This window comes from Aquarana catesbeiana, linkage group LG02 (genome assembly GCF_042186555.1).
Source record: "Aquarana catesbeiana isolate 2022-GZ linkage group LG02, ASM4218655v1, whole genome shotgun sequence".
NCBI lineage: Eukaryota > Metazoa > Chordata > Amphibia > Anura > Ranidae > Aquarana > Aquarana catesbeiana.
The window spans coordinates 494,065,390-494,353,747 of NC_133325.1; positions in this window are offsets into that span (position 1 = coordinate 494,065,390).

Genomic DNA, 288,358 nt, shown 5'->3' on the forward strand with positions numbered 1-288,358 from the left:
GATAGTTTTTTCAAATGTAGTAAGAATTTTTTCGAATTTGGTAGTTTTTTTCGAATGTGGTAGAAATTTTTCGAATTTGACAGTTTTTTTCGAATGTGGTAGAATTTTTTCGAATTTGATAGTTTTTTTCGAATATGGTAGAAATTTTTCGAATTTGACAGTTTTTTTCGAATGTGGTAGAATTTTTTCGAATTTGATAGTTTTTTCAAATGTAGTAAGAATTTTTTCGAATTTGACAGTTTTTTTCGAATGTGGTAGAATTTTTTCGAATTTGATAGTTTTTTCAAATGTAGTAAGAATTTTTTCGAATTTGATAGTTTTTTTCGAATGTGGTAGAAATTTTTCGAATTTGACAGTTTTTTTCGAATGTGGTAGAAATTTTTCGAATTTGACAGTTTTTTTCGAATGTGGTAGAATTTTTTCGAATTTGATAGTTTTTTCAAATGTAGTAAGAATTTTTTCGAATTTGACAGTTTTTTTCGAATGTGGTAGAATTTTTTCGAATTTGATAGTTTTTTCAAATGTAGTAAGAATTTTTTCGAATTTGATAGTTTTTTTCGAATGTGGTAGAAATTTTTCGAATTTGACAGTTTTTTTAGAATGTGGTAGAATTTTTTCGAATTTGATAGTTTTTTTCGAATGTGGTGGAATTTTTTCGAATTTGATAGTTTTTTTCGAATGTGGTAGAAATTTTTCGAATTTGACAGTTTTTTTCGAATGTGGTAGAATTTTTTCGAATTTGATAGTTTTTTCAAATGTAGTAAGAATTTTTTCGAATTTGACAGTTTTTTTCGAATGTGGTAGAATTTTTTCGAATTTGATAGTTTTTTCAAATGTAGTAAGAATTTTTTCGAATTTGATAGTTTTTTTCGAAAACATATTCGAATCGAATTCGAAAACATGATGCTATTCTTTTATACTTTCTATTCTATCCTAATCTTTTCTATTGGAATTCGATTTCATTCTATACGAATTTCAAATTTCGCAAAATGGTTATATATAGTTTACTTTTTCAAATTCAGTTATTGTTTTTTTCGAATGTGGTAGAAATTTTTCGAATTTGACAGTTTTTTTCGAATGTGGTAGAATTTTTTCGAATTTGACAGTTTTTTTCGAATGTGGTAGAATTTTTTCGAAATTGATAGTTTTTTCAAATGTAGTAAGAATTTTTTCGAATTTGACAGTTTTTTTCGAATGTGGTAGAATTTTTTCGAATTTGATAGTTTTTTCAAATGTAGTAAGAATTTTTTCGAATTTGATAGTTTTTTTCGAATGTGGTAGAAATTTTTCGAATTTGACAGTTTTTTTCGAATGTGGTAGAATTTTTTCGAATTTGATAGTTTTTTCAAATGTAGTAAGAATTTTTTCGAATTTGATAGTTTTTTTCGAATATGGTAGAAATTTTTCGAATTTGACAGTTTTTTTCGAATGTGGTAGAATTTTTTCGAATTTGATAGTTTTTTTCGAATATGGTAGAAATTTTTCGAATTTGACAGTTTTTTTCGAATGTGGTAGAATTTTTTCGAATTTGATAGTTTTTTCAAATGTAGTAAGAATTTTTTCGAATTTGACAGTTTTTTTCGAATGTGGTAGAATTTTTTCGAATTTGATAGTTTTTTCAAATGTAGTAAGAATTTTTTCGAATTTGACAGTTTTTTTCGAATGTGGTAGAATTTTTTCGAATTTGATAGTTTTTTCAAATGTAGTAAGAATTTTTTCGAATTTGATAGTTTTTTTCGAATGTGGTAGAAATTTTTCGAATTTGACAGTTTTTTTAGAATGTGGTAGAATTTTTTCGAATTTGATAGTTTTTTCGAATGTGGTGGAATTTTTTCGAATTTGATAGTTTTTTTCGAATGTGGTAGAAATTTTTCGAATTTGACAGTTTTTTTCGAATGTGGTAGAATTTTTTCGAATTTGATAGTTTTTTCAAATGTAGTAAGAATTTTTTCAAATTTGACAGTTTTTTTCGAATGTGGTAGAATTTTTTCGAATTTGATAGTTTTTTCAAATGTAGTAAGAATTTTTTCGAATTTGATAGTTTTTTTCGAAAACATATTCGAATCGAATTCGAAAACATGATGCTATTCTTTTATACTTTCTATTCTATCCTAATCTTTTCTATTGGAATTCGATTTCATTCTATACGAATTTCAAATTTCGCAAAATGGTTATATATAGTTTACTTTTTCAAATTCAGTTATTGTTTTTTTCGAATGTGGTAGAAATTTTTCGAATTTGACAGTTTTTTTCGAATGTGGTAGAATTTTTTCGAATTTGACAGTTTTTTTCGAATGTGGTAGAATTTTTTCGAAATTGATAGTTTTTTCAAATGTAGTAAGAATTTTTTCGAATTTGACAGTTTTTTTCGAATGTGGTAGAATTTTTTCGAATTTGATAGTTTTTTCAAATGTAGTAAGAATTTTTTCGAATTTGATAGTTTTTTTCGAATGTGGTAGAAATTTTTCGAATTTGACAGTTTTTTTCGAATGTGGTAGAATTTTTTCGAATTTGATAGTTTTTTCAAATGTAGTAAGAATTTTTTCGAATTTGATAGTTTTTTTCGAATATGGTAGAAATTTTTCGAATTTGACAGTTTTTTTCGAATGTGGTAGAATTTTTTCGAATTTGATAGTTTTTTCAAATGTAGTAAGAATTTTTTCGAATTTGACAGTTTTTTCAAATGTAGTAAGAATTTTTTCGAATTTGATAGTTTTTTTCGAATGTGGTAGAAATTTTTCGAATTTGACAGTTTTTTTCGAATGTGGTAGAATTTTTTCGAATTTGATAGTTTTTTCAAATGTAGTAAGAATTTTTTCGAATTTGATAGTTTTTTTCGAATGTGGTAGAAATTTTTCGAATTTGACAGTTTTTTTCGAATGTGGTAGAATTTTTTCGAATTTGATAGTTTTTTCAAATGTAGTAAGAATTTTTTCGAATTTGATAGTTTTTTTCGAATGTGGTAGAAATTTTTCGAATTTGACAGTTTTTTCCGAATGTGGTAGAAATTTTTCGAATTTGACAGTTTTTTTCGAATGTGGTAGAATTTTTTCGAATTTGATAGTTTTTTCAAATGTAGTAAGAATTTTTTCGAATTTGACAGTTTTTTTCGAATGTGGTAGAATTTTTTCGAATTTGATAGTTTTTTCAAATGTAGTAAGAATTTTTTCGAATTTGATAGTTTTTTTCGAATGTGGTAGAAATTTTTCGAATTTGACAGTTTTTTTCGAATGTGGTAGAATTTTTTCGAATTTGATAGTTTTTTCAAATGTAGTAAGAATTTTTTCGAATTTGATAGTTTTTTTCGAATATGGTAGAAATTTTTCGAATTTGACAGTTTTTTTCGAATGTGGTAGAATTTTTTCGAATTTGATAGTTTTTTCAAATGTAGTAAGAATTTTTTCGAATTTGACAGTTTTTTTCGAATGTGGTAGAATTTTTTCGAATTTGATAGTTTTTTCAAATGTAGTAAGAATTTTTTCGAATTTGATAGTTTTTTTCGAATGTGGTAGAAATTTTTCGAATTTGACAGTTTTTTTCGAATGTGGTAGAAATTTTTCGAATTTGACAGTTTTTTTCGAATGTGGTAGAATTTTTTCGAATTTGATAGTTTTTTCAAATGTAGTAAGAATTTTTTCGAATTTGACAGTTTTTTTCGAATGTGGTAGAATTTTTTCGAATTTGATAGTTTTTTCAAATGTAGTAAGAATTTTTTCGAATTTGATAGTTTTTTTCGAATGTGGTAGAAATTTTTCGAATTTGACAGTTTTTTTAGAATGTGGTAGAATTTTTTCGAATTTGATAGTTTTTTTCGAATGTGGTGGAATTTTTTCGAATTTGATAGTTTTTTCCGAATGTGGTAGCATTTTTTCGAATTTGATAGTTTTTTTCGAATGTGGTAGAAATTTTTCGAATTTGACAGTTTTTTTCGAATGTGGTAGAATTTTTTCGAATTTGATAGTTTTTTCAAATGTAGTAAGAATTTTTTCGAATTTGACAGTTTTTTTCGAATGTGGTAGAATTTTTTCGAATTTGATAGTTTTTTCAAATGTAGTAAGAATTTTTTCGAATTTGACAGTTTTTTTCGAATGTGGTAGAATTTTTTCGAATTTGATAGTTTTTTCAAATGTAGTAAGAATTTTTTCGAATTTGATAGTTTTTTTCGAATGTGGTAGAAATTTTTCGAATTTGACAGTTTTTTTCGAATGTGGTAGAATTTTTTCGAATTTGATAGTTTTTTCAAATGTAGTAAGAATTTTTTCGAATTTGACAGTTTTTTTCGAATGTGGTAGAATTTTTTCGAATTTGATAGTTTTTTCAAATGTAGTAAGAATTTTTTCGAATTTGACAGTTTTTTTCGAATGTGGTAGAATTTTTTCGAATTTGATAGTTTTTTCAAATGTAGTAAGAATTTTTTCGAATTTGATAGTTTTTTTCGAATGTGGTAGAAATTTTTCGAATTTGACAGTTTTTTTCGAATGTGGTAGAATTTTTTCGAATTTGATAGTTTTTTCAAATGTAGTAAGAATTTTTTCGAATTTGACAGTTTTTTTCGAATGTGGTAGAATTTTTTCGAATTTGATAGTTTTTTCAAATGTAGTAAGAATTTTTTCGAATTTGACAGTTTTTTTCGAATGTGGTAGAATTTTTTCGAATTTGATAGTTTTTTCAAATGTAGTAAGAATTTTTTCGAATTTGATAGTTTTTTTCGAATGTGGTAGAAATTTTTCGAATTTGACAGTTTTTTTAGAATGTGGTAGAATTTTTTCGAATTTGATAGTTTTTTTTGAATGTGGTGGAATTTTTTCGAATTTGATAGTTTTTTCCGAATGTGGTAGAATTTTTTCGAATTTGATAGTTTTTTTCGAATGTGGTGGAATTTTTTCGAATTTGACAGTTTTTTTCGAATGTGTTAGAATTTTTTCGAATTTGATAGTTTTTTTCGAATACGGTCGAATTTTTTCGAATGCGGTCGAATTTTTTCGAATGCGGTCAAATTTTTTCGAATTCGAATACGAAACGAAACGAATTCCGAAAACGAATGTAATGAATGCAACGAATTTAACTAAACGAATTAAGTTAAATAACGAATCGAAACGAAACTAAACTAAACGAATTTTTTTTTATCCTGCACATGTCTAACCAAAGCCCCCCAACAGGGCTGATAAAAAAAAAAAAACACATATTGCAATAAAGAATAAAAAAAAAAGTATCGGTATCGGCGAGTACTTGAAAAAAAGTATCGGTACTTGTACTCGGTCCTAAAAGAGTGGTATCAGGACAACCCTAATAGGAATGTTCTATGTTCTACACAAGTTCAATATACTACTGGCCAGTATTCCAGTGGTTCCAAACCTGGGGTACATGTACCCTACGAAGAGGTACTACAGGGGGTATTTACAGTAACAGAAAGGGGAGGGTAAAAATTATCAACGAGTAGACTTACTGAAATGTCACAGTAAAGCCCACAGTATTAGATAGATTTGCATGGGAGGCACTTCTGTAATTGCAGCTCTTTGACCCTTTTTCTTACTGTATTATATGTTATATTCTTCAAAATAAGGATTATAATGATAATTGCATCATACAGTAAGCTGCAGTTTTTAGGCAAAATGTTTATAAATCAGATACGTAAATCAAATACTTTCATACCTGGATTACCTAGATTCAGAAATCAGGTAAAGTGGGTACTGAAACCAATACATTTCGGGAACCACTGCTTACGGTAATTGTAAAAAGGTTATCTTGATGGACAACCAGTGACTGACTTACATGTACATACTGGTACCGCAGCTCTTTCACTCTGTCAGAGTTCCTCTCAAACGGTACCCTGTAAATTTGCTTCATTGTCATCTGATGCTTCTTCAATATGCGGGCTATTGTGGAGAGTTGACATTTTGGAATATGGCATTGTCTTGTAGGATTTCAGTGCGGATCTGTCTCAATGTGATGGCATTATTTGCAAGCACCATGTTACAGATCTCTTGTTCTTGTTGTTCATTGAGAAGTTTTCTTTGGCCACCCGTGCCAGGTTGTCGTCCAATTCTAGACATAGAATTCAAAGGACAACACTTCATTCGTAATTTATACCTTATGTATTCCATACAGAATGAGTTACCAATGTAATCGTATTGTTGTTTTACTTACCACACTTTACCACAATTCTAATGCAATACTGCACAGTGACTGGAATACTACTGTAAACTGTATCATCAATATTGTAGAAAATAAACTATTCCCTAGTTTATGTTCTACAATATTTTTATTGTCATTGTTAGTATCATACGTAACATCCCACTAGGTAATATACTGTAATACTGTAGGCCTATCACACACACACACACTAAATGAATTTGTAAATGAGTAAATAAACATATTTGTTGCTCTATGCACAGTGTCCTGTCCTATACATTATATAATTCCATCATTGACTGACTACATACCTGTTTTCCTTGCGAAAGGTTTGGATGATAGAGGAGACTGTAGAGCGAGGCACATTAGGCTGCACTCGGCGACCTGCCTCAGCCATTGTGAGGCCATGGTTGATGACATGGTCTATAATTGTGGCCCGAATTTCATCAGGGACAGCATAGTGTCTTCGTGCTCCTCGGCCTCTTCCCCCTATTCCACCACCACGCAGCCTTACTCCTCTTCTTCTTCCTCTTCCTCGAGCAGGCAATTGCCCTTGTTCATCTACTTGGCCAGGTTCCTCCATGTTCAGAAATTGTACTGGTCCTGCATGGTCAAGCTCTATATATACATGTTTGGCAGCATTCACAATCATGGACAGCACCTGTCAGGTAACTAAACATACTGTTTGATTGGTCACCTGAGACCAACTCTGACTCATCCTTCGTTAGTCAAGTTCTAGTTGCACCTGACTGTCAATTGCTGTAATCATTTTATCAAATGTTCCAAGAGATTCATATATGGTATTCATGGTATTATGTTCCTGAATAATTTTGACAATTGAACAGACTATTGTGCATGTGATGACTTAAACAATGAAATGATGCTGACATGTTTTGGAGAGAACAACCATTAGACTGAGAATTGACAATCAGTTTAGATCAACAAGATCTATTCACTTGGAAATTGTGCTAAATGTAGGCTACTTGTACTTAATCATTTGAAAGATGTACTGAGACATTGAGACATGCACTGAGACATTTGCAATTTTGATGAAATGAATGAGAAATTCAATTCAGTTGTGAACAATTGCCAAGTGGAGATTTGTCCATGTTGTTTTGAGAATGCAATTTCTGTTTCAAGAAATGAGCCAAAACAATGGAGAAAAACTGTAAAGCGGAACACAGAGCAGACACAATCAGACTGACAGAGGAATTCCATAATTCCGCGAAGGCACATAAACAAAACCCCACACCTGAATCCTTGGCAAATTTGGATAAGGCCAAAACCCTTCTAAATCTAAACCTGACTGAAAGGCACCTTAGGTGGACGGGGGCAAAACTTTACTCCCAAAAGGACAAAATAGAGTCAAAACTGGCAGTCAAACTGAGCCCCAAACCCCACTCTTTGGCATTCCCGAAAATTAGGCTACCCTTAGGGGACCTGACCCAGAATCCTGACAAGATCATGACTGCTTTCCATCAATTTTATTCAGACCTTTACAAACCGAACTTTTCATCCCCCCGACGGTCTCAGCATTCCTTACTGGACTCCCTTACACTACCTACTTTGTCACCCGAACACAGGGACCTCCTGGAGGATCCCTTCTCGAACTCGGAAGTACTAGACACAATCAAAACATTAAAGGTGGGTTCCTCGCCAGGTCCAGACGGCTTCTCAAATGGTTACTATAAAAAGTTTGGCTCTTGTCTGGCCCCCTATCTGATGAGACTCTTTAATGCACTTAGGGAGGGGTCTCACCTTGGTACAGACCTCAACTCAGCATACATATCGGTTATACTAAAACCGGGCAAAGATACAAGTGAAGTGGGCAATTACTGTCCCATTTCGCTGATAAATAATGACATTAAAATTATGACAAAGATACTGGCAAATAGAGTCGCGAGTTTCATCCCTTTATATATACATAGAGATCAGGTGGGATTTATCCCTGGGAGACAGGGCCCAGACCAGATCCGTCGGACCATCAATGTCATTTCCCTCCTTAGGTCCCAGTGGGATGGGGGACCTCCTCAGAAAGGCTTTCTCCTTTCGCTTGACCTAAACAAAGCCTTTGACTCTGTAGATTGGGCGTACCTGTCTGATATCCTAAGGAGATGGGGTTTTGGTGCTCATTTTTTGAACTTAATCAATTCGCTCTACTCTAATCCCTCAGCACAAGTGCGCCTGATGGGCAGATACTCATCCTCTTTTAATATCAGTAGGGGCACCAGACAAGGATGCCCCCTCTTCTCCCTCCTTTTTGCTATGGCCATCGAAACGCTGGCCATAGCGATTAGATCGAATCCTGACATTAAGGGAGTTATGTGTGGGGACCAGGAACACAAGTGCGCACTCTATGCCGATGACCTCCTCCTTTACATTACTTCCCCATTAATCTCTACGCCTTTGATCTATAGGACGCTAAAGGAGTTCACGGAGATATCTGGTCTAGAGGTCAATATGAATAAATCTTTGACTTTAAATATAACAGTACCTAGTGATTCACTTACACACCTCTCTAATAACTTTGACTTTTCGTGGGCCCCGGTCGCACTCCCTTATCTAGGGATAAAACTAACACCAGACATAAATAATCTTTTTAAAGCTAATTATCTGCCTATGATTATCAAATGTAAAGAAGAGCTGGTCAAGTGGTCTAGATGTGGTCTATCCTGGCTAGGTAGGGTGCATGTGGTAAAGATGACGCTCCTCCCATGCCTTTTATACCTTTTCGCTCCCTTCCAGTTCCAATAAGGAAGCAATTTCTCAGTAAATTTCAGTCAGAAATAATACGCTTTGTCTGGGGTAACTTTATTACTTTATTACGCCTAAAGTCACAGGGAGGACTGGGGTTACCAGATTTGTGGGGTTACTATCAGGCAGCACAATTATCACAAATTTCGATAGTCTGCTCTAGGAACTCCAAACCTGATTGGCTTTCTATGGAAAGGAAAGCTGTCCCCCTTAATACTATTGATTACCTCTTATGGTCAGACCCCAAGTGTAGGCCGGCAATAGTGGCCCCCACCCTATCCCACTCGATTGCTTTATGCTCCAAACTTTACACACATCACTCCCTGATTTCCCCTCTGAAACCATTGGCCCATCTTTTCCATAATCTGAATTTCCCTCCGGGACTCAATATAAAAGCGTTTCGCTGGTGGACAGACAGGGGCCTCTATCGCATAGGTCACTTCCTGTCACCAGCGGGTCCACTTACCCTGGCTCATTGTAAGAAAAATCTGGACATGCCGGATACGGAAAGGTTCAGATTCACCCAAATTTCTCATTTTTTACACACCATCTGGTCCAACATGAAGGATCCTCCCTCTATAACACCTTATGAGCAGTGGTGCTATAATTCTATGGACCAGAGGGGAGGTATCTCCCTGATTTATGCAGAACTTCAAATGAATTTGGATAAACCATCCTACGCTCGGGCCTGGGAGGAGGACACGGGCAGCGCCTGGAACACCTCTGATTGGTTTCGGGTCTCGACACGCTCCTCTAAAGGTATCTGCAATGTATCGCTAATTGAAGGTAGCTTAAAAGTTATGACTAGGTGGTATTATGTTCCTTCTAGATTAGCATTAATATACCCAGGAACATCCCCGCTTTGCTTTTGAGGATGTGAGCTAGAAGGTTCTATGTTTCAAATCTGGTGGTCATGCCCTCGCATCAGATCCTTCTGGAAGAAGATTTTCCGCACCATTAGCTCCTTAACAGGAGAAATGATTATCCCTAATCCTAACATAGCGCTACTTAATCAATACATACCTAATCTGACCAAGCACTTACAAGTGCTCTCCTTCTTCATACTGGTGGGAGCTAAAATTACTATAGCAAAAGCCTGGAAAAGGCCCTCGGTCTCCTTTCAGGCCTACAGAAGAAAAGTCTCATGGATTATGGCACAAGAACGCATAGTAGCGAAATTAAACGATAAAATTGAGAGATTTAATGCCACCTGGGAACCATGGGCCACACTTTGTGATATTCCATTTCTCCCTGGTGTGGAGACTACATCACGGAACCTCTCCCCTCCCCAGTGATTTCCTCTTTTTCTAACTCCACCTTCTTTTTCACACGTTTCTTCTCCTCTCTTTTTGGGCATCCTGCCCGTACCTCAATTGACAAGTTGACATTCTTGAAATAGCCCTATTGAAGATTTTCTCCTATGCCTGGGCTGGACAATCGGGATAGTGCTCTCCCCCTCGGGGATACCAGACTCTTAAAGTTCAGGGAGGATGTGTTTACGGTTTGAGCCCCTGGGAGCTCTCCAGACCTTCCCACAGTAAGAGCCCATAGGGGTGGGGCGTTTGGGAACCTAGGGGGGACGCAGACGTTAACGCCCTGGGACATAACAATTTTACTTTCTCAGTAATCATTTTCCGAGGGGGGCACTCCCTGGTGGTCCTGACCCTCTACTTGAGTGTCATTGTTGTGTGACATATATTTAATTTTCCAATATTAACTTTGGCAAATCTTGTTCATTTAAAGTGTACATGTGTTTAGCTCGCTGCATAGCAATGACTGTTGAAGGTTACGGATTCTGTTATTTTCCTCTATGCTTTGGATACTTGTCCTTGATTTGTATGCTACTGCTCTTTAATAAACATTTTAAAACTAAAAAAAAAACAAAAAAACGCTCGCATAGCTCCGCTACAGTGGCGGTATAGCCACGGTATAGCCGCGCTGCCCCATTGATTTCAATGGGCAGGAGCGGTTTAGGAGCGGTAAATAAAACGCTCCTTCACCGCTCCAAAGATGCTTTTTGCAGGAGTTTTTTTCTCTCCTGCCAGTGCACCACTTCAGTGTGAAACCTGAGGGCTTTCAGTGTGAAAGCCCTCGGGCTTTCACACTGGAGAAACAGCAACGGCAGTTTTAGGTCAGTTTGCAGGCGCTATTTTTAGCGCAATAATGCCTGCAAACCGCCCCAGTGTGAAAGGGGCCTCAGATGTGATGGGAGTGGGGTGTTCAGTAATTTAACAAAAAGACAGCTGGGCAAGGCTGACATCACTTAGTTCATAAAAATGCATTAGCAACTTCACACAGTACATAGGAGTTATGTGCATTTCCAACAGTTCAACAGGTAGTTTTCTGTACTTGCAAGGTCCTTAGCCACTTCAGTATTAGCCTCTAACATCCCTTCATTAACAGTTTATTTTTAGTTATCATCACTCAAACTATCAAAGCTTGATTACTCCGTCATGCAATGCTGTTTTTAAATGAATTTCATGAAATTATATTTTTAGCATATAAAGGAATATAAAAGTATATAAAAGGACCAAACATTAAAAAAACACTCCTTGTAGGAGGAGATTTTAATATGGTTCTAGAACCCCAACTGGACACCTCCTCTCAGCGATCAAATATCTCTTACAGGTGGTTGAGAGCCCTGAAAAAAAGAGTTGTTTGGACACCGATTGCTGGACTTATGGCATATTTTAAATCCTAAAAAGCGGGACTATACATACTATTCCCCAGTCCACCAATCCTATTGTAGGCTAGATTATTTTTTCACGGGAACACAACTATTGGAATGGAACCCAATAATGGACATTGGGTCTTTCATCTGGTCTGATCACTCACCTCTTTTTTTGACAGTACAACCTCCCCAGATCCCACGGTCTGATTGGTCATGGCGTTTAAACGAAACCCTTATGCAAGACCCATTATGTCATCAGGCAGTTTTGGCAGCGATTAAGAATTTTATCGCTGACCATGAACATGATGAGACCCCATTACCTATACAGTGGGAGGCCTTAAAAGCAGTCGTAAGAGGACTATTTATCCAACATGGAGCTCGCTTAAAAAAAGAAAGATCAGCAACTATACAGGACGACCTGTCAAAACTTCGGGTGTTGGAGATCTCGCAAAAAAAGACCCCAACTCCGGAGCTATTGGCTGATATATCTTTGGTACGATCATCTTTGCTGCAGTCTTTGGAGGTTTCCCACTGTAAAAGTCAATATAGATATGCCCTGGGAAAGTACCGGTATGGAGACAAGGCTGGGAGATCACTTTCAAGGTCTTTGCATCCCCGACCCCCAGTAACTTTTATACCTAGCATTGCGTTACCATCTGGAGAAATTACTTCAGATCCAATCCTTCTTCAAAAGGCATTCTGTGATTATTTCACAGCGTTGTACAATCTAACTCCCCCATCATCCTGCGACCCAGACTCTCTTGGTCGTCGTATACAGGAATATGTGTCCGAAACTGCTATACCAATATTAGATGAAAATAGTGGGAATTCTTTGGACTCCCCGTTTTCACTTGAGGAATTACTGGAAGTGATTAAGAATACACCATCAGGTAAAAGTCCCGGCCCCGATGGTTTTACATCAAAATTTTATAAGACTTACAAGGATTCTATTACACCATTTATGCTTCGAGTGTTTAATAGCATATCTGATATTAATGGGTTTGTACCCCAGACATTAGAAGCGCACATCTCACTACTTCCTAAACCTGATAAGGATTTAAACTTGTGTTCTAGTTATCGTCCTATATCCTTAATTGGGGTAGATATCAAGATATATGCCAAATTGATTGCCTCACGTCTTCAATCCCATATTCCCAATTTGGTACATACAGACCAAGTTGGGTTTGTACAGGGGAGAGAAGCACGCGATAACACGCTTAAATCCCTTTTACTCATCGAATATACCCAATCGGCAAAGATACCAGCTTGCCTTCTCTCTGTGGATGCTGAGAAGGCATTTGACTGTGTTGGGTGGCCGTTTTTGGAACAAACTTTGATTCAAATAGGATTAGGACCAATTCTGTTAAGAAAAATTATGGCACTCTATACCAAGCCAAGAGCAAGAATACGGATTAATCGATCATTATCCCCTAACTTTCCTATTCAAAATGGTACACGTCAGGGATGTCCGCTATCTCCCCTCTTGTTTGTTTTAGTAATGGAACATTTGGTAACTGCTCTTAGACAAAATCCTTGTATCTCAGGCATACCATTAGACGGACAGGAGGTGAAGCTGGCAGTATTTGCTGACGATCTGCTACTCTATATTACCAACCCACATGTCTCCATGCCATCTATTCTGTATGAATTTCAGCGTTTTGGAGCTCTGAGCAATTTTAAAGTAAATCTGTCCAAATCAGAAATTCTTAATATCTCTCTATCACCACGTCAAGTTCAAGCTCTAGGGAATAATTTCCCATTTAAGATCTGTACTTCGACACTTCAATACTTGGGCATAAAAATTCCACAAGATCTTACTAAGCTATATATAGAAAATTATTATCCTCTCATGCAGCGTACAATACAGGACATTAAGAAATACGAGCGAGCCCATTACTCATGGTTTGGGAGGATCAATATATTAAAAATGGATATAATACCACGCTTTCTCTACCTTTTCCAAACCATACCTATAGCGGTCCCCCGTTCCTTTTTTACCATTCTACAATCTACCTTTACAAGGTTTATCTGGGGATGTAATAGACCTAGATTGCAAAGGAGAATTTTATCTCTCCCCAAAACAAAGGGGGGCGCAGGGGCACCCGACCTATATTACTACCACGCTGCAGCAGTGTTAACTAGACTAGTAAATTGGTTCCATCACTCCCATCTTAAACAATGGGTACACATAGAACAGTCAATTGCTCCCTTGGATCTCCAGGCGCTTCCCTGGCTAGATATCTCTGCCCGAGGCCCACCTTCCTCTGGATCCTTTCTTACAGCACATTTATTGTGTACCTGGGATAAACTACAAACCCAATTAGGACTTTCGCCTAAAGTGGGATTAATGACACCCCTGTTTGGTAACCCAGGGTTCTTACCGGCAATGGCACGGAGACATTTTCTGGTATGGAGCAGGGAGTCAAATCGTCGAATATCCCAAATTATTTATCAGGGAGATCTCCCATTGCTTTCAGATTTGATCCCTACTCAGCAACAATCAATTAAACATTGGTTGGAATATCGGCAAATAACGTCTTTTCTTTCTTCTTTTCCTTCTATAGATGTGTTTAATAGAGAGCCATATACCTTTGAGTCTCTTCTGTTGCAACAAAATACACCAGAACATATTCTGTCTGCAGTGTATGGGGTTCTTATTCTTAGACTCCATACATGTCTCCCGGAGTTCCCAAATAAGTGGAAAATGGACTTGAATGTTGAAATTAAGCCAGAGGAATGGGAAAAAGCATTTATTCTTACACATAGTATGTCGTTAGCAATCAAGGCCCAAGAGACAAATTTTAAGCTTTTCTCTCGGTGGTATAGATGTCCGGTGTTGCTTCACCGGATATATCCAAATGTTTCAGACCTGTGTTGGCACTGTCATTCTGCCAAAGGTTCTTTATTACATATTTGGTGGGAATGTCCTTCGGTACATAATTTTTGGGACATGATACTGCAGCTTCATACCCGTGCAACTGGGGTGACTATTCCCAACATACCTCAAATTACTTTGTTATCCATCTTACCTGGCTCGTACAAAAGCATTAAAAAAGGCCTTTTAAGACAATGGTTGACAGCTGCAAGGGCAGTAATACCGCGCCACTGGCGGTTAGCACATGCTCCACCGTTGACTGATTGGATTCTAGAGATGGACCATATTGAGAGGATGGAGACTCTTCTATCACAGGAATTGGACACGTACGAACAATGTCGTCAAACTTGGCTTCCTTGGAAAGTGCTAAGGGAGTCCCCTGAACTACGGAATCTGTATGTGGTTTGGAGGTAGGATATGAAACTGGTGGAGAGATGGTTTGAGTGAGGCGATCCTGGTTTGAGTAACTACTTCGGGTAGTGTATTTAATTAGAACATTACGGTCCCTTTTTTTTTTTTTTTTTCTCCATTTACTTTTTTTGTGTTGTGTCTATGTGTGTGTTTTGTGTGATTAGAGCTAATATTACTGTGGGAGTTGAAGAAAGGGAGTAGGAAATTATATATCTTATTTTTCTAAATGGATGAAAGAAAATAAGGCAGGGATATCCCTATTAGGGTTTAGGGATATATGGTCTTGGGCGGTGGTGGCGGAACTTGGTGCAGGGGATGTTTTGGGACCATGCCTCCCTTGAGTGTGGGGAGGGTAGGGGAGTGTCTGGGGTCCCGGGGTCCGCCATCACGGGTCTGGAGTATGATCAGGGGTTGTCTCTCTCCCTTGTTTGTTTATGATTTTTTTTTTTGCTTCTCTTTTCAGAGACTCCTTCAGTGTGTTGGTATATCTTTGTTTTATGTTTTATATATATTATTGTAATGTGGTATTTATATATATATATATGTGAATGTATTTATATTTATATATATATTTGTATTTTTTGTTTTGGCACCCATTGGATGAGATTAATGCTTGTCTTTTCTTTTTTTCTCCCTTTTTTTTTGTTATGTAAATTTAAAATTTTCAATAAAAGATGGAATGCTAAAAAAACAAAAAAACATTTTCCCTTTATTGCTTTTATAAAACAAACAAAAAACAAATGCCAGAGCCATACAAAAACCCTCCGAAGAGCAGAGAAGAATTGTACCCAAAGCTGGTTCTAGCAAGTACTAACTCAGCAGAATCAATACAATAGAATACTGAATCACACAAAATGCATATTTGAGATTTTGGTAGATACCAGTGGGTTTAATTATTTACAAGGTTTGAATATATTTCAGGACATTGGAGGCAAGATATTTGCTTCTGAGTTCACATATAACTGCATTAATTGATATTTTATTACATTTACCTTACGGTGAATTACAAATATGGATATCAACCTTTTATATGTGTTTGTTGTAGACTACTTATTTTGAAATTGTTATTAAAGCTATTAGCTTGAGATTCAAAGGTGGTCAATGTATAAAGCATATAGCATTGAACATGCTTTACATCTGACAAATTCAAGGGATCTAAAAATAGTAAAAACTAAATCTTATAGAACAGGTTATGTTAACTACTTGAGTACCAGATTGCAATCCTCCTTTATTACCAGGTATATTTTCAGTTTCTAGTATTGTGAATGACAATTACTTGGTCATGCAACATTGTACCCACATTATTTTCATCATTTATTTAGAATGATAGAGCTTTCTTTTGGTGGTATTTAATCACTTTTAGACCAGATGCTTTTGGCACTTTTTGTTTACAAGTTTAAATCAGTATTTTTTGCTAGAAACAAATATTTAATTTTCTTTTAGCAGAGACCCGAGAGAATAAAATTACAGTCTTTTTTATGTAACATGGTATTTTGCGCAGTGTTTTTGCAAACTCAATTTTCTGGGAAAAATATATATTATTGGATAAATAAATTAAAAAAACACAATATATACCCCAATGTTTTTGTAAAATGTGAAAGATGATGTTGCGCTGAGCACATGAATACCTAACGTGTCACGCTTTAAAATTGTGCAAGCTCCTGGAATGGTGACAAATTATGGTACTTAAAAAACCCTATTGATGACCCTTTAAAATATTTTACAGGTTACCTGTTTAAAGTTAGAGGAGGTATAGCAATATAATTATTGCTCTAACATTCACAGCAATACCTCACATGTGTGGTGCAAATAACGTTTATATGCGTTCGCTCCTGCATGTGAGCACAAAGTGATCAGGAAAATTGTAATTTTTTTTCTTATTTATTTTACTTTTTATTTTTTATTTCTACACTGTGCCTATATTTAGTTTTTTTTATCACTATTACAAGGAATGTAAAGATCCTTAGTAATAGAAATAGGGATGACAGGTCCTCTTTATGAAGAGATCTGGAGTCAAAAAGACCACATCCTTTACCTTTAAAAGCAAAAGATACAAAAAAAAATGATCTTTTGCTTTAAAAGAAAAAAAATGTTTACTTCCACCCTGGACCAGAAGTGGCACCATGAGGTTGCTCTGGTCCTCCAAGGTCAAAGGGCAATCAAAGATGATCTACTCATTGATCGCTCTGGGACTAGCCGGCAGCATTATCACAACGTTCCTCAAGCTTGTTGGTTTGAACGGTAAGCCCCAGAAACACTGACGAGCGTTTGAATGATCTTGAATTCTGAAAACATACTTTTTGAAGAATCACACACATTTGCCTCCTTGCATTCTGTAACACATATTCAATAGACCTTGTGAATATGCACTGCATATGTCACACATCTCACAGAGCCTGCCTTCTGAAAGAACAGGAGGTTTACTTAGTATAGAAAACATAACAAACCATCACTGCTTGCAGGCAGCAAGGTACCATGGGATATGTAGTCCTTAGAAATCTAAAGTATGCCAAAGTAATAAGCAAAAGAGAAGCCACAAAGCATGCAGCAGGAATCCAGGAAGTTGTGGAAGGATGACCAACAGACAGGAAGCAAAATATGTGAAGGGTTAAAAGCAATGTGTATAGTATAGTATATGGCACTATGGTTAAATTGATATAAACTCCTCTCCACATCTTTTTCTATACCAATTATACCGGTATGACACTTCTATGTCACTATGGTTAAATTGATATAAATTTCTCTCCACATATATTTTTCCCTACCATATAGTATAGTATAGTATATAGTGTGTAATATATTCTTTTCACTTCTTTTAATTGATATTTACATTTTGTTTTATTTAACACATCTTGAAGTGTATGTCAAGGAAGTTTTAAAAAAAATGATGTGCAGTACATGACTGCAATAAATGCAAATTTTTATGTGCATATTCACTTGAAAGACCAAGCAAGTACAGAAACATACTTGTTGGTTTGCCAGAAATGTACTCAACTCCTAAGTCTTATTGTGATCTAAAAACACAAACTTTTTGTATTGTGAGCTCTGTCCGTTGTCTTTTGCTAAACTACCCAATCACTCCTACTCTCAGATATCTACTCAGTAAAGGGTAACTATTATGTTGTCTGTTATAAGAACTAGTGGGGCTTAATAGCCTATTTGAGATAACACAGGAAGTGTGCAGAGGACACAGTAAAATGCTTCAAATTAAATATTAACAGAGCAAAAAGAGCAAATAAAAAATGTCATATACACTATAACACTCTAATTTTTTTTTCACCAGAAAAACCAAGTTTATTGAGATGCAAATATACATATATACATTTGCCATAATCGCAGAAGGGATTAAAACAATACAAAGAGCAAAATTCTATTATTATAAAACATATACAGTTTAAGTCTTTTTTATATATATATGTGCAGAGTATATTATCTAGAGAGTATAACACATGTGAATTTAGGACGTATTTTCCAGTGTCCTATACATCTTGGGCAGAGTCATTGAGTGCAAGTCTCACCATCCTCAAACCATCTATCCCATATACTCACAAATTTCTGTGGGAGACCTCTGTGCATGTATATCATTTTCCTATATGGAAGAGTGTTATTAATTTCCCTTTTCCACCCCTGTAGAGTTGGAGGCAGAGCCTGCTTCCAAACCCTGGCAATAACTTTCCTTGCTAAGAATAGGGTCTCGTATATAAAGATAGCTTGATACTTGTCCACATCAATATCGGGCAGAAGACCCAGGAGGCATAGCTTAGGATCCATACCCACAGGTGTGCCCATATTATCATGTAGAAACTGAATCACTTGTAGCCAATAAGTCTGTATGTTCAGGCAGCTCCATATCAAGTGATAGAATGTACCGAGGGTCAGCAAACACATGGGACACAAATGGCTTCTTGCAGGTTGAAATTTAACTAGTTTCAAGGGCGTTAGGTATGCTCGATGTACAATATACAATTGTGTCAGTCTATCCGAAAGTTCAGGGGAAGCCGTCTTGACACCTTCTAGAATTTCATCCCAGCCTGAGTTTACTATAGGGCCTAGATCTTGCTCCCATGCTATTTTAGCTGTCTAGGAAACCTTATGCACCCTATGAAGGTGGATAACATAAGATAGATAGATAGATAGATAGATAGATAGATAGATAGATAGATAGATAGATAGATAGATAGATAGATAGATAGATAGGAAATATTTTGGAAATAAGTTTAGTCGGGTCTGCACCAAAATATAATATCCAGGACCGGTGGGGTGTCAAGTGTCACGGTGATATTTGCCATCTGTGCTCGGACTGCGTGCCTGAGTTGCAGATACCGGAATAGTAAGTTATTTTGGAAGTGAAAATTCTTCCTTGAGTGTTTAAAAACTTTTGGGTCCAGTCTCTGTTAGGATTTGAGAGAGGTATAATATACCACATGCCGCCCATAGCTGTGGTTCAGGTACTATTCTCAACTCAGACAAGCGGTCGTTAATCCATAATGGGGTGTGGTAGTTGGGGTTTTTAAGAATATGCCATGCCAATTTATGGCTACCTTGGCCCCATACGAATGAATTTAGAATAGCTTCCATCTTTTTAAAGACATTAAGGGGGATGTACAGGGGGGCATGCCAAACCGCATATAAAATTTTTGGTAACAATATCATTTTTATAACACTCTAATTTAAATGAATATATGTGGGCCATTTCCTGTCATAGAGATTTCTGCATGATCAATGAGGTAAGCTGAAATTCAGCGATGTTACCAATAACACAATAGTAAATGTACTTTATGGAAAACTAACTAATGCAAGTACATGAATAGGACTTGCTATTAGCCTCATGTAATGTCCTAAACAGCAGTACTAAGCTTAGGAGAGGTAGAGACAGCACTACTACCTATGTATGTTGCATACATGTGTGCTGACAGTGGGACAGAGCAGAAGGTTTACTCATCAATATGCTGCTCCTTAACTGTCCATTTACAGACTTGATGTGGGCAGGTTGCTTAAAGCAGAACTAAACTCTCAAAAGTGATTTAGCTCCACTTTAACACTCCACCTCTCCACAAGCAGAATTGTGGATTTTTTTAAAGAACTTTTGCTTTTCTAACCAATTTTATTTTAACTTTTTAAACTTTTAGTCGCAGCTCCACTGCCATTTTGGCCTAGGCTAGAATGACATGTACCTGGTCCGGCAGTCTCCTGGGGTACTCACTTTGAATCTCCCAGGAGCCTGAAGGATAAGCACAAGGAATGGCTGGGGGGTGGTCCAGAGGGCATGCTGGGGTGTCAGTCAGGCATATGATAAGAGTTGGCTGCCTACACCCAGGAGAGGGATTCTAGGTGGTGTTCTGGGACCAATTTTGTGACATCTGAACACCGGATCACAGTGGGACAACACTGGAATTGCTGTGTGGGTCAGTATGTGCTTTGAAGAACACTACATGTAAGTGAAAAAAAAACATGGGGGTGGGGAGCATTGAGTACTGTTTTAAGCTGTGTTATAGCACAGAAATATTAAAGTCACCAGGCTGACTGTACTGTTAGCAAGTCTTTGTAAAAAATAAAAAAATTATAACAATTCAAATTAAACATATGCACAGTATGAATACAGTAGGTTTGCTAGTAGTTCACCCTTATCTTGTGCTTGATACATTATAATTTAATGTTTAACTTCCACTTAGTGAATGTGTTCTTTTATAAAAAAAATCCTGAGCAGCTTTATGTGGTTTTATACACATAAAGTACATCTCCATGTTAGCAGGAGCAGTGAAACATTGATTAATATGACAGTCCACATCTCCTGTATTAGAATGCATCCTTCTTGAGGATCAACTAAATTTTCCATCATCAATTAGTTTAACTTGCTTCCCAAAGAACAGATCCCTTGGGATGTAACTGAGTTTATACATCAAATTCTGAATATTTATGAAGGCTTCTAATGTAGTTTTGAGCAAAACATTGATCCTTGCCATGTATGCAGGGTTTGCTGTCAACATAGCAGAGAATTAATTTCAGTGGTCTGTGTTTTAAATGAAAAACACAAATTACAGTGGTATTACCCCTTATAATATATTTCTGTGAAACTACACATATATGAACCCTGCAGGAAAATGTATCCATGTTTAAAGAGGAAGGCTTATTGAAAAAAATTACACAGAGTGAGCCTTTGATAACCATATCAGTGTAGCCATATAGGTAAACAGTTTAAGAGTTATATTGCCATCCGTGCTTCTCATAATACTGAGAGCCTTACATGTATCTTACAAAGCTGTCTTGAAAATGTATGCAACTGAGGCATCTATTTGAAATTAAAGGCACATTAAACAGGCCCTCTTTGTTGATTGTGAGGATGTTTTCTGAGAAGCTTTTTCTTTTAGGGCTCACAAAGGCAGGTGGGGAGCATTTTTTCCACCCTAGCCCTCCATCGAAATGCTAACATTACAGCCTCAGGGTGGTGCAGAGTTTTAAATGGCTGCAGAGTTTGACAAGTAGCACTGTCTGTCAAACGTATTCAATAAGTTCAATTGAAGTGCAACGCTCAGCTTGCAGCTGCAGAATGATTTTTTACTACAAAATCCCCCTTAGGATTGAAAAAAAACAGACATTCAGAAGGTAGTAGGATCGCTGTGCGCCAACTGCTTCTTTACTGCCCTTGAAAGCGATCCACCACAGATCACTTTTTTCAGAGGGTGGTATGGCCAGTGTAAATGAAGCCTTTTTTTTAATTAATTGTGTAATACATATTTAGCAATCAGTTTAAAACTTCTAGAAGTAGTGACAATGTTTTTAGTGAATGTTTGTTGTGTCTGTGCTTCTAAAGTTGAGCGTACCCTAGGGATTATTGAGTTAACTCACAAATAAATTTGCTCCTAACTCAGGTAATGCTTTTATATGTGCCACTGTTCGCACTCTCATAGCCTAAATATAATAGGATAGTACTAGGGCCAGTTTTAGACAAAACAGTGCTTTGGGCAAAAATTTGAAATCGAGGCCTGATATGCTAAAATTTTGAAGTGTCACCAAGCTGTCTCTAAAGAAAGGGATGCATAAAGGAAATATAAAAAGTGTTGTCTTTAGCATACAGTCACTTGCAGAAAAGGCAAAATGTGGTTGATGTTTGTACTGCTTATGCTTAAGTATTGATAAACCTTACGGCTTGCAAATGTAAGCGGAATAAGAACTCTTCCAAAGCAGCAGTATAACACCTTATGTGTCTGTCAGTATGGAGGAGCCTTGGGTTTGGGTTCAGGTTGGGCTTGTAGCAAACCCAACCCATTTGTAGTTCATGGACCCAGCAAATAAATGTAGATTTTTGCTTCCATAGTAACCAGCTACCAATAATTTTAAAACAATATATAATCAGCTCAATATTGGAGAAACTAAGTGCAAAAAATACTGTGCAGACTAATTATCAGTGACCTTCAACAAGGCTTGTTGTGATTGCTGCTAACACCTATCAGAGTGTGTCCACATGTGACTCTCAAACTAAAATTAGTATAACATAACCAGTGTGGTGCAACCAATATAAAACACAATATATAATCCAAAAAAGTCCAAATTCTGTGTGAAAATTTCACGGTTGTGTGACTCTAGGAAATAGTTAAAAAAATAATAATTCAAAATTTCATATAATCTAGTGACTTCAGTGACCACCACATCTAACTGAAATGCCTGCTCACCTCCAAATAATGACCCCACTGCAGAGTCCCAATCGTCTGTTAGAATATCTCTCGGGATGCCATGAGGTACTCCTCTTCAGGGCATCCCTGGACCATGCTGACCTCTTCTTTGAATAGGGTAACCCAAAATTCTGCGCGGCCAAAAAAGGGAAAAAAAACAAGCAGCTAACACAACCAATAGGATATAGGCATGTAACAATGAAACAAAAATTATGTGTAGCGCTAAAAGTTCAACATGAAGGTAATGTCCAACCAATGATAAAAGGTATCAAGGAAAAGCATAAAAGACAGTCCTCCTTGTATAGAAGACTCATAAAGTGGTTGATGTAATTTCAGTGACTTCGTGTAAGGAACATATCAAATGTGTGACATCTGGGGTGAACATAGAAGAAACACACCACCACCAACTATAGGGAGGCTTACCAGATGACGTGGACCCAAGAGGGCGTATGCCCAACTGGGTCAAATCAGGCTTGGGTGGTGGGTGATGATGGATGTTCCAGAGGAGTGATGAGACTGGAAGTCCGAGAGCAGACCAGATGCTGGTGGGTCCCTCAAGATGACGTTGGAAAGTGAATGGCAGTATAGTGTAGCAAGAAGGAAAAAGGCCACATAGTGTGATTCCATAAAACAAGTACCAAATTTATTAAAAAAGATACACTCACATGAAGTTCTTAAAATCAGCGCTGTTAAAAGTATGGCCTTAGGGTAGGACCTCACTGCAGCAATACTTTTAACAGCGCTGATTTTAAGAACTTCATGTGAGTGTATCTTTTTTAATAAATTTGGTAGTTGTTTGGTGTGCGGGTCCTTAGGGGGGTGCACTACACATGAAAAAACTGAGCTCAGGGTATAAATCCCTTCTACCCTCCGTCCTGACACTGCCTGAAGCATGAGACCAGAGCAGCAGTGATGCAAAATAAAGCCAATGAATTGCTTTGCTTTTGGAAGAGGAATTCAGGTTGTTACCTCTGAGGGTAAGCTTTGTGGCCAAGTAAAACCCTTCAATGTAATTGACTGCTTATATTGGAGTACATGAAATGTCTTATGCTTGAGCTGAACCACACTAATATAATATATATATCTATATATATCTATATATATAGATATATATAGAGATAGATAGATAGATAGATAGATAGATAGATAGATAGATAGATAGATAGATAGATAGATAGATAGATAGATAGATAGATAGATAGATAGATAGATAGATAGATAGATAGATAGATAGATAGATAGATAGATAGATAGATAGATAGATAGATATATAGTTTCAAATATAGTCTGCAATAAATGTATTTAGATTGGAATTTGGAATCATTTAGTAATGTTATCTGCCACTGATTTCACATTGTTGATTTAATTTGTGATGTTAATATATTACAATAATTATAGCTGGTGAGTGGATGTGTTTTCACTGCATGCATTTTCCGTCCCTTTTTTTTTTTTTTTTTTTTTTTAAGGAACACGTAATTTACAAACTTCAGGAAATCTCATCAGTGTTGATTACTTTTAATTAACAGTTTGATGATTCAATGTACAAAATAAATGCTAGTACATGCAACTCTATCTTGGTGATTTATAGAGCTTCACATTCTAATTAATCCGTTACTTCAATTTTTCCTTTTAAATTTATAAAGAGAATAGTTAAACTATTTTATAAGTCTAAAGTTTTTTTTTTCACAAACGTAGTTTGGCTTAAGCTATCCATAAATGGTAATTTTTTTGTTCAGCAAACTGACTGAATTAAAAAAAACTGAACAGATTTTCCCATTCACACATTTGAGGTAGATGGGCGTTCCTCCCTGAAGTGTCATTGTATTCTGACATGGGACTCCTCCACTACCACAATACACTGATCAGCACTACAGCCAATTTTCTGTGCTGATCAAGCAAAAGAATACCAAAAAGCCCACTCATGATAAGTTGATTGATGAATTGACTGAATGGGAACAGCCATACATGGATTGAAATTTAGTAGATCCCTGCTGAACTGACCAAATTTTGATTTACGTATGGTCAACTCAAAGGGGTTGTAAACCCTTGTTTTTTTTTTTTTTAATAACAAACATGTCATACTTACCTCCACTGTGCAGTTTGTTTTGCACAGAGTGATCCCAATCCACCTCTTCTGGGGTCCCCCGGCATAGGATGCAGTAAAGTGGAAAAACACGAGGGTTTAAAACTTTAAACTCTAAAACCCTTTAAACTTTAACTTTAAACTCTTTAAGTCTCTGAAGCTCTGCAAAGTGTCAGGTTTCAGTTATGGATCGGCAACTTAGGGTTCCCCAGTGCGTGAAGTCCAAGCCTCAGCCTGCTTCTTTACCAGGGTCCTTGATGGTGGGGATGGACTTTCATCAAGCTGGAACCATGGCCTCCAGGTCAGGGGTGAGGTCAGGATGGGCAGCAAGCAAGCACAAACAGTTGACAAAGTCAGGGAGGTACACGGTTAGACACTGAATACACATAATACTAGGCAAACAGGAGCTCAGAGAACTAGGAAGCAATGCAGGCTGCACTGAGCATGTATTTTATAGGGAAACAAACTGGGAGGAGGGCCAGGAAATATAAACCCAAAGAATAGCAGGTGACTGCCGCTTGTCATTTTGGCGCCTTCTCCTCTTGGCTGTTAGCTTGTCATTGGTGGACACCCATGACCCAACTGAAGTGTATATATATACTCCTCTCAGTTGATTCACACTCCCTTCAGGGCTGTTACCCCCATGGTTATGGTGCACTATTGGACTTCATCAGCCTTACTGTATTCCAGGTAACTTATTGGCTTCTCTTACCCTCCCTTTTCACTTTTTACCATCATGTTTTGCTCCAATCCCTCCCTGTCTTTGGTATCAATACCTTAGCTTTGGGTTAATTGGCATTTTTCACTTTTTCAATCTATTTTTGCTATCACAATGGGGGTTATTATGTTACCCCTAATACCCTGCATTATAGGTTACCCCCTATGACATTTCCATATCATTGATAGTCCCTGCATCATAATTTCTTAGTTTTTCCATTAATATTTTTGATACTATCAGTCACTTTTTGTAATATATCCACTGCTATATCCCATATATTTTAACATATATCTCCTTTTTCATAGATGGTTACATTTCTGTGGATCACATTCTCTTTTTCTATCCATGGGGGCCTATCCCTGGGGAATATTGTCTCCCCTTGGCTATCTATCTACGGTCCGGTTTGTCAACCCCAGCTCCCGCCACTGATGTTATTTCTGGTCGGCCTTCCGGCCCTCCATGCCTGCACCCAGTCTCATTAGCATTCCTGTAAGTAGCCTTGGCAAATTGGGGATATCTCCCCTCTGCTCTTCCTACATAAAATACCTATTATTCTATTTTTACAAATTAATTATGTGTTTCAATACTTATAGACATCTACTCCATACTTTCTCCTGAATAGTGGCAGTCGCCACGAAATGCATCAAGCCAATAGATGCCTTTTCGCTTATATTTTGCAACACCATTAATTACCATACTTACCAATTGGATTGTACTATTGAACTAGAGATACAGTTTTTTACCAGGGAGACACACTTTTATGAAAATGGTTCTATACAATGTGTACAATATGAACTCATTATGTTGCTAGTATATTATGTCATTATTATCATTGTCATATTTTATATATCCCAATGAACCTTGTTCTATATAATGTTTACATTATGAACTTACTATGTCAATATTTTATCATGGTATTACTATTATTGTTATATTTTTATATCAATGAACCGATGACTGCCAATTGTTGTTTTGCAATGCTGTCATGGAATGTCTATAGTTCTAATATACTTAGAACCGGCCATCTTCATTTATATCGTGTTATCTCCAGGGGTGTATGCTTCATATAAAGACCTACCCTCCTTCCTTTTTATCAAATCAATAGGGATGGAGGCGCTTGGCGGTGTTAGCCTTGCGTTCTCATACAAAGTAATTACCATACTTAACAATTGGATTGTACCATTGAACTAGAGATACAGTTTTTTTACCAGGGAGACACGCTTTTATGAAAATGATTCTATACAATGTGTACAATATAAACTCATTATGTTACTAGTATATTATGTCATTATTATCATTGTCATATTTTATATATCCCAATGAACCTTGTTCTTCTTTCAATAGAGTTTTATTGTATATTGAATAGAAAGTATACAGTATTACAAGGTCATATAATAATACAATTAATATACAATTTTTCAAAAGATAAGTGTAAACAGTCAAAGTATGCTTATAAAAAGCTTATAAGAAATAAGATTATGGATAATAATGTTAAGATAATAAAAGTGAAAGCAAAATTTGAAATTTCACCTATACCTTTTATATAACAATTCACGCAATCTAAATGAGCTGCGAAAATCATACACAAGTAAATTATATTAAATATCTTAAATCTGGTAAATTAAATAAAGTCATTTTGTGTGTAATAGAACAAACCAAATAACTATAAATAAATGATATAAAAGTTTAGGATAGGTCGGCTTATAAGTAATCTTAACAATGAAGGGACACATATGGTAAATATTGTAGAGAACTCGAAGAATTGCGGTCTCCAGACCTCTAGCGAATCCTTACTAACCTGAAATATTATATGTGTCTCAACTGCAAATTGGGAAAATTAGTTCTATGATTAAGGAGATATGAAGAAAACAGAAATTATAAGTAAAGGGTATAATAGGGGGAGATCAAAGCTTAAGAAGAAATATCTATATCTAAGGGGGATAGAGAGGGGATGATAGAAGCATTTAAGGGTGTCCTGCAATAATGACCTTATTATGAATATAACTATATTTTAGTGAAGGATAAGTAAGGGTAATGAGAGAAAAATGAGGAGAGGGAATTATTTCTTCTTCCTCCATCTACCTGATCTAAAAGTAAGTTGAAGGTTTACCTGGAGATTAATTGTTTGAATTCAGATGATATTTGGAAGAGGTTCCAACACGCCCATGTTTTCTGGAATATATGAGACGTAACCCTGACTTGATGAATCAATTCTTCCATATCTGCCACTCTATTTATGCGACTAAACCAATCTCCAATTGTTGGGGGAGTAACATTTTTCCAAAGAGCTGGAATACACAATTTAGCTTCATTGATTAAATGCAAAGCCAATGACTTATGGTACTGGTATTTTGGGATGTGAGAATGGTGTAAAAGCATTTGTGCTGGGCTGAAGTCTATTGGAATTGCGGAGATGCGAGTAGTTAAATGATAAATTTCCTTCCAGAAGGGTTGAATATGAGGGCAAGACGACATTATATGTAGTAAAGAACCATCTGCATCTTCACATCTCCAACAGTTAGGTGGTATTGAGGGGGAAATTTTATGTAATCGGATTGGAGTTTTATACCATCTTGAAAAAATCTTGAAACCATTCTCTTGTACGGACACATTAATAGAACCTTTATGAATGTGAGAGTAAACTCTACTTCAATCCTCCTCTAGTAGGTCAATAGAAAGATCTCTTTCCCAACACTGACTCACAATCTTGGATTTAGGACTGTGGCATGAGAAGAGAAGGGAGTAAAGTTCAGAAATACTATGTCTCTGTGGTTCCGTTCTTGTACATATCAATTCAAAAGAAGTATATTGTCTAGCATGAGCTTCTCGAGTCAGAGGATTATTCAAGAAAGGCCTAATTTGGAAGTAAGACCAAAATGGAAAGGGGTGATCTGAGTTCAGTGAAGGTAAATCAGTCAAATTCATAAAGGAATTGTGTTGAAAAAATTGGGCAGCTCTCATATTGGTATGAGGCCAAGATTTTGCAAGGAATGTTTCCGAAAGGCCTGGTGGGAAATCTGGGTTGTTATGAATAGGTGTAAAAGGTCCTGGGGTAGAGGAAATTTGAAATTTTTGACAGGGCTTATGGAATATTTGTAAAGTATTACCAATTAGAGGATGTTTACAATTTTGTGGAATGTGAGTAGGAGTAATCCAAGGTAGTTGGTGTAGAGGTATGGGAGAAAAGGAATGTTCAATGCCTACCTAGTCTTTGGTAGAGAAATGAACATTCCAATCAATAATTCTTGCCAACTGGCAAGCCCAATAATATTTGGTGATATCTGGAAAACCTATACCCCCTTTCATTTTGGGTATGGTCAGTCTTTCATGGCTCAATCTAGGTTTTGCCCTGCCCCACATAAATGTAGAGCAAGCTGTATGAATTGAGGTAAAAAAGGCTTGAGGAATTTTGATGGGAACTGTTTGTAGGATATATAGAATTCTTGGGAGGATATTCATTTTGATTATAGATGCTCTACCAAACCAGGAGAAGATACCTGTAGACCATGACTTCAAATATTTTCGGATGTTATGAAGAATGGGGATGTAGTTTATTGAATAGAGTTTAGATAAATAAATGGGTAATTGGATACCTAGATAAGTGATTTATTCTTTACTCCATTTGAAAGGGAAATTAGACTGGCAGCGAGAAATCTCATCAAGTTCTAGAGAAACATTCAGTGCCTCTGATTTGTTAAAATTAATTTAAAGATTGGCTAAATTCCTGAACATATCAAAATCTTTGAGTATATTTGGAATAGTAATGTGAGGTTCTGAGAGAAATGATAGAATGTCATCGGCAAAGGCCGCAAGTTTGTAGGTGTGTTGATTAATGGTGATACCCTTGATGTCAGGGTTAGATCTTAGACTTTGAAGTAAGGGTTCAAGGGTGAGAACAAAAATTAGAGGAGATAGGGGGCATCCCTGACGAGTACCATTTGAGATTGGGAAGGCGTTCGATAGGTGGCCAGTAATTCTGATCCTTGCCATTGGGGAAGAGTATAAAGCCAGGATGAAATGTAACAAGCCAATCATTTTAAGGGATTCAAGCATATAGTCCCAGGCCACTCTATCGAACACCTTCTCCGCGCCTAGGGATAGAAAAGAAATGCATTGGTGGGTGGATGTCAACAATTTATGTAGATTAATAGCCTTAGTGGTATTGTCTTTCGCTTCCCTACTAGGTATGAAACCCACCTGATCCTTTGAAATTAATTTGGGTAAAAGGGGTAAAAGACAATTTAGCTAAAATTTTGGCATAAAGTTTAAGGTCCACATTTAGTAAAGAGATTGGTCGAAAATTAGTTACCAAGGAAGAATCTTTGTTGGGTTTTGGAATAACCGTTATATGAGCTGTAAGGAGATCTCGTGGTGGAGGGTTATCTGGTGATAATGAGTTAAAAGCCATTATAAAAATGTGGGCGAAGTATTTCCTGAAAGGATTTATAATAGCCAGATGTTAAGCCATCAGGACCAGGACTTTTACCGGGTTTCAATTGTTTTAGAGCAATATCAACCTCCTCAAGAGATATAGGATGAGCAAGTTAATTTGCTTCCTGATCAGAAAGTCGTTTAGGGGTGTGTTTTGATAAGAATTCATTGATCAGTTGAATGCGGGCCCTTTTCCCAGATTGAGTATTGGAAGGTGCTAAATTATAAAGATGGGTGTAATAGGCCACAAATCTGTTAGCAATGTCATCAATAGTAACCAATTTGCGTCCTGTTGAGTCATTTATAGAATGGATAATTGTACGTACTTTCTTTGAATGAAGAGCATTGGCTAACAATTTCCCTGCTTTTTTCCCATACTCATAAAAAAGTTTTTGAGATAAAACATAATTCCGTTTAGATTTTTTGTCTATTTCTTCTAGTAGTTCTTTCCTAGCTTGACAAGTTCATGTAAGGATGATATTGCTTGTGTAGATTTATGTACCCTTTCCAAAGTTTGAGTACGAGTTGTCAGTTTAGTAATGTAGGACTGTCTTTCTCTTTTACATTTTATGGAGATAGCGATTAAGTATCCTCTAATTGTGCATTTGTGTGCTTCCCAGCACGTCATTGGTGATATGTCTGGTGAAGCATTTTCAATGAAGTATTGGCTTAATCGCTTGTTAATTTTGGGTACTATATTGTTATCCGTAAGAAGGGAAAGAGCTAAGTGCCATATTGAGGAGCGTGGTGTGACGTCAGGAAATGTAAGGGAAATAGAGAAAGGATGATGATCCGACAAAAACATGGGATCCATGGTAGTGGAATTGAGAAAAGTCAGGTCTCTTTGTGAAATAAAAAGGTAATCAAGTCTGGAATAACATTTATGTGGGGCAGAATAGAATGTATAATCTTTCATTGTGGGGTAAAGTGTACGCCAGGTATCATGTAGTGATAAGTTGTGAAGTTGAATTTTAATAGAGCGTAATGCTTTGTATTGTATAGAAGAGGTTCCCGTAGAATTATCTCGAAGGGGATTAAGGGGAACGTTGAAATCACCACCTAAAATCAGGATACCTTCTTGAAAATTGGGGAGTATTCACAATGTCGATCTAAAGAACTGACCTTGTTTAGAGTTAGGTACATATATATTTGCAAAAGTTATTGGTTTTCCATGAAGGGAACCTTTCAAAAAGAAGTAACGACCATTCAGATCCATACACGTGTCTGAAATTTGAAATGGGCATTGTTTCGAAAATAAGATTGACACTCCTTTAGATTTTGAGGTTGGGTTGGTGGCATGTATAAGGGTCGGGTATCGTGTATTAGAAAGTTTTGGGATGAAATCTGTTTTGAAGTGCGTTTCTTGCAAAAAGATTATATCTGCTCTATTTTTATGCATTGAGGAAAGTAGTTGTGAACGTTTTTCGGGGATGTTAAGACCTCTGATATTTAAGGAGATGATTTTTATAGTGGGTGAGATTGTCTTAGGACATAATAGGTCCATTTTGTGTAGTAAACCAGGTAATTTGTGTGTTAGAGTATTCAGGAGTCGATGGAGGGGAAAGATAGGGAATAGGAAAAAAAGGTAGCTATATAAGGTATAAGGAAGGAGGTTTAACAAAAATAAAACAAAAGAATACAGGGTGAGACAAAAGGGACAGGGAGTCAATAAATGCACAGTTTATGGAATAAAGGGATACACAATGAGTGTATAACAATGTAAGTGAAAAAAAGGTGATTAACAAGAACCTGCTTGCCAATCCGTTAACTGTAGACACTAAGTCTACTATGAGGCCGGATAATGTCAGTGGTATGGATAGTGATTTCGAGAAATCGAATATTTGAATAATATCTGGTACCTCTGTGTGTGGATGAGATCAATCGCGTCAAAGATGGGTTTTCGCAATCAATGAGGTACTACCCGCTAGACAGAGTCAAAGGTAATGAACACCATAGGAGGTAGAGAGTAAAAGACCGGGAATATTTGGCCTAATAAAGTGTCAATAGGAGTGTAAAAATTTGTATTAAGGATGGAGATTGAGAAAAGTTCCCCAAAAAGAAAAAAAAAATAATTAGATAATTAGCGGGATGTGAATAATATGAGTATAGTGAGGAACATTGTCGAGTACTATACCAATTATTACTAAGAGAGTAGTTTGTCATAAGATCTATAAGATGTCCAGTGAATGTAATATTTAATAGAGTATAATAATCCTTATCCAGAATATAAAAAAAAAATAGAAAAAGGGGAATAGATTGATTAAAACCATATTGAAATAAAAGGAACAAATGGAGAACCATAAAGATTCATGAGGAAAAAATAACCCATAGTTTAGTATGTGATAAATTGTATAATATCACATCTCCAGGTAGGCAAATATAATAACAAAAAAAGATATTTAGTGAGAAGTGAAGAATGGGATGAGTAATAAACAGCAGAAAAAATACAATATCTGGATAAAGTGTGATATAATAATATGAATAACAGGTATTAATCTAAATTAATTAAAAAGATTAACTGTAAACTTGTTTGTTGAAATGATTTTGGAAGATGATCCACAGGAGTAAACCTTTAAACGTATAAGTGAGTTTTTATTATGATAAATAAAGGAAGACTCTTTTGTTATCATGAAAAGAAGGAATACGAGCATTGGGCATGAGCACTGCATGTCGGGTGTAGAACACATCTGTTATCCAGATGATAAATGTGTTACTTGTTTGTGTAAATTAACAAACAGTCATTGTAGATAACATTTATATAATTGAATAACATGCAGGGCGTCAAAGCATCAATGGATCATTTCCCAAAATCTTCTTCAGCATATAGTAAAATATAAACTAATTGAGTAATATGCTAACATATAAGCAAAAGATAGACAGGGCATCAAGAACCTTAAATCAATATAGAATTGCTAGATATATAATATATATAATACCATAACGCTTCCAAAGCGCATTGGATAAGTATGTTTTAATGATGTTAAATTTATTTAAATATATGGTATAAATAAATGTAAATAGAAAACCAAATCATACAATTATGAAACCTTGAAAGTCTTCTAAGGTTAAACATTTAAAGTAAGAATAAGGGACTAATATGTCCTTGAAACAAAGAAAAAAGAAAAAGGGAAAATAAAGGTTAATTATTTAATTAATTAATTAATTTCTCCATTTCCCCCTGCTTCTCCTTCTCTCCCTCGCACAGGCATTCAGCAGCTGCAGGAGGAAATAGAGAGATTGCTTCCTCTATGTCAGTGTTTCTCAATCTTTTTGCAGTCAGGGCACCCTTGAAGTATATCCCTAGGTGAATGGAGCTGCACTGCAACCCACTCTGCAACTATGTGCATTGCATGCAGTTGCAACATAGTGATGATGCATTTAAGGGGTTAAAACAGGTGGTTTGATAGCTTCTTTACTGGCTGTCAAACGACTCTGAAATGTTATCTGAGCATGGATCGCTTTTCAGAGGAACAGCATTTTTTTCTGGTACTATGAACAAGCAAGAAAAAAAATCAGTTCTGATTGTACACATATAGGGGGTCAGGATTTAATGTGCATACATAAAATGTGCATACATACATGTAAACACACACACACACATATATAAATACACACACACATATATATAAACTATAACTAAATATACTGTATACAGTAAGGTACATAAATATTGGGACATCGACACAATTCTAATCTTTTTGGCTCTATACACCACCACAATGGATTTGAAATTAACAAGATGTGCTTTAACTGCAGACTTTCAGCTTTAATTTGAGGGTATTTACATCCAAATCATTGTGTAGGAATTACAACAGTTTGTATATGTGCCTCCCACTTTTTAAGGGACCAAAATTAATGGGACAATTGACTGCTCAGCTGTTCCATGGCCAAGTGTTTGTTATTCCTTCGTTATCCCATTTACAAGGAGCAGATAAAAGGTCCAGAGTTCATTTCAAGTGTGCTATTTGCATTTGGAATGTGTTGCTGTCAACTCTCAATATGAGATCCAAAGAGCTGTCACTATCAGTGAAGCAAGCCATCATTAGGCTGAAAAAACAAAACAAACCCATCAGAGAGATAGCAAAAACATTGGGTGTCGACAAATCAACTGTTTGGAACATCCTTAAAAAGAAAGAATGCACCGGTGAGCTCAGCAACACCAAAAGACCCGGAAGACCACGGAAAACAACTGTGGTGGATGACCGAAGAATTCTTTCCCTGGTGAAGAAAACACCCTTCACAACAGTTGGCCAGATCAAGACCACTCTCCAGGAGGTAGGTGTATGTGTGTCAAAGTCAACAATCAAGAGAAGACTTCACCAGAGTGAATACAGAGGGTTCACCACAAGATGTAAACCATTGGTGAGCCTCAAAAACAGGAAGGCCAGATTAGAGTTTGCCAAACAACATCTAAAAAAGCCTTCACAGTTCTGGAACAACATCCTATGGACAGATGAGACCAAGATCAACTTGTACCAGAGTGATAGGAAGAGAAGAGTATGGAGAATGAAAGGAACTGCTCATGATCCAAAGCATACCACCTCATCAGTGAAGCATGGTGGTGGTAGTGTCATGGCATGGGCATGTATGGCTGCCAATGGAACTGGTTCTCTTGTATTTATTGATGATGTGACTGCTGACAAAAGCAGCAGGATGAATTCTGAAGTGTTTCGGGCAATATTATCTGCTCATATTCAGCAAAGTGCTTCAGAATTCATTGGACAGCGCTTCACAGTGCAGATGGACAATGACCCGAAGCATACTGCAAAAGCAACCAAAGAGTTTTTTAAGGGAAAGAAGTGGAATGTTATGCAATGGCCAAGTCAATCACCTGACCTGAATCCGATTGAGCATGCATTTCACTTGCTGAAGACAAAACTATGGAAAATGCCCCAAGAACAAGCAGGAACTGAAGACGGTTGCAGTAGAGGCCTGGCAGAGCATCACCAGGGATGAAACCCAGCGTCTGGTGATGTCTATGCATTCCAGACTTCAGGCTGTAATTGACTGCATAGGATTTGCAACCAAGTATTAAAAAATGAAAGTTTGATGGATGATTGTTAATCTGCCCCATTACTTTTGGTCCCTTAAAAAGTGGGAGGCACATATACAAACTGTTGTAATTCCTACACCGTTCACCTGATTTGGATGTAAATACCCTCAAAGTAAAGCTGAAAGTCTGCAATTAAAGCACATCTTGTTTGTTTCATTTCAAATCCATTGTGGTGGTGTATAGAGCCAAAAAGATTAGAATTGTATCGATGTCCCAATATTTATGGACCTGACTGTATATACACACCCACATATAAAAATACACACCCACATATATATATATATATATATATATATATATATATATATATATATATATATATATATATATATATATATATATATATATATATATATATATATATACACACACATGCATACATACATGCACACACACCCACACACATACATGCACATACATAATTACATACATGCATATACATACATGCACATACATACATACACATGCACACACACACATACATGCACACACACACACACACATAAATATACATACATAAATACAGCCTTTTAAAAATCGGTAGTGCTTTACCTTACCTCTTCCTGCCGGGTACTGCACTGTAGGGGAAAACAAAGAGCGCTGCACACACTGTGCTTTCACTTTAGATGTAATCAATGTGACAAAATCCCTGCAGCGCTGATTACAGTTTGGCTGAGGATCGGAGCTCGGTCTCAGACACCCCCTTGCTGCGTTATACAGCATGGGGTACGGTCGCCATGGTGACCTCAGCGACCCCTATACTTCCACCACTGGTCCTACTCTTTTTGGGTCCCTCAGCAGCACTCCTGGCTCCTCCTCTTCTTGAGTGCCACGTCAGAGAAGCACTCTCCTTCATGGACATTCGTGCAGGCGCGCTCCTGTGTCCTGCTTCTATTGACACAGAAAGCAGGACTCGCCCCCCCCGGTGCCCACATCATTGGATTTGATTGATAGCAGCGTGAGACAATGGCTGTGCTGCTATCACTCTATCCAATCAGGAAACAAGACACCGGCCGGAGCTGGGGTGCTCGTTCCCGTCGTGGGAAACACAGGGCTCAGGTAAGTATAACGGGGGCACGGGGGGGGCTGCTGAGTGACAGAAGGTTTTTCTACTTAATGCAGAGAATGCATTAAGGTGAAACAACACAAGGGTTTACAACCCCTTTAACCTGACACCTGACTTTCCACCTCCAGATGACAGGCAAGCAGCTTCATAATACCCCTCACTCCCATTCCTGCCGTGGATCGGCAGCCCCCTCAGCAAGGAACATTTTGGATTTATTTAAATCTAAGCCCTCAGTCCTCAGCAGCATGGCAGGGAGCAAGATGGCGCTGACACACCATGAGGAGGACTTCAGTGAGGACTCTCAGTCTGCTTCAGAGGATGCAGGTAGCGTAGCTACTTCCCATGCTGATCAACCCCTCACATACGCTGACATGTCGTGCTTCGCTGCAGACATTAAGTCCACATTCTCAGTGGCCATTACAGATTCAAAAACGAACCTACTGGTGCTAACTGAGAAGCTGGCCTCAGCTGAGGCCGAGGGGAAGCACAGAGACAAGGCTATTCACAGGCTGGAAAAGGTAGCTTTCTCTTACTCTTTACACTTTATTGAAGCGAACAGGCATTTGGAAGATTTGGACAATAGGGGACAGAGAAACAATATCAGAGTGAGGGGAATCCCTGAATTAGTAGAAACAGATCAAATTGTCCCAGGTCTGCAGAGAGTCTTCAACAGCCTCTTAGAACAACAGGAAGACATGGAGATAGAATTTGCCAGGGCTCACAGAGCTCTCAGATCATGGGGTCCGGATTCTTCACCCCCAAGAGATATTATCTGTTGTTTGCAGAACTTTGCCCTTAAAGAGGACATAAGGCGTAAAGCCAGAAGGAATCATCAAATAATTTTTAATGGGGAAACCATCATGCTTTTTCAAGATCTTTCTCAAATTACCTTGAAAAATCGCAGGGCATTGTGCCCCCTCCTGGATAAGCTGAGAGAAAAAGATCTAAAATAAACGTGGTGCTTCCCATTTGCTTTAATCGTCACTCATAATGGCCGACAACATATTCTGCACACACCAGTGGAGCTGCCGGACTTTTGCCATGCTCTAAACTTAGACCCTCTGGATCTTTCGGACTGGTACAACTAATTTACACTACTTCCCATGAAAAAAAGTCCCCCAAGATCACCTTTCTCATCGCCTGAAAAGGCGCAATCAAAAAAAAGAAACACAACCGCAACGGAGGCTCAAAAGCTGGGACCCCCAACCCGAGACCTGCCTCCCTGAGGGATCCAGAGGACAGGTAACTATGTGACTGTAGCTTCTACGCTCACTAACCATGCTATATTTTGTTCTGTGTGGGCCAGATAACCTCAGAGACTCCTGCTTAAGCTGAGATGATAGCAGTTCTTCAAATCATCCCTACTGATTTTCCACTCTGGGTTGGCTGAGTTTGGTTTTTACTGACTGAGGTTGCTGAGACTTACTTAGATGTCCAAGCAACAAAACTACAGGAAGATAACTCTTTGCCTGAGAAAATCTGAGGATTCCCTCCCCTTTAGTGACCATTAACATTCTTCTGCCTAAATTTAGGACTGGCTTACATGGACCATGTTTCAATCCTTAAACCTCTGATTAAGTGCACAATTTAGTGACACTACCTATTTATATATGTAACTAGTATGCTGCCATGTTAATGGCTTTAGCCCGTTCCTCCTATTTCCATTATGGCTCGCTGTACCTTTGGGATTGAAGCAGAGGCGGCCATGGTGACGAACTGGATTTCCCCCTCATGAAACTGTTTTATAACTCCCTTGTCCACAAACTAGCAAGCTTGTCAGGGACTAACCCGCAGGAGAACTGACATCTATGGCCAGCAGAATCTTGCATCAACAAACACAAATTCTCCAGCGCTAATGCGCGCACGCGCACGGGTGAGAGCTGTCAGGACAGTGTATTCTTCAGTGTGCACACACGTGAAAAAGTGCCACACGTGTGCGCCAAAGCGCATGCACTACATGAGAGACTCCAGGCGCCAGTATACTATTTAAAGCATGTTGCAGCAGTCACCAACTGCTGCATGATCTTCAGCTTCTTGTATATTCCTGAGTTCCTGTTCCTATTGTCTTGGATTACCTGCTAACAACCCGGCTTGTCTTGACCTGTCTGATCTGCATTGTCCCCGGCTTGACCCTTGGCTTGTTCCTGTTACTCCGCTATGATCTGCTGCACTGTGTATGACCCCTGGCTTGTTTCATTGACTTTGCTACTGCTTGCTGTCCTGTGTATGAACCCCCGGCCTGGCTCCTGACACTGCTTCTGGTACTCCCTGCTGCACGATCTCATTTGGTACTTCCTAGGTACCCCTGCCTAGCAGTCTACCCTGCTCGTCAGCTGCCCACCAGTGGACTTCTCTGCTTCATCTGAGCTTGCCGCAGCCAGTGACCCCTGCCGCTTTGATTATAGCTCCCCCTGTGCCACCATCAGGGGGCGCTCTGCACTTAGTCGCAAGGGAAGCCCTCCCAGCATTTCAGCCTCCGATCAGGTACGTGATAGTATCATGCAGCCAGTAACGTCAGAGGCTGATGGAGGTGCTTCCCTGCTCAAGACTCTGTGCCAGCAAGTCGCTGCGCTTACCCAAGCAGTGACAAGCCTACAAGGACATTATTCCCAGTTGGAGATTCACCCTCAGAACCCAGCAATGTCTCCTATGATGGTTCCGCCCCCTGAACCAAGGGTACCTACTCCTGAATGTTTCTCTGGTGACCAAAGGAAGTTCTGAGCATTCAAGGATACCTGTTTACTTTACCTGGCCCTCCAACCAGGAACTTTTTTCCTAGAAACTGTTAAAGTGGGATTTGTTATTTCCCTGCTGTCCAATGAACCCCAGTCTTGGGCCCATCAGTTATTGGAGCAAAGGGATCCCGCTATTAATTCAGTGGACTTGTTCTTTGAAGCCATGTCCAGATTATATGATGATCCACAACGTATGGCTACTGCTGAGGCCACCCTTCATGCCTTGCGGCAAGGGCAGCGCCCTGTAGAGGATTATATCGTGGACTTTCAAAGTTGGGCTGCCGAAACAGGGTGGAATGAGGCCACTCTCAGATTCAAATTGCGGCTTGGCTTATCTGAACTTGTCAAAGACGAACTTGCATGAGTAGAGTCCCCAACCACATTAGAAGGACTCATCCAGCTAGTGGTCCAACTTGATAAGCGCCTGCGGGAGCGACAGTCTTAATGTGGACGATCCCTCTGGCCTTCTTGGATGATGCCTACAGTTCCGGCCGTTCTTGCATCCGCCACTCCGGTCACGTCCAACAAAGGGCCTATGCAAATTGGCGCAGTTCGCTCGGCTCTGACCCCTAATGAGAAACTTCATCGCCGGCAAGCTAACCTATGTTTCTATTGTGGAGAACCCGGACATATTCATTCCAACTGTCCAAAAAGGCCCAGTAGATTTTCTTTCTGCAATTCTACTACCCTCCAAGTCCCGAAACCTTCTCCAACTCATCTCGTTCTCTATATCGCATTACAGTTGGCAAGAGGAGAGGTCAGACTTCCAGCAATAATCAACTCCGGGGCTTGCAGTTGTGTTTTGGACATTTCCCTGGCTAAAGACTTTCAGATTCCACTTCGGAAGAAGGAACATAAACTTAAAATTCATTTGGCTGATGAATCGACACCGCAGTTTGGGCCTGTTACTCAAGAGACTTTGCCTACTCTCACCATGATTGACCCAGGCCATCAAGAATTTCTTTGTTTTGATGTTCTTTGTTCTCTAATGTTCCCTGTAATTTTGGGACTCCCTTGGTTACGGGCACACAACCCTCAGATAGACTGGAACACAGGGAATATCTCTTTCAAGTCAACCTATTGCTACCAGCATTGTATCATACCTGAACCTGTAGCACCTTCCATTTGCCTTACCATCCAGCCAGTCTCCAATTCTAGCCAAGACGTCCCTCCAGTGTACCATGACTTCTTAGATGTCTTTGATAAGAAAAAAGCCGACACTTTTGCCACCCCATTGTTCTTACGATTGTCCAATCGAGTTGTTGCCTGGTGCAGAGATCCCCTTTGGTCGAATATTTCCACTTTCAGAGACTGAGCTTGAGACTCTATGTCAATATATATATATATATATATTTTTTTTAATCAATATTTTTTATTAATTTTCAAAAGAAATACAGTGTACAATTGAACATTGTACATCGTGCAACGATGTTTGAGTAAACAATTCAAGAAAGATAAATCCATTATGATTTAGAGTACAACTTTTATCCATAAACAGGAATCTATTATAATAAGTAAGTAATAATAATAAGTAAGTAATAAACCAGTGTCTATAAAATTTCTAATGTTTCTAGAGTTGTGGCTGGTCCACTTCACTAGTGTGACACCCCATGTGGGATCTCTAGAGCCACAGGAGCGAAGTGGACCATCTTATCTTGTAATATTATGAAATGGGAGTTTATTTTGAAAGGTTACCAGATGAAACATATGCATGTAATACTGTGCTATTCTTGGTATTGCTCAGCCAAGAGAAAGGGGCTGTACTGTGGTATATTTAGATGTGAGATGCGCAGTGTCTAGTCCATGTGGTCCATGGTTGTCAGCTGGTGTATACTTTTGTATAATGTTTCGTGCTAGTAGCAGATGAATTCTCATAGCTGTAATGTAATGATACCAAGTCAACGACTTGGGTTAGAGTTAAAGGTGTGACGGACTTCCAGTGTCTAGTTATATTGAGTCTAGCTGCCATCAGAACGTGGGTGGTTACCAGTCTAAAAGGGTGGGGAATTTCTTCAATAGTTAGGTTCAGGATCGCCAGTGCTGGTGAGGGGGGAGTTTTGATGTGAGTGATGTTCGAGACTAAATGTAAAATACTATCCCAGTATGTTTGTAGATGAGGGCATGTCCAGAAAATATGGAGTAGATCACTTGGGGATGAGTTACATATCCAGCAAGTGTTGGGAATTTGAGGATTAATGGATGTGATTCTGGCTGGGGTCATATACTAACACAGAGAAATTTTCTACGCCAGTTCCCAAAGGGCCGCGCATTTTGTGGCTTTATAGATTGACTTAAAGGCTTGTTGCCATTGATTGTCTGTGAATTCGTGGTTCAGATCAAGTTCCCATTTCCGATGTGGTTTTAGTTTGGTGAAGGTATGTTTTTGATGGAGGGAGTTGTAAAAATAGGAGATACCCTTGGGTTTTGTGTTAGGGTTAGTGAGGTAGTCCCAAGACTTGGGATGGATGTTGTACAGAGGAAGGGGGACAGTTTTGAGGCAGTGCTGTATACGAAGATAAGTAAAATGTTCAGATGCAGGTAGTGCATATTCAGTTTGCAATTGGGAGAATGGTTTGAGGGAGTTGTCTTGTAACAAATGTTGTAGGGACCCTATGCCTTTATGTGTCCATGATGTTATTGAGAGTTCAGGCATTATATGTTTCAAGGTGGTTAAAGGAATATTGGATTGGGGTTCATGGGGAGTGTAGTTCGTTAAGGTTGACGCTTTTCTCCAGGCTTGCGCTGATGCTTTCATAGTTGGAGATATGGACTTTGGGATCGGGGAGCCCAGTGGGATGCTCAGTAACCAGGTTTTCAGGTCTGATCATGCAAGTGTGGAGCCTTCAATTTGTCCCCACAGCGTGGTTGGGGATGGTTTGAACCAGCAGGGTAATTGGGCCAGGATAGCTGCTAGATGATACTCTTCAAAATCTATAGAGCCCGTACCACCCACCAGTTTATGCTATCATTTTAAAGGCCGCAAGTTTGCCTGTCCAAGAAAGTTCGTGTTTTGCTAGTTGTTGTGTTGTTTGTTGTATGGCCTGGAGGAGTGGAAGGAAATTTCTTGAATATAGGTTTTTAGTGTGTCTTGGGAGTTTAATGCCCAAGTAAGATATGTCAGCGTCAGCCCATGCAAAAGGATATTGTAGTTGTAGAAGGTTTTTTATGGTGGCGTTTATGTTTATGTCTAGGATAAAGGATTTGGATGTATTCACCTTGTAATAAGAGACCGAACTAAACCATTGGAGCATTTTTTGTACTTCCGCCAGGGAAACAGTCAGATTGGATAGGATAAGAATGACGTCATTCGCAAACAAGCTGATCTTATGGTGTGTAGTTCCAATTTGTAAGCCAGAAATGTTGGGGTGAGAACGGATACTCTCTGCTAGGGGCTCCATGAGCATATTAAATATGAGGGGAGATAGAGGGCATCCCTGTCGGGTGCCATTGGTAATGGGAAATGGACAGGAGAGCATGCCTTCTGTGTAAACTTGAGCTTCGGAGTTGGAGTATAGTGCCATAATGGCTCCAAGAATTTGGCCCTGGAAACCAAACTTTTGGAGGACCTTTTCAAGATAGGTCCAATGTACCCTATCGAACACCTTCTCTGCATCCAAGGAAAGGAGCAGAGAAGGCGTTCTGGTAGATTCAGCATGATGGATTAGGTTTATCATCCTCCTGGTGGCATCGGAGGATTGTCTGACTTTTGTGAACCCTGTCTGATCATGGTGTATAATAGTGGGCATAATTTTAATCAACCTTTTTGCTATGGTTTTAGCGTATATTTTAAGGTTGAGGTTGAGCAGAGATATTGGGCGGAAATTTTGAGGTACATTTGACTGTTTCCCTGGCTTCGGTAGTGTTATCACTAATGCATTCAAGTATTCTTTAGAAAAAGCAGAAGAGGAGGCAACGTGATTATAAAGTTCTGTTAGGTATGGGGTCAATTGTGATGAAAATTGCTTGTAGTATTCCCCAGTCAGACCGTCAGGGCCTGGGGCTTTGGTGCTAGGTAGCGAGGCAATTGTTGTTTTTATTTCCTGTTCCGTGAAAGGGGCATTTAGGGCGGTCAGTTGGTCTTCAGTCAGTGTGGGTAGTGTTATTTTTCTGAGAAATTGATCAATATTGTCTGGAGTAGGTTGAGGGGTGTGGGGGTCTTGTTTTAGATTATATAAGTCTCCATAATAGACACTGAAGGCATTGGCTATATCTTGGGGGTTACTCAGTGGGGCGTGTGTGTGGGGATGGAAAAGTTGAGATATTTTGGTTTTGGTGCGTCTACCTTTTAGTCGTTGCGCAAGTTTCTTTCCCGCTTTGTTGGAGGTAGAGTACGAGGTCGCTTTAAATTTTTTCTGAAGGAATTCGTAAGAGTGAAGGAGTAGTGTTCTAAGTTCCTGTCTGAGGGACAAGAGGTGGTTTGTCTGTTGGTCTCGGGGGTCAGTTTTGTGTTTTAGTTCTAGGGCTGCTATTTGAGTTGTTAAATCGTCTATACGTTGCGTCCTCTTTTTCTTATGATAAGAACTTAGTTTAATTAACATTCCTCTCATGTACGCTTTGTGCGTACTCCACACCACGGCAGGGTCGGGCACCGAGCCTTTGTTTAGTGAAAAAAAAATCGGCTATTTGTTCTGAAATAGTTGGCGCATATTGGTTATGCTGAATAATATAGTTGTTAACTCGCCAAATGAATGTATTTTGTTGTAAGTTAGAGTCCTGAATCGTGATAGAGATTGGGGCATGGTCCGACCATGTCGTGGTGCGGATTGTAGAGTTAGATATTTTTTGCAGAATAAACTTGTTGGTTAGGAACAGGTCTATTCTCGAATACGAGCGGTGCCTGGAGGAAAAGAAGGTGAAGTCCCGTTCGGAGCCATGATGACAGCGCCAAACGTCGTAGAGGTCTTGGGAGGAGATACATTTTTTCAGAGGTGAGTCTCTTCGGGTTGCTGTCTAGGTAAAGTCGATGGATACTTCGGGGACGAGATTGAAGTCTCCACAGAGTATTATGTGTCCTTTTTGAATGGGTTTGGCTTTGCGTAAGACTCTGTGTAGGAATTTCGTTTGACAAGAATTCGGGGCATAGACGTTAATTATTGTGTAGGTCACTTTGCTGACTTTGCAAGCAAGAATAATAAAACGACCCTCTGGGTCTGTTTCTATATCTAGTAGTTGGAAGTCCAGTGAGTCTCTGATTGCAATCATGACCCCTCTAGTTTTAGTTGAATGAGTGGAGTGGAACAGATGGGGAAAGTGGCTGTTCTTGCATAGGGATGTAGCGTTGGAGAGCAGGTGTGTTTCCTGGACACAAAGGATGTCACTGTGAAGATCTGTGACGGACCTCCACAGTGAGTGTCTCTTGGCAGGATGATTGAGGCCGTTGGCGTTTAAAGATAGTATAGTGAATGGCATTGTGCGGTCGTGAGGATGGTGAGTGTTAAGCACAACACTTACGGTTTGCTGCTGGAGGGTGGATCCGGTGGTAGTTGGGAGTCAAATACGATGACCGGGGAGTGGAAGTCCGATTGTAGAAATGTTGACGTTCCAGTAGTGGTATGGTGTTGTTTCTGGCGTCTGGTGGATCTTGGAGTTAGAACGCAGTGGTGCTTTGGTGGCAATCCAAGGGTCTGAAATGGAAGTGGACTAGAATACTGCGGATAGAGCAATATGTTAGTAACCAAGAGAGAAATGCATTTACAGATCACTGGTATAAAATGCGAAAACTAGTGGAAAAGAACTTGGAGTATGATTCACTGTTGATTGATATGATGTTGTTGTTGATGTATATTTCAATAAAGCGAAGATTAGAGGGGGTGTTTAACACCGTTGAATCCTCTATGTGGGGGTAAACAGAGTCAATATCACCGGAGATAAAGAGCTAGAGTAGCAGGTTGTCAGAGCTCAGGGGGACCATAGAAATAGTTGTCGGCCAAATGTAGTGTTGATGAGTACATCCTCAGGTGAGGTGGTGGCCCTGTTGTCTACGGGGTGGCATAAAACTGTTGCTTTGCGGGGCTGAGACTGGCAAATCAGGAATTATACTCCAGGAGTGGAGGAGCTTGAGGCCTTTGTCTAGGTCTCTGATTGCGTGTGTCTGTCCATTGCGTACAACAAGGATGGTAGTTGGGTGGCGCCATTTGTATGGAACCTTATGGTTCTGTAGGCCTTTGGTTATCGGGTTCAGTTGACGATGCAGTTGGAGGGTGTACTTGGACAGGTCAGGGAAAAGTTGGATCCCAGTATAGGGAGCAGGTAGGGGTGAACTAGCTCTAAGGCCCATAAGGAGTTTTTCTTTGGTTTGATAGAAGTGAACCCTCATCAATACGTCTCTAGGGACTGAGGCTGCCAGGTTGGATGGTTTGGCGATTCTTTGTATTCTGTCTATGATAGCATCTCGTGGGGAGGCTTCAGGTATCACTAGGTGTATCAATTCTTTCGCGTAGCGCGGCAGGTCCACAGGGAGTATGGACTCTGGGACTCCCCTCAGCTTAATATTGTTCCTGCGCGACCTGTCTTCTAAATCCGCCATTTTGGCGCGCATCCATGACTGTTCTTCCTTAACATTGTCATAAGCATCAATAACTTCATTTACTGTGGAAGTGCAGGCCTGTATTCCCCTCTCAGAGTTAGTCATCCTGTCATCCAGCTTGTGAATGTCAGAGGTGACTCTGTGAAACATGGATGAAAGATCATTCATGAGGGAGGTCTGCAGGGATAGAAGCATATCCTTTAGGGTTGTGTCCATGACTGGCTGCCCTGATGTGGGGAAAGAGGCCATAGAGGAGTGCAGGGCCTGGTCTATGGAGAAGGGAATAGGAGCCTGGGCCTCAATTTGCTGGCGCTGTGTTTGCAGCGGCGGTGTATCTAGCCTCATCTTAGCTTTTGCTGGGCTGCTAGGGAGAGGGTCACATTCTGGGGCTTGATGCTTGTCAGCAGTATTACCTGGAGTGTGCTGTGTGTCCTGGATGTCATTCGGGAGGTCCGTGTACGATTCGGGCGGCGCGGCCTGGCCGGCGCCATCTTGAGAATCCCAGCCCGCCGGCTTGTAAGCAAATTAAGTCAGTTTTTGAGGCTTGTGCTCCATAAATCGCTTTCTGGATGGCTGCATCTTTGTCTCCTGAGTGTCTGGAGCGAGGATGGGTGCGGATGGAGTCGTGGAATAGGCCGATTATGTTGGATTGTGTCCCCTGGCTGCTGAGCTATTCAGTTAAGCGTCCATCTTCTACTCCGGCCGGCCACGCCCCCCCTCTATGTCAATATATTGATGAGAACTTAGAGAAAGGGTTCATCCGCCCGTCATCATCCCCAGCTGGTGCCGGAATATTCTTTGTGGAATAGAAAGACCATACCCTCAGGCCTTGTTTGGACTACAGGGAACTTAACAAAATTATGGTAAAAAATTGTTATCCTCTCCCCCTTGTTCCCGAGCTTTTTCAGAGATTCAGAGATTCCGTTCTGCCCAAGTCTTTACTAAGCTGGACTTACAAGGCGCCTACAACCTTGTGTGCATCAGGAAGGGGGGGAAAGTGGAAGACCGCTTTCAGAACTCGTTTCGGGCATTTTGAATACCGTGTTATGCCTTTCGGACTATGTAATGCCCCAGCGACCTTTCAACATTTTGTAAATAATATATTTAGAGAGTTCCTGGATCATTTCCTGACTGTATATTTGGATGACATCCTCATCTTCTCTGACACTTTGGAGTTACATAGAACCCACGTACGGAAGGTACTATCTTCATTGAGAGAACACAGGCTCTATGCAAAAGCAGAAAAGTGTCAATTCGAACAGATGTCCATACAATTCCTGGGCTTAATTATTTCCACATCTGGGATAGCTATGGACCCTCAGAAAGTATCCGCTATTCTGGAGTGGTCAGCCCCTACCGACAAGAAAGGTATCCAAAGATTTGTGGGGTTCGCTAATTTTTATCGGAGATTTGTTAAAGACTTTTCTGGTATTATTGCTCCCATTACTCAGCTCACAGCATACCCGTTTCCAGTGGTCCCAGGAAGCCCAAGAAGCTTTTGATAAACTAAAGGCTCTATTTACCTCAGCCCCCATTCTGCAACATCCAGATCCAGCCCTGCCCTACGTTTTGGAGGTCGATGCATCGGAAGTCACCATAGGGGCTATCCTGTCACAACGCCAAGGCCCTAAAGCTTTACTACACCCTGTAGCCTTTTTCTCCCAAAAACTAAGCCAACCGCAAAGAAATTATGATGTGGGGGATCAGGAATTGCTGGCAATGAAAGCTGCTCTCGAAGAATGGCGATACCTACTTGAAGGCGCAGCTCACCCCATCATAATATTCACCGACCATAAGAAGCTCGAATATCTCAGATCTGCCAAACGACTAAGACAACGGCAAGCCAGATGGGCCTTGTTCTTTTTGAGGTTTAACTTTCACCTTACTTACCATCCGGGATCCAAGAATGGGAAAGTGGATGCCCTCTCACGCATGTTTCCAGAAACTCCAGAGACTGTGGCCCCTAGTACCATCTTGTCCCCTCAGAATTTCCTTTTAGTTCAACCTGATCTAAGATCAACCCTTGAACAAACCTCTGCTCAATGCTCTGAATCCGAAGGATCTGTATTCAGAAGGGAGGAAGGACTCCTGTGGCACGGGGACAAGATCTTTGTTCCCGTGGGAGCCAGGCTTCAGGTCCTCAAGACCTTTCACGAACACCAGCTTGCCGGCCATTTCTGGATCCATAAGACTACTGAGCTGATTCAGCGATCCTACTGGTGGCCTAACCTGAGGCAAGATTGTAAGGATTTCGTAGGCTCCTGCACAACCTGTGCCAGAAGTAAGGGAAGCTGCACCCAAGCCTGGGGTCTGCTAAGACCACTATCTATCCCAGACCGCCCCTGGAAAATGCTGTCCATGGATTTTATTGTGGCGCTGACTCCATCCGAAGGCTTTACAACTATCCTGGTGGTGGTTGATCGTTTATCAAAATGGCCCACTTTCTGCCTCTACTAGGTACACCTTCTGCCATAGATACAGCACATGTCTTTATTAAAGAGATCGTAAGATTGCACAGCTTGCCAGACAGTATTGTATCCGACAGAGGAGTACAATTTACTTCAAGGTTCTGGAGGGCTCTCTGTAAAGCTTTGAACATTGAAATCTGTTTGTCCTCTGCCTATCACCCGCAGAGTAATGGCCAGACGGAGAGGACAAATCAGACGCTAGAGCAGTACCTCTGCTGTTTCTCTACCTTCTCTCAAGATAACTGGGTAACCTTGCTGCCATGTGCCGAATTCACCTATAATAATAATGCCTCCACCAATCAGTCTCTATTCTGGGCGAACTATGGATTCCACCCATCCTTCTTGCCTCATGTCACTCCAGAAGCAGCGGTACCTGCTGTACAGGACAGATTAACTTTCATTCATGAAAATTTACAGGTTCTTCAAGAAAACATGAAAAGATTGCAGGAATACTACAAAAAGCATCATGACAGGAAGAAGAAAGGTAATCCAGTTCTTTTTTTTTTTTTAATTCTTTATTTAATTATCTATAAAAAAACAAAAACAAAAGAAGATGACCAACATCACTTTTAAATACCTTATTGACATTGCATTATTAGCCAAACAAAACTATCTCCCCCCATCCCTCCACCCAAAGCCCCCCCACCCCTAAAATGCACTACACAGCAATTCACGTATATTAACTCATGCTAATTTCGGCAAATCTCTTGGATTTTTTAAAGGCTTTCCTATTTGGCCCACTTAGCTCCAATAATGGCCTCCCCAGGCGAAGGGTCTACTGCCTCAATTTTTTCTAAGCTATAGGTTTCATTAACCCTTGCAATCCACTCTCAGATACTGGGTCCCGCTGCCTCCTGCCATTTTTTTGGAGTTAAGCTTTTCGCTGAGTTCAAGAGGACAGGGGTTATGGAGAGTTTGTACTTTCTGTTTAAGCCCTCTGAGCCGTGGAACAGGCAAACCCATGGGTCTTCCCGGATAGCAATGCCCATAATCTCCTTGATGAGAATCACTTCCTGCCAGTATTTTTTAATGATTGCCAGTCCCACCAGCGATGTGCCATTGTTCATACGACACTACATCCTCTCCAACAGTTTGGGGATTTGTCAAGTTGGAATTTGCTTATTTTATCAGGAGTCGCATACCACCTAGCCAGACACTTATAATTTGTCTCAATCATCTTCGTATCAACAGCTGAGCTATGAGTTGCCCCTGATGAATTCCCCAACAAGCTTGTGCTACAGAATGTACCCAATTCATTTTCCCATTTTTTAATGAATGGCGGTATTTCCCGCCCCTCTTCACTCGCCAAAATTTTATATAACGCCGAAATATTCTTCCCTAGCATTTCCCTCAAAAAAAGCTTCTCTATCGGCCTGTAGTCCTTTTCGTCTCTTATAGGCCCAGGAAGACTTCTGACGAAATGACAGAGTTGGCTATACCGCCATTCACCAACTTTCACAAACCCTGTGTGTGTAGATAATTCCTGAAATGTGAGAATTTTACCTTTTAATATCAATAAGTTTTTATTGTTTTAAAGACATTCAACAGAATTACAGACACGTTCATTTTCACATAGTCGTCATGTGCATATAATAGTATACAATAAATTTAAATGGTGTATGTAATTATCAACCAGTTGTTAGAGCTAGTGGAATATTTAGCGATTTGCTGTTCTGTGTTTTATACAAACGGTGTGCAATTTAGCGAGACTAGTAATAGGACTAGGATTCCTAGCACTAGGTAATGTTGTCATGTCTAGTTTTAACACAATAAAGGTGACTTAAGTAACAATGAAAACTGAAAAAATGAAAACTGAAATAAAGAACCAAATAGAGAATATGCAGCAGTGTATAGTGTGAAATAAACCTGTATTGCAAGTAATCAAGATATTGAAAGTCAGTCTTTATGTTTATGTGTGTACCACTCAGACCATTTAAGCCACTTGGATTTTGACTTTTGGTAATTTCCTTGAGCTGCAGCAAACATAATCTCATAGGTAGCATGGGTATTGGTCAACTCTACTATTTCCTTAAATGAGGGGGGTGTAGTATCTTTCCAGAGCCTCAATATTGCCAGTCTAGTGCTCAGTAATATGTGAGTGACTATGGTTCTGGTATTGGCTGGTATGCATTCTATTCCCAATGAAAGAAATGCCATAGCTGCTTCAGGGGTTACTAATGATCCTGATATTTCTGAGATTAGGTTGAATATCTTTTGCCATACTGTCTGGAGAGCCGGGCATTCCCATATTATGTGGAATAATGTACCCCTATTACCACAAGATCTCCAACACAAAGGAGAGGCCTGTTTCATAAATTTGGATATTCGGTATGGAGTTAAGTACCATCTTAACATTATTTTGTAAGTTATCTCCCATAAGTTAATGCATTTAGCTGCAACAAATGTATTGTGAAGGGCTTGTTGCCATTGTTTATCAGTGAATGATGTACCCAAATCATGTTCCCACGCCAAGATATTGTTAGTCTTTTTGAATACCTGCTTGTTGTGCAGTAGATTGTAGAAGAGTGAAATGCCCTTTATGTTAGTGTTGGGATTCATAAGATAAAGATACACCCGCCAGGGAATCTTGATAGATGTATGAAATTTATGAAGAAAATGTACTATTTGAAGATATCTATAATGGTCATTGTCGGCTAGGCCGTATTCTAATTGTAGAGTCACAAATGGTTTAAGTGTTGGGCCATCCATGAGATCTGCTAATGTTAGTATGCCTCTAGATATCCAGTGTGATATATATAGATTTGGGATTACCAATGGAAGGCTAGAAGTAGTGATCGGGATAGATTTAGTTGCCTGACTCGGGAAATCTGATAATAAAAATGACCTCCAAGCTGTTAGTGTGGCTTCCATTGTAGGAGATATATGCAAATGTGTATATGGTCGGGTAATGCAGGTCAATAATATGTCAGCTAGGTTTTTTCCAGGTGTTTGTGCTTACTCAAGTTACCATCTGTGGGTCTGTCCCCGAGATAACCAGAATTTGGCTTGTGAGAGAATTGCTGCAGTGTGGTAATCTTTCAATATGACATGTCCTATTCTTCCCGCAACCCTGGATTTAGTTATTTTCGTAAAGGCACATCTAGCCTTTCTGCCCTGCCAAAGACACCTGTTTATCAAAGATTGGGCTTTGGGGAAAAACGAGTTGGGGACAGGGATTGGAAGTGTCCTAAATAAGTAGAGCAGCTGTGGCAGGACTATCATCTTAAAGGCAGCCAATCGACCTGTCCATGAAAGTTCTATTTTGGCTATATCCAGTAGTTTTTTATTCAATGAGCCCAGAAATGTAGTGTAGTTGGCTGCGACTAATTTGCTTGTTGTTGCTGTTAGGTTTATTCCCAAGTATTTTATCCCTTTGTTTTCCCATGTGTATGGGAATCGTACACTCAGTTTCGCTTGAAGAGAGGGGTCAATGCCTATTCCCATGATATAGGATTTGCTCTCATTTACTTCATAATGAGAAATCTTATTAAACACGTCCAGAGCATCATGTACCAAAGCCAGGGAAGTTTCCACGTTAGTTAGAATCATAATTATGTCATCAGCGAATAAGCTAATCTTATGGGTGGAATTAGATATTGAGAAGCCAGTAATATCGGGATGTGATCGAATGTATATAGCCAGGGGTTCCATAAGCAGGTTGAAGATTAGAGGGGACAGGGGGCATCCCTGTCTGGTTCCGTTCGTTATATTAAACAGTTTAGATAGCGCTCCAGATGTGAGAACCTGGGCAGAGGGTTTAGAATACAATGCTAAAATTGCAGAGAGGATGGTACCAGAAAAACCAAACCTACTCAATACCTGGGTAAGGTACTGCCAGTGAATGCAGTCAAAGGCCTTCTCTGCATCCAAGGCTAACAGCAGAGAAGGCCTTTTGTATACTCTCGCCAAGTGTATGATATTTGTCAACCTACGAGTAGCGTCAGATGTCTGATGACCCTTGGTGAATCTTGTTTGGTCAGGATGAATGAGAAGAGGGAGTAGATTTAGTAAACGGGATGCTATAATTTTGTCGTAAACCTTCAGATCTATATTAAGCGATGAGATAGGTCTGAAGTTTGGGGGGGTAGCAGGTTCCTTCCCTGGCTTAGGCAATGTTACAATAATTGCATTCAACATTTCTGGAGGAAAAGAGGCAGAGGCAGCAGCAGCATCAAAAGTGTGTTCCATATATGGGCTCAATAGATGTTTAAAGATTTTGTAATAGTTCCCGGTAAATCCGTCTGGGCCTGGAGATTTGTTACTCGGGAGGGAGTCAATAGCATTATGTACTTCTTCAATACTAAATTTTTGGTTTAGAATTTGGAGTTGCTTTTGTGAAAGAGTAGGTATATCTAGTTGTTGTAAAAATGAGTTAATTGCATCAGTGTTGGGTTGAGGAGTGTTTATGTCGTCTTTCAGGTTGTACAGTGTACTGTAGTATTGACTGAAAGTGTCAGCTATTTCTTGAGGATGATAGAGTTTATGTTTGGAGAGGGGATGGAGTATGTATGGAATTTTTGTTTTATGCCTAAGCCCTTTTATTCTGTAAGCTAAAATTTTACCAGCTTTATTACCTGTGGCATAGTATGTCATTTTAAGTTTTTTTTTTAGGCCTTTTCAAAGTTTTCAAGTAGTAACAACCTCAGGTCGTATCTTAATTGTGTAAGTTGTTGGGAAATTGTATGGGATGTTTTTTATTTATTACGAGATTCAAGTAGAAAAATTTTGTCTGTCAGCTCTCTGACATGCTGCTGCCACTGCCTCTTGGCTTTTGCCCCTAGCTGTATAAAGATGCCGCGAATATACGCTTTATGCGCACTCCATAAGGTAAAATGATCCTGTACAGAGGGTGCATTAATGCTAAAGAATTCTTTCAAATGCTCCTCTATGATCTTCCTGAAAGCTGGTTGTTGCATTAAGTACGAGTTTGATCTCCACATATTAGGTGTATTGCATGCTGCTTCTTCTTTCAAAGAAAGGGTAATGGACGCGTGGTCCGACCACGTAATGGTGTTAATAGTTGTTGATGATACATGAGCTAAAGTACTTTGGTCTGCAAGGAAGAGATCGATTCTTGAATAGGCTCTATGTGGAGAAGAGAAGAAGGTATAGTCCCTTTCTCCAGCATGCATGCACCTCCATACATCGAATAAGTCCTGAGCTTGAAGAGTGGTCAAAAGAGGTGGGCCTGAGCGTCTTGTACCAGAAGAAGAGTCTAATTGGGAGTCAGGTGTTGCGTTAAAGTCCCCGCAAAGTATCAGTCTTCCTTTTTGATGAGCTTTAACTTTACGTAGTAATTTGTTAAGGAAACGTACTTGGTGTTTATTGGGGGCATAGACGTTAACAATGGTATAGGTGATTGAGTTAAGGTCGCATATTAATATTAGATAGCGTCCTCTGGTATCTTTAACTTCTTTGTGAAGTGTGAATGCCACAGAGTCTCTTATCGCTGTGAGAACTCCCTTCGTTTTGTTGTGGGCATTGGCGGAGAAAATTAATGGGAAGCTCCTGTGGGTACAAGGGGGTGCAGCCGCTGCAGAAAAATGCGTTTCTTGCACACAAACAATATCAGAGTTGTGGGTAAGAGCCTCCATCCACATGGATTTCCGCTTGGCGGGGTGATTAAGACCCTTGGAGTTAATAGAAAGGATTTTTATACCCATGTTTGAGGGAATAGAATGCTAGAAGATTTTTGTAGTGAAAGAATATTCTTGAGGCATTGTTGCCCTCTTGTGGTGTTTTCTGGTATAACGTGCATAAACAATACTTGGTAAAGCAGGATATAAGAGGTACTCACGTACGGTGCTGATTTTGAGTTCAGTTTGAAGTGGCTCGAAGAAAGGGCTTGTCTCGACAGTAGCTTTGGGTATCCAGCTGCTGCAACTTCAAAAAGTAATGAGAACAAAACATAAAAAACAAAAAAAACAGTAAACGGTATGTAATCAACAAACTTGTGTAAGATTGACATCTGCATGAGTCAATCCTAAACTGTGACAAGGTAAATACTTGTATACAGCAGTTTGCTGTTCAGGTTATGAGGGGAAAAGTTCAGGCTTGTGAGCTTCTGGACAGTTCACTGGGGACTTGTAAAGTGTTAGATTCCCATCTTTGTTCAATTATGCATTTTTGCATTTTTTAGGGGGATCTATCATTCATTGGTTCTTGAGCAGGCAGAATTTTCCACTCTTCCAAAAGAGAAAGGCCTTTCTCCAGAGAGTTCACCACGTGGGTGCGTCCATCTTTTGAGACAGACAATTTGGTGGGATATCCCCATCTGTAAGTGATATTGTGATTTCTCAGCACCTTAGTAATGGTGTTCAAGTTCTTTCTTTTTTGTAGTGTGTATTGAGATGGTCTGCATAAAACTGTAAGTGCTGGTACTGTGCGGGGATTTGATCCTTCTTACGCATGATCAACATCAATTGCTCCTTGGAATGATAAAAATGTAGGCGCAAAATTACATCTCTTGGGATATGATCCGACAAGTAAGAGGGTTTAGGTAGGTGGTGGATTCTGTCGATCATGATCTCAAAGTCAGAGAGATCAGGAAGGAGAGATTTAAACAGTGAGGAGACATAAGAGCGTAGTTCAGCTTGCTGTACAGTTTCAGGGATCCCCCTGATTTTCAAATTGTTTCTCCTGTTTCTGTCCTCAATGTCTGCGATTTTCTCCTTAATCTAATCAGTATCTCCCTCTCTCTTCATGTGAATCCACTAGATCATTTATGGTGGTAGCATATTCTCCCATTTTTTGCTCAATGTGCTCAACCCTGGATTCTACAGCCTGTAAGTTAGTGTTAAACTTGTGCATGCATTTCATCAAGTCGGATTGCAGCGAACTTCTTAAAGATAAGAGCATATCTTTCAAGACAGTATCAATCACAGGCTGGTGCATAGTAGGAAAAGTTTCTATGGAGTCAGGAAGTTCACGTGTGTCATCCCCTGAATCAGTGGCAGGGCTGGCAGCACCAATGAATCCCTCACCATCCACTCTGAATTTAGCCTTAGCAGGGCTGCCTGAGGGTGGAGAGGAAGAATATTGCTGAGGGCTCTCAGGGGTATTTGTATTGTGATTATGCCTGCTCGTTTTAGGGAGATTGCTACAAGTTTTGCTGGCTGGAGTAGATGATGACCCAGCGCCATCTTGCCTACCATCATGCTGCTTCATGGCATAGAAGTCCGTCAGACGCTGTGGCTTCCGCTGGTCTTTTCTTTTCCTAGACATTATGCCGGGTTCGTCCCAGTGATGATCGCCTGCCGTGGGTATCGAAAACGGGACCCGATGGGAAGGTTTGTGCCGCTGTATCCCAGTTCTGTACCGGAGCTCCGGAGTTATGCTGCCATTCAGCACGCTAGCAAGCCACGCCCCAGAATTTTACCTTTTTTGGTGATATCTAATTGTGCTTCCCTATTTTTAATCCAGTTTCCACCCACTGCCTCCATCCCAGGGGGAAAAAAACTTATTATATTTTAAATAAATTAAAGGTGAATTGTACTCCCATTTATTTTTTAGATGAATCTGATCCCAAATTTTCAATGTGTAAAGTGTTATATCCTGTGTGTCTGGGCCTAGATTCCTATGGTGAGGAGGATTCCAAATCAAATGATATAAAAGTGCATTACTTATACCTATTTCCAAATTGACCCATCTTTTATTCACCCCCCCCTTTTCCCACTCTAACACCCATGATAAAACTATGGCCTTATGGTATTTTTTAAAATCTGGAAGCGCAGACCCCCATGTGCTTTCCCCCTACACAAAACTGTGTGTGATATCCATGGTTTCTTGTTATTCCATACAAATCTACTTATTAAACCAGTTAATATTCTAAAAAATGTTTGAGCCAATGGAATTGGAAGCATCTGCATTTTATACAGGACTTTTGGAGCTAAAACCATTTTGACTGTATTCACACACCCAATCCAAGAGATCGGGCGGTAAGACATTTTTTTTATTTCCTGTTTAACTTCATCGAGTAAAGGAATATTTAACAAATAGATCTTCCTAAGTGAATTGGCTAGTTTTACCCCTAGGTATTTAATGCTTTCCCTCCAAGGGAAGTGGAACACATTCTTAAGTCTAGTTACTTCCTGTCTATCTATGTTGATGTTTAGGGCTTCCGATTTACCTAGATTAATCTTATAGTTTGAAAGTTCTCCGTAATTCTTCAGTGTAGATAGTAGGTTAGGGATCGATATCTTCGGCTTTGTGATAAAGAATAACACATCGTCGCCAAACGCTGCCAATTTGTGCCCCTCTACACCCACCTTACAGCCACTAATATCCTGTTTTTTATGGATCGAGGCCAGTAAAGGCTCCAATGTTAAGACAAACAGAAGCGGAGACAACGGGCAACCCTGCCTAGTCCAGTTCTCCATTCTAAACTCTGCAGAAGCTGTATTATTTACTTTAACAAATGCAGAGGGGTGATTATACAAAATTTTAATCCACTTCAACATTTTTGGCCCGACTCCCATGTCTTCCAACATTTTAAACATGAATCCCCAGTCTGCTCTGTCAAATGCTTTCTCAGCATCTATAGACAGAAATAGACCTGAGGACCCACTAGTTTTAAAAGCTTCTGAAATAAGTAGAGACCGCACCCCGTTATCTCTCCCATCTCTTCCTGCAATAAAGCCCACTTGGTCCATATGTACCCAATAAGGCATTTTTTCCTTTAGCCATAATGCCAGTACCTTGGCGTACAGTTTAATATCTGCGTTTAAAAGTGCAATCGGCCTATAGCTGGGACACAGCGTACAGTCTTTGCCATCTTTTAAGATTAAGGTCACTGAGGCTGTTAATGCTCCCTCGCATAGTTCCCCTTGCATCCCCAGCCCATTCCACACCTGGCAGAGCCTCGGTACCAAAGAGTTTTTAAATTTTTTATAGAAAAAGGATGTAAACCCATCTGGTCCAGGACTTTTACCTGGAGAAGACGAGTTCAAAGCCTGATAGATTTCCTCTTCCGTAATGGATCTATCTAGTTCCAAAGTGTCTACTTCGGATAAAGAAGGAAGCCCAGCACCTTTCAAAAAGTCTCTCACCCTCTCATCTCTGTCCACACCGCTACTTTCACTTTGTCTAACAGCATAGAGGGCTGTAAAGTACTGCCGAAATAGTTCCCCTATCTCTTTAGATGTATACCTAAATTCTCCTTTTTTGTTTTGGATTTTATCGATAAAGTTTATATCCCTTTTTTTCTTCAGGATTGTTGCCAAATATTTCCCCACTTTATTTCCCCACCAGAATCTGTCTTTTAAATGTTTATTTAAGATCCTATTTAATTTGGACTCCATCACATCTTTACGTTCTTCTCTTTTAATTATTAATTGATGTAAGAGAGTCCTGTGTTTCCCCTTATAGGCTTTGTGAGCTTGTTCAAGTTTATGTATTTCTAAAATAAGATTCTCCTTCTTTTTTAAACTTTATTTTTTCATTCCAGCTCCTATGGCTATCAGAACCCCCCTAATATACGCCTTAAAGGTCTCCTACAGGACTGTTCCAGAGGTCTCACCTGTATCATTATTAATCAAAAAGAACGAGTCGATTTCTGCTGAACTTTTTCAGCCACCTTCTCATCCCTAATAAGATTTTCATTAAGGCACCAAGTATACAGGTACTTATGAAGTCCCTTTATACTTACTTTCATTAAAACCAGGGTGTGATCTGATAGCGTTATTATCTCTATCTTTGTGTCCTTCACTGACTCCAATAAACTGTGATCCACCATTACATAATCCAGCCTTGGTAATCCAGTTCTGAAAGTAGGGGACAAAGTTTGGCTCTCCACATTAAATCTCAAATTGTCTTGCCCCTCCTGGAAGCTGGGCCCAAGGTTCATCGGTCCCTTTACAATTAAGAGAGAGATTAATCCTGTGGCTTTTGAATTGTCTCTGCCGAGCTCTTACAAGATTCACCCAGTCGTCCACGTCTCGCTGCTCAAGTCAATCAGTGCTGGCCCCTTTTCTGGAAGAGAGGATCCTCCTCCACCTCCAATCGCAGTGGGTGAAGAAACAGAGTTCGAGGTGGAAGCCATCCTGGATTGTCGAAAGAGAGGTAGACAAATTCAATATCTAGTGAAGTGGAAGGGTTGCTCACCAGAGGAGAGCTCTTGGGAACCCGCAAATAATGTTCATGCCCCTAAACTGCTACATGAATTCTTCAGAAGATATCCAGAGAAGCAAGCACACCTCGGCATCCGGAGGCTGCCCCTTGGGGGGGCACTGTCAGGGACTAACCCGCAGGAGAACTGACATCTATGGCCAGCAGAATCTTGCATCAACAAACACAAATTCTCCAGCGCTAATCCGCACATGCGCATGCGCACGGGTGAGAGCTGTCAGGACAGCGTATTCTTCAGTGTGCACGCACGCGCCAATGCGCATATGTGTGCGTAAAAATGCACGCACTACGTGAGAGACTCCAGGCGCCAGTATACTTTTTAAAGCATGTTGCAGCAGTCACCAACTGCTGCATGATATTCAGCTTCTTGTATATTCCTGAGTTCCTCTTCCTATTGTCTTGGATTACCTGCTAACGACCCAGCTTGTCTTGACCTATCTGATCTGCATTGTCCCCGGCTTGACCCTTGGCTTGTTCCTGTTACTCCACTCTGATCTGCTGCACTGTGTATGACCCCTGGCTTGTTTCATTGACTTTGCTACTGCTTGCTGTCCTGTGAACCCCGGCCTGGCTCCTGACACTGCTTCTGGTACTCCCTTCTGCACAATCTCATCTGGTACTTCCGAGGTACCCCTGCCTAGCAGTCTACCCTGCTCGTCAGCTGCCCACCAGTGAATTTCTCTGCTTCATCTCAGCTTGCCGCAGCCAGCGACCCCTGCCGCTTTGAGTATAGCTCCCCCTGTGCCACCTTCAGGTCGCAAGGGAAGCCCTCCCAGCATTTCAGCCTTCGATCAGGTACGTGATAAAGCTATATCATTCTAATATTTGTTTGGTCGATTTAGTTATGCATATTTAAAGTTGCCCTCTGGGCTTTGTATGTTGTTGTTATGTTCCGATTTAAAAGAATAACTTTTCACTTAATATATTGAATACTGCTGGTAATCATTTACCTCCGTAGCCGTAACCTCCCTTCTCCCCCCACAAAGTATCCTTGAACATAAGCTACCCCAGTTCAAGGTGCACTCATTTGGAATTTCAAGATAGCACTTGCTATCCAAAAGTATATCATTATCTCTCCCTTTCTACTTAAATATCTCTCCTAGTTTCTTACTTCACCTGTGTTTCTGACAACTACTCTTTACACTAGTGCCTCTCCTCCTGAGTCCTCCAGATGGCGTACTCCTCCCTGGGGTGTTGCCGTATGGTTATTTCACATAACGTAAAGCGACTGAATATCCCCAAAAAGGGCTCCACTCTCTTGAGAGAACTCAAGAAAGGTAGGTCCCACTTTGTATTCCTACAAGAAACCCACTTCAAAACTCACCATGTGCCTAAACTTACCAATTCTTTCTTCAAGGCCTACCATGCCACTAATGACACCTCTAAATCAAAGGGTTTTTCAATTTTAGTGAGCAAAGTAGCCTCATTTGAGATGATGGACCAATTGACAAATCCAGGGGGAAGATTCTTGTTCTTAAAGGGAACATATGGTGGTTCACCAATCACATTAGCGAACATATACTTCCCAAACACAGCACATTTAGGGGGTCATTTACTATAGCGCTGAAAAATGATCCTGCAGTCCCAGAAAATAGCTCTCAAATAAGGCCAAGTAAGACTTAAACTCTCAGAAACTGAGCGCTAATGCAAATGGAAAGCAGCGCTATTGCGGGCAAAAATGCCTGTCAGATCACATATGCGGAAATAGTGGAAGTCAATGGGGCTCGAACCTGCAAAATCCAAAGTTCTCAATGAAGGCTTATATGCAAGTTCTTTGCCATAAAAAAGTATATGGGGACCTGGGTCCTGCCCCAGGGGACATGTATCAATTGGAAAAAATGTTTTTAAAACAGCCGTTTTTTCAGGAGCAGTGATTTTTTTAATGGTTAAAGTGAAACAATAAAAACGAAAAATTCCTTTAAATATCATGCCTGGGGGTGTCCTTAGTATGCCTGTAAAGTAGCGCACCTTTCCCGTGTTTATTACTGTACCGCAGCAAAATGACATTTCTAAAAGAAAACATTTCACATAAAAATTGCTTGCGGCTGTAATGAATTGCCGGTTCCCGGCAATATAGAGTTAAAATCAAAGAAAAAAATGGCGTAGGTTGCCCCCAACAGTTCATACCAGGCCCTTCAAGTCTGGTATGGATATTAAGGGGAACTCCATGCCAATTTTTTTGAAAAAAGGGCATAGGAGTCCCCCTGAAAACTGTATGGATATTAAGGGGAACCCTGCGCCAATTTTTTAAAAAAAATTGGCGTGGGATCCCCCCCAAAATCTATACCAGACCCTTATCCGAGCACGCAACCTGGCAGGCCGCAGGAGAAGAGGGCGGGATGAGAGAGCGCCCCCCCTCCTGAACCGTTACAGGCCACATGCCCTCAACATAGGGACGGTGCTTTGGGGTCCCCCCAAAACACCTTGTCCCCATGTTGATTATCGGAATCTGGAATCCCTCTTTAACAAGGGGACCCCCAGATCCCGCCCCCCATGTGAATGGGTATCGGGTACATTGTACCCCTACACAGTCACCAAAAAAAGCATTAAAATGTGACAAAAGACAATAGCCGGCTATTGTCTTTTGTCACATTTTACTGCTTTTTTTTGTGAATGTGTAGGGGTATGATGTACCCCGTTACTAATTCACATGGGGGGCTGGAATCTGGGGGTCCCCTTGTTAAAGGGGGCTTCCAGCAAGGGGCACATTTGCAACTGGGGCTCTTTCTCAAAGTGGGTGATTTCTATAAGTGGAAGCACTTCTGACTCTGCACTTATCTGAAGATTTCTTCTCTGTCTCTTCACAGGTATGTTTGCAGCTGACTGCCATTCACCCAGAATTGAAAACTGAAAAGTGTTTGTTTTCCCTAGTCTAAATTGCTATGGTATGTGCTAACTGAACCATCTCCACCCAAAAACTGAAACACTGCTATCTGCTTTGCTTATGTGTCTTTAATAATTGCTGTTATGTTATTTTTGCTTAACAGTCTGTAGACCTGTCCACATTACAATGCTTTATTATCTCCCTTGTCTTACCCAGAATTATGGCCCGTTAACTTTAGTGCCCTCTTGCTAGTCTGTTTCTGAAGTAAGAATTTTGCCCTGTTAACCAGCCAACCTTTATTACCTCTTGATTGCTAATTCAAATCCACCCACCACCCACCCCTCTCAGTATAAATATAAGCTTCTTTTGGGGAAGCATCTACAGGGGGCACATTTGCAACTGGGGCTCTTTCTCAAAGTGGGCGATTTCTATAAGTGGAAGCACTTCTGACTCTGCCCTTCAGTGAATGCACAAAGCAAATGAACACAAGAAAAAACTTTGAAAAACACCAGATAGACATCAGGTGACCTTGTTTACCCCTTCAGTTCCTTCTCCTTTTAACATGCACTCTCTACCACTCCTTTTGACAGCTGTGTCCTCTATCCTTAAACTATCTCTCCTTTACCCCTCTTCTCCCCCCACAGCATATATATATCACCCTCACTTATGTCCTTTCCTTATTACTGCACCCACCAACTCCTGCTAATTCTAAATCCACACACACTAAAAATCTCCAAGACCCTGGGCCTTGTCCTTCATATAAATCCCATTCCCATATTACCTCCCTCACTATTCTGCTTCTCCTAACCTCTGGAGATATATCCCCAAACACTGGGCCTCCATCGTTTAACTGTACCCCATGCACCCATCACCCTGCACCCTCTGGTAGCAGCCGCAATCAACACAATTTAGTTCCCATTTCTATTCTTCCTAAGACCAGACTCCCTTTCTCTTGTGCCCTCTGGAACTCTCACTCTGTCTGCAACAAACTCACCTCTCTCCATGACCTCTTTATTGCCAACTCATTTAACCTACTTGCCATTACTGAAACCTGGCTCCACGAATCCGACACTGCGTCTTCTGCTGCCCTATCCCATGGTGGTCTCCTCTGGACTCACTCCCCCAGATCCAGTGGACTTAAGGGAGGAGGTGTCGGAATCCTTCTAGCCCCACATAGCACCTTTCAGTTACTACACCCACCTCCCTCTCTGTCACTCTCCTCTTTTGAAGCACACTGCTAGGGATAAGCCGAACACCCCCCGGTTCAGTTCGCACCAGAACCTGTGAACGGAACAAAACTTCGCACGAACGTTAGAACCCCATTGAAGTCTATGGGACTCGAACGTTCAAAATAAAAAGTGCTAATTTTAAAGGCTAATTTGCATGGTATTGTCCTAAAAAGGGTTTGGGGACCTGGGTCCTGCCCCAGGGGACATGTATCAATGCAAAAAAAAGTTTTAAAAACGGACTTTTTTTGGGAGCAGTGATTTTAATGATGCTTAAAGTGAAAAAAAAGTGAAATATTCCTTTAAATATGGTACCTGGGGGGTGTCTATAGTATGCCTCTAAAGTGGGGCGTGTTTCCCATGCTTAGAACAGTCCCTGCACAAAATGACATTTTTAAAGGAATAAAAGTCATTTAAAACTGCTTGCGGCTTTAATGTAATCTCAGGTCCTGACAATATGGATGAAAATCAGTGAGACAAACGATATGGGTACCCCCCCCAGTCCATTACCAGGCCCTTTGGGTCTTGTATGGATATTAAGGGGAACCCCGCACCCAAATTAAAAAAAGGAAAGGCGTGGGGCCCCCAGGCCCTATATACTCTGAACAGTAGTATACAGGCGGTGCAAACAAGACAGGGACTGTAGGTTTGTTGTTAAGTAGAATCTGTTTGTAATTTTGAACTGGTACATTTTTAAATTGTAGCTCCAGCCAAAAAAATCTATTTTTAAGCTTTTTGGAAACCATAGGGAAGGGTTATCACCCCTGTGACATTTGTTTTGCTGTCTGTGCTCCTCTTCAGAAGATCTAACCTCACTTTCTGTCACAATGGCAAATGTTTTTAGAAAATTTGGGGTTTTTAGTGAAACAAGAATTGGTGATAAAGCATCAGTGGAAAGAAGAAACATTTTTCCCATATTAACTCTTACAGGAGAGAATTTCCCTTCCTAGGGGTAGATTTCATCTCACTTCCTGATGTCTCCTTCCGTTTACAAGTAGGAGTCGTTTGTAAGTTGGATGTTTTAAAGTAGGGGTCTGCCCTATATACACTGCAGAGTATGTGGCCTTAGGTGTTGGTGTTGCCACAACACTGTAAGCCCTCACAGGACCCTGCTGTGAAATATTAGATCAAGAATTGTAATTACATGCACCTGTTGAACAGGGGCAGAAAAATTGGGCCTTTGGTGGTGGTGGTGCTGGGGCCACAACACTGTAAGTCCTCACAGCTACTCTTGGTGGGCGCTGGAACGGGCCCTGCTGTGAAATATTAGATCAAGAATTGTAATTATATGACCCTGTTGAACAGGGACAGAAAAATTGGGCCTTAGGCACTGGTGCTGGTGCCACAACACTGCAACTCCTCACAGATACTCTAGTTGGAGCACACGATGAGCCCTGCTGCAAAGAATTGCATCAAAAATTGTAATTACACACCCCTGTTAAAGAGGGGCTGAAAAATTGGGCCTTAGCCACTGGTGGCGGTGCCCAGAAACAAAAATATTCTTACAAGCTATCAGCATAATTATTGAGGAGGAAGAGGATAGTCACTCAGCATAACAGGATAGTCAATCAGCATCAGCATGGGCAGTCTTGAAGGGATCTGACATTTAAAAAAAAAAATTATTCGGTTACATCAGCATCAGGTGCTTGGTATCTGGTGATGATCCAAGACTGATTCATTTTTATGAAGGTCAGTCGATGGACCGAGTCGGTGGACAAGCGCACCCTGTGATCAGTTACAAAGTCTCCAGCAGCACTGAATGTGCGTTCCGAAAGAACGCTGGATGCAGGACAGGCCAGTAGCTCAATTGCAAACGAAGATAGGAAAAGGGATTTCCTCAGGTGGAGTTTTTAGGCAGCGGGATTGAGATATTAAACCAATGTTGTATAAAAGGGATTATATTTTATTGTACAAAAAATAATTTAACACAAAGGTTAAAAACATGAGCTCTAATATAGAGTGTTTACAAGTCTAATAGAATCAGACATGCATTTTACAGACATATTTTCATAGCGACATTGTACAAATATTGTCAATATCAGAAAAATAGACTTGACGCATTTCAACCTATATGTCCAAGGTCCCCACCATCTAGGAGGGCCTTCTCCCACTCCTGCAGGTACAGATTGGCGTAGGCTGGGGCACAACAAGTGCCCATGGCCACGCCCTGCACCTGGAGGTAGTGGAGTTGTTGAAACAGAAAAAATTGTGATGCAAAATGTAATCAAGTCCATCAATGATGAACTTATTCAATGCTCTATCATATTTTTGTCTTCAATGCAAGAGTGCTCGCACAGCTGCGATCCCCTGATTATGGGGGATCGAGCTGTACAAAGCCTCAACATCGACAGCCACCAAAAACGAGTTTACTGGGAGGGTGATTCCCTCAATTAGTTGTAGCAGATGTATTGTGTCCTTCAAAAAAGAAGGCATATTCAAAACGAAAGGCTGCAGGAAGGAATCGATCACCCTGCTCAGGTTTTCTGATATTCCTCCGTTACCGGAGACAATTGGTCATCCGGGAGGTTTTACCTGGCATTTGTAAATCTTGGGTAGGCTGTAAAACATTGCCACCTGTGGATGTTCAATTTTTATGAACTCGTATTGGTCCTTAGTGATTACTCCTCTTTCAAAAGCTGATTGGATCAGATCATAGAATTTGGTGTAGGAGGCTTGTATGAGTCTAATAGGGATGGTTTTGTACCACTCCTCATTGTCTAGAATGTTTTGGCACATACGTACGTAGTCCTCATTGTTCATCAAGACTACGTTGCCTCCCTTATCTGAAGGTTTTATTGTAATTTTGGTATTGTTGCATAAGGAGTCAAGAGCCTTAGATTCCTCTACAGTTAGATTTTGGGGACATGTTTTTATGTCGATTCTGTTTGGATGAGCGTCCATCAAGCCTGACAAACTCTGTGGCCAATACCGGGTTAGGCCACAATCGTTTAAATATATGGGGCGATAGAGTGCAGTCCCATATTTGCTTGCACATTGGCAAAGGTAACACATTATAGAACAACTGTCACGTTTTTGTGGGCACTTTCAGTATTGTTTATGTCGATTTTTATCTTTATATTTTATTTTTCATTTTTTATCTATTGAGTGACACTCTTTGCACTTTCATTATTCTTGCTTGCCATATAGCACGTGCAGTATGCATTGCATGTACATGTTTGCACCCCTATAGTAAAAGCACCCATCACCACCTAAACACTATGTTCCATCAACTTACCCTCAATCACTTTATCCAAATCAGCTGACTAATATCACTTGGTTTCATTCTTCTCCATTTTCCTTTTTTGGTCTCTAATTTACACTCCAAGCACGTTCCATTCATTTTTTCATGCACATATATATCTATCATTATAAGGCTACAGTCTGCATATGAGGTATGCATATAGATTGATGCCTTTACTTATTTAATCAAGTAAAAATTCCTTAATATAATGTTTTGATACATATCATGAGTGCGATCCCTAAATGTGTTTCTTCTGGGTCTTTGCTGCAGGTGTTGCCTCCTCCCCATCCGCTTGTGCGGCCGGTTCTTTTTGGGGGGGCAATTTTTAGTGTGACCTCTTGTAAGCCACATCGTTGGATTTTGCTCTGGTGCCGGTGGCTGTGCCGGTGGAGGCGTTATAGGACCCCTTGGGGAAAGTGAGCAGGCACCTTGATTTTAAAAGGGGACTCTCGTATAGGAAGCCTTTCGTTCTCAGGACACGCATCATTGGGTAACTATGTTATACGGAATATGGTACATTATCCTTATTATACGTAATGAAGTTCTCATATGTGTATCCCTGTTGTATATTTCTTAAACAGACTGACCTCTGAAGAAGACCTTGGACATATAGGTTAAAACGCGTCAGCTCTATTTTTCTGATATTGACAATATTTGTACAATGTCGTTATGAAAATATGTCTGTAAAATGCGTGTCTGATTCTATTAGACTTGTAAACACTCTATATCAGAGCTCATGTTTTTAACCTTTGTGTTAAATTATTTTTTGTACAATAAAATATAATCCCTTTTATACAACGTTGGTTTAATATCTCAATCCCGCTGCCTAAAAACCCCACCTGGGGAAATCCCTTTTCCTATCTTCGTTTCCAGTATTAGGGGTGAGCAGCACTCCTTTCTTCCTCCCCTAAGTGTGTCTCTCTTTTGCAGTAGCTCAATTGCATGCTGTGCAAGCTCTGGCCAGTGATCCATCCTCAAGACCCAGTAACCCAGGGTTTTCCGGTTGGAAAGGTGTCCAAGTCAGATCTTGCCCCTAGGTATTCCTGCACCATGTAAAACAGACACTGGCGATGGTTGCTGGAACTGATCATACCTTAGGGCTGCGGACTTAAAAATTGTCTGAATGCATCAGTCAGATGGCCACCTTCTCCACCGCTCCTTCTTTGACTGACCGAAGCCGCGGCAACACGTTGTCCAAGAACAGGAGTTTGTAACCTCCCAGTCTCTGGGAAAGTGTTGCACAGACCTTTCTGCAAGGCCTCCCGAAGATGTTTCATCCTCTGCTCCCTCTGTGATGGCAAGATAAGGTCTGCACCCTTTTTCTCTTGTAACGTGGATCAAGGAGGGTTGCCAGCCAGTATTGATCCCTCTCCTTGATACCACGGATACGAGGATCCTTCCGCAGGCTTTGCAGGATCAGGGAGGCCATGCAGCATAGGTTTGCTAAGGCATTCGGTGCGGAGTCCTCTGGTTCATAAGGATGACATGATCCACAGCCACCTCCTCCCAGCCACATACAAGTCCATGGGTTTCTTGGGACTGTAAATGATCCCTTGAAGACTGCTCTGATGCTGAGTGCCAGGCTCTACCTCCATACTGACACAATCCTCCTCCTCCTCCTCTTCCTGTGTGATCGGCGGGCATGCAGGAACACTGTCTGGATAAAGGGGGCCTTGAGAGCTAAGGAAGTCCTCCTCTTCCTCCCTCTGTTCTGCCTCAAGTGCCCTGTACATTATTCCAAGCAGCGTGTGCTCCAACAGGTGGACAAGGGGAACAGTGTCACTGATGCATGCACTGTCACTGCTCACCATCCTCGTGGCCCCCACAAATGGTGACAGGGCAGTGCATGCATCCCTGATCATGGCCCACTGGTATGGGGAAAAAAAACAAGCTCCCCTGAGCCAAGTCGCACAGGTACTTATTGATGGCCCTCTGCTGTGTGTGCAGCTGCTGCAGCATGGCCAACGTTGAGTTACACCTGGTGGGCATGTCACAGATTAGGCAGTTCTTGGGCAGGTTAAATTCCTTGTAGAGGTCTGCCAGCCGAGCACTGGCATTATATGACCGGTGGAAATGCACACAGACTTTCCTGGCCTGCCTCAGGACATCTTGTAAGCCCGGGTACCTGCCCAAGAAGCGCTGCACCACCAAGTTAAGGACGTGAGCCAAACAGGGCACATGGGTCAGTTGTCTCTGTCGGAGGGTGGAGAGGAGGATGGTGCCACTGTCGCAAACCACCATTCCTGCCTTAAGCTGGCATGGCGTCAACCACCTGTGAACCTGCCCCTGCAGAGCTGACAGAATCTCTGCCACAGTGTGGCTCATGTCCCCCAAGCACACCAGCTCAAGCACCGCATGGCATCTTTTGGCCTGTGTACTTGCGTAGCCCCTTGAACGCCTACGGAGCACCACTGGTTACATAGTTACATAGTACATAGTTACATAGTTAGTAAGGTTGAATAAAGACACCAGTCCATCCAGTTCAACCTGAGTGAGTGTGGGTCTACAACCCTGACCCTTGTCCCTAACCCTGAACATCGCACACTCACATCAATCCCTACCCACAATCCAAGGTCCCCATTCATATACTAGGGCCAATTTTTTGGACAGAAGCCAATTAACCTACCAGCATGTCTTTGGAGTGTGGGAGGAAACCGGAGTACCCGGAGGAAACCCACACAGGCACAGGGAGAACATGCAAACTCCAGGCAGGTAGTGTCGTGGTTGGGATTCGAACCAGCGACCCTTTTTTACTGCTAGGTGAGAGTGCTAACCACTGCACCACTGTGCCGCCCTGGTTCGGAGGACAAAGCACAGGAAGAGGCCATGGAGGAAGAAGAAGAGGAGGGGGTGGAGGAGAGAGGTGTGTCAGAATCACCAGCAATGGCATTTTGGAGGCATAGTGGCGGAACAACCTCCAACACTACTGCACCTTGTTATGCATTATTCCCAGCTGCCAGCAGAGTCACTCAATGCGCTGTGAAACTTAGGTAACGTCCCTGTCCATGCCTGCTGGACCATTAGTCAGCGGTAATATGCACCTTACTGCTGACCACCCTGTCCAGCGAGGCCAAGACATTGCCTTTCACATGCCGGTAGAGAGCCAGAATCGCCTTCTGTGAGAAAAAGTGGTGTTTGGGAACCTGCCACTGAGGAACCGCACATTCCACAAACTCACGGAAGGGGGCAGAGTCTACCAACTGAAAAGGTAGCAGTTGAAGTGCTAGCAATTTTGCCAAGCTAGCATTCAACCACTGGGCTTGTGGAGGCTGGGAGCAAACTTCTTTTGGCGGTGCAGCAGCTGGGGCAGGGAAATTTGCCTGGTACAATCTGACGTCGGTCTACCGATAGCCCACAAGTACTTGGCTGTGACACATCTAATTCTACACCTTCATTCCTCTCAGTGCAGGTCTCAGAGAGGACTGAAGGTATAGTGGGGTTGGAGATCCCAGCTGATAAGGAGCAAGGAGAGGTCCTCTTTGTTCTTTGGTGTGGGTCATTTATGTACGCTTGCCAACAAACTGCATGGCAGGTCAACATATGTCTGGTCAAGCATGTGGTGCCCAAACTGGAGATGTTTTGGCCACCCGAGATACGCTTGAGACATATGTTGCAAATGCACTCATCTCAAAAAAGGCCCACACCAAAGAACTTTTGGAATAATGGGCAGCGACAGCAACGCCCTGCACATGCGGAGCTTTGCGGTGTGATGTGGTCAGTGTGCTGCCCTTAGGCTGTCCCCTGGAGGGCATCCTGCCTCGTTGGTGATGTGCTTCCTCCTCCTCCTCCTCCTCTCCTATCAGGCACCCACATGGAGTCAGTGACCTCATCATCCCCTCCCTCCTAATCACTGGAGCAAACCTGGCAGTATGCTGCAGCAGGGGGAACATGACTACCAGATTGTGTCCTTCTTGGGCACCCCCCTCTGCCTGGTCTCATGTTACTGCCTTCCTCTAGCTGAGTACCATCATCAGAGCCTTCAAAACGCTGGGCATCCTCCTGGAGCATGTACCCAACACTGTGGACAAACAGTTCGGGGGACTCCTCAGGAAGATATGGTGGGGCTAGGGAAGGAGTCACTGATGCCATTGAGCCAAGTGAATAGGCCGCGTTGGCAGCTGCTTTGCCAGACAAATTACCCTGAGCCTGGGTGAGAGAGGATGAGGAGGATGAGGACGGCTTAGTCATCCACTCAACCTAGTCTTCCGCATGTTGCGGCTCAACACGGCCAACTGCCGAAAAAAAGGCCAAGCATGTCCCACGGCCACGTGCTGATGAGGATGCACCGTGTCCATGACCAGCACTGTTGCCTCTAGAGACAGAGCCTGCTTGCCCTCTTTTATTGGCTTGTGACTGTCTGCTTTTCCTTGTTGGCCTTCCAGATATACTATTGGCCTGCAGTTGATTTATAGCTGTACAAAACTGGGATGTATATATATATATATATATATATATATATATATATATATATATATATATATATATATATATATATATATATATATATATATATATATACCGATTATACTGCAGCTAGCAGAATCAACTGCCTGCCTGTAGTATTATTAGTATGAGAACACCTGCACTTGTCTTCAGGTAGCTATACTGTAGGTGCAACTGTGCAGGGTACACAGTACAGTAACTGGAAATACGTCAAGAGCCTACACAAGCACCTGGCTTCAGGTAGCTATAGTGTAGGTGCAACTGTGTAGGGTACACAGTACAGTAACTGGAAATACTGTAAAAACACCTGCCTGCCTGTCAGTATATTAGGAAGAGAAGAACAGGATCTAGCTAAACTGAATACAGTGTATATTATATATATATATATATATATATATATATATATATATATATATATATATATATATATATATATATATATATATATATATATATATATATATATATATATATATAAAAACACCTGTGATGCATATATATATACGCAATACACTGCAAGTGCAGATAACTGACTCGACCTGCCTTCTCTATCTAACTTAAATCAAATGACACTGTCTCTCTGTCTATCTATCTCTCTCCACCGCAACACACTACACAGGGCCGATGTGCAGGCGGCCTTATATAGTGTGGGGCGTGTACTAAACCCCCTGAGCCATAATTGGCCAAAGCCTCCCTGGCTTTGGCCAATTACGGCTCTCTGTACACACGGCGCTGTGATTGGCCAAGCATACGGGTCATAGTGCATGCTTGGCCAATCATCAGCCAGCAATTCACTGCGATGCCGCAGTGAATTATGGGCCGCGACGCGCCAAATTCGAGTGGCTCATAACGTTCGTAATTCGGCGAACGACTGAACACACGATGTTCAAGTCGAACATGCATTCGACTCGAACACGAAGCTCATCCCTACACACTGCATTTGTTTTTTCACTCCAGTTTCTCTAAGGATAGCTGTGATCTACAGGCCCCCTGGACCAGTATCAACCTTTTTTGATGACTTCTCTGCCTGGCTACCCTACTTTCTTTATTCTGAAATCCCCACAATCATTCTCAGGGACTTCAACATCCCTATTAATACTAACACTCCTGCCTTTTCCAAACTTCTCAGCCTAACATCCTCCTTTGACCTGAAGCAATGGATACATGCTCCTACTCACTCTGAAGGCAATACCCTTGACCTTGTTTTCTCTCACCTTTGCACTCCATGCACCCTCTCTAACTATCCATTCCCTCTCTCTGATCACCACCTTATTAGTTTCACTCTCTCCCTCTCCTCCACCTCCTCTCCCTCCAACCGCCTAAAAGTTACCCACAGAAACCTACGTCATCTCAACCCTTCTCTTCTCTACTCTGTTATCAACAACCTCTACGACAAAATCTCACCCCTATCCTGCACCAACCTAGCCACTTCAATCTACAACACCTCACTTCTAGCCTCACTGGACTCAGTGGTCCCCCTCACTACACACAGAATCAGGTCCTTACCCCTTCAACCTTGGCAAACAGATGATACTAGAAGTCTGAAAAAATGTAGTCGTGCTCATGAGCACCTGTGGCATAAGACTAATGCCCCGTACACACGGTCGGACATTGATCGGACATTCCGACAACAAAATCCATGGATTTTTTCCGACGGATGTTGGCTCAAACTTGTCTTGCATACACATGGTCACACAAAGTTGTCGGAAAATCTGATCGTTCTGAATGTGATGACGTAAAACACATACGTCAGGACTATAAACGGGGGAGTAGCCAATAGCTTTCATCTCTTTATTTATTCTGAGCATGCGTGGCACTTTGTGCGTCGGATTTGTGTACACACGATCGGAAATTCCAACAACGGATTTTGTTGTCGGAAAATTTTATAGCAAGCTCTCAAACTTTGTGTGTCGGAAAATCCGATGGAAAATGTGTGATGGAGCCTACACACGGTCGGAATTTCCGACAACAAGGTCCTATCACACATTTTCCGTCGGAAAATCCGACCGTGTGTACAGGGCATTAGTCTCAGAGAGATTTCAACCAATAAAAATCTGCCCTCCAAAAATACAATTCCAGCCTCCTCACTGCCAAGCAGACCTATTTTATCACTCTCATTAGCAACTTATCATCCCGTCCCCATCAACTCTTCTCTACCTTCAATTCTCTACTTCATCCTCCACTGCCTTCACCCGCCAACTCACTCACTGCCAAGGAGATCGCCAATCACTTCAAACAGAAGATTGATACAATTCGTGAGGAGATCTCTACTGTTCCGATACCCTCCACGCATTACACTTCATGCCCACAGGCACAATCATTACTTCCCTCTTTCAACCCCACCACTAAAGACGAGGTTGCTAAACTACTTGCTAATGTCCACCTTACCACCTGCTCTCTGGATCCTGTTCCCTCACAAATGCTACGTTCACCCTCTGGCTCTATGCTACATTCTCTAACCCACATCTTCAATCTCTCCCTTTCCTCTGGCATCTTCCCCAACTCTCTAAAACATGCACTTGTCAGACCCATACTTAAAGAGCCCTCGCTGGACCCATCCGATCTTAACAACTTACACCCCATCTCCTTGCTCCCCTTCTTATCCAAACTCCTCGAATGTCTGGTCTACAATTGAGTGAGCATCCACCTCACTGATAATAGCCTTCTTGATCCCCTTCAGTCTAGATTTTGTTCTCAACACTCCACAGAAACTGCTCTCCTAAAACTAACAAACGATCTACTAATGGCCAAAACCAATCGACACTATTCTGTACTCCTACTCCTGGACCTCTCTGCTGCCTTTGATATGGCTGACCACCCCCTCCTCCTAAAAAATCTCCATGCCTTTGGCCTCCGTGACTGTACTCTTCGCTGGTTCTTTTCCTAATTATCCAACCGCACCTTTAGCATTTCCTACAACTCTTCTCCTCTTCCTTTCTCATTTGGGGTCCCCCAAGGTTCTGTTCTTGGACCACTCCTATTTTAAATCTACACCTCCTCCCTGGGTCAGCTGGTAGCCTCCCATGGCTTCCAATACCACCTCTACGCTAACGACACCCAAATCTATTTCTCTATCCCTCAGCTCACTCCCTCTGTCTCCTCACGTATCATTAAATTACTATGAGATATATCAGTTTGGATGTCACACCACTTCCTCAAACTCAATCTATCCAAAACCAAACTTATAATTTTTCCTCCCCCATATGCCCATTCCCCTGATCTCTCTGTCTAAATCGATGGCACAACTATAAGCCCATCTCCACATGCCAAGGTTCTAGGTGTAGTCCTGGATTCCAAACTCTCCTTTAAGCACCACGTCCAATCACTATCCAAATCCTGCCGCCTCAACCTCTGCAACATCTCCAAAATATGACCCTCTCTAACCAATGAAACAACAAAGGTCTTAATTCACTTGCTGGTCATCTCTCGCCTCGACTACTGCAACTCCCTTCTCATTGGCTTACCTCTACATAGTCTATCACCTCTTCAATCCATCATGAATGCTGCTGCCTGACTCATCCACCTTACCAATCGCTCTGTCTCTGCTACCCCTCTCTGTCAATCCCTCCACTGGCTTCCGGTCGGCCAAAGAATTGAATTAAAAATACTAACACCTACGTACAAAGCCATCCACAATTTGGCCACCAGCTACATCACTAGCCTAGTCTCTAAATAGCAACCTACTCATTCTCTTCATTCCTCTCAAGACCTTCTGCTCTCTAGGTCCCTCATCACCTCTTCCCATGCTTGCCTCCAGGACTTTTCCAAAGCCTCTCCAATCCTATGGAATCCCCTACCCCAATATGTTCACTTATCTCCTACTCTATTAGCTTTTAGACAATCTCTGAAAACCCTTCTCTTCAGAGAAGCCTACCCTACCCCCACCTAACAACTGTTTTTTCATTTTCTCCATCAGCTCACCCCCCACAGTGATTACCTTTTGTTTCCACTTGACCCTCCCTTCTAGATTGTAAGCTCTAACGAGCAGGGCCCTGTGATCCCTCCTGTATTGTAAGTGTACTGAGTTGGGATGAGGCCCTTGTCCCCATCAACATGGGGACAAGGTGTTTTGGGGGATCCCAAAGCACCCTCCCCATGTTGAGGGCATGTGGCCTGGTACGGTTCAGGAAGGGGGGGTGCTCTCTCGTCCCACCTCTTTTCCTGCAGCCTGCCAGGTTGCGTGCTCAGATAAGGGTCTGGTATGGATTTTGGGGGGACCCCTACGCCAATTTTTTTTTAAATTTTGGGGCAGGGTTCCCCTTAATAACCATAGCGGACCTGAAGGGCCTGGTATGGATTTTGGGGGGACTCCCATGCAATTTTTTAACATTTTGATGCAGGGGTTCCTCTTAATATTCACCAGACCCAAATCTATTACCCGCAAATCACGTGAAAAAAGTCCCCGACCATTTCCAAAAATGCACTGACCACAAAACACATAGATGTGAACTAGTACCATAGGAAACCATGTTAAATGGACTGTAGAGTGTTTCTGAAAACTGCAAAATGCACTAAAAATGCATAGATGTGAACCTAGGGTCAGGACCAGTTCAGACTGGAGTGACTGGAGAGGCTCTTTACAGATGCTATGCAGGCGCTATTTTTAGCACCTGTAAAGCACCTTCAGTGAGAGAGCAGCCTAATGCCCCGTACACACGGTCGGACATTGATGGGACAATCCGACAACAAAATCCTAGGATTTTTTCAGACGGATGTTGGCTCAAACTTGTTTTGCGTACACACGGTCGCACAAAGTTGTAGAATTTCCGATCGCCAAGAACGCGGTGACGTCAACCACGTACGATGAGACTAGAAAAGGCCATTTCAGAACCAAGAGCAGCACCCTTTGGGCTCATTTTGCTAATCTCGTCTTAGTAAAAGTTTGGTGAGAGACGATTCATGCTTTTTCAGACTCGTGGCTTTCAGATCATTTTCTGTGGTTCAGTTTGTGCTTGTGGTTATGTATCTGCTCTTCAGTGCGTGCAAGCAAGCTACGCGTGACTCAGTCATTGTGTTCTTGTTTGTTCGTTACTGTTTTTCAGGTCGCTCTTCACAGGCCTTGCTGTTCTTCAGTGCGTTCTGTTACTTCATTCTGAGCAGCCGACCGTTTTCTAGCCATGTTGTGTATACGTACTCCTCGTAGAGTTTGTGCTGTGCGGGGGCTTGGTGTTGGGGTCCTGACCTTGACACAAGTCCAGTCCATGAACAGGGTGGGGAGGAGTTCATGGACCAAGAACTGGTTGCTTCAGCATGACCAGTTCTGTCATATGCCTTTGCTCCGTGAGATCCGTGAGAATAATCCTGATGATTTCAGGAACTTTCTCTGGATGACGGACCCCGTATTTCACCGTTTGTTGGCTTTGCTGACCCCTTATATTAGCAGGCAGGATACCTGCATGAGGCAAGCCATCACTCCGGAGCAGAGGCTCGTCACTACCCTGTGGTACTTGGCGACGGGGAGAAGCCTGCAGGACTTGAAGTTCTCGACAGGCATCTCCCCCCAGGCTCTGGGTATCATTATCCCAGAGACCTGTTCTGCCATCATCCAGGTCCTGCAGAAGGAGTATATTGAGGTAAGATTTTAAGCCTTTAATATCACATTTTATTGTATATAATGTTTTCTAATGTATTGTATTTCTTTCCTCATTCCCTAATTACCATGATTGTAATATGCTGTGAATGTCCCCTTTGTTCTCACGCATGCTGGAATTTTATGTTTTTTTTGTCCTTCATACATATTTGCCTTCACTTACCTCCCCAGCATGGTCTCCGGGCCCTATATTCACCTCATGTAGTCACTTAACAATGTATTTTTTCAGCTCCATAGTAGTGCTTTACCCCAAACAACCCCAAAAATTTTTAGAAATGTGATTTGTGCATTAAATTCAGGCAGAGTGCCAGAGGCTTTTTTTTTGGTGACCCCAAATCATTTTTAACCCTCCCTCCCCCCAACTGCTAAGTCAGCTGATACCAATTCTCTATCTATCCTCAATCATCTATCTGCTGACTTTGCCAAACCCATACACACTGTACCCATCTCTTTTGTGGTCAGATTTATTGATGAATTCCCCAAAGCATGTAGTGCAAGGGCCTGCCTGAATACTTTCAAATGGTACTGTTTAAAGTTTTTGTATCCTATTATTATCTTGATAGGTAATAGCAGAATGTCCAAATGTGCTCAAATGTGTACAGTGTGTATTTATATCTTTGTATTATGACACTTCTTACCTGTCCAGTGGGCTGCCAATAGTGTAACTAAGGAGGGGCTGGCAAAAGTAATACCCATTATTTAGGCATTCATCTTTCAATGAAGTGGAGAGGGTTACCTGTCCAAGATTCCCCCCCTATAATGTTAGAAATGGCCCATGAGAGGGGGGAGGGGGAATATGATAGGTGTACCTTATTCTTTGGTGTTGTAAAATTCCCCTTAATAAATGTTATCTAGATGTTGGCCAAGAATGTTTGTGTCTAATCTGCTTTCCATGTTTATGTGCAAAAATACTAATTTATTTTTGTTTTCCTCAACAGTTTCCTTCCACGCCACAGGAATGGCACAGCAGTGAGACTTTCCTAACTGCGGAGGGGCAATTGATGGGAAACACGTCCACATCATCCCACCACCAAACTCGGGGTTGTATTATTATAATTACAAGGGGTTCAATAGTATTGTGATGTTGGCGATGGTGTCAGCTAATTACGAGTTCCTGTATGTGGATGTGGGGAAGAATGGCTGGATGTCCGATGGAGTCATCGCCCAGACGGAGTTTTACAGGCGTCTCCAGAATGGCAGCTTGGACTTGCCACCTCCAGCAGAGAATGTGGAAGGACTCCCATTAGTCTTCATTGCGGATGAAGCATTTGCGCTGGGGGACCATCTCATGCGGCCATTCCCGATGAGGACCCTCACCCCGGACCAGAGGGTTTTTAATTACTGGCTGGCCAGAGCCAGAAGAGTGGTGGAGAACACATTTGGAATCATGGCCAGCCGGTTCCGCCTATTTCTTACACCCATCCATATGGCGGAGTATAAACTGAATCATATAATCCTGGCTTGCTGTGTTCTACATAACTTTTTACGGCAACATTCTGCCAACTATGCTGGCTCAGTTGGGCCTGAGGCCAGAATTATAAATGAAACAACCCTGACGGCGCTTGAAAGTGGCCGTCCTGGCTTGCCCTCCCTGAGTGCCAGTGATGTTCGGCTAAGATACCTTGAGTTCTTTGCGGGTAGGGGGGCCATCAATATGCCAGTCAATTTGTGAAACCTTGATCAAATAAAAAAAAATTAAGCAAATCTTTGGTGACATTTACTGCTTGTGTTTGTTTTAGCTGACCCTGACCGAAATGTGGTGAGTCCTGAAAATGGCGTGATTGTGTAACCTTATACAAAGCACTGTTGGGTGTTATTTACTAAACGCAAATACACTTTGCACTACAAGTGCACTTGAAAATGCACTGAAACTGCACTTGTAGTGCAAAGTGGATTTGCCCTTAGGAAATAACACCCATTGTCACAGAAAGCAGCAATTACATCACCACAAAAGTGTTGTAGCATTGAGACAATAATCCACACATTCTTGATTAACAATCTTTTTAATACCTGCACAATCACATGTGCATTTAGAAAAGGTTTTTAAAACAAACCAACATGTTTGTTGTATAACAATTTTTGGGGTGGCATTATCAAAAATAGAAATGTCCATTTAGGCATGTTTAGGCATGTTTCAAAACAACAAGAAAGACACAAATCTTGAACTTACAAAGTTCACATATGGTAAAACTTGAAGGCAATATCAGACATGAGTATTTAGGAACTGTGTTTGATATTGCGTTCAGATGGGGTGAAGTCACCCCAGGAAAAGCCAAATTTTGAAGATTCACACCAATTTACGAAAAAATGTCAACATGTGCTATCTGCCATCACGGGGGATCAAGGGACGTGTTTTGGGGGAGCAACCCCTTCCTCTCAGCTACTTTATTATTGAGGAAGGGGTTGCACCCCCAAAACGCGTCCATTGATCTCCCATGATGGCAGATAGCACATGTTGACACACTGTGTGCATCCTCAAAATTTGGCTTTTCTAAAAATCGCTAAAACATTTTTAACATTGTAGCACATAAAAAACAAAGGTATTTGGAGGGGTTTTAAACTCTCCCCAAAACATCAATGATGTTATTATTTTTTTGAATAACATCATTGATGTTTTTCTTGAGGTTTTCCAATGCTAAATTACACCCCATGATCTCCCCGATCAGGATCTGTGCACTTTCCTAAGTGAAATGCCCTGGATCCACAACATCACAATCACCTAAAAAGAGAGAAACCGAAAAAAAAGGTATTATAAATATGCCGGCATCCATCTCTTACCTGAGCCTGTGGTCTCAGACACTCACCTGTTGTGGTGCCTATTTCCACCATGTCTTCTTCCTCCTCCTGCTCTTCTTGGGTTGGGGGTATTTCCCCTTCTTCCCGAGGTGGGGGGTCTGTGGTCTCCTCGGATGAGGGGTGTCCTCCGAGTCTTTTCCCCCCTATGTATAACAAAAATGGTATACTTAGCACACAGATATTTGATGGCAGAAATATAAAGATGAAGCATTGCTTGGAAGTGGTGTACAATTGTCTATTTTTGAAGAGTTCCAAGATGTAGAATTTTTATTGTCCTTTGTCAAGCTTCAAGACTTTACCTGTTTTGTACAAGCTTCACAGATGGAGACCCCCCTATAGTATCCACTGGAGGACCTGTGTGGGCCCCCTAATAAAAAGGGTGTTCTGGTATCCCACACTAGTGCTCCAGCATCCAGATGTGAAAACAGCTGCTGAGTGTCCTCTCCTTACACAGAATCTAGTTTGCATTTCATTCTAGTAACAAACCCATCTACACAACCAAATATTTTTCATACAAGTAGGCCCTAAAAAATGTGGGCAAATGCATATGGCCTAAACAATGGTATTTTATAGGCCGAAAGAAAAATGTTTGATACGAATGAATAATGTGCCCATGAACATGAAAGTTGCCATTTTAAACTGTACAACACTTAAGAAATGCACATGGAGCAGCACGAACGTAATAAAGACAAAAAGAATAGGAACACAGCACAACTACTTACTTTTTTGCAGCACTCTCCAGATCTTTCTGTACTGCACGTGCTCCCTTAATTTCAGGTCCGACCACCGCTTCCTGAGCTGATCTTTCGATCGACGTACCCCGAAATTCCGGTGCAGACTTTTGACCACTTTCGCCATGATCTTGGCCTTTCTGATATTGGGGTTGGGGTAAGGTCCATACTTTCCATCATAGTCGGCCTTCTTCAGGATGTCGACCATCTCCAACATCTCACCAAAGGACATATTTGAGGCCTTAAATCGTCTCCTTCTGGATCGGGACGTTTCCGGATCCGGGCTTTCCTCCTCCTCCTCCTCATTGCTATAATTAGCACGCACCTGCTCTGACTCCGCCATGTGCTCTTCACCCACTGCACTGATTGAAAAGGGGCGGGGAATAGACTAGAAAGAACGTCAGGGGCGGGCGGAGTTACACACATGCACAGTGTGTATAAAGCGTAACACGCGTGCGTAGTACGTACGATCTGTGAGCGGAGGAAGGAGTATCGGAGGCGCTGATCATGATAACGAAGGTAAGAGCCAAACTTGGGCCTATACTGCTTCTAGATTGAGGCCTATATTGTAACAAGATTAGGAGAGTTTTGCCTGACATTTGGGTTTGTCTTGTGTTGTGTCTTGCAATGAAAATGGATATCTTGAAAGATACCGACTTTATGGCAATCTTCATAGATATGTTCAGGGAGCTGCCTTGTCTTTGGGAGATAAACCAACCACATTATAAGAACCAAACAAAGAGGAAGGCAGCGCTGGATCAATTGCTGGAATTTGTGAAGATGGCGATCCCCATGGCAGACATGACCAATTTGAAGATCCTAATTGGTGGCCTGAGGAGCACTTATCTAAGGAGCACAAGAAGGTCCAGGATTCCCAGAGATCCGGAGCAGCAGATGACATCTATGTCCCCAGGCTGTGTACTATGACAGGCTGCATTTTCTGGCAGGTCAGACTTAACCCAGGTCATCACTCTCCAGTCTTCCTTCCCCCCCAGCTGAGGCTTCTGATGTCCAACCTGGGCCTTCCAGGCAACATGTGGAGGAGCCCAGCTTGAGCCAGGTATAGCATTCTTCTAAATATTTCTGCTTGTCCAATCAATGATGTTAACTAGATGTTAGTTTGGAGTACTAATTTATGATTGGGATTGATGAAGCAAAAACTAAAACCATGTCCCTTTTTCATACACAGGGAAGTCTCAGCCAGGAGGTGGCCAGCCCGAGCAGGCTGCCTGATATCCAGGTCCCTCCCAGCCACCTGCAAAGAGAAAGTGGCAGGAAGAGGAGTAACCTGGAGGAGGCTGCCATTGGCCTCTTTTGGAAGGCTACAGAGGCCCTGACAGCCCCCCACACTGTGGAGGAGGACTTTGCTGGCATAATTGCCTGCAAAATGCAGCGGATGGAGGAGGGCCAACAACTCATGTGTGAGTCCTTAATGTTGGAAGCTCTCAATAAGGGGTTGAGGGGCTAAATAACATCTGCTACCCACATTTGTGACCTCACACATGGTCCTCCTCCTCCTCCTCCAGGTCCTACTCCTCCTCCTCCTCCTCCTCCTCCTCCAGGTCCTACTCCTCTTCCTGCCACATCTCCAACACCAGAGCCACAGCCAGGAAGGAAGCGTGGAAAGAAGACCAGAAAGTGATGACCCTGGGTCCAGTCTGGTCTGGCAAAAGATGCAGGCTCTTGTAGTACCACAGCCTGGGGACACAGATGGCATCTGCTGCTTTCCGCATCTCGGGGACTTCTGGACCAGACATCACTCCCTTAGATATGGACTCCTCAGGCCACCAATTTTAATGTTAAATAATTGATGTCTGTCCTGGGGGTCCAAGGCTTCACCAATTTCTGCTGTTTATCCAGTGTTTCCTCCCTCTATGTTTGGCTCTGAGCCCTTAATAAAGGAAATTTTGTTTCAATTATACTTGCCTATGTGTGTTTTCCTTCAAAAAGAACAGTTTGTTTGTGAGGATTCAGGTACATTTCTAAAGTACAATGTGAAATTAACAAGAGACACCAACATCAAGCTATCTCATTGAGATTAAATAATATAAGATATCAATGGTGTTGTGGTAACTTGACACACAAAACACACACAAAAATATTCTGGAGTAAAACTAAAAATAACATAAAACAAAGATCAGCCTTAAAAAAATACAAGCCTAAAAAAAAAATTTGAAAAAATGATTCGTTAAAAGAAAAAAAATAAAATAAAACAACCCAAAAATAATTTTGTCAGATGTGACAAATCAAAATATATTGAGGGAATCCCGATAAATAATAAAGAAAGAAGTTTGAGAGAAGTCTGTGTGAATTTGAGCAGCAAAACTACTTCATTCTTCTCACATTAAAAAGAAGAAGAGAGTGCGTTGTATTAAACCATTTTTAACATTGCACCGTGATGAAAGTGTTGTATCCATTGCGAACGCTAATTTTACCAGACCGAGCGGTTCCGTCTCGGAATTTCTTCTGAGCATGCGTGGCACTTTGTGTGTCGGAACAGGCCACACACGGTCGGAATTGACATGATGGGATTTTGTTGTTCGGAAAATTTTATAGCCTGCTCTCAAACTTTGTGTGTCAGAAAATCCGATGGAAAATGTCTGATGGAGCCCACACACGGTCGGAATTTCCGACAACACGCTCCGATCGGACATTTTCCATCGGAAAATCCGGCCGTGTGTACGGGGCATAATATGTTGAAAGATCTTGCACTTCCCCAAAACCACCAATCCCAAAACTAATTAAAAAGAAGAAAGAAAAGAGAGAAAAAAAAAAAAAAAAAACAACAACCAAGCTCAATAATTTACTTTTATTTTGCCAGCAGAAACAAAATTATGTACATTCATTTACTAGCTTCAAATAGCTTTAAAAAAATGATACGGGATATATGGTGCTACATTTAGCAAAACACTTAGCAATTGGGTTTAAAGGGCTCTGCTCACAGGTGCTTTCAAGCTAAAACGTGTCTAAACCTTAGAGTGGACACAGCTTTTCTTTGTGTATAACAGGCAACACATCACATTTTTGTGATAATCTTCAAGATTATAGAAACATACTTAACAGTCATTATTCTTACAAGGCATTCCAAGATAATATTAAAAAAGCCACATATTCAAAATATAACATCCACCACCAGCCCACAAATCCACACATATACAGTGGGGACGGAAAGTGTTCAGATCCCCTTAAATTTTTCACTCTTCTTATATTGCAGCCATTTGCTAAAATCATTTAAGTTCATTTTTTTCCTCATTAATGTACACACAGCACCCCATATTGACAGAAAAACACAGAATTGTTGACATTTTTGCAGATTTATTAAAAAAGAAAAACTGAAATATCACATGGTCCTAAGTATTCAGACCCTTTGCTCAGTATTTAGTAGAAGCACCCTTTTGATCTAATACAGCCATGTGTCTTTTTGGGAAAGATGCAACAAGTTTTTCACACCTGGATTTGGGGATCCTCTGCCATTCCTCCTTGCAGATCCTATCCAGTTCTGTCAGGTTGGATGGTAAACTTTGGTGGACAGCCATTTTTAGGTCTCTCCAGAGATGCTCAATTGGGTTTAAGTCAGGGCTCTGGCTGGGCCATTCAAGAACAGTCACGGAGTTGTTGTGAAGCCACTCCTTCATTATTTTAGCTGTGTGCTTAGGGTCATTGTCTTGTTGGAAGGTAAACCTTCGGCCCAGTCTGAGGTCCTGAGCACTCTGGAGAAGGTTTTCGTCCAGGATATCCCTGTACTTGGCCGCATTCATTTTTCCATCAATTGCAACCAGTCGTCCTGTCCCTGCAGCTGAAAAACACCCCCAGAGCATGATGCTGCCACCACCAAGCTTCACTGTTGGGACTGTATTAGACAGGTGATGAGCAGTGCCTGGTTTTCTCCACACATACCGCTTAGAATTAAGGCCAAAAAGTTCTATCTTGGTCTCATCAGACCAGATAATCTTATTTCTCACCATCTTGGAGTCCTTCAGGTGTTTTTTAGGAAACTCCATGCAGGCTTTCATGTGTCTTGCACTGAGGAGAGGCTTCCTTCGGGCCACTCTGCCATAAGGCCCCGACTGGTGGAGGACTGCAGTGATGGTTGACTTTCTACAACTTTCTCCCATCTCCCGACTACATCTCTGGAGCTCAGCCACTGTGATCTTTGGGTTCTTCTTTACCTCTCTCACCAAGGCTCTTCACCTCCCCAATAGCTCAGTATGGCCGATCGGCCAGCTCTAGAAAGGGTTCTGGTCATCCCAAATGTCTTCCATTTAAGGATTATGAAGACCACTATGCTCTTAGGAACCTTAAGTGCAGCAAAAATGTTTTTGTAACCTTGGCCAGATCTTTGCCTTGCCACAATTCTGTCTCTGAGCTCTTCAGGCAGTTCCTTTGACCTCATGATTCTCATTTGCTCTGACATGCACTGTGAGCTGTAAAGTCTTATATAAACAGGTGTGTGGCTTTCCTAATCAAGTCCAATCAGTATAATCAAACACAGCTGGACTCAAATGAAGGTGTAGAACCATCTCAAGGATGATCAGAAGAAATGGACAGCATCTGAGTTAAATATATGTGTGTCACAGCAAAGGGTCTGAATACTTAGGACCATGTGATATTCCAGTTTTTCTTTTTAATAAATCTGCAAAAATGTCAACAGTTCTGTGTTTTTCTGTCAATATGGGGTGCTGTGTGTACATTAATGAGGAAAAAAATGAACTTAACTGATTTTAGCAAATGGCTGCAATATATAGCATAGAGTGAAAAATTAAGGGGGTCTGAATACTTTCCATCCCCACTGTACATACATTGGTGACCATGTTCTGCTGGAAGCTGCATTTCTGTGTACATGATTAAGCAATGATATCAAAGTAGAAGGTTAGCACATGCTCCCAAACCATGTTTGCATGGACAGACAGGAACAATACAAACATGACATTGACAGCATGGCCACATAAGCCCACTTTTGATTGAAAAATGCACAAGAATTTCAGCAAACAAACAGTCCTAGTTGGCAATAGGCACAACATCATTCCTTCTCCCCCACAAATCACAGCAAAAAACCTGACCTTCTCAGGCCAAACAAACCCCCCCACTGCAGCCCTTAATATAAGATAGGTTGTATTGTTAGCACACTGACACACGCCCAATAGAAGTACACGCCCAACAGTATCTTTCAATCTATCTGTTCGTGTATGGCTGAAGTGATTGCATCTGATTCGCAGGAATACATAATACTATTTGCAACTGTGTTAGCCCTTGGCTATGTGCATCAAATCTCCAACTACAGGCCAAAGATTAAAGTCCATTTTCATGCACATAAACAAAGCAACAGTTTTTTAAGCATATATACCTGTGAAGAGTAAACCCTACAATTTTAAATGTCCAAGTCCCTGGGCATGATTAGTGCTAACAAACATTAACATCAGTCCCTGGCTGCAATGAGCTTCCAATCTAAAGTCCAAAACTAACTTTCTTACATTAGAGACTATTTCAACAGGAGACAAATAAAATGCCAGCATGTTTTTTGATTGTAGTGAGAATCCCACACAGGGAGAACATATAAACTTTGACACAAGTATTAACATGTTGGGGAATTGAACCAGCAACCCCAGTGCTGCTAAACAGAACTGCTACCCAGTTAGCCAGCAGGCAGCCTCATGCATGTTCTCTGCATCTCTATTGTGTGAACCAGACCTAAGTCCATAGACATGCACAGTGTCACAAGCAATATACAATATATTGGGCTAAGCATTGGGTAAGTGGCGGCCCGTCCATAGGGAGCGCCTGGGTGCCGCCCCCCCCCCCCCCCCCCCCCCTCCAGGCAGCAAAAAAAAAAAAAAAAAGTCAAAAAAAAAATTTTTTTTAATACTGGCCCTTTAAAAAAAAAAAAAAAGGAAAAAAAAGGTCCTTAAGTGCACTGTGTTCGGACATGGATACAGTGCGACGCCGGACACAGTGCACTTATAGGAAACGCCACGTCTATGCAATCACGAGATTGCAGACGTGGCGCTGCATTTGCGGGCTTTTAGCCCGCCTTGTGGCGTTTTCTGATGCGCCGAGTAGCTTCCGCTCGGCCATAGCAATACATACTACAGGCGCTGGGTGGAAACTACTTGGCACTTCAGATTTGATTGACATCTGCCCTGAGTCAGATGTCACTTCCTGGTTCTCTCTCTCATTGCGCCCGAGAGAGGAAGCAGGAAGAATGCTGGTGCCAGTGTGAGGAGGAGGACACCGCAGGAGACTGAAGGTAAGTACCGCTGTGTGGAGAATCGGGGGGACACCTGCTGAGGGGGGGTTCTGATGGGGACACCTGCTGTGGGGGGACTCTGATGGGGACACCTGCTGTGGGGGGGCTCTGATGGGGACACCTGCTGTGGGGGGGCTCTGATGGGGACACCTGCTGTGGGGGGACTCTGATGGGGACACCTGCTGTGGGGGAACTCTGATGGGGACACCTGCTGTGGGGGGGCTCTGATGGGGACACCTGCTGTGGGGGGACTCTGATGGGGACACCTGCTGTGGGGGGGCTCTGATGGGGACACCTGCTGTGGGGGGGCTCTGATGGGGACACCTGCTGTGGGGGAGCTCTGATGGGGACACCTGCTGTGGGGGACTCTGATGGGGACACCTGCTGTTGGGGGCTCTGATGGGGGACACCTGCTGTGGGGGGGCTCTGATGGGGGACACCTGCTGTGGGGGGCTCTGATGGGGGACACCTGCTGTGGGGGGCTTTAATAGGGGACACCTGCTGTGGGGGGCTCTGATGGGGGCTCTGATGGGGGACACCTGCTGTGGGGGACTTTGATGGGGACACCTGCTGTGGGGGGACTCTGATGGGGGACACCTGCTTTGGGGGACTCTGATGGGGACACCTGCTGTGGGGGGGCTCTGATGGGGACACCTGCTGTTGGGGGCTCTGATGGGGGACACCTGCTGTTGGGGGCTCTGATGGGGGACACCTGCTGTGGGGGGGCTCTGATGGGGGACACCTGCTGTGGGGGGCTCTGATGGGGGACACCTGCTGTGGGGGGGCTCTGATGGGGGACACCTGCTGTGGGGGGCTCTGATGGGGGACACCTGCTGTGGGGGGCTTTAATAGGGGACACCTGCTGTGGGGGGCTCTGATGGGGGACTCTGATGGGGGACACCTGCTGTGGGGGGACTTTGATGGGGACACCTGCTGTGGGGGGACTCTGATGGGAGACACCTGCTGTGGGGGACTCTGATGGGGACACCTGCTGTGGGGGGGCTCTGATGGGGACACCTGCTGTTGGGGGCTCTGATGGAGGACACCTGCTGTGGGGGACTCTGATGGGGACACCTGCTGTGGGGGGCTCTGATGGGGGACACCTGCTATGGGGGGCTCTGATGGGGGACACCTGCTGTGGGGGGCTCTGATGGGGACACCTGATGGGGGACACCTGCTGTGGGGGGCTCTGATGGGGGACATCTGCTGTGGGGGGCTTTAATAGGGGACACCTGCTGTGGGGGGCTCTGATGGGGGACTCTGATGGGGACACCTGCTGTGGGGGGACTTTGATGGGAACACCTGCTGTTGGGGGCTCTGATGGGGGACACCTGCTGTGGGGGACTCTGATGGGGACACCTGCTGTGGGGGGGCTCTGATGGGGACACCTGCTGTGGGGGGCTCTGATGGGGGACACCTGCTGTGGGGGGCTCTGATGGGGGACACCTGCTGTGGGGGACTCTGATGGGGACACCTGCTGTGGGGGGGCTCTGATGGGGACACCTGCTGTGGGGGGCTCTGATGGGGGACACCTGCTGTGGGGGGCTCTGATGGGGGACACCTGCTGTGGGGGGCTCTGATAGGGGACACCTGCTGTGGGGGACTCTGATGGGGACACCTGCTGTGGGGGGGCTCTGATGGGGACATATGCTGTGGGGGGCTCTGATGGGGGACACCTGCTGTGGGGGGCTCTGATAGGGGACACCTGCTGTGGGGGGCTTTAATAGGGGACACCTGCTGTGGGGGGCTCTGATGGGGACTCTGATGGGGGACACCTGCTGTGGGGGGACTTTGATGGGGACACCTGCTGTGGGGGGACTCTGATGGGGGACACCTGCTTTGGGGGACTCTGATGGGGACACCTGCTGTGGGGGGGCTCTGATGGGGACACCTGCTGTTGGGGGCTCTGATGGGGGACACCTGCTGTGGGGGACTCTGATGGGGGACACCTGCTGTGGGGGGGCTCTGATGGGGGACACCTGCTGTGGGGGGCTCTGATGGGGGACACCTGCTGTGGGGGGGCTCTGATGGGGGACACCTGCTGTGGGGGGCTCTGATGGGGGACACCTGCTGTGGGGGGCTCTGATGGGGGACACCTGCTGTGGGGGGGCTCTGATGGGGGACACCTGCTGTGGGGGGGCTCTGATGGGGGACACCTGCTGTGGGGGGGCTCTGATGGGGGACACCTGCTGTGGGGGGCTCTGATGGGGGACACCTGCTGTGGGGGGCTCTGATGGGGGACACCTGATGGGGGACACCTGCTGTGGGGGGCTCTGATGGGGGACACCTGCTGTGGGGGGCTTTAATAGGGGACACCTGCTGTGGGGGGCTCTGATGGGGGACTCTGATGGGGACACCTGCTGTGGGGGGACTTTGATGGGGACACCTGCTGTGGGGGACTCTGATGGGGACACCTGCTGTGGGGGGCTCTGATGGGGACACCTGCTGTAGGGGGCTCTGATGGGGGACACCTGCTGTGGGGGGCTCTGATGGGGGACACCTGATGGGGGACACCTGCTGTGGGGGGGCTCTGATGGGGACACCTGCTGTTGGGGGCTCTGATGGAGGACACCTGCTGTGGGGGACTCTGATGGGGACACCTGCTGTGGGGGGCTCTGATGGGGGACACCTGCTATGGGGGGCTCTGATGGGGGACACCTGCTGTGGGGGGCTCTGATGGGGACACCTGATGGGGGACACCTGCTGTGGGGGGCTCTGATGGGGGACACCTGCTGTGGGGGGCTTTAATAGGGGACACCTGCTGTGGGGGGCTCTGATGGGGGACTCTGATGGGGACACCTGCTGTGGGGGGACTTTGATGGGAACACCTGCTGTTGGGGGCTCTGATGGGGGACACCTGCTGTGGGGGACTCTGATGGGGACACCTGCTGTGGGGGAGCTCTGATGGGGACACCTGCTGTGGGGGGCTCTGATGGGGGACACCTGCTGTGTGGGGCTCTGATGGGGGACACCTGCTGTGGGGGACTCTGATGGGGACACCTGCTGTGGGGGGGCTCTGATGGGGACACCTGCTGTGGGGGGCTCTGATGGGGGACACCTGCTGTGGGGGGCTCTGATAGGGGACACCTGCTGTGGGGGACTCTGATGGGGACACCTGCTGTGGGGGGGCTCTGATGGGGACACCTGCTGTGGGGGGCTCTGATGGGGGACACCTGCTGTGGGGGGCTCTGATAGGGGACACCTGCTGTGGGGGGCTTTAATAGGGGACACCTGCTGTGGGGGGCTCTGATGGGGACTCTGATGGGGGACACCTGCTGTGGGGGGACTTTGATGGGGACACCTGCTGTGGGGGGACTCTGATGGGGGACACCTGCTTTGGGGGACTCTGATGGGGACACCTGCTGTGGGGGGGCTCTGATGGGGACACCTGCTGTTGGGGGCTCTGATGGGGGACACCTGCTGTGGGGGACTCTGATGGGGGACACCTGCTTTGGGGGGCTCTGATGGGGACACCTGCTGTGGGGGACTCTGATGGGGACACCTGCTGTGGGGGGCTCTGATGGGGACACCTGCTGTGGGGGACTCTGATGGGGACACCTGCTGTGGGGGGCTCTGATGGGGGACACCTGCTATGGGGGGCTCTGATGGGGGACACCTGCTGTGGGGGGCTCTGATGGGGACACCTAATGGGGGACACCTGCTGTGGGGGGCTCTGATGGGGGACACCTGCTGTGGGGGGCTTTAATAGGGGACACCTGCTGTGGGGGGCTCTGATGGGGGACTCTGATGGGGACACCTGCTGTGGGGGGACTTTGATGGGAACACCTGCTGTTGGGGGCTCTGATGGGGGACACCTGCTGTGGGGGACTCTGATGGGGACACCTGCTGTGGGGGGGCTCTGATGGGGACACCTGCTGTGGGGGGCTCTGATGGGGACTCTGATGGGGGACACCTGCTGTGGGGGGACTTTGATGGGGACACCTGCTGTGGGGGGACTCTGATGGGGGACACCTGCTTTGGGGGACTCTGATGGGGACACCTGCTGTGGGGGGGCTCTGATGGGGACACCTGCTGTTGGGGGCTCTGATGGGGGACACCTGCTGTGGGGGACTCTGATGGGGACACCTGCTGTGGGGGGCTCTGATGGGGACACCTGCTGTGGGGGACTCTGATGGGGACACCTGCTGTGGGGGGCTCTGATGGGGGACACCTGCTATGGGGGGCTCTGATGGGGGACACCTGCTGTGGGGGGCTCTGATGGGGACACCTGCTGTTGGGGGGCTCTGATGGGGGACACCTGCTGTGGGGGGCTCTTATGGGGGACACCTGCTGTGGGGGGCTCTGATGGGTGACTCCTGTTTTGGGGGGACTCTGATGGGGACACCTGCTGTGGGGGGACTCTGATTGAGACACCCGCTGTGGGGGACACCTGCTGTGGGGGGACTCTAATGGGGGACACCTGCTGTGGGGGGGCTCTGATGGGGGACACCTGCTGTGGGGGGCTCTGATGGGGACACCTGCTGTGGGGGGACTCTGATTGAGACACCTGCTGTGGGGGACACCTGCTGTGGGGGGGACTCTGATGGAGGGACACCTGCTGTGGGGGGCTCTGATGGGGGACACCTGCTGTGGGGGGCTTTGATAGGGAGCACCTGCTGTGGGGTGCTTTGATGGGGGACACCTGCTGTGGGGGGCTCTGAGGGGGGACACCTGCTGTGGGGGCTTTGATGGGGGACACCTGCTGTGGGAGGACTCTGATGGGGGACACCTGCTGTGGGGGGACTCTGATGGGGGACACCTGCTGTGGGGGGACTCTGATGGGGACACCTGCTGTGGGGGGACTCTGATGGGGACACCTGCTGTGGAGGGACTCTGATGGGGACACCTGCTGTGGGGGGACTCTGATGGGGACACCTGCTGTGGGGGGGACTCTGATGGGGACACCTGCTGTGGGGGGACTCTGATGGGGACACCTGCTTTGGGGGGACTCTGATGGGGACACCTGCTGTGGGGGACTCTGATGGAGACACCTGCTGTGGGGGGACTCTGATGGAGACACCTGCTGTGGGGGGACTCTGATGGGGACACCTGCTGTGGGGGGACTCTGATGGGGACACCTGCTGTGGGGGGACTCTGATGGGGACACCTGCTGTGGGGGGACTCTGATTTGGACACCTGCTGTGGGGGGACTCTGATGGGGACACCTGCTGTGAGGGGACTCTGATGGAGACACCTGCTGTGGGGGGACTCTGATGGAGACACCTGCTGTGGGGGGACTCTGATGGAGACACCCTGCTGTGGGGGACACCTGCTGTGGAGGGCTCTGATGGGGACACATGCTGTGGGGGGACACTGATGGCAACTCTGATGTAAGGGGACAGAGGCTGTATCTGGGGGGGGGACAGAGGCTGCATTTGGATTTGGGGGGGAGACAGAGGCTGCATTTGGATTTGGGGGGGAGACAGAGGCTGCATTTGATGTGACACAGGCTGCATGTAAGAAGGGACTGCTGGGAACACCTGATGGCATCTGGTTGTAGGCGACGTGCCTAGTGACACACTCGGGGCTCCCACTGATTCTGCATTATGGTGAGTTGAACGATTTCATTTTATATTATAATGTAATAATAGTAATAATGAGCTTCAATCATCCTGACACCATAACAACCATGGTGCCGGGATGATTGAAGCGTTAACACCAGGTGTTTGGAGTATCTTTATCTGCTGATTGTTAAACTTTGTAGAATACACATTTCTTTTGTTGTGTAGGATCTAGGCCTGCTGTCCCTCTCTCCCTCTCCCTCTCCCTCCATCCCTCGTTCATCTCAGACGCTAACCACACCACCTTAGAGCCACGCCCACTTTTTCGCTGAAGCCATGCCCATTTTCAACCAAGTGGGAGGGGTCAAAAAGGAAGGGCGGGGTCTGGCGCCCCCCATCCTAAAACTTCACCAGCCGCCACTGCATTGGGACGCCTGCCTTTAAATGCACATGAACTGTAATGGCATCCCAGTCTTAGTACGTAGGGTTCAAAATTAATTTGGCCCACCCTTTTCAGCTATAACAGCTTCAACTCTTCTGTCCACAAGGTTTAGGAGTGTGTCTATGGGAATGTTTGACCATTCTTTCAAGTGCATTTGTGAGGTCAGGCACTGTTGTTGGATGAGAAGGCCTGGCTTACAGTCTCTGCTCTAATTCATCCCCAAGGTGTTCTGTTGAGGTCAGGACTCTGTCCAGGCCAGTCAAGTTCCTCGACCCCAAACTCACTCATTCATGTCTTTATGGACCTTGCTTTGTGCACTGGTCCAAATCATTTGGTGGAGGGGGGATTATGATGTGGGGTTGTTTTTCAGGGGTTGGACCTGGCCTCTTAGTTCCAGTGAAGGGAACTCTTAAGGCATCAGCATACCAAGACTTTTTGGACAATTTCATGTTCCTAACTTTGTGGAAACAGTTTGGGGATAGCCCCTGTGACAGACCTAGCCGGGACAGAGGCTGTTGGAGAGGACTGTATGCAAGCCTGTTGCCTTTTGATTATGGGCCCTGGATTTTCAATGGAACAATACTCTTTGTGAGGTGAATGAGAAATCCAGGCTGAACTGTACTAATCGGACTCAGTCGTGTATATATGTATATATTGTATGGGGACTCCTTACTGTAGATTTGTGTCCCTGAAGAGGGAGGGGGGATTCCTCCAGCAGCCCCCTGATGATAAGACTGATTCATTCTGTTGGGACACATCCTGTGAGGAGATGCTGGTGTCATCAATTCCAACTACCTGTGTTTATGTTAATTGAATGAGCTGATGACATTGTCCTCTATACAATGTAGGAGACGGGACGACTCCTATTGGAGCTGCTATTGTGTTGATATAACTGTGTGAAGCTCGGTGACCACAAGTCTGGGCGAAAGGTCATGTCTCAGTCACCTAGGCTGTATAAAGGATTAGATAATTAGCTCATGTTAATTAAGTTACAGTTGTATTGTTAGAGGAGGTTCCAACGGCATATAAAGTCTTGTCATTTTGATTCTAAATAAAGTGAGTTCTTGGTAGCAACAAGCAAGTGTCGCCTTGTTTTGTGCTCAGAGAGGTTGGGATATCTGTATACAGACTGGGAGGAAGTGGTATATGACGGAAGCACTCAAGCGGAGTGTGGGACGTTCCGTGACATTGGTGGCAAGCAGCGGGAAAGCTTCCTGCAGTCTGGGAAATTTAAACCTCCACCTGGATCCAAGATCAGGATAGCAGACTTCAGTCACCCCAGCGGAGATATGGACCTGGCATCAGAATTCCCGGGGCTGCTGCGAATCATCCTTTCAACATACACCAGGACTGTGTCTGAGGATGAATACCTGGAGCTTAGGCAGCAAATTCGGGTGGAGCTCTGGATTGCAGCCCTCTGTCTCGCTGGTATAAAACAGGGCAAGTGCTTTCCAACCCAAGAGCAACGGGCCAGTGACCAGCGGGCATTGCGGATGGCATTCCTGGGAGAGCAGCCCCAGGAGCAATGGGTGACTGAGTTGGACAGGTTGGTCCAGCAGGAGATAGAGCTGGACAATCGTTATCGGGCTCTGCAATGGCACGCAGAGGAGGAATATTTAGGGGAGACAACAGAATGCTCTCCGGAGGGATATGACTTTGGTGGCCCTGGACTGCTGTGGGAGAGCCTTACAGATCTTTTTATGTTTGGCGATGAAGGGGAACCTGACCTTGAGGACCTGAGAGAATATAGAGAGTCTATGCTCGGTCTTGCAGGGGTCTCAGAGCTCAAACCTGATCTGGACCATTTGCTAAGGAAGGAACAGCATCTGGAAAGGGCATACAGGAAACTGCTAGAACAAGTTCAGCAGCATGCCAGAGAATCGGCAGTGGAAAATCTGGAGATTGGCGTCCCCAAACCTGAAGTGCTGACAACAGGGCAGAGCTCTGCTAATCTCTGCCCAGAAATGATAGCATCTTCTGGGTTCCATGGACAGGAGATGGTGAACCTCTATCCCCAGACATCAGTTGCAGAGACATGGGATTTGATAGACTTTTCGGCTGAGGAAGAACAACCTGATGAGCCTCCAGCAGAAGAGCTGCTATCAGGGCCAAAGTTCACTGTGTTCTGCTCAGCACCAACAGTGGCTTCGGCCTTCTTGAGAGAAGAGGTAGTCGGCCTTTCTCCCACAACACTGACAGGGACATGTGATTTTCTGCCAGCAGCATCTATGGAGTTAAAACAAACTTCTCCAGCTGAAGATCTGGTAACTGAACAGAGGGTCCAAGACCTCTGTCCCACACTTTTACCACTTCCAGAGACTGGGGATTTAATAGACGTTTCTGTAGAGGAGGAACCACCTGGCAAACCCCCAGCAGAAGTGCTGGCAACCGGACAGAGGGTCCAAGATCTCTGCCCCACACCTGCAGCAATTGTGGAGGCCCAAGGTGAGGAGGTGGCAGTCTATCGCGAGCTGCAGATCAGGATTCAAGGAGAGAATGCAGTCATCACCTCACAACTGCAGCTTGATCTGGTGTCGGTGGATGGGGCTTCAGTCCCCACCTGTATACCCCAGGGATGCTGGGCAGTCGGCCCAGATCCCCAACAGCAGGATGGAGTGAGCCCAGTCCCCCTGTCTTCTCTCCAGCGGCAGAAAGGATTCCAGGGAGAAGGGCCAGTCCGGGCCTCTCCCCAGCGGCGGATATGTTCTCTGAGAGAGGCAGAGTATGGCTGGGTGAGTAATACTCTGTTTGGAATCATTTGTTTGGGGTACTGTGTGGGTACAGGCAGTAGAGGACTGGAACTATGGACTAACTACGGAGTCAACCCGTCTGGGGTCTCCTCCTGTGTTAGTCTCCTGCCGAAAGGGGAGAAATGTCACAGACCTAGCCGGGACAGAGGCTGTTGGAGAGGACTGTATGCAAGCCTGTTGCCTTTTGATTATGGGCCCTGGATTTTCAATGGAACAATACTCTTTGTGAGGTGAATGAGAAATTCAGGCTGAACTGTACTAATCGGACTCAGTCATGTATATATGTATATATTGTATGGGGACTCCTTACTGTAGATTTGTGCCCCTGAAGAGGGAGGGGGGATTCCTCCAGCAGCCCCTTGCTGATAAGACTGATTCATTCTGTTGGGACACATCCTGTGAGGAGATGCTGGTGTCATCAATTCCAACTACCTGTGTTTATGTTAATTGAATGAGCTGATGACATTGTCCTCTATACAATGTAGGAGACAGGACGACTCCTATTGGAGCTGCTATTGTGTTGATATAACTGTGTGAAGCTCGGTGACCACAAGTCTGGGCGAAAGGTCATGTCTCAGTCACCTAGGCTGTATAAAGGATTAGATAATTAGCTCATGTTAATTAAGTTACAGTTGTATTGTTAGAGGAGGTTCCAACGGCATATAAAGTCTTGTCATTTTGATTCTAAATAAAGTGATTTCTTGGTAGCAACAAGCAAGTGTCGCCTTGCTTTGTGCTCAGAGAGGTTGGGATATCTGTATACAGACTGGGAGGAAGTGGTATATGACGGAAGCACTCAAGCGGAGTGTGGGACGTTCCGTGACAGCCCCTTCCTGTTCTAACGTGACTGCACAAAGCAAGGTCCATAAAGACATGGTTGAGTGAGTTTAGGTTGGAGGAACTCGACTGGCGACTGCAAGCCAGGCCTTCTCATCCAAATCAGTGCCTGGACTCACAAATGCACTTCTGGAGGAATGGTCAAACATTTCCATAGATAAACTAAACCTTATGGACAGCTTTCCTAGCCTTCCCAGAATCTGTTCTAGCTGCAAAGGGTGGGCCAAATCAATTTTTAACCCTACAGACTAAGACTGAGCTGGCCATTAAAGTACATTTGATTGGATAGTATATCTGGCAAGAATTACAATCGTGGTGGAACCCTCCTACACATAAATACTACATTAAGTTTTAGGCCCTAGGAGATGAGACAACTTCTCTTCATGATGTAGCATGCTTGGGAATCAAACCCAGACGCTCAGGGATGCTAAGCAGAAGATCTAACCTGTAAGCCACAGAGCTACTATGTGTGAATGAAAACCTCCTACTCATAAATACATAGAAATACTGCATTTCTTTGGACATACAGGTGATGGAATTACATTACTCAAGAGTTATTCTTCTTGATTTATTTTGTGATATTTGGTAGCTCTTTGTGGTTCAGTGTAGAATAGTGATATTACCCTCAAATTTTTGGGAATTACATTTTGATTTCTGATGTTGGTACACATATCACATTTTTGGGCTCAAATTATGATTATTTGGAAATAAAAAAAGCACAAAAAATTGTGACTCATTTTAAATTTGCATCAGCAATGGTATTGTTTGTGCTTCGTAAAGACACCTGTGTGATTTTGGGTAAAGATTGTTATGAGATGGAAAGTAACAAGTGAAAGTGACAGAGAAAAATATATATAACCAAAACATCAAAACATTCCACATTCTAGCATTCTTGAAAACAAAATATTTTAAGTAGAAGCAACAATGTTGCAAAGGAAAAAAATGTTCAGAGAAAGATACATTTCATCTCAACATTAAAAGGATTTATTTGTAAAAGTTACAATTGTACCATTAGAATCAATGGCTAAAACTTGCATTGGACTATAATAGCGCTGATTTTCACTTCCAAAAAATGCTCTTTATCTCAGGGCTCATTTTGGTATTTACTATTGCGCCTGGTAAAAAAAGATACTGGAGCTAAAATAAGAGCTATTTGCAGCTTCTGAGCATGCTCAGTTGTGCTGGCACCTAGTTGTACAAAAATGGGAAATGTATCTCTTCTCAGACTTTTAAAGATATTTCAGTGTAGAAATCACTTTTTCACACAGTTTAAAAGCAGATTATCTTTAAATAATATACTGCATATTTCAGTACTATTAGGCAATTATATCAAGCGCTAAACAATATTTCCATGTGCAATTCTCCAGATTTTAGCAGAGTAAGGGTTTGGGTGCTATTTGGTTCCAGGGAACTATAGTAAATTCAATTTTGGGAGTATTTTCTCACTAGCACTATAGTGAATACCGTTTTAGCACTAATTAGCACGATTAGCACCAATTAGCACAAATTTGCGCTAATTAGCACTGCGGCACTATAGTAAATGACCCCCTTAATATTTTGTAAGCGTGTAATACAGGAACTTCAGGGGTTTGCGTCAGGGTGTCTTATACTAGGAGGGGACTTTAATATTCCCTTGAATACATTGGTTGACATGTTGACCGGGAAAACATGCATAACTTATAAAGTACCCAACAAATCTCCTACAGTCACTCAAGTTAATAGATTCCTGTTGTTTTCCTAACCATGAGGGACGTGATTTTGCATTTCATTCATCCCCACATAACCGATACTCATTTATAGATTATCTTTTCATCACCAAGATAGATCTATCTGTACTATCAGGAGCCCACATAGGAATTCAATCAATTTCGGACCATTCCCTCATTTCATTGACAGTAGACTTGACTGCCACCAAACCCAGGTCTCTGACCTGGAGACTCAATTCCTCCCTACTAACTGATCCTTCTCTACCCCCAAAAATTACTGCATCACTCACCAATTATTTTAAATACAATGCCAACCCCAAGATGGATCCCTTGGTGATTTGGGAAGCCCATAAGTGCTCTCTCTGGGGAGAGTTAATTCAACTAGGATCCCACCGTAAAAGGGAACGGGAAAAATAAATTAAACGCCTGACAGAGCGGATCTCTAGCTTAGAAAATCTTCACAAACAATCACTGTCTATACAAACTGCTAAAGAACTCATAGAAACTAGGAAAATGCTACAGCAGTCATTAGAGGCCAAAACAAAACGTCTTCTGTTTTTGAAAAAGAGGATATACTATGAAGCGGAAAACAAGACAGGCAGATTACTAGCTAGGGCCTTAAAAGAATCCACCTCCAACATGAACATTATAGGTATCAAGAAACAAGACAGCACTTTAGACGTCACCACCGAAGTGATTGCAAACCATTTCCATAAATTTTATACAAATCTTTACAACCTGCCACCACAGTATAGACCGACAGACCTCCAGGGGGAAAGATCACAATTTATCAGGGAATATCTAGATAGGAGTGGTCTCCCCTCAATAAAAGAGCTAGATGCAACCATCAGAAAGACAGATTTAGGTCTCAGAAATCAGACAAGCAATTAAGGACCTAAAGTCAGGGAAAAGTCCTGGCCAGGATGGGTTTATTTCTATTTATTATAAAACATTTGTGAATATCTTAACAGATCCACTAGCCAAGACTCTAAACTCTCTGTCCAAACCAAGTGATGTACCGTCAGATTTCCTCTCAGCATTCATTACAGTCATTCCTAAACCCAACAAAGATCCAACAGAGTGTTCTAGTTATCACCCCATATCCCTGCTAAATCTGAAGCAAAGATGCTAGCCACAAGATTGAGACCTTTCCTACAGGGACAAATTGGTCCCGAACAAGCGGGATTTATGACAGGAAGGGAAGCAAAAGATGATGTAACTAAGTCCCTTCTTTTGAACCATGCTGCTCACACACACAAAAAATGAAGGGCCTTCTCCTAGCTATGGATGCAGAGAAGGCCTTTATTCATGTATCGTGGGATTTCATGTTGGCAACGTGCAAACATATTGGATTGGGTTCTCATATGTTGGCTTGGATCTCAGCCATATATCAAAATCCGTTGGTGAGATTAAAGATCAATGGCTCCCTGTCTGAAAAGGTACTCATAACCAATGGTACCAGACAGGTCTGTCCACTATCACCTCTCCTGTTCATTCTCTCCCTGGAACCATTTATTAGAACAGTTAATGCTGATACTGCAATCAGTGGCTATAAGGTGTTGAACAGAGAATTTAAAACAGCCGCCTATGCAGACGATTTATTATTCTTTCTGACCAACCCACAAATCACAACCCAACCCAATAAAAGCATTCACATACTATGGATACATGTCAAACTTAAAGATAAATTATTCCAAATCTGAAGCACTGAATATTTCCCTACCTAACAATATCCTCAAAATAACTAAAGAAAATTCCCCCTTTAAGTGGGATCCCTGGGAGCTGAAATATCTGGGAGCATGGCTAACCCCTCACTTAACCTCAATTTACGATCAAAATTTCCCTCTGCTGATCAAAGTTATAGAGAGAGATTTGAAGAACTGGTACTCAGGGTATTTCTCCTGGTTTGGCCGAGCAGCTATAATTAAAATGTCAGTCCTACCCAAGCTGCTCTACCTCTTGCTCACTTTAGCAATTAAGATACCCCAACATTTCTTCAAAGCACTACATTCTATCCTACTGAAATTTTTGCGGAACCACAATAAATCCAGAATTAAATTCTCACTCCTGAAATGAGAAACTATTTCTGAAAATATTAAAGTAGTGTCTGGTGGGAGGTAAAGATCGTTTCATGGGGGCGTGACCAGATGTGGAAGTGAGAGGACGTGCGTGCAGCTCCCTCTCCCTCCACTCTGAACAGCTGGGATGCTGATTGAGGGCATGTAGGCTGGCCACTGATGGGTGAGAGCAGCCGGGCTGAGCTGAATAGCCCTTATGTGCTCCGCTTTCCTGTACAATTCAGGTGCTAGTGCAGGCTTTGCTGACGGATCCACAGTGGCGGTGTGAGAGGCCCCCCTTGCTTGTCAGCAGCTAATGATGAAATCAGCTCCAGCAGTAGCTGCGTGTGTGTCTGGCGGGAAGCCGTGATGCAGTGAATCGTGACTCTGAGGATGAACTTGTGGACGCTGGATGCAAGTGAAAGCCCTTCCTCCTCTCTCTCTTCCTGCCCTACCTAATTTGTTTCTTTCAAACTGCTAGCCTGAACTGAGCTCACTAGGTAAATGCTGTCTGCGCTGAAATGTTGATGTGCTAAAAGAGAAACTGCTAGTTCTAAGGATTCTATGTTTAAAACACAAAGTCAGCTCCCAAAATCAGTGTGGAGACTGACAGGGAGCTGGTTTTTGAGACAATCTTAATAGCAGTAAAATCATCAGAATTGTGTCTTTGAAGATCATTTCATGTATTTTAGATGTAATTTGAATTATGCTCTTTACTGATATGCTGGCTGTGTGGAACTACTGACGCGCTATGAGAGCAACATTTACCATTTATCCTAAACATAAGAACAGTATTGAGGATGAACCTATGAATGCTGGATATAGGTGAAAGCCTTTCCCCCCCTCTTACTCTGTTTTCCTTGATAAGTTTTTCATATTGCTAGCTTGAGTTTACTATGAAAATGCTGGCTGTGTTGAAATGGTGATGCACTAAAGGAGAAGCATTTATTTTTCTTTTTTTTTTCACCAAGCAATGAATCAATCCTATGAAAAAGTGGGAGAGGCTGGCAGGGAGCTGCTTGATGGGACAGTCCTAATTGCAATATAAAACATTACAGAGAGTTGAGATTTGGAGGATTAACTCCTGCAGCACTGGATGACAGGTGAAAAGTTTGTTTTCTCTTTGTTCCCTGTTCCTCTTTCTGTACCAACAATTCAAATTGAGTTTGATCCTCAACACAAGACGTAAGGCACTAATTGCTGGTTCCAAGGACTTTATGCTTAAAACACAGAAAGGGCTACAAAATCAGTGTGGGAAACTGAAAGGAAGCTGGTTTGTGGGACAATCCTTAATAGCAGTAAAAATAGCAAATAGTAAAATAGTGTCTTTGAGGATCACCTCATGTATTTCAGAAGCAGTTTTGAATTGTGCTCTTCATTGATACGTTGGCTGTGTGGAACTGCTGATGCACTAAGGGAGTAACATTTACCATTCTTGTTGAACAGAAAAAGCAGCTTTAAGAAATGATGTGTGCGGCTGGCAATAATCATGGTTGATAAAAGGAGGAGAGGAGAGCTGGGCCTGAACTCCAATAGAGGACGGGTGGAAACAGATGGAAAGCTTTGAGGGCTCTATGCTCTATGTTTAAAACATATAAAAAAAATATAAAAAGGCAAATCTGGTAAACCTGGAGAAAGGATAAAAGTTTTTTTCTTTATACATAGATATATACCTCATCATTTTTTGACTGAAGTTATCTGAAGACACTAGTGCCTAAAGGAATAGTGGAGATAAAAGTATAACTACCAGGAGGTCCCTGGAAATCGTGAATATGGAGAAGATGACAAGGAAAAAGGTGAAGAAGCTTTGCAATAGGAAAGTTCACAAGCACAGCGCACAGTAAAAAATAAAGGTAGCCAAGCAGCAGCAAAATTAGAAAAATATACGCATACACCGGTCAAAGATCTTCAAACTTCCTTACAAGTTAAAAATCAGGGGGGGGCCCAGATACTAGAAAAAGTCAGGGCCAGCAAAAGATGGATATAAATATAGAAACCCCATCAATAATGGAGAATCCAGTATCAGCTTTGGAGGAGGGGGCCAGAAGTGGGGATGAACCCTCATTAATAGAAGTACTACTGGCAGTGAACTCTTGCAAAGCCTCTCTTAATAAAATGATGGAGCAACTGAGGGGGATAAGAGAGGAGATACATTTCTTAAGACATGATGCACAGAAAGTTTGTGAACGAACAATGGCTTTGGAAGGGAGAATGAGCCTGGTGGAGGATGATTTAAACCCATTCAAACAGGAAGTGAAGATGATTGGCGATAAATTAAATGCATATGCCTTTAAAATAGAAGATTTGGAGAACAGACTCCGTAGGAACAATGTAAGAATTTTGGGGCTAGCTGAGGGGTGTGAGGGCTCTAGCCCCATAAGTTTCATGGAGAAATGGTTGGTGGAGATTTTTGGGAAGGAAATTTTTCCTCCTTCTTTGCAATTGAAAGGGCACATAGGGTACCATTTAGAGTATCTCCTTCAGGGGGCCATCCCAGATCATTTTTGGTGAACTACTGTTTTCTAAGGACAAAGAGACCATACTCTAAAAGGCCAGGAGATATATTTTATAATGGGGTCAAGATTTTATTTTTTACAAATTTTTCCCCTGAACAGCAAAAAAAAGAGCTAAGTTTGTTGACATCAAGAAAAAATTGCAGCATCTCAAAACTGTATATGCTATGCTATATCACTCTCAGCTATGGGTAGTGGTATTAGGTGAAACACATTTTTTCTACGCCCCAAATGAGGCATTTATGTAGCTGGAGAAAAATGAAGAGAAGATACAGGATCAAGAGTGGAACACAGGAACTTAATCTATGATGTTTGGGTCCCAGTTTTTGATTGGACTGAATTTTATTCATTTTTTCTTTGGGGGGGGCTGCACGATAAAGAGTAAATGATAGCTGAGCGTCCTTTGGGGATGGGTTGGCCTGAGAATCCTGCTTTTTCCTCTGTCCCCTCTCCCTGGGCTGGGAGGGGGGACAGGGAGAAGGTGGATGCTCCGGTCATTGAAACAAATCACTTTAAATGCCCTTGGTATGGGCCTAATGTGGGCCAAGTGAAGGGTGTGAAAGGGATTTTTTGTATTTGTCTTTTGTGCATTTTTTTGTGTTTTTTTTGTGTTTTTTGTTTATTGTATTGGTTTTATTTGTTTTGGTTAGTGAACTACATGGTAATTGTCAGTTGGGTTTTTTTTATTTTTTTAGTGTGGATGGGGGGAAAAATTGCATGGGAAATTGGGAAATATACAAGTTAAATACTGGTCACGCACTACTATGTGATCTATGGGTTGTGTGGGACTATGTTTTTTGGGGAGGGAGGGAAGAAAGGGAAAAGTCACTGTAATAAAAATAATGTAAAGGGATTTGAGTATCAAGAGGAAACACGTTTAAAGGTCACGTAGCTTATGCTGGTTGATATATAAAGGAAAAAACAGGATTTAAATAGTGAAAGAATGACACAGGGAGGAAGAGAAAGAGAAAATATAGGTGGATTGAGGATATCAAGTTATTGATATTTGACTTTTTCTCTCCTTTTGATTTTTGTTCTCTTATTTCTTTTTTTTCATTATTAATTTCTTTTTTTTTTTTAACATAAAAGTTTATTTAAGCTTTAAACTTGTATACATACATAACTGTATAGATTAAAATTGAAAATGAAATGAAAAGTACAATGAAATGAAAAATCCAATGGAGTACAATTAGGTTATAGTATATGGTATTAGAAATTAGCAAACATATATTGAAACCAAGTTAACCCTTATTACACATGGTGATGACTAAGGCAGGATACTCCAAATGGTCGTAATATTATTAGACATGTCTTGCCAATATTGTAGGGATTGTTAAATTAATATATGATCTACCATTCTTACTAATAAATATTTCATTTATTATTGATGGTGGATATAAAAGGGTGGAAGGAGAAAAAGTAAGGAAAACGTTAGGGAAGAGTAAAATATATAAGAGAAAGTAATAGGAGAGGTTACCTTAGGTTACAATGCTAGGGAGGACCTGTTAGTATGATCCATAATATGGGAGTTGTATCCATGGTATTTATCACATTATATTGTTCTAAATCTCTAGGGATTTATCAGAGAGCTTGCATGTCAGTATATCAATAGAAAAGTATTCAAACCCTTTATCTAGCTCGTTAACTGTTTATAGGCCTGTGAGTGCTTGAATACAAACCAGGGAGACCAAGTTTTATGATATCTCTCGATAATCTCAGATGATTGTGCTGCTGTATCTTCCATCTCACAGATGTATGCGACTTTATGTAGCCAGTCTTTTAGTGTAGGGGTGTGCGTAGATTTCCAGTGAAGTGGAATAAGTGAATTGGCTGCGTTTATTAGATGTTTTGAAAGAGAGGCTTTATATTTCTTATATGAGAAATTTGTCACATGCAGCAAGCAGCAAGCCACATCTAGTTTTAGTTTGGTCTCCGTGATCTGCTGAATAACTTTTCTTACACCAAGCCAGAATGCTTGTATCATGTCACATTGCCACCATATGTGTAGCAGTGTACCTCTAGCCTTTTTGCATCTCCAGCATAAATCGGGTGTCTGAGGGTACCACTTATGTAGTTTATCTGGGGTGGCATACCAGTGGGTCAAAATCTTGTAAGCCATTTCCTGCATCCGTGTACTGATCGATCCTTTATGGGACAGAATACAGGCTGCCTCCCATTGTTTATCAGTGAACTGTGTGTCCTGTTCCCTTGACCATCTCTCTCTGAACCTATCCATGGCATTACTCTTCAAATTCTGTAACCAAGCATAAGAAATAGAAGTAGATTTTTCCACTAGTTCTCCCTTCATGCATATTTGTTCGAATTCACTAAGATCTCTCGAAAAGTTATTCCTGTGTAGAGCGGAGTTAACAAAACTGCGTACCTGGAAGTATGTCCACACAGGTATGTGTGGTGCTCTGTTATCTCTTCTAAATTGGGAGAGATCTTTTATCGTCTTGTTGGAGAAGCAGTGCCACACAAGAAGAGGTATTTTGGTGTCTGTTGTTGTCAGTAGGTGATTACCTATGCCCGGTGGGAAGTCTGGGTTATCTTTTAGCGGGGTGAGAGGGCTTAGCGGTGAAGAAAATTTAGTCTGTTTTGCTAGGTTGTGAAAAATGTCCAAGGAAGTACCTATGAGTGGGTGTGTCTTTACGGTATGGGGGTATTTCAATTTGGAAACCCAAGGCAAAAATTGAAGTGGGATTGAGCACAAGTCATTTTCTATGGTGACCCAATCTTTACTTTTTGAGTGGCAGTGCCAATCAATGATACGGGCAAGATGTGTGGCGTAATAATAATTTTTAAAATCAGGTATCCCTAATCCCCCCAAATTTGTGGGTCTAGTGAGAAGAAAGGCTTTAATACAAGGCGGTTTGTGAGCCCAGATGAATTTCATTTGTAGCGTGTGTAATTTTTTGAAAAAATTATGGGGTATTTTTATGGGAAGAGTGCATAGTAGGTATAGAATCTTTGGCAAAACATCATCTTACATATGGCTGCCCTGCCAAACCATGAAAAATATGAAGTGTGCCATTTTTGTAAGTCTTTTTCAATAATTTTAAGAAGAGGTGGAAAGTTATGCTCAAAAATCGAGGAGAGTTTAGGTGTTAGCCAGGTACCCAGATATTTTATTGCGGAATTCTCCCACTTGAAGGGGCTATTATTCTGAGCTCTAGTCAATTTGTCAGCCGGTAATGTGATGTTCATAGCTTCAGATTTTGAAAAATTAATTTTGAGGTTGGAGATGTAGCCAAATAGGGAAAACTCTTTCATTAATGAGGGGATAGATATATGCGGGTCTGTCAAAAAAAATAAAAGATCATCTGCGTAAGCCGCAACCTTGAATTCTCTATCTGTCAGTTTAAAACCACTAATAGAGCTATTTAAAAGGATATGTCTGATAAACGGCTCCAATGATATGATGAAGAGCAGAGGAGATAATGGACATCCCTGCCTAGTCCCATTTTTTATACTAACACTTTCTGATAACGTACCATTTATTTTAATTTTGGCTGAGGGATTTTGATACAATGCTGAAATCCACGTCAACATGTGTGGTCCCCGTCGTATGTGCTCACAGGTTTTCATCATGTAGTCCCAAGCTACTCGATCGAAGGCCTTCTCCGTGTCGGTGGACAAGAGAAAGCCCTCGATCTTTCGCTGATGTGCTGCATATATCAGGTCTAAGGATTTCGTGACATTATCTTTGTCTTCCCTATTGGGGACAAAGCCCACCTGGTTAGGTCCAGTTATGTCATGTAGTAGGGGTTTCATCCTATTAGCAATGATCTTAGCCAGAAGTTTGGCATCTAAATTTAGGAGTGAGATCGGTCGATAACTGGCGCAATGTGTTGGGTCCTTGCCTGGTTTGGGTTGTACTGTTATGTGTGCCGCCAGGAAATCATGTGGAACAGTTCTCTGTTTAGATAGTGAATTCAATGCGTTTGTTAAAGAGGAGGTCAGAATATCCGTAAATGTTTTATAATAAATGGCGCTAAAGCCGTCTGGGCCTGGGCTCTTTCCCGTTTTCAAGTCTTTGATAGCATTTTGAATTTCTGAAGCTTCTATTTGTTTTTCTAACTGTGCAATTGTCACGTACCTGATCGGAGTCTGAAGTGACGAGGTCGGCCTCCCTTGTATCTCCAACACGGGTCCCGCTGAGAGTGGGAACAGAGGGACCCCAAGGAAAGGAGGAACACGAGTGCCTGTAGAAGTAACCCAGGAATCTTGAGGCAGATGATGCGACTTTAGGTAGGCAGGAAGTTGCAGCGGATCGCAGGAGCCGAGATGCAGGGACTTGACAGGCAGCTTGGAGCCAAACAGGAAACAGGAGCGGAGTCACGGGAATAGCCGGGTTCGGAAGCAGGCGGAAAGCAAGGTTCCAAATCATCAGGCAGAAGCAGAGTCAAGTAGGAAGCCGGAATCAGGAACCAGTGAATCAGGATATGGGAGAGTCCAGAGGCAAGGTCAGGGGAGCCAAGGTTCAGCAACGGATATCAAGCAGGCAGGTAACACGGGATACAGATACAGGAACAGCTGAAGATCAGTCAGCACCTGTCACAGTCAGTGTGTCCTTTAAATAGGCCGTCTGGCGCCAAAGGGCCACGCGGGCACGCTCTCGCGGGCGCGCCCATTCCTTCGCGCACGCGCATTGGCACGTCTGCGATCCGAAGAGACCCTCCCGAACGCATGCGTACGCGAAGAGTCCTTTACGAACGTGCGTACCCGCGACAGTTCTCTTACATTGCCCCCTCCTTACGGGCAGCCTCCAGATGCCCCTCAGGGGCTTCTTCTCTGGATGGTGCTGAAAAAATGCTCGTACCTTTTGCGGGGCATGTACGTTAGAAACTGGTTCCCAGGAATTGTCTTCAGGGCCGTAGCCCTTCCATTTAATCAGAAACTGTGTTAGGCCATTCCTGGTTCTGCAGTCGAGAACAGCTTCTACCTCAAACTCTTCACTGCCCTCAACGAGCAGTGGAGGAGGGTTTTCTGGATCCCGGTTAGAAAAGGGATTGGGTACTGATGTCTTCAACAAAGAAATATGAAAAACAGGGTGAATTTTGAGATTCTTTGGTAGGATAAGTTCAAAGGCCACAGAGTTGATCCTCCTCTTCACAGCAAAGGGCCCCAGGTATTTTGGACCAAGTTTCTTGGAGGGACACTTACGTTTTAAATTAGCAGTGCATAGCCAAACCTTGTCTCCTGGATTCAGATTCAAGTTACCCCTCCTTTTCCTGTCAAAAAATCTTTTGTTATTAGCCTGAGCCTTAGAGATGGTGTCCTGAAGCACTTTATTGTTGGAGGTGAGCCAACTCAGTCTGTCTTGAACGGCAGGCACAGCAGAATCCACGGGTAATTCAGGCAAAAAGGAAGGGTGGTATCCATAATTGGCAAAAAAGGGTGTTTGCTTGGTAGCAGAGTGGATGGAATTGTTGTATGCAAATTCTGCTAGTGGAAGCAGAGGTGACCAATCGTCCTGTGAAAAAGAGCAGCGCAAATATTGCTCCAGCGTCTGGTTGGTTCTCTCCGTCTGTCCATTAGTTTGAGGATGGCAGGCAGAGGACAGACGGAGCTCGATGTTCAAGACTTCACAGAGAGATCTCCAGAATCTGGACGTGAACTGTACCCCTCGTTCAGAAGTGATATTATCGGGAATACCATGTAGCCTCATTATCTCTCGGATGAACATGGAAGCAGTCTCAGCGGCAGACGGGGTTCCTTGCATGGGTAAAAAGTGTGCCATTTTAGTCAAGCGATCAACCACGACAAATATGGTGGTAAAGTCTTCAGACGGGGGAAGTTCCACAATGAAATCCATGGATATCATGCTCCATGGTTTCTTAGGCACAGGAAGACATTCTAATAGGCCCCAAGTCTTGGCCCGGTCAGTCTTATTGCGTTGACAGGTCACACAGGATTTGACGTATCTTTTACAGTCTTGAATCAAGTCTGGCCACCAGAAAGAACGGGAAATTAGGTTGATACTCTTGTGAATCCCGAAATGGCCTGCCAAAGGATGATCGTGGCAACGCTTCAGGACAGAAACCCTGAACTGCTCTGGGACAAAGACCTGTTCCTTATGGTAATACAGCCCGCCCTTGAGTTGAAGAGATAAGTCTTGGGAAGGGGGATGCTCCAACAACTCAGCTCTTATTTGGGACGTCAGGTTGGTTTGGAGAAGAAGAAAGTTTTTGGCAGGTAAAATGGTGTCTGCTTCGGAAGGATGAACAGGATCATGGAACATGCGTGACAGCGCGTCTGGTTTCCCATTCTTAGAACCAGGGCGGAAGGTTATGTGGAATGTGAAACGGGAAAAGAACAATGCCCATCTTGCCTGCCGAGGTCTGAGTCGTTTAGCTGTTCTCAAATACTCGAGATTCTTATGGTCGGTGAAAATGAGTATAGGGTGCAAGGCTCCTTCTAACAGGTAGCGCCACTCCTCGAGGGCAGCTTTAATGGCCAACAGTTCCCAGTCCCCTACATCATAATTCTTCTCAGAGGGATTCAATTTCTTGGAGAATAATGCCACAGGATGGAGTAGGGACTTGGGGCCCTGTCGCTGCGATAATATGGCTCCCACTGCGATCTCAGAGGCGTCCACCTCCAGAATATAGGGCAAGGAAGGGTCGGGGTGCTTTAAGATGGGAGCTGAGGTGAACAAGGCTTTCAACTGTTCAAAAGATGTTTGTGCTTCAGTACTCCACCGGAAGGGAACATGCTGTTTGGTCAAAAGGGTGATAGCAGAAATAATACCAGAAAAGTTCTTAATAAATTTCCTATAGTAATTAGCGAATCCCACAAACCTTTGTACTGCCTTTCGATCTGTAGGAGCTGGCCATTCCAAAACAGCAGCGACTTTCTGGGGATCCATGGAGATCCCATCAGCGGAGATGACAAGTCCCAGGAATTGAATTGTCTGCTTTTCAAAATCGCACTTTTCAGCCTTGACATAGAGATGATGTTCACGAAGTTTACTCAAAACTTTTCTCACATGGGTACGGTGGACCTCGATAGAGTCAGAAAAGATAAGAATATCATCGAAATAGACAATGATAAAATGGTCAAGAAAGTCCTGAAAAACATCATTTACCAGATGCTGAAAGGTGGCTGGGGCGTTGCAGAGACCGAAGGGCATAACTAGATATTCAAAATGCCCAAAGCGTGACCTGAAGGCAGTCTTCCATTCATCCCCCTTTCTGATTCGCACCAAATTGTAGGCACCTCTTAGATCTAGCTTGGAAAAAACTCGTGCTCCGCGTAGTCTCTGAAATAACTCGGGAATTAAGGGAAGTGGGTACCGGTTCTTGATAGTTATTTTATTAAGATCACGATAGTCAATACAGGGCCTCAGTGAGTGATCTTTTTTCTCCACAAAAAAGATACCAGCTCCTGCTGGGGAGGAAGAGGCTCGAATAAACCCTTTTTCTAGACTTTCATCAATGTATTTGCGTAAGGCCTCTAGTTCAGGTTCCGAGAGAGGGTAAATTCGGCCGAAGGGAATTTCTGCCCCTGGTAGAAGTTCAATGGGACAATCGTAAGTCCGGTGGGGAGGTAAGCTCTCTGCACTCTTTTTATTAAATAAGTCCAAGAATTCATGATAGACTGTGGGTACTAATTTCATAGTTTCAGGGTCCGAGTGGATGCTGAGGAGAGGAGCAGGATTAACAAACTTTTTCGGGCAACAATGTCTCTGACAATAATTAGAGGAAAATTAGATATCTCCGGTAAGCCAGTCAATATGAGGGTTATGGGCCCTTAGCCAGGGTAACCCCAGGATAACAGGGAACATGGGGGACGTTATGACGTCCAACCGGAGCAGTTCCTGATGTTCCGAAGAGACTTGGCAAAGAATGGGTACAGTCTTTTGTGTAACAGGCCCAGACTTGAGACCAGAGCCATCTGCCAGATGCACAGTAAATTCCTGCCTCTTGGTACATACAGGAAGTTGATGTAAGGTGACAAAGGCTGAGTCCACAAAACAACTGCAAGCTTCGGAGTCTATAATTGCGGTTACAGGAATAGTCCTCCCTGGCAACTGAAACTGGAGCGAAAGAGGGAGGTGTAGCAGATCCCTCCCAGGAAGATGCAAAATGTAAGGTGGTGAAGAAGTGGGCTTGGCAGGTCTTATGGGACAAGCTTGGATGAAATGGCCCGCTCCTCCGCAGTAAAAGCATAGTCCGTCATGTACTCGCCGGAGGCGTTCAGAGGAAGATAGTGGTGGTCTTGAAAAGCTTCTGCGGGGAAACTCAGGGGGCTCCTTATTCTTGTAGGGACCCCTTGGTAATCTGGATGTGATTGTGGAGACAGGAGCAAAACTTCTTGAGAGAGTAGCTGGCTTGATACTAGCTTTCTCAGATTGCCTTTCACGCAATCGACGGTCAATTTGGATAACAAGATGGATCAGATCTTCCAGGAATGAGGGCACTCCTATTCGGGCAAGTTCGTCTTTTAATTGGTCAGAGAGTCCAAGACGAAATTGATGATGTAAAGCGGCCTTATTCCACTGCGTATCTAAACTCCAGGCACGGAAATCTGTTACATAGTCCTCCACGGATCTCAAGCCTTGTTGGAGTTTTCCCAGTGTAAATTTAGCAGTCTGTTGGAGGAAGGGGTCAGCATACAGCTGGGACATGGCTGAAAAGAAGGAGTCAGCGGAAGACAAGGCCGGATCATGGTGTTCTCTAAGATGATGAGCCCAGGAGAGTGGTTCATTTCGTAGGAGTGTAATGATAAATCCCACTTTAATATGTTCGGATGAGAAGGTTCGTGGTAATAAGGAAAAATGAAGTTCACAGGCATTTTGAAAAGTGCGAAACAATTTGCGATCCCCTGAAAAATGCTCTGGCAAGGGTACTCTGGGTTCAGGAGGCAGAGAGGTTTCGTTGAGCAGGCAAAAGTCAGTCTGTACAGACATATTTACAAGTGCAAGGAGAGCAGATGCAGATGAGGCACCAAGCAGATTCGGTAGACGATCTTGCATCTGGCCCAAGTCTTCTTGGAGATTTCGTACGGTATGGGCTAGTGCAGAAATTACCCGGCAGATGTCCATAACAGGTGAGGCCTCCCTTTCAGACTCCATTGCTGGCTGACTGATACTGTCACATACCTGATCGGAGTCTGAAGTGATGAGGTCGGCCTCCCTTGTATCTCCAACCCGGGTCCCGCTGAGAGTGGGAACAGAGGGACCCCAAGGAAAGGAGGAACACGAGTGCCTGTAGAAGTAACCCAGGAATCTTGAGGCAGATGAAGCGACTTTAGGTAGGCAGGAAGTCACAGCGGATCGCAGGAGCTGAGATGCAGGGACTTGACAGGCAGCTTGGAGCCAAACAGGAAACAGGAGCGGAGTCACGGGAATAGCCGGGTTCGGAAGCAGGTGGACAGCAAGGTACCAAATCATCAGGCAGAAGCAGAGTCAAGTAGGAAGCCGGAATCAGGAACCAGTGAATCAGGATATGGGAGAGTCCAGAGGCAAGGTCAGGGGAGCCAAGGTTCAGCAACGGATATCAAGCAGGCAGGTAACACGGGATACAGATACAGGAACAGCTGAAGATCAGTCAGCACCTGTCACAGTCAGTGTGTCCTTTAAATAGGCCGTCTGGCGCCAAAGGGGTCTGTGGTTTGTCTGCAGGAGACCCATTTAACAAAAGAATCGATTGTACATTTAAAAAGAAGAAAATTTCAGACTCAGTATCACTCGGTATATACTTCATGTTCAAGGGGGGTGAGTGTTTTGATTGGGACAGGAGTTGAGTTCTCCTGCAGACAGATCAATATAGATGATAGTGGACGGTATATTTTTTTGTATTGTATTATTGGGGGATTGACCTGCATCTTGGCTAATATATACATCCCTCCACCGTTTAAAGCGGAGATCTTATATCAATTGATTAAATTTAGGTCTGGTAAACCCAATTTCCCAATAATGGTGGCGGGAGACTTCAATATGGTACTAGATGGGAGAGTAGACAGATATCCACCAGGAACTCAGGTTGGAAAAGGGGTTGCTACGCTTTCACAAATAGCAGAATTGGGGTTAGGCGATATATGGGGGTTGAGGAACCCAACTGATCAGCAATATTCTTGTTTTCCAAAAACTCATTCCATGCTTTCTAGGATTGATTTAGCTCTCGGCAGTGAAGATATGTTTCACTTTGTTAAGAATATAAAATATATGCCCAGCGGCCTTTCAGATCACTCTCTATTGGTTGTATCACTGAGTCGAGGAGAGGAGCCTGGTAAAAGGGAATGGAAAATTAGCTCATATTGGCTAGAGATAATAGGGGGTAAAGAGGAAGTGTCATCATCCTTGGAGGAATTTTGAAGATCGATGCCGGGACAGCTTCACCTGCATTAGTCTGGGATACCCTTAAGGCTTATCTTAGGGGGATACTGATACAGCATATAGCGAGAATTAGGGGCAGACTAAAGAACAGGAAAAACTGGTTGGAAACAAGGTTATGGAAGTGGAACGGAAGTATGTAGAGAGGTCAACCCCTGGGGCACTTCAGGAATGGGTTAAAACCCAACAAGAGTATAAGGACTTACTACAAACAAAAGCTGAAAATAAATTGTTGTTTCAGAGACAGCATTACTATGTGGAAGAAGAGAGTGTAGGACATTTGTTGGCCCGATTAGCAAAGGCAAATACAGCTACTACTGCTATACCCGCTATTAGAATGGGGGGGGGGGGGGGATAACAGCATATGGCCCTGAGATTGTAGATACCTTTAAAACATATTATGAAAAATTGTACAGTGCCCAAGGTGGAGAGGTAAAGGGGGAGGTATGGGATTTTTTTTAGAGACCTGATGATTCCTTGCCTTACTGAGGAAGATAGAGAGGCATTGGGTGCCCCTATAGGTTTGGAAGAAGTAAGACAAGCGGTGTCAGCTTTGGCAAACCAGAAAACTCCTGGGCTGGATGGCCTGCCTGCAGAGATATATAAATAATACGAAGAGGTATTGCTACCAGAGCTATTATAGTCCTTCCAAAAGAAGGGAATAATTTACTTGATCCATCCTCCTATAGGCCAATAATACTGTTGGGTACAGATGTGAAAATTTTGGCAAAGATATTAGCTGAGAGGTTAAAGAAGATAATTCTGAATTTGATTCATATAGACCAAATGGGGTTTATACTAAATAGATCAACCAGTATTCATATAAGGAGGGTGCGGGTAAATCTGCAGGCACCGGCCATTAATGTAGGGTCAAGGGAAATATTATCTTTGGATGCGGCCAAGGCCTTCAACAGTCTGGAATGGTATTATTTGTGGCAGACCTTGGCCGTATTCCAATTTGGTCCAATATATGTGGGATGGGTAAGACTTTTTTTATGAAAGTCCTAGAACAAAAGTGAAGATAAACAATATATGTGTAATTTTTTTTTTTTACCCGGGGTTGAGACAGGGGTGTCCCTTGTCTCCCCTGTTATTCGCTTTGGCAATGGAGCCTTTGGCTATATCTATCAGGTCATCTGTTGGGGTACATGGATTTTAGAGGATTTCAGGAGAGGAGAAAATAGCATTATATGCTGATGATGTGCTGGTGTTTTGGGGGAATATGCAGGGGTCCCTGGCAGTACAGGTTTTGGGCAGATATCGGGCCTAAATATAAATTGTCACAAATCAATGCTGCTTCCAGTTGACCCGCTGAAAATTGCTTTGCCACCAGAGCTTCCACAGGTGGAAATAGTCAATAGGCTTAAATATCTAGGAATATACATAACGTTAAATCCCAAAGAATATATAATAAACAACATTGTCCCACTTTTAGATAGACTTAGGTGCAAAGGGAAGGTGTGGAGACAACTACCCCTGTCAGTGGCAGGAAGGTGCATCTTAATTAAGATGACATGGATGCCTCAGCTGTTCTATGCTCTACACAACTCTCCAATTTGGATAAATAGACAATGGTTTCAGAAGATTGATATTATATTTAGAGAAATGATCTGGAAAAAAAAACAGTCAAGAATACGGTTATGCACCTTACAGTTGCCAAAGGATAGGGGGGATTGGCAGTTCTGCGTCCATGGTGCTATTTTTGGCATCACAGTTGCAGAATTTGAAAGGATGTAATAATTTGTCTGAATATAACCCAACTAGGGATCTGTTGTTACTGGGCAAGTGTCACAACTGTTTGATAGTGGCTTTGGAGGCTGATTCTTTGTCAATTAAATATCCTACTTTATTAATGTTAAAGAAATTATGGAAAGCAGTTAAAGGAATATTAGAGTACTAGGGATTTACAGATCTCTCGCCATTATGGAACAATAGGCATTTGCAGGAATAGTCCAACGTAGAGAAGAGCAGGGACTGGGAGAGATGTGGACTTACTCGCCTCTCCCAATTATATAGGTTGGGGGTATTTAAGTCCTTTCTGGAGTTAAGGGAAGATTATGGTATATCAAATGAGTCCTTTTTTAAGTATTTACAAGTTAGACATGCCTTGAGGATTCAAATTAAAGAGAAACCACCAGAATGGAGTGAGGCAAACTTTCTTTGGAAGATAATTGATGCTGATGTATCTAGAGGTTTAATCTCATTTATATATGATGGTATTTGTGACAGAGTTATAAAGGGAAATGAGGAGGTCCCTTGTAGGAGGGGGTGGTAGGAGGATCAGGGAGATATATCCAGTGTAATATCGGGGACCATTAGCTCTCGTGGCAGATGCGTTTGTCAGTGATTCAAGCCAGTCAGGAACTATATTTAAGGGCATGGTAGCCCATTTTTATTAAAAAGGCAAATAAAAGTCCATAACATAAAGCGTTCCCACGCAGGGGTTCATCTCCAGCAAAAAACACAATAGGAAATGCTAGCCCACCTGGCTCTCTTTAGCAGTACCTCTGCTCTTTATCCTGGTCACACAGACCACAGGATTCCTCAATGTGGATGGCTTCACTTTAGCGCCCACAGCTCTGCTTTGGCCTTAGTCCTCAGGTCGATCCACTGCCTCTTGCAGTTACACATTCTGGCTGCCTCCTGCAGCCCCTCTGACTCCTGGAGACCTCCTGTCTCTCTGGGTGTGGAGCAGTCTCCAACTGGGAGCCATGAGGTCTTCCCATACCCTCATTATAAGTGCTGTGCTCACCTGAGCACACACCCTGCTGGTAATCTACAAAGTCTGGACACAGGGTTGGAGATCCCGTCCCACCCAAGACACTATGGAATCTCCAAACTACAGAGCCCCATGACCGAATACCAAAACCTGGAGAAAACTGCCAGAGCAGTTTTCTCCGTTTCAAATTTACACTCTGTAGCTCTGCACTCAGCCAATACGCAGACTCTGTGTCCACTTTAACCCCATTTTCATAGTGACAGGGACTCTCACTATTACACCAGTGAACAATGGAAGCATATCTCTGAGATGGGCCCCTTAAGCACTCTGTCACCATCACAATCTGTGCCTTATCTGATGTTATTACATAGAGCATATAAAACACCTCAGAAATTATTTCTTTATGGGTGGAGGACAGATGCTAGATGTCAAATATGTAGAGACCCAAAGGGATCTAATTCACATGATGTGGACGTGCCCCAAACTAAATAGATACTGGAGCAAAGTTATTGATAAAATAAATCAGATATTTGGAGTATCTCTTGGTTTGGACCCTAAAATATGTTTACTGAGTTGTATGGAGGAAAATAGGAGTATAGGTGGGAAGCAAAGAGCCATAATTAGATGTCTTTTTCTTGCACGAAAATTGATAGCAAGAAGGTGGCTGGCAATGAGTCCGCCAACCCGGGTAGAGTGGGAGGGGGAGGTTAATAAAACAATAAGAATGGAGAAATTTGTTTATAATAAAAGGGGAAATACCAAAATGTTTAAGAAAATATTACAAATATACAAATTGTATATACAAAATTTACAGGCGACACGCCTCACGACGATATAAGTCGGCAGAATGGCATGGGCAGGCAGAATCACGTAACACTACACACACAGTAGAACATGCCAGGCATACATCACACCCCCCTTTACCCCCCGACCCCCCCGATCACCCCCCAATCACCCCTCCCTCCGTCACACTGACACCAAGCAGATTTTTTTCTCTGATTACTGCATTGGTGTCAGTTTGTGACAGTTAGTGTGGTAGGGCAGTTAGTGTTAGCCCCCTTTAGGTCTAGGGTACCCCCTAACCCCCCTAATAAAGTTTTAACCCCTTGATCACCCCCCATCGCCAGTGTCACTAAGCGATCATTTTTCTGATTGCTGTATTAGTGTCCCTGGTGACGCTAGTTAGGGAGGTAAATATTTAGGTTCGCTGTCAACATTTTATAGCATCAGGGACCCCCATATACTACCTAATAAATGTTTTAACCCCTTGATTGCCCCCTAGTTAACCCTTTCACCACTGATCACCGTATAACCGTTACGGGTAATGCTGGTTAGTTCGTTTATTTTTTATAGTGTCAGGGCACCCGCCGTTTATTACCTAATAAAGGTTTAGCCCCCTGATCGCCCGGCGGTGATATGCGTTGCCCCAGGCAGCATCAGGTTAGCCAATACCGCTAACACCCACGCATGCAGCATACACCCCACTTAGTGGTATAGTATCTGAACGGATCAATATCTGATCCGATCAGATCTATACTAGCAATCCCAGCAGTTTAGGGTTTCCAAAATTGCAGTGTTAGCGGGATCAGCCCAGATACCTGCTAGCACCTGCGTTTTGCCCCTCTGCCCTGCCCAGCCCAGCCCACCCAAGTGCATTATCGATCGATCACTGTCACTTACAAAACACTAAACGCATAACTGCAGCGTTCGCAGAGTCAGGCCTGATCCCTGCGATCGCTAACAGTTTTTTTGGTAGAATTTTGGTGAACTGGCAAACACCAGCCCCAGGCAGTGTCAGGTTAGTGCCAGTACCGCTACCACCCACGCACGCACCGCACACCTCCCTTAGTGGTATTGTATCTGAACGGATCAATATCTGATCCGATGAGATCTATACTAGTGTCCCCAGCAGTTTAGGATTCCCAAAAAGGCAGTGTTAGTGGGATCAGCCCAGATACCTGCTAGCACCTGCGTTTTGCCCCTCCGCCCGACCCAGCCCAGCCCACCCAAGTGCAGTATTGATCGATCACTGTCACTTACAAGACACTAAACACATAACTGCAGCCTTCGCAGAGTCAGGCCTGATCCCTGCGATCGCTAACAGTTTTTTTGGTAGAATTTTGGTGAAATGGCAAGCACCAGGCCCAGGCAGTGTCAGGTTAGCGCCAGTACCGCTACCACCCACGCACGCACCGCACACCTCCCTTTTGTGGTATAGTATCTGAACGGATCAATATCTGATCCGATGAGATCTATGCTAGCATCCCCAGCAGTTTAGGATTCCCAAAAAGGCAGTGTTAGTGGGATCAGCCCAAATACATGCTAGCACCTGCGTTTTGCCCCTCCGCCCGACCCAGCCCAGCCCACCCAAGTGCAGTATTGATCGATCACTGTCACTTACAAGACACTAAACACATAACTGCAGCGTTCGCAGAGTCAGGCCTGATCCCTGTGATCGCTAACAGTTTTTTGGTAGCGTTTTGGTGAACTGGCAAGCACCAATGGCCTAGTACACCCCGGTCGTAGTCAAACCAGCACTGCAGTAACCTTTGGTGACATGGCGAGTCCCATAAGTGCAGTTCAAGCTGGTGAGGTGGCAAGCACAAGTAGTGTCCCGCTGCCACCAAGAAGAAGACAAACACAGGCCCATCGTGGCCATAGTGCCCTTCCTGCTGCAGCGCCCGTACTTCCCCCATTCAGTGGCAGTCGGCTGCATGAGAGGCATTTTCTTTATGTCCTCCTGAGTACCCCTACCCAACGAACCCCCCCAAAAAAGATGTCATGTCTGCAGCAAGCGCAGATATAGGTGTGACACCCAATATTATTGTCCCTCCTGTCCTGACAATCCTGGTCTTTGCATTGGTGAATGTTTTGAACGCTACCATTCACTAGTTGAGTATTAGCATAGGGTACAGCATTGCACAGACTAGGGGCACTTTCACAGGGTCTCCCAAGATGCCATCGCATTTTGAGAGACCCGAACCTGGAACCGGTTACAGTTATAAAAGTTAGTTACAAAAAAAAGTGTAAAAAAAAATATATATATAAAATAAAAAAAAAATAGTTGTCGTTTTATTGTTCTCTCTATTCTGTCTCTGTTTGTTCTGCTCGTATTTACTGTATTCTATTCTGCAATGTTTTATTGTTATTATGTTTTATCATGCTTGCTTTTCAGGTATGCAATTTTTTATACTTTACCGTTTACTGTGTTTTATTGTTAACCGTTTTTTTGTCTTCAGGTACACCATTCACTACTTTGAGTGGTTATACCAGAATGATGCCTGCAGGTTTAGGTATCATCTTGGTATCATTCTTTTCAGCCAGCGGTCGGCTTTCATGTAAAAGCAATCCTAGTGGCTAATTAGCCTCTAGACTGTTTTTACAAGCAGTGGGAGGGAATGCCCCCCCCCCACCGTCTTCCGTGTTTTTCTCTGGCTCTCCTGTCTCAACAGGGAAACTGAGAATGCAGCCGGTGATTCATCCAGCTGACCATAGAGCTGATCAGAGACCAGAGTGGCTCCAAACATCTCTATGGCCTAAGAAACCGGAAGCTATGAGCATTTCATGACTTATGGGGCGTACACACGGTCGGACTTTTCGTCTACAAAAGTCCAACGTACGCCGACGGACTAAAGCTGGCTGGTAATCCGATCGTGTGTGGGCTTCTTCGGACTTTCAGCTGACTTTTTCAGCCTCAAATCCGACGGACTTTAGATTTGAAACATGCTTCAAATCTTTACGTCGTAACTACGACGGACCCCGAAATCCGCTCGTCTGTATGCTAGTCCGACGGACAAAAAAACGACGCATGCTCATAAGCAAAAACTAAACGGAAGCACTCGGTCTAGTAAAACTAGTGTTCGTATTGTAGGTAGCACATTCCTCACGCTGCAAAATCTGTGATCGTTGAATGCAGCGCATTTAATGTCTTCTTTACGAATGCTATAAAGAACGAAGATGTTTTGCTGTTCATATTCAAACAGAGTTCTCCCAAACAGATTTCTGGATTCTTTTTCTCTTTGATCTCATGAATGACATGGGATGCTTTTTCAAAACAATGTTTCCATACTAATAATACTTTTTAAACTTTTTTTTTTTTGGTGGCGTCATCTTTTCTTGTAATTTTTATCCAGATATTTATTTTATGATTGTTGTGGAACTTTTTTTCTGTTTATCTATAAATTTGTTTGTAAAGTTACCACAGGGAACCCATTTTTATATATATTTTTTAAATTTTTTTTAATGTTTGTAAAGTTACCACAAAGAACCCTTTATAATTTTTGTTTTTATAGTGATTTGTTATTTTTTTTATATAAAGTTAACCCAAAGAACCGTTTTTGGTTATGTATCTTTTTTTTTTAAACACTTACCACTCGAACATTATTAACATTATTTTAATCTATTTTTGGTGTGTTTTTGCAAAATCAATGAGATTGTTGTCCCTTGTTAATTTAAAACATTGTGTCTAAAATCTATGATTTAAAATAAAAAACCTAAACTTAAAAAAGATCCATTTATTTATGGTCTAAATAAAATAAAGAGGAAGTCAACGCTGGAAAAAGTATGTGTACAAGAAAATAGGGATCTTGAGGAGTCCATATAAGAGGGAGCACAATCTGGTCCAAGAATCCCAGAGATCAACAGCACCAGCAGATGATATAGATGTCCCCAGACTGTGGTACTACAACAGCCTGCGTCTTCTGTCAGACCAGGCTGAACCTAAGTCATCACTTTCTTCTCTTCCCTGCAGCCTTTCCTCCACACTGTCCTGCAGCCTTCCCTGCAGCCTTCCCTGTAGCCTTCTTTCGAGGCTGTGGCTCTGGTGTTTCAGTTGTGGCAGAAGGAGGAGGAGGAGGAGGGGGGGCTGCCTCATGTAGTTGGGTGTTTCGTGTTAGCGTGCCCTGCAGCCCCTTCTGGATTGTTTCCCCAAATAGTCGCTCACAAATGAGGCGCTGCTCCCAATCCATTTGAAGAAGCCTGCTGGCTAAGTAGCAGCCATAGGACTCTTCCGCTTCGGGGGGGCTCCTTAAAAAACGGGTGGCCTCTTGCATGAGGCGCAGGGATGCCTCCTGTGTGACCGTCCCCTTCCTGGCCCTTTTTTTGGGAAGGTGGAGGGGAGGCACTTGGGATTCGGTCAGGCTCCTACTGGGCCCAGCCACCTCACTTGGCCAAGCCACCTCACTTGGCCCAGCCACCTCACTGGGAGCAGCCACCTCCTGCCTGACACTGGGCCCAGCCTCCTCCAGGATGATGGTGAATCCGGCCTCCTCCAGGCTGTCCATGGGCCCGGTCTCCTCCTGCCTGCCACTTTCCCCACATTCCTCCTGGATGGACTCATCCTGTGTATAAAAAAAGGACAATAGTTTTAGTATTTTTTTTGGGTTCATCAATGACACACAGTTTGCTTCTCATGACTAGCAAATTCAATGTGAATACATCTCTTTAATAAAAGAGTCTAATCAGACACCCTAATTATTTCAAGCAGGTGCCAAACATATTTAGCCACTACTGTCAATTTATATGTATACACAATTTTGAGGGCAAAATTATTTTAGACAATTATAACATCCAGTTAACATCATTAATATTAGTACAGTAAATATTTGTTAAAATAATTTACCTGACTCCAGATGGTCATATCCGGTTCATCCAGGATGGAAGACCCAGCTTGCTCCTCATCAGCCTCTGCTGTGGTGGAGGGAAGGGTGGAGGGAAGAGTGGAGGGAAGGGTTGAAAGTGATGCCCTGGCTTCAGTCTGGTCATCAAGAAAACGGAGTTGATTGTAGTACCACAGCCTGGGTACATAAACATCATCTGCTGATGCTCCTGATCTCATTGATTCCTGGATCTTCTTATGTTCCCTCTTATACATGTTCCTCAGGACCCCAATTTTCTTGAGCAATGTCTCCATTGTTGTTTCCGGGATGGTCGCCTGGACAAAGGCCAGAAGTCTCTCCAGCGTTGACTTCCTCACATGCTTTGCATAATACTGTGGGTGTTTCACCTCCCACAAATTCCTCATCTCTCTATATTTAGAAATAAAAGCAGTAAGGAACTCTGGATCCTTAAATAGGGGATTCATAATGTCTGTATAAAAGATAAAGTCACAAGACAAAAAACACTTTTATTGGGTTTCTGCTAAACCCTCATCATCTTATTCCTATGTAGGCCTCATCAATCTGTCAAGCCATATAGGCCGCTTGCTACAAAGTCTTGACCAAAAGTATAAATTTTAAATTACCTTCGTTTAGTAGCGTCTCGGTCCACTATCACCTACGCACAGAACGTACGTATGACACAATACGTAACAGCGCTTTATACACTGCACATGCGTAATACTACGCCTATTTGGCCCGCCCCTGACGTTCTTTTTGTTCACGCATATAACCCGTTCTTGACTCTACGCACAGAACGTACGTACGACACGTGCGCAAGGCCCCTCTTTATACACTACGCATGTGTGAAACTCCGCCTGCGTCGCCCGCCCCTGACGTCCAATTTTAACTCATGTTCTCCGCCCCTTAATTCTACGCACAGAACGTACGTACGACACGTGCGCAAGGCCCCTCTTTATACACTACGCATGTGTGAAACTCCGCCTGCGTCGCCCGCCCCTGACGTTCAATTTTAACTCATGTTCTCCGCCCCTTAATTCTACGCACAGAACGTACGTACGACACGTGCGCAAGGCCCCTCTTTATACACTACACATGTGTGAAACTCCGCCTGCGTCGCCCGCCCCTGACGTTCGATTTTAACTCATGTTCTCCACCCATTTTTAGTTACGGCGCGTAGTGGGGTGAATAATTGCGGAGACACATGACATGTTTACTACCTCAGGTAGCGAAGAAAGCCCGGAGGCCGGAACGTCAAGATCTGTGAGGCCTAGATTTAAGGCCTCCAATATGTCCTTTGAAGAGATGGTGGAGATGGTGGCCATTCTTAAAAAAAAGGACTATGATGGGAAGTATGGGCCGTACGCCCGGCCAAATTTGCGCAAGGCCAAAATAATGGCGAAGGTGGTGGACACTTTACAGGCTTATTTTGGGGTACAGCGCTCCAAGGATCAAATTAGAAAAAGATGGTCTGACCTGAAACTCAGGGAGCCGGATCAGTACAGACGGATCCGTAAAGTGCTGCAAAAAAGTAAGTACCTGTGTTTTTATCTTGTGTTGATTACCTCGTATACCGCTCCATGTGCTTTTCATTCATATACGATTGTTTGCATCGTTTAAAACGATCTTTTAATAAACATCGTTACATATCTATATATAATATATACATATATATCTCTCTCTATATATATATACACATAGACATATATATATATATATATATATATATATATATATATATATATATATATATATATATATATATATATATATATATATGTGTATATGTGTGTATATATATATATATATATACACACACACATATATATATATATATATATATATATATATATATATATATATATATATATATATATATATATATATATATATATATATGTGTGTGTGTATATATATATATATATATATATATATATATATATATATATATATATACATACATATGTATGTATGTATGTATGTATATATGTATGTATATAGATATATAGGTAGATATAGATAGATATAGAATTTTTTTCTTTTTTTTTAATTAAATTAATATCTATTTTTAGATTTAGATTTTGTTTGAGATTGAAGATTTATATTTTGTTATAGATATATAGAGAGAGAGAGATCCAAAGATTTTTTGATATATTTTGATATTGATATCTAGATATCGAGATATCTATCCATCTTGATATGTCTTTAGAAATTAAAATCTTGAAGTCTACTAGGAACTCTACACAAACAGACAATTTGTACACCACTTCACTACAAATGTTTGAAGATTAGTATGTACTAAAATATCTGTGTGCTAAGTATATTAATTTTTTGCTTCACATAGGGGAAAAATCACTCAGCCAACAAGAGGAACCCAGTCCCCCCCAGCAAAAGAACATACTTGGGAAATCAGCCCAAGCCCCACTGAGGATGTGGAGGAAGGAGAGGTGGGCGACATGGGCACCCCACCAGGTGAGTGTCTGACACACCAGCTTATGGTAATCTATGCATGGCTGCCTTTTATTTTATGTAATTTTTCTACTCTATTTTAGGTGATCTGGTTGTGCTTGAGTCAAGCAACAGCGCCACCCCCGAGGATGTTCATGAAGTATGCGACATGGGCACCCCACCAGGTCAGTGTCTGAGACACCAGCTTTATGGTAAGGTAAACTATGTGTGCATATTTCTAAACATATTTTTTTTTTCATTCCACTTTAGGTCCAAGTGACTATTTCACCACAGACAGTGCCCAACGGCTAATTGCTCAAATAATGGCCTGGAATGGGGAGATCGATCAAATGCGGAATCGGCTGGATCGTATGCAGCAGGAAATGAAGGACATGGTTGATGTTTTGGGTCGAATCTAAATGTCCTTTTTTAAACCCCAAAACATCGATCATGTCCTTCATTTCCTGGTTTGCTGACCCCATTCTGGGCCTTCTCTTTATTATTTTCTGTTAAATTATATGCCTGTTTAACAACATTTAAAAAAGGAGGCCTATTTTTCAAAAAACCAAAAAAAAAAAATAAAAAAAAGGATTTGAAAAAAGACAAAAAAAAAAAAAAGGATTTTAAAAAACACCAAAAAAAAAAGGATTTGAAAAAAGACAAAAAAAAAAAAAGGATTTTAAAAAACACCAAAAAAAAAAAAAAAAGGATTTGAAAAAAGACAAAAAAAAAAAAAAAAGGATTTTAAAAAACACCAAAAAAAAAAAGGCCTGTTTGCTAAAATCAAAATGCCCAACAAATTTTATTTTTGATTATCTAAAAATATTTAACTCTAATTATATTATTCTAAATTTATTTAATATATCTTTATATTTTTGGCTAGGAACATTTTATACTAAATGCATAACTGAATGGATACCAAAGATTAAAAACATCTGCTTAGAATTAAATAAATGTGTGGTTTGTTATTTCAATGCTCAGTATCAGTTTGTTTATAAATTTCAAAAAAGTGGTTTACAGTGGCAATGGAGCTTATTTAGAAATTTACAAGGAAAATACAGTTGGCACTACAACTGCTCGACCATAACCTAGGAGAAAGCCCAAAAGAAAGGCAAGCAATAAATATAATTCAAGATTTCATCAAGATTGTTTTTATTTTAAATCTTTAGATATCCTGGCCCATTGCAATGGCCCCCCTACCCATAAAATAATTAACATATTGCTGTCTAACTTGACGGGCACTTTGGGGGGCCAAGCCAGTATGGACAGTATCCAGGCCCGTAAGATTCTCAACGATAAGTCCGGCCTCAGGCCCAACTGGCACCATATAATTTTGAGAATGTTTGTGCAAAAAGTTGTGCAGGATGCAGCACGATAAAATTATAAAATTAAGTTTGTATTCCGCCAAATTAATGGAGGTTTGAAACAGGCGGAACCGGCTGGCCAGAATCCCAAACGCATTCTCAACCACTTTTCTAGCTCTGGCCAGCCGGAAATTAAAAACCCTCCTCTCCGGGGTGAGAGTTCTTTGGGGGAATGGCCTCATGAGGTGCTTGCTCAGAGCGAAGGCTTCATCGGCAATGAAGACAAAGGGGAGTCCTTCCACGTTATCCGCATCAGGTGGCAATCCCAGGCCACCACTCTGGAGACGCTGGCAGAACTCCGTCTGGGCAAATACTCCTCCATCCGACATCCGGCCATTCTTCCCCACGTCCACATATAGAAATTCATAGTGTGCTGACACCACCGCCATTAAAACTATACTGTGGAACCCCTTATAATTAAAATAGTATGACCCCAAATGGGGTGGTGGCACAATGTGGACATGTTTCCCATCTATAGCCCCTCCACAATTGGGAAAGTCCCAACGGGTGGCAAAATGGGATGCCACAGTCTGCCATTCCTGTGGCGTTGAAGGAAACTGGGGAATCAAACAAGAAAACAAAAATCAGTAATTTTGAATCGAACATGGCAAGAAAATTATACAATTAAAAACATTATTCCACAGCATCAGTATAACATTAAATAATGTATATCTTCTGGAAGAAATAATATTGAAAGGCACACTTATCAGATTGCTCACCCCCTCTGATGGAACATTGATTACATTTTAGGGGGTGGTGAAATTACCAAAAAATATTAATTTTAGGACACACAGGGATTTATGGACTAAAAAGGCTACAAGACTGCAGTTGTCCCACTCTGCAAGTGCAGTTGCTCCCCAGCTTAAAGTAAATGAGGTAAGGTAAAAAGGCTTTCATGTTGCAAGGAGTACACAACCACATGCAAGGGCAATTAATGAAAACACTTTGTGGCTTGTATATGATTTGATGATGGAAATCAGCAGAGCTTCTGCTCATTTACTAAAGCACTGGAGCAAATGCACTTGTAGAGTGCACATGCATTTTGCAAAGTGCAACATATATTTGCTTTTTAAAAATCAACACCACAGAAGATTCTAGCAAATTATTAGGGGGGGGGGGTTGAAATCAAGCTAATTATAAGCACACTATTTGGATAGAGTTTAGGGGAAACAAAATACAATGCAGCTGACTAAATACATTCAAACTGAGTAGACTAGGTGAATATGTGACCAGCATTGTATGCTGGAGAGGTTATTGAAGGCAAATATACATGCATGACAAAAAAGAACATGAAACAAATCAAGCATGCGTGAGAAGAAAAAGGGGACATTCACACTATATTACAATGATGGTAAGTAGTGTTTGAGCTAAGAAATACATTACATTATCAAAGAATAAATAAAAGAACATGTGATGCTAATAAAAGAAAAAATTCTTACCTTAATATAGTCCTTCTGCAGGACCTGGATGATGGCAGAACAGGTCTCTGGGATAATGATCCCCAGAGCCTGGGGGGGAGATGCCTGTCGAGAACTTGAGGTCCTGCAGGCTTCTCCCCGTCGCCAAGTACCGCAACGTGGCAACTAGCCTCTGCTCCGGAGTGATGGCTTGCCTCATGCAGGTATCCTGCCTGCTGATATAGGGGGTCAGCAAAGCCACCAAACGGTCAAAAACGGGGTCCGTCATCCGGAGAAAGTTCCTGAAATCCTCAGGATTATTCTCACGGATCTCACGGAGCAATGGCATGTGACAGAACTGGTCACGCTGGAGCAACCAATTCTTGGTCCATGAACTCCTCCTCGCCCTGTTCATGGACTGATCTTGGTCTGAAGAATAAACTACAGCACCAAACACATACAATGCACGAGCTCGACGACGAGTACGTACAGGTAACATGGCTATAAAACGGTCGGCTGGTCAGAACGCACTTAACAGAACGCACTGAAGAACAGCAAGGCCTGTGAAGAACGACCTGAAAATCAGGAACGAGCGGCCAATAAAACAAAGATTTCTCAATGCCAACTGACCAAACGCACTGAAAAGCAGATACAAACCTCACAAGCACAGACTGAACAACAGTTAAAACGAACTGAAAAATACGAGTCTCACAAGCGCGAATCGTCTCTCACCAAACTTCTACTAACACGAGATAAACACGAGATTAGCAGAAGGAGCCCAAAGGGTGTCGTACGGGCTATTGAACTTCCGTTTTATAGTCTCGCCGGACTTGATGTACATCACCGCGTACTAGGCTGTCAAACTTTTGTGTGGTCGTGTGTAGGCAAGTCCGTTCGTTAGAAAGTCTGCCGCAAGTCCGCCGAAAGTCCGCAGGAAGTCTGTCGGACCGGCTGTCGGACTTTTGTAGATGAAAAGTCCGACCGTGTGTACGCGGCATTAGATTTTGCCGGATGTAAACAGCGCCATTGGGAAATTGGGAAAGCATTTTATCACACCGATCTTAAGATGGGAAAGGATGGGGGGAGGAGGGAAAGGAATTGGTAGGGACTACTCCAAAAGAGTCCCCCCCTCCGCCACCCCCAAAAATGATTGGACTATTTTTTCCCCTCCCTTCTTTCCCTCTGACAGTAGTAACAGTAAATGGGGGTATAGACGGCGCTCTTTAGTCCACTTACTCTGTAGTTGGTCGATATGTGGGTATCCTGCCGGGTGTCCGTATCTACTGTGGATATAAGGCCGCCATAACGGCGGCCTTATATACCTCCGACCCGGAAGATGTGCGGCAATGAGACATCCGCAACATTGCTTCCGGGTCAGACTTTCTCCTAGTGCGCAGGCGTGTGCCTAGGTCCGCGCCTGCGCCTAGCCCATTAGATCGGCGGTAAACAATACCGCCCTAGGAGGCAGAGGAGGAGGGCCTACTCCTTAGAGAGGCCGGACCTCTGCCTGGAAAGTCACGTGCCCGCCGCTGGGGGAGAATTAACTCCTCACACCGCGTGTGGGTGGCAAGTGTATTGCACAATTAAACCTGGAGTACCAAATTATCTATATTTATTTGAAATGTATTATCACTCCAATATTATATATTTTTTTCAATAAATTGATTGTCACTATCTATGTAACGGCAGCTATTGATCCTTAGAGAATTCACTTGGACGCCTCCTGAAGAAGCGGTCAATCCGCGAAACTGTTGAGGGCACGTTCCCAAGTATTCTAAATTCAGCCTTCAACCACCTTTGTCGGCAGTTTTAACATGTCATTGTAATTTTGTATTGTTTATGAGATCTATATTTTGATTATATAGATGTTTTAATAATTGATGTTTTTGAATAAATCAAAATTTTTACTTATAATTGTATTGTTGTATGAGGTACCGAAATAGTCCAATCATTTTTGGGGGTGGCGGAGGGGGGGACTCTTTTGGAGTAGTCCCTACCAATTCCTTTCCCTCCTCCCCCCATCCTTTCCCATCTTAATATCTATCAAGGATGAAGGTACCCAAAGAAATATTTACTCACTATTACTGATTTGGCAATTACTTTATCACACCGATCTTGGTATGGTCAGATGCTTTGAGGGCAGAGGAGAGATCTAGGGTCTAATAGACCCCAATTTTTTCAAAAAAAGAGTACCTGTCACTACCTATTGCTATCATAGGGGATATTTACATTCCCTGAGATAACAATAAAAATGATTAAAAAAAATGAAAGGAACAGTTTAAAAATAAGATAAAAAAGCAAAAAAAAAAGCAAAAAAAAAAAAAGAAGCACCTCTGTCCCCCCTTGCTCTTGCGCTAAGGCGAATGCAAGCGTTGGTCTGGCGTCAAATGAAAACAGCAATTGCACCATGCATGTGAGGTATCACTGCAAAGGTCAGATCGAGGGCAGTAATTTTAGCAGTAGACCTCCTCTGTAAATCTAAAGTGGTAACCTTTAAAGGCTTTTAAAGACTTTTAAAAATGTATTTATTTTGATGCCACTGCACGTTTGTGCGCAATTTTAAAGCATGTCATGTTTGGTATCCATGTACTCGGCCTAAGATCATCTTTTTTATCTCATCAAACATTTGGGCAATATAGTGTGTTTTAGTGCATTAAAATTTTAAAAAAGTGTGTTTTTTCCCCAAAAAATGTGTTTGAAAAATCGCTGCGCAAATACTGTGTGAAAAAAAAATGAAACACTCACCGTTTTAATCTGTAGGGCATTTGCTTTAAAAAATATATAATGTTTGGGGGTTCAAAGTAATTTTCTTGCAAAAAAAATAATTTTTTCATGTAAACAAAAAGTGTCAGAAAGGGCTTTGCCTTCAAGTGGTTAGAAGAGTGGGTGATGTGTGACATAAGCTTCTAAATGTTGTGCATAAAATGCCAGGACAGTTCAAAACCCCCTCAAATTACCACATTTGGGAAAGTAGACAACCCAAGCTATTTGCTGAGAGGCATGTCGAGTCCATGGAATATTTTATATTGTGACACAAGTTGCGGGAAAGAGACAATTTTTTTTTTTTTTTGCACAAAGTTGTCACTAAATGATATATTGCTCAAACATGCCATGGGAATATGTTAAATTACACCCCAAAATACATTCTGTTGCTTCTGCTGAGTATGGGGATACCACATGTGTGAGACTTTTTGGGAGCCTAGCCGCGTACGGGACCCCGAAAACCAAGCACCGCCTTCAGGCTTTCTAAGGGCGTACATTTTTTATTTCACTTTTCACTGCCTATCACAGTTTCGGAGGCCATGGAATGCCCAGGTGGCACAAACCCACCCCAAATGACCCTATTTTGGAAAGTAGACAACCCAAGCTATTTTCTGAGAGGTATAGTGAGTATTTTGGAGACCTCACTTTTTGTCACAAAGTTTTGAAAATTGAAAAAAGAAAAAAAAAATGTTTTTTCTTGTCTTTCTTCATTTTCAAATACAAATGAGAGCTGCAACATACTCACCATGCCTCTCAGCAAATAGCTTGGGGTGTCTACTTTCCAAAATGGGGTCATTTGGGGGGGGGGGGTTGTGCCACCTGGGCATTCCATGGCCTCCGAAACTGTGATAGGCAGTGAAGAGTGAAATCAAAAATTTACACCCTTAGAAATCCTGAAGGCAGTGATTGGTTTTCGGGGCCCCGTACGCGGCTAGGCTCCCAAAAAGTCCCACACATGTGGTATCCCCATACTCAGGAGAAGCAGCTAAATGTATTTTGGGTTGCCATTGCACATATTCCCATGGCCTGTGTGAGCAATATATCATTTAGTGACAACTTTGTGTAAAAAAAAAAAAAATGTCACTTTCCCGCAACTTGTGTCAAAATATAAAATATTCCATGGAATCAACATGCCTCTCAGCAAATAGCTTGGGGTGTCTACTTTCCAAAATAGGGTCATTTGGGGGGGGGGGTTTGTGCCATCTGGGCATTTTATGGCCTTCAAGACTGTGATAGGTAGTGAGGAGTGAAATCAAAAATTTACTCCCGGGGGGGCGTGGCCGACCGGAGCTGTAGATGGACGCCTGATACCACAGCTCGTCTCACAGGGGAGATATCCAAGCTACACAGGCCGCACAGCTAACTTAATCCGGTGCCATCCTAGCACCCAAGACACCGGGGAACATGGCCAGCGTGTCTAGGAAGAGAAACCCGGAGTATAAACCAAAAAAACTCACTGAGTTCTCCTACAAGCCGGCGGAGCAGGTCAGTGAACTCCAAGATGGCGCCGGCCCGGCTGCGCCGCGGGACTCATACACGGATCTACCGGACGAATTCCCGGTAGATCCTGCTCCATCCGACCCCCCAGCTTTACCCCCTCACCCCCCGGAAGGTGACCACCTCCTGAATAGCCCTGCTAAGGCTAAAATGAGGCTCGATGCACCGCCGCAGCGGCCGCCCACAGCACAAATCGAGGCCCAGGCTTTCCATCCCCTTCTCAGCAACCAGGCCCTGCATTCATCCATGGCATCTTTCCCCACCTCGGGACAGCCTGTGATGGACACCACATTAAAGGACATGCTACTGTCACTGCAGACCTCCCTTATGACAGATCTCTCCTCACTATTTGCTAAAATCTCCTCAGACATACACTCAATAGATGATAGAGTGACATGCATTGAAAAAAATATGAGTGACTGCACTTCCACAGTTAATGAAGTCATTGATGTGTGTGAAGATGTGAGAGAGGAACAAACATGGATTCGTGCCAAGCTGGCCGATTTAGAGGACAGATCTCGCAGAAACAATATCAAGCTGCGCGGAGTCCCCGAATCCATAATGCCTGCAGACCTGCCACGATACGTGAAAGAAATGATGAACGTCATTGTCCCAGAAGCATCCCCCAGGGACATAATAATTGACAGAATACACAGAATAGCCAAGCCATCCCACCTTGCTGCCTCCATTCCCAGAGATGTTTTAATGAGAGTCCACTTCTTCCACATCAAAGAGAAACTCTTGCTGGGGGTCAAAAATAAATCACCACTGCCTGCGTACACAGAAATCCAATTTTTCCCAGATCTTTCTAAACATACTCTCCAACTGAGAAGAAACCTGAACCCGATCACCAAAGGGCTTCAAAACCATAAAATACCATACAAATGGTGTCATCCAGCGACTATCCTGGTCACTAGAAATGGTCAATCCCACGTCATACATGACCTAAACAAAGGCCTGCACCTCCTCCACAACTGGGGAATAATTATTGAACCTCCCAAGACCCCACCAATGCGCAACGGCCCCTCTCACACCCGCAGCCGTATGGATCACCACCCCAGCTGAGGAGACCCCATAGTTACTACCGTAGTAGGCCTAACTACTGCATCTCACATCCCCTGGAGCTTGACGAATTGTTCCATTGACTGTTCAGCTCCCTTCGTTACTAACTGTTTATACCCCCAATTAGAGGTTGAAGCGGTGTTTTATTGAGTCCATGGACCAAATTCCTTCTACCAACCGATACAGATACTAGGAACTTCCGACTCCTAGACCGGGACGACTAACCGTAAGTGATTTCTCACACAAGCCTGCCTCCATTTCCCAACACCATGCCACTAAACATATTATCGCTAAATGCCAAGGGCCTGAACCATCCGGCTAAATGCCACTCTTTATGGAAAACCACCAAAGCTCTCCAGAATGACATTCTCTGTATTCAAGAGACACATCTGATAAAGTCAGATTCATCACTATGCACCAACCGCCAGTTTCCACACATTTTTCAAGCCTGCCACTCTACTAAATCCAAAGGCGTCATGATAACAATCAAAGAAACAGTGGACCTACTAATTGACCCTGAAGGTCGCTACTTAATCTTAGTGTGTACCATCAACAAAGTTTCTTATACCCTCTCCAACATTTATGCACCGAACACTCACCAAATGAAATTCCTACATAAGGTTCTACGTCTAACCAAACAGATAAGAAAAGGACATTTAATTATTTGTGGGGATTTTAATATTGTTCCCGACATTGACGTGAACACTACGTCTCCAGCGAAGAGGCGATTATCGTCATTGAAAAAATTTTTGTCCTCACAGGACTTATTTGATGTGTGGCGCTGCCACCATGGCTCAGAAAAGGACTTTACCTACTATTCTCACATGCATAATTCATATTCACGAATTGATTTATTTGCTACTGATAAATGGCTCCTCCAGAAAGTATGTAAATCTGAAATCCACCACCACATGGTCAGACAACGCCCCAATATCAATTTCTATTTCAGACTCCACTCCACAACGCAACACATTTTTGTGGCGTGCAAACAATTTTATACTGCAAAATGAAAAATACACAACAGAAATCTCCAACCATCTCACTGAATTTTTTTCTATAAACAAAGGCACAGTGTCTGACCATGGGGTGGTGTGGAGTGCCCATAAGCCTATATTAGAGTTATGTTGATTAAACTAAGTTCCCTTCACAAAAGGAAGAGGATGTAGTGTATTGATGAACTAACCTCCCAAATTACCTCCCTAGAACAACAACATAAAGCCAACCCCCAAAACCCGCAAACCCACCAACTATTAAACCTAAGGCAAGAACTGAAAACCTTGCTCCTTCAATCATTTGAATATCTCCAGCGTAAACTAAAAGCCACTTCTTATGCCACCTCCAACAAGGCAGGTAAAACTCTAGCAATGAAACTTAAGGGTAGAAGACTTAAAACCAAAATTTCTCAGATTATCCACCCCCACACGAATATCCCCCAGTCCAACCCTCAAGACATAGCCAACGCATTAAGCCACTACTATAGCGACCTCTACAATTTGAAACACGACACTAACACACCGCAACCATCACCAGAAGAGATTATTAATTTCTCCAATCTATTCGGTTACCCACCCTGAATGGGAATCAACTAGAAAATCTCAATAAACCCTTTACAGAACAGGAAGTTAAAACATCAATTGATTCCTTACCTAATGGGAAAGCCCCAGGACCTGACGGCCTAACAGCCAAATACTATAAACAGTATTCTCCACAGATTATCCCACATATTACGGAGCTATATAACAACGCTGCCTCCTCTTCTAAACTTCCGAATGATTATTTGAATGCATTAATAGTTACGATACCAAAGCCAGGGAAGGAACCAAACACCCCCAAAAACTTTAGACCAATATCCCTACTCAACCTTGACCTGAAAATTTATGCTAAGACCATAGCCACACGTCTATTAGACATTATACCCACCCTCATACATAGAGACCAGACAGGATTCACCAAAGGGAGACAAGCACCAGATGCCACTAGAAGAATGATCAACTTGATACACCACGCTGAATCCACAGGAACGCCTTCTCTGCTTCTATCTTTGGACGCAGAGAAGGCATTCAAAGACTGGTATAGATTATTCTGCGCTACCCCAAAACGAAAGGCAAGGGAAGCAGCCAACACGACCAACAAAGTGTAAAATGAAAAAGCAACAAAAAGTGTGGCGCTAGACAATGTCATATACTAATGAAAACAGACAAATTGGACAAAGAGGGAGGATCGTAAATAACTGTTTTTGAACATATAGTCCTCATATGAACCTCAAAGATGTATAGTCTATGTGGCAATATATTTAGGGAAGAATATTGAAGAATTATATTAACATCTTGACTGGAAATCCGCTCACTACCACCTAGAGTTGAGGAGGCTTACCGGATATGGTGGACCCAATGGGGCGTACGCCGGATTGGGTCAAACAAGGCTTAGGTGGTGAGTGGCTGTATGTACTCAAGGGACGTGGCAGTCTCACAGGTTGGTTGTATTCATCCGGATGGTACCAGGAGCTTGAGAAGTGTAGGTGGTCCCCCGGATGTAGGAGGTCATGTAGATCTCAAAAGAGTGGTAGGGTGTTCTGTAAGAGGACCCCTCAAATCCAACATTCAGCGGACCAGGAATAGATGCAGAGGGGTGGAAAAAGAAAAAGAGGGCCACATAGTGTGAATCCGAAAAAACTAAAAATATTTATTTAAGGTAAAATAGATGTACACTCACATGTAGATCCAAATATTAAAACAGCGCTTGTTTGAGAAAAAGTGGCGACAATGGGGTCCTGCCCGACGCGTTTCGTCATCAAAAGACGTCATCAGGGGGGATACCCCCACTGTAGCCACCCCAATATATATAGGGAATCTGCCTCTCATGATGGGAAACAGCTCCACGTATGTAAAATGGTTACTTCCGGTTTCGGCCAAAATGGCCGACCGGCGTGCGTTCCAGGCGTGCGTGTCACGCCTCTCTTCCGTGCTGTGTAATGCGCCGGAAGTATAAAAACAATATATAACAGAAATACCAGCCAAAACGAAAAGTCCATGAAGAGATAATGTGTATCCTATCGAGAGGTGTGCCCGCAATGTGAACAAAGAGTCTTAGAATGAACTCACAGATCGGTGAAGTGCGCACTATACTGCGCATGTGTAATAGGTGCAGGTGCTGCGCTCGATACTGCCCATGCTCAGTGGGTGTAAGGGAAAGTGACGCAGTGAGTCAGGTGTGTGGGCGTAACGGCCCCCGATAATAACAATGCGGGAGGGACCAATGGGGTGAAAGGATAACCCCTGAGTGCTAATGATATAGTCCCGCAATGTGGGAAAATGCCGTACATACACAGGGGAAGTCAGTATTGGGTGTTACCACCCAAAAACAGTGAATAAATGTATGGAGTGCGCACTGCACTGCGCATGTGCAATGGGGGCAGATGCTGCAATGTATGGGCGTGACGGCCCCAGACAGTGACATTGCGAGAAGGACCCAAGGGGTGAAAAGATGACCGCTAAATGATCATAATATGGTCCCGCACTGTGGGAAAATGCCGTGCATGCATAAATTGCTAGTGAACATAGTGTGGTCTGAAATGTCACCTTACAATAGGGAAGTGACAAAAATATAGACATCCTTAAGAATGACCGTGTTTTAGGTACGGTTTTGCCCGATAGGGCAAGAGTCATTTTTAGGGGTGCACCAACTTTACAAAGTAAAATTGCTCCTAACATTATTAACCCCCCCATACGTCAACCACTTTTTAACGAAATGGAGGGTTTCTATTCCTGTAGGCGGTGTATAGTATGCCAACACAACACTGGCATAGGGAGGAAAACCGTATCATTTACGTCATCGGTTACACAGAAACGATATAGCATCAAACGCTTTTGTACTTGCACCACCAGCTACATCGTTTATCTAATAACATGCCATTGTGGAAAGCAATATGTTGGCCGTACTATTCGCTCTTTCGTCATACGAGTAGCGGAGCATATTGCTTTGATTAAAAGTGGGGATATTAAACATACGGTCCCTCTGCATTATAAGCTACAGCATAATCGCGTAATTACCGGGACACAATTTATGGTAATAGACCGATATGTTCCCCCATGGGGGGCGGAGCCATGACCAGGGGTGTATCACAGTTGGAGACCTTCTGGATCTATGAGCTCCGCACACTCTCGCCGTTAGGTATGAATGTAGAGCTTGATGTTAATGCATTCATTAATAGAGCCTGACACTCCATATGAGCAACTTTCTCCTTTTTGTTTTTGTTTTCCTTACCATTTTTTATTTGTTATTTTTTATTTTTTTTTTTTTTATTTTGGGCCCACGTAAATTTTCAGACATCACCCTATTGGGTACTATACATTTACCCATTAGGATTACATTCCAAGAACATTCTTGGTGCGCAAGGTTTTTTCTCTTTAATTCCTGTGTGATATCTCTCTTTTTTTTTTTTTTTTTTTTTCATCAAAGAGTTTTATTAGAAGGTTAATGAAGCTTAACAAACAAAGCCATTTAGCAATAAAAATCTGCAATACATGTTGAGTACATCCATTATACAATATGTACAGCGGCTACCAACTTTATAAGGATATTAAGCAGAGTTTAAGTTATAACCGCCAACTTTTGTACTAGAGATGCAAACATAGATCCCGAGAATTAAACCTTTCTGTCGCTATTCTAGAATTGGAATTTGGATCAATCAGAACATTTCAAGCGGCATACATAGCCAACTGTTAGCTTTGGATTTAATGGAGATAACATAATTTTATTATTTGGCAGAACAAAGAGTAGAGATAGTGAACATAAGAAGAAGTGGTGAATAAAGAGATAGGTAAAGAGAAAAGGGAGTTAATAGAATGGGGCCCTCCCGTAAAGAGATGGCGTCCCCACCCCCTCGGTCCCCTGTGCGTATATTTGTCGTATGCGGAACTACGAAGAATTCCCACATCCCGAGATGTATTAAATATTCATAATTTGTTCATAAGCCGCAGAACACCTGAAGATTAGCCATGGGGTCCATGTTTTGTGATATCTTTCTATGCTATCCGTAGATTGGGCTAGCAGGTCTTCCATACGACAGATCTCGGAGATTTTCCAAAGCCACTCCTTAACCATAGGAGCCTGTGTGCTTTTCCACCGTAGTGGAATCAGAGCCTTAGCGGCATTCAAGAGGTGCTTCGTTAGAGATTTTTTATATCTCTTGTAGGGGAAATTCGAGATGTGGAGTAGGCAGCATGCTGCATCCAGATTAATATTAGTCTCCGTTATCTGCCGTATAATATCCCTTACTTTCGTCCAAAAAGTCTCAAGAATTGGGCACTGCCACCAAATATGTAAGAGGGTGCCTGACTCTCTATTACATCGCCAGCATCTATCTGAGGCTTCAGGAAACCATTTCTTGATTTTATGTGGAGTGGCGTACCAGTGAGTTAGGAGTTTATATGCTGTCTCCTGTGTTTTGGTGCTAATGGAGCATTTATGAGCCAGCGTACAAGCTGTTAGCCATTGATTATCTGTTATATCTCTTTGCAAGGCGCTAGACCATTCTACTCTAAATCTGTCATCCGTATTTGATATAGGGTTTTGAAGCCAGGAGTAAACAACAGAGGTTGTCTTGTAAAAGTCATCCCCTCTGTGACAAACTGTCTCTAATTGAGTCATAGGTCTCCGGAAGTGAGGTAGTTTGTTCCTATCCATAACGAAGCTATGTATCTGGAAGTATGACCACCTGGACAGATGAGGGATATCAGCCTCCTCCTTCATCACTGAATAGTCTTTGATTTTGCCATTTCTAATGCAATCTCCTGCAGTCAGTAAGTTTGTTATGTCCAGAGTCTGGGAGTTCCCGCCCGCCATACCCGGAGCAAAATCTGGATTATTCTGGATCGGAGTCAGTGGGCTCAGCTGTGTTGTTAAATCATATTTTTTAACCACCGTCTGGAAGGCCTTCATGGTAGCCCCCGTCAGAGGGTGTTGTTGTGTGGACTCATGTAGCTTACCCCAGGGAATCCATGGGGAGAACCTGAGTCTGCCCAAGGTCACTGACTCTTCCAGTTGGACCCAGTCTTTTGACTTTCCATGACAGTGCCAATCAATCACCCTGGTAAGGTGAGAAGCTAGATAGTAGTTGTGAAAGTTGGGCAGACCCATGCCCCCTCGCTCCTTGGGCCTGGCTAGCAAGGAAAATCCAACTCTAGGCCGTCTATGACCCCAAAGGTAGCGTGTGAGAATAGATTGTAGTTGCTTGAAAAAATGTAGTGGTATCCCAACTGGCAATGATCTCAACAGATATAATAGTCTCGGGAGGATAGCCATTTTAAGGATAGCTGCCCTTCCGAACCAGGAGAAAAATTTGGAGTTCCAACCAAGTAAGTCTGAGGCAATGTCTGTTAGCATTGGTGGAAAGTTCTTCTCGAAAGTTTTTGACAGTCTCGAGGGTATCCATACCCCCAAATATTTGAGTTCACTGGTTACCCAGCGGAACGAACAGTTCCTCTGAGTTTTAGCTAACAGATCTTCTGATAGCGATAAATTCCTTGCCTCAGATTTAGAGTAGTTGATTTTGAGGTTCGATATGTAGCCATAGTGCGTGAATTCCGCTATCAAGTTTGGGATTGTAATATGCGGTTTAGTTAAAAAAAACAAAAGATCGTCCGCGTAGGCGGCTGTCTTGTAGGTTTTGTTGGCCACTTCAAATCCCGAGATGGATTCATTCCTGTTAACGTTTCTAATAAACGGCTCCAGTGAGAGGATAAACAGCAACGGCGACAAGGGACAGCCTTGTCTCGTCCCATTTGAGATTTTAACCTTGTCCGATAAAATGCCATTGACTTTTATCCTAGCACAAGGGTTCTGGTAGAGGGCTGCAATCCACGTCATCATGTGCGTTCCCAGACCTATATGGCGACATACCTCTAGCATGTAGTCCCAGGAGACCCGATCGAAGGCCTTCTCCGCATCCGTGGACAGGAGAAGGCCCTCGATGTCCTGTGTATGTGCCGCATGTGTCAAAAGTAAAGCCTTTATAATGTTGTCCCTTGCCTCTCTACCAGGCATGAATCCAACCTGATCCTGTCCAATCAGTGATGTCAGGAGCGGTATTAGTCTATTGGCAAGTATCTTAGTTAATATTTTGAGGTCTAAATTCAGTAACGAAATAGGCCGATAACTTGGGCACTCTGCGGGGTCTTTCCCAGCTTTATGTATCACTGTTATGTGAGCTGTCAAAAAGTCAGTGGGTACTTGTCTGGGTGATGAGAGGGAATTTAGGGCTCTTGCCAATGGGTTAGACAAGATATCACTAAAGGTCTTATAATAGATTGATGTATAGCCATCAGGCCCCGGGCTCTTTCCAGGTTTGAGTCCCTTAATGGCTCCCTGTATTTCAGTCAGTGTTATCTGTTCTTCCAGAGGGGTTGTCTCTGCGGTCTCTAGTCGTGGTAAACCACTCCCATTCAGGTAGTCTTGTATGGCCCGTATTCTATCGGTCAGTATTGCAGGAGGTCTTTTTTGTCTCGGTAGATTGTAGAGTTTTGAGTAGTAGCTATGAAACTGAGACGCTATAGCTTCAGGAGTTACCTCCATGGTCCCCTCCGGTGACCTAATTCCCGCTATCACATTGGCAGCGTATGCCTCTCTCAGGGCTCTGGCCAGAAACCGGCCAGTCTTATCCCCCGACTCATAGTATATCCTTTTTTTAAAAAATAGGGATCTCTGCGTTTTGGTGTGAAATAATTCCTGTAACTTTTTCCTGGCTTCTAGCAGTTCTGCGGCTGTCTGTATAGCTAGGGATTGTTTGTGTAGGGCTTCTAGGGAGTGTATTCTTTTGGTTAAGTCCCTCAGTTCTTTTTCCTGTTTTTTCTTGCGTTGTGCCCCAAACCTAATTAGTTCTCCCCTAATCGTGCATTTATGTGCCTCCCAAATCATCAATGGATCCATATCTGGTGTGTTGTTATGGGTAAAAAAGTCAGTTATTGCTTCCCGTATGCGGGGGAGTAAATCAGGATCTGTTAGCAAAGAGGAGTTCAATCTCCAAGTGTTTGCCTTGGGCGGAGTGTGTGTAAGGTCAACTTCCAGGGAGATAGGCGCATGGTCAGAAATTGTCTGAATGCCAATGCGGGCCCCCTTCACCATCCATAGGTCCCTCTGGGATATGAATATGTGGTCAATGCGGGAGTATCGATCATGAGGGATCGAGTGAAACGTAAAGTCTCGAGTGTTTGGGTGGAGGAATCTCCACGTGTCTACCAATTGTAGAGAGTTTAGGTGTTTTTTGATTGTTTTGAGGGCCCTGTACCTTATGCAGGACTTTCCAGTGGAAGAGTCTATAATTGGGTTTAAAGGGACATTAAAGTCTCCTCCCATGATTAAAGTTCCTTCTGCAAAGCCCTTTAGTTCATGTGTGATCTTCTGGCAGAAGGTGACCTGGGACGCATTCGGAAAGTACACATTGGCCAGAGTCACAGTCTTATTTCCAAATGTGCCTTTAAGAAAAATATATCGGCCCTCCGGGTCTGTTAGTCGGTCAGTAAGGATAAAGGGATTGTCTTTCCTAAGAAGGATGGTCACCCCTTTAGTTTTTGCTAGGTCATTAGTTGCATGGTATGCCCTATTGAAATATGCATTGGTGAGTCTGGGAATTTGATTGGTGCGGAAGTGGGTTTCCTGTAAAAAAACAAACTGAGGCCTACCTTTTTTCAGCTCCCTGAGAAGTGAAACCCTTTTCTCCGGGATGTTCAAACCCTTAATGTTATGGGAAATCACCATAGGCCCTTCTCCCAATGATGAGTACGCCATTATTGTAGTGTAGGTGTGGGGGCTTGTCAGGCTTATTCTGCGGAGACAAACAAAAGTTATATACTGTATACGCAACTGGTTAGGAGACCAAAGGGTCGGGGTACAGAAAGATCAGAAGTTTAGAGAGAAGTAAAGTATAGTTGAGAGAATTGAAAGTAGTGGATTCAAGAGAAAGAAGATAGTGAATCCTATTTCAGTGGAGAAATTTTCAAGTAAATGTACTTTAGACGTATAACAACTTTTCTAAAGCAATTAGGTAGTACACCTGGGTCGAGAAATCTCTGACCCACGTGTACTTTGTGGGTTCGTGGGTGGTTCGCCACCAAAGTGGTGGAGTCCCACCTAGTAGAATCGTGTAGAGGAGCAAGTCCCGCTTACTAGACTCTAGTAATCAGTGCAATGCAAAAATGTTTTGTTTTTTGTGACTTAGATAATGTAAACCACACAATTCGGAACTAAATAAAATAGAACGACACAGCCTGTAAAAAAATAGGCAAGTAAAAAGTGAAGACAAAAGGAACTAATGTCTTGTAGGAACAACCCTAGTTTGATAAAATAATAAACTTTTTTTTTTATAGAACCGGGACATCTTCCCTGGAGTCTATATGTGGTATCTTGTTTCGGGTTCCTCGCCATCTCCCGCTTCGTTACCATATGAAAGTCTCTCATTTGCTGGGGCCCAAATTAGCGAACTTCTGCTGTTGTCAGTCCTCTTGGGTCAAATCAGCATTTTAAAGCATCGTCCAGTCGAATATTAGCAATGCGAGAGGGCCTTCCTTTCTTCCTCCTTTCCTCCCCCCCACCTGCCTCCGCAGCAACTCTGGTGCTTATGTGAAGAGAGTCCTTCTGCTACCTTGATGTGGTTGAGAGGAGTTTAAGTAAGAAGTGGTCTGTGGTCAACTGGCAGCAAAACTGTGGTGTGGGATAAAGGCAGAAAAAAGAAAACAAAAAGACAAGGAAAAAAAAAAGAAAGATACCGTCCTCCAGGGTTGAGATCCAATTGCGTCACTCCATCACTTGAGAGCCGTGAGGCATTTGTCTCCTATTAGGAGTCCCTGAATGGTGGCCGCCTCCACGTCCATGTCTCATTCGCTTAGGAAACTGCTTCTCAGGGGTGGAAGATGGTGAGGAGTGGGGACTTCTCGTGGTCGGTGGGAGAGCAAACTCCTGGTACCAGTCCGGTAGTTCCACTCCGTCTAAGCCCAGGCCTGTACAAAAATCCGGTAGATCAGCTGGTGAGCGTAAAGTATGTTGCTTTCCGTCCAGTGTCACCACTAATGCAAAAGGGAAGCGCCATGTGTAGCGTAGATCCAGTTCCCTAAGTTTGTCCAGCAGGGGTCGCAATGCTCTGCGGTTACGCAGGGTGATTTGGGAAAGGTCTTGGAACAGCATAATGTGTTCACCATTAAATACAATTTGGTCATTTCTGCGGGCCTTTCTCATGATTTCTTCTTTCAGTGGATAGCTCTGGAGGCAACAAATGATGTCTCTTGGAGGGGCTGTATCTGGGCCCCTTGCTCTAAGAGCTCTGTGTGCTCTCACAAACTCTATTTCCATGTCTTCCTGTCTCTCTAAGAGAGAATTGAATACACGCTGTAGGGCCGGTATTATCTGGTCCGGGATTACCGTCTCAGGGATCCCCCTCACCCTTATGTTATTCCTCCTTCCGCGATTATCAAGATCCTCTAAATGTCTGTTCATTTCAATGAACTGTTCTGCATGAGAGTCCACCACCTTTTCCAACCTATGTATGGCCTTATCCCTGCGCTTGCCTGCGGCCTCCACATGCTCCATCTTATCAGACAGTGAGAGGAGGTTGGACTTCAGGTCTGTGATGGCGGCAGAAAATGTGGATTTTATATCTGCGGCAAACCCAGTCATGTCTGCATATGTGAGGGGCTTGTTGGAGCGATTACGTCCCCTACCTGAGTCCTCCTGTGTGGATTGGGAGTCCTCACTGAAGTCCTCCTCATCGTTTGGTGCCCGCGCCATGTTGGGGCCTGTATTGCTGCCTCGTGGAGACGGCTGAGCCTGTAGGAGTTCTGCTATGCTTCTAGCAGCGGCAACAGCTGCAGAATTGCGGCGTGGTCTGGGGTGCGGTGTCTGCTGATTCCGCTTGCCCATCTCCCGGTCTGTGCTCTCGGGTAGTCCGGCTTTAGGCTGTGTCGTTCCGGGAGCTCCTCTAGCACACGTCCATCTTGGTCGCTCGCCAAGCCACGCCCCCGTGATATCTCTCTTTTATGTATTTTTAGATTTCCACATTCATATTGTTTACGTGTGGATTTAATTGTCCTATGTTTGATATTCATACGTGTCAATATTGCACATCATGGTGTACCCACTATACGCATGAAGGGCTTTTTGCCCATTCCCTTTAATAAGTGGCATGTATACATTCTTATTGTATGTTCATAGATATTAATTTAATATTCAGTGCACCTCTGTATGGGAGCCCGCTCCATTTCATTATTTTGTATATTTTATCAAATTTTTCATGTAAGAGATTTCACTGAACACATATATCCACCGCTCATTTTCACATGCAATACGATTCACTTTTCTAGGTGGCAACACCAAATGTGGTTTTCACCATTGAACTGGTGTTTTGTAAATCTTTTTTCCAAAATGTTTTTTCTATAATTAACACATATTTTATTGCAATTATATTTTTTCCTCACCTGGTCTATATTTTTGTCACTTCCCTATTGTAAGGTGACATTTCAGACCACACTATGTTCACTAGCAATTTATGCATGCACGGCATTTTCCCACAGTGCGGGACCATATTATGATCATTTAGCGGTCATCTTTTCACCCCTTGGGTCCTTCTCGCAATGTCACTGTCTGGGGCCGTCACGCCCATACATTGCAGCATCTGCCCCCATTGCACATGCGCAGTGCAGTGCGCACTCCATACATTTATTCACTGTTTTTGGGTGGTAACACCCAATACTGACTTCCCCTGTGTATGTACGGCATTTTCCCACATTGCGGGACTATATCATTAGCACTCAGGGGTTATCCTTTCACCCCATTGGTCCCTCCCGCATTGTTATTATCGGGGGCCGTTACGCCCACACACCTGACTCACTGCGTCACTTTCCCTTACACCCACTGAGCATGGGCAGTATCGAGCGCAGCACCTGCACCTATTACACATGCGCAGTATAGTGCGCACTTCACCGATCTGTGAGTTCATTCTAAGACTCTTTGTTCACATTGCGGGCACACCTCTCGATAAGATACACATTATCTCTTCATGGACTTTTCGTTTTGGCTGGTATTTCTGTTATATATTGTTTTTATACTTCCGGCGCATTACACAGCACGGAAGAGAGGCGTGACACGCACGCCTGGAACGCACGCCGGTCGGCCATTTTGGCCGAAACCGGAAGTAACCATTTTACATACGTGGAGCTGTTTCCCATCATGAGAGGCAGATCCCCTATATATATTGGGGTGGCTACAGTGGGGGTATCCCCCCTGATGACGTCTTTTGATGACGAAACGCGTCGGGCAGGACCCCATTGTCGCCACTTTTTCTCAAACAAGCGCTGTTTTAATATTTGGATCTACATGTGAGTGTACATCTATTTTACCTTAAATAAATATTTTTAGTTTTTTCGGATTCACACTATGTGGCCCTCTTTTTCTTTTTCCACCCCTCTGCATCTATTCCTGGTCCGCTGAATGTTGGATTTGAGGGGTCCTCTTACGGAACACCCTACCACTCTTTTGAGATCTACATGACCTCCTACATCCGGGGGACCACCTACACTTCTCAAGCTCCTGGTACCATCCGGATGAATACAACCAACCCGTGAGACTGCCACGTCCCTTGAGTACATACAGCCACTCACCACCTAAGCCTTGTTTGACCCAATCCGGCGTACGCCCCATTGGGTCCACCATATCCGGTAAGCCTCCTCAACTCTAGGTGGTAGTGAGCGGATTTCCAGTCAAGATGTTAATATAATTCTTCAATATTCTTCCCTAAATATATTGCCACATAGACTATACATCTTTGAGGTTCATATGAGGACTATATGTTCAAAAACAGTTATTTACGATCCTCCCTCTTTGTCCAATTTGTCTGTTTTCATTAGTATATGACATTGTCTAGCGCCACACTTTTTATTGCTTTTGCAGAGAAGGCATTCGACAGGGTTCACTGGACCTACCTTGAAATGGTCCTCCAGAAATTTGGATTCAGAGACCACATCCTTAGAGCCATCTTAGCTATGTATACCACTCCTTCGGCCCAAGTCTTCACAGAAGGTATGCTTTCAAAACCATTCCCTATTACAAATGGCACTCGACAAGGCTGCCCCCTGTCCCCACTTATCTTTAACTTACTAATGGAACCTCTGGCGCAACACATCAGATCCAATATTACAATATCCAGAATACAAACCAAATCTTCTATTCTTGATATCAATCTAGATGCCACCACTAAGAATTTACTCCAGACACAGTATTCCTTCGCATGGGCAGACAAGGAAATCACATACCTGGGAATCCAACTCCCAAAAACTACTAGAAATCTCTACTCGTCTAACTTCCTCCCACTCCTTCACAAAATCAAAACTGATACACAACATATTATAAAACACGAGCTCTCCTGGTCGGGGAGACTGGCAGCCTTCAAAATGACATGTCTCCCTCAAATATTGTACTTCTTCCGAACATTGCCAATTCCAATTCCCGCCTCTTTCTTTAAGTCCCTTCAGTCAATCTTCAACAAATTTCTTTGGAACGGGAAAAAACCCAGATGCGCACACGCAAAATTAATCAAACATAGATTGGCGGGAGGCACAGGATCCATAGAATTTAGCGATTACTACCTGGCGGCCATACTTGCACAACTCCCAGAGTGGTTTCAACCTAATACCCAATCTCTATGGGCCCAGATAGAAAATCTTTCACTGATACGCCCAAACCTAAAAAACTGGTTAATGAGTACCCCTCTGGGCTCTTATGTATCACCCTCCATCTCCCCGACTATGAAGGCTTCAGTCTATGCCTGGAAAAAGATGCTCACCCTCTCAGACTACACCCCCTAACACACTCTTCAACATACCCCTAGAGACTCTTCATCATCTGTCACCTGACCTAAGACTCTCCAAATGGTCCCTCAATGGAATACACTCGCTACACCACCTTTTACAAGGTAATCAAATTAAACCCTTCTCCCAACTACAAACAGAATACGCATTGCCCGCCACTGAAAGATTCACATTCCTCCGCATTCACCACTGCCTAAATAAACTACCTCTCCCCCTCTACAACATCCCCCAAAAGACCTGGGACTTCCTCACAAACCCCACACCACGGCCCAAAGGCATATCTTACTTTTATACCCTGCTCCAGGGGAAAAGGTCCTTTACAAAGCTGGTCCCCCACTATCAATGGAAAAAAGATCTTACAAGTACTTTTTCTGACGCACAATGGCAACTAGCTCTTAAGTCCACCTACAAAGCAACACAATGTTCAACTCTTTGGGAACTCACACAGAAAATCTCGCTCCGTTGGTACTTAACCCCAGATAAGCTAGCTACCTTCAACCCCCACACCCCCAACACTTGGAGATGTAAATCATTTAGAGGTGACATGTTTCATATTTTTTGGACATGCCCCCCCCATCCGGAAATACTGGTTAGATACGTTTAATCTGCTTACCAACATTACTAAAATTCCTATCCCACCTTCACCCGAGATGGCGCTTCTAAATTTAAACATAGAAAACATACCTGGACCTCTCAGACACACAACAACCCATATTCTCTTGGCTTCCAGACTCAATATAACACGGAATTGGGAGTCAGACACTCCCCCAACCATAACACAAACAAGACCTGGTCTCACTCCACTTCAGTTACGAAATAATGTTGGCTGCCAGCAATGGTCGGGCCTCAAAAGCCAGTAAACAATGGTTACCCTGGTCAAACTGGACTAATGCTGCATTTCATACCCAGAAGCCCAAATTCAACCTCAAACCTTCTTGACCGAGCAATTTGTTCATCATGTCTTAGTCCTGCTAGTTACACCTTGACTACAGCAGAGGTTTAACACCTCATTACACAAGAAATTGATTGTACTTAACAACTACCCATGGGGGCCGTTCTCCCCTTGCGGCACAAAGAGATCCCAACTGGGGTGCTGCGATGGGAGAGGGGGCCCTATATGTATAATATTCTAACCACAGTACAATGTATTTCTATACCTATGCTCATTTATTTGCACGTAATCCAATGACAAACTGCTGACTGTTACGTATAGTTTATTTTTGAAAATTCTTTGTTCTGTTTTGAATTTATACACTACGTCGTTGCACGACGTACAATATCTTAATTTTACTTTGTATTTCCTTGCGAAAAATCAATAAAATAATTTGAAGAAAGAAAAAAAAATAAAATTTACTCCCTTAGAAATCCTGAAGGCGGTGATTTGTTTTCGGGGCCCCGTACGCAGCTAGGCTCCCAAAAAGTACCACACATGTGGTATCCCTGTACTCAAGAGAAGCAGCTGAATGTATTTTGGGGTGCAATTCCACATATTCCCATGGCCTGTGTGAGCAATATATCATTTAGTGACAACGTTTTGTAATTTTTTTTTTTTTTTTGTCATTATTCAATCACTTGGGACAAAAAAATTAATATTCAATGGGCTCAACATGCCTCTCAGCAATTTCCTTGGGGTGTCTACTTTCCAAAATGGGGTCATTTGGGGGGGTTTTGTACTGCCCTACCATTTTAGCACATCATGAAATGACATAGGCAGTCATAAACTAAAAGCTGTGTAAATTCCAGAAAACGTACCCTAGCTTGCAGACGCTATAACTTTTGCGCAAACCAATAAATATACGCTTATTGACATTTTTTTTTACCAAAGACATGTGGCCGAATACATTTTGGCCTAAATGTATGACTAAAATTGAGTTTATTGGATTTTTTTTATAACAAAAAGTAGAAAATATCATTTTTTTTCAAAATTTTCGGTCTTTTTCCATTTATAGCGCAAAAAATAAAAACCGCAGAGGTGATCAAATACCATCAAAAGAAAGCTCTATTTGTGGGAAGAAAAGGACACAAATTTTGTTTGGGTACAGTATTGCATGACCGCGCAATTAGCAGTTAAAGCGACACAGTGCCAAATTGTAAAAAGTGCTCTGGTCAGGAAGGGGGTAAATCCTTCCGGGGCTGAAGTGGTTAAGGGCTGACAAATACCTAAACTAACAAACAATTAATTCACTGAAGCGTTCCACGCTACGAACCCACATGCCACAACAAAAGGTGTCTCGATTCTCCTGAGTAGATACATCTTCTTGAAAGGAGCTATGGACGGAAAACCTGTCACACTAGTGAACGTTTACTTTCCAAATAAATCGAATATCACTTTCTGTCAACTAATAATAGATGAACTGAAGAGCTTTACCCAGGGATGCATTCTTTTAAGCAGAGATTTTAACATCCCTTTGAACACAAATCAAGATGCTTCCTCAGGCAAATCTTGTATTACAAACAGAATTCTAACATAAATAAAAACGCTACTAAAATCAATGACTCTGATTGATACTTGGAGAACATTACACCCCACGGGAAAAGACTACACCTTTTACTCCACCCCACAGAAGCGCTACACCACCTCTTCATCTCACAATGAGATTGTGCAGACCTCGAAAACGCTGAAATAGGATCCATAACCATTTCGGACCATGCTCCAATTTCAATCACCTTAAAAACAAATAGAATTCACCCACAAAATTCTGCTGGATATTAAATGCTTCACTGCTAGTTGACCCAATTATCCAATCCCAGATACAGAACTCACTCACTAACTACTTTCAAACAAACAATACACCAGACATTTCATCTTTGACAATATGGGAAGCCCATAAAAGTGTTGTTAGAGGCAAACTAATCAAATGGGGCTCACAAAAAAAAAGAAAAGGGAGAAAACCATTAATGACCTCTTACTCAAAATTACTAACTTAGAACTCATCCATAAACAATCACAAGCCCAAAAGATGGATCAAAAACGCACAGAAACTAGGAAAACCCTACAAAATGTACTTGACTACAAAGCTAAGAGATCACTATTCCTCAGGAGGTTTATTTATTACGAGCATGGGGATAAAAGAGGTAAACTCCTGGCAAAAGCTTTAAAAGAAGTTATCCACGGAGTTCATAATAAAGATGGCAATATGGTCCACAAATCTACTAAAATAGCAGAAATCTTCCATAATTTCTACACTACACTCTATAGCATCCCACCCCAAAACAAACCGACACATTTTGCTGGTAACAGAAAATAGATAATTTCAGGATATCTAACTAATTGCAATATGCCCACACTCCCCCAAATTGATGCAGCCTCACTGGAAAAACCCATAACACCAGAGGAAGTCTCAAACGCCATTAAAGAACTGAAAATGGGGAAAAGTCCTGGTCCCGATGGCTTCACCTCACAATATTATAAAATGTTTGAAAATACACTAACCCAATCACTGACTAAAGCTCTAAACACTATTGCACACAAGTGCACAAGGCATCTAAGGAATTTCTTCTAGCATACTTTACCGTGATCCCGAAACCAAATAAAGACCCTGCTGATTGCACAAATTATAGGCCCATTTCCCTATTAAACTTGGATCTGAAACTTCTTGCAAAAATCGTAGCCTATAGAATTAGACCTCTCCTTGAAGGACTCATTGGACCTGAACATGTAGGCTTTATGCCAGGTCGTGAAGCAAAAGACAACATAACTAAAACACTCAACCTTATTCATAGGATCCGACAAAGCGATAGAGAAGGCCTTCTGCTGTCAACTGATGCAGAGAAGGCCTTCGATAGGGTCTCTTGTGATTATATGTTTTCCACCTGTAAGCAAATCGGGTTTGGCAACAACATGGGTAAAATCCCTATATCAACCCAAGTGCAAAAATAAAAATTAATGATACTTATGCCACGTACACACGGTCAGAATTTCTAACAACAAATGTTCAATGTGAGCTTGTTGTCGGAAATTCCGACCGTGTGTAGGCTCCATCTGACATTTGTTGTCGGAATTTCCGACAACAAAAATTTGAGAGCTGGATCTCAACAACAACAAACAACAAAATCCGTTGTCGTAAATTCTGAGCGTGTGTAGACAATTCCAATGCACAAAATTCCACGCATGCTCTGAATCAAGTATGAGACGGAAGCACTCGGTCTGGTAAAAATAGCATTTGTAATGGAGATAGCACATTCGTCACACTGCAAATTTTTAAATCTTTTAATGCAGCGCATTTTCTTCTTCTTTATAATGCTAGAATAATGAAGTTGTTTTGCTGCTGATATTTACACAGAGTTCTGACAAACTGATTTCTTTATTATTTCTCGTGATCTCATGAATAAGCATTATTATATTTTTTGCCAGATCTCCAGAATAATGTTTATATTTTTTTATAGTGATCTACTTTTTTTTATCAAGATCTCCTGATTTTTTTTTCTAGTGATCTCCATAATATTTTTTTTTCGTTTTGTGTGTCAAGTTACCACAACACCATTATTATCTTGTATTTTTTAACCTCAAGGAGATTGGTTGGTGATGGTGTCCCTTGTTAATTTGATATTGTCTTTTTGAAATGTACCTGCCTACTCACAAACAAACTGTCCTTTTTGAACTAAAATATATAGCCAGGTATTTGTGATAAAAAATAGACATTTATTAGGGGTTATAACAAAATAAAGAGGAAGGTAACGCTTCATAAACTGGTGAAATTGGCGAAGCCTTTGTACCCCAGGGCAGACATCAATTATTTGACAGGCAAAATTGGTAGCCTGAGGAGTCCATTTAATAGGAAGCACAATCCAGTCCAGGACTCCGAGAGATCAGGAGTAGCAACAGATGACATATATGTCCCCAGGCTGTGGTCATACAACAGCCTGTGTCTTTTGTCAGACTAGACTGAACCCAGGCCATAACACTCTTGTCTTACTTCAACGCTTGCTTTCATGCTTGCTTCCGGGCTGTGGCTCTGGTGTTGGAGTTGTGGCAGGAGGTGGAGGAGGAGGATGGTCCAACTCACACAGGTGAGTTTTGCTTGTGAGTTCGCCCCTCAACCCCTGCAGTCCCTCCCCTTCCTGGTCCTTTTTTTGGAAGGCGGAGGGGAGGAACCTGGGATTCGGTCAGGCTACTGGGCCTTTCCACCTCCTGGCTTCCACTTTCCCCGCCACCTCCTGGCTGCCACTTTACACAGCCTCCTCCTGGCTGAGACTTTCCTGTGTATGAAAATGGGACATAGTTTTAGTTTATTGTTCATCAATCACACACAATTTTGAGAAATATGTTGAACAATGCTATACCTGATTCAAGCTGGGCTCCTCCACTTCTTCCTGGGTGGAAGGCCCAGGTTAGATGTTGAAAGCCTCAGCTGGGGTGGAAGGAAGCGTGGAAGGAAGGGTTGAGAGTGATGGCCTGATTTGAGTCTGGTCTGACAGAAATCGCAGTCTGTCATAGTACCACAGACTGGAGACATAAATGTCATCTGCTGCTGCTCCTGATCTCTGAGAATCCTGGACCTTCTTGTGCTCCCTATTATAAGTGCTCCTCTGGCCACCAATTTTGCACTTCAAATAGTTGATTGTTGCCGTGGGGATCTGTGGCTTAACAAATTCCAACAGTTGATCCAGCGCTACCTGCCTCTTTATTCTATTAGTATAAAAGGGGTGTTTTGTCTGTCACAGACAGGGCAGCTCTCTGTACATATCAATGAATTGGGGGAGGAAGTCATGATCGTTGAATCGATCCATTTTATCTGCAAGACACAACACAAGACAAACTCTAATGTCAGGCTAAACTCTCATAATATTGTCCCAATATAGGCCTCAATCTCTAAACAGTATAGGCCACTGATGCCCCAAGTTAAAATTATACCTTCGTTAGCATGATCGGTCCGATACTCCTTCCTCCGCTCATAGATCGTATGTACGACGCACGCGTGTTACGCTTTATATACACTGTGCATGCGTGAAACTCTGCCCCCCCTGACCTTCTTTCTAGTATATTCCCTGCCCCTTCTCTTACGACAAAGTGGGAGAGCACATGGTGGAGAAAGAACAAGTGCATGCAGACAGCAGCAGCAACGATGAAAGCCCGGAGCCACGAACGTCCTGATCCAGGAGGAGATTTAAGGCCTCAAATATGTCCTTTGTAGAGATGGTGGAGATGGTGGACATCTTGAAGAGGGCCGACTATGATGGGAAGCATGGACCATACCCAAACCCAAATGTGACAAAGGCCAAGATCATGACTAAAGTTGTGAAAAGTCTGCACAGGAATTTTGGGGTACGACGATCCAAGGATCAATTGAGGAAATGCTGGTCAGACCTGAAATTGAGGGGGCACGATCAGTACAGAAGGATCAGAAAACTGCTTCTAAAAAGTAAGTAGTTGTCGTGTGTTCCTATTATTATTATTACTTGCATGCTGCTCCATGTGATTTTCTTTACTGCTGTACGGTTTAAAATGGCAAGTTTCAAGTTCATGGACACAGTAATCGTTCAAAGTAAACATTTGTTCGCCCATTAATACGATTTTTTTGACAGATGCAGGTTAACTACATTTGGTCATGCCTATTTGGATTAAAAGAAATTTAGTAAATTGTTGTCTAGATGGGTTTGTAACTAGAATGAAATGCAAACTTGATTCAGTGTAAGGAGAGGACACTCAGCAGCTGTTTACATATATGAACGCAGGAGCACTAGTGTGGGACACCAGAACAAACTTTTAGGGTGTCCCACACAGGTGCTCCAGTGGATACTAGGGCTGTCTCCATGTGTGAAACTTGCACAAAAAAGGTAAGTATTCCAGCTTTAGAAAAGGGAAAAAATAATGTCTTCAGCTTGGAACTCTGCCAAAACAGACAATTGTACGACACTTCCAAGCAATGTTTCATATTCCTATTTCTGGCCTCAAATATATGTGTGCTAAGTATACCTTTTATTAATTCACATAGGGGAGAAAAGACTCAGGACATCTGAGGACACCAGGAACCCCACACATCCTAAAGAAGGGGAAATCAGCACACCACAATCTGAGGATGTGGAGGAAGGAGAGGTTTATGAAGTGGGCGAAATAGTGACCACAACAGGTCAGTGTCTGAGACCACAGCTTCAGGTAATAGATGGATGCCTGCTTATTTATAATACATAGTGTGTTTTTTTTATTTTAGGTGATGTGAATGTTGTGGAAGAAGAATCTCACTTCACAAGTGCAAGTGCACAAGTACTCATTGGGGAGATAATGGTGTGCAATTGTGAATTACAGAAGATCAAGGAACACGTCAATGATGTTGAAAAAAGACTCAAAAACATCATTGATGTTTTAGGCAGAATCTAAAACACCCCAAAATTATTCAAGTTTGTTGTTAAATTTGTGAATTTAGTAATTTGAAAGCCAAATTTTGAAGATGCACACAGTGTGTCAACATGTGCTATCTGCCATCAGATGGGTGCAACCCGATCCTCGCAACTAAAGTAGATGAGAGGAAGGGGTTGCAACCACGAAACATGTCCATTGATCCCCCATGATGGGAGCTAGCACATGTTGCCATTAGGCATGGGATCAGGAGGTAAATCCCCATTTTGACTCCCAATTTGTGTGCATCTTCAAAATTTGGCTTTCACAGGGGTGACATCACCCCATCTGATGCATGCAAGTTCTACACAGTTTGGACATACTAATGTCTGATATTGCCTTCACTTTGACAAAGTTGAACTTTGTAAGTTCCTGTGTTGTGTTACCCATTTATTATATTTAAGATTTAATATCTCAAAGATATGATGTGGGTTAAATGAGAGTTCTTTGACCAAGAGTGGAAGCTTTAACGCAATAACAACATTTATTGGTAAGTAGATGAAAGTCTATCTATAGTCTACACCAAGGAAGAAATTATTAGGTTAAAATAAGAGAATTATATGAAGGAATACAGAGTTAAAACATTATTCTACAAACATATTTAGTTACAAGTAAAAGGGCAGACCTTTCCCATAATTACCTGTTTCTCACCAAGGTTCCATTCTGATGGCAGCTCTACCATAAAGAGAAAGTTTCCTCCCATCTAGTCTGTGTATATCAATACATCCTGATGCCTCATTGGTTGCCATAGCGTGACATCTGATTGGTTAGCTTTCCTATACTTTGCCTAAGTAAGCCCCCTTTAATGCAAATCCATGTGAGCCAGAAATTGACTTGAGTTTTCCCGGGAAATTAAGTATTGACCTCCCTTCATTGCATATCCCAACATGTGATCCTTTGAAGTGAGTATGTGTAAAACAATGAGGTTTGAATCACATTGTTTGTACACAAAAGCCTGGGCACTATCTTGTCTGGTCTTCTCACAGATATGTATGAAGATACTATTTTTCGGTCTGCATAGATGCAAGCTAAATTATATATATTCCTAATTACAATATTTTACAGTTATTAATGGAGATTTCACATAAACTCATAAGGCAACAGTTGTGTATGTTTTATGGTTTTAAACATGCATGTTTAACCCAAAAAAGGGTATATACTGTACTGTCAAACATAAAAATATTATACAACAAATATGTTGGTTTGTTCAAAAACCCTTTTCTAACGCACATGTGAATGTGCACACAGTAAAATGTTTTCTACTCAACAATGTGTGGCTTCTTCTTTCAATGCTCAATACCAGTTTTTTGAGTAAGTTGGTGTTTAAAGTGACAATGGGGGTAATTTACTAAAGGCAATACCACTTGGCACTACAAGTGAACTTCCGGTGCAGTTTCAGTGCACTTTCAAGTGCACTTGCAGTGCACTTGTAGTGCAAAGTGGATTTTCCTTTAGTAAATAACCCCCACAGCGCTCTAAAATTTGCCACAATCAGGCCATTTTCGGGACTCAAAACAATTAATTCATGGTGCTGAAAAGGATGATTATTTTTATCATTAATGCATTACATATATTAACAACAAAAACAAGGTGTGTGTGTAGCAGACCCACAACATAATAGTTAGCTGAAGAAGAGATTGTCACCTCATGTATCAAATAAATTATGTTTGCACTATTGAAGAAAATGGCCAAAAATAAAAGCCCATTGAAGAACCTAGGAGACAGCTAAAAGAAACACAGTAGTAAATCAAATGAAATATTATTTCAGTTTAACATAAAAATGTATTTGAAAAATGTTTCTCAAACATTTGCTGGCATATCAATGGTCCCCCTACCCGCAAAGTATTCCATATATTTTTGACGGACCTCACGGGTGCTTTGGGGTGGCAAGCAAGTATGGCCAGCTTCAAGTGCCATCAGGGTTTGTTCTTGAAATTCAGCCTCAGGCCCAACTGAGGCCACATAGTTCATAGCATTTCTTCTTAGAAAGTTGTGTAGAATGCAGCATGCAAGTATTATATGGTTTCATTTTTTATTCTGCCATGTTGATAGGCGTAACCGGCTGGATATTATCCCGAAAGCATTCTCCATCACTCTTCTGGCTCTGGCCAGCTGGTAGTTAAAAACCCTCTTGTCTGGGGTGAGGGTCCTCATGGGGAATGGCCCGCATCAGGTGTTCACCAAGCCCAAATGCTTCATCGGCGACAAAAACGAATGGTAGACCAGCCACTAGGGATGAGCTTCGAGTTCGAGTCGAACTCATGTTCGACTCGAACATTGGCTGTTCGCAAGTTCGCCGAACAGCGAACAATTTGGGGTGTTCGTGGCAAATTCGAATGCCACGGAACACCCTTTAAAAGTCTATGGGAGAAATCAAAAGTGCTAATTTTAAAGGCTTATATGCAAGTTATTGTCATAAAAAGTGTTTGGGGACCTGGGTCCTGCCCCAGAGGACATGGATCAATGCAAAAAAAAGTTTTAAAAACGGCCGTTTTTTCAGGAGCAGTGATTTTAATAATGCTTAAAGTCAAACAATAAAAGTGTAATATCCCTTTAAATTTTGTAGCTGGGGGGTGTCTATAGTATGCCTGTAAAGGGGCGCATGTTTCCTGTGTTTAGAACAGTCTTTTAAAACTACTCGTGGCTATTGCATTGCCGGTCCGACAATACACATAAAAGTTCATTGATAAAAACGGCATGGGAATTCCCCACAGGGGAACCCCGAACCAAAATTAAAAAAAAAAAAATGACGTGGGGGTCCCCCTAAATTCTATACCAGGCCCTTCAGGTCTGGTATGGATATTAATGGGAACCCCGGCCAAAATTTAAAAAAAAAAGGCGTGGGGTCCCCCCAAAAATCCATACCAGACCCTTATCCAAGCATGCAACCTGGCAGGCCGCAGGAAAAAAGGGGGGGACGAGAGAACCGTACCAGGCCACATGCCCTCAAATTTGGGAGGGTGCTTTGGGGTAGCCCCCCAAAACACCTTGTCCCCATGTTGATGAGGACAAGGGCCTCATCCCCACAACCCTAGCCGGAGGTTGTGGGGGTCTGCGGGCGGGGGACTTATCGGAATCTGGAAGCTCCGTTTAACAAGGGGACCCCCAGATCCTGGCCCCCCCTGTGTGAAATGGTAAGGGAGTACAAAAGTACCCCTACCATTTCACTAAAAAACTGTCAAAAATTTTAAAAATGACAAGAGACAGTTTTTAACAATTCCTTTATTTAAATGCTTCTTCTTTTTTCTTTCTTCTATCTTCCATCATCTTCTTCTTCTGGTTCTTCTGGCTCTTCTGGTTCTTCCTCCGGCGTTCTCGTCCAAGTATCTCCTCCGCGGCATCTTCTATCTTCTTCTCCTTGGGCCGCTCCGCACCCATGGCATGGGGGGAGGCTCCCGCTCTTCTCTTCATCTTCTTCTCTTCTTCATCTTCTTCTCTTCTTCTCTTCTTCATTTTCGTCTCCTCTTCTGACGGTTCTTAAATAATGGGGGCGGGGCCACCCAGTGACCCCGCCCCCTCTGACGCACAGTGACTTGACGGGACTTCCCTGTGATGTCACGGGGAATGCCACAGGGAAGTCCCGTCATGTCCCGTCATCCCCCTCTTTTCCTGCGGCCTGCCAGGTTGCATGCTCGGATAAGGGTCTGGTATGGATTTTTGGGGAGACCCCACGCCTTTTTTTTTTAAATTTTGGCCAGGGTTCCCCTTAATATCCATACCAGACCTGAAGGGCCTGGTATGGAATTTAGGGGGACCCCCACGTCATTTTTTTTTTAATTTTGGTTCGGGGTTCCCCTGTGGGGAATTCCCATGCCGTTTTTATCAATGAACTTCTATGTGTATTGTCAGACCGGCAATGTAATAGCCGCGAGTAGTTTTAAATGACTTTTTTCCTTTGAAATGTCATTTTGCTGTCAGACTGTTCTAAACACGGGAAACATGCGCCCCTTTACAGGCATACTATAGACACCACCCAGCTATGAAATTTAAAGGGATAATACACTTTTATTGTTTGACTTTAAGCATTATTAAATTCACTGCTCCTGAAAAAACGGCCATTTTTAAACGTTTTTTTGCATTGATCCATGTCCCCTGGGGCAGGACCCAGGTCCCCAAACACTTTTTATGACAATAACTTGCATATAAGCCTTTAAAATTAGCACTTTTGATTATTCATGTTCGTGTCCCATAGACTTTAACGGTGTTCGCGTGTTTGAACAAACTTTTTTCCTGTTCGCATGTTCTAGTGCGAACCGAACAGGGGGGTGTTCGGCTCATCCCTACCAGCCACGTTGTCTTCCGGAGGTGACTGAAATACCTATGCATCCATCTTACCCCTAAAATAGAATCTCTCTATGAACACAACTTTCAACCATTTTTCAAAAAGATTGAAAAAGATCTTAAAAACTGGAACTCCAAGCAGTTCTCGTGGTTTGGCAGGGCTGCCATCCTAAAAATTACGGTACTGCCAAGACTACTGTACCTATTCCACACCCTACCTATAGATTTACCAGAAACTTTCTTCAAAAAACTAGAGTCAATTTAAAGATATTTTCTTTAGGCCAACAAACGTCCTCATATACAACTTAGTCTGTTACAACGCCCCAAGACAAAGAGAGGAATGGGACTTCCCGATTTCAGAAAATACTATTATGCAACTCATCTATCTAGAATTATCGATTGGCACTGCCATGACCAGAATAAGGATTTTGTAAACTTAGAAAAATCGTGTTCAAAACTCGCCATACAATATCTACCATGGACCTCACTAGCAAACAACCCAGACTTCCCACCTGGACTTGGCAATAACAACCTTTCACAAGCTAAGACTACAAAACCTCTGTTGGTCTATCATTGCCTTCAACACAATAAACTAAAATCTTATAAGGATATACAGCATGAGCTAGGCTAAAAACCCCTCAACTCCTGGATCTACCTACAAATTCATGACTTTATATTAAACAAGAAAAAGAAAGACTATATAATGAGACTACTCACTAACTTTGAACACATATGTCTCAACCAAACTCCAACAAAAAAAAACACTTCACTTACATACAATTGGATATCACAGCTGACAAAACTCAAAAAATGGTCTCCCACGTATGGTGGAACTGCACACCAATTCAAACCTTCTGGACTCAAGTTAAAAAGTGGATAGTTCACATTACAGACACTCAATTAGAACTTAATGCATAGGTAAAGTGTAAGAGCTAGAAAATTGGACTTTAAAGGCACACGAGTAGTTGAACTATAAAAGATAAAAATAATTTTATTTTATTAAGTTTAAGTTACAAAATTGAAAATAGATACTGTACGTGTTACATTTTCATATAAAAATTTTTTGTGTGTTTAGTATTTTCTACCCTGCATGCAACTTAAAACACCACTTTTTATACATATAACTTATGATCAAACATTCAAAGAATTATGAATAGGAAATAAGTACCCAAATCAAGTTTACAATTTGCGAATGTAAGATGAAGAGTTGTGGGTTAAATTGCAGATCCGGGTAGATTTTCTCCTAGTCGTTCAACATGTTGCGCATCTTAATAACGCTTCTTCAGGAGCTAATTATAGTTCCCACATGGTCAGACATGATGGAAAGAATATAGGTATACTATTGCAACTGGTAGGATGAGTAGTCACTTGATTGTATTAAGAAATTGGCAGTATATACAGGGCTTGCGGGGGCACCAGTATAGCCGCAGTTCCCAATATGAAGATAGACGTAAGTAAGAAGCCTTATAGGTAGCAGTAGCTTGTAGAAGCTGCTATTTCCAGAATTTGTTTGGGAAGGCTATGAGGTATAGTGCAGCTCCCTCTGGTAAGACAACATCCGCTGATGAAAATTTTTATATGAAAATGTAACATGTACAGTATCTATTTTCAATCTTGTAACTTAAACTTAATAAAATAAAATTATTTTTATCTTTTATAGTTAAACTACTCGTGTGCCTTTAAAGTACAATTTTCTAGGTTTTGCACTTTACCTATCTGATATAGGGACGTTGGCACACTACTATAACAGTATCTACAGTGTCACCCTGTTTTTAGGTACACATTCACTTGGGAATCCTTTAAATAGAACTTAATGCAGCCTTTTGTCTGCTTCACATTAATGACCTTTCCTATAAAAAATACAAAAACTCCTTAACAAGACATTTACTTAATGCGGCCAAAGCAATCATTCCAATCAACTGGAAAACCAAAAACATCCCATCAATTAAGGATTGGTTAATGAAAGTTAAATCGATATACGAAATGGAAGAAACTATAGCTATTAAAAGAGAAAAAACAACTCAGTTCCACCTCAGATGGAAACCTTGGTTCATTTTCACCCTTTCTGAGACCTTTGTGGAGATCACCCATGGTTAACTCTCCTTTTAGAATCACCTTTTAAAGCCAAATTATTCTTTTATTTCATAACAAGAAAAAATACTCCTCTTACATTTGTGTTTGTACTTTTATATGTATACATTTGTATTTACCATCAAACAACTGATTGCTAATATTATACATGAATAATGTTTATTTATTCAGTTTCATAGGTTTTATACAAAAATAATTTTATATAATATACTGCCATATCTCATATATCTGTTAACAGTTTGACATCTATGTTGTAACATTTATATACCTTGTTAAACGATTGCATTTTGGATATTTGCAATACCCATTTTTCCTTGTAACCCTTGTGCCTTTTCCTTATCTTTACAATAAACGTTATTGTAAAAAAAAAAAAAAAAAAAAAGAAAATATGGGAAAGTTTGATAAGAGGAGAAATACTACAGAATTAATGGCAAAGGGGTCCCATCCCCTACGGATGCCAAGAATTGTTTTTTGTGTCTTTTTTTCCCCTTTTTTCCCATTCTCCCCTTTCTTTTTTTTTTTAGCTGTTTGAAATGTGATAAATAGATATATTATAAAAATTTGGAGATAAAAGTAAGAGGTGAACTGAAATGTGTTATGTATATTTTGGGGGGGTATCTGTTAAATGTTGGTGGTATGGGAGTAAAGAGTAAACGTGGGATGTATAAATGTATACTTGTTTTTGTTTTTGTTGTCTTTTTATGTGAATAAAAACTACTTTAATCGAAAAAATTCTCACTCCTGACCAGGTCTAAAGAGCACGGGGGGATGGGCTTACCCAATTTAAAAAATATTACCTTGCTTCACATCTCACAAGAATAATTGATTGGCATTGCCAAGATGACTCCAAAGAATCGGGTTTGAGCCCCATCCCCCTACGTTTCTGCCCCTTGGTCTAAAAGGCCATCCTCTAACAGGGACCAACCTGGAGGCTTTTCACAAGATAGCAAAATGAACAGTTGTTACCTCCTCACTCAGTCCACTCGCACCACTAAAAGACATCCCTGACTTCATACCTGGAGTTAGGAATCTAACATTTCAACCATCGCACCTTAAAAAAGAAAACAACCTCACTCACTTACTTTTGTTTATGTCCACCAGGGCAGTGTCCAGCTACCCAAGCTCTTTTTCTCTCAAAAAATTGCAAACTGGCCTTGGAAAAAAATTACAAGATTTGTCTAATTTATCTATCTATCTATCTATCTATCTATCTATCTCTTTTTGTCTGTGTGGATCAAATCACAAAAAAGCTAAGTTATTTACCTCACACCAAGTTGTCCAGTCCATCACAAACCCTAGTTCAATAGGTGGCCACTATCTCCATATCAAAATTTTCATGTTTCCTAGCTTTCTGAAGTGCTCTACAAGAGAATGATGCTGGTATGCATACCCATTGTAAATTGGCACTTTAATCGCTTACATGAGTTCACAGGTTTACTCAACACAAAAATGAATTTTAAGCACAGAAATATTACAGATAATATCTGTTGGGTATTTGCTATTTTCTATGTGCAGCTGGTGAGGTTTACTTTCAATTCCTGTCAGTGATTCCCTCAGTGACACCTATAAGGCTGGGTTCACACTGGAGAATGGAGATGCTCACAGCAGGAGGCCGGTGCGTCTCCATTCACTGTTTCAGGTCTGATTTCAGCCCGAATTTGGACCTGAAACAGACCAAAAGGCGCACAGGACTCCAATGCTATTTGCACCAGAGCCACTGTGGGGATGTGTGAACTAGCTCCATAGAGAGCCGTTTACAATCTCCTGCTATGCGAATTGGATGCGGGGAAACCTGCATCAAATTTTCAATAGTGTGAACCCAGTCTAACACTAAGTGAGAATGCATGGTGAAATCTTGGGGCATATAAAGTCCTAAACAAAAGAAAAACTTTTGGCTGCAGTTTGAATTTAAAGTGGAACGTCAGTCATTTTTTCCTTTTTCCATCTATTAAATCTGCTGCCCTTTAACTTTGGATAGTAAAACATTTTTTTCTGCCAGTAAATACCTTATACAACCCACTTCCTGTTTCTTGTCTGGTCATTAGCCTGGGCTTACAACATCATGCACAGCTCTCTCTCTCACACGCCTAAGAGTTTGCCAGGAAGGGAGGGGGCTAGTCATAAGAGGGCCAATGAGAGCTGGAGGTGTGCCTCTGTAAATCCAGGAAGTGAACAAGCAGCAGCTGCAGACAGTTAAAATGGTTGCAGCCGGACTCAGTGGAGGGAGATTTCTGTAGCATATTTGGCAAGTATAGAATCATAGTATATATAAAATAGTATAGTATATATAAAATAATATGCAAAGTGGTTGGAGGGAAGCTTCAGAGATCAAAGATGTTTTTATTACAAATTATGTGAGCAGGCTGCAGTTCCTCTTTAAAGGGCTCCTTAGCTATGATTTAATCTTCCTTTAGACATCTGTTTGTATTTATTTTCAATTCTTATGATGTCAGTTAACAGCAGAGCAGACAATTTTTCCTGTAGGTTGCCAAATACAAATGTTAAACTATAAAGGTATGTAATGCATTGTTGACTTAATATTATCCCATACGTCATTAGAAGATATGGCTAGTTATGAATAGGGATGAGCCGAACACCCCCCGGTTCGGTTCGCACCATAACATACCGAACAGCCAAAAAATTCGGACGAACACACGAACACACAAACACCATTAAAGTCTATGGGACACAAACATGAAAAATCAAAAGTGCTCATTTTAAAGGTGTATATGCAAGTTATTGTCGTAAAAAGTGTTTGGGGACCCGGGTCCTGCCCCAGGGGACATGTATCAATGCAAAACTTTTTTTTAAAATGGCCGTTTTGAAATATTCCTTTAAATATCGTGCCTGGGGTGTCTATAATATGCTTGTAAAATGATGCATTTTTCCCGTGTTTAGAACAGTACTGCAGCAAAATGACATTTCTACAGGAAAAATTGTCAAAACTGATTGCGGCTGTAATGAATTGCTGGGTCTCAGCAATATAGATAAAACTCAATGCAATAGCATGCCCTTTGGGTCTGGTATGAATAATAAGGGGAATCCCGAACCAAAATTTAAAAAAAATTGCATAGGGGTCCCCCCAAAATCTATACCAGACCTGCAGGGTCTGGTATGGATGTTAAGGGGAACCCTGCGTCAAAATTTATAAAAAATGGTGTATGGGTCCCCCCAAAATCCATACCAGGCCCTTATCCAAGCACGCAACCTGGCAGGCTTCAGGAAAAGGGGGGGACAAGAGAGCATCCCCCCCTCCTGAACCGTACCAAGCCACATGCCCTCAACATGAGGAGGGTGCTTTGGCATAGCCCCCAAAAGCACCTTGTCCCCATGATGATGGGGACAAGGGCCTCATCCCTACAACCCTTGCCCGGTGGTTGTGGGGGTATGCGGGTGGGGGGCTTATCAGAAACTGGAAGCCCCCTTTAACAAGGGGACCCCCATATCCCAGCTTCCCCCACATGTGAATTGGTAACGGGGTACCTTGTAACCCTACCATTTCACAAAAAAGTGTAATAGATGCTAAAAAATACAAGAGACAGCTTGGGACAGTCCTTCATTAAAAAATAAAAATGTCCCGCAATGTAAATTCACGTCGCCAGATGGACCGAAAAAGAAAAAAAAAAGCCGCAACCGTTCCACTTCCGTGGTTGTGGCTCTCTCATCCCCCCTCTTTTCCTGCGGCCTGCCAGGTTGCGTACTTGGATAAGGGTCTGGTATGGATTTTGGGGGGACCCCATGCCATTTTTTTTAAATTTGGCGCAGGGTTCCCTTTAATTTCCATACCAGAACTGAATGGCCTGGTATGGATTTTGGGGGGACCCCTACGCAATTTTTGGTTCTGGGTTCCCTTTAATATTCATACCAGACCCAAAGGGCCTGGTAATGGACTAGGGAGACCCATGCCCTTTTTTTCAATGAGTTTTATGTATATTTCCGAGACCCAACCATTCATTACAGAAATGTCATTTTGCTGCGGTACTGTTCTAAACACGAGAAAAATGCGCCACTTTACAGGCATGCTATAGACACCCCCCAGGCATAATATTTAAAGTAATATTTCATTTTTATTGTTTTACTTTAAGCATTAAAAAAATCACTGCTCCTGAAAAAAATGGCCGTTTAAAAAAAAATGTTTGCAATGATACATGTCCCCTGGGGCAGGACCCAGGTCCCCAAACACTTTATCAATAACATGCATATACACCTTTAAAATGAGCACTTTTGATTTTTCATGTTAGTGTCCCATAGACTTTAACGGTGTTCCGACGGCTTTCAAATTTGGCCCGAACACCGCATATTGTTCAGTATACGCAGAACATCCGAACAACCAAATTTCAGCTTATGCTTCTGCTCGGGCCGAACCGTTCGCCCATCCCTAGTTATGATGGCCAGTGTGCTACTTTTTTACAAGTTACCCATTTACCTTGTACTCTTTGTAAGTGAACTTATAGTGAAAGTGTATTTAATTTCCCTGGAGTCTCTTGACAAACATTTTGGCAGTTACTTACTGTTACTGAAACTTTAGCATGTTTGACAAGTACCATCATTATTAGCTCTTGTCACTCACTTCCCAGTGGAAAAGATTATTTAAAACACTAGTTAGATGTGCTCACACTTTGCAGACCCTATAGTACAGAGATAGCATGTGCATCTATTGCGATGGGGTTTAAAAGGAGAAAGGCCAGCTGCAAATCAAAGCAATTGAGAATCCCAGGGAGAGTTAGAGCCAAGAGCTTTGAAAGGAGCTCAGAAGTACAGTCAGGATCTCTCTTCAGATGTTATCACACAGAACCTGCAAGAACTCACTTTAGCATAAAAAAGACACAGGAAATAACAGGAAGAGATAAATCTTTAAATTTAGTGAAGCTAGCCACAAACCAAACTTTGTACAGTAAACTTATATGTTAGGCATGCATAGGTTAATTATTAGGTGCTTGGTTGTTTATTTTTGATTGAATAGAACATTTGGTTGCAAAATGATTGTGTACAGTATTTTTGGTCTATTATAGTATATTATATTTAGTCTAGTATATTTCTCTTACAGCTCTCATAATCCAAATACTTTGTACTATTACTATTAACAATAATAATAATAATAATAATAATAATAATAGCTGGATCTGTAAAATTTCTCCCATATAGGAAATTTGTTAAAGATCTGTCTTCATACTCCTGTCAGTCTGTTGGTGTTTTTAAAAACAGAAATAATTGCTAGCACTTTTGGAATTCAAATCTACTAATGAAATCTCAGATATAAAAGTCCACATATAGCACAACCCCCACAAGCTCCTTAGAAAGTTCCACTAGACAAAAGGACTTTGTCGTGGTGGAGATGCAGTTTCTAGACTTGAATGAGATAATGGCCTTGAATGACATAATGGATATGCTTACTAAAGGCAACTAGACCATGCACTTTGCAAGTGCAGTTGCAGCTGTTCACCAGTGTTACCAGTATTACCCTTAACCTTACTGAAAGGAATTCTTTGGGTAGTGATGAGCTGATCATACCCATGGTTTGGCGAATGTTTTTGAAGATGGGATTGGTAATCCAAGCCCCATTTAAATCAATTTGATCTTAATGGGTTTTTTTTTTCCATGAATTGCCATTAAAAGTTAAAAGTCAAAGGATTGGCAAAGAAAGTAAAGTTCCTTTATATAACCTGCCTGGGTGATAACCTAAAGCTGTAAATGGAATTGTATTATATTTTGACTTTCAGGGATAGTGTCAGCTATACCATTTTCTGACATCACATAAATTGCATTTCTAATCATTCACTTTATTTACACATAATGGTTTTGCTTGCATACAACAGCAGAAAGCCAATATGACTGTTTTTTTTTTTTAAAAAGAGATTTTTCTGAGTAAGCTTTAATTGAGCTCTGGAAAAAGCAGATGTAATACAGGAAAAAAACGAAAGCTATTAATACCATATAACTTGCCAAACAGGGGCAAAACAAGTCACAAGGGCATAGCATATTGTGATCTTCTATTCAGTAAACACTGTTTTGTGTAAAAATTTGACAAAATGTCAACCCAGAGTACTTTAAAACACTTCCAAGCCACAAACCCATTTGACAGAGGTGAGGAAGGTGTTATGCACAGCAATAAAATAAAAATTACAGTGCCACGTTTCAAAGACAAAAACAAACATTTTTTATGGAACAGCATACAAGCAGTTTTATTGGGATTCAAGGTAGCAATTAGAAGGAGGGATCAATTTTTCCAAGACTGTTACTCTGATCTTTATATGATGCGATTGTTTTCGTTATGAATTTGTGGTATACAGTATATACCTCCAGTTTGTGTGTGTAGTTACCCACCAGGGAGTGTACTGATATGCATACATTTTTGTAAAGATATTGCCTCTGTTAAATGAAACAATAAGGTAGTTGTACCATTTATTTCCATGCCCACTTGAGTAGTATGTTGAAGATTGGGAATGATTACCTATGTTATTTTAAACCACCCACAGGAGGAGGGACTATTTTGGGCTACCCAGAAAGTATAATCAATACAATAATATTCAAAATATATAACTGATCTTGGATCAAGAGGAAACGGCACCTGTTGGGTTGGATGCCGTTTCCTCTTGATCCAAGATCAGTGATTGGCATGTTATAAGCTGTTTGGGCATCCATTATATCTAAACTGCATGTGTTTTTATCTTTTTGTATAAATAAAATTGATACTTTTTAATATTATTGTATTGATTATACTTGTGGGTAGCCATAATAGTTCCTCCTCCTGTTGGCAGTTTAGCGAGTATCTTTATGTTTGTTTTTTTTTAGTGCTCATGAGAATTCTTTGTTAACACATCATCATATATCATTTCTTCACCTAGGTAATTTCACCTGTTGCTGTGGTATGTGCAAGGACTAGGCTTGTACAGTTAGGCATTTCCAAGAGCAGTACGTGAAAACTACAGCAACACATGTCAACATATTTGATTCTTGCACTTACTGCATGTTAACTGGGCCATATATATAGAGAGATCTTTAAATGATATTTAAACCAAGTATATGGGAGATCTATACATTATCATGAGATTTTCACAATAATCACAGATCATTTTGCTTTTTGAAGGTCCAATGCAAAAAAAAAAATCATTTTTTTCCAAGTAAACAAAAAAACACGTATTGTTATTGTTTATAAAGATTTTACTACATTGCCTGTCACTGTCAATAGCAAATCTTGGTTTTGAAGACTTGCTTGAAAATAATTGGTGATATTTAGGGCACATTAACACTAGCACCCACATTATATTGTGACCCTTAGTGTTTACTGTCAAGAAGGCATTGCCAATGCATTTTAATGACACATTGCACTGTTCACTTTTTTAACTTTATTGAAATGTCACAACATTACATTTTATTTACCTTTATGCACCACCTGCATCACAATATGCTGTGAGACAAAAAGTTGGGCATGACCTACTCATAAGACTCAAGACAAATTGCTTTACTTGTGTGTTAAAAATTCAATGGATGGTATGATATGAATAGGCACTTATTGATTTTACAGAATTGTCTTTATTAACCACTTTAGCTCCGGAGGATTTGGCAGCTCAATGACCAGAGGACTTTTTACAATTTAGCACTGCGCTGCTTTAACTGGTAATTGCAAGGTCCTGCAATGTTATACCCAGACAAAATTTGTGCCCTTTTTTCCCACAAATAGAGCTTTCTTCTGATGGTATTTGATTGCCTCTGCGATTTTTATTTTTTTTCGATATAAATGGAAAAAGACCGAACATTTTGAAAAAAAGATGATATTTTCTACTTTTTGTTTAATATTTGTTTAAAATTTAATAAACTCAATTTTAGTCATACATTTAGGCCAAAATGTATTCAGCCACATGTCTTTGGTAAAAAAATATCAATAAGCGTATATTTATTGGTTTGCGCAAAAGTAATAGCATCTACAAACTAGGGTACATTTTCTGGAATTTACGCAGCTTTTAGTTTATGACTGCCTATCTCTTTTCTTGAGGTGCTAAAATGGCAGGGCAGTACAGACCCCCCCCAAATGACCCCATTTTGGAAAGTAGACACCCAAGGAAATTGCTAAGAGGCATGTTGAGCCCATTGAATATTTTATTTTTTGTCACAAGTGACTGAAAAATGACAAAAAAAAAATACACAAAGTTGTCACTAAATGATATACACATGGCATGGTTATATGTGGAAATACACCCCAAAATACATTCTGTTGCTTCTCCTGAGTATGGGGATACCTCATGTGTGAGACTTTTTTGGAATCTAACCGCGTACAGGACCCTGAAAACCTATCACCGCCTTCAGGATTTCTAAGGGTGTAAATTTTTTTATTTCACTCACTACCGATCACAGTTTTGAAGGCCATAAAATGCCAAGATACACAAAACCCCCCTAAAAGACCCCATTTTGGAAAGTAGACACCCAAAGCTATTTGATGAGAGGCATGTTGAGTCCATGGAATATTTTGCCACAAGTTGCGGGAAAATGTTTTTTTTTTGCACAAAGTTGTCACTAAATGATCTATTGCTCAAACATGCCATGAGCATATGTGAAATTACACCACAAATTTTATTTTGCTGCTTCTCCTGAGTACGGGGATACCACATGTGTGAGATTTTTTGGGAGCCTAGCCATGTACAGGACCCCGAAAACCAATCACCACCTTCAGGCTTTCTAAGGGCGTAAAATGGTGAATTCACTTCCTCACTACCTATCACAGTTTCGGAGGCCATGAAATGACAAGATAGCACAACCCCCCCAAATTACCCCATTTTGGAAAGAAGACACTTCAAGCTATTTGGTGAGAGGCATGTTGAGTCCATGGAATATTTTATATTTTGCCACAAGTTTCAGGAAAATTATTTATTTTTTTTTTACACAACATTGTCACTAAATGATATATTGTTCAAACATGGCATGGTTATATGTGGAATTACACCCCAAAATACATTCTGCTGCTTCTCTCGAATACAGGGATACCACATGTGTGGAACTTTTTGTCAGTCTAATCTCATATAGGACCCCAAAATCCAATCACCACCTTCAGGCTTTCTAAGGGCATACATTTTTGATTTCACTCCTCACTGCCTATCACAGTTTTGGAGGCCATGAAATGCCCAGTTAGCACCCCCCCCCCCCCAAATGACCCAATTTTACAAAGTAGACACCCCAAGCTATCTGCTGAGAAGCATGTTGAGTATTTTGCAGATCTCACTTATTGTCACAAATACATCTTTCTTTTCTTTCAAAAGAATGAGATCTGCAAATCTCCATGCCAAATCACCATGCCTCTTAGCAAATACCTTGGGGTGTCTACTTTACAAAATAGGGTCATGGGGGGTTGTCTCACACATGTGGTATCCCCGTACTAAGGAGAAACAGCAAAATGTATTTTGGGGTGTAATTTCACATATGCCCATGGCATGTTTAAGCAATAGATCATTTAGTGACAACTTTGTGCAAAAAAAAAAAAAAAATTTTCCCGCAACTTGTGGCAAAATATAAAATATTCCATTGACTTAATATGTCTGTCATCAAATAGCTTGGGGTGTCTACTTTCCAAATGGGGTATTTTGGGAGGGGGTTGTGCTATCTTGGCATTTAATGGCCTTCAAAACTGATAGGTAGTGAGGAGTAAAATCAAAAATATACACCCTTCAAAATCCTGAAGGCGTTGATTGGTTTCGAGGTCCTGTATGTGGCTAGGCTCCCAAAAAGCCTCACACATGAGGTATCCCCGTACTCAGGAGAAGCAGCAGAATGCATTTTGGGGTGTAATTCCACACATAACCATGCCATGTTTGAACAATATATCATTTAGTGACAACTTTGTGCAAAAAAGTGTAGATTTCATGAAACTTGTGACACAATATAAAATATTCCATGGACTCAACATCAACACATTTTATTAAAACAGCAATATCCACTCACATAAAAGTTGGAAGAGTTGCATTCAGGTCAGTTGGCTGGGCTGAAGAGATGCGGTGGAACTACAGGTCACAGCAGTTCCTGCAGGGCATGCCAGATCCAGAAGAGGAAAGATGAGCTGGTGCAGCCGGGTGCAGTCTCTTGCAGTAGACAGTCCAACACAAATCCTTCTGTATTAGGAGCCAGATAGTGTCCTGGATACAAGGATGAGGGTTCCAAGTGGTGGGAGAGAGAGATGTGTGGGACGCCAGAGCATCCGTTCAGCCGTGCTGCTGCTCTACGCTAGATGGTGAAAGCCTCTGAGATGGAACACGGCCGGCTGAGCTGAGGATCACAAACGAGGCTTGGGGAGCAAATACAGCGTGGCGCCCGGTGATGACGTCACACGTATGCGACGCGTTTCAGAATAGGCTTGCCATTGGTGGACGAATGGCCGCATTCCTTTCTCAAGCATGGGGAATGAAAAACACAGTGGGCTTAAGTAGTCTGATGGGGGGCGGGGCCAGGAAGTCCGTGATACAAACAAGGAATAAGTGATGGGCAGCATTAAACAGCAGGGGGGACAAATAAAAAGGACCTTAAAGTGACATAGTAGAGAAAATACTTTTACAGCAAGGCACCAGTTGGGACAAAAAATTATAAAACAAAGTAAGATGAAATTAATTAAAAACAAGCATTATTAAACATAATAGAGGGATAAGTAATACAATACAATACAATAAAAATAAATATAAAAGACGGCCAAAATAGATTATGCATTAAAAGTGGGGGGTGACTTAAAGAGATAAGGGATCCACATTTCTTGTCAGCAATGTCGTACGTATAATATATAATATAATAATATAGATTTATCCCAAGGCTATAATTTACAGAGAATATGGAAATAGACTATATATGATGAAAAGGGTATTATATATAAGGACGGATGAATCCTTGTTTTATAATTTTTTGTCCTCAAAATCCTTTTGTCTTTGAAATCCTGAAGGAAGTGATTGGTTAAAACAGTGTAATTTTCACGAAACTTGTGACAAAATATAAAATATTCCATGGACTTAACATGCCTATCAGCAAATAGCTTGGGGTGTCTACTTTCCAAAAAGGGGTCATTTGTGGGGGGGGGGGGGGGTTGGGCTATCTTGGCATTTTATGGCCTTCAAAACTGTGATAGGTAGTGAGGAGTAAAATCAAAAATTTACACCCTTCGAAATCCTGAAGGAGGTGATTGGTTTTCGGGGTCCTGTACGTGGCTAGGCTCCCAAAAAGTCTCACACATGAAGTATCCCTGCACTCAGAAGTAGCAGAATGCATTTTGGGCTGTAATTCCACATATAACCATGCCATGTTTAAACAATATATCATTTAGTGACAACTTTGTGCAAACAAAAAAAAAAGTGTAATTTTCCCGAAACTTGTTACAAAATATAAAATATTCCATGGACTCAACATGCCCATCAGCACATAGCTTGGGGTGTATACTTTCCAAAAAGGGGTCATTTGGGGGGGGGGGGTTGAACTGTCCTGGCATTTTATGCACAACATTTAGAAGCTTATGTCACACATCACCCACTCTTCTAACTAACCTCTTGACGACAAAGCCCTTTCTGACACTTTTTGTTTTCAGGAAAAAATATTTTTTTTTACAAGAAAATTACTTTGAACCCCCAAACATTATATATTTTTTAAAGCAAATGTCCTACAGATTAAAATGGTGTGTGTTGCAATTTTTTTTTCCCACACAGTATTCGTGCAGCAATTTTTCAAATGCAACTTTTTTGGAAAAAACACACTTTTTAAAATTTTAATGCACTAAAACCCACTATATTGCCCAAATGTTTGATGGAATAAAAAAGATGATCTTATGCCGAGTACATGAATACCAAACATGACATGCTTTAAAATTGCGCACAAACATGCAGTGGCGACAAACTACATACATTTTTAAAAGCCTTTAAAAGCCTTTACAGGTTACCATTATGGACCAATATGACCGCAACTCACTCTTTTTGGTTATGGCCATGAGGAGGAATAGGCCCAGAAAGGTCTTAAATTCAGAGACCGTAATAGGTCTCCAATCTCTGGCAAGGGCCAGCTGGGGATCTACAGAGGAGGTCTACTGTTAAAATTACTGCCCTCGATCTGACCTTCGTGGTGATACCTCACATGCATGGTGCAATTGCTGTTTACATATGACACCAGACCGACGCTTGCGTTCGCCTTACCGTGTGAGCACTGGGGGGGCAGGGGTGCTTTTTTTTAAATGATTTATTCTGCTCTTTTATTATGTCTTTAAACTGTTCCTTTCCGTTTTTTTATCATTTTTATTGTTATCTCAGGGAAAGTAAATATCCCCTATGATAGCAATAGGTAGTGACATGTACTCTTTTTAAAAAAAATTGGGGTCTATTAGACCCTAGATCTCTCCTCTGCCCTCAAAGCATCTGACCACACCAAGATTGGTGTGATAAAATGCTTTGCCAATTTCCCAATGGCGCTGTTTATATCCGGCGAAAACTAAGTCATGAAATGCTCGTAGATTATGGTTTCTGGTTTCTTAGGCCATAGAGATGATTGGAGCCATTCTGGTCTCTGATCATCTCTATGGTCAGCTGGCTGAACCACCGGTTGCATTCTCGGATTCCCTGTTGGGACAGGAGAGCCCGAGAAAACCATGGAAGATGGGGGGACTTTAAAAAGTGTCACTCTCATGTAATAATTGTCCAAGTACAAGTGGGTACCCCTTTCCGAATAAGGGTGACACCAAGTCCCACACAATCTTACCATTGCTTACCATAGCAGTGCTGGATGTATGACCAGGATGTACTAGGCTGCTGCTGCTTGCCAGTTCACCAGAAGGAATAGCGGCGCTAGTACTGGCTCTCTGCTCCATATGAGGGACCTGCAGTTCTTGCATCTCAATGACAGCAGAAGAAGATCGGGGTCTGGTATGACTAACCTTGGCAGGGACCACAACTCCGTCATCAGAGATATCTGTCAGGGTGCCACTGCTGTCTACAGGTTCGTATTCTGAGCCTGAATCTGACAGATGAGTGATTTCCTCTTCACTATCTGTCATGCTCAGAAATGTGTAGGCCTCTTCACTAGTCTACCTTCGATTTGCCATTTTGGGCTCTAAATTTACTAGTACACTAGTGAGACTCACAGGTAAAAAAAGCTTCTGACTGTTAGCGACTGATTCAAATGCTACCAAAAAAACAGTCAGCGTTCACAGGGATCAGGCCTGACTCTGCGAACGCTGCAGTTATGTGATTAGTGTTTTTTAAGTGACAGTGATCGATTGATACTGCACTTGGGTGGGCTGGGCGGAGGGGCTAAATGCAGGTGCTAGTAGGTATCTGGGCTGATCCTGCTAACACTGCGTTTTTGGGAACCTTAAAATGCTGGGGACGCTAGTATAGATCTGATCAGATCAGTTCTTGATCCGTTCAGACACTATGCTACTAAGGGAGGCGTATGGTGCGATTGCTGTACTGGGTGACACAAAGACAGGTGGTTAAGGGGTTAACTGGGGGGGTGATCAGGGGTGATTGAGGGGTGAATTGTGTGCCTACGTGACCTGGTGTCAGTGTAGTGTTGGTGCAACTCACTGTTTGATGCTCTCTCCTCTCGGTCTGGAACAAAAAGACCGACACGAGGAGAGATGACATCACTTTCCCTGTCAGTGTTTATAGTTACACAGACAGGGGAAGGATATCATTCATCAGGAATTATCACCAGGTCCAAGGCAGATTTTATTGGCCTGGTGCTGGGGACTGATCAGCTCCTGATCGAATCAGATCATTGGGGACGGTGGGGGCACACGCGCGGGCCCCCCAGCCTGTCGCGCGCATCACAAATAGTAACGTGATCTCACGCAGCCGGACCAACCTGCTGCATTAAAACTGCAGCGGCTGGTCCTTAATAGGGATGAGCCGAACACCCCCCGGTTCGGTTCGCACCAGAACCTGCGAACGGACCGAAAGTTCGCACGAACGTTAGAACCCCATTGACGTCTATGGGACTCGAACGTTCGAAATCAAAAGTGCTAATTTTAAAGGCTAATTTGCATGGTATTGTCCTAAAAAGGGTTTGGGGACCCGGGTCCTACCCCAGGGGACATGTATCAATGCAAAAAAAACTTTTAAAAACGGCCGTTTTTTCGGGAGCAGTGATTTTAATGATGCTTAAAGTAAAAAAAAAAAGTGAAATATTCCTTTAAATATCGTACCTGAGGGGTGTCTATAGTATGCCTGTAAAGTGACGCGTGTTTCCCGTGTTTAGAACAGTCCCTGCACCAAATGTCATTTTTAAAGGAAAAAATCTCATTTAAAACTGCTTGCGGGTTTAATGTAATGTCGGGTCCTGGCAATATGGATGAAAATCAGTGAGACAAACGGCATGGGTACCCCCCAGTCCATTACCAGGCCCTTTGGGTCTTGTATGGATATTAAGGGGAACCCCGCACCCAAATTAAAATAAGGAAAGGTGTGGGGCCACCAGGCCCTATATACTCTGAACAGCAGTATACAGGCTGTAGGTTTGTTGTTAAGTAGAATCTCTTTGTAATTTTGAACGGGTACATTTTTAACGTGTTTAGCTCCAGCCAAAAAATCTTTTTTAAGCTTTTTGGAAAACATAGGGAAGGGTTATCACCCCTGTGACATTTGTTTTGCTGTCTTTCCTCCTCTTCAGAAGATTTCACCTCACTTTTTGTCCCAATGGATAGGAAAGCATCAGTGGAAAGGAGAAATGTTTTTCCCATATTAACTCTTACAGGAGAGAATTTCCCTTCCTAGGGGTAGATTTCATCTCACTTCCTGTTGTCTCCTTCCGTTTGCAAGTAGGAGTCGTTTGTAAGTTAGTTGTTTGAAAGTAGGGTCCTGCCCTATATACTCAGCAGAAATTTGGGCCTTAGGTGTTGCTGTGGCCACAACACTGTAAGCCCTCACAGGGCTCTGCTGTGAAATATTAGATCAAAAATTGTAATTACATGCCCCTGTTGAACAGGAGCTGAAAAATTAGGTCTTAGGCACTGGTGCTGGTGCCACAACACTGCAACCCCTCACAGACACTCTAGTTGGAATGCAATCAAAATCAAAAGAACACCAGCAATTTTCTTCAGGTAGCTGTATTTACTGTAACAAGACAAGCCTGCCTGTCGGTAAGAAGATAACAGAAACGGATCTAGCTGAACACTGTGAGCAGGACGCACCCCACTAGCTTGTAGGTTTAGCTGAACACTGTGAGGTGGACGCACCCCACTAACTTGTAGATTTAGCTGAACACTGTGAGCAGGACGCACCCCACTTACTTGTAGGTTTAGCAGAACACTGTGGGCAGGACGCACTGCACTAACTGTAAATAGTCTAGCTGCCTGACTGTGGTACTAATAGGATCAAAAGAACACCAGTAATTTTCTTTAAAATACTGTAACAAGACAAGCCTGCCTGTCAGTAAGAAGATAACAGGAACGGATCTAGCTGAACACTGTGAGCAGGACGCACTGCACTAAATGTAAATAGTCTAGCTGCCTGACTGTGGTACTAATAGGATCAAAAGAACACCAGTAATTTTCTTCAAAATACTGTAACAAGACAAGCCTGCCTGTCAGTAGGAATATAACAGGAACGGATCTAGCTGAACACTGTGAGCAGGACGCACTGCACTAAATGTAAATAGTCTAGAAGATAACAGGAACGGATCTAGCTAAACTGAATACAGTGTATATATATATATATATATATATATATATGCAACACCTGGGATGCATATATATACACAATACACTTTAAGTGCAGCTAACTGACTGACTGTCCTGCCTAATCTAGCTAACTCAAATGAAATGACACTGTCTCTCTCTCTCTCTCTAAGCACACCGGAACACACTGCACAGGGCCGCCGTGCAGGCGGCCTTATATAGTGTGGGGCGTGTACTAAATCCCCTGAGCCATAATTGGCCAAAGCCTCCTTGGCCAATTATGGCTCTCTGTTAAGGCGGCGCTGTGATTGGCCAAGCATGCTGGTCATAGTGCATGCTTGGCCAATCATCAGCAAGCAATGCACTGTGATGCTGCAGTGAATTATGGGCCGTGACGCGCCACACGAATTTGGCGCGAACGGCCCATATCGTTCGCAATTCGGCGAACGATCGAATAGCCGATGTTCGAGTCGAACATGGGTTCGACTCGAACACGAAGCTCATCCCTAGTCCTTAACTGGTTAACCACTTCAATACCAGACACTTATGCACCTTCCTGCCCAGACCAATTTTCAGCTTTCAGTGCTCTTACACTTTAAATGACAATTACTCAGTTATGCTACACTGTATCCAAACACATTTTTTATCATTCAACAAATTGAGCTTTCTTTTAGTGGTATTTAATCACTTTCCTGCCCAGACCTTCCTGCCCAGACCAATTTTCAGCTTTCAGTGCTCTTACACTTTAAATGACAATTACTCAGTTATGCTACACTGTATCCAAACACATTTTTTATCATTTAACAAATTGAGCTTTCTTTTAGTGGTATTTAATCACTTTTGGGTTTTATATTTTTTACAATATAAGTTAAAAAAGAGCGGAAATTTTGAAAAAAACACTTTTTTTTCATTTCTATTGTAATATTTTGCAAATAAGTAATTTTTCTTCATCAATTAGGGCCACAATCTAGAGCCTACAAGCTATGGTGCCAATCACTAAAAATTGATCAAACCTGATCACACCTGATGTACTGACAGCCTGTCTCATTTCTTGAGACCCTAACACACCAGGAAAGTACAAATACCACCCAAATGATCCCTTTTTGGAAAGTAGACAGCCCAACGTATTTAGTAAGAGGCATGGTGAGTTTTTTGAAGTTGTAAGTTCTTCCCACAATTCTTGGGAAAATGAAGGAATTTTTTTTACTTGTCATATTAGCAGGTTATTTCTCACACACAGCATATGCATACTTTCAACTACACCCCAAAATACATTCTGCTACTCCTCCTGAGTATGGCGATACTACATGTGTGAGACTTTTACACAGCCTGGCCACATACAGAGGCCCAACATTGAAGTAGCACCTCCAGGCGTTCTAGAAGCATAAATTACACATCTCATTTCTCAACCACCTATTACACTTTTGAAGGCCCTGGAGCACCAGGACAATGGAATTGCCCACAAAATGACCCCATTTTGGAATCCAAACACCCCAACGTATAATCTATGAGGCATAATGAGTCTTTTGAATAGTTCATTTTTTTCCAGAAGTTTATGGAAAATGTGTCTCACATGTGTGAGACTTTTACACAGCCTGGCCACATACAGAGGCCCACCATCCAAGTAGCACCTCCAGGCATTCTAGGAGTATAAATTACACATATAATTTTTTGACTACCAATCACATTTTTGAATGCCCTTTATATTTCTAACACATAGCATGTACATACCAAATAACCAAAGATTACCTGTGGTTTTAGTAGTGCAGTGGTCCACAGAGGAGAGCATCGGTCCAGCAGCAGACAGGGATGTGGTCAGCGACAGCAAAAGCAATTGTCCAGGCAGCAGGCAGGAATACTGTCCATAGTTAGTACAGGCAGAGATACTGTTAACACAGCCAAAGAACAGCCAAAGCATTGGTCCAGGTAGCAGGCAGAGATGTTCAGGCAGAAATACTATTCATAGTCAGTAAAGAAATGGTCAGCACAGCCAAAGTATTGGTCCAGGCAGCAGGAAGGACCATCAAGCTTAGGACCAGGGAAGACCAAGGTGTCATTGTGGATGGTAGACAGGATGTGGACATCTTTCTTGTCCCGCCACTTCATGGCCAACACTTCCTCATTACTCATGAATAGGGATGAGCTTCGAGTTCGAGTCGAACTCATGTTCGACTCGAACATTGGCTGTTCGCAAGTTCACCGAACAGCGAACAATTTGGGGTGTTCGCGGCAAATTCGAATGCCGCGGAACACCCTTTAAAAGTCTATGGGAGAAATCAAAAGTGCTAATTTTAAAGGCTAATATGCAAGTTATTGTCATAAAAAGTGTTTGGGGACCTGGGTCCTGCCCCAGGGGACATGGATCAATGCAAAAAAAAGTTTTAAAAACGGCCGTTTTTTCAGGAGCAGTGATTTTAATAATGCTTAAAGTCAATCAATAAAAGTGTAATATCCCTTTAAATTTCGTACCTGGGGGGTGTCTATAGTGTGCCTGTAAAGGGGCGCATGTTTCCTGTGTTTAGAACAGTCTGACAGCAAAATGACATTTTGAAGGAAAAAACTCATTTAAAACTACCCGCGGCTATTGCATTGCCGACAATACACATAGAAGTTCATTGATAAAAACGGCATGGGAATTCCCCAAAGGGGAACCCCGAACCAAAATTAAAAAAAAAAAATGACGTGGGGGTCCCCCTAAATTCCATACCAGGCCCTTCAGGTCTGGTATGGGTATTAAGGGGAACCCCGGCCAAAATTTAAAAAAAAAAATGACGTGGGGTTCCCCCTAAATTCCATACCAGACCCTTCAGGTCTGGTATGGATTTTAAGGGGAACCCCGCGCCAAAAAAAAAAAAAAACGGCGTGGGGTCCCCCCAAAAATCCATACCAGACCCTTATCCGAGCACGCAACCTGGCAGGCCGCAGGAAAAGAGGGGGGGACGAGAGTGCGGCCCCCCCTCCCTCCTGAACCGTACCAGGCCACATGCCCTCAACATTGGGAGGGTGCATTGGGGTAGCCTCCCAAAACACCTTGTCCCCATGTTGATGAGGACAAGGGCCTCATCCCCACAACCCTGGCCGGTGGTTGTGGGGGTCTGCGGGCGGGGGGCTTATCGGAATCTGGAAGCCCCCTTTAACAAGGTGACCCCCAGATCCCAGCCCCCCCCTGTGTGAAATGGTAAGGGGGTACATAAGTACCCCTACCATTTCACGAAAAAAGTGTCAAAAATGTTAAAAATGACAAGAGACAGTTTTTGACAATTCCTTTATTTAAATGCTTCTTCTTTCTTCTATCTTCCTTCATCTTCTGGTTCTTCTGGCTCTTCTGGTTCTTCCTCCGGCGTTCTCGTCCAGCATCTCCTCCGCGGCGTCTTCTATCTTCTTCTCCTCGGGCCGCTCCGCACCCATGGCATGGGGGGGAGGCTCCCGCTCTTCTCTTCTTCTCTTCTTCTCTTCTTCTTTTCTTCTCTTCTTCTCTTCTTCTTTTCTTCTCCGGGCCGCTCCGCAATCCATGCTGGCATGGAGGGAGGCTCCCGCTGTGTGACGGCGCTCCTCGTCTGACAGTTCTTAAATAACGGGGGGGCGGGGCCACCCGGTGACCCCGCCCCCTCTGACGCACGGTGACTTGACGGGACTTCCCTGTGACGTCACGGGGAATGCCACAGGGAAGTCCCGTCAAGTCACCGTGCGTCAGAGGGGGGCGGGGTCACCGGGTGGCCCCGCCCCCCCGTTATTTAAGAACTGTCAGACGAGGAGCGCTGTCACACAGCGGGAGCCTCCCTCCATGCCAGCATGGATTGCGGAGCGGCCCGGAGAAGAAAATGAAGAAGAGAAGAAAAGAAGAAGAGAAGAGCGGGAGCCTCCCCCCCATGCCATGGGTGCGGAGCGGCCCGAGGAGAAGAAGACAGAAGACGCCGCGGAGGAGATGCTGGACGAGAACGCCGGAGGAAGAACCAGAAGAGCCAGAAGAACCAGAAGAACCAGAAGATGTAGAAAGATAGAAGAAAGAAGAAGCATTTAAATAAAGGAATTGTCAAAAACTGTCTCGTCATTTTTAACATTTTTGACACTTTCTTCGTGAAATGGTAGAGGTACTTATGTACCCCCTTACCATTTCACACAGGGGGGGCCGGGATCTGGGGGTCACCTTGTTAAAGGGGGCTTCCAGATTCCGATAAGCCCCCCGCCCGCAGACCCCCACAACCACCGGCCAGGGTTGTGGGGATGAGGCCCTTGTCCTCATCAACATGGGGACAAGGTGTTTTGGGGGGCTACCCCAAAGCACCCTCCCAATGTTGAGGGCATGTGGCCTGGTACGGTTCAGGAGGGAGGGGGGCCGCACTCTCATCCCCCCCTCTTTTCCTGCGGCCTGCCAGGTTGTGTGCTCGGATAAGGGTCTGGTATGGATTTTTGGGGGGACCCTACGCCGTTTTTTTTTTTTAATTTTGGCCGGGGTTCCCCTTAATATCCATACCAGACCTGAAGGGCCTGGTATGGAATTTAGGAGGACTCCCACGTCATTTTTTTTTTTTAATTTTGGTTCGGGGTTCCCCTTTGGGGAATTCCCATGCCGTTTTTATCAATGAACTTCTATGTGTATTGTCGGCAATGCAATAGCTGCGGGTAGTTTTAAATGAGTTTTTTCCTTCAAAATGTCATTTTGCTGTCAGACTGTTCTAAACACAGGAAACATGCGCCCCTTTACAGGCATACTATAGACACCCCCCAGGTATGAAATTTAAAGGGATATTACACTTTTATTGTTTGACTTTAAGCATTATTAAAATCACTGCTCCTGAAAAAACGGCCGTTTTTAAAACTTTTCTTTGCATTGATCCATGTCCCTTGGGGCAGGACCCAGGTCCCCAAACACTTTTTATGACAATAACTTTCATATAAGCCTTTAAAATTAGCACTTTTGATTATTCATGTTCGTGTCCCATAGACTTTAACGGTGTTCGCATGTTCGAACGAACTTTTTTCCTGTTCGCATGTTCTGGTGCGAACCGAACAGGGGGGTGTTCGGCTCATCCCTACTCATGAATGCCGATTCCCTGTTTTGTCATTTTTTTGTCAACAGATTTTGTGGGAAGCCCTTCTGGTTTGTTTTCTGTAAATTTTGGATAGCGCGACTTAACACTACTCAAGCACCGGGGTTGAATGAAACTCAGTCCTACAAACCCTTTTTGTAGTTCCTCTGTAATTTGTTGCCATGCCTTCATGCCTCTATCCACCTGACTATTGCTGTGTTTGCTAGTCGATTCCACCAGAATGCCCCATTTTGGTTAAGATGTGCAATTCAGTTGCCATCTAGGTAGCCTCCCTACATTTTTTTGACTGATCTAGATAATGCCTTCTGGGAAGAGCTAATGGCCAGATCTGCTTCTCTGGTACAATATCATTTCAAAATATTGACCCTTTACCTAATACCTCCGTCCTTCCTCTAAACAAAAAACAAAAAAGTTTCCTAGCCAAATCCCAATGTAGGATTAACAATAACAAAAAAAACAAAATAATAGCAATATTTTTTCATTTCATGTAAATCTATCAATATTATAAATCTAAACCATTAACTCTTTAATAACTATCTATGTGGGTATCAACATACTAGATATTTTGCTTTAGTCATTGTCATGGTTATGCAGTAATCTTTCCCTGTCTGCTTACCTCTCCTCATGTGTTTAGACTAAGAGGCCAACCACTCTCACCTGGCGGTTTTGATAACCTCTCCTCTAAGCATGACTCCACCCCAGGCCCTATCAGCAAACCCTTTATTAACCTGTGCACTGCAAGCCAGCTGTGCTGATCAACCATTGTGTATTCATTATGTGTTTGGCTTCCTGCTTGCCGTGTGCTCTTCGTTTGTCTCTGTTATTGACCTTGGTGTGTTCTCAACTATTCCTGTCTGCTCATGACCCTGACCTTTTGGCGTGTCCCCGACTATCCCTGTTTACCTGTGACCCTGAGCGTGTATTCTATTGTTCCTGTCTGCTAGTTGCCCTGCCCTCTGCCTTATCCCTTTACTATACTTGTTGTTCCAGCCTGCTGCTTCCTTCTCCTGTAGTCTACCATGAGTGTGAGCTGTGGGACCCTAGGGGCCGTGACCTGGAGCCAGACTGCAGTGCAGTCCATCCTCACCACTAGAGGCTCTGGTGAACACCTGCTGGATCTTAGACTCTGCGTCCTGGGGAATCTATGCTCTAGCTCCCACTGGGATTTGTGTTAGGGATCCAGTAGACCTGCTTCCTGAACCTCCCTGGGTACTATCCACAGCAGTCAGTCCTTGGGTCCACTATCTTAGCGGTGCACTACCGACTTCTACGGAGTGCATCTGTCACCTGGTCTCAGGTGACCTGACAGTCATTTTATTGTCTAATTGTTGTATTTCATGTATAGTGTTATACAATTATAATTCTGTCCTCTGCTCTGCTGCAGTACTTGGTGGCACGCTTCCTCCCCATTTTGATCTATTTGTTGGCTTAGGGGCATTTGGTTAGCTAGTTCGACCGCATAGCGCCGCATATCCTGTCTCCTCCTCTGGACCGGATGTACAGCGATTGATGGGGGCACGGGGTGTCCTTTGGCTCTCCCTGGTCCCCGCCTCTGCTGCCAGTGTATTGGCCAGCTGCCGCTGCGTCAACAGTGTCCTCCAGCGCATGCGCGGTAGTTGTCCGTCGGGCCAGAGTGCATCATTTCCGGTCGGGAATGACGCACTTCCGGTCGGGACATGTATATGTACACACAGCATGCCTAATGCTATCAGCAAATGCTGATCAGAAGACTAATCAACATCACACAGCTTGGCTTCAAAATCTTTGAGGTAATAACCCCATGTATTCTCCTATATATTGTTAGCTTTATGGCGCCTCTTTTTTGAGTAAGTTACCCATATTACACCATATTGTTATACCTTTATTATAGGTGTTAGCCTCTCTGAACCTCCAGTCTGTTTTTTCTACATTACTCAAACAGACTTCTTAATCACATGAACGCTGGTCTACACTACCAGTACCTGTGTTTTTCTAGTGCTGTGTTAATGCTTACATATCCAGATAATTTTGCTTACCAGCAATATATTACGTTACTCCCTCTGCATTTGATGACTACATGGTAAGCTTTGTGTCTTTTTCTTTTTACCCCTGTTTTTTGCTTTCAGCACTACAATAACCTTTTTAAATGCAAGCAACCCTCTTGTCACCTTATAGTCTGTTTAGCTTATATTTACCAAATAACACCATTGAGCATTAGTTTCTTGGAAACCTATTGGTTTCCATTGTTTCCTAATATGTTTGATGCTACCTATGTTCACTCTAACTATTCTATCTGTGAACACTACTGATTCCCTTTTTTATGACACAGACTTAATTTACATCATGGTGTACTATAGCTGCTCAGTTTGTTATATATATATTAGCGATTGCTAGGACTTGTTTAACTAACTCCTAACCTTTTATACTAATAAACCTTCATCTATTGCAATTATTATATTACTGTACAATTACGCATCCCAGCTGATTGGCTCTGCTCCCTGCTTCCAGGTGGCCAATCCAGTCTGGGGAGGTTGTTTGCAGTCAACTGACCTAGCTAGAGCACCTTTCTGTATTCCCTGTTGATTACTTATCATTAAGGTTTTTTTATACTATGTTAATAAACTGTATATTTATTTGTTGTTCTTTTATATATATTTAATAGAACTTTTTATGCTCCTGAAGAAGCGTACCTCTACGCGCAACATGTCGAGTGAATAAAAGAATATTTTGTGCCCGGATCCACATCCTGATCCACAGCCCTCCTTACTTACATCCCCCCTACAGGTATTCCAATTTCCGCTCTTTTGGATGTATTATTGTATTTTTCTATCATAGTAAGTGGTGTCAGAGTTTATGTGTGGGGTATACAATACCAATTTCATTAATTTTTTATATGTATTTATATGTAATAACTTTTTCACTTAATTAATTTTGTACCCAATAAACCAATCTAATCATTTTTAGATGGTCTACCTGTGTGCATTTGAAGTCCACTCTTTTAGTCTTTATTTTTCATTTGTTTTCTGTAACAAGGTGGGGAAAAAGGGGCAGGCTAGCATAATAGTTGTCCACATATAAATGGTATCTTTTTTTTAAACAGCGGGTATGCCAGCTCCCAGACAATTTTTCCACTGGTTCCAATATATGTGGGGCACTCACGGGGCTGGAGCTGGGAGTCTTTACCTTTATAAATACAGAATGTGTACACGTATCCAGTGGCTCGATCACACAATTTATTCAATTTCAACTGGTACCTGGCTCTCTTACTTGGGATATACTGCTTGAAGTGCAGTCGGCAAGTAAAATGCATAAGGGATTCGTCCACACAAATGTTTTGGTCCGGAATAAACACTTCAGCAAATCGCTGATAAAACAAATTTATTAGGGGCATATTTTGTATAATTTGTCATGGTTTGGGTGATCTTGGGGAGGGCACTGCAAATTATCATTAAATTGTAGGAAACGCATGATCATGTGGTAGCCTGTCCTGTACATGACAGCAGAATATTTGGGCATGTGGTGGATGGGGTTGGTGGACCAATAGGCATGGAGTTCATTCTTCTTTGTAAGCCCCATATTGAACGTAAGGCCCAAAAACAATTTAAATTCATCCAGAGTGAGACATCACCACTGGAACATGCAGGCGTCGCATGAATTGGGGTTGGCAGTAATAAATTGCTCTGCATACATATTGGTTTGCTCCACCATATTCTGCAACAATTCTTGTGTTAAAAATAAATAAAAATAATCCAATTCTGAAAAATTTGTCATGTTGGGCTGCACATCTGGCTGTGTGGTGAAAGGGGGGATTATAGTGGATCCTGAGCTGGCAGGCAACCATAAAGGGTTTGCCAGGGCATCAGGAAGGTAGGACTGGATTCTTTGGGTTGGGCGTGTACTTCCAGTACTGACACTGGGCTCCTCTCCCTGCGGTCTGGCGCTGCTGGTGGTAGGTAGGACTTCTGATCTTGGTCCTGATCCCCTTATTCTTTTTGGAGGGACGGTTTCCTCCTCTGACACGGGCTCCGATCCACTACCCTCTAGTGGCTCATATTCCGAACCAGAATCGGATGATGGGAGCTCTCCACTGCTCTCATCATGTGATATGGTAAAGATGGCATATGCCTCCTCAGGTGTGTAAACCCTTTGAAACATAATGGCAGTACTTATTGGCGGGCCTGTGTGTTGGTACCACTGGTGGTACTGGTGGCAGGCCTGTGTGGTGGTACTAGTGGTGGGCCTGTGTGAATATACTGATGGCAGTACTAGTGGTGGGCCTGTGTAGATATACCGATGGCGGTACTAGTGTCGGGTGTGTGCTAGGGGTTATCCTGAAAGATGTCATATGGCGTCTGGTCAGGATAACGGAGCCACCACCTGGCCATCATTCTGCTATAGGCTGGACAGAAAGTGGTTAAATAAACATGTTTTCTTGCTAGTGTTGTTTGTTGTTTTCAAGGTACATGTTTCTACAGTGTATGTTGAGCTTATAATTTAACTAACTGATCACTTTTGTACAAAAAGGGAGCTTTTGTATCCAGAGATAAATATCTACTGAATTATCTACAGCTGAAAGGTTTTCTTCAAATCCTAGTCATTTTTGTGCTCTAGTCACCACGAAAAAGCTTGTTTAATTTGCTTGTATAGTTTCACAGTATTTTGTAGTGGCATTTTCATTTCTGTCAAACTATGAGTTTCTTCACAGTAGTCCTTTTTTATCTATTTCCAGTTTCTGCATGGAGCTAAATTGATATGTGGCCTTATGGAATATTGTTTCTTTACTAGTGATCCTCATTTGCCACCAAATCATCATTCAGAGAGAGGAGTGGCCTTCTTTGGAAACTAGCTTGCCACTGTGCATATAATAACTATGAAACAGAACAAGGGTGCACACACGGCTTCAGGCAAAAAATTAACACACCTGGTCCAAGGTGCTAATCCTGGCTCATTACCATGGGCAATATCAAGAAGAGAAGAAAAGATTGATCGCACACTTGGATCCAAAAGATGCTTTAGAAATGTCTTTATTGTGAGCCAAAATTGCAATGATGATCAGTTGATGCGTTTCACATGAAAAGAACCATGCTTGTTCAATTTCTTTATTGTCATGAGCCAGACAAAATTACAATGATGATCAGTTGACATGTTTTACACAAAAAGAACAGTGCTTGTTCAATTTCATTATTGTCATGAACCAGACAAAATTGCAATGATTATCAGTTGACGCGTTTCACTCAAAAAAAATATCCTTGTTCAATTTCTTTATTGTCATGAGCCAGACAAAATAACAATGATGATCAGTTGACGTGTTTCACATTAAAAAAAAGTGCTTGTTCAATTTCTTTATTGTCATGAGCTAGACAAAATTGCAATGATGATCAGTTGACACGTTTCACACGAAAAGAACCGTGCTTGTTCAATTTCTTTATTGTCATGAGCCAGACAAAATTACAATGATGATAAGTTGATGCGTTTCACACAGAAAAAAAATGTGCTTGTTCTATTTCTGTATTGTCATGAGCCAGACAAAATTGCAATGATGATCAGTTGACGCGTTTCACATGAAAAAAAACGTGCTTGTTCAATTTATTTATTGTCATGAGCCAAACAAAATTGCAATGATGATCAGTTGATGCATTTCACACAAAAGAACCTTGCTTGTTCACAAGTACGGTTCTTTTCATGTGAAACGCATCAACTGATCATCATTGCAATTTTGTCTGGCTCATGACAATAAAGAAATTTCTACAGCATCTTTTGGATCCAAGTGTGCGATCAATCTTTTCTTCTCTTCTTCATATAATAACTATGTTTATATCTCTATCTACTCCCAAATGAGACAACTATGTTAATTCAACATACAATTGCCTATTAAGCTTTGTTAAAAATGTATTTAAATAAAATGTAGCTTTGCTAAAATATTAAAAGAAGTAATTTGCAATCAAAAGACTTTAACTTTAAAACAGCTAATTTGCATTATCTCCCTAAGAAAAATACACTCTGCATATAAGAAACATAGTTCTGAGCATGTGCTTATTTACTCCAAATGTAATAGTAATAGTAAATGACAGGAGCAAGATACACTTTAGATGCATCACTTACAGCTCTTGCACAGTTACTAGTTTGCTTACATGTGGTAGCTAGAGAATTGAGCTGTGTCAATTTAAGTAATGCAGATTACAGAATGACATTAATCAAGTTGTGTGTCTAAATCCATCTATTATCCCATTCCTTAGCACCAGTCAAACAGATCTTCATCAAATTTTATAAACTTGATTAGGAAGTTCCTTAGCATTGTTGGAGCCACTAATGAAGAGAGTAGAAAAATCTTTGATGTTCTGTCAGAGCTGTAAATGCTGGATTGGCTTTGATTGGCTTTAAATGCCTTTGATTGGCTTCATAAGCAAAGGGCAATAATGCTCCCAGTATAACAAGCAGGCTTTTTTTTCTAGTCTTGACATTTTCTCCTTTTTCAGAATACAATTCTATGAGATGTAATTGCAATCTGTAAAATATTTTATAAAGAACAAATAAACTATTTTTCATAAAGTACAGTCATTTCTTGGTCTTGGATTCTCTGTTTTTTTACCCTGTTGGGATTCTCCCTCGCTTTCTGTTACTAACAGTCTGTGAAAGCGTAAGAACAAATGAAATGAGTAGTTGCCAGCGGGGCAATATATTAATCATAATCTTTCCGCTTCTTACTGAAAATAAGTGTTTTGTTTTAACTAGTGCCAGAAAAAAAACTTAGATTCCTAGGTAAAACATCCCTCCCTTTCTCTCCCCATATCCTTTATTTCACATTCAACTCCCCCCTCAAACTTGTCATCCCACTCACTCACTCTTCTTAACCTTCTCACATTTTTTTTGCCCCCCCAATTTTTCCCCTCTGTTTTTCTCCCTGTCTATCATACCATTAGCAGAACTTAATCTATTGTTTTTTAATCTGTGAGTGTATGTTAACCCTTGCTTATTAGTCTTCAGTTTTTTTTTTTAAACACAGCTGAATCCCCATAAAAATCCAGTGTCATTCAACTACAGTACTAGAAAGGGTAATGTCATTGTCCTTATTACACACCCCCAATATAAGACAACTGCTATCCCAAACATGAAAAATCAAAAGTACTCATTTTAAAGGCTTATATGCAAGTTATTCCTATAAAAGGTGTTTGGGGACCCAGTTCCTGCCCAAGACGACATGTATCAATGCAAAATAAAGTTTTAAAAATGGCCATTCTTTCGGGAGCAGTGATTTTAATAATGCTTAAAGTGAAACAATAAAAATAAAATATTAATTTAAATATCATGCTTGGGGGGGTGTCCTTAGTATACCTGTAAAGTAGCGCATCTTTCCCGTGTTTATAACAGTACCACAGCAAAATTACATTTCTAAAGGAAAAAATGTGATTTAAAACTACTTGCGGCTGTAATGTATGTCGGATCCCGGCAATATAGATAAAAATCCTTGAAAAAAAGGCATGGGTTCCCCCCAGTCCATAACCAGGCCCTTTGGGTCTGGTATGGATATTAAGGGGAACCCTGCACCCAAATTAAAAAAAATTGCATGGGGATCCCCCCCAATGTCCTAAGCCAAGGCCTTTCAGGACTGGCATGGATATTAAGGGGAACTCTGCACCATTTTCTTTCAAATGGCATAGGGGTCCCCCCAAAATCCATACAAGGCCTACAGGTCTGGTATGGATTTTAGGGGAGCCCCGAGCCAGAATTTAAAAAAATGGTGTAGTGGACCCCCAAAATCCATACCAGACCCTTATCCCAGCATGGAACCTGGCAGCCTGCAGGAAAAGAGGGGGGACAAGAGAGTGCCCCCCTCCTGAATTGTACCAGGCCACATGCCCTCAACAAAGCACCTTGTCCCAATGTTGATAGGGATAAGGGCCCCATCCCTACAACCCTTGTCAGATGGTTGTGGGGGTCTGCAGGCGGGGGCTTAACATAATCTGGAAGCCCCTTTTAACAAGGAAACCCCCAGATCCCAGCTCCCCCCTATGTGAATGGGTAGGGGTACATTGTACCCCTACCCATTCACCAAAAAAAGTGTCAAAATGTTAAAAATTACAATTACAATTAAAAATGACAGTAGACAATTTGGGACAAGTCCTTTATTAAAAAAAAAACTGTCCTGCGATGTTCCTTCATCTTCGATCACAGCATCAACGACCCGATAAAGAAAGAAAAATGGAAAAAACTCCGCCTCCATGGGAAGCTCCCAGTGACTGAAGCCTCTTCACGATGACAGCTGTTATATAGCTGAGGGTGGGCCACCCAGTGATGTAAATGGGTGATCCTGCCCCCCTCTGATGTTACTTGACATCACTTAATTATTCCTAGTGCTTAAAGTGATTGTAAAGGTTCAAGTTTTATTTTTTTTTTAAATAACAAACATATCATACTCACCTCCACTGTGCAATTCATTTTGCACAGAGTGGCCTCAAACACCATGTTCTGGGGTCCTTTGATGGTTCTTGCGGCTCCTCCCCGCATCAGATAACCCCTAGGAGAAGCGGTCTCCCGGGGGGTTACTTTGAGTGTGTGCTCCTGAGTCCACCATTCAGCGTCCATATCCACGAATGCCGGACTCGGCCCCACCCCCTGGCGCCCGTGTCATTGGATTTGATTCACAGCAGCGGGAGCCAATGGCTGCACTGCTATCAATCTATCCAATCAAGAGCTGAGAACCCTGGGCAGAGGAAGAGCGCGTCTCCGCCGGGTGAAATTCCTGGGCTCAGGTAAGTAAAACAGGGGGCTGGGGGGGCGGTCACTGACAGGTGTTTTTTCACCTTAATGCATAGGATGCAATAAGGTAAAAAAACACAAGGGTTTACAACCCCTTTAATTATTCCTAGTGCTTGTATTTGGATTCCTACCTCTAGCTCTCCTGTGGTGGATTCTGTCCTCTAGGTGTGATTTGGAAAGACTCCTTCATATCCTGATGTCCTTGCATGACAATTTGTGTTACAATATACCCCACTTTGCCTACCCTTTTTATATACTGTAAATGTTGTGAATCACCCCACTCTTTTTGTAATTTAGGATACTATCCTTGCATTCAAACTGAGGTATAAGGGGGGAGGTGCTGCGCTAACCAGAAAAAAGCTGTAAATCTCTGTCTGTGGTCAATTAATAAAATTACATAAAATCACATAATAAATCGCATAAATAAGTGTTGACACTAAAAAACAATCAGCATCATGTGTATGTGAAAAAAAGTGCATAAAAAATCCTTTTCAATTGGTATATACTAAATGACAAAAAAATCGCATGTTAAATCGCATAAATAAGTGTTGACACTAAAAACATATAAATCTAGATAATCATGTGTTGGTGCACAAAGGGACATAAACACTACTTCATGTGAATAATTCTAAATAAAAATACATAGAATAAATCAGAAATAACCATCAAAAACATATCCTTATAAATGGTGCAAAACGTACAAAGTGCCAGTGCTTAAAGGTGATCTAGATATCGCAAATAAAACACATCAATCCAACGCAATATGGATAATAAATAATATAAATAAATGTCCCAATAATAGTGATATAGAATATATTGTGCTGGCCTGCGAAACAAATGACCAATGACATGCCAGTAAGTGCAGCAAACTTAAAGTGCCAGTGTAAAAGTCATTGAAGGTGCAAAAGCAAGTTCTGGTGTATTCAACAAAACAACAGTGGGGTGTCTGGGATGCAATTCACTCAGTGTCCTCTTCGTGCATAAAACACTAATGTAAGCAGTGGCCCCTTACCTAGCGGTGCTAGGTCAACCGCATGAATTGTAGCTAAAACGCCAGGTCCTGAGCCTCAATCGCGTCCCTATATCCACGCTTGCTGGTGTTGGGTTATCCTAATGGCAGCTGATTACAAGTGGCTATGGTCCTATCAGGGGTCCTGGACCAGCGCGGATCCTAGCTCAGCCTCCACATCTCAGGTATGTATGTACAGGAATATGCAGGGCAAAGGTACTTGATAGTGAAGTATGTATTAACCAGGTAATGCTTTATTAAAAATCTTTAAGTAGATGTACTCACATAAAAACAATGCAGAGCAAACCTCTCTCCTACGAGCAGCGAACTCGTTCTGTGTCTAGCAATGTAAAACAGCCTATTCCGTCCCTACGCGTGTCATCACCGATCACATGACTTCTTCAGGGGAACAAAAAGAAGGTAAAATGAGAATAAGCAAAGGTAGAAAGAGAAAAAGGAGGAGGGGAAAAGAAAACAAGGGACACCAAAAAAGGGGGGGAAGGAGAAGAAAAAAGAAAAGAAAGGAGGGGGGGAAAGGGGGCGGAGAAGAAAGGAAAAAGAATGGGAGAGAGAAAAGGAAAGAAAAAGGAGGGGAGAGTGATGGACAAAAGGGAGGGAAGTGAGCTACAGTGCAATGGGGGTGAATGGGGGAAGCAGCATATACCTGGTAATGATGTAGAAAAAATAATTATATGGGGATCCCTGGAAAGGCAAACCCACTGGGGGGGGGTTTTGATGCCAGTGTGTGGCCTCAGTCTATGGCTCTGGTGGACCGTGGACATAGGATGGAGGCATGGTAGGGCTAATCCACCCATGTCAAAGTCACCTATAGAAAAAGGTAAATGGTATTGAAGTTGAAAGGCAGTGTCGGTGCCTAGGGTATAGGGCACCGCAACTTGGCTGTGATAAGGCTGTATTGGTGAGGTAACTTACTGCGAGCTGACTGAGGCGTGTGATTCAACGTCTCAGGGTTGGGAGCTACAAATAACAGGGAATTGCCTGTATACAGACCCTCTGGATCTGGGAACCTGGGTGTGCTATGCCTCAGTCAGCTCGCAGTAAGTTACCTCACCAATACAGCCTTATCACAGCCAAGTTTCGGTGCCCTATACCCTAGGCACCAACACTGCCTTTCAACTTCAATACCATTTACCTTTTTCTATAGGTGACTTTGACATGGGTGGATTAGCCCTACCATGCCTCCATCCTATGTCCACGGTCCACCAGAGCCATAGACTGAGGCCACACACTGGCATCAAAACCCCCCCAGTGGGTTTGCCTTTCCCGGGATCCCCATATAATTATTTTTTCTACATCATTACCAGGTATATGCTGCTTCCCCCATTCACCTCCATTGCACCGTAGCTCACTTGCCTCCCTTTTGTGCATCACTCTCCCCTCCTTTTTCTTTCCTTTTCTCTCTCCCATTCTTTTTCCTTTCTTCTCTGTCCCCTTTCCCCCCTCCTTTCTTTTCTTTTTTCTTCTCCTTCCCCCCTTTTTTTTGGTGTCCCTTGTTTTCTTTTCCCCTCCTCCTTTTTCTCTTTCTACCTTTGCTTATTCTCATTTTACCTTCTTTTTGTCCCCTCCCATCTCTCACTCATTCACACCATGCTAATCCGTTCACTCCTCCATTCCCTATGTACCTCGTAATTAATATATCCCTTGTCTCACTTAAATTTATCCATTCATTTGCACTTTCACTTATGTTTTTATTGATACTATTTTTCACATTTTTTTACGTTTCTTCACGTTCAATATACACCCTACACTTTCCACTATTTTATTACTTTTAATTTTTATGTCCATCTCACACTTATTTTCACCATCTCTTTCACCTCTCCACTCGCCCACAATTTTGGCTTAGGAAGTCTCCACCATATCCACGTCTTTTTTCTTATTTACCCAGATTCTGGTCGTTACCTTTTGTGGCTCCTCCGAGTCGCCACAGGAGACCTCTTTTGGTGGTGGCGCTCTGTGCTTAGTGGCTGCTGGGACATGGGTAAGCAGCTCTGCTCCTTCCCCCTTCTCATCCCTATCAATACTCCTTTTTAATGATGATGCTGTTTTACATGTTCTTACTTTTTATGCCTTTCGATCATTACATTGTCTTTTTGATCCTATCACAGATACCTGATGAAGCGGCCCTGTCCACGAAAGTAGTTGAGAAAAATGACATCTGTGATCTATTGTCCTAATGTGACTTCCCCCTCCTGGGTTTAATCTGTTCACTGGTGATATATCTGTACCGCTACCATGTTTTTCGTTTTTATTTGTAAATGATAGATTTTCTCTTGGCATCAATAAAATTCTTTATAATTTCTTTTTATATTTTGCTTTATATTTCCTTGTCAAAAGAAGTTTATTGAGTATACAATGTTATAAAGATACATAAAGTAAGTTTACAAGGATCTATAAAGTAAGCTCATTGTTTTACAGTAGGGTTTATATAGGTAAATATCATGAAATTTCAAATATTAAACATTGGGTTCACGTAAACCTAAATTAAAGATATATATCATTTCCTTAGTTACTTATGTAGGTATTTAAATGATTTATACCTACTATACATATTGTTTACGAGTAGAGTGTATATAGGTCAAATAAATTCTGATAATGAGCTTTAATCGTAAGGTGGAGAAAAGGAAAGAGAAAGAAGAAAAAGGGTTGAAAGGTAGAGGTATGGCCCACAAGGTTGTCCTGCTCGTCAGTTTATTATTCTTTTTAGTTCTCTTTGAAGCCTTAGAATGGGTGTCTCTGTAAGTCATTTAATCTGTTACCATGGCAACAGGACAGAGTCATTGAAGTTTGACAGGAACTGTTGTTTTATCCAAGGATGCCAAAGTTTTTCAAATTTTGGAATTTGATTTTGATCGATGGCTACCATCTTAGCATGGGACATTGTATTATTCATTCTGTGAATTGTTTCTGCTAGTACCAATGTAGGAGATTTCCATGCCTTGGCCACTGTTTGTTTTGCAGCCGTTATTAGTTGGATCATAAGTTTGAATTGAGAGAGTGTTAACCATTCCGGTTTTAGATTAAGTAAAGTTAAATATGGATCTGGTTGTATTATTTTTTTAAATATTTTAGATGCAATCACGAAGACTTCCTTCCAGAAGGTTTGGATTACTGGGCACGTCCACCATATGTGTAAATATGTGCCTATTTCTGGGCATCCTCGAAAACAAAGAGCTGAGGTATTAGGTGAATATTTTGCCACTCTAGCGGGTACAAGGTACCAGCGAGTTAGGACTTTATAATTTGTCTCCAGTGCTAAGATGTTGGGTGAAGATGACTTAGATGTGAGCCATATGTTAGACCAGTCCGTGTCTTCTAAAGTTCGTCCCAGGTCCTCCTCCCACCTCTGAACGTAAGAGGGTCTATTAAGATTTGGTACTCCATATAATTGATTATAAAGTGATGAAATTGTACCTTTAGCAAATGGATCTTTTGTACAGATTGATTCAAAAATGGATAATTGGGATAATGGTGTATCCCCCTTTAGGAATGGTGTATAGAAATTTTTGATTTGGAGATATCTAAATATCTCAGAGTTTGGTAGATCATATTTTTCTCTAAGCGATGGGAATGAAAGGAATGATTTAGATGCTATGAAGTCATTTAGTGTCTGAATGCCTGATGTTGTCCAAGCTTTAAAAGAATTTGGGTAGATCCATGCCGGATAAAAGGCCGGATTTCTGATAAAAGAAAGGAGAGGATTGTGTGGAGATTGTAACTGATATTTGGTTTTTAGTTTATCCCAGAGAGATAAGAAGTGTTTAGTTATGGGATTATGAATTTTAAAGCGGTCTTTAGGATCAAGCCATAATAAATTTGATATTAATAGAGGGTCATTTTCTGAAGCCTCTATAAATACCCATAATGGGATTTCCTGTTTTGCATGGTATTTGGACAGACTGGCCAAATGTGCCGCTCTGTAGTAGTTAGTAAAATTAGGGTATCCCAGGCCTCCTTTATTTTTGGGAAGATGTAGTGTGTGTATAGGTATACGTGGTATAGAAGAGCCCCATATAAACGAAGTTGCTCTTTTTTGTACTATTCTCAAAAAATAGGAAGGAATTGGAATAGGGAGGACTCTGAATAGATAAAGCAATTTGGGTAGAATAGTCATTTTGATTGCATTAATCTTCCCCATCCAGGATAAAGGAAGTTGCGACCATTGTTTTATTAGATTTGTGATATGTCTTAATACAGGAGGATAATTGGTTGAGAATAAGTCAGAATGAGAGGCTGTTAAATGAATTCCAAGATATGGGATTGATTTTTCTGCCCATATGAATGGAAGTGCAGCCCTAGCCGGGATCAATTCCATGTTTGTGAGTGAAATATTAAGCACTAGGCATTTCTTAGGATTAATCATAAGGCCGGATAGGGCTGCAAATCCATCAAGAGCTGGTATTAAGTTAGGACCAGAGACCTGTGGTGATGATAGAAAAAGTAATATATCGTCTGCAAATATACATAATTTGTGTGTAATACCTCCTACTTCAATGCCAGTTATAGTTTGGTTTGTTCTGATATATTGGGCCATGGGTTCGAGTATAAGGGCAAATAATAAGGGAGATAATGGGCAACCCTGTCGGGTACCTCTTTTGATATTAAAGGCTTCAGATTTGTATCCAGCATATTTTATATAGGCTTTGGGTTTATTATATAATGCTTTGATCCATGTTAAAAAGTAGGGTCCAAAACCCAAAACCCCATTTTTGTAATGAATATTGCATATATTGCCAGGATACTGTGTCAAATGCCCTCTTAATATCGAGAGATAGAAAACATAAAGGGATTTTCCGTTTTTTAGCAATATGTGCCAATAACACTGCCCTGCGTATATTATCGCCTGCCTGTCTATTTGGCATGAAGCCTACTTGATCTCTATGTATTAATTTTCCTATAATGCTATTGAGGCGTTTTGCTATTATTTTTGCTAATAATTTAATATCGAGGTTTAACAGAGAGATAGGCCGATAATTCACACAGGAAGTATCATCAGAAAGGGGTTTTGGGATCATACAAACAATTGCCATTAGTGTTTCTTGCCGAAAAGAATGTCCATCTAGAAGTTTGTTAAAAGTTTCAGTGAGAATGGGAGAGAGTATTTCTGAGAATGTTTTATAGTATAAAGCCGAGTAGCCGTCTGGGCCTGGTCTTTTGTTAAGTTTTAGGTCTTTTATGGCGTTAGCAACTTCATCTATAGTTATAGGCTCATCCAAACTGCTTTTTTGATTCTGAGATAACTCAGGTAAGGTTATTTTTGAGAAGAAGGATTCAGCCTCTGTAGGATTAAATTCATTGTTTGTCTTGTATAAAGTTGCGAGATGTGAGTGAAATTTATGGACTATTTTAACTGGATTACAAGTGTAAACATTTGATCATTTCAAACATATTGGTTTGAAAGATTTGTTAGTTGAATTTAATGCCCGAGCCAAATATGTACCTGGTTTGTTTGTATTCATGTAGAAATTGTGTTTGGAGCGTTTGAGGGATTTATCAACTGACTCAGTGAGAAATAGATCGTATTCCAATCTAGATTTTTCCAGATGAGATTTTGTACTCTGAGATGGATTATCTTGAAATGATATGTAGGCTGCATTAAAATTGAGTTCTAGTTTTTTTGCTAGATTTTTGCGTTCCCGTTTAAATAGTGCCATTTGTCTTTGTATTGTACCATGCAAGACAGGCTTATGAGCTTCCCACAGTGTTATTGGGGAGATGTCTGTTGTATTATTAATTGATATGTATTCCTTTAAAGCTTGTTCAATGGCCATCTGATGTAGTGGGTGTTTGAGCATTATGTCCGGTAAGTACCACGTTGGGTCATGCGCTTTTGGTATGGCTGAGGCTATAGTAGTGTATACTTCATTATGATCAGACCACGGAATCGGAATTATATCTGATGCAATAATTTCTGGTATCATTCCTATTGTTAGAAAAATATGATCTATTCTGGTGAAGGTTTGATGAGGGTGCGAGAAATAAGTGAATTTCTTTTTCATTGGGTTACTTTCTCTCCACGAATCTACCAGATTGTATTTGGAAAGAAGTTGAGAAAAAGGTAATCTAGAGGTTATTTTGGATGGTGTAAAAGGTGATTTATCTAGAAATGGGAGGAGGACCTGGTTCGAATCCCCACACATTATCACTGTTCCTATTTTGTGTGTATTAATCACTTGTAATATATGTGAGAGGAATGGTGTAGGTTGTTTGTTAGGAGCGTAGTAGGAAATCACCGTGATTGCTGTATCCATTATATAACCCATGAGTATCAGGTATCTACCTTCTGGGTCTTTAATTTCTGATGATAAGGTGAATGGTGTGGATCGGTGAAATGCAATTAGAGTTCCCCTTTGCTTGGTACAGGCAGAAGCCGTGTAAATTTGTTGATAAAAAGGAGAAATATATTTTGGAGTAGAATCTTTGGTGAAGTGTGTTTCTTGGAGGCATACTATGTGAGCCTTCTTGTTATGGAAAGTACGGAAGGCTTTGGTCCTTTTTTGAGGGACATTTATTCCCTGAACATTCAGGGAAAGTATATTCAGTGGTGCCATGGCAATAGATCAAATAGTTTTGACTTACTTTTTGTTATGCAGAGCTGACTGCGCAGATCAACCTGTGTGGACTGAAGAGATGAATAGATAGAAAAGAAACCAGTGAATTCTGGAGTAAAGAGTAAACAAAAAAACATATGAGATTAGATGATACATTGTATAAATTATTTTTTGCAAGTAATCACAATTTACCCGTGAAAGAGAATAAATATCTCTCTCAGGGGAATAAGTCGTCACACTCCCACATAATATGGTTGGGAGAATGAGGAGGGCTAATGGGGGTACACGGATCTTCCGCTTACAAGAGAGAAGTGCTATGTCAAAAGACATCAAAATGATGATTCATTAATTGGAGTGCAGAATATAGTTTTTGTTGAAATTATTTATTCCAGGGTGGTTGTATATGGTTAGTCTTGCCCTAGGCTAAATAATTCAGTTAGAAAAGTACTGTTAATAACTTTGGTATTGATGAAGATAGTTTGAATTATTTTGGGATTTTAACCCTTTTAGAGTAAACAATTACATATTTTATTCATATGTAACTGTTTAGATATGTTAACTCATAAAATTGAGGTTGTATTGCTTCAGATTAGAATAAACAAAAACATAATTCTAGGAACTAATTAGGTAATAATATATTTGTTTTAAGAAAAGAAAGAAAAAAAAAAAAAAAAAAAAAAAGCTTCCATTACTTCTGGATTATTGAACATATTTGTCCTAAAAAGTAATAAATCTATTGTTATTACCTGATAATATATAACTGAACAAGAATTTCCTTATTTCACTTATATATTCTAAGGCTATATGAATCAGAAGTAATAAGAAATATAACTGGAATGTAACATGATCCCACACAGTGTGTGACTATCAGAATGCAGTTACATTCAGTTATAAATATAGGTTTTTTTATAGAGAACCATCTCTTAGTTTAATAAATGAAGAGATATCAGGAATTAGGATGTCAGTCCATTGAATCTTCTTGGTCCATGGATGATGTGGCATAACGGCCTCTTTTGTGAGAATGATGATTCCCATTTTGTTCTGGAATTTTCTGGGTGCTGCCTGAAGGTGAAGATGATGCCATTCTTCTGCGTGTGGGAGTGTTGCTGCTTGTGGGTTCTGTCAGATTTAATTTTAAAAGGGTTTGTTGTAGTTCATCTGCTGATCTGCTTCTGTAAATTGTACCTTGGTAGTTAAATCTGACTGAAAAGGGGAAGCCCCATTGATACATAATGTTGTGGCGTTGCAGTTCCATTAGTTGGGGTTTCATGGATCGTCTTTTAGTAATAGTAAGTTGGGATAGGTCAGCAAAAATTTGATAATTGTGTCCTTGAAAATTAAGTTCCTTTTTTTCTCTTGCAGCAATTAGTATTTGTTCTTTCGTTCTGTAATAATGAAATTTTGTGATTATATCACGTGGGGGTCCATCTTTCTTTTTGGCTGTGAGGGCTCTGTGTACTCTGTCCAGTTCTAAACGTTCAATAGGGATATCTGGCTTTAGTTCTTGTAATAGAGCAGTAATAGTAGATTGCAGGTCTGTCACAGTTTCAGGTATTCCCCTTATGCGCAAGTTTGAACGTCTGGCTCTATTTTCGTAATCTTCGAGCTTAGTTTGAAGTATTAAATTCTCTTTTTTTAATTGTTCCAATTCTGTTATATTTTCTTGGGTTGTAATTTCAATTTCATCCATTTTTATTTCTAAGGCTGCGGTGCGGTTTCCCAGCTCTCTTATTTCTTTGGTTAGGCTGTTTGTTATTTGGTCTGAGGTTTGTTTTAAAGCCTTATGAAGCATCTTTTCAAATTGTAATAATATTACTGGGGATACTGAGGAGGCTTGTGGAGAAGTTTGTGAGAGGATTTGTTCTGTATCTGACTCAAATGGAGAGTCTTGCTGTGACATTTTCTGTCTGTGAGAGCGCCCTGATGCTGTATCTTGTGAGGTGACTGGAGCTGCTTCAGCTGCAGTGAGTGCCTGTGAGCTCTTTGTGAGGTGATTTTTATTTCTGCCACGGTTTCCTCCCAGTACCATATTTCCTGCCCAAACTTTCACAGTTTGTTCCCTGGGGCAAAAAGGTTCAAATGGATACCTTTTGAGCCTGCAGGCTCCGCTTTGTCCTTCTCTTCTCTCCTCAGCGGTGTGGAGCTCTAACAATGCATGTCTGCTCCGCTAGGCTCCGCCTCCTGCCCCCTTTGCTTTATATTTCAATTTTATTGCTTTTACTGTACCGTGATAGTCCAATTGCCCCATATTCCTGTGGCAGCCTGGTTGGGGACCAGGCTACCAATTTTGCTATTTAATGATTTCTGGATGATGGTACAAGCCCCTATCAATCCTTACTTTGGTACCCACCATAGAGGCCATACTTCCTTTCTATATTCATTAGGTGGATAATACACCTGGCGCGCTGTTGAGCGGGTTGTTGGCATGCGAACAGAGTGAATATGGCTGCCCCTTGCCTTCCACCTCATCTCTCCCATTCATCCCACTCTCCAGCATCTCTAACCACCATGGACCTTTTGGTCGATTCGGGGTTGGTCTCTTTAATTATACTTAATTATCCTTAGTTTATCACTCAGTCAATTATTATTAGCCTTTATGCAGCCATGCACCCTAGACGTCCATTGGTTGGGCCAGACTACATTTTTTATTACCTTATTACAGGCTACCCACCTATTTTTATCATGATTAGGGATGAGCCGAACACCCCCTGGTTCGGTTCGCACCAGAACATGCGAACGGACCGAAAGTTCGCACGAACGTTAGAACCCCATTGACGTCTATGGGACTCGAACGTTCGAAATCAAAAGTGCTCATTTTAAAGGCTAATTTGCATGGTATTGTCCTAAAAAGGGTTTGGGGACCCGGGTCCTACCCCAGGGGACATGTATCAATGCAAAAAAAAACTTTTAAAAACGGCCATTTTTTCGGGAGCAGTGATTTTAATGATGCTTAAAGTAAAAAAAAAAAAGTGAAATATTCCTTTAAATATCATACCTGGGGGGTGTCTATAGTATGCCTGTAAAGTGGCGCGTGTTTCCCGTGTTTAGAACAGTCCCTGCACCAAATGTCATTTTTAAAGGAAAAAATCTCATTTAAAACTGCTTGCGGGTTTAATGTAATGTCGGGTCCTGGCAATATGGATGAAAATCAGTGAGACAAACGGCATGGGTACCCCCCAGTCCATTACCAGGCCCTTTGAGTCTTGTATGGATATTAAGGGGAACCCCGCACCCAAATTAAAATAAGGAAAGGTGTGGGGCCACCAGGCCCTATATACTCTGAACAGCAGTATACAGGCGGTGCAAACAAGACAGGGACTGTAGGTTTGTTGTTAAGTAGAATCTGTTTGTCATTTTGAACGGGTACATTTTTAACGTGTTTAGCTACAGCCAAAAAATCTTTTTTAAGCTTTTTGGAAAACATAGGGAAGGGTTATCACCCCTGTGACATTTGTTTTGCTGTCTTTCCTCCTCTTTAGAAGATTTCACCTCACTTTTTGTCCCAATGACAAATGTTTTTTGAGAATTTGGGTTTTTTTCTGGAACAAGGATTGGAAAGCATCAGTGGAAAGGAGAAATGTTTTTCCCATATTAACTCTTACAGGAGAGAATTTCCCTTCCTAGGGGTAGATTTCATCTCACTTCCTGTTGTCTCCTTCCGTTTGCAAGTAGGAGTCGTTTGTAAGTTAGATGTTTGAAAGTAGGGGCCTGCCCTATATACTCAGCAGAAATTTGGGCCTTAGTTGTTGTTGTGGCCACAACAACGTAAGCCCTCACAGGGCCCTGCTGTGAAATATTAGATCAAGAATTGTAATTACATGCCCCTGTTGAACAGGGGCAGAAAAACTGGGCCTTTGGTGGTGGTGGTGCTGGTGCCACAACACTGTAAGTCCTCACTCACTCTTGGTGGGTGCAGAAATGGGCCCTTCTGTGAAATATTAGATCAAGAATTGTAATTACATGCCCCTGTTAAACAGGGGCAGAAAAATTGGGCCTTTGGTGGTGGTGGTGGTGGTGGTGGTGGTGGTGCTGGTGCCACAACACTGCAACCCCTCACAGACACTCTAGTTGGAACGCAGGAACGAGCCCTGCTGCAAAGTATTGCATCAAAAATTGTAATTACACGCCCCTGTTAAACAGGGGCAGAAAAATTGGGCCTTAGGCACTGGTGGTGGCGCCCAGAACCAAAAATGTTCTTACAAGCTATCAGCGTGATGATTGAGGAGGAAGAGGATAATTACTCAGGGATAGTCACTCAGCATCAGCATAGGCAGTCTTTGAAGGCATCTGAGATTTCCAAAAAAATTATTCGGTTACATCAGCATCAGGTGCTTGGTAGCTGGTGGTGATCCAAGACTGATTCATTTTTATGAAGGTCAGTCGATCGACCAAATCGGTGGACAGACGCACCCTTTGATCGGTTACCACGCCTCCAGCAGCACTGAATGTGCATTCCGAAAGAACACTGGATGCAGGACAGGCCAGTAGCTCAATTGCATACTGTGCAAGCTCTGGCCAGTGATCCATCCTCAAGACCCAGTAACCCAGAGGATTTTCGGTGGGAAAGGTGTCCAAGTCTGATCTTGCCCCTAGGTATTCCTGCACCATGTAAAACAGACACTGGCGATTGTTGCTGGAACCGATCATACCTTGGGGCTGCGGACCAAAAAATTGTCTGAACGCATCGATCAGACGGCCACCTTCTCCACCGCTCCTTCTTTGACTGACCGAAGCCTCAGCAACACGTTGTCCAGAAACAGGAGTTTGTAACCTCCCAGTCTCTGGGAACGCGTTGCACAGACCTTTCTGCAAGGCCTCCCGAAGATGTTTTATCCTCTGCTCCCTCTGTGATGGCAAGATAAGGTCCGCAACCTTACCCTTGTAATGTGGATCAAGGAGGGTTGCCAGCCAGTATTGGTCCTTCTCCTTGATACCACGAATACGAGGATCCTTACGCAGGCTTTGCAGGATCAGGGAGGCCATGCAGCGTAGGTTTGCTGAGGCATTCGGTCCGGAGTCCTCTGGGTCACTAAGGACGACATGGTCCGCAGTCACCTCCTCCCAGCCACGTACAAGTCCATGTGTTTCTGATCCCTTAAAGAATGCTGCTGATGCTGAGTGCCAGGCTCCACCTCCATACTGACACAATCTTCCTCCTCTTCCTCCTTCTCCTCCTCCTCCTCTTCGTGTATTTTCGGCAGGCATGCAGGAACACTGTCTGGATAAAGGGCGCCTTGAGAGCTAAGGAAGTCCTCCTCTTCCTGCCTCTGTTCTGCCTCAAGTGCCCTGTCCATTATTCCACGCAGCGTGTGCTCCAACAGGTGGACAAGGGGGACAGTGTCACTGATGCATGCACTGTCACTGCTCACCATCCTCGTGGCCTCCTCAAATGGTGACAGGACAGTGCATGCATGGCCCTGATCATGGCCCACTGGCGTGGGGAAAAAAAAAACAAGCTCCCCTGACCCTGTCCTGGTGCCATAGTCACACAGGTACTCATTGATGGCCCTCTGCTGCGTGTGCAGCCGCTGCAGCATGGCCAACGTTGAGTTCCACCTGGTGGGCATGTCACAGATTAGGCGGTTCTTGGGCAGGTTAAACTCCTTTTGGAGGTCCGTCAGCCGAGCACTGGCATTATATGACTGGCAGAAATGCACACAGACTTTCCTGGCCTGCCTCAGGACATCCTGTAAGCCCGGATACCTGCCCAAGAACCACTGCACCACCAAGTTAAGGACGTGAGCCAAACAGGGCACATGGGTCATTTGTCCCTGTCGGAGGGCAGAGAGGAGGTTGGTGCCATTGTCGCAAACCACCATTCCTGCCTTAAGTTGGCGTGGCGTCAACCACCTCTAAACCTGCCCCTGCAGAGCTGACAGAACCTCTGCCCCAGTGTGGCTCCTGTCCCCCATGCACACCAGCTCAAGCACCGCATGGCATATTTTGGCCTGCGTACTTGCGTAGCCCCTTGAACAGATACGGAGCACCGCTGGTTCCGAGGACAAAGCACAGGAAGAGGCCATGGAGGAAGAAGTAGAGGAGGGGGTGGAGGAGAGAGGTGTGTCACAATCATTAGCATTTTGGAGGCGTGGTGGCGGGACAACCTCCAACACTACTGTACCTTGTCCTGCATCCTTCCCAGCTTTGGCCAATTACGGCTCTCTGTTCAGGCGGCGCTGTGATTGGCCAAGCATGCGGGTCATAGTGCATGCTTGGCCAATTATCAGCCAGCAATGCACTGCCATGCTGCAGTGAATTATGGTCCGTGACGTGCCACATGAATTTGGCGCGAGCGGCCCATATTGTTCACAATTCGGTCAACGACCGAACAGCCGATGTTCGAGTCGAACATGGGTTCGACTCGAACACGAAGCTCATCCCTAATCATGATGTACCCCATCATGTGTCCCAGTCTTTGACCCCTTTTTTTTTTTTTTTTTTTTTTAAATGATTTTTATTGAGTTTTGCATGTTATACATAGAGTACAGTGTTACACCGTTATGTTGTACCATATTACATTAACATAGGTATATCTATTTTATTTTGACAATCTAATCTTCAAGATGTTATTAAAGTAATGGTCTCGTGAGGCGTATTAACATCATTATTATAGTTATAGCTGAATAACATGTTATCCATATGCGGATATAATATTGCTGGAAATTTAACGTATAAAGAAAATAATAACATAAAGGGAGGGAAGGTAGGAGGGAGGGAGGGAGGGAAGGGAGTAGGGGAGGGAGGGGGAAAGGTTGAAGGAGGTTCATCCATGGTCTGATCTCATGTGGACATAGTGGAAGCATCTAGATTTTGAATAGTTCATCTAATATTTGTTAAAGTCAGTTACCTTTAAACCATGTTGTCCAAATTTTCCAATTTTTATCAAACTTTTCTTTTTGGCCATTTTTAATGGCTATCAGAGATTCATAAACATAATGTGTCTGGGTGTTTGTGAGGACTTCGGATACATTTGGAGCTCTGTCTGCCTTCCAATGTTTGGCTATTAGTGTTCTTGCAGCTAGGAGAATATGTGTGATTACAGTTTTGAATTCAGGAGGGAAATTTTCAATACCCACATTTAAAATTGCCAAGCTTGGTTTAGGGCGGGTCAGAATTCCCGTAATGCTAGAAATAAACCGGAAGACAGAGTTCCAAAAGCTAGTTAGGTGCCTACAGGACCAGAACATATGTAATAGGTTACCTATGGAGCCACATTTTCTCCAGCATAGCGGGGAGCCATTGTTTCCAAATTTTGAAATCCTGTAAGGTGTAAGATACCAGCGTAATGCAATTTTCTGAGAAAGTTCCCAGTGGTTGACACATTTTGAAGCTTTGTAGAGTGATCTAAATGCACACTGCCACTGTGAGTTCGCGATGCGCACGTTTAGATCTGTTTCCCATTTCTGGAAAGGTTGAGATTTGATAAAATCTAGTTTACTTTGAAAAATATTGTAGAACAGAGAGATACCTTTTGGAGGAGTGGGTTTCGAGGTGAGATATTTCCACGCCTCTTTAGGTAGGTATATATGGTATGATTTAATAGAACGTAGGAGATGAGCTATTTGATTATATTTATATTGATCTGTAGGGCATAGATTATATTGGTCCTGCAGTGTGGTGAAGGGGATAAGGGAGTTATTGGAGTATAAATCCGTGATAAATTTTATACCTCTGTTGTGCCATTCTCCCATGTTAAGATTGGGGATGGCTTGAGAGATAATTGCTATGGGTATAGGGATTTCCTGGAGTTGGGGTGGCGTGGTTGGGTTTTTACATAGGTCTCTCCATGCAGATAATGATGCTTGGAGGGTGAGTGGGAGGGTGTGTAGTGGGTGGGGTTTCCACACATCGAAAAGTAGGAAACATTGTAGGTTGTTAGAAGGAATCAGAGTTCTTTCAATTCCGCACCATAGGTTGTCAGATGTTGGGTCAAACCATTCTTTAAGTTGTGTAAGAACTGCAGCACGATAATAGTCCCTAATGTCCACCAGTCCCATCCCTCCCGCTCTTCTATGTTTGACCAGGAGGATTTTAGAGCATCTTGGTCTCTTGGATTGCCAAATGTATCTGGAAAGTAGAGTATTTAAGGCTTTGATATGTGTGTTGTGTATTGGGACAGCTAATGTTCGGAATATGTATAGTATTTGGGGTAAGATTAACATTTTGAATGAGGCAAGACGGCCCGACCAAGTTAGTTCTATTTTGGCTAGTCTGTTTGTTTCTTTGGTGAGTTTGGTAATTAAAGAGGAGTAATTGGTTTCTGCTAGGTCATTTGGGTTTTTGGTCAATGTAAGACCTAGGTAGGTGATGCTCGTCTTGCTCCATGTATAGGGGAAGGATGTCTGAAGTTCGGATTTTAAGGAGAGGGGTATTCCCAAATCTAGTATAATTGATTTTGTAAAATTGACTTTATAATATGAGATGTTGCTAAACTCATTTAGGGTATTGTGTGCATGGCTTAATGATATTTTGGGTTGAGAGAGGAATAAGATGATGTCATCTGCAAATAGATTTATGTTGTGTGATTTCCCTTGTATGAAGAAGCCTAAGATTTTCGGATGTGTTCTGATTTTTTCTGCAAGGGGTTCGATCAGTAGGTTAAAAATTGAGGGGGAGAGGGGACAGCCCTGTCTAGTCCCGTTTGATATGTTGAAGGTGTCAGATAGTAAATTAGATGTAAAGACTTGTGCACAGGGAGAAGAATATAATGCCCGTATAGCAGATAGGATGGGGCCAGCGAACCCGTATTTTTGCAGGGTTTGGTTCATGTAACCCCAATGTATCCTGTCGAACGCCTTCTCCGCATCCAAAGAGAGGAGCAGAGAAGGCGTCCGACAGGACCCGGCATGTTGTATTATGTTGATGACCCTTCTGGTGGCATCGGCCGGTTGTCTTCCTGCCGTGAAGCCAGATTGGTCGGGTTTTATAAGAAGTGGGAGGATTGGAAGCAGTCTGTGGGCCAATATTTTTGCATAAAGCTTAACATCAGTGTTAAGTAATGATATTGGCCTGAAGTTGGCCGGGGAGGTAGGCTCCTTACCAGGCTTTGGGATAGTTACTACATATGCTTTAAGCATTTCTGGGGGAAACGAGGCAGAGGACATCGCAGCAGAGTATACTGTTTGCAGGGTTGGGGCTAGTATGGATTGGAATGCCTTATAATACCCATTAGGGAGGCCATCTGGGCCTGGAGATTTACCCTGGGGGAGTGATCGTATCCCCCTTTGGATCTCAGACTCAGTAATGGGGGCATTAAGGGTCTCAAGTTGTGTATGAGATAGAGAAGGGAGATTGAGTTGCGCTAGAAAAGCCTGAATTTTCTCCTCAGTTGGCTGTGGAGTGTCAGGGTCTGTTTTCAGATTGTATAGCATAGAGTAGTATTCAGCAAAGGAGTTTGCTATGTCTTTGGGATTGTAAATGTTGTGTTTAGTGATGGGGTGTGTCAAGAAAGGAATTTTGGACTTGGTTCTAGCTATCTTGAGCCTCTGGGCTAAGAATTTGCCTGCACGGTTGCCCGATGAGTAATGAGACATTCTAAGGTATTGTATGTGTTTGTCATATCTTTCGATCAATAGGAGTCTGAGATCCAAACGGAGCTGGGATAGTTTTTGGGCATTGTGAGGGGTAGGGTTTTGTTTGTTTACTGTCTCCAGGTCTTTGATATCATTGATTAGTGAGTTTAGCTTTTGCGTCCTCTGCCTCTTCTCCCTTGCACTTATCTGAAGCATCAACCCTCTAACAAACGCTTTATGGGCGCACCACAATACTGCCGGATCTGACACCGAACCAGTATTGGCTTCAAAAAATTCAGTTAGGTTTTTACTTAAATTCTTAATATGCTGTGGCATTTGAAGAATACGTGTGTTGGCTCTCCATATATATGCCGGGCTTGGAGTGTGCCCCTCCACCACCGTGATCGATACAGGAGCATGGTCAGACCATGTGATGTCATGTATGGTGGAGGAGGACACTGCCTGCAGTAACATTTTATCAACCATAATCAAATCTATTCTGGAATATGAATTATGTCTAGCAGAATGAAAGGTGTAGTCCTTCTCATTTGCATGTTGGCAGCGCCATACATCGAATATATTTTCCGAGTGTAGCAGAGGCTGAAGTGAAGGAGGAGGACGCTTGGCCTTGGAGGTAGTGTCCAAAGAGTGGTCAGGTGCTATGTTGTGGTCTCCACAGTCAATCAGAGATCCCTGTTGAACGGTAGAAATTTTACGGTAGAGTCTCCTCAGGAAACGGAGTTGGTGAGAGTTAGGAGCATATAAGTTAGCGATGGTAAAGGATTTGTTATTAAGCTTTCCTATGAGTATTATATATCTTCCAGCTGGGTCTACGTGTGTTTCCAAAAGATGAAAGGTTACAGAGTCTCTAATAGCGATAAGGACCCCTTTTTGTTTCGAAGGAGCTGAGGCTAGAAAAACATGAGGAAATTGCTGGTGTTGAAAATGTGGGGTATTGCCAGTGGCAAAGTGTGTCTCTTGAAGGCATAAGACATCTGCTTGGAGCTTTATTGCTTCTTTCCATACAGAAGCTCTCTTGGCCGGGTGGTTGAGACCATTTACATTAAATGAAACTATTTTAAGCGCCATTTAGAGTAGTATGGGGAGTGGTGCGTGTAGTACCTTGGTCTCTTTGGAATAGTCCATCTTGTTTTGATGAGTCGACGTTGGTTGGGCTGGTTGTTGCTTCTCGGGTCCACTTTGATGAGGATGTCCACTTGGAGCTCAGACCAGTAGAGGGAGAGAGAGATCAGAGTAGGGGAAAAAATAAAAGATAATTGTAAAAAAAACAAGTATTGCAAAATAACTGTGGGGTTGAACTTGCATCTGAGGGCACAGCAAATGCCCATATCTCAAGCGGGGGGGAACTTTGGTACATGCTCCAGGCCTTAGCAGGAACCTTGATGCGGTGAAGTAGAATTAGGTTTTATATTTGGGTGTTTTTGAGTTGTTTCGTTTGGTACTGCTCTTTCTGGACACTGTTTGCCATTCGTACTGAGTGTCGAGTTTTGCAGGGGGTGAGGGGCCCTCTGAGGGGCGAACGGGTAGTATGTCTAGTGATCGGAGCAATTTGAGTCCCTCCTCCACGCCTGTGATTACCGTAGTGTTACCATCATGGGTGACTGTTAATTTCACGGGGTATCCCCACCGATATGGTATATCGTGGTTGCGGAGAGCTTTGGTCACCGGCAATAAAGCTTTTCGTTTTTGCATGGTGAATTGTGAGAGGTCTGCGAACAGTTGGAGATGTGCAAACCTTTCTGGGGGTTGTTGGTTTTTACGGAACGCAGACATGAGTTGTTCCTTGGTCTGGTAAAAGTGCACTCGCATCAGCACGTCCCTGGGTATGTTGTCAGGGAGGTGCGCTGGCTTTGGGAGCCTGTGAATGCGGTCTATATAGATTTCATTATCTGGGATGTTAGGTAAGAAGGTTTGGATTAGATCCTGTGCATATTGCTGGAGTTGTGGGGGAAGAACATTTTCAGGGACCCCTCTAATCTTAATGTTGTTTCTTCTTGACCTGTCTTCAAGGTCGGCGACCTTTGACCTAAGCCATGTAATCTCATCAGACTGGTCGTTATGGGCATCAATCAGAGTGTTGTGAGATGCTGCAAAATCCCCCATTTTATCCTCTATGTGATCAATTCTTCCCCCTATAGCTCCTAGTTCAGATTTAAAGTTGTGTACACATTGCATCATATCTGTATGCATAGAGCTGCGTAGGGAGACAAGCATATCTTTTAAGGTGGTGTCTGATACAGGCTTACCCGTTGTTGGGAAGGCTGTGAACGGGTCCACCAGCTCCCTTGTGTCCTCCATGGTATCCGGAGTCATGCTGCCTTGCTGAGTGTCCTCCGCCAACCGAGGTTTGGACTTTGCTGGGCTGCGGGACATGGGTGTGGAGGCACCAGGAGAGCTGTGCTTGGAGCCTGCTTGTGAGCCCGGGCTGGAGAACGCAGACCTCGCGCTGCCTGTGGGGGAAGGAGGATCTCGCATGGCGCCGGCGCCATCTTGGAGAAGGCCGCGGTCTTTCATCTGGAAGAAATCCGGTAGTTTCTTCAGCTGATCGTTGTCCTTTTTCCTGCGGGTCATCTTGCGATAGTTGCAGGGCTTTTAGGCTCGTTTTTGAGGTTGAGCAGGGTCGTTGTGTCGTCCCCAAGGCTTCGGTTCCTGAAGCTGGAGCGGAGCTGTGGGTTTAAGCGTCCATTCAGCTGCGCGGTAGCCACGCCCCCCTAGCTGCGCGGTAGCCACGCCCCCCTCAGTCTTTGACCCCTTGATACCCTGGGCCTCTGGCGTGTTCTTTGGCTGCATGGGCTTCATAGGATATTTCTCCTATTTATCAATTATTAATTATCTTTATTTTTTGTTACATCTTAATTTTACTCCCCTTCAATCAACTCTCATCGATTGTTTCTTTGTCAACTACCCCCCTTTTCAATTTTATTTTCACAATTGAGCCTTGCTGCTTCCCCCTCCCCCCATGACAGGTGCTGGCGTGGGACGCTCCACCGATGTCTTCCTGCGGCAGCCCGGTGGGCTCCCTGGTGGAGGAGTTGGTCGCATTCTCGGTGGCCGCCCCCTCCTCTTGCACAGGCCCTGGCAGGGACTTCGTCCCATGGCAATAGGGCCAGTGCACATGTGCACGTGCGACTCCCTCATGCGTGCGCCATGCGGGAACTCTGACCCTGCGACGTCATGCACCGGCATCCGCCGCTGTGTGATTCAACGTCTCAGGGTTGGGAGCTACAAATAACAGGCAGTTGCCTGTATACAAACCCTCTGGATCTGGGAACCTAGGTGTGCTGTGCCTCAGTCAGCTCGCAGTAAGTTACCTCACCAATACAGCCTTATCACAGCCAAGTTGCGGTGCCCTATACCCTAGGCACCGACACTGCCTTTCAACTTCAATACCATTTACCTTTTTCTATAGGTGACTTTGACATGGATGGATTAGCCCTACCATGCCTCCATCCTATGTCCACGGTCCACCAGAGACATAGACTGAGGCCACACACTGGCATCAAAACCCCCCCAGTGGGTTTGCCTTTCCCAGGATCCCCATATAATTATTTTTTCTACATCATTACCGGGTATATGCTGCTTCCTCCATTCACCTCCATTGCACCGTACCTCACTTCCCTCCCTTTTGTCCATCACTCTCCCCTCCTTTTTCTTTCCTTTTCTCTCTCCCATTCTTTTTCCTTTCTTTTTTCTTCTCCCCCCCCCTTTTTTTTTTTTTTTTTTTGGTGTCCCTTGTTTTCTTTTCCCCTCCTCCTTTTTCTCTTTCTACCTTTGCTTATTCTCATTTTACCTTCTTTTTGTCCCCTCTCATCTCTCACTCATTCACACCATGCTAATCCGCTCACTCCTCCATTCCCTATGTACCTCGTAATTAATATATCCCTTGTCTCACTTAAATTTATCCATTCATTTGCACTTTCACTTATGTTTTTATTGATACTATTTTTCACGTTTTTTTACGTTTCTTCGCGTTCAATATACACCCTACACTTTCCACTATTTTATTACTTTTAATTTTTATGTCCATCTCACACTTATTTTCACCATCTCTTTCACCTCTCCACTCGCCCACAATTTTGGCTTGGGAAGTCTCCACCATATCCACGTATTTTATCTTATTTACCCAGATTCTGGTCGTTACCTTTTGTGGCTCCCCCGAGGCGCCGCGGGAGATCTCTTTTGGTGGTGGCTATCTGCGCTTAGTGGCTGCTGGGACATGGGTAAGCAGCTCTGCTCCTTCCCCCTTCTCATCCCTATCAATACTCCTTTTTAATGATGATGCTGTTTTACATGTTCTTACTTTTTATGCCTTTCGATCATTACATTGTCTTTTTGATCCTATCACAGATACCTGATGAAGCGGCCCTGTCTGTGAAACTAGTTGAGAAAAATGACATCTGTGATCTATTGTCCTAATGTGACTTCCCCCTCCTGGGGTTAATCTGTTCACTGGTGATATATCTGTACCGCTACCATGTTTTTCATTTTTATTTGTAAATGATAAATTTTCTCTTGGCATCAATAAAATTCTTTATAATGTATTTTTATATTTTGCTTTATATTTCAATTGTATTGCTTTTACTGTACCGTGATAGTCCAATTGCCTCATATTCCTGTGGCAGCTTGGTTGGGGACCAGGATACCAATTTTGCTATTCAATGATTACTGGATGATGGTACAAGCCCCTATCAATCCCTACTTTGGCACCCACCATAGAGGCCATACTTTCTTTCTTCTAGATTCTGATAACCCTTCTACCAGCAGACTGAAGCTGTCAATATAACCCAATAGAATTAGTACAATTCCTGTGTCCCTCAATAGATTCCTCAGAAAATGGCTTACAAGAAGTACAAAGATTTTCTGGTTTACAAATTCCTCTTTGTTTAAGGCATTTTCCTACTTATCATTTCAGTCCTCTGAAAAAGTGGTAATTGTGAGCATAGTTTTCTTCCCAAAATTAGTGTCATATTTTTATTTGTAGATTGCATAGAAAATACAATAATTTTGCACAACAATATTGCCAAAAGAAAGCCTTGTTTCTTTGGGGTATGTTTTTTTTGGTGCCTATAGGCTCTCTAGAGGTAAATCTGGACCTAAATAATGACATGGGCTGGATAATGCCACTCATCATTTTCTTACACTGGATGATACAGTATGTTTGCATAACTCCCCAGAGTCTTCAATTTTATTTTTTAACATTTGTGTACCCAAATGTCAGACCTGTAGATATCTGTACATTTCTTATTTGAATGTCACCAATGTGATTACTTATTCTAGCGTAACATTATTTCCCATTTTAATACCCATCCTGATCTACCAAACAATGTTCTTCAATGTATGATTACTACTGATAACTCTCATTAACATACTTTTACTGCTTATAGATTTTCTCAGGTTATTTCCCTAAAGAGCTGAATAAAGTTAAACATATAAAAATGCACCTTTTGCATCTGGTAATGTTTTCTACTGATCCCAATATTTCCTAGATGCCAATACTGATGATACTTTCTGATTTGCAGATGGCATTTAAAATGCCATTCAATCAAGGCACAAAACAGATTATTTTCTTTGCACTAATGACTAATCTCTTAGGATCTCACAGGGCTATACTGAAAAAAATGCAATTCTAAATTAACTTCAGTACAGCCATTTGGCAAAGGAGCAAAACCAGTAAATAAGAAAGTAAGAAAAAATGTAAAATGTATGTTTTTTGTTTTGGCAGATTTCCATCTGTACCTACTGGTGATGAAAACGAATGCACTAAGATTAAAGGCAGAGAACTCTGATGTTCCATTATAGATGTGGATTATTTTTACTTTCAGAATGTAAACTTGTATGGTACTAAAAAATACAGTATGATATTTGTAAATCTGCTTTTCTTCATTTTTTTACATTCCTTTAATTTTGAATTAGCCTTCCATTACAAATTACAATATATATTTAACAAGCTTTGAGATTTGCGGCGCTGCCTGCATACCTTTTGAATTTAAACACCTCTTTTAAGATTGAATTTATCTAATTATCTTCTACATTAGGGAAATGTCTACGATTTTAGTGAGTATTAAATTTAATGTCCGTAACTGACAGATATTTCCCCTTGATAATAATGATAGGAAACTGTTATTTTGAAAGCTAGTAACAATTGATCTAAGAATCAAAATCAGTAAATGTTTAATTATTTATTTTAGATTTCTTTTTATACAAAATAACATTTGTGCAGGTGGTTAGTTCTGAATTTGTCTATTTAAATAATTTAAAATACAAATTGGCTAAAAAGCAAAACTATGATTACCATTTATATTTTTTTCAAAGTTACTTAAGCACATTATAGTATGGTTTGGAAAGTTAGAATCGCACATGAAATAGAGTCAAACTGATCTCATAAATATACCTGATAATAGTGAAAAATGATCATAAAATAATGGAAATTAATAAAATTAAAATGTGCATATACACCTTAATCAATGAAACCAAAAATAATAGTCCATAAGTGATCAATTGAAGAGATGATATACATCAATGCAAACAATTTATAAGTCCATAACTTATAAAAATGAGTGAATGTGAAAAAACAACAAAATCTAGTGAGCAAATGAATAAAAAGTCACCAGTGCAAAAATAAAAAGTCCATAGATTACGAACAAGCCATCCTCAAAAACACTAAGTAGAAAACTGTGTTGAATCCACCACCAGATCAGCATAAATTAACTCTTACCAGAGTTCCATGTTCCCCCATGACAGAGGATAAAGGAATGCATGCAAGGAAACACTGTATGGCTCCAAAGGACATCAAGCACAATCACAGGTGCCAGGCGGCCCCCTCCCAACCGATCAGATCATCTCATGGATACCGTGGTGCATAAAAAATATAAACACTCCATAGTGTAAAACCTAATGGTAACATCCGCTGTGACTAACCATAATCCCCGAAGATCCATAAGAGTCAAACTTGCCCCCGGGACTTCCCATAGTGAGTGGGATCGATTCAATCACGTCCTGGGTGGGCAAGTACATAGACTATTATTTACAGCCTCTAGTTAAGAAAATTCCATCCTATATTAAGGACTCCAAACAGGTCATTAATCTGCTATCCGGGATCACCCCTAGGAGGGGATTATGGTTAGTCACAGTGGATGTTACTTCGCTTTATACCATCATCCCCCACAAATTGGGTCTGGAGGCAGTTAAACTGTATTTGGAGAAGGATTCGGGATTGGTTCCAGCACAGATTAATTTTATTATGGAGCTGTTAAATTATGCTGCTACCCATAATTATTTTGTGTTTGACCAGCAGTTCTATCGCCAGGATAGGGGGATGGCTATGGGGGCCAAATATGCCCCTAGCCTGGCCAACCTTTTCATGGCCAAGTGGGAGGAGGATGTTATCGATGCCTAATATAAACCAGAGGTGGTCTTGTGGGCTAGATATATCGATGACGTCCTCCTCTTATGGGATGCCAGTGAATCGGACTTGCTGGATTTTATGGAATCCCTCAATGATAATGATAGGGGCATTAAATTTAATTTTGAGGCAAGTTTGAAGGAAATTAACTTTTTGGACCTTGCTATCACAATCGAAGAGGGGAGGTTTATCATGTCGACTTATTTTAAGTCGACGGATAGAAACTCTTATATCTCTTTAGACAGTTGCCACTATGAACCTTGGCTCAGAGCTGTCCCTCTCGGTCAGTTCACACGTTTGAGGCACAACTGTACCGAGATTAAAACTTTTAATGACCAGGCAGCTGTTCTTTCTACTGGATTTTTTAAAAAAGGCTATGATCCCCACGTATTGTCTCGAACTGTGGAGAGGGTAAGAGATATGGATAGATCGTCACTTCTGGTAGATAAACCATACCAGGTGAAGGATGGTAAAATGTCCCTGCCGTTCATTACTACGTTTTCGGTACATCAGAGCATTAAGAAACTAATTCAAAAGCATTGGCACTTACTATGCAATGATCATGTTTTGAAGAACATACTACCGGATAAACCACAGATAAGGGGCCTCCTCATTTGGGAACAAAATTGCCCCCAGTGTTCAGGACCCTCCGAGAGCAAACAGGTTTTTCTTCCAAAACCTTAAGGGTTATTATAGGTGTAAGAAGTGCCAGGTTTGCTCCCTGAATAGTTGTAAGGAGAGGAAGATTTGTAAATTTATATCTACCAGCACCTCTCGGGCCTTTGAAGTAGAACCTCTTATCACGTGTTCATCTGAGGGCGTGGTTTACCTCATCCAATGCCCCTGTGGGCTGTAATATGTTGGGAGGACTAAAGGGCTCTTCAGGTCAAACTAAATGAACACATAAGTAACACACTTTACATGTGGATTGATAAACATAAACCCCATTGGAGGGGTAGTTCACTAGTTAGGCAGTTCTCAAAACAAGAAATGTCCTGGATTTATCGTCTCAAAACTTATGTACCTTTTGGCTTAAACTTGGGTACCGACGTTAATGCATTTATCAATAACTCTTAGTTTGCATTTTTGTCGCTATCCACGTTTGTGTCTGGTCAGTGATTTTTATGTTATTGTGTAGAAAGAATTTTTTACTAACCTATTAATCTCTGATTTCAATGTCATCTAATTATGGTTATGATTGACTATCTCTGCTGTCATATGTGGATATTCCTGGTTACTGGACACTTAATTTGTATGTACCTTTTGCTGTATTTATTTCATAAGTGTCTAAAAATAATAATCTCTTATATCCTGTGAATTTCATTATTGATCCTTGGTCTGAGCCCCTACATGTCATATTTTTGGTAATTATAGCAGATGAACCTTTTTGTTCCATCTGCTAATATTTTAGTCATATATATATTTCTTATGAATATAATGTATTTTTATTAGTGAATATATTATTTATCAATTAACCCAAAAGCTGTTTTTTTGAGAGGGTGGCCAATTTTTACGTTGCCCACTAGGTGTCGCTCGGCTTGAATGCTGAGCTTGTCACCTTTACACACATTTGATATACTTCCGGTGTGCGTCTGCATGATGTGGCACTGTCTTATTATAATTTTTTATATTTATAGTTTGGATTGTTTATGTCCCAACCGTATACCTTTTTTTCTGGTTGTGGACTAGATTTCACAAGATCATCTTTCGTTTGGTAGCCATTTCAGGTGTCCGCACACTATACGGTGTGACGGACATTTATTCATACTACTGCGCACGTGCACTGATGTGTGGTGGCTCGGAACAAGGCTTGGTACGCTATTTATTGTATTATTAGAGGTGACGCAGTGCGCCGCCCGTGCCCATGGACGACGTAAGTTATTACGAAACATGTAGGGTGGAGTGACGCGCTGACATCACCTCGTACTCCATTCGCTTACCCAGAGGACGGGTTGTCTGTTTGTGCTTTGGCTGGCACAGCAGACTTCAGGCTCTTTTAAACTGCAACATTGTAAGTGTGTTTCTTTCGTTTTAACGTAATAAACAACCATTAGGTTTTACACTATGGAGTTGTGACAGACTCACCCGGGACAGAGGCTATTGGAGGGGACTAAATGCAAGCCTCTTGCCCACCGATTATGGGCCCTAGCATTTGGGGGAATGGTGCTCTCTGTGAGCTGTATGCCTGGGGACCCTGGGGTTGGTGTTACTTTGGATTCAGCTCCATGTCCCCCCAAAACACACAGACTCTGGGAACCCTTTATATGCCATATTAGAATGATAAGACTGAATTATACTGTTGGGACACATCCTGTGAGGAGATGCTGGTGTCATCAACTCCAACTACCTGTGTTTATGTTAATTGAATGAGCTGATCACATTGTCCTCTATACAATGTAGGAGACGGGATGACTCCTATTGGAGCTGCTGCTATTGTGAGAAATGTCCTGTGATAATTAACTCAGTCTGGGCAATAGGTCATGTCTCAATCACCTAGGCTGTATAAAGGATTAGTTAATTAGCTCATGTTAATTAACATAAATACAGGTAGTTGGAGTTGATGACACAAGCATCTCCTCACAGCATGTGTCCCAACAGTATAATTCAGTCTTATCATTCTAATATGGCATATAAAGGGTTCCCAGAGTCTGTGTTTTGGGGAGACATGGAGCTGAATCCAAAGTAACACCAACCCCAGGGTCCCCAGGCATACAGCTCACAGAGAGCACCATTCCCTCAAATGCTAGGGCCCATAATCCGTGGGCAAGAGGCTTGCGTTCAGTCCCCTCCAATAGCCTCTGTCCCGGGTGAGTCTGTCACAGGAGTGTTTATATTTTTTATGCACCACGGTATCCATGTGATGATCTGATCGGTTGGGAGGGGGCCGCCTGGCACCTGTGATTGTGCTTGATGTCCTTTGGAGCCATACAGTGTTTCCTTGCATGCATTCCTTGATCCTCTGTCATGGGGGATCATGGAACTCTGGTAAGAGTTCATTTCTGCTAATCTGGTGGTGGATTCAACACAGTTTTCTACTTAGTGTTTTTGAGGATGGCTTGTTCGTAATCTATGGACTTTTTATTTTTCCACTGGTGACTTTTTATTCATTTGCTCACTAGATTTTGTTGTTTTTTCACATTCACTCATTTTTATAAGTTATGGACTTATAATTTGTTTGCATTGATGTATATCATCTCTTCAATTGATCACTTATGGACTCATTCATTTTTGGTTTCATTGATTAAGGTGTATATGCACATATTGATTTTATTAATTTCCATTATTTTATGATCATTTTTCACTATTATCAGGTATATTTATGAGATCAGTTTGACTCTTGGTCAATACTTCATGGATAGCGCGATTCTAACTTTCCAAACTTTCTTTTTTGTATTAATGTCATACATGAGAATTGCAGCTCCTGAGGGATTACAGTTTTGAAAGTAACCTCTCTTTTTCATTTTAATTTTATTTGTATTTTTATCTTAGCGCAGTTTTTTGTTTCAATCTCATTTTATTAAGTTTTCCATTTCATATAAAACAATCACAAATATCATACCATCCCAATTAACCAAAACGTTATACAGCATGTTCTTCTTACTCCTAATACATAAAAGATTTTTCTTAACAGGCTTTAAACATCTACATAATTCAACATTAAACCACCACTTCCTACTCACCCTTACCCCCCCCCCCCTCCCCCATCCATATCTTCTCATACATATGACATTCAAAAAAAAAAAAAAAAAAAAATTCCCCTTTCTTTTCCTCCTTCCTTATATAAATTCTAATATTTCTCGCGATAACCGAAACTCTTCCCATTTTTGCCAGATTTCAGGTAATTGGTTTGTTATATGCCCTTCCTCTCTAATTTGCTCTTCCATATATTGTATTTCATTCATTTCACATATCCAATCTGTTATAGCTGGTTTATCTGTTTTTTTCCAGTTTTTTGCTATTATTGTTCTTGCTGCTGATGTCATATGATGAATGATGTCTTTTTTCATTGTCTTTATTGACTTTGGTAACAGAGACAGTAATGAAATTTCCATACTCGGGGTTACCTCTACTCCCGATATCCTATGATAGATCTCGTATATCTTGTTCCAGAATTCTTTCACCCGATGACATCCGTACCATATATGTTCCATTGTTCCCTTTTCTATTTTACATCTCCAGCATAGATCTGTATTTCCTTTGTTAATTAAATTTAAGGTGACAGGGCTCCTATACCACCCCATTACAATTTTATAATTTCTCTCTTGATATTTATTTGATGTGGTTGTTCTATGTATAATTTTGAAAATCTTTTCCCATTCTCCTTCCGATAAGGGTCTTCCCATTACTGCTTCCCATTTCCTTATGCTCGTTAATTCTTTAAGGGGGCTATTCGGGATTAGTTCATCATATATCTTCGATAATTTCTTGATCGGGGCCTGTTCTCCCAGCAACAATTTTTCAAATCTGGTCAATGGTCTGTTTAACCTGGCTATTTTTGGTTCTATAAAGGCCTGTAATTGTTGGTGCTGCAGCCATTTTTTTTTATTCCCCTCTCCCATTTCCCTCAGTGTAGGTGTTTTCCCATTCTCAAGGACCTGGACTAATCTTATATCTTTCGATCTATTCCATTTTAGGAAATTTTTACTCATCATCGCTATAGGGAATTCCGGGTTATAAAACATTGGGGTCATAGGTCCCAGTATTGTGGAGAGCTTCCCTTCTTTCATTATACCGTCCCATACCTTTAACGTAGCACTTACAAAAAGTGTCAGCTCGCTTCTTTTAGGTCTTAGGTGGGGTTCCAACCATGGAAGGACTTTTAATTGGGGCCCTATTATTTCCTCTTCTATACTGACCCACTGCTTGTTTTCTCTGTTATGGTACCAGTCTACTATGCTGGTTAGTGATGCTGCCTGCAAATATTTCATGCAGTCTGGTAGCGCAAGCCCCCCATTCCTTTTTTTCCTTATTAGATTCTCCCTTTTTATCCGGGGAGTTTTGTGCGCCCATATAAATTCGACTATCGCTTTTCTTAACTCCTTCATCAATTTTCTTGGGGGTTCCAGTGGTATCGTTTGGAAAGTATACAAAAGCTTTGGCAGAATATCCATTTTCACAATATTAACTCTTCCCGTCCATGAGTATGTCATTTTGTCATATTTCTGTAATAATTTAATGGCGTCTCGAATTGCTTTTTCATAGTTCATCCCCTGTAGTTGTTTTAAATCTTTTGTTATAAGGATTCCCAAATATTTTATTACGTTTTGCTTCCATTTAAATGGGAAGTCATTTTGCATTCGTGAGAGACCCTCTTTACTTACTGATATATTCAATATCTCTGATTTATCATAATTTGTTTTGAAATTGCTTAATTCCCCAAATCTCTTAAATTCTTTCATTAGATTTGGTATAGTTATACTGGGATTGGTTATGTATATTAATAGATCATCTGCATACGCCGCTATTTTATCTCACCTTTATCCCCCTAATTTCTTAATTATTTCTAATTGCAGTGATTAGATGTTCCATTATAAGTACAAACAACAAGGGGGACAGAGGACACCCCTGGCGGGTGCCATTTGATATTTTTATGTCCTTTGATAACATGCCATTTATTCTCACTTTTACTTTTGGGTTGGAGTACAAGGCCGCTATCCTATTACGCATTTTCGGGCCCATACCAAGTTGTTTTAGTGTTTCTTCTAGAAAGCTCCACCCTATCCTATCGAATGCCTTTTCTGCATCCACAGCCAGCATACACGTTTCGATAGCTGTTCTTTGAGCAAATTCCATCAATGTACAAGTTTTTATGATGTTATCCTTAGTTTCTCTCCCTTTTGTAAATCCAGCTTGATCTAATTTTATATAATTAGGTAGGATTGGTGTTATTCTATTCGCAATAATTTTAGAATATATACATATGTCTATATTAGTTAAAGAAATTGGCCTATAGTTTTTACATAGCGTATGGTCCTTCTCTGCTTTTGGAATCAAGGTAATATGAGCCTCTGAGCTTTGTGGTACAAAACCTTGTTTATCAGATATAGAATTATATGTTTTTCCCAATATAGGGGCAATTATTTCTTGAAAATTCTTATAGAATCTGGTGGTGTATCCATCGGGCCCTGGACTTTTTCCCGGGACTAGTTCTTTAATCACTTGTTGAATCTCTTCTACCGAGATATCATTTTCCATTACCTCGTATATCTCTTTCGGGAATCTAGGAAGGGCTGTTTCTTCTATATATTCTTTAATTTTCTCTCTATTCCAATCCCTCCCTTTGTTCCCCTGTGATGTTTTAATATTATATAGATTGGAGTAGTATGCATGAAATTCTTCCATTATTTCTTTTGGCTCATATGTATATTCCCCATCTGTTTTTAATATTTTACTTATAGATGGTAGGGTCTGTTGTTCCTTTAATGTTTTAGCGAGCATTTTTCCTGTCTTGTTCCCATACTGATACCATTGTGCCCTCCTACGATCCCTAATCCTAAGGGATTCCTCATCAAGCAAGGATTGTAATTCCATTCTTTTCCCTTTTATCTTTAATTTGTCTGATGGTTTTAGATTCTGCTTATGTTCTTTATCCAATTCCTCTATATCTTTTATCAACTGAGATTTTTTTTGGTCCTTATTTTTTTTCAATCTTGATCTGTGCTTGATAAGTGTCCCCCTTAGTACGCATTTTAATGTTTCCCATTGCATGGGAATTGATGTTTCATCCTTCTCATGAATTTCTACAAATTCATTTATTGTTTTGCGTATATCCTCTATACACTCTTTGTCTTTCAACAGGTTATCATTTAATCTCCAATTCCCTTTTGTTTTTACTTGCTCTATTACCTTAATTTCCAAAAACACCGGGGCATGGTCTGACCGTAAGAACCCCCCTATATCCGATGATGGAGTCAATAACATGGAGTCAATAACATTGGCTCTTGTTTCTATACACTTGGGTATTAGTTGTATCAATTTTTATATCCATAACAAAATTAAAATCCCCGCCCATGATCACTGTGCCTTCTGCCTTTTCCATACTACTATTTAGGGCCCTTATCCCTGTCCTTATCTGATCGTAATTTGGTAAATACAAGTTAACAATTGTAAAAATCTTCCCGTATATCGTCACCTTTATCACCAGGGATCTACCATCATTACCCATATATTTTTGTGTTATTTGGTAAGGTACATTCCTATGGAAAGCAATAGATACCCCTTTTGATTTAGAATAGGCAAATGTATCATGTATCCAGTTGTTGTAATATCGGTTATTAAGTTTTGGTATGTGATTTATACGAAAATGAGTCTCTTGGAAGAGTATAATATCCACTTTTTGTTTATTGAAAAAATTTAAAATTTGATTTCTTTTATTAGGAGAGTTAAGGCCTCTTCCATTGAAGGAGCAAAATTTAATCCCACCCATAAAAAGAAGAAGAAGAAAAAAAAAAAAAAAAAGAAACAAACACAAACACACTCACACATCCCACGCACTCAATCTGCCCTACTTCTATTTGACTTAGATAAATAAAGTCTATCTTACTATTTTTAGTAAGCTCCCTACTTTAAGGGGTTTTGAGCCTGCTGACCAGGACTTGCCGCACCGATTGTCGTCCACATGCCTTGTTTTAATTGCTAGTTTAGCCCTTTCTCTCTCCCTTCTTCTTTCTGTGCGAAAAATCCATAAAATCCGTACTTTAGCCTTTTCCTTTTTACATTGCTCTATTTTACCCCTGAAAAAAAAAAAAAAAAAAAAAAATGTTATTCCTTACCCTACTGTATTTTATTTATGCCTGTCCCTATTATTATCGTTTCTGTGTCTATTATTTAGTTCTAGATAATTAAGGTTAGGAATATCTCAAATTCCCTACCATAAAGTGTCATCTTTTAGATTGTTAAATTTATAAGGATTTATAAGTGCATTTCCCTGTGAATGCCTTTCACTCATTGTCCCAGTGTATAAACCATCAAATTAATATTTCCTCTTAATCATTTATAATCAACCATAATAAATATTAGCAAAAAAAAAATAAATAAATAAATTCCATAATACCCCTGTGCATTAACCAATAAATTGTTACTTCCCCTTTTAAAAAAAAAAAAAAATTTTATTAGTTACCATTGTGCGTGAGCCCATACATTGCTAATTCCCTTTTTATATCCCTTTTTATAATAAATAAATTAATCCATCATTTTAAATCCAGTGATACCTCAGTGCATACGCTATTCCATTAGTGCTTCATCCCATACATTATTATTACAAACCAAAAAAAAAAAAAAGAGATACCAAATAATCCATCAATTTAAATACAGTGATACCACAGTGCATAAACCATTCCCTTAACATTTATCCTTGTATCTTATTATTAACCAAAGAAAATAAATAAAAAATCCGAATAATCCATCATTTTAAATTCAGTGATGCCACAGTGTATAAACCATTCACTTAATTTTACTCCTTGCATCTTAAAAAAAAAAAAAAAAAAAAAAAGAAATTTTATTCCTTACCCTACTATATTTTCTTTATACCTGTCCCTATTGTTATCGTTTCTGTATCTATTATTTAGTTCTAGATAATTAAAGTTAAGAATATCTCAAATTCCCTACCATTAAGCACCATTTTTTAAATTGTTAAATTTATAAGGATTTATAAGTGCATTTCCCTGTGAATACCTTTCACTCATTATCCCAGTCTATAAACCATCAGATTAATATTACCTCTTAATCCTTTATAATCAACCATAATAAATATTAAAAAAAAAAAAAAAAAAAAAACCCATCAATATAAATTCCATAGTACCACTGTGTATAAACCAATAAATTGTTACTTCCCCTTTAAAAAAAAAAAAAAAAAAAAATTTAGTGAGTTTCCATTGTGCATAAGCCCATACATTGCTAATTCCCTTTTTATATTGTAAAAAATAATTAAATAAATCCATCCTTTAAATTCTGTGATACCTCAGTGCATAAGCTATTCCATTAGTGCTTCATCCCATACATTATTATTACAAACAAAAAAAAAAAAAATTTTTACCAATTAATCCATCAATTTAAATTCAGTGATACCACAGTGCATAAACCATTCCCTTAACATTTCTCCTTGTTTCTTATTATTAACCCAAAAAAAAAAAATAAATAAATAAATAAATAAATAAATAAATAAAAAGTCCTAATAATCCATCAATTTAAATTCAATGATGCCACAGTGTATAAACCATTCACTTAATTTTCCTCCTTGCATCTCATAATTAGCAAACAAAAAAAAAAAAACAAAAAAAAAAAAAAAAAAAAAAGCCCATCAATATAAATTCCATAATACCAATGTATATAAGCCAATAAATTGCTTCTTCCCCTTTTAAGGGAGAAGAGAAAAAAAAAAAAAAAAGAAAAAAAAAATAATAATAATAAAATAAATAAATAAATATATAAATAAATTCAATAATACCATTGTGCAAGAACCAATAATTACTTTTTCCCCTTTTTCAAAAAAAAAAAAAAAAAGGAATTAAATTTGTATATAATCAAGAATAATAAACCTTGTTCTTCCCTTCATTCCCCCCACTCCCCCAATCTACCCCTCCCCCTCCAACCCCCCAGTCCCAACAAACCCCATTCCTTTTACGCCTTTTCCTTTTTTTTTTTTTTTTTTTAAGTTTACTGCATGTACGGAATGGGCCAGTCCGGTAATGCTATTTCTGGGGTTTTAAGGATATCCAAAAACTCCGGCAAATCTTCCAAGTCTCTGAATGAGATAGTACGGCCCTCTTTCTGAACCTGCAGTTGAAATGGAAATTTCCATCTATATTGAAGGTTGTTTTTAATTAATTGCTCCACCAGGGGCCTTAACGCTCTTCTACGATCCAGCGTAAACTTCGATAGATCTTGGAAGAGTAATAGGGGCTCTCCATCATATTGAATATTTTTGTTTTGCCGGGCCGCCATCATGATTTTATCCTTTATATGGGCAAAATGCATCTTACAGATAATGTCTCGAGGCTTTTTTAAATCTGGCTTCCTTATCCCTGTAACTCTATGTGCCCGATCGATAATTAGATCTTTTATATCAATATCTTGGGCAACTTCCTGAAAGATTTTCTGTAATGTTGTTATGAGTTCTTTTGAGCTTACTTCTTCTTTCAATCCTCTAATTCTTATATTTGATCTTCTATTTCTATTCTCTTGTTCGTCTAAGTTGTTTATTACTTGTTTAAGTTGTCTTTCTTGCTTCCGAATCTTTTCCTCTATCCTTTTCAGGTCTTGCTCTGTTTTTGAGATTTGCTTGTCTATTGTGTCTATTTTTTCTTGGTGCCATTTCTTCTCCTTTTACCCCTTTCCTTTTTCTTCTTTTTCTTCCTCTCCCTTCCTCCTACCCCTCCCCTTTTCTTCACCTTTCCCCTTTTTTGATATACTTTTAAATGGTATACAGGGTCGGGGGGGACTAAAGAGGACTAGTTTCCTTATAGTTCTTTAATGGCCCTTGACAGTCTCTTTTTAACTTTGTTTATCCCACCAGTAACAGACAATTTTAGTGCACGATTCTGGATCTAAGATTGGTAAGCTCTTCTTTCCTCTGCTTGTTTATCTTTCTTTCTTTCGTTATTTAAGTGAGTCCTTCTGAATATTTATTACCAGAGTTTGTAGACATTAAAAATAAATTTCCAATCGCATACCTGTTCTCTCAGATTCTGAGGTTAAATGGAGTTATACTCTTTACCGTTTATGGCTTCTGGCTTCTCTCTGGGTATTCCTGATTCCACCTGGTCTGCCTGATCCCTGCCACTCAGCTCCCGAGGCTTTCCGCCGGAGAGGGCGTCCGTACCGGGTGTCCCCGCGGTCCGCTTCCGCAGACTCGCAGAGGCTCCCGCCCAGCCGCGCCCGCTGTCTCCTGGCTCTGCCCCTGGAAGCGATCCTGGCACCCCACAGGCTCGTTCTCCGCCGGCTCCTTCGGATCTCCTGCTTCCCGCAAGAGCTGCTGCTCTATCCGCCGGTCCTTTCTCCACTCCTACTTCCGCTCCCGCTCGCTCAGCTCAGCTGTATCCCGGTGGGAGGATTCAATAGGATAACCCCGGAGCCATCGACCTCTCACCAGGCATGTATGTAAGAGATGTATTCCTTCAATGCCTATAGCGTATCAGCTTGTCAGTTTGTCTGCTTGTCCTTTTGCCAGCATAACAGCTTTCCAGCATGCCTGCTTCTCAGCAAGTCTTGCTTATCAGAATGTCGGCATGTCCAACTCTCGGTCTCTCTAAGCGGCCATCTTGGTCAGCAGCTCCTCCCCCTCCGATCTCCTCAGCGCAGTTTTTTTATCCGTTTTCCACATTATAGTATGGGTTGAATCCAGATTTTTTGATGATTATTTTGTATTTCTTTTTAGACTATACTGTATACTGTTGAATTTAGATATCTTAAAATGCACCTGGGCCCAGACTGTGGAAATTATTTACATATCCTTAACTAGCAATGAAGGAGATATAAACCTAACCTACTAACCTCTGTAGCAGTAGGCACTGTGGATAGATCATTCTTAATGGCTCACAAAAGAGGCACTAAATAGCTGCTCCCCTCTACTTCCTTTTTATTTCTGGGAGCAAAAATGTGGCAAGTTACCAGTGCTCTAATGTAAACAAGCATCAGGTGCTTTAAGCTGTTAGAAGCTGATTAAAACTGATTTTAGAAACTTTATTGTGATCTTTGAGGCATAAAGCAGTATTAAACTAAAAACAAAAATTGTACATATTGCAGCTTGCCAGTCCTTTTCTGTTTTTAGTTATTTTTTTCTTTATTTTTACCTACTGATCCAGCAGGTAACACCACTTCCTGTCATAAGCTGGCCATAAATTATTAATTTCTTTTTTTATCAGCTGGCTGGCTTTATAAAAAGAGAATATTCTCCTATCCACACACTGGAGTTGCATGAAGGAATCACTGCACTATTGTATTCTTACAGTGGGAACTCCTCCACTGCTAGAATACACTGATCAGTACTGCAGCTGATTGGCTGTATGCACTGATCAAACACAAATTTCCAACATTCCCGTTCAAGAGGAGTTTAAAACTATTTTAACCAGTGGCAACTGGTGCTCAAAATTTTTTTGGGGGTGCAAACAAACTGAAAAATTAAACTGTTGGTAATGCAGACCTGGTCTGTACATCTACTGTGACCATTATGAGGGGTTCCCACCATCCCTGTGCTGATATCTTGGGTCTGTACACCTGCTGTGCCCATTAGGAGGGGTTCTCACCATCTCTGTGCTGAGTCCGGGTCTGTACACCTGCTGTGCCCATTATGAGGGGTTTCCACCACCCCCGTGCTGAGTTCCCGGGTCTGTACACCTGCTGTGCCCATTATGAGGGGTTCCCACCATCCCTGTGCTGACTTTATGGATCTCCTGTACATGTCCCCTTCCTCTGTACATGTTACCCCCCTTCCTGCACACATTACCCCCTGTACATATTACCTCCCTCCCTGTACATATTACCCCCCTCCTGTACATATTACCCCCCTCCACAGCAAGGATGGCAGAGCAGTAGAAAAGCTACCTAGTCCCATAAGAGTAGTAGAGAAACTTGGAGTTTTACCAGTAATAGGTCTGTTGCTTACCTGCACGCAGTCACAGTACCAGAGACAGAGCAACTGTAAGTTCACTGAAGGATACTGAAGAAAAAAAACACTGCTCGGGCAGTGCGTTCCACAGAGCTGAACGGACATCACTTCCGGTTTATCACTGGCACAGAGAAGCCGCAAGTGATGCCACAACTCTTAGGGAAAGCACCGCCCAGCGGTGCCAATCAAAAACAAGGCAACCATATTAACACTACGGGAGGAAGTATTCTGGCGCATTGCATTGCACCTCAAGGCAGGTCAAAAGCACACAAATGAAGCGTCTTGTCTGCAATCATGTGATTGCATAGACACCACGCTTCCCATAGTGCACTGTGTCTGGTGCCCAAACACAGTGCTCTTGTGCACTTAAAGGACATTTTTGTATTTTTAAAGGGCCCTGTTTTTAAAAAAAAAAAAAACGTATTTTTTTATAATTTTTTTTGTGACTGCCTTGGTTTGGGTGGGAGCGGTGCACGTGCGCCCCCTATGGATAGGCCGCCACTGATGTTGACTTCTCTCATACTGTAACTAAACAGCAAAGGGAGTCCCCTAGTGGTGGACTTTTCAGGCACATGTAGCAATTATAAAAGAGGTATACTTGGTACAAATATAATTAAATTAACATAATAAAATATGACAACAACTGTAACATCTATTATTAGGAATGTAAATCCATCAGTATTACAATCGTGTATATACAGAGTTTCATGAGACACCCTCATGTATATACAGAGTTTCATGAGGCACCCTCATGATTACCCTCTTAGGTATAGAGATGATTTTTCAGAGGCTCCCTCCCACTTTGAAAATGTAGAACAAACTCCTTGTTTTTTTCCCCTGGGCAATATCAGGCCAAAAAGGGGACACGAAGAAAAAGAGGCATTAGAGGGGGGGAGGAGGATCAGATCCAAAGAAAAGAAAGCATTAAACGTCAGTCGTGTTTTTAACTTGAGTTCTGTTCAATTGTCTGTAGGTGAGCAGGCCATCCTTAGTCAAGGCCTTAAATTCGCACCTCCTCATACATTAAATAGGTTTGAGACATTTATCAATGTCCACAAATTTAATTGATTTTAAATTTTCGAAAAATGAGTATCAAGCGACATTTTCTCTTGAACCCAGTAGGTAATCAGAGTCAAGTGACTTCTACCAATGCCTATCAGAATAATGTATCCAGTATTGGTTCCCATGACTCTAATTTGGGAATAGTCTCTGGGGAGTCTTGTCTCTCTAGAGAGGTTGGTAGGGTTCAGATCAAGCATACCAAATTTGCGAATGCCTCACTATTCAATCCCCCCGCCCCTGTAGCTCCATCGATTCAAGTTTTTAAGGAGATGGTGATCAGGGATCTGGTGGCTCTAAAAATGCCACTATTTGGGAATAATCATAACCTTCAACGCAATTTAAAACAGATTTGTTCGCATAATGACATCATTATACGCCCTGCGGACAAGGGTGGTGGCGTGGTTATTTTGAATAAAAGTGACTATCTGGAAGAGATTAATAGGCTCTTTTCTGACAGTATCACATATACAAGGTTGGAGGCGAACCCCACTTTTAAATATAAAAAAGAACTCCTTTCCCTTATTAATGATGGGTACCAATCGGGTATTCTAAATAAGAAAGAAAAAGCATACCTGGTGCCTTCTGCTCTGAAGGTACCAGTAATTTATTATTTGCTGAAAATCCACAAGAATCTATCCAAACCTCCTGGCCGCCCCATTATTAGTGGCATCGATTCTGTCATAGCCAGAATTGGTAGATATGTGGATAATTTTCTGCAGCCCTATGTTGTTAATACCCCTGCTTTTTTAAGGGACACGACGCAAGTTATTAACCTCTTGGTTGATTGTGGTTGGAGAGAGGGTTGCATCTTGGCAAATGCAGATGTTGCCTCTCTCTATACCGTTATATCCCATCAACATGGATACGAGGCTGTTAGGTTCTATCTGGAGCAGGACCTTTCCATGCCATCAATACAGAAAGACTTCATTTTGAAACTTTTGATTTTCGCCACAAGCCACAATTACTTTTGGTTTGGCGGTGACTTCTTTTTGCAAGCAGTGGGTGTCGCTATGGGTGCGAAGTTCGCACCTAGTTTAGCGAACCTTTTCATGGATCGGTGGGAGAGTGAGGTTATAGACACCAATCCACCTAAGGAGCTGCGATTCTGGAAAAGGTACATCGATGATGTACTCTTAGTGTGGGAGAGTGACCTCCCCTCTCTTGAGGCTTTTTTTCAGAAACTTAACCTGAACGATAGGGGTATTTCCTTACAATATGAGGCCAGTAAAACTCAGATTCATTTTTTAGACCTGAACATTATGGTGAGAGATGGCCAATTAATTACAACAACATACTTTAAGGAGACAGATCGCAATGCCTATATACCAATGAATAGTTGCCATCACACTCCTTGGCTGAAAGCGGTCCCCAAAGGTCAGTTTCAGAGGATTAGGCGCAATTGTACCAATATTTCCGATTACCAACAGCAGGCCCAAACTCTGAAACTTAGGTTTTTAGATAAAGGATACCCGGAGGAAGAGATTAACAACATCATCGTTCAGGTTGGTAATCTAGACAGGGAAACCATGCTTAACGACGTCAGGAGGGTTAATCATGCCCCCGATAACCAATTTGCTTGCTCCTTGTTAACACAATATTCTAATCAGCACCTTTTGGTTACAAGAATATTCAATAGACATTGGGGCTTGTTGAAGAACAACAAAGTACTTGGTCCTATATTACCGGATCGCCCAGTGGTTATCTTTAGAGGTGCACCCTCCTTACAGCATATGGTTGCTCCTAATATAGTGGATCCCCCTAAACCCATATCTTTTTTTCCACTTTTGAATGGCTTCCACCCCTGTAGAAGGTGTGAGATTTGCCAGCTTAATGCATTTAGAGGTCGCAGATGCGATAACTTTCAATCAACTCAAACTAATAAAGTTTATAATATTGAGTCTTTCATTACGTGCACTACTGAGTATGTAGTGTATATGATACAATGCCCTTGCTCTAAACAATATATTGGGCGTACTAAGCGGGCCCTTCATGTACGTTTGTCTGAACATGTGGGTAACATGGGTTCAGCAAACATAATTTATCTAGACATTATGCTAAGTATCATAACAAAAACATCAAGGGAACGCTTTTTGCAGCTTTGGCTACACTTCAATGTCATTGGAAGGGTATTAATAAAGTAAGAGCTATTTCTAGGCTTGATACCAGATAGATATTCGATATGAAAAGTTATGTTCCCCTCGGACTTAATGTGGACTGGGACATTAATTCTTTTATTAATAATTCATAATATGTAATTCATTTGTTATTCTTTATTTTTCTTTCATTATTTGATTGTTGTTTTTTATTTTCATTATTTATTTTTAATTTTTATTTAAAATATTAAATTTGTATGCTGATTATAGATATATATATATATTTTTTTTTCAAATATATATTTTATTAGTTTTCAATAGAAAAGAGAGGGGCAGAGCCCACAACATACCACAGTGGTATATAACAAAAGGGGGTCGCAGCCTCCCGACATTGCATTATAATAGTACATGTAATACATCAAGGCATGTAGCATTATCATATCTTTAAATATCTATATGGGTATTTTTGTTTCTCTGAATTAGAGTCCCAGTATGATATGAGAGTATAAATACCCTAGTCAGGAGGCAGCTACCAGAGAAGAGAAAAAAGAGATAGGAGAGAAAGTAATAGATGGGGGGCTGGGGAGAAAAAAAAAAAAGGGGGGGTATTAGGCATTCAGATACGTGAATCCCTGTGTACAATGATTATTGTAGGTTGTTGATCAGTATGAAATGGTAGGGTTTTAGTTCTTAAGGAGGGATTTACCCTCTTCTGAATACTTGAATATATTCCAATGCGTCCATGTTTTCCGATAGGTTTCCTGTCTATCTTGAGCTGTCATAATCAAGTCTTCCATTTTATTTATGTCTTCTACTTTTCTCAACCACATTGCTGTGGTTGGTGGGGATTGCTGTTTCCACAACATGGGAATACAGGATTTGGCTGCATTTGTTAAGTGTCTCAGTAGAGATTTCTTATAGGTTTTGATTGGTATGGAAGAAATGTGGAGTAGAAAAAAGGCTGGGTCATTCGGGATTTGAAAGTCAGTGAATTTTTGGGAAATGGTACGAACTGCAGTCCAGAAAGTTGTCAACATAGGACATGACCAAAACACGTGTAGAAGCGTTCCCTCTTCCTGGTGACAACGCCAGCAATACTTTGAAGTATCAGGGAAAATGATATGTAATCGACTTAGTGTTAGGTACCACCTTGTCAGGATCTTATAATTCGTCTCTTGGACTTTAGTGCATATTGAGGACTTAAGGGAGAGGCTAATCATGTTTTGTTTCTGGACTGTTGTAAATATGCATTGGAGGTCTCTTTCCCACTTCATAATGCATGGTAATCTGGGTGGCTGGAGTGGGGTGTTCAATAGGCTGTACATCTTGGATAGGGTCTGCGGCAATGGCTCTGTGTCTTTACAAAATTCTTCAAACGTGGTCAAAGGCCTGGTGTAACTTTGAGGGTTTGGGAAGGTCTGGAGAAAATGGTGAATTCGTGCTGCATCCCAAAACAGAAGTTTAAACGTACCTACTGGGTCCATTAATTCTGAAATGGAGGGCCATTTATTTTGTTGCACAAATTGTGACGCTAAAACACAATTGGATCTTCTCAAGGTCTGAAATTGCGAAGAGGAGAGTCCAGGAAAGAACTTGGGGTTACCTAGAATTGGGGTTAAAGGTGATGTTTTGGTAGTTAGAGAGGTGTAGAAGGTAGCTTGAATGCACTGTCTTATAGTGTTTCCGATGATAGGATGGGATTTCAGTTCTGCAGGGAGAGAGTCACTGCACCATATCACAGATCGTAGAGGTATAATGGTTTGGTGTTGTTCTATTTGTGCCCATAACTTAGAGTCCCTGTGACGGCACCAATCAAGAACCCTACCTAGGTGTGTAGCTTGATAGTACTTCCTTACATCTGATAGCGCTAGACCGCCATAATGTTTTGGTGTGGATAGTTGAGATCTTGGGATGCGAGGCTTTTTATGAGCCCAAACAAAACAGGTGAAAAGGGCTTGTACTTATTTGAAATATATGGGAGGTATCTTGATCGGTAGGGCCTGGAAGAGGTATAAAAATTTTGGGAGTATACTCATTTTGAGTAAATTGCACCTCCCAAACCAGGAGTGTAACCCTTTATTCCAATTTTCTAGCGATATCCTGGTCTTAGCTAGAAGGGGGGGGAGTTGCTCTCATAGATGTGAGATAGATCTGGTGGTATTTTCGTGCCTAAATAAGTCAGGGCGGAGGATGTCCATTCAAATTTAAAATTTGACTGTAAATTCAGAAGAGTATGGGCCTGTAGTGATATCCCCATTGCTTCCGATTTGGAAAAATTTATTTTAAGGTTTGATATTTTCCCGTATATCTCAAATTCTGCAAGTAGATTCGGTAGGGACACTCCTGGGTTGGTTAGCGAAAAGAGCAGGTCGTCTGCATAGGCCGAGATCTTGTGTTGCAAAGGACCAATTGATATCCCTTGAATGTCGGGGTTCAATCTAATTTTGGATAGAAAGGGTTCCAGGGAAAGAGCAAATAGGAGCGGGGAAAGTGGGCATCCCTGTCTCGTTCCATTTGTTATTGGGAAGGGGTCCGATAGGACTCCATTGGCCTTTACTCGGGCTGTTGGGTTTGAATATATTCTGGCTATTCGGTTAAGCATCACCTCCCCCAGGCCTATGTGTCTGAGCACCGCAAACATAAATGGCCAGCTTACCCAGTCAAATGCTTTTTCAGCGTCCGTATTGAGAAAAATACATGGGATTTTCTGAGACTTAGCGACATAAAGTAGATTTAGCACCTTTGTAGTACTATCTCTGGCCTCCCGAGACGGGATGAAGCCTACCTGGTCTAGGTGTATGATTTGCTGAAGGTGCTGCGCCAGCCGAACAGCCAGAATTTTAGTGAATATCCTCAAATCAAGATTTAATAACGATATGGGTCTGTAACTGCTACATGCTGCCGGGTCTTTTCCTTCCTTATGAATCACTGAAATATGAGCACCTAGTGTTTCTCTAGCAAATGCTCCATCAACACCGACCCTGTTGAATAGTGTGACTAAATGAGGTCCTAATATCGGGAGAAGAGTTTTATAATATTGCAGTGTATAACCATCAGGGCCTGGGGCTTTACCTGGCTTCATTGTCCCTATAGCTTTTTGAATTTCTATCAGAGTTATAGGGGAGTCTAAATCTTCCTTAATTTCCTGGGTAAGGGATGGCTTTTGAGAAGATGTGATGTAGTCCTCTATCTCAGGCATGGGGGAAACTACTTGTGGCAAATTGTATAGGTTGGAGTAAAAATGGTTAAACTCTTTTGTGATTAGTGCTGGCAGGACTTCTTTTTTCCCTCTCATCGTGACGATATGTGGGATGTATGTAGATGATTTGTGGTCTCTAACCATCTTTGCTAAAAGTTTCCCACATTTATCCCCTGACTCATATGTCTGTTTGCGACAGAACTGTAAGGCCGCCTTAGCTCTATAGAGCAAAAGATCAGTGATTTGTCGTCTAAGAACTGTCAGTGTAGTCTCCGAGGACTGCGTGGGGGCATGTTTGTCTCTGGCTTCAGAAATAGCGAGATCCTTTAGAAGTTGGGAGAGTTGTTTATTTCTTTCTCGCTTAATTCTTGCACCATGTGTGATGAGGATTCCTCTTATAACTACTTTGTGGGCTTCCCACAGAATCCCAGGGTCACAGTCTGGTTGGTCGTTTTCCTGAAAGTATAAATTCAGCGCTCTGGTCACGTCTGTCAACACTTCTGGGTCTTGCAAGAGACTTTCGTTAAGACGCCAGAAACGGTGTCTGGGAGAAGAAATGTGCGACAAAGTGTAGGTCAGGAAGATAGGCGCATGGTCAGACCACGTTCTATTGCCTATGGAGGTCTGTTCCACTGCATGTAGCTGACTGTGTGGGATCAGGAAATAATCTATTCTGGTATATACCTGGTGCAAGTGTGAATAAAATGTGTAGTCGCGTTCTCTCGAGTGCTGTAAGCGCTAGATATCTATTAATTGTGATTTGTGTAACGTTTTTGCTAATCGTTTGAGTTGATTTGGTTGGATCGAGGATTTACCAGTCGAGGTGTCTACAGATGGGATCAATGGGGTGTTAAAGTCTCCTCCCAGAATTAGCTGTCCTTCCTTAAAGTCGTCTAGTTTCTCCAAAGTTTCTCGGATAAATTTGGCCTGCTGCTCATTAGGGGCATATAGTGCTGCTAGCGTTACTTTTACAGTACCTATGAGGCCTTTAAGGAAAACATATCTTCCTGATGGGTCTATCATAGAGCTCAGAAGGTGCCATGGAGTCTTACTGGATATTAGTATGGAAACTCCTTTAGATTTGGCGGTCGGGTTTGTAGAGTGATAAGTTAACGGGAATAGTTTACATTGTAAATACGGTAATTTGTTAGTTTTAAAGTGCGTCTCTTGAATAAAGGCTATGTCTGTGCGAGTCCGCTTCAGGTCATCTATTAGTATGCATCTCTTCTCAGGCGTATTAAGCCCCTTTGCATTGAGAGACATCACTTTGATTGTATTAAACGCCATGTTGTTACGGGGCAGGAGGGGGGGGGAGGGGGGGTTCGGGTATGGGGGAAGAAGGAAAAAAAAAAAAGGGGGGGTAGAAGTAGAGAAAGAGAAGTAAGTAAAGGAAGAAGATATTTAGTAGAGGGACACGAGGTAGAGACAAGGCCTAATGTCTCGCTCAACTCGACTCCCTTTTATGTTTCTGGTATTGTCTTTTGCATAAGACTCCCAGAAGGCAGAGTAGCGCCCTCCAAGAGGATATGCTGACCTAATTGGGAGAGGGGTAGGACACGGCTCAAAAAGGTGAGTCTCCCATCCTCCCTCCCGTCCCAGCACATCTAGAATGCGTAGAAAGAATATCTCGTATATCTGTATAAGTAAAATAATAAACCAACAACAACATAACTTGAATGGGTATGTGTTTGCGAACTTCATGTGCCAGTTTCTTGATCACCACCCCCCATTTCTCTGACTGAGTTTACATTCTGCTATTCTCAAAAGCATTCTGAGAAGTGGACCCTTTACTGTGGTGTCAAGTTATGTTTAGCAAATTAACACACCCCCAGAACTCGGCATCTCAGCAAATGTGGTATGATAAAACTATAAACCCAACAGCTTAACAGATATATTTAAATCAAACATAACAGTACCGTGCACCCCACTTCAAAAATGATGGCATGTCTTTCAAACCTAGTTAGTATGTCTTCAGATCAGTCTCATCGGCTCTCCATTAAACAGGAATTAACAGATTCGTTAGGTAATGTATCTGAGCAAGGCTCTATGGTATGCGGCTTCAACTGATCTCCACGAAAGGAGGAGGTACAGAGAACACTACACTTGGCATCTCCACTACCCCCTCTCCTCTTTCTGTAGTATGTCCTCCGATAAATGTGTCCAGGGTAGTATCTGGAGTAGCCGTGAGACTTCTGTTAAAGTGTATGGATATAAACCCCTGAGGTCTCCATTTCAGAGAATATCTGTGGTTGAAAGAGACCTCCTGGGTATACCCCGTCTCTTTCTCCAGCTTACAGCTGTAAGTATATTGACCGCTTTAATTGTATCATGCAGGTTAATCATAAGTGGTCACTGCAATGATAAGGACGGAAGTCTTGCTAATCGGTGTAAAGGATGACCTCTTTCTCTAGGTAGAAGGGTTCAGAAAATCCCTATTCCCTCTGGCAATACAGAGGGGCAAGTGATGTCGGGTGGACGGCATTAGTAATCTAAGCAAAAACTTTGGGCATTATTCAGCCTGAATCAAATTCGTCTTAAGGGATGCATACTTCAAGACTCACGTGCATCTTCTTGTGATGGCTCTCTGGGTCGACGACGATTCCTCTGTTGTCTGGGTGGCAGGTTCCCCCCCAGTCTCGGTATATTCATGTGTCCTGGTGGTCGCTGCAGGGGGGCGAGCCAGTTAGGCAAATCAATCGGATCCGTGTCAAGGAAGGAAAACAGGGCTGGCAAAGCATCTGGTTTATGTAATGTGAAGAATCTCTGTTCCTTCCTGAATGTGACTGAAGGGGATATCCCCAGCGATATGTGGCTCCTCTGTGCTGGGCTAGATCCAGTAAAGGTTTCATGATCGCCCGTCTCTGTAGAGTAGCACGGGAGAGGTCAGGAAATATTTTAACAGCTACACCATCTAATTCTGGTTCTTCTGCTTCCCAGGCTTTGCGTAAAATTTGTTTCTTGTGTGTATAGTGGTGTAATCTGCAGATTACATCGCATGGTCTCAAAGGATCAGTCGGTTTAGGGCCCAGTGTTCGGTGAATCCTATCGATTCCACTCGATCTGGAAGATCTACACCGGGTATGTTGCGGAAAATGGTGATCGCTGTATCCGCCAGGTCCTCGGGACCAGTAACTTCCGGCAGTCCCCTCAGCCGCAGGTTATTTCTGCGGCTTCGGCCCTCCATCTCTTCCATGTGGAGCTGTTGGTCTTGTAGAATTTCTGCCTGGGTGTCCTGGTTCCCTTCTACAGCTGCCACTCTCCGCTCCAGGGCTGCTAGGGAGGACTCCCCCCTCTCAACTCTGGTGGTGAGGGCCTGGACCTCTGCCTTCATCACGCTCATTTCTTTACGGTGAGCGGTTTCCACTGTCTCTATGTCTGCCTTAGTGGGGAGTGCCTGCAGGAGAGAGCGCAGCTCCGTAGCCATTCCGAGAGATCGTGAGGGGGGTTGTGACGGCTCATCATAGTCCGAGCGGAGATCTGCAGGGAAGCCCGTATAGGTGTCAGTCAACAGCGCCTCCATGTCAGTCCATGGGGAGTTTTGTGGAGTCTGTCTTCCAGTATGCTCACCAAGCACTGACGCCATTTTAAGTTCCGGGGAACCGAGCAAGGAGAGCCGAAAAAGTCTTTCAATTTCGCCCGGTGTCTGAGGTTGAGGAGTAGATTTAGTTGGTTTGTTGGCTTTCTTTGCTGCCTTCCTTCTAGAGGAGTACATATTCTGAATAATGGACTGAAATAGCTGGGATAAGGGAGAGACGGACGGGAGCCCAGCCAAAACACGTCTCTAGTCAGCCATGTCCAGGCTACGCCCCTGGGGTTGCAATTTCAACACTTGTCACCGGATAAAGACAGTCTGTCCATCCTTGGGGGGTCACGGTCTGGCTGGTCAGGGTGCTCCAGTCTCTAGGGGTGGCTTAACGGTCGCAGAGGAGTCAGTATGGTGAGCGCCGGGTGTAGCAAGATGGCCACGGGGTGCAGCAAGATGGCCACCGTTCACAGGCCTGGAATTGATACTCTGCTTACAAGCCGCCTAGAGGGGGTGTAAATGTGTGGCACAGGTAGCGGATGGGCTCCGGTGGCTGTATAGAAGAAAGGCCGTGTAGAGGGTGGTCTGGAAGGTCAGGATTGAGCACTGGTACCTCGGCTGGGTGCAGCAAGATGGCCGCCGTTCACTGGGCCGGAGCTGCTATTTCACCTGCTGGCCACTGTGGAGGGGTATTGACGGGTGTCACAGGTGGCGGATGTGCTCTTGCTAATGTCCTAAGGGAAGGCCGTGTGGAGGGCAGTCTGTGAGGCCAGGATTAAGCGTTGGTCCCGCGGCCGGGTGTAGCAAGATGGCCGCCGCTAGACCGGAGCCGCGGCCTGTCTCCCGAGCGGCCTCAGGCACTATGAATCGCTGTGATATCTGCTCCGATCGGCTCACCGGCCGTCTGGTGAGCTTTGGGTGCTGTGTGGGGAGCAGGGTTGTTGTGCAGGAGGGCGGATGGCGAGGATTGTGCCGCAGGATGGCAGGAGCTCTCCCGAGCAGCTATGCACCGCATAGATATTTTTAATATATATATTTTTATATAAATTTTAATTATATATATAGTTAATCAGGGATGAGTGGTGTATTATGTAAGGTGTCCTCTATGTCTTCTTGGTTATTGCACAAACTTCCCATTTAGTCAGTGTTATTTTTAGTCTCTAGATGGCGCTAAATTAACCTTTTTCCATCTATTCATTCGGCTTCCCTTATTATATTATATCTACGAGATTGGGCGGCTTGATGCTAATATGGCGGCGCCCATTTAAGTTCCCCATCTGTTCTCTTTAGTGGCCAGCACTCAAGATGGTGCCGCAGCTCTATTTATTTCCGAGCGTAGTGACGGCGTTACTTGGCCCAACCCCCAGACAACATCCTATTGTGACGAAACGCGTAGGGCGTGGCCTGTGGCTCTGATGTCACTACGCTGTTCTCCTGTGTCGAGATCGATGGGAAGTTTTGTTGCTTTGCGGGAAGCCTGTGAGATGCTGAGACATCCCTGTTTACTGTCCATCCATGCCTTTGATCGCATTCGTTTGTAAGTGTATTTCCTTTCTTAAATAAATCTTTTAAGTGGAACGATTACACTATGGGAGTTCTTTCTGTTTATATCTCCTGAGCAATGCAGATTTAGCCCCAATACAGGAAGGTTTGGGAGACCTTAAATATTCCCTACGCTGAGTGAGACCACCTGTGTGGTCATTCGAGTCGGTAAGGAGCCTCATTACTCACTTGGGTGGTTTAACTCTTGGGAGGCTGGATTCTTTTCATCACGATTTTTGGGATTAGTTCCTTGATTAATTTATGGACTTTTTTCATGCTTTTTGCACTGTGTGTGATGGGACTTTTTTTCTTTTTTTTTTTTTTTTTTTCAAAATTTAAAGCTTTATTAAAGAGCAGTGCAGTACAAAGATGAACATAAGTTACAAAGGAATATTGGAAGAATCCCCCATTAGTAAGGGATAGTAATTATGCATGGATATCGCAAGCAAACAAAGGTTCAAAACCGAAAACTGTAGCCTTTGATACGTTAGGAAAAACTAATGTTGATGTTCCCTGTGTTGGCGGAGAATCCCAACACCCCTGACGGGAACTCACTGTGCTAGGACTCCGCCCTCCACAAGGAGAGCATGGAGGCTGATCCAGAAAACCTACCGTACCCACCCCCGGGGACCTGCCATCGCCCAAGAGGTGGGAACAAGAGACCCTTAATAAGGCCATAATACCCTTCCATCAGAAACCCTTCAACAAGCCGAAATCCGTTCTGAGTTAAGAGCTAAAACTCGTTGAAGACTATCTGAAGGTGGCAATAGAGGTTCTACTATTATGTAAACGGATAGTAAAACATAACTTTTACACTGCTAGCTTGGAATCAATTCGTTGTACATACCAAAAAGATATGGAGAGACAGAAGAGAGGAAGAGAAGGCGAAGAGAAAAAGAAGAGAAAGAACAAGATAAGAGAATTTGCTGTCATGGGGAAAACGTTTGTAACCAGTCCGAGGACCCCCTTTATTTTTTTTTTTTATTATATGAATAAAAGATTCAACTAGGCTGAGATAATGGAATTCCTGTGATAAGGGAAATGCCTAGGTGCCTAGCCCAGGGCTCCCATGTCACCTCAAATGACCTAGAGGTGTCCGTCATAGAGCTGACTATTTTTTCAAGTGACATGATCCAAGATATCTTTCTTTTGGCAGCCTGGAAAGACACTGTGGGTTGCTTCCAGGCTTTGGCTAACGTAGTCTTAGCTCCTAGTAGCATAAAGGAAATTAATTTTTGAGAGTGTTTTGTTGTTTTAGGGGATGGAGCATTGAGTAAGGCCACTTGGGCTGATTTAGTGATGGGAAGTTCCGTTACTTTACGGATTAATGTGAATATTTTGTTCCAGAAACCTCTTATTTTCGGACACTCCCACCAGATATGGATCATAGAGCCCTGGGCTTGACACCCTCTAAAGCATAATGGGGAGGCAGAGGAAAACATAGTTGCAAGTCTGGAGGGAACTAAGTACCATCGCATAAGCACTTTTATATTAGTTTCTATCAATGCTATATTTAGAATACCTTTAAAGGCTGTGGATCCTCTCTGATGCCAATCCTCCAGGCTCCAGGTCTCCCGCAGATCCTTCCCATGAGTCCATGTAAGAGAATTTTGCGGTGGGTTCCACAAGGGACGCATAAAGGAGAGATATACCCCCCCTTGTGTCAAGTGCTTGACCGCACCAACGTTCATAAGGTGTAAATTCCAGAGGGAGTTCTTGTCCCTTCATTAGGGAGGCAAGAAAATGGGATATCTGAGCGAATCTAAATCTCTCTGACCCAGGGAGTTTGAGTTTAGTTAGGCATTGCTTTAGCATCAATGGGCCAGATGGGGAGAGAAAGTGGCCTATGCGGTACATCCCCTTGTCTAACCACCATTTGAATGACTTAATGTCCAGACCCGGAGCAAAGCGGGGATTATGAAAGATGTGCTCCAGAGGGCGTAATGGTGAAGTTAAAGCTGGGGAGCATTTCATCGAGTCCCATAATTTAAAGGATTGAGACAGTGTTGGAGCTAAAATGGTAGGCCTTAATTTCATAGGGCACCAGAGCAGGTAGTCTAGGGTATATGTCGGAGCAGCTTGTCTCTATTTCTATCCAATCGGGTTTCTCAACTTTGAAATATACCAAAGATAGTTGGGCCAGCCTTGCCGCTTGGAAGTATCTGAACAGGTCTGGAAGACCCAGGCCCCCTTTGGTTTTGGGGCTAAGAAGCACATTCCGGGCTATTCTATATCCTTTTTTACCCCAAACGAATTTTATTATCTTCCCTTGTAGTGGTTTAAGATGATGTTTTCTAATATCTATCGGGAGAGACCTAAACAAATATAGAAGCTTGGGCAAAAGAGTCATTTTGATAGAATTGATTCTGCCCAGCCAGGATATATTAAAGTTGGACCATGTTTGGATGTCAGATTCTAATGTGCGGAACATGGGAGGGAAATTAGCCTGGAAGAGTTGCTCAAACTTAGGGGTTAGATTAATTCCTAGATATCGGATTGAGGATTCGCTCCATTTAAATTTGAAAGCAGGCTTGAGCCTATTCACATCTGCGTCTGAGAGCGAAATATTTAATGCCTGTGACTTATCCATATTGACCTTTAAGCCCGACAAGGATCCAAATGCCCTCAAGAGGTTGCAAATATTGGGAAGAGAGATAGTAGGGGAAGTGACAAATAAAAGGATGTCGTCCGCAAAAAGGGCGCATTTGTGGGATTGCGCTCCACACTTAACCCCTTTGATGTTTTGGTCAGTCCTGATCGCAATTGCCAGGATCTCTATGGCTAAGGCAAAGATCACTGGGGAGAGGGGACACCCCTGTCTGGTTCCCCTGGTTATTTGAATGGGATCTGAGTAGAAGCCGTGCATTTTTACCTTGGCGCTCGGAGTGGAATACAGTGCTTTCAGGGTATTTATAAAATTGTTCCCAAATCCCCATCTCCCCAGGACTGCAAAAAGGAAGGACCAAGATAAGGAATCGAAGGCTTTTTGGAGGTCCAAAGACAGCAATAAGCCTTCCTGCCTTGGGCCTCCATCCCATCCCGACTGTAAAAGAGATACTATATCGACCGCCCTTCTGACCTGGTCCGGGCCTTGTCTTCCCGGCATGAAGCCTACTTGATCTTTATGAATATATTGATTGATGAAGGAGTTGATTCTATTAGCCAGGATTTTAGTGAGTATTTTCAGGTCGTTGTTAATCAACGAGATCGGTCTGTAATTTTCGACTAGAGATGGATCCTTGTCAGGCTTGGGTATGACCGAAATGAAAGCTAAATTTAAATTTGGCTCAAGGGGAGACCCTTCTCTTTTGGAATTGAAGAATTTTGTGATAAAGGGTGCCAAAGTTTTCTTGAATGTTTTATAGTATTGATTAGAAAAACCATCGGGGCCAGGAGCTGAGTTCCCTTTTAAGTTTTTAATGACGTCTAATGTTTCTTCCGTGGTGAAGGGGGCTTCCATGATATCCTTATGCTCATTACTTAGGGTTGGAATGTTAATGCTATCTAGGAAAGCTTTTAAGGAGGAGTCAGACATTGTGTCATTTTGTTGATACAATTTAGAGTAGAAAGAGTGGAAGGCTTGCAGGATTTTAGGGGGGTTAAGGGTAGAGGTGCCATCCTGAAGTCTAATATTGGGGATGGAGAAGTTAGTGATTTTGGGAGATAGCTTTCTTGCTAGAAGGGTACTCATCTTATCTCGCTGAAAATAGAATTTTGCATTATTCCATTTCAGGTGTGTCTCTGCCCTCACTGTGTGGGCCAGATTTAATGCTGTTCTGGCTGCATCTAGTTGGGCTATGGTGACCGAGATAAGGTCCCGTTTATGTTGCTTGCATAGAGCCTTGAATTCCCTCTCTAGTTTCTCTATCCCCGCCTTTTGCTCTTTCTTTTTCCTGGAAGATATTTGAATGAGTTTTCCCCTTATGGTCGCTTTATGAGCGGCCCATAGAGTCTCGGCTGAAATTCCCTCCACATTGTTCCGCAGAAAATAATCTTTTATGTCCTTCTCAAGTTCTATGACTGAGATATGGTCATTAAGAATGTTGTCGTTGATTCTCCAATGGGTATTGGGCGGTTTGTGAGAGCCGCCCCTTAGTGTTACGATTACCATAGCGTGATCCGATAGGGCAGAATCCTTTATATAGGCCTTAATCGCATAGGGTATATGTACTACTGACATTAGTATGTGGTCGATCCTGGAGTATGTTTTGTGAGGGTTTGAAAAGTGTGTATAATCCCTCTTAGTGGGGTTAAGTTCTCTCCAAATATCGGATAGGCCTTGTTGATATATTATTTTTGCAATCTTGGAGCTTGTTTTTGTGGGGCGAATTGATTGAGCTTTTAAAGGTTTGGATTTGTCTAGGCCTGGGTCAAAGGCCACGTTGGAGTCACCTCCGAAAATTACCGTTCCTTCCAATAATGGAGTTAGAGTTTGTAGCATTGCTTGGAAGAATTTTGTTTGGCCCTTATTGGGGGAGTAATACGAGATGAAGGAATAGAGGCTTTCATCTATTTTACCCTTGACCAACAGGAATCTGCCTTCAGGGTCTCTGTGCACTAAATCGGGCTTAAATTTGCACTGTTTTGCGATTATAACCGCAACACCTCTGGTCTTATCCTCTGCATTCGCTAGAAAGAATGTGGGATATTGAGCATGTAGAAATGTTGGGTTATAATTGGGTGGGAAATGTGTTTCCTGGATCATGACTACCGCCAATTTTTGTGTGTGGTAAGATTGGAATAATTTACGCCTTTTAACCGCTGAATTTAGTCCCTGGGCATTATGGGAGGCTAGTTTAAAGGAAGGGTGAACCAAATTGCCACTAGACATGTCGTCTAATTGGGGGAGTTGTGTGTGGTGCGGTATCTCTTACCTCCTCTGGGCGCGGTGGAGCATAGTTATTCGGATTGCGAGGTAGGACCTGGAGCCTGGAGGATAGTGGGCTGTTCAAGCATCCTGTGGACTGGCACAAGCAAAAGAAAGGGTTAGAAAATAGGACAGAAGAGGAAAAGAAAGAGAAAGAGAGTAAATGCAAGTGTTTTCGAGAGATTAGTCCCAAAAGGAACCGGTGGCATCGAGGGGGTGTAAAGATCCCCTCCATGCCACCCAACCATAAACAATAATAGCCCTCCGAAGAGGTCATCAGTCCATCTCCCAACCATGGAGGTTCCATTGTCGATAGATGGATGGAGGCGCATGACTGCTACCCCAGTCAGAGCCAACCCAATTGGTAATCCTAAAAAATGAAATTAACGAAATCTATTAAGGAAAACCATGTCAACAGAAAAGCATTTCAGTTCAATTGTAACAAAGCCAGCCGGCTTAATAAAAACTAAGACAAAAATAAAGTCCTGCTGAAGGCCAAAAAGGCTTGGGGGGATATGTTAAGGGCATGGGGGGTGGGAGGGTGGAGAAAAAGGGAGGGGAGGGGGATGAGGGGCAGGGATGAGTTCAATAGGGGGGGTAGTTGTGGGGGCTGAAAAATACCCCAGTAGGAGCTGTCCATTCCTAATAGGCTCGTGAGTCGTCGTGTCCGTTCCCTGGACCACCAGAACACCAGCCGGTGAAAAGGCGGACCCGCAGGTGGGAAGTCCCAATAACTTGTTCTTCAGTGTACGTTGCAATGTTGATTGTGGTAAATCTAGGCGTCCTCTGTGGGAAGGGGTGGGATCCAATTGTTAGCGAGTCGCTTGAGAAGGAACAGATGCCCCATTGGTAGTGGTCGCAAGACACAACGAATCTTATTCTAGGTGTGGAGTGACCTAATCGGTCAGCTGTGTCGAAACCTGTGAAAATCCATATGGACGTGGGAGTCCAGTGTCCGTGATGAGTTTAGAGATCGTGCATCCTGATCCTAAGTAGATCAAGATGGTCTTTTAGGGTGGATGATGACTTGGAAAGTTTCCTGAGTAATGTTTCCGGGTATTGTCCGGGCGCAACCAGATCATTCAGGAGGGCATCGGTTCTCTTGTTCGTCTACTCTTTGTGGTTTTCCATAAAGGGGAAACTGGGCTGGTTGGTGTCTGTCTCTTATAAGATCCGGGTTGCATGTTTGATGTGTCCATCTCCAATTCTTGGGAAATAAGCTTCAGAGACAGGAGAATCCGCTCTCCTTCAGGTAGAGTGGTGAATGAGTGTGTCTTGCCTTTGTAGGTGAATTTTAAAGCAAAGGGGAAAGCCCACCAGTATTTTATTTCTTTTTGTGTCAGGACTAGAAGTAGAGGTTTAAGGGCTCTACGTTTTTGGATCGTCGTAGGCGATATGTCGGCAAATATTTGAATTTCGTGTCCTTGGAATGATATGTGTGGTTGCTGGCGGGAGAGCTTCATGATGCTCTCTTTCACTCCGTAGTGATGCGGCTTCACCACGATGTCCCTGGGGGACCCATCTTTTCTGGGGGGACCCAGAGATCTGTGGGCTCTGTCTAATTCCAGGTAGTGTTTAGATATATCAGGGATAAGGGATTTAATTAATTCTTGTATTGCTGCGGGTACATCCGTGCACGATTCTGGGATGCCTCTGACCCTGAAGTTCTCCCTTCTCGATCTGTTTTCCAAATCGTCGATCCTACTTAAGGCTACATCCAACTGATCCTGCACGATCTGTAAGTGATCAGAATTTTGATTGGTTCTGGAGACTGTGTAGTCCAGTTTTTGTTCAATCGCTTCAATTCTGGTTCCCAGATTCTGGAAGTCTGATCGGATGTCATTTGTTATTTTTTGAGCTGTATTAGCTAAGCCCCTTTCCAGTAAGTCAGATAGTTTGAAGAAGAGGTCTCCCGCATTCTGGGGCATATCTGTGCCTGTGCTTCCCATGCATTCAATATTATGCTGAGAAAGAGGAGAGTGTCCCATAGGAGATAACAAGGGGGCTGCCAGGGGGCTCTCATTTAGGAAAGCCGAGTTGTGGCCTGAGGGGGATGAGGTGGGATGAGCATAGGAGATTGCAGTGGAAGGGTAAGAGAGAGTAGCAGGAGCGATCACTTGCCTGGGTTCTTGTATCCCCCCTGATGCTGCCTGTGTCTGAGGCGCGGCCGCCATCTTGGATTCGGCCTGATGTTTCTCAGCCTCAAAACGGGGTCCCAGGTCCTTCTTGACTGCTGTGGATGGCATGGGTGGGGAACCGCTGTGTTCCCCTTGCCGAAATTGCTGTGTGCGGGCTGGCAGCGGCTTCCAATACGGCGCTAGGGCGGCTGGCTGGCTGGGGTAGTGAGGAGCTCCCGGCTTACACGGCCATCTTGGAGTCCCTCGCGCATGCGCCTCGATGGGACTTTTTTTCATGTGTTTCTACTGTGATTTTTATTACCTGAATAGCTTTTTTGTATTCAATATGCATATTCCTTGAATTTCACACTTGTAATGTTCTGGTGAACCATTACATTACTATTTGTAGCACGGTTTCATGACATACTGTGGTCTATATTTTTAGATGTTTATTTTGTGCAAACCTTTTTTGTGTTTTTTTTTTTTTCCACTTACTTTTCACATCATTGCTCATTTTTAGCGCTGCATCGTTTTTTTATTATTCCATGACCCTGCCTGTCCCAAATGCCGCTACCCATGTAATTGACATGGGACAACATTACCAAACGATGTTTTGAGATTCCAATCTACTCCCACCCTTTCTCTTCCACTACCTCACAAATCTGGGAGATCAAGACTGCAAGCATTACATTCTAACATTGCATCTTCCTCGATCCTCATAAACAACTGTAATGGTGTAACCAGTAAGTTTATCTTTTTATTGGTGTGTCACTATTACCAGCTACATTCATTTCCAAGCTCCCCAACCAACTCTTGTATGCCCACCAAACTACAGATGCCTAGTATTTTTGTACCTTATTTCTTAGTATGTTTTCATTTCTTATACACTTGCAGATTACATTGCATAACTGCACAGGAAATCCCCTGAAGAAGGAATTTACATTTCAAATATTCCGAAACATGTTGGATCCTTCCATATGTATCATTCACGTATGAGTTCTTCACTAGTAGAACCTGTATGTTTAGGATCATTTGCAGTTTCTGTATATCTGATTGTTTTAAAATTCTTTATATTTATGGGCAATTTTGAATAAAGTAATACAATTTTTATATACTCTGTTATCCTTCACCTTCATACTTTTTTCTACTTTTCATCTCCCTCCCACCCACAAAATCCCTGGGGTCCTCACCCATTTGGATTTTATATATATTTTTTTTTGTTGATTGTTTCTGGGATGTGGTGAAAGGTGAGTTCTACTTTTGGAGTCTGACTATTCACTTATATCGATTGATGGTCCAACCACATCTTTATGTTATCCACAAAAGGTACATTTATTTAGGTTGTTAAGGCAACTTTTATAGTATACTAATATTTTTATATTACTAATATACTACTGCTAACTATACATGTTATACTATACTACTGTACTTTACATCTGCAGAATTAAACTGTTTCCATAGGTGTGTGTAGTGGGTTTATTTTTTTTTATTGAAAATACTACCTACTCAGTACAAAAGAATATATTCATTTTGTATCTGTAGTATTATACTAATGCAGAAGCATCTACTTTAAACCTCAAGCACACAATCATTTTGACTGACATGATCTGAAATCACATGTGATCCTTTGTACAGTTATACTAACTTGTGTATTGTAAGCGATACACTTATCTTGATAGCCTATTATTATCAAAGGCAGCACACAAATCTTTTTATCTGTGCGCTTATCCAGAAAAGTCCGTTTGACTTTTTACATTTTAATATCAATAATCTTCCTTCTGAACACAACCTTTGGCAAACCTGTATTTTTTTAACTTTGCAAAATGTTCAGAGTTTATAGCTCCATATATTATCCACAACACATTAATTTGTGTCAACAATATACAGTATATGACAATGAAGTTTGAACTCTTTCATAAAATCTAATATTTGGGTTTTACTTTGCTCTAACAAAATAAAGCAATAATAACAAAATTAACCTCTGTACAAATTGTCCTGATCTTACTCAATCTGTGATCTACTACTAAAATTAGAAAAAAGCATAATGTAGTAGGGGATGTTAGTAGTTTTACAATATGTTTTCCAATTTTTCTATTGTGGGTGTTGTACTGAGCAGACTGGGCATGCTCTGAGATGAGGGATTTCACATTTTAAGAGCAAAGCATTAGGGCCACTGGCATTTAATGGCTGCATGGACAGATACTTGCAGGAATAAACCCTGAAACCACATAGCTCTGTGAGCCTCTTAGTTGTGTTATTTCCCAATCTTAGCATGCCAGGTCCCCTGAATCCCAGGCCACTTATGCTATATATTCAGGGTACACTGCTCAAACACTTTGAAAACACATCAGATCTCAATGGTGAAATATATATCATGCTGGATTTCTTTACTGATATGAACTGGGTAATGTGTTAGGAACAAAAGGATGCCACATTGTTTGATGGAAATTAAAATGATCAACCTACATAGGGCTGAATTCAAAGACACCCGAAAAATCAAAGTAAAAAAATGATGCAGCAGGCTAGTCCATTTGCTGAAATTTCATTGCAGCAACTCAAAATGGCAATCAGTAGTCTATATGGCCCCCACGTGCTTGTATGTATGTATGTCAGGGCATGGTCCTAATGAGACGATGGATGGTGTCCTGGGGTATTTCCTCCCAGATCTGAACCAGGGCATCACTGAACTCCTGAACAGACTGAGGTGCAACCTGATGGCGTCGCATGAACCAAAACATAATGTCCAGAGGTGTTCTATTGGATTTAGGTCAGGCGAGCGTGGGGGCCATTCAATGTTATCAGTTCTTTCATCCTCCAGGAACTGGCTGCATACTTTCTCCACATGAAGCTGGGCATTGTCCTGTACCAGGAGGAACCCAGGACCCACTGCACCAGCGTAGGGTATGACAATGGGTCCAAGAATTTCATTCTGATACCTAATGTCAGTCAGGGTGCTATTGTCTAGCCTGTAGAGGTCTTCCAGACAATCACTGACCCACAACCAAACCGGTCATGCTGAATGATGTTACAAGCAGCATAATGTTCTCCACGGCTTCTCCAGACCCTTTTACGTCTGTCACATGTGCTCAGGTTGAACCTGCTCTTATCTGTGAAAAACACAGGGTGCCAGTGGCAGACCTGCCAGTTCCGGTGTTCAATGGCAAGTGCCAATCAAGCTCCACGGTGCTGGGCAGTGAGCACAAGGCCCACTAGAGAATGTCAGGGCCTCAGGTCACCCTCATGAAGTCTGTTTCTGATTGTTTGGTCAGAGACATTCAAACCAGTGGCCTGCTGGAGGTCATTTTGTAGGGCTCTGGCAGTACTCATCCTGTTCCTTCTTGCACAAAGGAGCAGATACCAGTCCTGCTGATGGGTTAAAGACCTTCTACGGCCCTGTCCAGCTCTCCTAGAATAACTACCTGTCTCCTGGAATCTCCTTCATGCTCTTGAGACTGTCCTGGGAGACACAGCAAACCTTCTGGCAATGGCACATATTAATGTGCCACTCTGGAGAAGTTGGACTGCCTGTCAAACCTCTATAGGGTCCAGGTATTTCCTCATACTACCATTAGTGACACTAACCCTAGCCAAATGCAAAACTAGTGAAAAACAGAAAAGATGAATAGGGAAAAAATGTCAGTGGCCTCCACCTGTAAAACCATTCCTGTTTTGGAAGAATCTAGTGCACCTGTTGTTGATTTCATTAACACCAAAGCAGCTGAAACTGAATAACAACCCCCTCTGCTACTTAACTGACCAGATCAATATCCCAGGAGTTTAATTGACTTAATGCTATACTCTGATTAAAAAGTGTTCCTTTGGGGGCATGTCCAAGATGGCGATGAGTGCAGTCGCTTGTTAACTGCGCTCCTCTCACCGGCTCTCTATCCTCCACAAATCCTGGTGTAAAAGACCCCATCTATAGCCATCTTCCAGCGGGGACGTGCAGGGAAGCTCGGGCGATGCCCGCGGGCAGAAAAGGCGGGACCAAATCGAATACTGCGACCCCGGTGAGCACTAGACAAAAGCCGCGGCCTACTCCCCACGAGGCCCTAAACATGGAGACCCAGACGGACCCGCTGCCTAACGGAGTCATAGAAGCGGGCTCGGCCGCATTTGAGGCCCTTATGATGGCGATCTCTACATGTCAGACCACGCTGACTACAAAAATTGATCACGTACAAACCGAAACAGCACTGATCCGCAGAGACATGGACAAGTTCCGTGAACGAGTGACGGAGGTGGAGAGAAGGGTCTCAGACACGGAAGACACCCTGACGGAACACCATATAGACATCCGGGCCCTACAGGTAAAAGTAAAAACCCTAGAGATCAGAGCCGAGGACGCTGAGAACCGCAACAGGCGCAATAACCTGCGGGTCCTTGGCCTCCCGGAAGGAGCGGAGGGGGAAGACCCGGTAGGCTTTATGGAGGGCCTACTACCAGCATTACTCCCCAGGGCTAAATTCTCCCAACACTTCTCCATAGAGAGAGCCCACCGTATCCCAGCAACTAGAGGCCCCCAGGGAGCTCCGCCACGCACCTTCATATTCAAGTTGTTACATTACCGAGATCGGGATACAGTCCTCCGGGCGGCCCGACTGCAAGGAGAGCTTAAATTTGAAAACACGAAAATCCTCATATTCCCAGATTACACCGTGGAGACCCAGCGCCAAAGGAAGGCTTTTGACCATGTTAGAGGAATGCTACGTCAGAAGGGACTAAAATATAGCATGCTCTTTCCGGCCAAGCTGCGGGTCCAGGATGGGGAACGTGCCCAGTTCTTTACTTCACCAAGAGACGCAGTGGCCTGGGTTGAATCACTCACTATTTGACCCCTTCAATGCCAGGCTGTGAACTCTGTACCCTGACTTGCTATCTACTTGACACCACCTATTTGCATTCCTGCACTAAGACAAAGCTCCCATTGCCCACGGAAGATTCGTTGTGACTGTGATAGGAAGAAGTGCCCACCCAGGGAGTATTTGCCATGCACTCCTCTTTTGATTGACAACTACAGTACTGTGGCTAGATGCCGATGTGGGAGATGACGCAAACAAGGAATCCAGAGAACGGGGATTCCTGAGGACTATCCCCTCTCTCCTTGACAGGAATTGTTTTGGAGGCCAGGAGTTGAACTGCAAGTATCCGTGGGTACTCCTACTTGAGTGGGCGGGACAACTCACCCTCAGATTTTGAATGACTGCAGTCACAGTGTCCTTGAACATCTCCACAAGAATCGGCCGCCATTGAGGACTCCCACTTCGGAGAAGGTTGAGGAGTTGCCGGGGGAAAAGTTGGTGCTATTGATGCACCTTCCCCCTAGTTTAAATCTTATTTACCACTTATGTCCTGCGGCAGCCTCCGGAGTTGGGAGGATTTACACGGGATGTCCCTTCTCAATATTATGGATTAGCCTACTTCATACGCATCTGGGGGGGCTGTAGGGGCACTGTGCTCTGGGTGCATAGCTGTGGCGTGTCAGGTGTTTGTTCCTTTTTTTTTTTTTTCTTATTTCTTTGCTTTGTCATTTATGAGTAACAGGGGTTCGGATTTGCCTTACTCTTTAGTTGAATCCCCCCGAGTTTGAAGCATGTACCCCCGGGAAACCGGGTGCTTTATACACAATATCCTTGCCGGATGGTTCTATGAACGTTTAGTAGAGAGGCTGAGTACCTCTTGCACATTGCCCTCATGTTGAGCTGGTTAGCTCAATTCTTTTTGGGGAGGGATGCCCTCCTACTGAGATGGGGGATGGGCGGGGTGGGGGGGGGGTCAGTTGGTTGGTTTGGTCTACTGTTGTGGGCCTTATGTTCTTATTGTTTTTTTTACTTTTATTTTTATCTGTATGGTACAAGACAATATCATTGACGCTGGTTTACAGCGTTACACTTCGGTTCTCATTGTCCCATCAATGCTTCTGTGAATCTAGTTGCCTGATCGGGGGAAGTCGGCTCCATATCTGTCACCCCCCACTATTGACCCATTCTATAAATGTCCTCCCTTAGGATAATCTCCTGGAACACCAGGGGTCTCAATTCACCTATTAAACGATCCCTTGTGTTTCAATTTGTCAAGTCATATCAGCCTCATATCTGTGTGTTCCAGGAGACGCATTTAGTGGGAAAGAAAACTTTGAGCCTTAAAAAACCGTGGGTGGGATACCATTATCATTCAACCTATTCCACTTTTTCTAGAGGAGTGAGCATTTTGATCCTCAAGACTCTCCCTTTTAGACTCCTCGATCTGGCACTAGACCCTAACGGCAGGTTTGTGGTAATTCACGCATTAATACATCATGTCCCTTGGGTAATAGTCGGTCTATACCTCCCACCTCCAGCTTCTCTCCAAGTCCTGAACCAAATAACGACAAAAATTGCCGAATTTTTCACTGAGAATGTAGTCCTCTTAGGAGACTTAAATCTTGTTCCGGACGCAGGGATTGACAGGATGACCCCTTCGGGTACGTCCCGTGGAGGACTGGCTGATTGGGCTGACACCTACGGTCTCTTTGATCTATGGCGCTGGAAATTCCCTCAAGCTAGAGAGTACACATGCCATTCTTCATCTCATAGAACCTTCTCCCGCATTGACCTTGTCTATGCGGGGGGACCGGTTCTCCCTAAAGTGAGGGACGTTAGAATCCTCCCACGAGGTGTTTCGGACCACGCTCCGCTCTTATTAGAATTGGACCTTTCGCGGGACCCATCAGATAAAATCTGGCGTTTGTCCAGATACTGGGTCTCAGACATGGAGGTGGAACCGAGATACAGGGAGGAGATGGACTCATATTGGACGATAAACACAGATACAGCCTCGGCCTCTTCTGTATGGGATGCCTTTAAGGCATTTTCTAGGGGACAATATCAGCATATAATCTCAAAGGTCCGTAGGGAGCGTAGGAGGGAGCTGACCAATCTGGAAGCGGAAACGACAAGGCAGGAGGCAATATATATTAGATCGCCGGACCCACAATCCTATGCCCGGTTACAGTCCCTTTTGCGAGAGACTCTCCTATTAAGGACAGCTTTGACGCAAAAGAAAATCCTACATCAAACTCAGAGGATATTTGAGCAAGGAGAGCGGACAGGCCACTTGCTGGCTTGGCTCTCCAGGGAACAAACCATGGGAATGTCTATAGGGCAGATTCGGGCGGCGGACGACTCACTCCTCTCCACTCCAGCCGAAATCAACCGCGAATTTCTCTCCTTTTACCAAACGCTATATACATCCAGGGTGTCCTATGTACCCGACGAACTTGCGGCCTACCTAGGGAATATAGACATCCCTGTACTCACCCCAACATATGCCGATAAACTAGATGCCCCTATAAAAATTGAGGAAATTCAAAAAGCGCTTAAAATGATGCAAACAGGCAAGACACCGGGACCAGACGGTTTCCCGGTAGAGTTTTACAAACTTTATGCAGAACAATTAGCCCCTAAGCTCCAAAAATTATTTTCCAAATCTATGGAGGAAGGCTGCCTTCCAGACTCCATGCACGAGGCGGTGATAGTCGTTATCCCCAAGCCGGGGAAAGACCTGACCCTATGCTCCTCATATAGACCCATATCTCTACTCAATGTAGACACAAAAATTCTCTCCAAGGTCCTAGCAAATAGACTGAACACAGTAATCACGGCCTTAATACACCCAGACCAGATGGGGTTTATGCCCGGGAGGGGTACGGATATAAACATTCGTTGCCTACACACACACATAGCAATCGCCTCCTCGGAGGGGGGGGGCGTGGTGGCCTCACTCGACGCCGAGAAGGCCTTCGACTCGGTGGAGTGGGGCTACCTATGGGGGGTCCTTGATAGGTTTGGGTTTGGTCCCAGATTTCTGGCTTGGATCCGTTTGCTCTACTCTCATCCAACAGCCAGGGTCCGTACCAATGGGTCCCTCTCTGAGGCGTTCACACTAGGGAGGGGCACGAGGCAGGGGTGTCCGCTGTCCCCGGCGCTGTTCGCCCTAGCGCTGGAGCCTTTGGCCACCCTTCTGAGGGTGGATGATTCAGTCAAAGGGATCCGAGTGGGTCCTTTGGTAGAAAAACTCTCCCTATATGCCGATGACTCCCTCCTCTACTTAGCGGACGCCTCTGCCTCTCTAAAAGCAGCCTTAGAAATAATTAACAAATTTGGCCACTTCTCTGGTATTAAAATTAATTGGAACAAATCAGACCTTTTTCCCCTTAACCCAACAATGCCCCTGATAGATACTGGAACTCCCTTACAGTGGACGCAGGACTTCACATACTTAGGGGTGAGAGTGGGGAATGATCTTTCTGGTTACATAGAAAAGAACATAAGTCCGGTACTTTCTCAGCTTCAGCAGAAGTGCTCCACCTGGAAGACTCTCCCTTTGACCCCAGTAGGAAGGGGAAATCTCTTAAAAATGATCTTCCTACCAAAATTTTTATATTATTTTAGACAAACCCCAATACCAATTCCCAAATCTTTCTTTCAGCGGTTGGAAAATATAGTGGTCTCATTTATTTGGGCAGGCAAATCGCCGAGAATAGCGAAACGCATACTATATCTCCCGTTACCTAGGGGTGGTCTGGCATTGCCCAATTTTCTGGTTTATTATTGGGCAGCAGTCTTAGTAACGGTGCGGTGGTGGTTTTCTCAAAACCCGATTTAACCCAGCAATTACACTGGAGGCGGCCCTCCTGGGGTCATATGCAGCCCTGTCTAATCTGCCATATAGGGGAGTGAGGGCTAGTAATGCGGTTACGGGCCCTATGAGAGCTACCATCCAGGTGTGGAAATCCTCTAGAGCTGCTCTCCTGGAGCAAACCTGTATCTCTCCACATACCCCACTATGGGCTAATCCTATGCTCCCTCACCTACTCACTATCCCTGATCCTGTGAGCTGGGCTAAGAAAGGTATTGTTACATTGAAACACGTCATCAAAAGGGGGACTGTGGTCCCGTTTCGGGAGCTACAGTCGTCCCATGCGGTGCCAGCATCCTTCCTATTTAGATATCGGCAGCTACACCATGCTCTTAAAGCCCAGTTTCCCTCCCAGGTGACGCTTCAACCAGACCCAATTGAGCGTCTCCTGATTTCAGGTGTACTGGAGAAACCTCTTTCATCCCTATATCTCCACCTTACAGTGGCGCACGATGTAAAAAATGACAGGGCAATGGCCAGGTGGCAGGCCGATATCCCCTCCCTAGGGGAGGAGGAATGGGAAGAATGTTTAGCCGTCTTCATTCCGTCTATGATTGCGGCTAGAGACAGGTTTATCCAACTAAAATTCTTACACAGAGCCTATTACACGCCACGGAGGTTAGCAAATATCTATCCTGGACTTAGTCCCAATTGCAACAGATGTGGCGTGGAGGTGGGCTCCTTTTTCCATGTTGTCTGGTCCTGTTCTAGGTTACGTCCATACTGGTCCTCGGTAGCAGATACTCTAGGGACAGTATGTGGAGTCCAAATACCGCTTGACCCCCTAACCCTACTGCTGAGCCATTTAGATGATATAGAAGGGGACCGTTATGTTAAACTCTGTCTAACCTATTCACTATTCTATGCTAGGAGGGAGATTCTTCTCAGGTGGAAGCAAAAGGAACCTCCATCCATATAGACGTGGCGGAAATCGATTAATAATGTGTTACCCTTATACAGACTTACTTATGAAAGTAGAAACTGCCCACAAAAATATGATAAAATTTGGTCGAACTGGGTAGATGCGTGCGGATGAGCAAAAGTCGAGGACTGCGGTATTGGAGAGATAATTAGAGCCCATACTTTGTCTGGTGTGGTGAGGTAGGACTGAACTAGTATTGGACCTCCGAGCCCGGAGCTATTAATTCTGGTCATTTGTGGGCCGAGTTGGGATCGATGCTGCCCCCCCCCTTTCCCCCCTGGCCCCTCCCCCCTCCCCTCCCCCCCTAGCCCTTCCCTCCCCTTCCCCCCCCTCTTCTTCCTCCCTTCCTCCCCCCTCTTCTTCTTCCTTTCTTCCCCCTCCTTCCATCTTGCTCCCTACATTTTCCCTCCCCCCCGTCCCCCTCCTTTACTTCTGACTAGGGGGACAAGGAACAGCCAATATCGAACAGATTAGATTTCCGCACCCTTCTTTAACTCTACTAAACACATGAATGCATACGATGTTATAACCCATCTACCAAAGGGGGAAAAAACAAAAAACAAAATGAGAACTGTGGATACACTAAGCACTGTTAGAAGATGACATGTAAATATATTATATATGTATGTACCACTGCAGAACTCTAGCTGTTTATCTGTCACAAGATTTATGTAAGACTTCTGTTAAATCTGTATTGTCTTATTGCTCAATAAAAACCTTTTCTGTTAAAAAAAAAAAGTGTTCCTTTAATTTTTTGAGCAGGTAATTTACCCAGGCTTCTGGGGCAAATGCCTGGCCCAGCTTCCCTTTACCCACTAAACTCCACTATGATGTGCATCTTCAATTGCCAATACAGATGCTTAAGAGGTGGAAGATGACTGGGCTTAACCAGAAACTTGACAGACAGAAGCTTGACAGAAACGTTGTCAGCATATACATGCCAGAGAAGCGTGGTTTTCAAGATTTGCAGAACATAAATAGAGAAAAATAACTGAAGTGCGGGCATCTAAAGTTAGCTAGTATGTGGTGCCAAGGAATGTATACAGAAATGTATTAGTTAAAAGGCCAATTGCACTACAGCACACTTTTGTTGGTCACACAAACATTTGCACTCTCCAGTCTGACTAAATAAGGTAGAGCATCTTAGTGTCATGGTTATGCAGTAATCTTTCTCTGTCAGCTTACCTATCCTCATGTGTTCAGACTAAGAGGCCAGCCACTCTCATCTGGCTGTTTTTATAACCTCTCCTCTAAGCATGGCTCCACCCCAGGCCCTATCAGAGAACCCTATATTAACCTGTGCACTGCAAGCCAGCGGTGCTGATCAACCATTGTGTATTCATTGTGTGTTTGGCTTCCTGTTTCCTGCTTGCCGTGTGCGCTTCGTTTGTCTCTGTTACTGACCTTGGCATGTTCCTGACTATTCCTGTCTGCTCAGGACCCTAACTTTTTGGTGTGTCCCTGACTATCCCTGTTTGCCTGTGACCCTGAACCTTTGGCGTGTACTTTGTTGTTCCTGTCTGCTAGTCACCCTGACTTCTGCCTTATCCCTTTACTATCCTTGTTGTTCCAGCCTGCTGCTTCCTTCTCTTGTAGTCTACCATGAGCGTGAGCTGTGAGACCCTAGGGGCAGTGACCTGGAGCCAGACTGCAGCGCAGTCCATCCTCACCACTAGAGGATCTGGTGAACACCTGCTGGCTATTAGACTCCGCGCCCTGGGGAATCTATGCTCTAGCTCCCACTGGTATCTGTGTTAGTAATCCAGTAGACCTGCTTCCTGAACCTCCCTGGGTACTATCCGCAGCAGTCAGTCCTAGGGTCCACTATCTTAGCGGTGCACTTCTGACTCCTAAGGAGTGCACCCGTCACCTGGTCTGAGATGAACTGACAGTTTGTGCCGCTTCCTGCAGATGATCCATTACAGGGCTTAGTCCGCAGACTTGAGACCCAGGAATTGCATCAGACCCAGGTGATGAGATTCCTTCAGAGTTTGGCCTCCCGTTTTGAACAGGTTCAGCCTCAATAGCATCCCCGGTTCAACAACCTCAACCGCTATCTGCTGCTGCACCTATCGCACCAGTCGCAGCCACACATTCATTACAACTGCCAGCTCTGGGCCGCTTCTCTGGGGACTCCAAGGCTGGCAGGGGTTTCCTTAGCCAGTGCACAATTAATTTTGAACTTCAGCCCCAAAACTTCCTGTCCGATCGGGCTAAGGTAGCCTATATTATATCCCTCCTGTCTGGCGAGGTGTTAGCCTGGGTGGCTCCTCAGTGGTTTCTAGCCTGTCTGCTTTCTTGAAACTTTTCCAGAATATCTTCGAGGAACCGGGTCGTGTCAACTCAACAGCCAGCGCTCTTTCACGTCTCTGTCAAGAGTCCGCTTCTGTGGGACAATACGCTCTTCATTTTTGTACTTAGACTGTTGAGCTGAGCTGGAACAATGAGGCCCTAGTTGCAACCTTTTTACACCCCTTTTTTAACTATTACTGTTAGATAGGTCAATTTGGTTGTCTGCAAGCTGGTGGTAAGTAGACTTTGGCTTTTTCCTGGGCATTCCCCAGACTTTGTTGGTATCTATTTTAGCCTCCCAATGCTGCTTACTGCGATAGCCAGCTATAAATGAGAGTGGTGGCAAGCTTTTGTTATCACATGAGTGTTTGTATTGGTCCAGCAGCGCACCAGCACATTTGCAGCCATTGTGCTATTGCTGGGTGTTTGGTGTGCTCCTGTACCTTTAAGGAGGGGTGGGCTCCCCTCCAGTCCACCTGCTCTCATTTATCCATTAAAATGCATGTGCCTCCACTGTGGGGACACTCATAGTTTAGTGTTAGGACCACAGATACAAGGGTGCCATGACGTGGCTCTGTGGCTCACGCATGCATTTGCAAATGCGTGCGGACTAAACCCCTTTTTTAACACTTAATGTTAGGTAGGTCAATTTTGTTGTCTGCAAGCTGGTGGTAAGTAGACTTTGGCTTTTTCCTGGGCATTCCCCGGACTTTGTTGGAATCTTTTTACATGGCCTAACAGATAGAGTGAAGGATGAATTAGCAGGAAGATCCCTCCCTGCTGATCTGGTGTCATCACCTTGTGTATATTTGCTTTCAGTAGAGGGGCCTGGAAAAAAGACGCCAGCACTCCCCGTTCTTTAGGCAGCCTGAGCTCCCTGTCCCTTCTCTTCGATTCGAGGAGCACCTCCTGCCTGATGAAGAACCTATGCAGCTGGGCTGAACCATGTTATCTCCCGAAGAACGCAATAGGTGCAGAACTCTGGGCCTGTGCCTCTACTGTGGGGTCAAAGGTCATTTTCGTGACACTTGTTCTCTTCATCCGGAAAACCGCTCGGGGCTAATACATCTGGAAGGTGGAGTATTAGACCCTGAGATATCACCTTCTCGTCTTCTCCTTTCTGTATTCCTTCATGTCGGTGCTTCCTCTCGTTTGGTGTCGGCACATCTGGATTCCGAAGCTGCTGGCAATTTCATGGATTGGGAAACTGCATCTCTTACCCTTTTGCCTCTTACAACACCATTGGTGGTCTAGGCGATTGATGGCACTGTTCTCCCAGGGGGGCCCTATCCGCTTTCAGACCCTCCCTGTTAAGATGTCAGTAGGGACACTCCACGAGGAGTGGATATCCTTCCTTGTCTTACCTAAGGCTTCATCTCCTATCATATTAGGTCTTCCTTGGTTACGGCTCCATTCTCCACACGTTGACTGGACTGCTGGACAGATTCTGGCTTGGGGTTCCTCCTGTTCCTCTTCCTGCCTACTAAAGGTTACCCGAAAAGAGAAACTTCCTGTTGCCACCATCCCAGTATCTTCTGCTCTTTCCGATATAGCAATTTCTGGGATGTGTCCTGCAATAGTTGGACTGATGCACTCTCTAGATCATGTGGCACTCTGGATGAGGCGCCCAACTATGAACTTGAGCCAATCATTCACTCCAGTTTGCATAACCATTTACCTTTGCCTGTCCCTAAACTCTCTTGGATGCACAGCCAAGCTAACTTGTCCGCAAGTTCCACAGTCGCTACACCCTGTGATGCGATTGAGATAGTCGCTAGACCTGGCAATACTATTCAGTTGGCCTCTGCACCAGTTATGCCAGTCCAACCGATGCCCAGTGAGCTTCCTGCTTTTTCTTATTCAGGACCTTCTGTAACCTGGTCTCACCCTACTACTACTACTGTGTCCATTCAAATCTATCTAAGAGGCTCAATCCATCCTTTGGATAGACTGCCCCATTCGGCCAGGTGGGGTTTTCAACCTTTTTTCAGGACTCTCTGCATTCTGCTTGTGTTTCAGCTATCCAGTTTGACTCCTGTGACACATCACCTTCTAACCAACCTAGTCTCAGGGATCCACTGACCTCTGCCCAGTCTGATGATCCTATGCTGGATGTCCAGCTCATCTTTAAGGGTCTGGGGGACCCTGCTCAGACTCCTGATGGTCTTCTCATGCCCTTACCCATTCCTAAGAAGCCTTTAGTCCTCAATAAGCCCTCTTGTCCACTCCCTACCTTGGTTTTGGTCTCTGAGGATAATCTAAAGTACAAGGATAGTCGAGTTCTGGATTACCAGCGCCATAGAGGCCTTCTTCAGTACCTCGTACATTGGAAAGGGTTTGGTCCTGAGGAGAGGTCTTAGATCACTGCATCTGAGATCTTTGCACCTTGTCTGTTTAGGAGATTTTTATCTGGAGTTTCCCTTTAAGCCTGGGCCCAGGCGGGGGAGGGGAGGCCTCGTAGGAGGGGGTACTGTCTGCTCATTACCCTGACCTTTTGGCGTGTCCCTGACTATCTCTGTTTGCCTGTGAACTTGAACCTTTGGCATGTACTCTGTTGTTCCTGTCTGCTGGTTGCCCTGACCTCTGCCTTATTCCTTTACTATCCTTGTTGTTCCAGCCTGCTGCTTCCTTCTCTTGTAGTCTACCATGAGCGTGAGCTGTGAGACCCTAGGGGCCGCAACCTGGAGCCAGACTGCAGCACAGTCCATCCTCATCACTAGAGGCTCTGGTGAACTCCTGCTGGCTATTAGACTCCGCGCCCTGGGGAATCTATGCTCTAGCTCCCACTGGGATCTGTCAGTGATCCAGTAGACCTGCTTCCTGAACCTCCCTGGGTACTATCCGCAGCAGTCAGTCCTAGGGTCCACTATCTTAGCGGTGCACTTCTGACTCCTACAGAGTGCACCTGTCACCTGGTCTCAGGTGACCTGACACTTAGCAAAGCCCATAGCATCTTACTTGTACTGGAACTTGGGAATTATAGAAAAAAAATGTTGGATACTATAGCAGCAAATCTGCACCTTTAGTAAGGAACTTTGCCACTTACAGTACATAGATCTCATGGCACCACACCGTCCAGATCCTTGGCTTAGCCAATTTCCCAAAAAAGATTAGAGATGGACTCTTTGCTGGCAGGTAAAACTGAAAAGGCCCTCAGATGGTCAAAGGCAAAGTTGTTTTTATACAATAAGGCAGCTTCATCCATGTTTGCTCGCAAACTGAACCATATTTTACATCATCCACATGTATACAGATTGAAATTCTTCACTGGTAGTGTGGTAACTTTGCCATCTGATGTGATAAAAATGTTTGAAAATGTTTCCCTCCAAATTACTGTTACCTCCTCCCTCTTCGATTCCTGCTTCCACAGAATTGTAGTTTGCTAATATTCCACTCGCATTCACCTAGCAACATGAGCTTAATACTCCCTGTACAGATGAAGAAATCGAAAACAGTAATAAATCTTTAAAACATCCTACTGCCCCAGGACCAGACAGTTTTACCACACCCTATTATAATTATTATTCTCATCTCTTGATCCCCAAACTAACTACATTATTCCATTTCATCCTACAAGGTCATCACTTCCATGATCAGATGCTTCTAGCCAACATATCCTTAATTTCGACACCTAAAAAACATCATCTGTTTCCACAAAATTATAGGTCCATATTCATGACAAAAAAATTAGTAGAAAGATTGGCTTCTGTAATTTTTAACCCTTGCTTCCACAAATCAGTCAGGTTTCATTCCTAATAGACAAATTATGGATAACATACAGTATGTTTAGTTTCTAATGTTATACAAGATTCCAACCTATGTGTCAGGGCTTAATTGAAAAAGTGCTCAATGTCACAGAATACGCACTAGATTATCCCACATCCCGAGTAACAAAATAAAGTTTCCTCTAGGTGGGATATTTGGAAAGGGATAAATAGTGCAATGAGGTATGAGAGTAGTGTAAAAAGTATATAATTTTTTATTAAGAAACATAGGTTTAAAATAATGAGCACATATATACACTATACATATCACAAAATATCATGAATGAATACTGGACAGGACTAATAAAGATAGGAGCTGGTAATTAGCCGACAGCTGAGTGGCCAGCTCAGAAAAGGAAGGGCTGAGCCCAGCCCTGACACATAGACATTGAAAAAATAAAGTTTCCTCTAGGTGGGATATTTGGAAAGGGATAAACAGTGCAATGAGTTATGAGAGTACTGGACAGGACTAATCATATAATAACATTACAAAAAAAACACAGCTAGTAAATCTCAAAGATCTGTTATGCTGGAGGTGAGCACAACAGAAAAGACCCAACGCATTTCGAAAATGCTATTTCTTCATCAGGGGTGTATGCAATTATATTGCAGAACCTACAACTGTCTGCAATTTAAACAAAATACACACATATTAGATACATAATATTGATTAAACACAAACTAATTGGTACGTGTGTGATCATATTGTACTTTGTGTTTTAGTGTGTTTAGACACTGACCGTATGAACTGTGTAGTACTAGAGTGGATTTTCTGTCCAGATTTTGACGTTTAAAAGCAGTTTAAATGTTGCAGCTGTCAGTCTGTGGGGCCCAGAGCCCGACGGGGTGAGTAAATGCACCAGCGCAAATAGATGGGTCCAATGGTGGCATGAGGGGAAACATGGGCAGAGTCCCACACAAAGGACAAACCAGGCTGGCCCTCCGAAATGTATCCCTTACTGAAAAAAAAAAAAAAGGGAGAGGGACAGAAAAAGGACAGGTATTAAATGGATTGCTAGAGTTGTAAACTCCCCCTACACACTCACATGAGACCACCCACTGTAAAAAGTTTGCATATACATGAAGGAAGGTGCGCGTACATCCAAATAGGTGCATGCACACAAACATGCATGTCTAACAGATGCACATGTGTGCATCTACACAGTTGAAAAAACAGCTTAGTGGAGTGGTCTACCCACCATGGATACATCCCCTCTGTAATACATATCAGGGGGAGATGAGCATGCGTGCATCCATGTGCATACAGGCACGCACACATGCATATGTGCATGCATGTGCATCCAAACAGCTTGAATAATACGTTTAATGCCAATATAAATGTAAATGTAAAGGAATATAACTTGCCTAGGGGTGGTCGGAGTGGAGAAGGAGGAAAAGATACCATAGCCAAGGCAAACGAGGATCTATACCTCCACAGATCCTTGAATCAGGAGACCAAAGGTGGCGCCCAAGAGGTTAATCTGTAACAGTGAACAGAAGGTAGGACATCAAAGGGCAGCAATCAATAGGGCTAGTCCTGGGGGTGCATCAGGCATCATAACTGAGCGCTATCAAAGTAAGGACATGGAGACTGTAAAGAGTATCCAGGGTGCAGGAGCAAGGAGGTATTACCTGATACTTGTACGGGCTCTATGGCGATGGATCCTCACCAGTGTCCACCCTCACAGCAAGCAGACAGCAGCTGGAGGGTGGAGGGATTTGAAATAGCCTGAGTGATTGGAAATAGACCAATCACTACATGCCTATGTTCGGAGGGGCGGGGCTGGCCGGGAACTTCCCCCGGGAAAAAAAAAAAAAGGGGAGACAGACAGAGAAAGGACAGGTGTTAAATGGATTGCTAGAGTTGTAAACTCCCCCCCCACACATGAGACCACCCGCTGTAAAGAGTTTGCATATACATGAAGGAAGGTGCGCATACATCCAAATAGGTGCATGCACACAAACATGCATACGTGCATGTCTAACAGATGCACATGTGTACATCTACACAGTTGAAAAAACAGCTTAGTGGAGTGGTCTACCCACCATGGAAACATCCCCTCTGTAATACACATCAGGGGAGGATGAGCGTGCGTGCATCCATGCGCATACAGGCACCCACACATGCATGCACACATGCATGCATGCGCATCCAAACAGTTTGAATAATACGTTTAATGCCAAGGGGTGGTTGGAGTGGAGAGGGAGGAAAGGATACCAGAGCCAAGGCAAATGAGGATGCATACCTCAACAGATCCCTGAATCAGGAGACCAAAGGTAGCGCCCAAGAGGTTGATCTGTAACAGTGAACAGAAGGTAGGACATCAAAGGGCAGCAATCAATAGGGCTAGTCCTGGGGGCGCGTCAGGCATCATAACTGAGCGCTATCAAAGTAAAGACATGGAGACTGTAAAAAGTATCCAGGGTGCAGGAGCAAGGAGGTATTACCTGATACTTGTACGGGGTCTATGGCGATGGATCCTCACCAGTGTCCACCCTCACAGCGAGCAGACAACAGCTGGAGGGTGGAGGGATTTGAAATAGTCTGAGTGATTGGAAATAGACCAATCACTGCATGCCTATGTTCGGAGGGGTGGGACTAGCCGGGAACGTCCTCCGGGATGGCGGCGCGCAGACGGCGTCTCCAGACAGCACCAGGGGGCATGTGGTGGATGACGCACTACTACCAGAGGCTGCAGTGACGTCAAGCCCTGGAGTGCCCTGTGTGACAGGGAAAGCCTAGTGAGTCAAGCTCACCTAGACATTTTGCAAATTGTAGTACGCCCGGTGTGGTTTATCTTCTATTATGTGAGTGCGCCTGCTTTTATGTTGGCAAAACCGCCCAAGAATTTTGGAGACGTGCCTATCGTCATCTTGCATGCATGCGGACATGTAATCCCAGCCTCCCCCTGGGACGACACGTCACAAATGTCCATGATGGTATCTGTCCTAAGGTCTCTTTTGTGATCCTGGATCGTGTCCATCCTGGGATGCGAGGTGGTGATTGGAACAAAACCCTGCTCCAACGAGAGCAGAGGTGGATTTTCCGTCTAAACGCCACCTCGCCACCAGGTTTAAATGGGTCAATTTCCTACAGGCCCTTTCTCGAGGGTTTCTCCTCTGGAGGGTCAGAATGGGAACCACAAGACCCAACCTGATATCTCAGAACCCTCTGATCTATAAATACTGTATGGACCAAGCTCCTCTGGTCTCTAGTCATATTATTATCATTGAACATCTCAATATCTTTTCCATCATTACGTCTTTCTCCCTTCCTTTTAAATCTAAACTTATATATGCCGGCTGATAAATGTTAACTATGTGCATATTAGACAATTTTAGGTCATTATATAAAAAATTGTCACTTATTGTGTTCTCTATGTATCCTCAGTAATCTTATATGCTTGTTTGGGTTTTGTAAAAATAACCTTACTTTTGGTAATCTCTTGATTATGAGATATATTTTACTTCAACTCAATGTACTGTTAACAATGCAAATTATGTCCATTATGATACCAATTCTATTCTAACCTAATGTATCGTTTAGAATAGATATACATACTGTTCCTTCGGGCGTAGATATGCACTAAAAACTAATGTTAACTGCATGATTATGATGTTTATTATTATTATTATTATTATTATTATTATTATTATTGTCATTATTTCAGTTCTCAGTGTATTATGGTACATGGTAAACATGGATACATGGTTAAGATTTACTAGAAATGCTGTTCCCCCTCTCAACAGTGATGTCCCTCAGATCAGTGCACCATTTGATCAGTTTGTGTGTCCCCCCATGCTTGGCAGGATGTTCATGCAGCTGCGCATTGGGTCCTTGGTGGTTGGGGTCCCACACTCGGCGCACGGTGGCCACCCAATGCCGTTTGGCATGGGTGGCCTCCCTTTGTTGACAGGATACCGCCGTCCCCTCCGGGGACTGTACGTTCCGTGTCTAGTGCGCCACGGGAGGACGACGCGTGGCGATGCAGCTTGACTCACTAGGCTTTCCCTGTCACACAGGGCACTCCAGGGCTTGACGTCACTGCAGCCTCTGGTAGCAGTGCGTCATCCACCACATGCCCCCTGGTGCTGTCTGGAGGCGCCGTCTGCGTGTCGCCATCCCGGGGGATGTTCCCGGCTAGTCCCGCCCCTCCGAACATAGGCATACAGTGATTCGTCTATTTCCAATCACTCAGACTATTTCAAATCCCTCCACCCTCCAGCTGATGTCTGCTCTCTGTGAGGGTGGACACTGGTGAGGATCTATCGCCATAGACCCCGTACAAGTATCAGGTAATACCTCCTTGCTCCTGCACCCTGGATACTTTTTACAGTCTCCATGTCCTTACTTTGATAGCGCTCAGTTATGATGCCTGATGCGCCCCCAGGACTAGCCCTATTGATTGCTGCCCTTTGATGTCCTACCTTCTGTTCACTGTTACAGATCAACCTCTTGGGCACTACCTTTGGTCTCCTGATTCAGGGATCTGTTGAGGTATGCATCCTCATTTGCCTTGGCTCTGGTATCCTTTCCTCCCTCTCCACTCTGACCGCCCCTAGGCAAGCTATATTCCTCTACATTTACATTGGCATTAAACGTATTATTCAAACTGTTTGGATGCGCATGCATGCATGTGTGCATGCATGTGTGCATGCCTGTATGCTCATGGATGCACGCACGCTCATCCTCCCCTGATATGTATTACAGAGGGGATGTTTCCATGGTGGGTAGACCACTCCACTAAGCTGTTTTTTCAACTGTGTAGATGCACACATGCGCATCTGTTAGACATGCACGTATGCATGTTTGTGTGCATGCACCTATTTGGATGTACGCGCACCTTCCTTCATGTATATGCAAACTCTTTACAGCAGGTGGTCTCATGTGAGTGTGTGTGGGGGGGGGGTTTACAACTCTAGCAATCCATTTAACACCTGTCCTTTCTCTGTCTGTCTCCCCCTTTTTTTTTTTCCCGGGGGAAGTTCCCGGCTAGCCCCGCCCCTCCGAACATAGGCATGTAGTGATTGGTCTATTTCCAATCACTCAGGCTATTTCAAATCCCTCCACCCTTCAGCTGCTGTCTGCTTGCTGTGAGGGTGGACACTGGTGAGGATCCATCGCCATAGAGCCCGTACAAGTATCAGGTAATACCTCCTTGCTCCTGCACCCTGGATGCTCTTTACAGTCTCTATGTCCTTACTTTGATAGCGCTCAGTTATGATGCCTGATGCGCCCCAAGGACTAGCCCTATTGATTGCTGCCCTTTGATATCCTACCTTCTGTTCACTGTTACAGATTAACCTCTTGGGCGCCACCTTTGGTCTCCTGATTCAAGGATCTGTGGAGGTATAGATCCTCGTTTGCCTTGGCTCTGGTATCTTTTCCTCCTTCTCCACTCCGACCGCCCCTAGGCAAGTTATATTCCTTTACATTTATATTGGCATTAAACGTTTTATTCAAGCTGTTTGGGTGCACATGCATGCACATATGCATGTGTGCGTGCCTGTATGCGCATGGACGCACGCATGCTCATCTCCCCCTGATATGTGTTACAGAGGGGATGTATCCATGGTGGGTAGACCACTCCACTAAGCTGTTTTTTCAACTGTGTAGATGCACACATGTGCATCTGTTAGACATGCATGTTTGTGTGCATGCCCCTTTTTGGATGTATGCGCACCTTCCTTCATGTATATGCAAACTTTTTACAGTGGGTGGTCTCATGTGAGTGTGTAGGGGGAGTTTACAACTCTAGCAATCCATTTAATACCTGTCCTTTTTCTGTCCCTCTCCCCTGGGCCCCACAGGCTGACAGCTGCAACATTTAAACTGCTTTTAAACGTCAAAATCTGGACAGAAAATCCACTCTAGTACTACACAGTTCATACGGTCAGTGTCTAAACACACTAAAACACAAAGTACAATGTGATCACACACGTACCAATTAGTTTGTGTTTAATCAATATTATGTATCTAATATGTGTGTATTTTGTTTAAATTGCAGACAGTTGTAGGTTCTGCAATATAATTGCATACACCCCTGATGAAGAAATAGCATTTTCGAAACGCGTTGGGTCTTTTCTGTTGTGCTCACCTCCAACATAACAGATCTTTGAGATTTACTAGCTGTGTTTTTTTTGTAATGTTATTATATGATTAGTCCTGTCCATTACTCTCATAACTCATTGCACTATTTATCCCTTTCCAAATATCCCACCTAGAGGAAACTTTATTTTTTCAATGTCTATGTGTCAGGGCTGGGCTCAGCCCTTCCTTTTCTGAGCTGGCCACTCAGCTGTCGGCTAATTACCAGCTCCTATCTCTCCACAGTGACTCACCTATTGATATCCTGCTCGTCAGTCTTGCCTACTTAAAGCGGAGTTCCACACAAAAATGGAACTTCCACTTTTCGGAACCCTCCCCCCCTCCGGTGTCACATTTCGCACCTTTCAGGGGGGAGGGGGGTGCAGATACCTGTCTAAGACAGGTATTTGCACCCACTTCTGGCATAGACTCCCATGGGAGTCTATGCCTCTTCCTGTCAGTCCGCGCTGTCTCCTGGGAAACACACAGCTCCCAGGAGATAGCGGGGACCAGTTACGATGTGCAGCGCGATGCGCAGCATGACTCACGCATGCGTAGTAGGGAACCGGGAAGTGAAGCCGCAATGCTTCACTTCCTGATTCCCTCACTTAGGATGGCGGCGGCAGCTGCTGAGAACGGAGCAGGTTCTCGGCGTCGCCTGCCGACATCGCTGGACCCTGGGACAGGTAAGTGGCCATGTAATAAAAGTCAGCAGATGCAGTATTTGTAGCTGCTGGCTTTTAATATTTTTTTTTTTGGCAGTTTAGGTGCACCCCTGCTTTAAGCCGCCCAGTCTAGATGATCTCTGCCTTCGCCTTGGTCACATCTCTAGAGACGCTCTCCTGTGTGTCTGTTAAAGACTTGCTTGGCTGACATTCCTTCTGGCTCCAGATCCTGCTTGCTGTTCTACTTCGATGTTCTCTGGCTCCCTGATGTTTTGGCTTGTCTAACTATCCGTTCCGGTTCCTGAACTCTCGCTATGTTTTGACTATGTTTTCTCTGTTTACCTTTTTTTTATTATTATTAAACAAGTGTAATTTAACTGTACTTCTGTCTCAGTCTGATTCATGGTTTCTAACTCTAACTCTAACGCTCTAAAGAAGTTCTATCAACCAGTTTGGAAATACATAACGTGTTTGATAGCATAACATTGCCCCTAGCTAAAGAAGCTTTTACAGCATACCGTGCTATGGTTTTAATAGACTTTTTTTCATGGCTTTCAAGCCCTATATCATGCCCCTAAAACTAGGTTTAAAATCCCAGGGTGTTTTTTTTTTTTTTACTGTGAGCCAAAGTACCCGCCCCTACTCTTTGCGCACTCTATGGAGCCATTGGGGTTTATTTACTAAAACTGAGGAGTTCAAAATCTGGTGCAGATGTTCATGGTAACCAATCAGCTTACAACTTCAGCTTAATCAATTAGGCTTTGACAAAAAAATGGAAGCCGATTTCTATGCAGAGCTGCACAAGATTTTGCACTCTCCTCTTTTAGTAAATCAACCCCACTGTCTACTGTTATTAGGATGCACCCTGGTTTTCCAAATACTCCAAAGGCTCACATAGTTTTAATTTGTGCATGTACGCAGATAACATAATGTTTTTTTCTTTCTCAGCCAAAAATCTCCCTCCCAGGAGAAAACTTACTTATTTACATTTTTTTTTTTTTTAACTTCAAATTTTATTCATTTTTTCAAAAGGTACAAAAAGCAATATAAAAGAGTACAGTGATACATTTTCAGGTTATGGTATGTATACACATTGGTATGTATCTATACAATTCAAGTATACATTTCACAAGAGTGCTAATACAAAAGCTATAGCATGCATATACATTGTCTTGTATAGGTAGTAACAGAAACTTTATCAGATTTAGACTTAAGTTTACCTTAACCTTACTACCTATAGGAAGTAGAACCAGTAGGCAATCACACATGTTGTTAAATCTACTATGTACTGATACTAAGTGCACAATGCGGAGGCAAATGTGTTGCCTGTTTGTTATTGAGGGGTAAGATGGGAGCATACAGAGTATTATGAATCCTTTGTGAATGGAAGGTCAGTCCAGCGGTATACTTCTGGGGTCATTGACCCGTGTTCCAATTTGAGATTGCTGTTTAGGATTGTAATTACTTCCTGGATGTCAGGCGGGTGAGAACTTTTCCATTTTCTTGCTAGTGCCAACCTTGCGGCAATAAGGATGTGGGTAGCCATGGTTTGAGATTTTCTGGGCCATGTGGAAACCATCAAGCCCAGGAGGAGGTCATCAGAGGATAGGTTATTTGCTGTGGGGACAATTGATTGGAGCAATTTTAGTATGTAAATATAAGAAAAAACTGCGCTTGGAAAAAAGGAAGAACAAGCTGCGGTTATAAGTGTAGCACACCAAAATGAAATAAAAAAAACAAACAAAAAAACGCGCTAAAAAATGATGTGAACAATATTCCAGTTAAGTCCCATACATAAATAAATAGTCCAAAATGTGATCCAAACAAAAAAAAGGAAGTTAAGTTTATCTTAGGTGAATTTTAGTATGTGGTTACAAAATTCTTTGAGGGTTGGGCATTTGCACCAGATATGGAAAAGAGTTCCTGGGAGGCCACAATTTCTCCAGCATAGATGAGACGTACTGGGTTAAATTTTGGCAATTCTGCTGGGGGTGTAGTACCAATGTTGGAAGAGCTTTTGTAGGGATTCCCAGTGCCTGGTACAATGAGAGAGTTTGGAGGGTAATGATAGCGCTTTGTACCATTGAGTAGGTGGAGGGGCTGAGGGGATGTGTTCGGACCACTGCAAGATTTGAAAATGAGTGGAATCCCTTGTGATTGAGAGAATAGACCATAGATTTATGAGATACCCTTAAGTATATCTTTACTTGAATCAAGATATTTTAGTGTAGAAGATAAAATCTTGTCCTGTTTAATCCAGTGTGATTTGTTGAGTAGAGACCTGACCTTGAGGTATATATAGATAGTTCTTGGCGAAAGACCAAATTTGGTTTGAAGGTGAATGCTGAATGACGTCTATAAACCGCCGGGTCCCATCTGATGTTTGTCTACCCAGTATGAAGCCGAATTGGTCTATATGTATCGGCTGATTCATAACTGTGAGGAGCCGGAGAGATAGTAGCTTTGCATACATCTTTGTGTCCCTATTTAATAGGAAGATAGGTCTGTAATTCTCTGGAGCATCCATTGGTTTGCCTGGTTTGGGAAGGGTCACTATCAATGCTTCGAGACATTCGTTAGGGATTTTTCCTGTGGAAGCATAGTGGTTAAATGTAGTGCATAAGTGGGGTGATAAGATGTTGTTGAAGTGTTATAATATTCATTAGAGAGATTTATTAGCATTACAGATTTCATCTAGCATGAATGGGGTAGTTAGTGTGGCTACCTGTGTGGGGGTCAGTGAGGGAAGTTGTATGGACAAGAGAAAGGCTTCTTTTTCTTCGGGACTTGGTGGGGTGGTGGTTTCTGCCTCTTGCAGATTGTATAATTTAGTGTAGAAGGATTCAAAAGTATTGGCTATATCCAGTGGATTGGTCATACGTGCCCCTTGTGTGTTTAGGAGGTAGGGGATTTTTGCGTACATTTGCTGACGTTTGACTTGCTTGGCCAGGAAGGCTCCAGATTTGTTGCTGAAGGAAAAGGATTTTAAATGTTTGACATAATAGTCAAATTTATGGTGTAAGAGTTCACTTAATTTGTATCTGTGGTCCCTGATCACTTCAAGTGTTGCCTGATTGGGTGAGTTTTTATTTGTTAATTCTAAAGTTTTAAGTTGTTGCAGCACTGAATCTATCTCCGCTGACCGTCTTTTACATTCTTGAGCACCAAATTTGATGAGGAGACCTCGTAGAAAAGCTTTATGGGCTAACCATACCATAGATTGATCGCTGATAGATGCACTATTAGTCTTAAAGAAATTCTCAATCTCTGTTTTAATTTTCCTTTCATATCTTGGATTGGTTATGAGTGATGAGTTCAACCTCCATAGAGAGTGATTGGATGGGCATGATTGGGGGAATATTTTCAAGGATATTGGGGCGTGGTCTGACCACGTGATGAGACCTATATGCGATTCTGAAGTGGCCAATGAAGCTTTTTTGTTTGTGAGGAAAAGGTCAATCCGAGAGTAAGAATTCCCAGAGTGAGAATAGAAAGTATAGTCATGCTCAACATCGTGCATGCACCTCCAGCGATTGTATAGATCTTCATTATCTATGAATGAAGAGAGATCTGATGCCCTCTTTCTGTCTGAGTTGGTGGAATCCAGTGTGGGGTTTGGGGTATCATTGAAGTCACCACAGATGATTGTTTTTATAGGGGTCCAGTCACGTATTGAGTTTTTTGTAAAAAAAAAAAAAATTGGGAGGTGTTGGGTACATAAACATTCACCAAAGTCATGGAGTGATTATCAATGGTGGTGGATAGAATTATAAATCTGCCTTCATCATCTGTGTCTACGTGATGTAGGACAAAGGAGACTTTGGCACTAATCGCTATCATTACCCCACATTTCTTTTTGTTGTTGTTGGAGACTAAGTAATGTGAGTATTTTTTATGTGTACAGGATGGTGATTTGGTGCTTGAAAAGTGCATCTCTTGAACACATAGTATGTCTGCATGTTGGAAACATGCTTCTTTCCATAGAAGATTTCTCTTCAAAGGGGAGTTAAGCCCTTTGGCGTTATTAAATGTAACATTGAGTGGCATTATTACAGATGATTGAGGTTGGTTTGCAGGAGTTGAGTGAGACTATAGTATTGTATACAGCTGCCTGTTATAGAGATTGGTTATTAGATAGTAGTTTGCTTAGAGGGTTATAACAAATGATTAAATAGCTCTTGCCGTCTGAAAAAAAAAAAAAAAAAAACAATTGTTGCAACTCAGAGTATAAGTAATACAAATTATTAAAGTTCAGTAAAAACACTCAACACTATCATGGAGACCAACCCGCCATGCATCGCAGCTCCTAGGACAGAGAAACCCACGGGTCCCCAAACACCGACAATAGCTACCAAGAAAGGAGAGAGATGGGGTGGGAAAAAAATATATATATTATTAGATCTGTTACAAGCGGTGGGTGGGGGGTTCCCGCAGCACATTGGCGCAATGTATTTATGCCCGACACATCATGTCACACCACATCATGGTGCCGAGGTGATCTCCTTCCATCTGATGCCATCATGTGGGGCTGTCCGTCACGTCCAGACTAGGCATTGTCCCTCCATCTTTCCCCAAACTAAGCATCCACATGGCGTTGGTGAGGACCCCCCTTGGATCCTGCTATAAGTGGTAGTGACGCACCATGAGGACCATAGGTTTTTGCCTTTACATGCTGGTGGACATGGTGAACACTCTCCCCTATCATTGATCTTTATATGTTAGCCACCATGGGGTTACTATAGCTATTACACAACTCCTGTGTCGGATCTGCTTATTATATTTTAAAATTTTTTTCATCTTTCCTTGCTGGTGGACATGGTGAACCCCTTTACCTATTATGGATCTTTATATGTTGTAACACTATGGGGTCATTCTAGCTATTGCACCACTGACTTATATTTATTCTTTTGACCATTTGGTCAGCCTACACTGTATCTCGCTCTACTCCTATTTCAGGTATTACTACTACAAATGCACACTTTGTTTCCTCTTTGTTAAATGTCACAAAATAAGGATCTGTGAATACACATTCTATATATACAATTTTTTGTTTCATAGATTATTGTTGGCCAATTGTGTCATCACCTTTGCACTTTTGTCATGGATTTCCCTTGCTATGATACCCTGGGCTACACTCCATTTGTCCTCAAGGTCCATTTGGGTCACGTCGCCACAGCCCCCGGGGAAAAAAAACTCCCTGGTACTCCCCACTCACAGGGTTGCTAGGTTTCTTATTCCCCTTTCTTTTAAAATGACCTGTGAGTACTAGGGCCAATTGCCCACACTATTTGCTCCTTTTTTTTTCCCTATATTGGGAGTCATCCATTTTGTTATACGTTATTACTCTGGCATTTTTTTTATCATCTTTTTCGATAATTTTCTTGCATCAACTCCTAAAGAAGTGGCTATGAATCTATGAAACGCTCATGCCTCGTACACACGGTCGGACTTTGTTCGGACATTCCGACAACAAAATCGTAGGACTTTTTCCGACGGATGTTGGCTCAAACTTGTCTTGCATACACATGGTCACACAAAGTTGTCGGAAAATCCGATCGTTCTAAACGCGGTGACGTAAAACACGTACGTCGGGACTATAAACAGGGCAGTGGCCAATAGCTTTCATCTCTTTATTTATTCTGAGCATGCATGGCACTTTGTCCGTCGGATTTGTGTACACACGATCGGAATTTCCGACAACGGATTTTGTTGTCGGAAAATTTTATATCCTGCTCTCAAACTTTGTGTGTCGAAAAATCCGATGGAAAATGTGTGATGGAGCCTACACACGGTCCGAATTTCCGACAACAAGGTCCTATCACACATTTTCCATCGGAAAATCCGACCGTGTGTACGGGGCATCAGAGTTATAGGATGCCAAGAAATTTATGGATTGCTATGTAACTTGCACTCATGTAATTCCATCTGTTTAAATCCTGTATCTCTACAAAACATATAAAACACATGCAGTGCTAAAAATGTGCGACCGTCACCGTTCGAGGATGTGGAAGTTCTCGATCAGGATGTCAATCAGGATATCTCTCTCGGATGGACGGAGTGTGTGAAGAAAAAGTGGCTAGGGCTCAGCAGGATCCCAATCATGAAAGGAGGCAAGAGCAAAAAATTCTCCACATAGGGCATGAATCAATTAAATAAGAGGCTTTTATTGAAAAGCTGGGAAAAGTGCTAAACAACGCACTCCAATATATAAAATGTGATCACAAAGCCACTTTTTCTTCACACACTCCGTCCATCTGAGAGAGATATCCTGATTGACATCCTGATCGAGAACTTCCACATCCTCGAACGGTGACGGTTGCCTTGGACGTGACTCCCCGTCTGGACCTCTCCAGCCAGATATCCCTGGGATCGTTGGATCCCTCAAGCCTGTATGACACTCCACTGTACATGTGTCCATCTTTTCTGGTATGGATACCCATTTTTACCATTCACAGTCTTCCTTTGGAATGCAGATGATCCATGTGTGAAGTGTCTCTATGCAGAGTTGGTTTCAGTCGCCACCCTATGTGAAGTTGTGGCACCATCTATGCTTATGAACTCCCACGTGTTTTTAACCAACATATGATTTATCACACTTCTATGGACTTTCATTTTAATTTGTTTATATGTTAGACAAATACACATATTACCTTATAGGTAATTACTATGTTTTCAGCACTTTTTCACAAATATATGTTGAATATGTAAACGCACATTTTTAGCGCTGCATGTGTTTTATATTTATTCATTTGTACACTGTTTACCACATTGTTACATGCCGGCAGCTATCACCTATAGAATTTTGTAATAGCGCAATTATTGATTGGTTTTATTGTTCTTTACAAAACATATCATGTGTACAAATGTTTATGAATTTATAGTGTATATTATGATCACTTATTATGGATCAGCTCAAAATAATTTATTTTTGTTGTTATTTTATCATGCCTATTAAATTGTTAATATGAATTTTGCTACTATGCAATAAATGTGTTATCATGTGTACTAATTTGTTAGTAGTAGTAGTAGTGATTTGCCTCATTTAAAGTCCCGTGACCAATGTTCTCCTTTTAGTATACATATTCAGGGATGAAGGCTTATCACTCATAGTGTTACAGAACACACCTACTTTTCTCTCTATATAAAGTTTATATGAGTTTGCTATTGTTTGTTGATGCTATATTTGTATTATATTGGTCATCCTGCTACCTATACCCTGAAGAAGACCCTCTTGGAGTTGAAAAGAGTTGGTATATATTTACAGTTTGAGATCATATCATGATACGTTTTGAATGTTCTTTTGAACTTATTTAATGTATTTATAATCTGTGGCACAGATTTGTAAACAACTTTTATTTTTTTTTACAAATAAAGCAATATGTTTTAAATTTTGTTCTGTTATATTGGGTGCCTCTAAAGTCCCATACACCTTTTTTTATTTAATGTTTTTTTTACATGGAATATAAGACAATAATAATGCATTGAACACCTGGTTTGATTCAAGCAGGGTTCAGTGAACACGAGTAAATTTCAAGTGCTGAATCTGAACCTCATTAAAATCAATAGAAGCAGAATGCTAAAGAATATTTTCCAAACAAATAGGCAAGAGATTGTAAAACAAATTAACTAACATTTGTTGAAGATGACCTGGCCCAGCCTGAGAAGTGGCTCATCTGTGTGATGTATACAACCTATTACAGCAACACTGACATTTACTTTGTACAAAGAAAAAAGTTTATTCAAATTGCCAGTAAATGACAGCTCCCTGCGCTCCATTTTGTTTGTAAAAAAAGCAGCTGGAGATTCTTTTCATCTGTACCAAACCTTTATAAGGGTCTGCTATAGATGTTAATGGGGTACAACCATACAAAAATTGTGTGAGATTCCCCAGTAGTTTATACTAGGCCCTTTCAGGTCTGGTATGGACTGAAGGAGGGACCCTATGTAAAAAACAAAAAAAACCCTGTTCTTTTATTTATATTGGATGTAATCTCTGTCATCAAGGTAAGAAGCATCAGTGGGTGGCTGTGTGTGTGTGTTTTTTACTGTACACTATTTTTATGAGTGAGTTGGGGTACTATGCACTTTGTAGCTCTTACTCTTCCACATGGGGAGGTTGGTATCTGAAGGTCCCTTTTTTGTAAAATTATGAAAATCCTGCTGCCAGCAGATATCCCCCCCAAACAGCGAGTCAATATTGTGGGGAAGAAGCCTTTGTCTACTCTCCCCTCCTCATTTGATATGCAAATTGCTGCATAGAGTAGCTTCTTGCTTCATCACCTCTGTCTAGAGCGACTGCTGAAACTTCCAGTGTGAGAGGAGCTGGTAACCAAGGGGCCATACCTGCATCCTTCCTTAGGGAATCTTAACCTGATGGCTTTGAGAATGAGTGGCAAAAGCTTTCAAATCTAGGCTTCTCCACAGCAGTAATCCCTAACCTTGTAAAAACAAGAAATCAATCCACCAATTCTAACTACCAAAGAGTTTGGGAGAGATTCATAACCTCAGCTGCAGTAAAGTTCTTCAATCTTTCCTCCCTAGAAATTAAAACCATTTTAGATTTTCTACAAGAAGATCTGGAGATGGGTCAAAGCTGGAATTCATTAAAGATGCAAGTCTCTGCCATTTCAACACTAACCAAAGTGGGATGGACCCTAACTCCCTTATAGAGCAGTTTCTAAAAAGTACGTTTAAAGCTATGTCCTCCATGAAGACCAACATTCAGTGCTTTCTTCAACTCCTTCCACCTAGATGAAAATTTTACAATTTGGAATCCACCTCTCAAAATGGCATTCCCAATAGCCATCACCTCCACAGGTGTATCGAAGCTTCACATTTTGGCAACATCTGAACGTTACTGCCTTTTCCACCCAGAGATTGGCCCTAAGGCAGATGTTGCAGTTTCTAGGTTCTTTCTGCAATTTCTAATTTGCAGGTTGTCTTACCTAACCTAATTGATGACACAGGACAACTTTACATCTTGAGAGCATACATTTGTAGCTATGGAAAATGTAAGATCTACTGAAAGATTATTCAATGAGCCTCTATGAGTTACTGGAGTGTAGCTGGCTTAATCAGAAATCATAACCTATTGGCTTGAATGAGAGAATTTCCAGCATCACAGGAGATACAGGCACATCCAGCTAGAGTGATGGCAGAGTCTTTGGCAGTATTCTACAAAGTCGCAGCTGAGACTATCTATAAAGCCACCACTTTATCTTTAAGTAGCATGTCTGTCAACCACTACATTGACTCAGCTACTTTTAATATGGTAGATTTTGGGATAATTATTTTTTTTTTTTCTGGAGTTTCCAATGTCTAATACAAGGCAATATCCTCCCTTCTATGTGAACGTAGTGGCTAGGACTCCTGTCTGGCAGCACTGTGGTCTTTGGTTTGAATCCCAACCATGGCACTACCTGCCTGGAGTTTGCATCTCCTCCCTGTGCCTGCGTGGGTTTCCTCCCAGACTCCAAAGATATGCTGATAGGTTAATTGGCTCCTATCTAAACTGGCCCATGTAAATGTAAGGATATGAATTAGGGACCTTAGATTGAAGCTCCTTGAGGGCAGGGACTGATGTGAATGCACAATATGTATGTAAAAAGCACTGCGTGAATTGATGGCACTATATACCTAAAATAAATAATAAAGAAAATATTAAATTCCATTGTGTGCTACCATAATGTGCTATGGAAATTTATATACACACCTTTCCCTAATTTTCTTTTCCTGGTGCATCTTCATGGCAGAACACAGGGTTCCTACCCATGCCATAACTCATTGATACATATTATAATGAGCTGGGGCTGGTTGAAGGCAAGTATATAGATAACTTCTCCAATGGGATTAAGGAGTGGAGCATTAAGCCATTGGGGGTTATTTACGAAAGGCAAATCTACTTTGCATTACAATTGCAAACTACAAATGCAAAGTGCACTTGAAATTGCACTGAAAGTGCACTTGGAAGTACAGTCACTGTAGATCTGAGGGGGACATGCAAGGAAAATAAAAAACAGCATTTTAGCTTGCACATGATTGGATTATAAAATCAGTAGAGCTTCCCCTCATTTCAGATCTACCCCTCAGATTTACAGCGACTGCACTTCCAAGTGCACTTTCAGTGCAATTTCAAGTGCACTTTGCACTTGTAGTTTGCACTTGTAGTGCAAAGTGGATTTGCCTTTCATAAATAACCCCCATTGCGTGCTGCTAAGAAAATGCATGTGGATCGAAAAAGTATGAAAAGTTAAGTATACCATTTTCCATTTTTGCTGCTTACATAAAACGTACATTTATTCAGGGCTGTATGTAAAATTCAGTAATAAAACATGTAGAAGAATATGACACAAGAGTAAAGGATAGGAATTACAGTACAAAATCAGACTGGTCAGCTATAAAGGAATGCAACACTTTTATGTATTTATCCTTTTATTTATTTATGCTAAGTGACATATATGCATACATGTAATTTCCTGGAATGCCCTTGAGAAATAAAGCAACAAGGGGAGAGAATATCTTGCAAAAATTGCAAATAAAAAAATAAATAAGACCTAAAGTCAACAATAGAACTTTAGTGTTCCATTACATTTCTGTGCCAAGATAAATGTAAAAATATTAAAGGGAATGATCACAGTTTGTAAAGTCATTGTCATCTTGTATTCTGGGAGCACTCTACCTTAATATTATTGTTGCACTTAACTTTGGCCACACAAACTATTTAGGCTCCCCATTATTTTCAACTGCAAGCAGACATAGGGGCTGATTTACAAAAGCCGCGTGCCATCAGAGGCGCGCGGCGAGGCGCAACGCACATTTTCATATTTACGAAATGGTGCGCTGGGAACAGAGCGCAAATCCCCCATTTACTATAGCTATCTCAGCGCATGGGAGAATGTAATCTGTGCGCCACTATGGACATAGCACACGGCATCTTCAATTCAATATTAACAGAAGATGGAGTTGCCAATATTATAGGGTGATGTTGGGTGATGTGAGGAAGTTTAGTAACAACTGCCCAAGTAACAAATATGTCCAAAATAGAATAAGAAATTAATTTTTTCAGAGCAAGTCTGCTGTACCTCCAAGTACGTTTAGAACTGCGCGAGATCACTGTAAGCACTGTGCACGCACAGGCAGCTCCTGCGCTCGTTCAAATGCGTTTGTTCACTGCACAGCCAATATCTTAGTAAATGTCAAGCAATGTAAATGCAATTGCATGGGTTGAACGGGCACACCTCTAAACATGACATTTTTTTTACGCTGGTTCACCCTTATGTATTTTTTTTATGGAGCTTTGCACACAGGTCATGTTAGAATACGTTGCCAACATGTGAAATGCACCTTGTTAAAGATATATAAAAAGATTCTCGCTCCTCTAGCTCCTCCTAAAAGGGCATTTAACCTTCCCCCTCTAATGCATATGATTTCTTTGGGCTAGCTTTTGCTTTTAAATTGGAACTCCACACTCCATTCTCCAATGCTCTTGTCTCCCCCCTCTAACCCCTTGGATTTCCATGGGCTAACTTTTGCTTTGTAAAGGGAACTCCACACTTCATTCTCTAATGCTCTTGTCTCCCCCTTCTAATGCATATGATCTTTTTGGGCTAACTTTTGCTTTTAAAGGGGAACTCCAGACTCCACTCCATTCTCCAAAGGCTGTGAGCTGCCTTCCCAATTCAAACCACATCCTTTTTCAGGGCATACAACAGGGCCAGCTAGGAAAGGGGCGAGAAGAGCCATCTCCCAACCCCCTCCTGAACCATACAAGGCCACATGCACTCAACATAGGTGGCTGCCTTTGGGGCATGTTGGGCTCAGCCCAATACCAACCACAAAGCACCTTGTACCCAATAGTTTAAAGGGGCCTTCCGTAAATCCCCCTGTCTGCAGCCCCCACAACCCCAGCCTAGAGTTGTGTGGAAGAGGCCCTTGTCCCCCTGAATAAGGGAACAAGGTGGTTGACTTTTGGGTGCCCGAGCCCCTCCTGCCCCCAAGCGTCCACCCTCCTTTCATGGGCTGGCTTGCTGTGTGTTTGGCTAGGGGTTTGTTAGTGTTTGAGAGGAGCACAATTTTTTTTTCTTTTTTTTTTTCATGTGGGGGTTCTCATTTTAAGCCTTAACACACCCAAATGACCTTGTATGTATTAGAGGGGGGCTATTTCTTCTTTTTGGTGTTAAAATCTTGCAGCTGCAATGTAGATTTGTAACTTTTCTCTAAAGCCATACATCTTTGAAGCAGCATTTTGGATACATGCTACAGATGCACCACTTTACAGGCAGAGTAAGCCCCCCACAAAATTACTAACTTTTCAGCAATTTTACATTTTTAAAGGCATTTCTCCTTGTTTCGTTTTTGGGGTTGTCCAAATTAGTGACATTGATATATGTCCCTTAGGGTGGGCCCTGGGCCCCTATACCCATTTTAAGGCCAATCACTAGAAGATAAGCCAGCCAAGTGGTCATTAGCAAAATGAACAAGTCAGTTCCCATAGACTGCAATGGTATTTGTTGTATAACTTTTGCCCATGTTAGGCTCTTTGTTTGCCCCCCTGAACCATGGGGGTGTTTGTCCCATCTGTCATTTTGTAGCTTGCTGGATGATGTGCTTAATTTTGTACAGGGAAGTGGCTTATTTTGTCCTAGCTGCATTTGTCTTGGTCTGGGTATGCTCAGGGACTTTGCTTTTTTTTTTTTCTTCTTTTTGTGTGTGAACAGCACTTGAATGTTTCTGGGCATGCTCAGAGAGTGTGTTTTTGGGGTTAGTATTTAAAGACATCCTTAACAGGTGTACCCACTTTGAATTTCTGTCTCTACATTGGGTGAACTTGCATTTTTGTGTGTTTCATGGACTTTGCATGTGTTTTCAATTGCCTCATTAGCACACAAACTTATGTTATATAAAGCTTGCAGAAAGCATTATTTACCTTGCCCTGAAAAGCGGCAAGATTGTGTGTGTGTGTGTGTGGGGCCAGCAAGAGAGTACATTTGGGTGTCCTTATAGAGTTTGTAACACATGTATTTCCTCTTTGTATTTTGTTTGTTATGTCTTTGCAAAACAGATGTGTTTTAGAGCAAGTTTTCTTTACTTTGGTTTATTGTATTTTTTTTTGGGTATGGGGGTATCTTCCCCTGAAATACTTTTGATGTCAATGTGTGTCATTTGTAGGTTGTTTTACTTTGATTTAATTGTCTGTGCTGCATTATTTTGAAAAATCTTCCTCCAAGATGTTGTGACTAATGTTTAAATCCTTAATAGATGTGCGTTTGTGGGCGCATTCCTGTTAATTTCCTCTGCATAATGGTCAGACCTCAAAACCATATTTTTTTTTGCTTTCCTTGCTCTTTTCCAAGTCCTGTTTTGTTGACCAATAACATTTGTAGCAAATGTTTATGTTTTATGTGTTTTGTTAATTTCCATGCGACAGATTTCCCAACTGCAGCTTAAGTAGGATGATTGGCATGGCAAAACAAAAAAAGGTGTGATTTGTTCAAGTTACTTTCCTGGTGCCTTCATAGTAGCATATGCATGGATTGTGCGTATGCTGCCATTGATAGTCAACAGGAAAGGAAAATTACAGAGCGGTAAGTATTCAATTTTCCATTTTAGCGCAGTGGTTCTCAGCCTCAGTCCTCCGGACAGGTCATGTTTTGGGAATTTATCTTAGCTAAAATATCTGTTCAAAATACAAAGAAATTGACTGACTGTGATTTAAAGCACCTGGGCAAGATGAAGGAAAAACTGCAAACATGGCCTGTTGTGGGTACTTGAGGAAAGGGTTGAGAAGCTCTGAGCTAAAATTGATCTCAAGACAATCCTATTCTAATTGTGGGCATTTGAGGGAAACCAAGCAAGTGTTAGAACCCTGGTTGTCTTTTTTAGGTTGGGCTTTGTGTCCCTTTTCTTAAAATTGGCTTCACTTCCTGTCACGTAGCCAAACGGGAAGTGAGGGTAGAACCCTACCAATGTATTTCCTTGGGGACAATCTAGCTAGTGTCCCCATTAGGCAAATTGCACTCTACCACTTGGTTGTGTACACCCCACATTATTAGGTATTTTGGGGTTTATTATAAGGCAAACCCACTCTGCAATACAAGTGTACTCACTGTAAATCTGAGGGAAAGCACTGGTGATTTTATCATCCAATCATGTAGAAGCAAAGATGCTGATTTTTTTTTTTTTTTTTTTTTTCTTGCATGTCCCTCTCAGATCTCCAGCAACTGCACTTCCAAGTGCACTTGTAGTGAAAAGTGGATTTGCCTTTAGTAAATAAATAAGTCCAAGATACCTAATCATTTGGGGTGTCCAGAGCAAAATGCTAGCATGCGATTTACCAAATAGGGAAGCTATTTAGATTGAACTGTGTGTTCCCAAGGAAAGAAATTGTTTGGCTATGTGACAGGAAGTGAATAAATTTGAAGGCGAAAGTGGCAAAATTTGGGAGGTGTCTTCGACATCCCAAAAAACTGACAAGACTTCTAATCCCTCTGCACTCTATCCCCAAGCAAAAATAAGAAAGTTTAACTTTGCAAAGACACATTCTTATGTTCAACTCTGATGCATGTCAATGGCACATTTAGACCTCGTTTAATAGAAAACACCCGTTGCCTTTCACTAGAAACATTTGTTAGTCCAGTCCTGGAAATCTGTATCTGCTTTACTACTATTAATTTCCCTAAAAATTGGGTTCCTGCAGCTAGATGCATGACTGCTGTGTATGAGATGTGCAGAGGTATGTGCCCGTGGCGCATATCTGGTTCCCAGAAGTGGTTGCCAGCACACAGGAATGACATCATGCCCCTACAGGAATTTGCTTGTACTGCTGCTAATTTCTTTCCACCACTATGCCCCGCTCACTGTTCTCTGAGGAAGAGATGATCCTTATTTGCAAATTAAGAAAATATTTTATTCTTTTTAACATGGGGTGGTGTTTGTGTGGGTCCCTAACACACATTTATACATATTAGGGCCAATTTAGACAGGATCCAATTTACCTACCAGCATGTTTTTAGAGTGTGGGAGGAAACTGGAGTACATGGAGGAAGCCCACACAGGCACAGGGAGAACATGCAAACTCCAGGCAGATGGGTTCATGGGTCGGATTCGAACCAGCAACCCTTTTTGCTGCTAGGTGAAAATGCTAACCACTACACCACTGTGCTGCCCAAATCTATATCTATAGATGAAGGTTCTTGTGTCCACCGGCAGAGAGAAGTTGGGTAGATGCCACACTCCCAATTCTGGAGGCATAATACTGGTCTAGCATAGGGGTCTTCAAACTACGGCCCTCCAGTTGTTCAGCAACTACAATTCCCATCGTACCTAGTCATGTCTGTGAATGTCAGAGTTTTATAATGCCTCATGGGATGTGTAGTTCCACAACAGCTGGCGAGCCATAGTTTGAAGATTTCTGATCACTCTAGCATGTCTTGAAAAAAGGTGATTTCTCATGTGACTTGTATAATGCCCAAGAAATATCATTTGGAAAATACAAGTGGGTCATGACACATCTACATTCCAAATGTGGCACTTAAGATGATCATGCACTATATGCAATCTGATTGGCCAATCTCTGTACAACTCAATATTTCAGCAAAATAGGTAATAGGAAGATGCACTTGAACAATTAATTTAAATTATAGGAAATCAATCAGGCTCTTGCACTAAATCAAATTTATTTAAGATCTAACTGATTGCAGTGTATGGTCACCTTTAAAGATCTGAAAATATACATTTATTGGGTTTAGAAACACTTCTCTGTTCTTTGTAATGTATTGGAAGATTTGGGTAAAAAAAGAAAAAAAAATTTCAAAAATATATTAGAAGTTCATTAAAATTCTAAAAAGTATATTTTTCCAAAGAAATTGCATTTGAAAAACCGCTGCACAAATACCGTGTGCTTAAAAGCCAGCAATGGTGCCTCCACTAGCAGCCACTTCCTCTCATCAGTTCCCTGAGAATCTGGGCATAAAGTGGTATGATCTGTAAATGGAAAGACAACCCGCAGCCGCAGAAGCTTTAGAAGATCTTTGCTCCTGTAGCAAAAACAAAATGGTGGCAGCTGATGCTCATTTTCTCCTTGCAGGCAGCCACTCTGAGGGAAACCAAAGCCCACACTCTTCCGAGGGATCTCCTACAGCTCATTCAACCCATAGTCGGCTTTTATGGCTATTCCAAGAAGTCCTTTTAAAATGAAGCCTAGAAGAACAACAGCATGGGACAACAGCAAAGAGTTGAGCACATTTGATGAATCTTTGGAAGATAGTAGGATGCTTATTGATTTCATTAATGCTTTTCCATTACTAACCAGGCTATTCTGAATACAACATTAAAATACTTGCTTATTTCACTACTCAGCTCTCTGCACTCAGATATGGTTTTTGATAATCAGTAGAGTTGGACCAAAGACCGCCTCTTCGCACCTGAACTCTCGATCATCGCAAAAAATTCAGACCTGAACCATGAACCATATTAACCACTTGACCACTGGGCACTTAAACCCCCTTAATAACCAGACCAATTTTCAGCTTCAGTGCTCTCACATTTTGAATGACAATTACTCAGTCATGCAACACTGTACCTATATGAAATTTTTGTCCTTTTTTCACACAAATAGATCTTTCTTTTGGTGGTATTTAATCACCACTGGGTTCTTTATTTTTTGCGCTATAAAATAAAAAAGACCGAAAATTCTGTAAAAAAAAAATGCATTTTTCTTCGTTTCTGTTATAAAATTTTGCAAATTAGTAATTTTTCTTCATATATTTTGGCCAAAATTTATACCGCTACATATCTTCGGTAAAAATAACCTAAATCAGTGTATATTATTTGGTCTTTGTGAAAGTTATAGAGTCCGAAAGCTATGGTGCCAATATCTGAAAATTGATCACACCTGAAGTACTGATGGCCTATTTAAATTCTTGAGACCCTAACATGCCAGAAAAGTACAAATACCCCCCAAATGACCCCTTTTTGGAAAGAAGACATTCCAAGGTATTTAGAAAGATGCATGATGAGTTTTTTGAAGTTGCCATTTTTTCACACAATTCTTTGCAAAAACAAGATTTTCTTTCTTTTTTTTTCCACAAAATTGTCATATTAGCAGGTTATTTCTCACACACAGCATATGCATACCACAAATTACACCCCAAAACACATTCTGCTATTACTTCCGAGTATGGCGATACCACATGTGTGGGACTTTTACACAGCGTGGCCACATACAGAGGCCCAACATGCACGGAGCACCTTCAGGTGTTCTGGAGCACACAGGCCAATTCTGACATTGCTCTCCTACACATAAAAATCATAATTTATTTGCTAGAAAATAACATAGAACCCCAAAACATTATATATGTTTTTTTTTAGCAAAGACCCTAGAGAATACAATGGCGGTCGTTGCAACTTTTTATCTCGCATGGTATTTCCGCAGCAATTTTGGAAAAAAAAAAGTTTTGCGCTTTAAAAAAAACAAAACAGTAAAGTTAGCCCAATGTTTTTGCACAATGTGAAAGAGATGATATTATGCCCAGTAAATAGATACCTAACATGTCACCCTTCAAAATTGCACACGCTCGTGAAATGGCGCCAAACTTCGCTACTTAAAAATCCCCATAGGCGACACTTTCAAATTTTTTACTGGTTACATGTTTTGATTTACAGAAGAGGTCTAGGGCCAAAATTATTGCTCTCGCTCTACCGATCACAGCGATACCTCACATTTGTGGTTTGAACACCATTTTCCTATGTGGGCGGACTTACGTATGCGTTTGCTTCTACATGCAAGGACACGGGGAATTTTTTTTTTTTATTGTTCATTTTACTTATTTATTATTTATTTTAGTTTGACACTTTTTTTCAAAAAAAAAAAATATTTTGATCACTTTTATTCCTATTACAAGGAATGTAAACATCCCTTGTAATAGGAATATGGCATGACAGGTCCACTTTACAGTGAGATATGGGGTCAATAAGACCCCACAACCCACCTCTAGGCTGGGAAGCCTGAAATAAAAAAAATGATCCTGGCTTTGATCATAGCGGTGAGTCGGTAGAAGCACCTGAGGGCAGCGGGAGGGGGGATGTCCCCTCTCGCCTCCCGTAAGAATTATCAAGCAGTGGAACAGCCACTATGATCATTCTTATGGTGTAGGGAATCGCTGGCTGAAAAAGCTGATATCTGAATGATGCCTGCAGGCATCATTCAGATATCCCCGCACAAAGTCAAGGACGTCGTATGATGGCGGGCGGGAAGTGGTTAAAACGCATTTTTTTTAACACAAAGTTGTCTATTTATACAATATTTCTAACACATAGCATGTACATACCAAAAGTGACACCCCAAAATAGATTCTCCTACTCCTCCTGAGTACAGGGATACCACATGTGTGGACTTCCACAGCCTGGCCACATTCAGAGGCCGAGTACAGCTGAGTATGGCTGAGCATGACTGAGCATGACTGAGTATGGCTGGGTATCACTGAGTATTGCAGAGTATGGCTGGGTATTGCAGAGTATGGCTGGGTATTGCTGAATATGGCTGGGTATGGCAGAGTGTTGCAGAGTGTTGCAGAGTGTTGCAGAGTGTTGCGGGGTATTGCGGGGTATTGCGGGGTATTGCGGGGTATTGCGGGGTATTGCAGAGTATTGCAGGGTATTGCTGAGCATGGAGGGATGGCTGAGCATGGATGGATGGATGGCTGGATGTGACTGCAATTGTCACAGAGCAGCGCTGTGGGCACTACAGATCCAGCCCACAGCGCTGATGCCATCCAATCTCTCCCCCTCTCCTCTCACACTGTACCGATCGATACGCAGAGGAGAGAGAGGAACCGGCGTCATGACATGGCGCCAGTTTGTTTACATGTGATCGCTCTGTTTTCGATGGAGCGATCACATGGTAAACGGCTGTGATCAGCGGCCATTTACCGTGATCCATAATGGGCCAGGTCCTCTGGACCCGGCGGTCATGGATGTTCTTGGGTGCACACCCCAGGGGGCGCGTGAGAGCAGGATTCTGGGAGGACGTCACTGTACGCCCTCCCAGAGTTATCCAACCACCCTGCAGCCGTCATTTGGCTATGGGCCGGTTGGTAACTGGTTAAAGTCTATAGGACTCAAATTTAAAAAAATAAAAAGTCCCCATTTTGAAGGCTGCTGTACAACTTATTGGCCATAAAAAGGCTATGGGGGCCCGGGTACTGCCCTGGGGACATGTATCAATGCAAAACATTTTTTAAAGGAGCAGTGATTTGAATGATGCTTAAAATGAAACAATAAAAATGAAAAAATCCTTTAAATATAGTGCCTGGGGGGGGGGTCCCTTAGTCTGCTTGTAAAGTATTGCATCTGTACCTTGTATAGAACCTGCTGTAGCAAGACTGACATATAAAGAAAAAAATTACATTTAAATAGAATTTCTGTGCAAGCTTTCTTTATTTGGTAAACAACGGCTCGGGGAGCCAGTCTGTATGACAAAGTTTAGTGTGCTCGGAACAAGATTAGAGTTTTTTTGATAAATTTTGATGTCTCTTTGGCAGACTTTGGATGGAAATAACACATTTTTGAACCACAGTGAGCAAGCTTTATGTGAAGAAGTCAAATTATAGTACACTCAAGCCAAGATTAACATTTTTTTTTTAGATAAAGTCAGGTGTCTCTTTTGCAGACTTTGGATAGAAGTAACAGGTGTGGAAAAATTGGGCTTTGGGTGTTGGTGGTGCCTTCACACCCTATAGAGGTATTCTTGAAAAAAATGTGTTAGTTTTTGTATGTTCTGTTAAGAAAAACTATGTCCAGAAATAACCTCAAAAGAGAAGTTTCAAAATAAATTCATCTCATCTCATCTGTCCATCTTTTTCCTCCTCTTCTACTCCTCGTATATACAATAAATTATTACACCTTATTAGAACTTCTCCAAAATGTTCAGACAATGCCACATCAATATTCTCTTCTATGTTGACAAGCTGCATGTTCATAAAGCCATTTACAGAGAACAGGTATCGCTTGTATTCCATACCCCACCTCAGTTTTAGAATTACTGGTTCACCAGTAAGGCCATTAAGGAATGGTTTTAGGTTTTAGTGGCAAACTCATTCTGCTGCTGAAGCCACTGCTGGTCTACAGACCAGTGAAAGGAAGAAAAAATGTCCCCATAGAACCATAAAATGCTCTAAGAACACACCGCCACAGAAAGCAGGAAATGGTTGAGGTACATTTGAGGACTACATTTTTTTTTAATGCATCACTTAGGCAGCCCAATTCTACACTGCTCCTCCTTTGACCATCAGAAGCCTCAAAACTACATACAATCTCAGTATAAATATAGCTGTTCTGTGAAGCACTCAGAGGTTTGTTAGAGAACATTAGTGAACAAACAGCATCATGAAGGCCAAGGAACACACCAGACAGGTCAGGGATAAAGTTGTGAAGAAGTTTAAAGCAAAGTTAATATCCTTTGAACATCTCACAGAGCACTGTTCAATCAATCATCCTACCAAGATATGGCTGTCCACCTAAATTGACAGGCCGGGCAAGGAAAGCATTAATCAGAGAAGCAGGCAAGCGGCCCATGGTAACTTGGAGGAGCTGCAGAGATCCATAGCTCAGTCGGGAGAATCTGTCCATAGGACAACTATTAGTCGTGCACAAATCTGGCCTTTTTTGGAAGAGTGGCAAGAAGAAAGCCATTGTTGAAAGAAAGTCATAAGAAGTCAGTTTTCAGTTTGCGAGAAGCCATGTAGTGAATGCAGCAAACGTGTGGAAGATGATGCTCTGGTCAGATGAGACCATATTTGAACTTTTTGGCCTGAAAGCAAAACGCTATGTGTGGGTGAAAACTAACACTGCACATCACCCTGAACACACAACCCCCACAGTGAAATATGGTGGTGGCAGCAGCATGTTGTGGGGATGCTTCTTCTTCTTCTTCAGCAGGGACAGGAAAGCTGGTCAGAATTGGTGGGAAAATGGATGGAACCAAACACAGGGCAATCTTAGAGGAAACCTGTTAGAGTCTGAAAAAGACTTGAGACTGGGGCGGAGGTTCACCTTCCACCAGGACCATGACCCTAAACATACAGCCAGAGCTACAATGTAATAGTTTAGAACAAAGCATATGCATGTGTTAGAATCGCCCAGTCAAAGTCCAGATCTAAATTCAATTGAGAATTTGTGGCAAGACTTGTAAATTACTGTTCACAGACGCTTTGCAAAGAAGAATGGGCAAAAATTTCCCTCTCAAGATGTGCAAAGCTGGTAGAGACATCCCCAAAAAGACTTGCAGCTGTAATTGCAGTGAAAGGTGGTTCTACAAATTATTGACTCAAGGGGGCTGAATACAAATGCATGCCACACTTTTCACAAATGTATTTGTAAAACATTTGGAAAACCATTTATCATTTTCCTTCCACTCCACAATTATGTGCCACTTTGTGTTGGTCTATCACATAAAATCCCAATAAAATACATTTACCTTTTTGGTTGTAACATGACAAAATGTGGAAAATTTCAAGGGTGTGAATACTTTTTCAAGGCACTGTATATATAGATAGATATCATTTTGCAACTTTAAACCTTCTTACTTAACCCCTTCCCGTCCGTGCTATAGCCGAATGATGGCTACAGCGCAGACCTACATTGCTGGGAGGGCATCAATAGATGTCCTCCTCTTTGCACGCTCCAAGTGCCCCCTGCAGGGTGCACACGGCGCACTCTGTGATCACAGAGTCAATGAGAGTCGGGTGATCACAGGTCGGAGTAAGGGGCCGATTCCAGACCCTTACCATGTGATCAGCTGTCAGCCATGGACAGATGATCACATGATGTAAACAGAAGTTCGGTAATAGTTTTTTTTTTCTCCTCATGCTGACAGTGTGAGGAGAAAAAAAAGCTGATCACTGGCTTCTGTGTAAGGGACATCAGTCCTGAAGAGGAAGAGGCAGAGCCATTTCATCTCTGCCCACCAGTGCCACCTGCCAATGCCCACAGTGTATATCAGTGCCACCAATCAGTGTCACCTGTCAATGCCCACAAGTGCCACCTATTAATGCCCAATCAGTGCCTCATCAGTGCCACCTAGCAGTGCTACCTATCAATGTCACCTACTAGTGCCCATCACTGCCAGCCATCAGTGCCCATCACTGCCACCTACCAGTGCTCATCAGTGCCAGCTATCAGTGCCAACTACCAGTGCCACCTATTAGTGCCCTTCAGTGCCACCTATCAATTCCCTTCATTGCCACCTCTCAGTGCCCATCAGTGCCACCTCATCAGTGCCCATCAGTGCCACCTTATCAGTGCCCATCAATGCAGCCTATCGGTGCCCAACAGTGCAGCCTATCAGTGCCCATCAGTGTAGCCTCATCAGCGTACATCAATGAAGGAGAAAAATTACCCGTTTGCACAATTTTATAACAAAATATAAAATTGTTATGTATATCTTTTCAGAATTTTCGGTATTTTTCCAATTTTTTAACAAAAAATAAAAAACTCAGAGGGGATCAAATATCATCAAAAGAAAGCGCTATTTGTGGGAAAAAATGATACAAATTTCATTTGGGTACAGTGTTGTATGACCTCGCAATTGTTGTTCAAAGAGTGACAGTGCTGAAAGTTGAAAATTGATCTGGGCAGGAGGGGGGTTTAAGTGCCCAGTAAGCATGTGGTGAAAGTGATTGTAAACTATCACCTTGTAAAACAACCCATTCAGTTTAAAATAGAAATGAAAAGCAAAACATTTTTGTATTGATATAAAAAAATTATAAATACATTTTTCCTTTTTTTTATAAATTATCACATTCCCTCTGTTCTCAGCTGCATAAGAGTTGGGGGGAAGAGAAGCAGCAGCACACTGATCTTGCCAATGAATGGCTGCGTAGCGGGGGGGTGTCAGGACAAGTCTGATTATTGCAGAAGACTACACTGAGTTCCCAGTATACCTAGAGAACTGATAATGATGTGCTCTCCTGCTTAGTGTGGTCAGTTTTTATAGGTAAGCAAGGGGACTAGTGGGAAAACCAGGAATTTGACATAAAGGAAGCAATATAAAGAGAACAGAATACTTTCTCATACAAGTACATGGTACAACATGCACACATCAGGAATATGAAGTGTTGGGGTAACAAACTCTTTAATCCCAATTTGAACAGTAACTATTATGTTAACTGTTTGGAATCTTCTGTTTCCAGCTAACACAGCCCCTGGGGTCCTCTTATCCTGCCTTCCTGATCGATAGGCCCCTGTTATCTTTGACTCTTGCTTCTGCTCACTGGTAACACAGCCCCCGGCAAACTTCCTTCCTATCTTTTGCTGGCTGGTTCTATGGTGTCCTCTCCTACTGTTTAGTAGCACTTGCCCCAGTCAATTTCATTGCTCAATACTCCAAGTTACTTTAAAATACCCACAGTACGCCAAATTATTCACACTGCTCCGAAGTACTCACAATATTCCAGTTACTCCAGTACTCCAAGTTACTTCAAGTTACCTCTGTACTTCAAATTACCTTAGTACTTCAAGTTACTCCAATTTGCCCCAGTACTTCAAGTTACTCCATTTTACCTCAGTACTTTGAAGTGACCACAGACTACTCCAAGTAACTTTGAACTACTCAAAGTTATTCCAAAATTACTCCAAACTACTC